Raw genomic sequence first — 206,338 nt, 5'->3', positions numbered from 1 at the left:
TGTGGGCTCTGGATTGGTTGGTTTGTATATCAGACATCTCATAAGAGTCTCTGTAGTTGTTCAGTTGCTAAGTCATGTCCAACTCTTGGCAACCCCATAGGCTGTAACGCTGCACACTCCTCTGTCCTTCACTATCTCCTGGAGTTTGCTCAGATTTAGGCCCATTGAGTTGGTGATGCTATCTAACCATCTCATCCTCTGCTACCCCTTGCTTCTGTAATGGCTCAGTGGTAAAGAATCCACCTGCTGAGTAGCAGGCACAGGCTCAATCCCTAGGTTGGGAAGGTCCCCTGGAGAAGGAAATGGCAACCCATTCAGTATTCCTGCCTGAGAAATCCCATGGAGAGAGCAGCCTGGTGGGCTACAGTCCATGGGGTCACAAAAGAGTCAGACACTTCTTAGCAACAGACTGTTTTGCAATCTCTGCTGCTGCTGCTGCTGCTTGCAATCTCTAGGGGTTAGCTAACCCTAGGAGGGGTGGTCTATCCAGGAAGAAAGCCTCAAATGCCTGAACATCAAGAATACAGAAAATAAGCAAGTATGGTCCATACAGTCGGCTACATGTGCTTCCTGTCAGTGTCTCATCTCCAACCTAAGTTTGATTCTGTGCTCAATACTTTTCTTTCTTATTCAAATTTCATTCAAAATCCCATTGCATAACCTAACTTAGATATTAAGTCAGAAGAAGAAGATGGGTTCTAACCAGAAGCAGCATGTTAAATCACTTCAGGAAGGATTCCACATTTCCCAGATCACATTTAATGAGACTAACATTCCACAAAATGTGAGAAATATGAATTATTCTGACAACTACAACCACCTGCACCAACCTCACGCAGCTAGAAGGCCTAACAGCTGAGGCCATTTCTGTTAACATTATTTAGCTCTTTGTTTCAAGAAACCTTTCCTGGAGAAGAAAAGATTTTGCTTCAGGAAGTGAAGTTGCTCGGTTGTGTCCCACTCTTTGCGACCCCATGGACTGTAGCCTACCATGCTCCTCTGACCATGGGATTTTCCAGCCAAGAGTACTGGAGTGGGTTGCCATTTCCTTCTCCATCAGGAAATTCCTGCAGATCACTTACCCTGAGATAATGGGAGCCTCACCTGGGCAAACAGCTTGCTGGGCAAACCACAGCCTACCTCTCAAGATCCTTGCTATGTTCACCAGTCTTAAAAACCTCTATTTCCCCACCTTGATTCCATCCATCACGTGTTCAGTCTTGTCTGACTCTGTGACGCTATGGACTGTAGCCCACCAGGCTCCTCTGTCCATGGGATTTTCCAGGCAAGAATACTGAAGCGGGTTGCCATTTCCTCCTTCAGGGTTAGAGATCCCTACCTTGAAAGATACATCATAAACACTTGAGCCCAGGCCCCTGAAACCCTGCAAAGCCCCCTCTGAAACCCCCCTTCTGCACACTGCTTGGCCACTGTATAGTTCTGCTCACTACCTTCAGCTCAGCTACCTTAGCTTTGCTTTATTAGCAGACAGTCTGATAACACACTGGGAAGCAATGGGTTCTAGAATCAACAAACTCTGGGCAATACTATACAGTTGACCCTCGAACCACAGGGGTCTGGATGGCACAGCTCCACTCACGCGTGGATTTTTTTCCCAATAAATATGTACCACAGGATTCACAGTTGGTTGAATTCACAGAAGCAGAACCATGAAAATAGAAGAACCACAGATATAGCCACCTATGAGTTACACTGTACAGAGTTGGTGCCCCCAGTTTCTGCTTTATTCTAGGGTCAACTGTTCAAGTGTCAATGCCACCTATATTAAGATTGCAATCATGTTAGCATAATAAATCTGAAAAATTCTGCTTTAAAAAAAAACAAACAAAAAACTTGAGACTTCCCTGGTGGTTCAGTGGCTAAGACTCTGCTCCCAGTGCAGAGGGATTGGGTTCAATCCCTGGTCAGGAAACTAGATCCCACATGTGACAACTAAGAGTTCACATACCGCAACTAAAAAAGATCTCACATTAGCAATCAAGATCCGGCACAGCCAAATAAATAAATAGATATTTTTTAAAAACAACAACAACAACAACAAAAACTGGCAACTTGTGCGTGGGAAGTATTGTTTTTCTGCAAACTTACCAACTTCTCTAAGAACATTTTTCCCCCTTAACATCAGTTTTCAAAACACTGATTTAGGTAGTGACTGGACTGATTTAGGTAGTGACTGATTTAGAGTGACTGGAGGAAAATTAAGACCTACTAGGCATGTAAGTGGCTTTCCTGGTAGCTCTGCTGGTAAAGAATCCATCTGCAATGCAGGAGACCCTCGATTCCTGGGTCAGGAAGATTCCCCTGAAGGAGGGCATAGCAACCTACTCCGTATTCTTGCCTGGGAAATCCCCATGGACAGAGGAGCCTTGGAGGCTACAGTCCATGGGGTCGCAAAGAGTCGGACATGACTGAGCGGCTAAGCAAAGCACAGCACAGGCATGTAACATATAACCCTGACATCCTAAAGCTACTGGTGAGGGAGCTGACTGGTGAGGGAGCTCCCCACCTAGGAGAGTCCCCACCCACCATCAGCTCTGCTGGGCTGGGCTGGGCTGGCTGTGGGTGAGAAGAGTTTGCACATTATAAATGGTTTCTACCTGACTAGTGAGCGAGGGCAGAGAAGGCAATGGCACCCCACTCCAGTGCTCTTGCCTGGAAAATCCCATGGACAGAGGAGCCTGGTAGGCTGCAGTCCATGGGGTTGCTAAGAGTCAGACACGACTTAACTTTCACTTTTCACTTTCATGCATTGGAGAAGGACTGAAGTGACTTAGCAGTAGCAGTGAGGGAGGGATCACCGACATCCCATGCCCTAAGGCTTGTGAACAAGGCAAGCATCTACTTTGTCAGAGGAGGAGAAACCAGGATGCCTCCTGGCTCTGGATTTCTAAAGCCACTTGACTTTGCACTTTGTGCTTTGTGCATAATGAGCTTCAGAGAGTGCTCACCGGGCAACAATTCCCATTCCTGGTGCCACTGCTCAAAGATCAAAGGAGCTCCCCACCTGGTCCCTCAGCCTCCTCCTCAGAGGTGGGAGGAGAAATCAGTCAGGGCAGTTCACTTCCCCACTGTTTCCACCCTGGAAACACCAGAGATGTAGGAGGAGAAATGAATACATTATCAGAGAATTCCGGGATCCAATGCATTGTCTGTGAAACAAGTGGCCAAGCCAAAAAGGACGATGGCCTCACAAAATCAAGGTTATTCCAGTTACCAGTGAGCATTTCTGCCAGTGTGTTCCAAGATATGTCCTCATTAAAAATTAATCACCATTAATATTAATTACAGTGATTAAAAGGAAACATCTGTGAAGACAGACTTGAATCCTTATAGCTCTGGCTGGGTGTAGCAAGATAAAACAGCTGCCAAAGGGAAGAAGCTTTATCATGTCGAGAGAGAGAGAAAGGGGTGGGGGGAAGTGCCTGAGCTAGGCAGCAGGCCTGGGTTCCTGGAGACACTGAGCCCCTCTCTGCCTCTTTTCCTCTCTCTCTCTTTCCTCCCCCCACCCCTCCCCTCCATGCTTTCTTCTTTGTCTTGCTGTTAGCTTCCATTTAACAGCTGTCTATCTACAGAGGAAAGCCAGAACTTTTCATTCTGCAAAATCACATGCTTTTCCCTTATAGGTTATTACAAAATACTGAGTATAGTTCCTCATGCTATACAGTAGGTCCTTATTGGTTATCTATTTTATATATAGTAGTTTATGTTAATACAGCAAAGTGATTTAGTCATACATTTCTTTTTAGAGTCTCATTCTGCAAAATCCATACCACTCCGTGTCAACTGAGATGAACATGGATTATACCAAAGGCTATTTTTTCTTGCCTATACCCCATGAACCACTGTTCTTTCCTCTTTTTCCAACTCTGGGTTGTGGGGTGGTGGGGGGGTGGAGGCAGGAAGCAAAGGGTTTGGCCACTCTGATGGAGAACTAGAAACATCGCACAAGGAATACCTGCCAAGTGCCCGCCCCTAGAATGGGTGTTGAGAAGCCTCAGGGAAGGCCCAGTAGAGGACTAGCCCAGCCCAGCTTTAGCCAGTGTGTGTTAGTCCCTCAGTCATGTCCAACTCTTTGCAACCCCTTGGACTGTAGCCTGCCAGGCTCCTCTGTCCATAGAATTCTCCAGGCAAGAATACTGAACTGGGTTGCCATTCTCTTCTCTAGGGGTTCCTCCTGACCCAGGGATTGAACTTGCACCTCCTGCATTGCAGGCAGATACTTTACCATCTGAGCCACCTGAGATGCAGCGGAACTCCACCTGAGGAAGCGCTGCCCCTCCCCCACTTTGTACTTGCTCAAAGGTAAGGAAAATCAGCCCAGTTCAGATCAGTCGCTCAGTCGTGTCCAACTCTTTGTGACCCCATCGACTGCAGCATGCCAGGCTCCCCTGTCCATCACCAACTCCCGGAGTTTACTCAAAATCATGTCCATCGAGTTGGTGATACCATCCAACCATCTCATCCTCTGTCATCCCCTTCTCTTCCTGCCTTCAACCTTGTCCAACGTCAGGGTCTTTTCCAATGAATCAATTCTTCGCATCAGGTGACCAAAGTATTGGAGTTTCACTTTCAACATCAGTGCTTCCAGTGAATATTCAGGAATGATCTCCTTTAGGATGGACTGGTTGGATCTCCTTGCAGTCCAAGGGACTCTCAAGAGTCTTCTCCAACACCACACTTCAAAAGCATCAATTCTTTGGCACTCAGCTTTGTTTATGGTCCAACTCTCACAACCATACATGACTACTGGAAAAACCATAGCTTTGACTAGATGGACCTTTGTTGGCAAAGTAATGTCTCCGCTTTTTAATATGCTGTCTAGGTTGGTCATAGCTTTTCTTCCAAGAAGCAAGCATCTTTTAATTTCATGGCTGCAGTCACCATCTTGCAGTGATTTGGGGGGAGTTTTCCTCAAACAGTGATTTCCATTGTTTCCCCATCTATTTGCCATGAAGTGACGGGACCGAAAGCCATGATCTTAGTTTTCTGAATGTTGAGTTTTAAGCCAATTTTTTCACTCTCCTCTTTCACTTTCATCCAGAGGTTCTTAAGTTCTTCTTTGCTTTCTGCCCTAGGGTGGTATCATCTGCATATTCAAGGTTATTGATATTTCTCCCAGCAATCTTGATTCCAGCTTGTGTTTCATCCAACTGGCATTTCACATGATGTACTCTGCATATAAGTTAAATAAGCAGGGTGACAATATACAGCCTTGATGTACTCCTTTCCTGATTTGATTTGGAACCAGTCTGTTGTTCCATGTCCAGTTCTAACTGTTTCCTCTTGACATGGATACAGACAGATTTCTCAGGAGGCAGGTAAGGTGGTCTGGTATTCCCATCTCTTGAAGAATTTCCCACAGTTAGTTGTGATCCACACAGTCAAAGGCTTTGGTGTAGTCAATAAAGCAGAAATATATGTTTTTCTGGAACTCTCTTGCTTTTCCGATGATCCAGCAGATGTTGGCAATTACCTCTGGTTCTCCTGCCTTTTCTAAATCCAGCTTGACCATCTGGAAGTTCATGGTTTGTGTACTGTTGAAGCCTGGCTTGGAGAATTTTGAGGATTACTTTGCTAGCATGTGAGATGAGTGCAATTGTGTGGTAGTTTGAACATTTTTTGGCCTTGCCTTTCTTTGGGATTGGAATGAAAAGTGACCTTTTCCAGTATCGTGGCCACTGCTGAGTTTTCCAAATTTGTTGACATATTGAGTGCAGCACTTTCACAGCATCATCTTTTAAGATTTGAAATAGCTCAACTGGAATTCCATCACCTCCACTAGCTTTGTTCGTAGTGATGCTTCATAAGGCCCACTTGATTTTGCACTTCAGGATGTCTGGCTCTAGGTGAGTGATCACACCATTGTGGTTATGTGGGTCATGGAGATCTTTTTTGTATAGTTCTTCTGTGTATTCTTGCAACCTCTTCTTAATATCCTCTGCTTCTGTTGGGTCCGTACTATTTCTGTCCTTTATTGTGCCCATCTTTGCATGACATGTTCCCTTGATATCTCTAATTTTCTTGACATGATCTCTACTCTTTCCCATTTTTTTGTTTTCCTCTATTTTTTTTTTTTTTTTTTTTTTTTTGCATTTATCGCTGAGGAAGGCTTTCTTATCTCTCCTTGCTATTTTTTGGAGCTCTGCATTCAGATGGGTATATCTTTCCTTTTCTCCTTTGCCGTTAGCTTCTCTTCTTTTCTCAGCTATTTATAAGGCCTCCTCAGACAACCATTTGCCTTTTTGCACTTCTTTTTCTCGGGGATGGTCTTGATCACTGCCTCCTATACAATGTAATGAACCTCCATCCATAGTTCTTCAGGCAGTCTGTCTATCAAAACTCATCCCTTGAATCTATTTGTCACTTCCACTGTATAGTTGTAACAAATCAAAATGGGAACAAATCAAGATGGTGGAGTAGAAGGACGTGCGCTCATCTTCTTCTGCGAGAACTCCAAAGTTAAAACTCGTTGCTGAACAACCATTGACAGGAGAATGTTAGATCCCACCAAAAAAAGACAACCCGTGTCCAAGGGCAAAGGAGAAGCCCCCAGCAAGATGGTAGGAGGGGCAAAATCGCATTTAGAATCAAACCCCATACCCACCAGAGATGCTCAGAAGGCTCAAACAAAACCTGTGCACACCAGGAGATCCCATAGAGACTGAGTTAGACCTGCCTTTGAGTGTTTGTCTCCTGTGGAGGTACGAGTCAGCAGTGGCCTGCCGTGGGGCAGGGGCTCTGAGTGCAGCAGACCTGGGTATGGCATGAGCCCTCTTGGAGGAGGTCACCATTAACCCCACCACCGAGGCACCAGAACTTACACAGGACTAGGGAAACAGACTCTTGGAGGGCACAAACAGCACCTTGTGTGCACCAGGACCCAGGAGAAAGGAGCAGTGACCCCACAAGAGACTGACCCAGGCTTGCCCGTGAGTGTCCAGGAGTCTCTGGCGGAGGTGTGGGTCAGCAGTGGCCTGCTGCAGGGTTGGGGGCACTGAGTGTAGCAGTGAGTGCATGGGACCTTTTGAAGGAGGTCATCATTATCCTCATTACCTACACCATAGCTTGGCCTCAGGTCAAACAACAGGGAGGGAACACAGCCCCACCCATCATCAAAAATGGGATTAAAGATTTACTGAGCACGCCCTGCCCATCAGAACAAGACCCATTTTCCCCACAGTCAGTCTCTCCCATCAGGAAGCTTCCATACACCGCGTATCCTTATCCCTCAGAGAGCAGATAGAATGATAAGCACAATCACAGAAAACTAATCAAACTGATCACATGGACCACAGCCTTGTCTAACTCAATGAAACCATGAGCCATGGGGGCCACCCAAGATGGACCAGTCATGGTGGAGAGTTCTGACAAAACGTGGTCCACTGGAGAACGGAATGGCAAACCACCTCAGCATTCTTGGCTTGAGAACCCCATGAACAGTAAGGAAAACAGTAAAGGAAAAAAAGAATCCCTGTGATCCAACATAGACAGTTGCTTTTTTTTATGTATGTCTTCCTTATACTGGAAGCCTGACCCAATCAAGTATAATCAAAAGGGCTAACACACCAAATGAGCTCTCAGAGGGAGCCAGGCTTTCTGCAATGTTGTGGGAAAACAGACTTCAGGCCTGGAATCTAAAAACAGAACTTGCTGATTATAAAAACTGAGACATGAGGGGAATGCTGGCCATTCAGGGGCTGGGGACCCTGAAACATCAAATTTTCAGGCTTTCATTTCTTCCCATAACCCTCTGCAAAGCTTTCCTGTGTCATCAGGGGAGGGTGACAGCAGGAGAAGGTGGCCTTATCACAGGTAGACCATTCTGAAATGTGATTTGAAAGTGGCACTAGGAACTTACATTTGAAATTAGTACTTGTTCTGAAAGATCAAAGGGAAGATGACATGGAGACCCTATACAGGGGTCATGATTTCTGTTCAAGGGAATAAAACACTGAGGATCTAATTATCATCCGAGCCTTTACTGAATGTGGGACTTGCAGTTTCCGTGATTACCAAGGGGCTGATTTTCTGGTCGCGGCATACCCCTGCATCCCAGTGCTCCAAACCCTGAGTAGGCAGCAGGGACCTTGTGTTTCCACAGGGCAACGGCTTGCCCCCAAGTCCTCTGCCTCCTAGTGACTTCTAGAAAAAGCCGGTCCCCTGCCCCAGATTAGATCCAGGGTCTCCAGGAGTGTCCCTAACAGACTAGAACAAGCCCTCAGCAGCAACCCTGGAGGGATGGAACTACCACAGTGCATGGTATCATTTGGGCCCCAGGTGTTTTGACAGGAGGAGCTGAAGAGCTGAGGCTTACACACGTGGGTGACCTGGCAGAGATGCGTGATCACCGTGGAATCTGGTTGCCATGGAGATGTGAGGTTTTCTACTCAAGCTGTTTGAGAAGCAAAATTTCCATTGTGTATATATAAGCATCCTGTGCCATCTTCCAATTCATTTTCTTTTCCAAATAGTGCCCAGGGTGGGCTCATAAAGTAAAAGAAGAATTCCAAAAGGTAGTTTTCCAAGGGACAGTTCCTTGAAGGGTTGTGGGGTCGGCCTTTGTTTAGGCATGAATGCACAATGGAGAGAGTTGGGCTACTTTTCAAGGAACAGTCAAGCCTACCTGGTCATTAGTCATTCCGGTCATCTCCAACGTTGACAGGGCTACAGGAGAGGCTTGTCCCACCAAGGACAGTGACTTCTTTTCCTTCTTCAGTCTTCAGTGAGGAAAGTTCACTTAGTTTTCTATTGTTCCTGCTATTCAGAAATGATTCCATAGCCCTGGTCTCTACCTCAGCACCCAGGAACAATTTTTTGAGCCTATCTGAGTCAGTTGGGGTTGCTAATACAAATTACCACAGACGCGTGGCTCAAACAGCACATGTTTATCCCTCACAGTTCTGGAGGCTGGGAGTCCAAGATCAAGGTGCCTGAAGATGTGGTGTCTGGTAAGGGCCAGGTTCCTAGTGGATAGATGGCTGCCCTCACATAGCTCACAGCAGAGAGGGGAAACAAGCTCTCTTGTCTCATCCTTTAAGAGCTTGAGTCCCATTCAGGAAGCTTTCATCCTCTTGACCTAATTACCTCCCAAAGGTCCCGTCTACTAACAGCATCACGTGGTTGGTTAGGATATTAACATACGAATTTGGGGGGACACATTCAATTCACAACAGCCCCTGTAGACATTTTTTTTCAAGTGCACGGTAAGATATACATAACCATTTAAGGAGTTTAATCCCTAAATATTAAATATATTTAATTCCCTAATAATTTAGTGGCATTAAGAACATTCACAGCGTGTACAACCATCACCAGGCTCTTTTTTTTTTTTTTTAATTTATGGCTATGCTGCGTCTTCATTGCTGTGTGGGTTTTCTCTAGTTGCAGTAAGCAAGGCCTATTCCTCATTGCTGTGTGTGGGCTTCTCATTGCAGTGGCTCCTCTTGTTGCCGAGAACAGGCTCTAGGGCAGGCTCTAGAGCACAGACTCAGTAGTTGTGTGCACAGGCTCAGTTGCTCCAAGGCATGTGGGATCTTCCTGGGCCAGGGATCCAACCCATGTCTCCTGCATTGGCAGGCGGATTCTTTACCACTGAACCACCAGGGTAGCCCCAGCACACTCTATTTCCAGAACTATTTCCACCATGACAAGCAGGAACTCTGTACCCATTAAGCAATGACATATAAGTGGAATCATACAGTGTTTGTCCATTTGTGTCTGCCTGCAATGCAGGAGACCTGGGTTCGATCCCTGGGTCAGGAAGATCCCCTGGAGAAGGAAATGGCAACCCACTCCAGTTCTCTTGCCTGGAAAATTCCATGGATGGAGGAGGCCAGTAGGCTACAGTCCATGGGATCACAAAGCGTCGGACACGACTGAGCAACTTCACTGGTTCACTGTTTCACTTGACATGGTATGATCAAGGTTCATGTATGTTAGAGCATGCATCAGTCCTTCATTCCTTTCGTAAGGCTGAATTATATTCCGTTGCAGTATACACCACACTTCATCTTTCCAGTCATCTGGATAGACTCTTGGATTGTTTCCACATTTTGGCTGCTGTGACTAATGCTATGAATATGGGTGTATAAGTATCTGTTTGAGTCTCTGTTTTCAATTCTTTCAGGTATATACTCCAAAATAAAATTGTGAACCATATAGTAACTCTATGTGTAACTTTCTGAAGAAGTGTCATTTTCTTTCCAGCCCCATGGACTTTTGATCGGTCTATTTCCTGGGGCATGAGACTTTTTTCCTATTGGAGTCTGGCAAAGAAGATCATTGTGTTTTTTTAATTCTCTCCCATTCATTCATCTATTTTTCTCTGAAGGTTTCTACATGTCTTAGTTCAGTTCTCTTCTACTGATTGCTTAGACTATAATGTGCCTGGGGGCAGCAGATTGATGATCTGTTGATTGACACACCAAGACTAACAATAAGGTGGGGATGTGAGGGAAATTCATTTTCCTGGTTTTTTAAACCATCCTCAGCTGCCCTGTCAATCCAGCAAAACTTGGCCTCCACTACACACCCAAGGGGACCTGGGTATCCAGTCAGACATGGCTCCTTGGCCTTCATGACCATCCGCCGCTGCCTGCACCTTTCACGACATCCTTTCCTTCATCACAACACCCTCTCCCATTCCCCACCCACAGCCACTGCTGCCTCCACCCAGCCCATCCTTGGGACCAGCAGAAACTGACAGGCACCACAGGAGCCTTCACAGAGTCCTGCTCTTAAGAACCTCCCCAGCACTGGAAGTTGATATATCTTGGTCTGGTATTTTGACTTTCTAATGGTCTTCTTAGAAGCAGCACATTCCCCACCCTGACCCCCACCAGTATCTGGTCCAAGGCTAAGCTAGTAGAAGAACTTGGTCAATAAGAGCACACTCATGTCTGACCCTGGTCAGAGACTTGGACAAAGATGCTACCTGAGGTTCTTGCAATAAAGGAGGCCTCTGGGTAAAAGAAGAGACCATTTCTAGACATGGAGGCCAGAAGATCCCTTTGCTACCTTTTGCTTTTTTTCTTCCTAGTATTTTTATTGGAAATATGTATTCAAAGAAGCCCATGAGATGTAATTGATTTCTTTATGGATAATTATAAAGCAAACATCCTTGTCCCCAGCACTTAAGTTAAGAAGAACATTGCTAGGCACCCCAGGAGCCCCCTCCACCCTGGGAAACCCTGGCAATGCTGACTCCTCCCTTCCCATGGAGGTAACTATTTTAACTTCTATAATCATTTTTTCTGAGTTTTTTTCATGTGTTCACTACCTTTATATGCAATCCCTAAAAAGATGGTTTAGTTTTGCTTGTTACTGAATTTTTGTTAGTGGATAATGCTGTATATATTCTTGAATTTGCTCTGTTCACTTGACTTTATGCCTGTAAGTTACATCCATGTCATTGCTCCGAGTTGTAGCTAGTTAATCTTTACAGATGTATAACCTTCCGTTGCATAAACATAGCTCCATTTATTTAAGGCATGGATGCTATAAATGTTGATGAACAGTGGGTTGTTTCCAGTTCGGGGATATTGCATAAAACACTCCAACGATCATCCCTACATATTTCCAGAAGCAGCATATTCACCTAGAAGCAGGTCACAGCATCTGCATGTCTTTACCGCTACAAGATAATACATGCCTTCCTGAGGGGCTGTCACCCTCAAGCTCACCCCAGGTGAGAAGTGCCTGCGGCTCCTCTGCTCCCCAGTACTCAGAAAACGCTCTGCAAATCCGTGTACAAGGAGCGCCCACCTGGCTCTCCTGCTGGAGCTAAAAACATTCAACAGACACATCCTTGACTTTGGCAACCTCCAAACCCAGGGACCCTTGGAGATCCCTCCACAGGAGCTTCCATGCCGGTATCAGGGGAGCTGGGGGGAGAGAGACACCACACAATAATGAGATGCTTAGGGGCGGAGGGACTGGGGGCTTGTCACTGTCACCCTGGAGCTGCGAACGGCAAGCCCCCAGTTACAGACCTGGCCAGCGAGCCATAAAACATCCATCAAAAGCTCAGGATGCCTCTGGCTATGGGTTTCAGCAGAGCCCAAGTGTCGCTGCAATCTCCCTCTCGGCTCCCTCCCTGCCGAGCTGCACGCCTGCCTCTCCCAGGCTTCAGCAGCTCAGCAGGCGGCCTCAGTGTCCCCAGGGAGCAAGGGCCTGAGATCAGAGTCTTAGATGGCCTTACCTGCTGAGAGCGCTCACTTAGGTTTGGTAACTGGGGCCCACCTCAGGAACAATAGAGAGATGTTCTTTTAAAAAATGTACCTCATTAAAAATTTCCAATAACAGAGGCTAAGTATGAAGAACACAAACAAAGGCATTTGAAATCTCACCACTCAGAAATAACCACTGCAAACATTTGGTCAACATAAATCCAGATATCTTTCTTTGCAAATACACAGATGGAAGGATGGATGGATAGATGGATAAATGAAAGATGAATGGGTAGGTAGGTAGATAAATGGTTGGATGGACAGGTAGATGGACATGCAAGTTATACATGTAATTCTAAGAAACATCCTACTGTACATGTTATTTGAAGATAAAAGTTTATTCCTTCTCTTTACAAATCAATATTGGTGGGCTTCTTGGGGCTTTCTTGGTGGCTCAGACAGTAAAGAATCTGCTTGCAATGCAGGAGACCTGGATTCAATTCCTGGGTCAGGAGAAATTTTTTTCTCTCCTAGAGAAAAAAATAGCAATCCACTCCAGTATTCTTGCCTGGAGAATCCCATGGACAAATGAACCTGGTGGGCTACAGCCCATGGGGTGGCAAAGAGTCAGACACGACTGAGCGACTAACGCACACACATACTGCTCTAAGTACAATAGCAAGCTATTATCAAAGCAGAAACCTGGAAATCACAGAACATAAAGAAAAGAAACTCACCTGCATTCCACCACCAGAAGATTACTTTTTTAACATGTTGCATACATGTGCATATATATATATACCAGGGTAACATTCACTAACTTGAGATGTCTTAATCAAAATAGCATAGCAATGTGTGGCTCTCACCCACCTCCCTTAGCTCCCTCCTAGGTTTTTATACCACCCAGTGGTCAATGACTCCCTCCAATGCTGGCTTCCAGGTCCCAAGCTGGGCCTGTTCTAAACGACTCTCCCACCCAGTCAGGGTGCAGTAACAACCAAATTATCACACTTCCTAATAAGATGCCACGTGTTGACCATCCTGTCCCCAGTCCTTTGTTCCTCACTTATTTCAATCTTCCTGTTCCCCTTGTTATCCAAGAGTCTCACGGACCCCTCCGTCCAGTGGCCAGGGCCACGGCATGTCCCCTCGTCCACGTCACTAGCATTGAAATCTCTCCAGTCCCACCCTTAGGCCACCCCCTTAACCCACCACAAAGTATCCACGTGGCCAGCTTGGTGGAGGGGACTCAGGTACTCATTATTGTCCCTGGGCAACAGAATGGCATTTCTCCTGGGTCTATAGGAAGCAGTGCTCTTCTCCAAAATTGCTTCTGGCCCCCACCAGAAGCAACCTGCCCAGTCTGGTTGGTGGGGCTCTGTTAGGGGACCTCTGGCCATGGGGACCCTTGGACCACACCGTGTCAGGGGGTACCTACTCCCCCCATCCTGAGACTGTCTTGATTTCAAGGAGAGGGGGCACTTCTCCTTCCTGCCTGGGCCCCTCTGTGTGGGGGCGCCGCTCAGCCCTGCAGCACCAGCTGGTGAGCTCGCCAGATCTTTCTCTATCCCCCATGCCACCTCCTCCTCTCACCTAAAATGGGAGGAGAGAGGGGGAGGATGTGCTGCGTTTTCCTCCTGTGCTGAATTTATCCCAACTGCAGACCGGCTGCAGAAGCCAGGGAGAAGAGAAACAGAGAGTCTTGTTAGAACCTTTCAAAACCTCCCCCCTGTTCTCCAGCCCACTCCCTTTCCTTCCTACCTGCTCGGGGGAGGAACTCTACTGGCTCCTGGTGCTCCCCCCTGCAGCTCGACATTGTCCCCTTGCTCAGAGAGGTTCTCCCACTCCCTGCGGGCGTGGGTGCTGCAGACCCCAGCTGCAGCCCTGGCTGAAGCTTTGTTCCACGTGCTGAGTTCTCACAGGTGCTCAGCATTTCATTTTCTAATCAGGTCTCCACCATGCCCCCTAAACCTTCTGCAGAGCAAGGGCACATTTGAGTCTGCCCACGCACCCCCCGCCACCCCCACCCCTGCACCCTGCCCTCTCTCCCGAAGGAGTTTCTAAGGAGAAAAATTAAAATGGCAACAGTCTGAGAAAGAGAAAGGACGGACACAGATATCCACCAAGTTGAATACTAGCCTCGGACCAAAAGTGATTGGGTGCAGGGCCAGGGGAGGAAACTTCCAGAGCTCGGGAGACGCCTCCTTCCGTCTTCATTAAAGCCCCTTCCCAATAAAAAGTGGGAGAATCAGCATCAGAGCCCAGGCATAGGGATGTTTATCGCCTTGCGGTGGGGCACAGGCGAGTGGCCGGCCTTGACCAGGCGGGGCAGCGCTGGACTTGAGCGAGGGGGTCAGAATGGTGGCAGGAGCAGGAGGGAGCCCTGTGCCCGGGGCTGGGGTACAGCCCCCGCTGGGCCTGGGGCCGCAATGCCTGGGGACGCCCAGCAGGAGGCGCAGAGGCCTGGTAGGACTGGGGTTGGATGTGATTTTGCCTGTGGGCCTGGCTGTGGCTGAACCCTCAGGCTTTTGTTTCCACAAGCTTGCTTTCCAGCCACCCACCCCACCATCCCCCCGAATCCTTGGCCATCCTGTCGCCATTTTAACACATTTGTTTCCTGCCTAAAGCAGCCAGAATTGGTTTCTGTTGCTTACGGGCAGGTGAGAGTCCCAGCTGACTCCCCAGGCCTCTGGGCTGAGATTCTAGAGACTGCCACCCTACTTCTTTCCAAATGCCCCTGCTGCCCGAGGCCAGAGTAGACCCACCTCACGGAGACAAAGCAAGCACAGCACAAGTCAAATTAAAAGCAGAAAGTCTCCAAATCTGGCGCTGGCCCACCGTCCTAACGACAACCGGGCTTCCTCCAAGCCACAGGCGGTGGAGGGCGCCTGAAACAAGACCACCGATCAGGGTAAACGTCCGGAGAAGCTCCACGCCAGCCTCCTGCATGGCTGCTGAACCAGTCGGTATGAGCTCAGCTGCTTTAGTCTCAAGGTTATTTCCAAACAGGACTTATATCACTAGGAGCGAGGCGCGGGGAGCTTAGCAGCCTCTTCCAGCTTCCAGTCCACATCTCAATGATTAACAATCACCATTGTCCCATCCTAATAACAGTTCCAAAACTAGGTAAGTATTTCCTTTGGTCTTGCCCTTTTGCATTAATATTTTTCTCTTTGCACATGCTTTGAGTACCTGCCTGCCAGTGTTATTTATTTAAAGTGAAATAGGGGTGGGCCAGAACATCCTTCCACACCTTGAAGTTATGTGTTTGCTTCAGCTTTCAGCAGTCAGAATGGATGACCTTAGTCCTTGGGAGAAGAGTCAGATCACAAGAAACAAAGGGTTTCTTAAATCCATCCAGATTGGTGGGGAGGGAGCTGGGGAGGGGATGGAGGGTCTCTATGTGAATTAAGACCTGGATGATTCCTTTTGAATATCTCTGGCCTCCCAAACCCAAAGGCCTTGAGCAGACAGACCGATCTCTGGTGGTTAATCCCTGAAGGCTGTGTAACTCACCCACAAAGGGTGGGCTCTGAAATCAGTGGAACATGTTGGCTCTGCGAGAAGCCAGCCCCCTTGTGGTACCCGGATCCCACCTTCCTGACAACAGGGAGATGTGTCACTGTTCCACAGGGCTGATTAGCTGTAGAACATGCGATTTCCAGGTTCCCAGCATTCACTGGAGTTCACTGCTGCTAATTGGGTCTGTATGTGGTGTGGTGACATCAAAAAAAAGGTTTTGTAGTCAATTATGCTCTCCTGGAACACACAGGAAGGGGTTGTCCTGTCAACACTGAGGAGTCTCTACCTTAATAAGCTGCCCCAGACAAAGGCACAAAAGGACATTATTGTCCCTGAGTACCCGTCTGTAGTGGCTTCTGTTGAACAAGAAGTGGGGCCCTATCTGGGCACTGCTCAGCCTGGCACTTTCAAATCGCCTGCTTCCCAAGGAACGCACCTGAATGTGATGTAAAGTGCCCTACAGCTGTTTTTTAAAAAATCCTCCCTAAGGAAACGAACGAGCACAAACGCTCTTGCACCAAAGCCAGGAAGTAGACCCTGACAGTCCCCACTGTCCCTATAAGCCAGCCACATGGCACACACCTGGAGAAAGAGAAGTGGAATTCTTCCTGTAAGGTTATTTCTGGTCCAGAACAGATCATTCTTCAAATGTTTTAACATCCTGAGTGTGGGTGGAAGCGATGCTTACTTATGTCTTATGGAAAAGATGGCCTGTTTACCGAAGACTCCTCTGGCTGACTGGGGTGGTTGCAGGAAGGGCCAACAGCCACTCAGGGAAAACAGCGAAGCCTGGGCTTTGTTATTCTTTTTTTCAATTTGATTTTTAGCGGGTCAACGCCTGCCACTTTCTTAGAATCCTGGGGGTTTCCAAACCTCTGCCCTGAAGGTCTAGAGGCACTTCTGTTCACAGGGAAAGCTCCACATGGACGGCTCGGAAACAGGCCAGCAAAGCTGGGAGTGGCTGCAGGAAGTGGGCTGGCTCGGGGGCAGGCCCCTGGGGACAGCGGGGAGCCCCGGGTGGGGGGGGTGACCTTCTGAGGAGGTGGCTCCAGTCACTGGCAGCGGTGGGAGCCAGCCAGGCTGCGGGCGGTCTGTGGTCAGAAGGGGTTCGGTGCAGGGGGCACGGCGCCCAGGGTGTGCGGTGCGGGACCAGTCAGGCCTGAGGTCGGCCTGCATCAGGTTTGCCTCCAGGATCCCATGACCGGCATGAGATGCTGTGCCGTGTGGTCCAACCACTTCTGCTGTGGGAACTGAACTGCCCATTTCCTGCCTTTCATCTTGACATGTTGGGGATGAGCACGTCAAAATAAGCAAACCACAGAGCTGGCACTGGGGCAAGGGGCCGGCCCTGGCTCTGGGGTGCGGGGGGCCGGGGGGTGCTCTGCATCCTGACAGCAACACTGGAAATCTGGGGGCATGCTGTTCCAGGCAATACCTGCCCTCACCTGACCAAGCCATCCTTCTGCTGGCCGCGTACGGGGATGCTAGTCAGACAAGGCATGCAGCCCGTGAGGGAACTTATGCTCTGGTTGTCAGAGCCAGACTGCTAGTTCTGGTCCTCTCTGGGTGATGCTGGGAAAGCTTCTCTGTGGAATTTTATCATTAACTGGAGAACATCAGGCCCTCCCTTGATCTCCTGCCAGAGTGGATTTTTGGAAAAGAGCCTGGCTTTGAAAAGGCGAATTCAGAGAGCATAAAGGCAACAAGGATGAATGCAGCAAGTATAACTTTAGGGAAATGAAACTGGTTTTTGTTTTTTTTTTTAGATCAAACATATCAGAATGTTTGCTCCCGTACAAGTATCCTTGTATCATCATCTTGGGGGTGGCAGGGATTGGGGAGAGGGTATTTATGCATCCCATTCTAATCCAGGTGGAAGGGTTACTTTGTTGATGAGTGAGAAAATTTAGGACCCCGTAAATCTGCAGAGGCCAGCGCTATCGGGCTAGTCTGAATTTTCTCCCTAATTCTTTTCTCCAGCTCCCTTCCTCATACCCCAGATCTTCACCCTCCCCCTGCTCACAGCCAGTCAAGATTTCCTTCAGCCTCTCCTCCTTGGAATCATGGATCTTCCTGCCTGACACCAGCGCCCTTTCCCACATCTCCAGGAAGCTCCCTGGTGCATACCCCTCGGGTCTCTGACAGTACCCTCTAGTTCCCTAAACCTGCTTCCTAGTTCTTCCCTAGAGTTAAACTGACCCAATTCCCCGATTCTCACTTTCTTAGCTCAGCTTCTCTAAATCCTTTGCTCTTCCTAAGCCATTGAGGAGAAGGCTGATTCTCTGGCTCCATCTCAGGGATGAACTTCCACTTGCAAAGTCCTCATGCTTATGATACTAGAGAGAGAAATTTGGTTTAGGATAAAAAGGGATACACGAAGCTTGTGCAGCTTGGAGGGTGTGGATGTATGTCATAGGGCCTGACCCTGGAAACACACCCCTAAGGTGAACATTCTAATAAACGTACAAGATCCTTCTTGACCAACGTGCTAATAAGCCACCGAAATAGAAATGAATATGGAAGCACAATCCTCCAAATTTATTCTCTAGAAAATACAAATCAAGATCAGTCTCTGAGAAATTACTTTTTAAGAGGTTGTGCAAGAAAGGCTCTCTGAGAAGGGTCAGACCCTGAACCTCAATCCAGAATTAATTGAATTGGGCCTGGAATTGGCCTGGCTGTAACCAAAGACTCTTACAGTCAAACTTCCAATAAGTGCCCCCCTGGGCTGCATTTCTTCCCACCCCAAGTACACCCTGAATGCTCTCTGAGCAGGAGGAAGGAGGGGTCAAGTGAGCAGCAGCAGTTGTGTGTGCAGTAGTCCAGGACCAGGTCATCCTGGGATCCCTCCCCCCAGTGGCAGCCACGTGTTCGGAAAGGCTTCTCGTTCCTGCCTGGGCTCCCCGGGGTTTCCAAGGGTAGGAAAGGGGACAGAGCCTTGGGGATGGGGCTGGGTGTACTGTTGCATAAGTCTTCACAAGCAAGCCACAACGCTCTATCCTACCTCCAGTTCTCTGACTCCACCTCCCCATCTCCAGCCAAAGCTGCCTTTGTCTTTCTTGAAACAACTAACAACCAACCTACAGCTAAATTACACCAAAATGACTTCACATACTTCTGAAAAAAATGTATAGGAAAAGAGAGAGAAGGATTGGTCTGCACAAAATTGGCACAACCATCTTGTGAATCCAAGAAGAAAGAAAACTGGCTTATCCCCCTGACATTTTGCACAGATTGGCAGGAGGGGCTAAAGACTGCAGGGTGTTTGATTGGGAGGCTGGGTATCTGGAACTGTGTGGAATTTTCCCGTATTCCAGTGGGACACGTGCCCTCTGAAGAGCACTGTCCCCAGCCTGGGGGGTAGAACCTTCACCTTGCTGTGATGTCCCCCACAGTCCTGCTTCTCCAATGCGCCTGCTGGTGGCGCTGTAACCGCAAAGGAGGATGGATGCACCCCAGGGACTGCTCAAAGGGGCCAAAATAGCACCCGTCTTCTCTGAGATCTTCCTGGTCATGTGAATTTTGCATTCCTATTTATTTTCACAGAGAAATCAGGCTGTAGATGATTCAGTCCTTATTCCTGGGAATGGATCACACAAGACAGGAGGTTGAAGCTTGGACCAGGGTCAAGGGTTGGAAGTGAGCAGGCTCTGCTGCCCATAATACACTAGACTGGTGAGGGGAAGGGTACCACGGGGTCATGGTATGGACGGTCCCTATCCAAGGTGGGGACTCAGGAGTTGGGAGGTGCTGTGGGAAGTCTGGGAGAGCAAGGGGGACAGTTCTTGGAGGATGTCCAGGTGCCCAGGGCAGGCCTAGCAGAGGTGAGAGGGAACTTCCGTAATGGCTCTGGCCACGCCCAGCTGGCCCAGGTTTTCCAAGATCTCACATAACAGAATGGGCCCTGTTTCCTTGGGTTGGAGGTTTCCTTTCCTTCCAGCAGTCCTTAGAGGTCCTGTCAATGACAGGAGATGGGAGGAGCCAGCTTTGGGCTGCCTCACCTGGGGGCCAGGTGGGCCCTTGGCCCATCATGCTCCCATGAAAAAATGGCATCAGATTTTTTTTCTCCATGTCACCAGTTGGTTTCTGGCTGGAACTCTGACAGCTAAATAGACACACTTCTTGGTTTACAAGTTGTTATTCTCTCACTGCAAGTATTAGCCAATATTTAGTTTTTAATTATAGTCAATGCATAATTTTACTTGCTTCACAGCAAATTAAAGAACTGGCAGCACATTAAATAAATGGTTAAATTGATCACTTTTGTTTTCTCCAGGTCTTCAAGTAAAACCGAAGCTCTAGGCAGATGCGCTGCATCTATCTAGGAACTCCAGACTCTCCAAGGGACTACTGCTGTGTCCAGAGCTGTGACAACGCTATGCTACTGCCACCGATACAAGGAGTCAGGGCTCACAGAAGGGATACACTGATATTGGCAATTTAAATAGCACCGGTCACACCCATACAATAAGCTAAAATACTTAAAATTAGTGAAACTGAGTCTCCCTAAAACCCAGTTTCCTTGCTGAGTTTATGATTAATCTCTTTATCCAAAACTTTATTCTCTGTCTTCCCCCACCCACCCAACCTCTATCCTGTGCTAACTGCACACTAATCCACTAGAGTCAGATGACTAAAACTGTTGTTGATAACATAATTGACAGACTCCTGTTGTTTCTCCAGGGCAAGATGAGCTAACAGATGCACACCCACACCTCCTGCCCTTGCCATGGAGTACCAGACCAGAAACATATCTTAGGCATCCTGACTCCCAAGACTATGATAAAGAAATGTCACAAGGCAATGATTAACCCCAGCTTCTTTGTTCCTCCCCTTTAAGAAAACCTCATAGGATGCTTGTCTCTTACTCCCTTGCTTGGAGCCCTGACATAAACTCTGACTTTGCCACAAACACCCACTGTCAGAGTTTGGCTTTCTGCACTGCCGGCCCACGAGCCTTTGCTCACTTCCATCAGTATGACACATGAAATAATGCTCGTTTGAATAAAAGTCAGTCTTGGCTTGCCAATCTTTAAAAGTCTAGGCAAATCCTTATGGAGCTGACACACATGTTTTAATTTGTTGAAAGACCTCTAGAACAAAAAGAGAAGGTAAAACTTCATAAATACTCAAGCACATCTATACTCTTTTCCACTGAACTGCGGAATACTAAATAATTCTGTCAGTTGTTCAGTAACATTCAAACCCCATCCTTCTAATCTATAATTAGCTAAGTGGTCCCAAGACCAAATTACATAGTCCTTAAGAGCACAATGGAGATGAGACTGTAGAGAGGATCACAGCTGATGGCTGCACTTGGCAAATTTACCCTGCAGGTCTGCAGGCTTTCACTAAAGAAACTCGCTCATGCATTTATGACTTTATAGGTGTTTGGACTAAACTAGAGCATGCTTGGGACTAAACTAGAGCATGCTTGGATTAGTTTCATGGGCAGAATCCTCAGAGGATAGTCCACTGATGTATCAGAAACCTTTACTGAATTCTCTGTGATCTTTGCCAGATTTTTACCCTAAAGGATTCAAAAGGCTTTACTCACTTTGGAAAAGGGGCTGGCCCCAAGATTAGCAGCTGTTTGATATTTGACCACTTTTTAGCTGAAGGGATGTGCAGGTCTTTGTTAGAATTATGCTGTAATGGTTAGGGGACAACTGATACCCTTGTCCTAAAGGACAGGGGAGGGAAGAGAAGTGACTTGATTTTAAAATGCCAACAATATTTTAAAATTTCTTGTCCTGTCTGCTTTATGATATTCTGAGAGCCCTGACAAGATTTTTCCTTTGGCAGTTTTTTAGGTGAAAGTGTCACTGCTCATGTTTTCCACTATGTAATGAAAATAGTAATTATCCAGCTTGATGTGAGGTTTCAAAGGCTACATACAGTTGCTGTTTTGATCGCATTTCTTGCACTAACGCAATTGATTTCACTGAGACACAACAGAAAAATTCCATTGTGAAAAATGCTTGAGAGGTGAAAAATAATGCTTAAGTAACCCTTTTACCAACGTAATTATTGCTTTGAGGGAAATCATTAAAAAACCAAAATTTAAATCATCTGTGTCTCTGTTGAGATAGATATGATAAAATACTACAATGTTAGTGCAAGTTTTTTTTTTTTTCTGAAGTTCATTATTAATTTTACTTTTGATAATTCCTGTCACTATGTCAACGGCAGAACATGCTTGGTCCAAATTAAAACTAATTAAAAATTATTTAGGGAACACAAGTGAATAACAATGTTTAACAGTTAGCACCTCTCAGAATAGAAACTCAAGCAGCTGACAAAAGGAAACTGGAAAACATGCATGGTTTTGACTCTTTCAGATGACAGCAAAGACTGAAGTTTTGCTTATGTAACTGGATATAAATCAAGGATCCTATATAGTCCAGTCTTGGACCCAGTCCTGCAGGAAAATGTAATTAAAACAGTTCAAATCTTATACATCTCTTGAGAAAATGCTAAAGGTAGGCGTGTATTTTAAATCTCCAACAAAGGTGGGATGGAGTAGAGGGTGGGAGGGAAGTCCAAGAGGAAGAGGACATATGTATACCTATGGCTGATTCACACTGCTGTATGGAGGAAGCCAGTGCAACCTTGTAAAGCAATTATCCTCCGATTAGAAATAAATTTAAAAAAAATCTCCATCCAACAGAGTTCCTTAATGATACTCTTTGGACTGACCAGAACGTTCTCTCCCTTCACCACACCAGATACCCAGCCCCAGGCTTTTCTGTCTCCACCCCTTCTTTCTCTGCCCCAGGTTTCCATTTGTCGTTCAACTTGGCCTCCCAGGTTTCCTTCGTTTTCCATCAGATTGCTATTACCCAGACTCTGGGTGACAAAAGTCCAAAACACACCCTTTGTTATAGAAGGACGGCATCAGGACAGGTTCAGTTTTGAATCAGATTCATTTTCCTTGATTTGTATCTCTTCCTGAGAACACGAGAAGCCAGTGGCAGAAGGACTTTGTCATCAAAGTATTTCCTGAATCGATCAAGCGGTTAGACCCTGCGGCTGCGGGGGCCATGGCCTTGCTGTAGGTCCTGTGAGCGTCGTTTTTTGTCTTACAGCCACAGGGCACGCTTCTGCCATGAGCCCCACGTCAGACTGCACCCCGAATCAACGTATCCTGTGAAGCTCAGAACGTCTCTTTCCTTATACTTTACAGACGTACATAAAATTTCACGGAAGCTTTCCCTTTAGAAGGAGAATACACACACACACACACACACACACACACACACACACACACACACACACACACACACACGTGTTTGTTTGTTTTTTTCCTTTTAAGCCCAAGTACAGTTGCCCTTGATGAAGGGTGGGAGGCAAGAAGCGCAAACCCTAGGCCACATCCCCCTGAGGGGCCTTGGGGAGCACAGTGTGGACCATGAGCGTAGAGGATGAAGCCCCGTATTTGGAATCAGAAATGCCTCTGCTACTTAGGACCCAGTGGGCTTGGACACATTAACATACACCCACCTCACTGGGGGGCTGTGAGGGTGAAATGGTAGGCAGGTGGATCTCAGTAAACGGGGATTTCCTCACTACCATTAGTCTCAAGGGAACACAGGAAAGAGACAGTAAATGTGGACAGACGGGAGCAAATCCACCCCAGCCTCTGGAATAAACCAAGATGGGGTGGGCCACACGGAACGGAAAGAAATCTGTTTGGCTGCCTGTAAGAAGCGTTTCTCTAACCCAGTGATTTGAGACCAGTAATTCCTACAAAGCTGTCAGCCTGAGCTGCCTGGGCTTCCCTTGTAGCTCAGACAGTAAAGAATCCGCCTGCAATGCGGGAGACCTGGGTTCGATCCCTGGGCCTAGGGGATCCCCTGGAGGCGGGCATGGCAACCCACTCCAGTGCTGTTGCCTGAAGAATCCCATGGACAGAGGAGTCTGGCGGGCTACAGTCCATGAGGTCACAGTTTTTCAAATGAGTCTCATTTGACTCTTGAGCTGTCAGGTAAGGATTCCCTGAGCCTGTAAACTGTAAAATGGACTCTCCTGGGGGCTGAGCGCTGACCCCTCTTTCCCGACTCTCCTGAAGGGAACCCACCGCTCTGGGGTCCCAGGGAACACACGCGAGCCTCCGGGGTTCCGGGTGGACGGCACCCGGACGGCTCTGGTACCGCAGCTGGTGTCAGGAGAGCCGCCCCACCGACGCATCGATGACCCACTGTTGCCACCTGCTGGCCGCTGGCAGGAGGTGCTCAGCTCAGGGAACGAGGATTTGGCTAAGGGGCAGCCAGGCTCCTGCCAGATGCACCAAAACACAGATACAGACTGAGGGTTTTCTCCAAGTAAGTGACCTGGGGAGGATCCACAGTTACTCCTTTCACTAATCACACAAGAAGGCGGGCTTTTGTAAAAGCAGTACCCTCATTCATACATTATTTAATTAGTCAATTACAAGCACTTTTATCACTATAAACCAGGTAGCCTGAGAGGCACTGTGGCAATGGATTGCCACCCCTCATTGCAGCTTCAAACAGCATGATCAGTGTGATCTTCTCCCCTATGCACTGAATTAAGCTTTACATTTATTCACTCCATCATGAATAATTATTAACTGAATGCCTACCTTGGGACGAACTCTGGGGCCGAACGCTGAGGACACAAGAGTGAGCAAAATCAGGCACTGGCCCTCACTGGTTGGCAATCTAGGGGGAGAAAGATATTAAACAGGTCATTACATGAATAAATGTAACAATACACAACTGTGATAGATACAGTAGAAAAATAGAGATAAGGGCAAGCCTGAATGGCTTTGAGCAATTCTAAAACAGAGATTTGGGCTATTTGATATGCATTAACACTACTTAAAGTCTTTTCATTCTTTCACCTAGTTGTCCACTGTGGGGAGCTTATCCTAGGGTAACAATCAGAAAATTGCCTTGTTTATAAGGATATCCACTGTCTATAAAAGCAAAAATATAAATAAAGGAAATCATCCAAAAGTCCAGTGATGAGGGGTTGTTTAAACAAATTATCATAAATGCAAAAACAGAATATTCTACAGCCATTAAAAATGAAGATGTAGACACATTATTTGACTGGGAACATATTTTTAATATCCTCTAAGTTACAGAAAAGTATATATAGTAATCTCATTTTTAAAAACATTTTTATGGGTGTTTTCTTCCAGCTCCACAATCAATTCTTTTTCTTGTTACTGTTGGATCCTTATGATCATCACGCTAATATGCTGTTCTTTTCCTATCCCCAGAAAAGGGCACAAAAGAAAAAACTTCTACTGATGACCTCTCTTACCAGCTATGACCTTACTTCCTCCTTATGCTTTGCAATAAAGCCCCTCTAAACCCTCCCTTCTTAAATCTACTCCAGTTAGGTTTTGTGCAAGTCAAGGTCACCAGTGGCTGCCATATTGCTAAGCTCCGTGTTCATTTCCATCTTCAGCTCCAGGGCTCCAACAACAGCATTTAACACAGTGGGCGGCTCCCTCCTCCTCCAGAGCTGTTCACCTTGCTTCCAGAACTTACCCGCTCTAGGATCTCCTCCTGCCTCAGTGCTCCCTTCTTCTCAATCTTAGCTGCATCCTCCTTGTCCCAATCTTATTTTTTATATATATATATATATATATATATATATATATATATATATAAAATATACATATATATTTATGTATACATACATATATGTATACATACATACATATATAATACATAATATACATACATATATATTATATATGTATATACACACACACACACATATATACAAAATTTATAACATTATATGGGGTTTCCCAGGTGGCATTAGAGGTAAAGAACCCGCCTGCGAATCCAGGTGACATAAGAGATGCAGGTTCGATCCCTGGGTCAGGAAGATCCCCTAGAGAAGGAAATGGCAACCCACTCTAGTATTCCTCCCTGGAGAATCCCATGGATGGATGAGCCTGGCAGGCTACAGACCATGGGGTCACACAGAGTCAGGCATGACTGAGGCAACTTGGTATGCACAACATTATATGTTTCAAGTATATAACATAAGATTCACAATTTTGAACACTTATACTTCATGTATAGTTATTATAAAATATTGGCTATATCTTTTGCTGTACAATAGATCCTTGTAGCTTATTTATTTTATACACAGTAGATTGTACTTCTCATTTCCCTATCCTTATCTTGCTCCTCCCCCATTCCCTCTCTCCAGTGGTAGCCACTAGTTTATTCTTTGTATCTGTGAGTCTGCTCTTTGTCATATTTACTAGTTTGTTGTATTTTTTAGATTCCACATATAAGTGATATCATACAGTAGCTGTCTTCTGTCTGACTTATTTTACTAAGCAGAATACCCTCCAAGTTCATCCTTGTTGTTGCAAATGGCAAATTTCCTTCTTTTTCATGGTTGAGTAGTATTTCAATATGTGTGTATCACATCTTCTTTATCCATTCATCTGTTGGTGGACACTTTGGTTGTTTTCATATCTTCGCTGTTGTAAATAATGCTGCTATGAACATTGGGGTGCATGTATATTTTTAACTTAGTGTTTTCATTTCCTTTGGACATATACCTAGGAGTAGAATCACTGAATCATATGTAGCTCTATTTTTAGTTTTTTGAGGAATCTCCATACTGTTTTCCACATCGGCTGCACCAATTTCCATTCTCACTAACAGTGCACAAGTATTTCCTTTTCTTTGTGTCCTTGCCAAAATTTATCTGTGGTCTTTTTGATGATAGCCACTCTGACAGGTGTGAGGTGCTAGCTCATTGTGGTCTTGACATTAGTTCTCTTCTCTGCCCATGCTCATTCCTTTGATCTTACTCAGTCGTGGTTTTAAGCACCATTTAACCCAGTCTAGACTTCTCCTCTAAACTCCTGACTCCTGAACCCAACTGCCTGCTCAGATTTCTGATAGACACCTCAAACTAACAGAACTCATGATTTTCCTCCCTTTTAACCTGCTCCATCCACAGCCTTCCTTAAATCACTTGTTGGCACCTAAAGCCTCCCTAATGCTCAAGCCAAAACCCTGCAAATCATCTTTAATCATCATCCTCTCTGTCTTTTGCACCCAAGTCCAATCCTCAGGAAATCCTGTTAGCCCTAGCATCAAAATAAAGTTCCCAAATCCAGCTATTTTTCATCTGCCTCCCTGTATCTGCCCAGGTCTCATCCACCACCATCTACTGCTTGAAATGTTGTGTAGCCCATAAATTGTCTCCCCTGCAGCTCCTGTCACCATAGGAGCCAGAATTCCCCTTTTACAACATGTGTCAGACCATGTCTCTCCTGCTCAAAATCCGACTGGGGCTCCGCATCTCACGCAGAATAAAAGGGATCGGGTAGAGAGGGAGGTGGGAGGGGGGATTGGGATGGGGAATACATGTAAATCCATGGCTGATTCATGTCAATGTATGACAAAACCCACTACAATATTGTAAAGTAATTAGCCTCCAACTAATAAAAAAAAAAAAAGTCTGCAGACGGTGCTGTGTCCCCTTGACTCCGAGGCTACACCTTGGCCCCATTCTCTGGCCAGCTCCCCATCACTCACCCTGCTCCAGCCTGGCGGGGTTCTTTGCTCATCTCCAGCACACCAGGCCCATTCCCCTTGGGGACCTCTACTGCTGGTCATTCTGCCCAGAATGCTCAGCGCACAGGTATCTGTCCTCCTTCAAGTCTCTGCTCAAATGCTTCATCCTCACTGACCCTCCGACCTACCACACTTACAGTTGCAATCCCCTCTCCAGCTGTCCTGACCCCCCCAAACCCTGCTCTAATTTCCCCTTTTCCCATAGCATTTTCACCAGTTGAGATACTAAATAATCCACTTACTATATATTTTTATTGACAATCTCCACCAACTAGAATGCATTTTTCCTGAGGAACAGAAATCTTTACTTTATTTACTGATGTATTCCAAATGCCTAGAACTGTCCTTAGCACACAGCAATGCCCAGTGACAAAATTTTCTAATAAATGAATACATGGACAGAATCCTTTCACAGTATATATATGTATCAAATCATCAATTATATACTTTAAACATCTTACAATTTTATTATATGTCAGTAGAACTGCAAAAAAAGATTAATCTTCTTCTGAAAATAGCATTTCCCTAGCAGTGGTTAATCCATAAAAGTCTAAAAATTATGGGAAATCTTTTGATTTCAAGTAACATAAAACATGGTTGGGGATAGTGAAAATATATGTATACATGAATACAGAAAGATATACATAAATGCATGGAAAGACTGAATGCATATAAAATAACCCATTAACCATAGGTTTTCTGGTAGAAGATTAATAGGTAAGCATTTTCCTTTTTGTTCATGTTTTCTAATTTTTCTATAGTAAAGTTGAATTACTTGACTTTTCACTGAGAAAAATAGGTTTACTCTTGAGGATGATAGCAGTTTTAATAATTTTTTAGTCTCCAGTTCCAATGGTTCACCTATAAAAGAGAATAGGTAACACACTGGAAATGTGGGGAAGGCACCCACTCACACCATTCTGAAGACATGGTGATGATCCCCTGACCAGATAGGGTGAGAAATTCTGTCTTGATTTGAGTTTCTCCAGAAGCAGACCCTGCAAGTAGCTGATCACAGAAGTGGCAGGGTAGGGAGAGTGAGACAGAAGAGAGAAGCAAGCCAATAAAGGCAGGGTTGTCAGGCCACTTCCAGCACGGGCATCGAGCACTGCATCCCATGGAGGTACCCAAGGGTGCAGAGCATGCCCGGTTACCCCCTCAGATAGGGGAATTTATCCTCCGACAGCTGCCGAGGACTCCTTCTAAGGGCATCAACTCCCCTGAATTTCCAACACGCCCCCTGTGTTCCCAGAGCCAGAAAAAAAGAAAACAAAAAACAAAAAACCTCAGGCAGAGGGTTGCAGGTGTGGGAAGTCCGTAGGTTCCTCCGAGTGGAGATGAAGGCCAAGCGGACGTGGCTGAGCACCGGGAGGGCCTGCAGTGATCCCGTGGTTACTCTCTGATTTCGCTCCCGGGCGGAGCTTCCCTATCCGTTGCCCTCCGTGGCTCCTGGATGTGGCCCCTGCCGGGTTCTACCAGGTCCGTTACCTCCAAGGCCACCTGTGAGGCGAGCAGCGCGGAGACCGCCCTCTTGCGGAGACTGAAGAGGTTGCAGCCCATTTTAGGCCGGTGCGTCTTTGGGCTCCCAAGGAAGGACTCATTCAAGGCTCGGGCAACCAAAATTTTTGTAGTCTGAATTCAAGAACTCTTTGGCCGAAGAATTCCTTCAAACCCTTAGTAAGCTGAAATTTTCTTTTGTATTCATTTTTACGTACCTGTATGCATCCCTGAAGTTCTCTACCAGACACAACTCTCAAGCCCAATTTACTTCTTTGCATCCTAACCCCTAGGCCTCTCTCCCCCACCTTAGTGGAAACCACCGTGAAGGCCCCTCTGGGAAAGAGATGGGCCTGAACATGAAGAGCACAGCATTAAAGGAGTTTTGCTACAGTGGTGAGACTGTCGAGAAATCCTAACGGGCTTTTGTTTTGCTCAAAGCCTTTGTTTCACGTTATCGCTTACTCTTAGGGTTCAAAGCAGAAGGCTCCAGATTTCTGGACTCATTCTAATCCCCTTCATTTCTGTTCTTGAACTAGCCAATTATTGTCTGAGCTTGACCCTTCCTTGCACAGACTCACTAAGCAAAACCAACAAGAACTGGGAATTCCCTGGTGGTCCAGCAGCTAAGGTCCCTATAGTCAAAGCTGTGGTTTTTCCAATAGCCATGTACGAAAGGCAGAGCTGGACCATAAAAAAGGCTGAGCACCAAAGAATTGATGCCTTCCAACTGTGGTGCTGGAGAAGACTCTTGAGAGTCCCTTGGAGAGCAAGGAGATCAAACCAGTCCCTCCTAAAGGACATGAGCCCTAAATGTTCATTGGAAGGACTGAAGCCAAAGCTCCAATACCTTGGCCGCCTGATTCAGAGAGCCAACTCATTGGAAAAGACTGATACTGGGAAATATTGAGGGCAAGAGGAGAAGGGGGCAGCAGAGGATGAGATGGTTGGATGGCATCACCGACTCAATGAACATGAGTTTGAGCAAACTCTGGGAGAGAGTGAAGGACAGAGAGGCTTGGCGTGCTGCAGTCCACGGGGTCGCAAAGGGTCGGACATGACTGAGCGACTGAACCACCACCACCAGTGGTTGGGACTCTGCATTTCCACAGCAGGGCAGAGGTTTCATCCCTGGTCGGGGAACTAAGATCCCCAAAGCTGCGCGGCTTGGTAAAAATAGACAAACAAACAAACAAAAAAAACACTAACTCTGCATTTTCCAACTTCTTCTAAAGCCACTGGCTTGTCACACACTATGCTCATGAAGTAATCAAAGACAACAGTTTTATTAAGTAATTTGCCATTATCTTCATTGGAGAAGGCGATGGCACCCCACTCCAGTACTCTTGCCTGGAAAATCCCATGGACGGAGGAGCCTGGTGGGCTGCAGTCCATGGGGTCACTAAGAGTCGGACACGACTGAGCGACTTCACTTTCGCTTTTCACTTTCATGCATTGGAGAAGGAAATGGCAACCCACTCCAGTGTTCTCGCCTGGAGAATCCCAGGGACCGTGGAGCCTGGTGGGCTGCCGTCTATGGGTTCGCACAGAGTCGGACACGACTGAAGCGACTTAGCAGCAGCAGCATTCTCTTCATCTTTTCTGCCTCCAATACCAATTTTCTTGCCTTCCTCCACTGTGCTACATATTTTAGGATCCCCAATGCAAGGGAGTAAAATTTATATTAAAAATGATAAAAAAAACATCTGCTGTACAAATTTCAGTGGACTCAACACCGTAAAAATCTTGTTCCCATTCATGAAATAGAGCTGGGTGGTGACCAGCCAGTGTGCTGCCCTCCTCCCAGGAGTTATTCAAGGATGCAAGATATCAAAGCCCCTTTCAACAAGTGGGTTTCCCAGGTCACCCTGAGAGTCATGTCCATTCTAGGTCCTTTCAAGCCAGTCAGAGACTAGAAGAGCATGGATGAGCTCCACTGGGAGGACAGTGAGTCTCATAAAATTTCCCCTCCCATTTCATTTTCTAGAACTCAGTCCCATGACTTCATCTAGATGTAAGGGGCATGGTGGAAAGATGTATTCCTGGCTTGTAGCCACAGTGCTATGCTATGGAAAGGAGGGAACCAATCTTTTTGGTGGATAGTTAGTGCATCCCCCACAATTTAAAAGAAAATATATATATATATTACAGACCCCAAGCTCTCTCTACTACACTTCCAACTCTTTCCCTGATTATTTCTTTGGACTCACTGGAATAGGGGAATCGGCCAGGATGCTATTCTTGACCTTAAGGTGAAGGACCTTGTTCACCTGATTCAATTTGAGAAGGAAGCAAGGAAAGAATGGTCAGGATGTCTTTAAATAACTGCTCCCTTTTCTATTTTGGTTTAAAAAAAAAAAAAAAAAAAAAAAGTCCTTCTCAGACTGAGCAATTACTAATGGCAGGTTTTTGAGATTTTTTTTTTAACAAATAAATTGAAAACCTGAACCACTCTGCTCCTTGCTTCCCTGCATGAAAGTAGGCAGAGGAACGATGGCAGGAAGTAGGAACCTGGAACAGCGCTTATGCAGTGGGGCTCTTTTCCCATTAATTACTTTTCACTTGAATAACAGGCCACAGGAGGTGGGCTGTTTGCTGTCACTAATGGCTCATTGTGGAATAGGCATTGCCTGCTACAGAGACGGGTTGGAACAGGCACTCTGGGGGCCATCGTAAAATCAATTTTATGGAAGAATTCACCGTTGTTTAAAATCAAACCCAATCAAAAATGGAATTCTCTCCAGCAACTGATTCAGTATGAACCAAACTCTTCTCAGATTCATTCAGTCATAAAAGTCCCTGGCACGCTCAGCTTAGAAGGAACAAGAGCAAGAAAATTTTCCTTTTATTGTAGAATGTGGACTTTTGTGATTTAGGATAAAGTCTTAAACACACAGCTGACTATCTACTCAGACCAAGTTGTCCTGATCAGATCAATCCACACAGATGAGGTTATGATTTGTACAAAAGAGAGGGGTTGCTCATCATGCAAAATAAATTATCCAATAGGGAAACATTTTTTTTTTTCACTAAGACCAGACTCATGGTGCATTTAAAACACAGTGCAGTACACACTCAACTTGTCAAAGATCCAGCAGTTGTGTAAAACCCACACCCTGTAATAACGTTAATGCCCTCAGCCCTGGGCTCGCGAACTCTGGGCAGCCCAGCTGTCACCGCCACGAACAGGTGGTGTGAAACAATAGCTCGGCTCAGCCAGCTCACTTTCCAAACCCTCCAGCAACCGAGTGTTCATCCAGAGAGTGCCAGCGAGCCGCACAGGCCACCACTGCACCACCAGACCATGGAACCCCGGCCACTCCTCCTGCTCCTCGGACTCTGCTCAGGTAAGTGCCGGGGCTGGGGGCTCTCCTTTGAGGCTGAGGCTCTAGAAGCCCCCAAACCAGAGTCTTGCTTCTTTGATGGGAATACAGAACGGCAGGGCTTCACCAATCCCAGGCTGCTCTGTCAGTTTCTCACTGATGTTGGCTTGATTGTGTTTGCGGATAAAGATTTTTTGCTTGGGTTATCCAATGAAAATAGGAGCTGCCTGATCAGAAGCTACAAAGTAAACCTGCCATTCTCTCCCTCCATCAATGTCTGCATCTGAGTCACCTGGATGATGGGATTCAGCACCTCTTCTGCCATCCCAAAGTCACTATCGTATTTGAACAACTATAGGGACTTAGCAGGGTGACTTATGATCATAAGTAGTATAGTTAACTAGTCCTTTTATGGCTCTAGGAGAATTCTGAAAATGAAGAGGATTGATTGACAGCTCCATGTGCTGGAGGGAGAAACTTATTCATAACCACAACTAAACTCTCCACGAGAGAGGAACTATTTTGTAAACTTTTAAACTCCTGAAGTTAAAAAAAATTCATATGAATGCATTCCTGCCTTTTTTTTTAAAGGACCTTACCCTATGTGGGTTTGGGTTTGAATTGAACCCATAAAAATCTTGCACAGCCCTTGACCTGCATTCAACTCTGGACTGTGTCACAACACAGCCACTGAAACGCTATCCTGAATCCCAAACTTCCGGTCGAGGGAAATAGATGTTGGCTGATTGTTTCATATAAAAGTTTACTGGTGATATCATCCCAACTGAGAAACTGACATGCTGTGATTTCCCTTCTCCATTATTGCTCTGACAAACACAGGTCTTCTGGGCAAAAGAGGTGAAGAGTTTTGTTATTAGTGTTTTTCAATAGCAGAGTTGAAGGAAATAGCCTAAACTCTGGTAAATTATATCCTGTGGGATTTGGACTCAATCCAACCAAAGCTGGCCTGGGGGTGATGGTGGTGGTGAGGGGTGTGTGTGTGTTTGCAAACACCACACTCAATGGAAATTCTTTTTTTTTTTCCAATGGAAATTCTTAAGTGATATATTTACACTTAAAAATCTTTAAGAGATCCCTTAGAACATCAATCACCTCCAGAAATTCATGTTTAACTATTTTTTTTAAATATTTTTTTAAATATTTTTAAAATATTTTTTAAAGTATGTGATATGTATGTAGATCAAACCTAGAGTTTGCTGATGTCAGTTCCCATGGATGATTCATGGGAATTTAGGGCAAGGTGAGGCAATCCAACAGCTCTTTTTTTATTATAAGGAAACTGAAGCTAAGAGACACAAACTGATCATCCCAAGCTGACTCTGGGACCATCCCAAAGTCCCTTGATGTGTAAACTTTGGAATGTGATCAGACTCCATTTTTTATGTGCACAGTCAGAAAATATAGCCTGAAACTGGAAAGGTAGCAAGAGACACAGCACCAGTCAAGATAAGAATCACCCAGGGTGACTATTTGGTTTTGTTTAGTCGCTCAGTCGTGTCCAACTCTTTGTGACCCTGTGGACTGTAGCCTACCAGGCTCCTCTGTCCATGGGATTTCCCAGGCAAGAATACTGGAGTGGGTTGTCATTTCCTTCTCCATGGGATCTTCCCAACTGAGGGATCAAACCCATGTCTCCTGCTTTGCAAGTGGATTCTTTACCTCTGAGCCACCTGGGAAGAACAGGACAGAATTCCTTTTGCCCAACCCAGCAAGCTGTCGCCCAAATAAAAATACAGATTGGACCAGTATAATACAAAAGAGCACTTTGAAACTGTGGCTGGTTCCCCTACTTTGATTCAATCCCTTGGGGGCAAAATTCTCATTTATATCAGTGACACTTTTTTCCGGTATTAGCTTAACACATAATGATCTCTGTTCTATTTATATAGCACTTTCATTACAACCTTTCCTCTCTTCCAGCTCAGGAATCTCAAGCACTTCATTGCCACCTTCCTTATGGCATATTGCTTTCCAACTTGTTCACAGTTATTTATGTAAATGACAAATGTCGAAGTCCATGAGAGTAGGAAGACAGGATCTGTGTCAGATTCATGTCTGAAAACCTCAAAGCTCTTCAAACAATGCTTGGTATGCAGCAAATGTTGGACAAATATATGAATGAATTAGTGTTGCCACCATCTGAATAAGAATGACCAACATGATTTTGCTGAAAAAGGAAACTTTGACATTATTTATTATTATTTATATGGTTTATCTGTGTTTGTCCATTTATACCTGCCTTCCAAAGAAAGTATTTACTGTGATTTATTGAATCTGTGAAGAAATTGTCCAATTCTCCAGACCACACTGGAATTGGGAACAAAACCTAGAATTCTGAGTTCAAGTCCTTTTAAGTTTTATGTGATAAAACTTTGAGTGATACTCTGCCCTGCTTTGAGGAGGAAAAAAGAACAGAATACCAGTGAATGTGGTATAAGAAATGGAGACCTCCTCAGGAATTCCTTAGAAACTCATGGTGGAAGGCACAGGGACCCTTGTCCTTGGCAAGGGCACAAAGGAGGGAGTGGTACCCCTGGAATGCCACCCGGGCCTGGCTCCCCAGCCCTCCCTTCTCCCTAGTTGACCTTCGGGTCCGCCTGCGTATTTTCCTGCCACATAATGCTGATCATCTGCTCTCTCTACTGCTTTCTAGTATGTTCTTCCTGTCAAACTGGCATAAACTGTCACTTAAAAATAAGCAGCCCAAGATAACATCAAAGCAATAACCTGAAACCCAGTGGCCAAGGCTCGAGGTGATCCATGCCAGCAGCTCCCTCTGCACCCACTGTGGGCTGGGTGGGGTCAGGGATAGACGAAGCATAGAAGACAGAGGATTTCTGTGTCCCGAGGGGCCACCGCAAAACTGCATCTTTGGACAATATGCAGCTCTAAGGGGTCTCCAATGCCAGTGGTCTGGGGGAGATGCCGTGTGAAAGCTCTGCATGAACCCTTTGGGTTCAGACATTTTGAGAAACTAGAAATGAAAAGGTAGGCTAGCTGGGAGTTCCACACACAGAGTCCAGGAAGGTCGTAATGAAGATATTTTAGCAACGCTGAAAGCTTCAAAACGTTGAAAGGACACAATACGCTTGCCTTTAGGGAAGTGGTGAAGTATACAGGTCCTTGTGTCTGACTGTCCCCACTTAGAATCCCACTTGTAGCTAGCTGGGAGCCATACACATGCGCCTCTGCTATTCCAACCTCAGTTTTCCCATCTGTAAAGTAGGAGCAAAAATCCTCATATGAGTATGAGTAAAATCCTCATAGAATTTTATAAGGATTCAATAATGTAACACGAATATAGGACCTTTAATAAAGCTCAACAGGCTAATTAAAACATACTTTGGCGAAGATGAAAATGTTTCAGCTCATTATGCAGCATTAGTCATTTCAAGTTGATCTAAAGTTCTGGATGAGATGAGAGCATAGACTCAGGGTGTGAATCCTGGCTCCACCACTGATGAAATCTGGGCCTCAATTTCCCTACCTGTAAATTGAGGACAATGACAGTATATACTATCATTGTTATGAGGACTGAAAATTTTAGTACATATGAAGCATGTAGAGGAGTATCCGACACAAAACAAGTTGGATATGTGATTATTTTTGTTGACCAATAGAAATAGAAAAGGGGACTACTTTTTACTTAACAATTGTTTTGTTGACAAACCCTTCCAAACTTAGGATCCAAGCTGAAAAATAATAAAAAATAATAATAACCTGCCTTAGAGGTGATCAGTTAACATAAACACAACTGGGGGAAAGGGAAAGCGTCTCACTCATTTCATTTTAAAAGTTGTCTTGGCCTGGGGAAAAGGTGTGGTTTCAGCAATAACCTGCGGAAAGGGGAGATCTGGTTACATGAATCCGGGCAGATGGATTGTGTGTCTACTTCCTCTCCCAGCCCTGAACAGGCAATCCCCAAACCACCAGGGCTTGAGTTACAGGGATCCTTCATAAGGCGCTTGAAATTTGGAACACGTTTTCTCATAGGAATAACAGCACATGTAGTTGTACAATTTCCAGGACAGCCCACAGCACGCTCATAATATTAAAAGAGAGTTCAGGAGCACGGCGCAGAGTGACGGGCTCTAACCTGAGCTCTGCCCTCGTCGTGTGGCCACAGACAAGTCAGCCCACCGCTCGGAACCTCAGGCGAGAAGGTCTCTGCCTGCTCGCCAGTGAAGACCGTGTCACTCTGGACACGTGAAGGCTGTGGGCTCTGAGAATACCGCGTGATACTGCCCTTCATCCTGAAGGAAAACGCAGTCAAGGTTCCTTGGAATTAAATATGCTCCAAATAGGAGACCCATATCCAGGTCAACAGAATATGTGATTTTCTCTCTTAGCAACTTAATTGGGACATAGATGATATTTTTTTTTCAAAATTATGGTAAAAATACATAAATATGTATGTAAAGTTTACCATGGTAAAATAGACATTACATAAAATTACCATTTTAAAGTACACAATCAAAATAAAATAAAATAAAGTACACAATCCAGTAGCATTAGGTATATTCACAATGTTAGGCAACCATCACCGCTATCTAATTCCATAACTTTCATCACCCAGAAGGACACCCTGGGCCCATTAGCAGTTACTCCCCTTTTCCTGTCCCCACAGTCGCTGGTAACTGCTAATCGACTCTTGTTCTATGGATTTACCTACTCTGGATATTTCTCTTTTTTTTATTTTTGGATATTTCCTATAAATAGAACCACACAATACATGTCTTGTTGCGTCTGACTTCTTTCACTTAGCATAATGTTTTCAAGGATCATTCACGTTACAGTCTGTATCAGAATTTCATTCCTTTTCATGGCTGAATAACGTTCTAATGAGTGGATATACCACAATCTGTTTATTCATTTATTGTTGATGGACATTTGTGTTATTTTCACCATACAGCTGTTAAAACATTGCTGCCACGAACATTCACGTGCACATTTTTTGTTTGCTTTTTTGTTGTTTTAATTGAAGTATAGTTGATTTGTGACGCTGTGTTAGTTTTAGGCAGGCAGCACGGTGATTCAGATAGATAGACATACTCACGTCCGTGTGTGGGGAGTGAGGGCGTGGACTCTCTCAGTGACTGTGTCCTTTGCCATCTCAGCTGGCCTCGTCCTGGGCTCCAAACATGAGACCCGTCTGGTGGCAAAGCTCTTTGAAGGCTACAACAGTGTGGTACGGCCCGTGGAAGACCACCGCAATGTCGTGGAGGTCACCGTGGGCCTGCAGCTGATACAGCTCATCAACGTGGTGAGACAAGAGAGTTCCCAGCGCCCCACAGCACCCATATCACCTAGTCCGGAGCATCCGCTCCAACTCCCCACTTGTCCCCCTAAAGGCGGGCCTTATCTTTTTTTCAGGATGAAGTAAATCAGATTGTGACAACCAATGTTCGTCTGAAACAGGTAATGCAGCTAGATAAGTGTGTTCATGTTGTTCTTATTTACTCTGAAATTTAACATGGGCCCACAGGAAATCAATTTGGGTAACAGGGATATACCTGTTACCAATACCAAATATTTCAATACCAAAATATTGAAAGCAGATATTTTGGGGTAGTGGGATCATGTTTTGTGTTCATTACTATTATTATTTTTAGTTTGTGCTTTTACTGTATTAGTTTAGTAGATCTGCTGGAACAAAGTCACAACCTAGACAACTTAAACAATAGAGACTTGCTGTATCACAGTTTCTGAGGCCAAAAGCCCAACATTAAGGTGTTGGTAGAACTGGTTCCTTCTAAGGGTCGTGAGGGAGAACCTGTTCCGGGCCTCCCTCCTTTGCTTAGAACTGGCTGTCTTCATGTTCACATGACTTTCTTTCTGAATATACATCATCTTCAATGTCCCCTTCTTATACAGACATCATATTGGGTTAGGGCCCACCTTAATGACCTCACTTTAACTTAATTACCTCTATAAACACCCTATCTCCAAATGAGGTCGCTTTCTGAGGTACAGGGGATTAGAACTTTGTATTAATTTGGGGTAGACAGTTCAACATTGTGTTATCCAAATTTACTGCATTGGGAATATGTAACTTTTATAATGCAGAAAAAATATAGCATTTTTCAAAATGTGAGGTTGCTTGCTTGAGGAAAACATTCACAATAGGGTCATTCTCCTTTGCTAAGGTGGGCAATGTACTTGGTGGCATGACTTGGGGCTACCTTTGTTTTCTCATCTGTAAAATGGGGTCAATAATCACTCCTACCTCATGAGAACATTGTGAGGACTAAATGATGAATATGGGTTGAAATGCTTATAACTGTGCCAGCATGTACTCAGTGCTCTGTATTGGCTTTTACTTCTTACCAAAGTGAAAGATAAACTCTGAATCAAACCCTTCTTACTGGAGCACAATTTCTGTCCATAGCTGAATTACCATGCCCATCAGAGTGCTTGATAACCCCAGATTTTTTCATTGTTTTTCATTGACTAAAAATGTCTTCATTTCTAGCAATGGGTGGATTACAACTTAAAATGGAATCCAGATGACTATGGTGGCGTGAAAAAAATTCACATTCCCTCGGAAAAGATCTGGCGTCCAGACATCGTTCTTTATAACAAGTGAGCAAAACAGCCAGGATGAGAAGGCAGACATTCAGGGTGGGGGGCAGGGGGAGTCCAAGTGCCCTAACGGAAGGGCTGCCACTCTCGGTAGGCGTTTCACCGCTGTTCACATTAAATAACCCTTAAAAACCGAGAGCCAAGTTGACATGCTAGGGGTGCCATATGGTGTCTCATGTTATGAATAGAAACAATTATCAGAGCCAAATTGAATCAGGGCTGTGGGGTGGGGGACATTTAATCCCTGAGAACTCCTGAAGGGTATGTGGCAACTATCCAAGGAACCCAAACGTCCTATAATTGAGTTCCTTGGAATTAAATGTCCTTCCGACCAATAGGTCTGAACCTCCCGGGGTTGTTATTCATCACCTCCTCATGGCATCCCAGGACGCCGCGTGCTGCTGATGGCCCGGGATGCCTGTGTAGCCCATCCGCTGGGCTCTGTGACAGACTGCACGTTGTGAAATTATAATGTGATTCAAGACACTCTGCTTTAATGACACGTTCATTATCATACGCCCTTCATTTGTCAGGGAATGCTCATTGCAAACAGCATCCTTCCAGGCAGCAGCATTCAACACTGGCGTAGAGGATTTGTGGCCTGACAGTCTGCAGCACGCGTCTGGGGCAAGCAGGCTGTGCATACTTGCAGACTCTCCAGGGAAGATGGGCAGGGCTAGTTAGCGGACATGATACCCTTTAAGGTGACCCTCCCCAACTTTCATATTTTATTGCATATTTTCCAATCAGACCTGGGATTCAAGCTTGAGCCAAAGTATCCCATCATTTTGTGTAAACTCTGGGACAGGTGTGCTGATAAGGAAGCAGTGTCTATCTCTCAGAGTTAAGTTTATTTTTCACTTAGAATCTAAGGGAAGCAATTAAAACCCTCTGGTCCTTTAGATCAGCTCAGTCAGAAACACTCTCACAGGGGAGAGAATCCCGTTTCACCTGCTTGGAAGGAGAAATGCAGACCATCCTTCCCCTCAGCTCTGTTGGGAGGGTCTAAATCTGCATAGTTTTCTGGATAGAGCCTCTTCTCAGTCCCAAGGAAAAATCAATGGGAAGACAATTTCTTGATTTGTAAAGTGAGGCATGACATATCCCATATGTTCCTGGGGCGCCAGGCAGACCCCACCCACCTTTCACCCCCTAATTATACTATCCTGCTCTCTGCCAAGGCCCTAGGGGACAGGCCATTTGGGGGATGAGTAGACCTGTGGGTAGAGTTTCTTATTTTTCAGTATCCACCATGCTGCTTTTTCAAATGAGAAACTATTGCCAACATTTGAAAATAGGAAAATACATCAAACCCTGAATTTTTAGCCCCTCTGCATGCATGCTCAGCCGCTTCAGTCTTGTGATCCCATGGACTGCAGCCTGCCAGGCTCCTCTGTGCATGGAATTCACCAGGCAAGGATACTGGAGTGGGTTGCCATTTCCTTCTGCAGGGATCTTCCCAACCCAGGCCAAAGCCGTGTCTTTCACGTTCCTACAATGGCAGGCAGGTTCTCTACCACTACTGCCACCTTGGAAGCCCTTGAGCCTCTCTAGAAACTTCCAACATTCAAAAATATAAAAACTTTGGATTATAAATCTAGATTTCCAGCTTCCAAGGAAGGATCAAACATCAGGCAACATGGAGCCTTCACTCCCGTGCAGATACACTTCCTCACCGGAGTGAGGGGCTCTTCTTTGTGAGGCTCCCCTCTTCCTCCTTCCTCACTTGCCAGGCCTAGAGGCATCTGAGTTTGTGATCCTACTCCACTGGAGTCTAAATAGTTCTTTCAAAGGTAATAGAATCCTCTTTAACCTGCTTATCACAGTAATGCGTCACTAGCCATATTTTTATTTAAAATTCCTGGATTTTTCCCCCAATTAACTTAAAAAATTTTTTAATTAATTATTCTGCTCTTTGCTGCTGCGAGGGCTGTTTCTCTAGTTGAGGAGAGTGGGGGCTACTCTCTAGCTGTGGTGCACGGGCTTCTCATTGCAGTGGCTTCTCTGATGCAGAGCCCAGGCTCTAGGGTGCAGTGGATTCGGTAGTTGGGGCATGTGGGCTCAGTAGTCGTGGCCTAGGGACTTAGAGCACAAGCTCAGGACCTGTGACGCACAGACTTAGTTACTGCGGGATCTTTCCAGATCAGAAATGGAAACTGTGTCTCCTGCATCGGCAGGTGGATTCTTTACCACTGAGCCACCAGAGAAGTGCCCCAAATTAACTTTTAAAGTATATCAGAGAGGGCATAGATGGAGAGTGGGGCTTCCCTGATAGCTCAGATAGTAAAGAATCTGCCTTGCAATGCAGGTACCTGGGTTAGATCCCTGGGTTGGGAAGATCCCCTGGAGAAGGAAATGGCTACCCACTCCAGTATTCTTGCCTGAGAAATCCCATAGACAGAGGAACCTGGCGGGTTACAGTCCATGGGTCGCAAAGAATTGGAAACGACGGAGCAAGTACCACTTTCGCTTTTCACTTTTTCAACATTACAAATACTACTGAGGACTGGGAAGAAAAAATCTGGGATGCAGTGAATCTGTGTTACCAGTTAGTGTTTTAAAACTATAGATTCTCAGTTCATCCCCAAATATCCTGATTCAGTGCTTAGATTCAGTGCTCAGATTCAGTGCTCAGGAATCTATATTTAATTTTTTTTAATTGAAGTATAGTTAATGTGTTATTTCTAGTGTACAGCATAGTGACTTGGATTTTTTGCAGATAAATTTCATTATGGGTTATTATAAGATATTGGATATAGTTCCCTGTATTACACAGTAAATCCTTGTTGCTTATTTATTTTAAGTATAGTAGTTTGTATCTGTTAACCCCATACTCCTAATTTATCCCTCCCCCTCCCCTTTGTTGATCATAAGTTTGCTTTCTATACCTGTGAGTCTGTTTTGTATATGGATTCACTTGTATTATTTGATAGGTTCAGGAATCTATATTTTAAACAAACACCCCAGTGATCCTTATTATCAGGCAAATTTGGAAAACACTGCCATAGATAAAAAGTGATGCTGCTCAAAAGAAAGCTTCTATAATTAGCACCTGAATAATTAACAGCTGTCTCCTGTGAACATCCCCAAGCAGAGCGGAAGGTTCATCTGTCACTTGGAGCCCTGTTCTTCTTTTATCCCAATTGTAGTGCAGATGGTGACTTTGCGATTGTCAAGTTCACCAAAGTGCTCCTGGACTACACAGGCCACATCACGTGGACACCTCCCGCCATCTTTAAAAGCTACTGCGAGATCATCGTCACTCACTTTCCCTTTGATGAACAGAACTGCAGCATGAAGCTGGGCACGTGGACCTATGATGGCTCCGTGGTGGCCATCAACCCGGTAGGTGGCGACCCCTTGGGAGGAGTTTGGATGCAGGAAAAGCAAGATTGAGGTTTTCAACTCTGCCTCTCCATTATCGCAGGCTCACTGCATCCATTAACTCTTTGGGGATCATCTACTTTCCTGCTTTTCAATTGCTTGGCAAGTTCTTGACATGCTACATAAGAGAACCATCTGGGGCCTACATAATTTCCTATGCCCAGGCTCAAGCCCAATAAATCTGATTGAATCAGCCTAGGGTGGAGCTAGGGCACCAATATGTTTTAAAGCTCCCAGTTCAGTTCAGTCACTGAGTCGTGTCCGACTCTTTGTGACCCCATGGACCGCAACACGCCAGGCCTCCCTGTCTATCACCAACTCCTGGAGTTTACTCAAACTCATGTCCATTGAGTCAGTGATGCCATCCAACCATCTCATCTTCTGTCATTCCCTTCTCCTCCCGCCTTCAATCTTTCCCAGCATCAGGGTCTTTTCAAATAAGTCAGCTCTTCGCATCAGGTGGCCAAAGTACTGGAGTTTCAACTTCAGAGTCAGTCCTTCCAATGAACATTTGGGAGTGATTTCCTTTAGGATGGACTGATTGGATCTCCTTGCAGTCCAAGAGACTCTCAAGAGTCTTCTCCAACACCGCAGTTCAAAAGCATCAATTCTTCAGCGTTCAGCTTTCTTTATAGTCCAACTCTCACATCCATACATGACTACTGGAAAAACCATAGCCTTGACTAGATGGACCTTTTTTGGCAAAGTAATGTCTCTGCTTTTTAACATGCTGTCTAGGTTGGTCATAACTTTTCTTCCAAGGAGTAAGGGTCTTTTTATTTCATGGCTGCAATCACCACCTGCAGTGATTTTGGAGCCCTAAAAAATAAAGTTAGTCACTGTTTCCCCATCTATTTGCCGTGAAGTGATGGGACCAGATGCCATGATCTTAGTTTTCTGAATGTTGAGCTTTAAACCAACTTTTTCACTCTCCTCTTTCACTTTCATCAAAAGGCTCTTTAGTTCTTCTTCACTTTCTGCCATAAGGGTGGTGTCATCTGCATATCTGAGGTTATTGATATTTCTCCCAGCAATCTTGATTCCAGTTTGTGCTTCATCCAGCCCAGCGTTTCTCAAGATGTACTCTGCATATAAGTTAAATAAGCAGGGTGACAATATACAGCCTTGACATACTCCTTTTTCTATTTGGAACCATTCTGTTGTTCCATGTCCAATTCTAACTGTCGCTTCCTGACCTGCATACAGATTTCTCAAGAGGCAGGTCAGGTGATCTGGTATTCCCATCTCTTGAAGAATTTTCCACAGTTTATTATGATCCACACAGTCAAAGGCTTTGGTGTAGTCAATAAAGCAGAAATAGATGTTTTTCTGGAACTCTTGCTTTTTCGATGATCCAGCAGATGTTGGCAGTTTGATCTCTGGTTCCCCTGCCTTTTCTAAAACCAGCTTGAACATCTGGAAGTTCACAGTTCATGTATTGTTGAAGCCTGGCTTGGAGAATTTTGAGCATTACTTTGCTAGCATGTGAGATGAGTGCAATTGTGTAGTAGTTAGAGCAGTCTTTGGCATTGCCTTTCTTAAGGATTGGAATGAAAACTGACCTTTTCCAGTCCCGTGGTCATTGCTGAGTTTTCCAAATTTGCTGGCATATTGAGTGCAGCACTTTCACAGCATCATCTTTTAGGATTTGAAATAGGTCAACTGGAATTCCATCACCCCCACTAGCTTTGCTCATAGTGATGCTTCCTAAGGCCCACTTGACTTCACATTCCAGGATGTCTGGCTCTAGGTGAGTGATCACACCATCGTGATTACTTGGGTTGTGAAGATCTTTTTCTGTATAGTTCTTCTGTGTATTCTTGCCACCTCTTCTTAATATCTTCTGCTTCTGTTAGGTCCATACCATTTCTGTCCTTTATTGAGCCCATCTTTCCATCAAATGTTCCCTTGATATCTCTAATTTTCTTGAGGAGATCTCTAGTCTTTCCAATTCTATTGTTTTCCTCTATTTCTTTGCACTGATCACCGAGGAAAGCTTTCTTGTCTCTCCTTGCTATTCTTAAAGCTCCCAGCTGACTTGAATATATAGTCAACATGGAAAAAATCCCAACAGTCCCAACCCACTTATTTTTTAATTTTTTAAAGGATTATTTGGGATGTGGACCATTTTCAAAGTCCTTATTGAATTTGGTACAGTATCACCTCTGTAGTGTTTTGGTTCCCTGGCAGAGCAGCATGTGACTCCAGCTCCCCAACCAGGAATCATCCCCACACGCCCTGCATTGGAAGGTGAAGTCCCATCTGCTGAACTAGCAGGAAAGCCCCCAACCCCCTTCTTTTATAGGAAAGGAACATACACAAGATTCCCTCCTAGGTATGTGACAGCAGTGGAATCCGTTGCTTTGTCACAGCTGATTAGGAAACCCTGCCCCTCCTCATGGTGACAAGGCTGGGATTTCAAAGTCTCATCCCGTCTTCTCAGGAAAGCGACCAGCCAGACCTGAGCAACTTCATGGAGAGCGGAGAATGGGTGATCAAGGAGTCCCGGGGCTGGAAGCACTGGGTGTTCTACGCCTGCTGCCCCTCCACCCCCTACCTGGACATCACCTACCACTTTGTCATGCAGCGCCTGCCGCTCTACTTCATCGTCAACGTCATCATCCCCTGCCTGCTCTTCTCCTTCTTAACCGGCCTGGTGTTCTACCTGCCCACAGACTCAGGTGGGTGCAGTTGCCATGGTGGCGGCTGCTGACGTGGATGGATCTCGCGCTGCTATTTTAGGGGAAGCCAGAAATAACCATGGTTGATAAACAAATACAGGCAGACGGACCCAAAGCAGCAGCCCTGGAAGGATGCAAGCCCTGCGTGGCCGTGTGTAGGGGTGAAGGCCACGGGCAGACAGCAGGGCGGGCAGAGACCCTGAAGATGCGCACACACCGCTCTGGTTAAGTGAATAACCACCAGCGCCTATTTGTTGAATACCTGCTATGTGCCCTGAAACAGGTTGGGCCAGGCAGGGATCACAGACACTCCCAGGGCCCCTTCCCCCATGAAGTCACCTGCTCTCCATGACTAACCCAGGTCTTGCCTCTTGTATCTACTGCTTGCTGCTTGAAAATCGCTTTTGTGCATCTCTTCTCCAGATGGTAGTATCTTTACACATAAGACCATACTTCCCAAGTGGAAATTCTTCCTCCTGCATCAGCCTGGGCCTCCTACTGAGTAATCACATCTGTGACATAATTTCACCAGACACCAACAATCTAGAGAAAAGGGGGAAAGGAAACACACACGTCTGCCAGCAAGTCATTGCTCTCAAACAATGTAAGGCAGACAAGTAGGAAAAAAGATAGTAAGATAGTCCTCAAACTTATGCCAGACAACAATTATATCAAAATGCCACAGAAAAACTCCCACAAAAGTCTAAATCCAACTTTCTAATAAAGAAGAAAAAAAAAGCTTACACATTCACTCACTCATCATATACCTTTTAAACAACTGTTGCAAGACAGGGATAAGGTAAAGAGTAAGGCAGAATTTGCCCCACAGAATGTATGTTCTAGGGGATTGTATTTGTTCTTAAACAAATGGTCACAAGTATTTGTTCAACTTTCTAATCAAATGAAGTTTCTCAAAGTGAAGAGAGAAAACTCTAGGCGGGACACTATGGAAACTAAACCAAGTTTCTATCAATATTAGACGATTTATGCTAGAAAAGCATCTAGAGCAGTGAAACAGTTTGGTAAGTGTTAGCTACTATTATCATTAATCGAAAAATTTGCTGTACTTTGATCCATATTTTACATTTATAATTCTGTTTCCTCTTTTACTTTTGAAGACTTTCCTATCCACCAGAAATTGACAACTTCTTGTCTGTCTCCACTCTGGATCCTGGGTATATCACTGACATCTGAAAGCATCCAGAATGGGCAAAGTTCCACACTGGAAAGCAGGGCCACATGAGGGTTTCCCAGGACACAAACAGCAAGACCAGCCCAAGGAAAGTCCCTTCCAAAGGCTCTTTACTGCCTCTGAGCTGATCAATCCCCACAAAACTATTCCAGTGTCATTCACTCCCTGGCTTTCTTGTTTACTTGTCCAGGCAAGACACCATCCGGGAATTGTCTGCCCTGGAATTGAAGGGCCTGGGGAAAAGATTCAGGGGAGAGGGAATTCCTTGGCCCTTAACATGAAAACAAAATCAAAAACAAAAAATCAAAACACACACAAAACAAGTCATCCCCTTAGAGAATATGAGAAAGTGGGTGGTGTTAAATCATTGATTTTGTCCTTTTCCAGCTTTGGTCTTGCAGCTTGCTTCCACAGTGAGAAAGATACATGTACTTCTGACCTACACATCCATCTGCTGAGTGACAAGTAGGCCAGGCTGCGGTTCAGTTTTGTGAGGCTTAAGACGTTCTGCTGCAGACAGAAAACTGCCGTCTGGGTTCTCACTTGCCACCCAGAACCTCTCTGGTTTCCCTGGATTCCACCAAGAAATAGAATTCTGGGGCATGAGATGAAGTAGCATTTCCTGCTTGGCAGCAGCTGATGGAAACACCAGCCACTTGCCATTGTCAGCAGAGTTAGGTGCCAGGCTCTCACAGGAAATACTGCAGGAAAAAACTCCCCAGTGTGAGGCTTTGAGACCAGGCCAGTCACATTCCTCCCTCACCCTTGGGTTTCACTGGTGTGTTCATTTGCTAGGACTGCCTAGCAAGGACCCCAGGCTGGTGGCTTAAACAGCAGAAATTTATTTTCTCATAGTTCTGGGGGCTGGAAGTCAAGGTCAAGGTGTCAGCAGGATTGGTTTGCTCTGAACCCTCTCTTCTTGGCTGGCAGATGACTGTCTTCTCCCTGTGCCCTCACATGGCCTTTTCTGTCTGTGTCTTAATCTTTTCTGATGAGGACACCAGTCACCAGTCCTATTGGATGAAGACCCACCCTAACACCTCATTTTAATTTAATTACCTCTGTAAAGGCCCTGTTTCCAAATGCAGTCCCTGAGGTGCTGGGGTTTGGGGCTTCAACAAATAAGTTTACTGTCAGTTGTGTTCAATGCTTTGTGACCCCATGGACTATAGCCTGCCTGGTGCCTCTGTCCATGGGGTTCTCCAGGCAAGAATACTAGAGTGGGTTGCTATGCCCTCCTCCAGGGGTCTTCGCCACCCAGGGATCAAACACAGGTCTCCTACATTGCAGGCAGATTCCTTACCAGCTGAGCCACCTAGGAAGCCCTATTGATTTGGGGGGAAGAGCAGTTTAGGCCATAACAGGTGGGTGTTTGTGTCTGTCTCCTCTTCATTTCATCCAGGAGAGAAGATGACCCTCAGCATCTCTGTCTTGCTGTCCTTGACCGTGTTCCTTCTAGTCATTGTGGAGCTGATCCCTTCCACCTCCAGCGCCGTGCCCTTGATCGGGAAGTATATGTTGTTTACCATGGTGTTCGTCATCGCATCCATCATCATCACTGTCATCGTCATCAACACACACCACCGCTCCCCCAGCACCCACGTCATGCCCGAGTGGGTGCGGAAGGTGAGTGAATAAGGCACTGGGGCACTTTGCACGGGGCAGCCGCTCCCTGCAGGGCATCCGCAAGTCTCCCCTTCCATCTGGGCACTGGCGTCCTAGGTAACCCTGCTAGGCACTTAGAAACAAAAAGGCTTTCTTAGGCTGTAGGGGCTTTAGGAGAGGAATTTTTCTGGACTCTGGCTGAAGATAAATAACTCATGTAGCCTCTCCAAGGAGATAAGAAAACCAGAATTAACAAAGCCCACTTCAATGTCAACCTTAAAGAATCTCTTTGATTAGAAAAGACAAATCACAATCTTTTAACTCAAATACCATGAAATCTTGACCTGTTTGTATGTGAACAGACTGATTATTTCTTTGCTGGTGGAATCATCTGCTGAGACTAGAATAAGGGCTGGAGACTTGGGGGGGGCGGGGTGGCTGGGCTTGATGAGAGATTGTCGGAACGTTGGTCTCATATGGTCTCAATGAAGAACTTGGTCTCATATATTTATTTTACTGAATTTTAAAATGCGTTAACATTTCAGGTATATCAGTTCTTTCACACACATTCACACAGACACTAATGTCCAGGCTTTTGTGCACAATGCAAAAGATTTGTCATGAATTGAGAGAGAAACTACTGCTTGCAATGCATTCTTTGGGGAGGAGAAGTAGTCTCTGCTTCTCTAAAGGCTGTTAAGTAACTCCTAGCAATATCTATAGGACTTCCCAGGTGGTGCAGAGGTAAAGAACCTGCTTGCCAGTACAGGAGATACAGGAGACTTGGGTTTGATCCCTGGGCCAGGAAGATCCCCTGGAGGAGGAAATGACAACCCACTCCAGCATTCTTGCCTGGAGAATCCCATGGGCAGAGGAGCCTGGAGGGCTGCAGTCCATGGAGTCACAAAGAGTTGGACATGACTGAGCACCAATGCAGAAATACCTATGTTGCATTTCTTCAGGAACAAGAAACAGAAGAAAACAGTCTAGCTGTTTTGTGGGGTTGGAACCTTACTTTTCTTTTTTGGCAGGAGGGGCCCTTTAATCTTTTGGTCATGAGAATAGGGGCTTTGAAGAAAGCAGGGGCTTATAGGGGGTCTGGAAGCTTAAGCATCAGTGGTTTCTTAGGTGTACAATAGCTGCACACTGGCTCCCTCCAGTGGCCAACTGCTGGCATTACAGGATCATCTCTATTAGCCTTAGTCATTTAACAGGCCACAGATGAATCTAAGAAAATCTAGTATGGTCCTTTTGTTTTAGGGACAAAAGTGACTGAGGCCTAGAGAACCTGAATGACTTCCCTACGGTCTCATTGCTTACTCAAAATCATAGTTTGATGCTTGCTCTGCTAACAATAATTCCCATACCTGGACTTCTTTTGTATTAGGTTTTTATCGACACTATCCCAAATATCATGTTCTTCTCCACGATGAAAAGACCATCCAGAGAAAAACAAGACAAAAAGATTTTTACAGAAGACATTGATATTTCTGACATTTCTGGGAAGCCAGGGCCTCCACCAATGGGTTTCCACTCTCCCCTGATCAAACACCCCGAGGTGAAAAGTGCCATTGAGGGCATCAAATACATCGCAGAGACCATGAAGTCGGACCAGGAGTCCAATAACGTAAGCTCTGTGGCTTGAGATCCGCACCTTGGGGTTTAAATGGTCACGTGCTCGAGCACAGAGCATCTGATGGGTTTGGCTTGATGGGAAGGTTGGCATTCAAGGGGCAGTTAGTGATGTAAGATGTGCCTGCTGACTCCCTAGGCCATCTTAGCAAGTCATCACATTGTGAATAACCTCTTTTAAAAATAAAGATCACAGTGCCAGTGGAGGGAGGATCCACAGTCAAAGGGCCCCTGGATGATGGATAGCATGAATGTTGCGAGGCCGCGATCACCTTCAGGACTTTCTGACACTTTCCTCTCTCCCAGGCGGCTGAGGAATGGAAGTATGTTGCGATGGTGATGGACCACATTCTCCTGGCAGTCTTCATGCTCGTCTGCATCATCGGAACCCTGGCTGTGTTTGCAGGTCGGCTCATTGAATTAAATCAGCAAGGATGAGTGGAAAGCTGGCCTGAACCTCTGCGCCAGGGAGATCTGTCTAGTTGGATACATGCTCACTTATCAGATATTTAATTTTCTGTATTTATTATTCATGGCAACGGTTTATGTTTACATAAGGTTATGGCCTCCAAGTGTGTTCACATTGCTTCTCCCTTCACTCCTGCTGTGGCTGCCTGGAGAGTGAATCCTTTGCAGTAAGTGAACCCGAATTGCTACAAAAGGCATTCATTTCCAGCAGCATCTGGAAGAATTTTGCCCATGATAACTGAGGTTTTTTGTTAGTTAAAAAAAATTTTTTTTAAATTTTAAGCAGAGTATATTCTTTGCTTAATAGTCAGTTTTGTACTTACTAAAAAAGTCCCAGCTGCCAGTCCCCCAAAGATAAAGCATTTGACTTGGAGAGAAGGAAAGCAATAGAAAGACAACAGGGAGATTCTAGAATGGCCACCAAAATATAAACTGCCTCAAAAACCCACATTTTGAAGTTTCTAGAATTTGGAGGTGAGGGAATGTCTTCCCAATCTAACACAGCACCTGAGTTTGATGTTTGGGGTTTGAGGGAAAAGAGTAACTAACCTGATTGGAGTGTGGGGCCAGGCACTGTGGGATGGTATCACATGTATGTATTTTTTTATCCTCATAACTCTGTAAATGTCCCTAGTTTACAAATAAGAAAACTGAACTTAAGGGAGGTTAAGTTCATTATCCAAACTAGCAAGTAGAACTGACATTTGAATCCAGATCTTGTGGATTCAAAGTAGCTTTGAGCTGGGCCGGTTCATCGCTCACTTGCTCTTTGGATCAACCCTGGCTCCATCTGGGCCATTCTGTGATTCTGATCAGTGTTTTCGAGAGGTTCAGTCCTAGTATTATTCATCTTCCTGCCTTCCCAGTTAAAGCATCTGCCTTTCCCCCAGTCTTTATCCCAATCCTGTTTGAGGTTCTAGTTCTATGAATGAAATCACAAATGTGTGCCCATATAATCATTTCTACAATTCTGGACACACGAGTAGGAGAGGAAATTTATTTCCTTTCTTTATAGCAACCTACTGGCCATAGGCAGTGCACCCCAGTACCAGAAAATGTACAGCCCTGGGCTCAGTAAAGACCATCATCCCCAGAACACATCTGATCCACATCAGTAGCAGAGAGAGTGGGGAATGGCAGTACCAGATGACCTGTCTGAACTCAGGCGATTTCAATCTCTCTCTCCTTGGCATTCCCCATGACACACCCATAGCAGGACTGAGTGCCTCATTTATGAGTAAACTAAAGGGAAAACAGTTTGGCATTTCCTCAAAAAACTAGGCATAGAATCATCATATGATCCACCCACTCCACTCCTAGGCATACACCCAAAAGAACTGGAAGCAGGGACTTGAACAGATCCTTGGATACCAATATTCACTGCAGCATTATTTATAATAGCCCAAAGGTAAAAAACCACCCATGTCCATCAGCATAAGAGCAAATGCATGGAGGAATGAGGTTTTTATAAATACTATAATATGGATCAATCTTGAAAACATTATGCTAAGTAAATAAGCCAGATCTGAAAGGACAAATATTGTATGATTCTGCTTATGGGAGGTACCTAGAGTAGTCAAATTCATAGAGACAGAAGATAGAATAGCAATTACTAGGGTTTGGGGAGAGGGGTGAGTTATTGCTTAATGGGTAGAGCTTCAGTTTGAGATGATGAAAAAGTTCTGAAAGTGGATAGTTGTGGTGGGTGTACAACATTGTGAATATACTTAATGCCACTGAACTGAATGTTTAAAAATGGTTAAGATGGTAAATTGTATGTGCATTTGACCATAATAAAAAATTAAAAATTGGTAAGTTTCTTGTTCTGTATATTTTACAACAATTAGATTTAAAAAAGAGGAAGAGAGATTCAGTACCTAAATCTGCTTGCCTAATTTATCGCAGTCCCCCAGGATTCACTCATGATTCAGAGAAGGAACTTAAAAGTCATGTCAATTCTAAGGACAAGGAAACTGAGGCTCCCTGATCAGTGACTTCCCTCAGGTCACAGAGCTATTAGTGACAAATCAGTTGTCTTAATTCCTGCTCTCATGCTGTTTCCTTTATATCAAATAGCCCATTTGTCCCCCAACAGTGAGACCTTCCAACATGTTCCCTGCTCCCCCTCTGGACTGGAAGCCAGCAGGGAGGCCCCGAGTAGTTATAATAACGTCACGGTGTGAAGCTCCATCAGCCCCTAAATACCTGTTCCATCAATCTGTCACCAAGTTGAGGACTTTCACCTTTGGAATCTCTTCCCTTCATTAAGGGCTGATTTCCTGATGAAATGGGAGGGGAGACAGATGGTTTGGGGATCTGTCCCCCCTAGAGGTGAGCCCCAGCCCTGGCCTGCCCCCATGTGGCTTTATCGATGAGTGTGTCTGGGTAAAGGGGTGACTTTGTGGAAAATAAGGAGCATCCTCAGACTGGAACAAGACAAGTGTTATTGGGGGTGGGGAGTAGGGAGGCTGTTATAGGCTGAAAATGGAAGGAGGAATTGTTCAGACTTTGAATCCCTACATTGTTTTTTCCTTTCTTTTCTAGTTGTCAGAACTGGGATTTTATTACATTGGGAAATGCATGAACAATTAAATCAGATGGTGAGAAGTTTCGGGCTGAGGTGGGAGGTATTTGGTTTTGGCTCCGATCACTGTGGACCACAATGCCATCATGTTCACTCTGGGGGTGACGGGCGGGGCAGAGGGGCTCAGGCGGCCTCCCTGCCCGTGGCCAGAGGCCTCTCCTCACACCCTACCGACTGGGTCTGGCTTTGAAGCTGAGTTTCCCTGTTCCTAGTTCTCAGTTCACCACTTTCTAGGTCACTTCTCTCACTGCTGTTGTTGAGTTCTAGGTCTGCCTCAGTTCTTCAGGGGCAGAGCCACTGAGCACCGCCCCCCCAACCTGAACTCCTCATCTCTTGTTCCCCCAAATCACCTGCCCCCACCTCTGCCTGCCAATCACTACAACTGTTGTGTCCACCTCTGTCTAAGGTCCGCCTCTACCCGTTGCCTCGATTTTCAACCACTACTGCCTGAGTCCTTCCCATCACCCGGTCCAGGTCTGTGCTGACGGGGCTCTGAGTGGACACTTGCTTTCTGCTGCCTGAGTTCTCCATACGCTGCCGCCCAAGGTCAGTCTCAACGCTCAGCATGACATCTCTTCTCCTGCTTCACACCTGCCAGTGTTCCTTGACACACACCTCTCCCGGGCTGCCACCTTTCTTTTTGAATCACACAGTCACCCGCCCTGAGGCTTCCCCACTACTACCCAATATGCCAGCAAATTTGGAAAACTCAGCAGTGACCACAGGCCTGGAAAAGGTCAGTTTTCATTCCAACCCAAAGAGGGCAATACCAAAGAATGTTCAAACTACCGCACAATTACACTCATCTCAGATGCTAGCAAAGTAATGTTCAAAATTCTCCAGGCGAGGCTTCAACAGTGTGTGTACTAAAAACTTTCAGATATTCAAGCTGGATTTGAAAAAGGCAGAGGAACCAGAGATCAAATTGCCAACATCCGTTGGATCATTGAAAAAGCAAGAGAGTTCCAGAAAAACACTTACTTCTGCTTTATTGACTATGCTAAAGCCTTTGACTATGTCAGGTCAGTTCAGTCACTCAGTCATGTCCAACTCTTTGCAACCCCATGGACTGTAGCACACCAGCCTTCCCTATCCATCACCAACTTCCAGAATTTACTCAAACTCATGTCCATCGAGTAGGTGATGACATCCAACCATCTCATCCTCTGTTGTTCCCTTCTCCTCCTGCCTTCAATCTTGCCCAGCATCAGGGTCTTTTCCAGTGAGTCAGTTCTTCACATCAGGTGACCAAAGTAATGGAGTTTCAACTTCAGCATCAGTCCTTCCAATGAATATTCAGGAGTGATTTCCTTTAGGATTGACTGGTTTGGTCTCCTCGCACTCCAAGGGACCCTCAAGAGTCTCCTCCAATGCCACAGTTCAAAAGCATCAATTCTTCGGCACTTAGTTTTCTTTATGGTCCAACTCTCACATCCATACAGGAATACTGGAAAAACCATTGACTGTGGATCACAACAAATTGTGGAAAATCCTTAAAGAAATGGGAATACCAGATCACCTTACCTACCTCCTGAGAAATCTGTATGAAGGTCAAGAAGCAACAGTTAAAACAGGACATAGGACAACAGACTGGTTCCAAATTGGGAAAGGAGTACATCAAGGCTGTATATTGTCACCCTGCTTATTTAACTTATATACAGAGTATATAATGTGAAATGCTGGGCTGGATGAAGCACAAGATGGAATCAAGATTGCAGGGAGAAATATCAATAACCTCAGATATGCAGATGACACAACCCTTATGGCAGAAAATGAAGAGGAACTGAGGAGCCTTTTGATGAAAGTGAAAGAGGAGAGTGAAAAAGTTGGCTTAAAGCTCAACATTCAGAAAACTAAGATCATGGCATCTGGTCCCATCACTTCATGGCAAATAGATGGGGAAACAGTGGAAACAGTGACAGACTTTATTTTCTTGGGCTCCAAAATCACTGCAGATGGTGACTGCAGCCATGAAATTAAAAGGATTGTTCCTTGGAAGAAAAGCTATGACCAAGCCAGATAGCATATTAAAAAGCAGAGACATTACTTTGCCAACAAAAGTCTGTCTAGTCAAAGCTATGGTTTTTCCAGTAGTCATGTATGGATGTGAGAGTTGGACCATAAAGAAAGCTGAGCGCCAAACAATTGATACTTTTGAACTGTGGTGTTGGAGGAGACTCTTGAGGGTCCCTTGGAGTGCAAGGAGATCAAACCAGTCAATCCTAAAGGAAATCACTCCTGAATATCCATTGGAAGGACTGATGCTGAAGCTAAAACTCCATTACTTTGGTCACCTGATGTGAAGAACTGACTCACTGGAAAAGACCGTGATGCTGGGCAAGATTGAAGGCAATAGGAGAAGAGGATGACAGAGGATGAGATGGTTGGATGGCATCACTGACTCGATGGACATGAGTTTGAATACATTCTGGGAGTTGGTGATGGACAGGGAGGCCTGGCGTGCTGCAGTCCATGGGGTCTCAAAGAGTCAGACATGGCTGAGTGACTGAATTGAACTGCAGAAACTGGGTTTGTCATCCTTTTCTCAGATCCAGACGCTCCCTGAGTGGAGGAAGCAGGCGAGGAGGGGGGTGTACATGCCTACAAGCGGGCAGCAGGGCCCGACCTTACCCTCAGGACCATCACTCCCATCAGCTGCTGAGGTCTCCACTGCCGAGTGCAGGGGGCTCTGGCCCCATCGGGCTGGTTTGCTGAGGTCAGCTTGGCCTCCTGGGACCAGCTGGACTGTCTCTCAATCTTTGAGGATGGAGGCACATGGATGGGGGTGTGACCTCAAAATTTTCAACTTAGAGCTGCAGTTTCCAACTGCCGCGCCCGTCCCCCCCCCCCCCCTTCCTCTTTCTTCTCCAGGTAGGTTCCAGGCACAAGACTACAGGAGGCATTTGATGTCAGTGTGGAGTCATTCTCTGAGTGAGGTTGGTGGGGCGGCTCCTCTGAGTACCAAACGGGCGCTGGATCATCCCCAGGGCCAACCATGGGTACTACCGTGAGGCCCCATGCCCCACCACATTCAATGTGGCCCCTGCTATCAGGACCGCTGCACCCCAGATGCCTCCACAGGATGGCTGCCAGGTATTGGGCTGTCTGGCCCAGTGCCTCCTGCAGGCCCAGGCTACAAGCCTAGGAGGAAACCCAGGAAGGGCTCCTGCCGATAAATCTCCGCCAAGTGCACGGCCAGGCCCCTACCCTCAGTGATGTAGCCAAAGGCCAGGGGCATCAATGACAGCCCCCAGCCGCCCAGTGTCCATCCTCCCGGGGCCACTGAAGCTGGACCCAGGATGCCCAGGACTCTGTCACACCACTTGCCCACATCCTCAGCTGTCCTCCAGCACATGACCTGCCTTGGCCCAACTGAGCCCCTAAATCTTCTCTTGGAAAGGTGGTCTCACTGAGGAAGGGCGCTGGGAGAGTTGGGAGGACCGCTGTCTCAGGCTCCAAAGGTTATCATCACAAACCGGGGTGTCCTAAAACAACAGACAGCTATTCTCTTATAGCTCCGGAGTTCTGCTATGGCCTACCTTGTGTCCCTTCCAAATTCTCATGTTGAAGCCCTTACCCCCGGGCGATGGTATGTGAAGATGGGGCTTTGTGGAGTTCAGGCTTAAATGCCGTCCTGAGAGTGGGGCCCTCATAATGGGATTAGTGCCCTTTTAAGGAGGGTCACCAGAGAGCGTGCTGTCTGTCACTCTTTCTGCCATGCGCTGGCCACAGTGAAAGGGCAGCAGCCTGCCAGCCAGGAGGAGGGCCCACACCAGAACCCAGCCGGGCCAGTGGGTGAGGCTCAGACTTCCAGTCTCCAGAACCGTGATGACATTGATGTCTGTTGTTTAAGCCACCCAGTCTGTCGTGCTTTGTTATGACAGCCGGAGCTGAATAAGACAAGGCCAGAAGTCCAAAATCAAGGTGTTGACAGGCTGGTTCCCTCTGGATGCCGGAGGAAGGACAGGCTCCACACCTCACTCCTGGCTTGTAGTGGCTGCCACAACCCTTGTTGTTCCCTGGCTTGGGGCACTATAACTACAGTCTCTGCCTCTGTCTCCAATGACCGTCTCCTCTGCCCCACCAATGTGGTCTCCTTTTGTGTCTTTTATAAAAAACACCTGTCATTGAATTTAGGGTGGGTCTGAAAGACAATCTGATCACAAGATCTTTAATTCAATTTCATCTGCAAAGATCCTATTTCTTTTTTTCTTATGTGACAATATTCGGACGCACTTTATTTTTGTGCTCACTCAGTCATGTCCAGCTCTTTGATACCACAGGGACCGTCGCCCCCCAGGCTCCTCTGACCTTGGGATTTTTCAGGCAAGAATACCGCAGTGGGTTGCCATTTCCTCCTCCAGGGTTCTTCCTGACCCAGGGATCAAACTCACATTTCCTGTGTCTCCTGCACTGCAGGCAGATTCTTCACCCATTGAGCCATCAGGGAAGCCTCTTTATATGGGTTCATACTCTGCTATACTTAATTTCATTCATTTTTTGAGAAACTGAAAACAAAATGGGAGATTGAGGTAACTTGAAGATTATTTCCAACCAGTATCTGAGTCTTGCAGTATCTTTTCTTCCCATTTCTTTATAAATTTTTTGCAAATAATCATCATTTTTGACCCATATCCAGCATACATAGCTTTTCACTGATTCCTAACTTAAGACAACTAAAACTTACAATCATGTGATGGTATAAATTTTAAAATTATAGTTTGTACACCTTGACAATCAAGATAGTCTGAAGTACAAAAATTGTCCTTTAGAAGAATTACCTTTTTAAAATATTAGACCTGCTAGTTAACCTACAAAAAAAATACAAGTTTCACATTTCTCCAAAGAAGACATACAAATGGCTAACAAACACATGAAAAGATGCTCAACATCACTCATTATCAGAGAAATGCAAATCAAAATCACCATTGTACCATTACACGCCAGTCAGGATGGCTGCTATCCAAAAATCTACAAGCAATAAATGCTGGAGAGGGTGTCGAGAAAAGGGAACCCTCTTAAACTGTTGGTGGGAATGCAAACTAGTACAACCGCTATGGAGAACAGTGTGGAGATTTCTTAAAAAACTGGAAATAGAACTGCCATATGACCCAGCAATACCACTTCTGGGCATACACACTGAGGAAACCAGATCTGAAAGAGACACGTGCACCCCAATGTTCATCGCAGCACTGTTTATAATAGCCAGGACATGGAAGCAACCTAGATGCCCATCAGCAGACGAATGGATAAAAAAAGCTGTGGTACATATACACCATGGAATATTACTCAGCCATTAAAAGGAATTCATTTGAATCAGTTCTAATGAGATGGATGAAACTGGAGCCCATTATACAGAGTGAAGTAAGCCAGAAAGATAAGGAACATTACAGCATACTAACACATATATATGGAATTTAGAAAGATGGTAACGATGGCCCTATATGCAAAACAGAAAAAGAGACACAGAAGTACAGAACAGAGTTTTGGACTCTGTGGGAGAAGGCGAGGGTGGGATGTTTTGAGAGAACATCATCGAAACATCTGTATTACCTATGGTGAAACAGATCACCAGCCCAGGTTGGATGCATGAGACAGGTGCTCGGGCCTGGTGCACTGGGAAGACCCAGAGGGATTGGGTAGAGAGGGAGGTGGGAGGGGGGATCGGGATGGGGAATACATGTAAATCCATGACTGATTCATGTCAATGTATGACAAAAACCACTACAATATTGTAAAGTAATTAACCTCCAACTAATAAAAATAAATGAAAAAAGAATACAAATTTCAGGTGTCTTTCAAATACCTTTTGTAGATAGTCATCTGCTAGTATACAATATATGCATGTTTCTAGAAGATTCCTCCCCCGCCCCAGCCTATTCATGACATTCAACAGAACTCTTTACATGAAAATATGTTTAAAAACAAACACTTTGAGGGGATTTATGTACCCTTAAACAGGGTGTGTTATTTCCCTTTGTTTCAGATATGAGGCACAAACTTCTGAATTTAAGCTCTATGAGGCATAGTACACAGCTCCAATTTACAAATAAAGGGGTTCTCTGTGGTTTGGAACTGCCATATCATGCAAAAAGGGAAAGATCCTCTGTAAACAGGTCCACTGCAATGTGTTAAGTGAGTCATGAAACAGCTGCTTGCCTTGAAAGATCCTATTTCTAAAGAATGTGACATTGACAGGTAGCAGAGGTTAGGATTTGGGGGGACCACCATTCAACCCATATTGAGCACTACCCAAGAAGAGCTGTGGGAATGAGTGGCCGTGGGCAAAGAGGAAATCCTCCCAGGAAGCTCCACGGGGAGCCAGGAGTGGAGGGAGCTCATTGAACTCAACCCCTGACATCTCTCACAACAGATTCAGCGCTCACCCCTACCCGCGAAGCCCGAGACCCAGCCTGGAGAGAATTACAAAGCAGCTGAGCCGACTCAAGGGCTCCGTCTCCCTCTGTGGCTGGGGGCATCCCAAGTCGCCATTTCAGACACCCAGGCAGAGAGCTGAGCCTGTAACCTCCAGCCTTTCTCCACCCCAAAGCATGAAGCTGCTGGCACTTGGGGGAGCTTTTTAAATACACGGGAAGCCTTGGGAGAAGGCCCTGATGGAGGCCAGAGCCCTCAGTCAATCAGGTCAGTGTCCCCTCTGGGGTCAGGAGTGCCAGGACTCCTCCGACCAGGGCAGGCCTCGGAGGATCGGGGAACAGCCTCCCTCCTACTGGCCTGAGGCAACAAGAGGCACAAGACCCGGTGCAGGGCAGGGAGGCCAGCGGGTGAGAGGAGGGATGCTTCCGGCTTCAATCCTTTTGTGGACATGAAGCTTAACGGCCCACAAAACACTCTTACCTCTTCTAGCCCCTCAATCCTCATCAGATCCTTCGAGGTGGAGGTTACTGTTATCCTTGTTCCCATTGGACACGTGAGAAAACAGAGGAGCGTGGCAGAAGGGTCTCAGCAATTTAAAAGCTGCTGAGCGGCTACACAGCAACAGAAACCATTCACAAAATGAAAAGGCCACCTACTGAACTGAAAGAAATATTTGCAAATCATATATCTGAAAAGGAGGTAATATCCAAAAAATATAAAGAACTCATACAATAGCAAAAAAAAAAATCCAATTTTAAAACAGGCAGAGGACCTGAATAGACATTTTTCCAAAGACGACATGCAGATGGCCAACAGTCACAGGAAAAGACCTTTAACATCACTATCCATCAGGAAAATGAAAATCAAAACCACAATGAGGCATTACCTCACAACTGTTAGAATGGATATTATCAAACAGACAAGAAATAACAAGTTTTAGGAAGAATGTGGAGAAAAGGGAACCCTCCTACACCGTTGGTGGGAATGTAAATTGGTGCAGCCCCTATGGAGAACAGTATGGAGGTTTCTTTAAAAACTAAAAATAGAGCTACCCTATGATCCAGCAATCCCACTCCTGGGCATGTATCTGGAAAAAACTCTAATTTGAAAAGATTCGTAGCAGCACTATGTACAATAGCCAAGACATGGAAGCAACCTAAATTTCCATCAACAGATGAGCAGATAAAGAAGATATATATCTATATACACATACACACAATGGAATACTACTCAGCCATTAAAAAATGAAATAATGCCATTTTCAGCAACGTGGATGGACCTAGAGATTATTATACTAAGTGAAGCAAGCCAGAAAGAGAAAGACAAATATTGAACGATTTCATTTATATATGGAATCTACAAATAATTACAATAATTTAAAAATCCAAAGCCAAGCTCATAGATACAGGGAATAGATTGGTGATTGCCAGAGGGTGAAGATTGGAGGGGAGAGGAACAAAATGGGTGAAGGGAACCAAAAGGTACAAAGTTTCAGCTATAAAATAAGTAAGTCCTGGGGATGCAATGTACAGCATGGTGACTATAGTTAATAATACTGTACTGCATACTTGAAAGTGCTAAAGAGAGTATATCTTACAAGTTCTCATCATAGTAAAAAAAATTTTTGTGACCATATAAGGTGACAGATGTTAACCAGACTTACTGTGGTCACTGTTTTGCAATGTAAACAAGTACCAAATCATCATGTTGTGAGCCAGAAGCTAACATACTGCTACATGTCATTTATGATTTTTTTTTTTGCTTTATTTTCTTTTAAAAAAAAATATAAAAGAACATGTGTTTATTATTTTGACCACACCCCACAGCATACAGAACTTCCCCAGTCAAGGATCAAACCCCTGCCCCTGCACTGAGAGTTCAGACTCTTAACCACTGGACCACCAGGGAAGCTCTATACCCTGATTTAAAAAAAAAAAAAAATGGAGGAGAGCTGCTTCGTGTCACTCAGAATTGGACTCTGGAACAGGAAAAGGACTTTGGTGGAACTCTGATGAAATCTGTACAAAGTCTATCATTTAGTTAAAAGTATTACACCCATCTTAGCTGCTTAGTTTGGATAAATGTACCATGGCTATGTCAATAGTGAGGGAAGCTGGGGGAAGGCATGTGGGAACTCTTTGTACTGCTACAAGGGTCTAATTGTTTGTGTCTTTCCCAAATTCATATGTTGACATTCTAATGCCCAATATGAAGGTGTCAGGGAGTCAGGTTCCTGGGAGGTACTTAAGTCATGAGGGCAGAGCTCCCATGAATAATACTGATGCCCTCATTAAAGAGGCTCCAGAGAGCTAGCTCACCCCCTCCACAAGGTAAGGACACAGCAAGAAGTCTGCAGTCGGATCCTTCTTACCAGGACCCAACCCTGCCAGCACCCTCATCTTGGACTTCCATCCTCCAGAACTTTGAAAAATAAATTTCTATTGTTCATAAGCCACCCAGTCTATGGTATTCTGTGATAGCAGCCCAGACACACAAAGACTACTTACTACCTTTATAAACTGTCTGTAAATCTAAAATTATCCCCAAATAAAAATTATTAAAAAGCAGAGCAGGGGGGCTTCCCTGGTGGCTCAGTGGTAAAGAGTCTACCTGTCAATCCAGGAGACACAGGCTTGATCCCTGATCTGGGAAGATCCCACATGCTGCAGAGCAACTAAGCCTGAGTGTCACAACTATTGAGCCTAAGCTTGAGAATCTGGGAGCCACAGCTACTGAATCCTGGGCACCTCAAGCCCGAACTCCACAATAAGAGAAGCCACTGCAATGAGAAGCTGGTGCATCCCAACTACAGAGTAGCCCCTGATTGCTGCAACTAGAGAAAAAGTCCATGCAGCAATGAAGACCCAGGACAGCCAAAAGATAAAATATGTTTTTTTAAAAAGCAGAGCTGGGAAGGGAGGATTCAGTTGAGTTCAATCATTCAGTCGTGTCCAACTCTTTGCAACTCCATGGACTGCAGCATGCCAGGCCTCCCTGTCCATCACCAACTCCCAGAGTTTATTCAAACACATGTCCATTGAGTCGGTGATGCCATCCAACCATCTCATCTTCTGTCATCCCCTTCTCCTCCCGCCTTCAATCTTTCCCAGCATTAGGGTCTTTTCCAATGAGTCAGTTCTTCACATCAAGTGGTCAAAGTATTGGATTTTCAGCTTCAGCATCAGTCCTTTCAATGACTATTCAGGACTGTTTTCCTTTAGTATGGAAGGGTAATTAAAAGAAAAAAACAGAAGTGGTACTTGACTTCTTACAACTGAAGTTCAGGATCCTTTCCACATTCTTCTGCAGTTGCTATTGACAAAGATGTGAAGCAATTGAAAACCTTGTTCATTGTTACTGAGAATACAAAATAGTGCAGCCACTATAGAAACCAGTTCGGTGGTTCCTCCCCAGAAAAGCTAAACAGAATTACCATACAACCCAGCAATTCTACTTCAAGGCATAAACCCAATGGAATTTAAACCGGGGACTTGAACAGGCACTTGTACACCAATGGTTATAGCAGTATTATTCATGACAGTCAAAAGGTGGAAACAAGCCAAGTGTCCACCAGTGGATAAATGAAGAAAATGTGATACATATATGCAATGGAATAGTATTCAGCCTTAGAAAGGCAAGAAATTCTGACGCATGCTACAATAGAGATAAACCTTGAAAGCATTATGCTAAGTGAAATTAGCCAAATGCAAAAGGACAAATACTAAAGGATGCCACTTAAATGAGATATCTAGAGTAGTCAAATTCATAGCAACAGAAAGTGTAATGTGGTCACCAGAGGGGGACCGAGGGGGCAAGTTAGTGTTTCCTGGGTACAGTTTCAGTTTGGGATGATAAATAAGTTCTGGAAATAGAGAGTGGTGATGGTTGCATAACCTTGTCAGTGTACTTAATGCTGTTAGATTGCATACTTAAAGATGATTAAAACGATACATTTCATGCTGCGTGTATTTTACCACACTAATAAGTGTTGTTTTTTTAAATCACAAACTGCTCCTTTCTTATCCTTGATATATAGTCCCTGAGTGAGGACAGGGTGAAAATGGGGCCTGGAGAGAGAAACCAGCTCCCTCCTGGGGGAGATGAACCGCCTCACTCTCCACACCTATCCTTAGGGAGCCTGAGCCACTCCTCTAACCAGGCCCCTACATATTTCCCCTCAGGATGGGAAACCACCCCACTTCACAGTTTAACCCACTTTGGGACAAGTAGCCCACCCACCACCCAGACAGCCCACAAGAGCAGAGAGAAGAGAGATCGCTTTTCTCTTCCAGGCCCTTGGGCACCTCCTCCTCAAATCCTTCTCACCCTTCTGTCAGCAGGTGAAGGCCCTGCTAAGGCACTTCATAAAACGTTTTAGCCAGAAAAATAAACCTCATTGAACAACCTTTATTTTTTGAACATCAATTTAATGTAGTGTTTCCCATTCTCCTTTCTATAGCCCTTCGCTATATATCACTTCTCACTTCACTTTGTTTTCTTGTATATCTGTCTGATGTCAACTCCTAGCTTGGAATCTTCCCCGAAGTCAAACACCGTATTTTTATTTATGTTTATATCTTCAGGTATTAGGTAGGTGTTAACAACAGCAACAACAAAATGCACTGAATAAATGATGAAAGAAGCATATGGGTGGTGAGTCAAGCCAACCAAATTGTGTTTAGATCCTCTTGTTCTCTCACTGGTATCCTACCTTGGGGTGATTCGTTCAAACAAATGCCTACGGCCTCAGCTATGTCATCTGAAGGCCTCATCCACCACGTTGTTTACATGGTCATGTAAGGCTTTCAACCTGAGAATATGCATAATTCTGGGAAAAGCTGGTCAGCGAGCACTTCTTACACATCTAGGATACCTCCTCCCACTGTGACCGACATGCACAAACCTTCCCTTTCTATAAAGACCCATCTAAAGTCCTTTGCCGCCAGAAATCTTCTCTGCCGCTGGCAGCTTCTTTTGCTTCTCCTGATCTCACCTCACTGGGGCCTGATGACCTCCTGTGGGGCTTCCCAGGTGCCGCTAGTGGTAAAGAACCCAGCTGCCAATGCAGGAGACAAAAGAGACTTGGGTTCAGTCTTTGGGTCAGGAAGATCCTCTGGAGGAGAATAAGGCACCCCACTCCAGTGTTCTTGCCTGGAGAATCCCAAGGACAGAGGAGCCTGGCGGGCTGCAGTCCACAGGGTCGCAAAGAGTTGGACAAAACTGAAGCGACTTAGCATGCACATGCGCACGACCTCTTGTGATGTCGGCTTCACTAGTTACTCTAGAGATGGAAGTCATCTGTCCTCAATAAAACTGTCCCTGCTGGAAGATGGCTGGTTCCTGCTATTCATACTTCTGGGGGATCTTGGGCAAGCGATGTAACCCTCTGAGTCTCAGAGCAAGCAGTATGGACAGCGACATCACCCAGGTTGCTGGGGAAGGTGCCCATGACATTCTGAGGGTGCTCCATCAGTGACACCCTTCAGAGCTAAGATCATGTCCTAAACTGCTCTGTACCCTCCACCAAGCCCAGGAGATGGTTGAGTATCTATTATGTGTCCATAAATATTTGCTGAGTTTTCCTCCACTACATTTTTTAAATTGAGATATAATTCACATGCCATAAAACCTACTATTTGAAAATATACATTTCAGTGGGTTTTAGTATACGAGGCTATGCAACCATCACCACTATATAATTCCAGAACATTTTCATCACCCCATCTCCATTACATTTTTTATAAGCTTTATTTTGACTTTTAATAAATCAAAGTACACTTTGACTACATCTCAATCAATATAATTATTCCATTTTATAATCACTTGTAGTATTTACTAGATGTCAGACACTGTTCTGTGTATTTTATAAAGAATAAACCCTGTGTGGGAAGTTTCATATCCACATTAGCATCATCCCATGTTACTGATCAAGAAACAGAGACAGGACTCTTCCCTAAGAACACAGCGACAAGCGGCAGAGCTGGGATTCAAACCCTGAGTCTGTGCTCCTCACCACCCCGGCTGCCTCTTGACTGGAGCATTAAGATGTAACAACCAAGCAGCCAGGAAATAAGCAAACACATAACCTTAAGCGTTAAGAGCCCATTTTTTCCCTCCTTTTTAAAAATCAGTCACCCTTGGCTGTGATTTGTTTCTTTTCTAAAAGCGATTGAAGAGCCCACCACCGGCCCTCGGCTGGGCTCTGTAAGTGAAACAAAATCCAAGAAGCCCTGGGACTTGCCCTCCAGGAGTGAAGAGCGTGGAACAACAGCACAGGTAGAAGGGGATATACAAACACGGGCACTCAGACAAGGGCGAGTGTGGCCACTGGTGACGGCAGAAAGCTGGGACTTACTGCTCCAAAAGAATCGACAGTAATGAAACAGTTCTGGGAGGACCAGATGGGTTGTTTTCTTTAACTGAAGATGAAATTCAGATTTCTTTACGTAAGTTGAATTTGGTTATGAATTGGGCTAATATTCTTTCACTTTAAACTCTATTATTTCATTCTCAGGCAGCTAAAAACACACTGATCTCAGTTTACCTTAACAATGCTACCTTCCACATTTGAATTATCTATACACTCGTTTATAGAGGCTGTTTTTAGATAACAGCACACACTTTATTTGACAGAAATGATGTTGCTGAAAAATAGTGTGTAGATTCGATATAGGGAATTCAAGTGTGTGGGTTTTTTTTTTTAATGTACAGTACTAGGAAGCTTTCTGTTGGAAAATTCTATAAAGAATCCTTTATAAGTCAAGAAATCCTTTGAAATTATGTACACAATTACTTGCTAATTTTCCTTCTAAGCTCTGGTTACTATATATACCAAGTGTTTTTATTTAAGACAAAGCTGTATTTTGACTACTTTGTAACCTATACTTGGAGATGCTCAGTTGTGTCCAACTCTTTGTGACCCCATGGACTGTAGCCCGCCAGGCTCCTCTGTCCATGGGATTCTCCAGGAAAGAATACTGGAGTGGGCTGTCATTTCCACCTTCAGGGGATCTTCCCAACCCAGAGATCCAACTCACGTCTCTCGTGTCTCCTGCATTGGCAGGCGGATTCTTTACCACTTGAGAAGCCAGCCACTTGCACCACTTGAGAAGCCCTCTATACTTTGTAGCTCTTTGCAAACTGAAATTGCACATCAAAGTTCAAAAGTCTGTACTCAACTGACATCTCTCCTAGTCGTTGAGTCTCATGAATTCTTAGGCACTTAGAAGTGATTGCTAACTCAGATTTGTTGCCCACATAGGAAGTCCTAAGGCATTTTTTTCCCTAAGGCATTTTTATAAGCAAAGTTCTCATAACTGGGAAGCCCTGGATTATTTAGGACCTGAAGAACATTTCAGCCTGGTCTAAGGTAATTGTTTATAAAACATTTTAAATACACACACACACACACACACACAAATCATGTAACTTAGGAGAAATTCATTTCAGAAAGTTATACATAATCAATAATAATTTTATTGTATTGTGATAAATTTTGGCTTGGTGGGCCATTTAGGGGGAGGGTAGTTAAATGGCGCAGTAAAGGTAAACGTAGAGAAAGCCAATTTAGGTAAATAAACTGGGCGGCAGCTCCCTCTTGTGGTGGAAAATAAGTACTGCAGCCACTGAAATGAAATGTGAGAAAACATCCCTTGAGGGATGGCTCAGTGGTAAAGAATCCACCTGCCAACGCAGGAGACGCAGGTTCGATCCCTGGGTCAGGAAGATGTCCTGGAGAAGGAAATGCCCACCCACTCCAGTATTCTTGCCTGGAGAATCCCATAGACAGAGGAGACTGGCGGGCTACAGTCCATGGGGTCACACGGAGTCGGACACAACTGAAGTGACTGAGAATACGGCTACAGGGATCTAGCGACACTAGTGATCACACAGCTGCTGCCCCCACGATGCTCACACAGTGTGGTCCATTTAGATGTCACCTTTCTCATAATGCTCCTGCCAAGTCCCCCGTCACCTCTGTCTCCTCTGAACCGCTCCATCTCCCCACCCCGCTCCTGAGATCGCTTCATCTCACACCTCTCCCCCATGGTCCTCTCTTCATCACAACTGGTCATTTTCTTGTCTTACTGCCCTACTGGGTTGTAGCCTCTTGGAAGGCAGAGGCCGCATCTGATCTACTCCTAGTTTCCCCACAGCCCCTCATTCCACATTTGCCCAGTTAGTAGTCAGATACATATTTGTTCAATTTAACTAAATTAGAAGGCAACAGAGCTAATTAAAAACAGATTCCAGTGGAGAAGCTATTTCAGGTTCTTTCTACACATAACTCAAAAACAGATGCCAGGCTGTGCTGTCGCTCAGTCGTGTCCGACTCTCTGCGACCCCAGGGACTGGAGCCCACCTGGCCCCTCTGTCCATGGAACTCCCCAGGCAAAAATACTGGAGTGGTTTGCCCTCCTCCAGGGGATCTTCCCCAATCCAGGGATCGAACCCAGGTCTCCCGCATTGCAGGTGGATACTTCACCATCTGAGCCACCAGGGAAGCCCCAAAACAGAGCAGATAGCATTTTGTGGCTGCCAAAATGCATGCTGAATTTCTCATCAACTTATATGGTATGATAAGGACATCAGTGGGAGGTAAGACTTGTTCTACCCTAGAGTCCATGATGTCAGGAGTCTGCTCTATCACCTTCCCACCCGTCATGAAGGATGCTGCGGCTCACAGGTGTTCCCGCGGGCACCACGGCAGGCACGCTGTGAACGCCGGCTCGGGCCCAGCCACCTGCGGGGGCCAAGGGTCCAAACCAGTGGTTCCCGGACTCTGGGATTTCAAGTGTAAGAGTAAAATGTTTTAAAGAAATTGTTTCCAAGGACTGATAAGAGGCTACTAACATTTGCTTACTCTGAACAGTTTTAAAATCACTTATCATGACCTTCATTTTATGGGAAAAAAAATTTTAACACCAAAAAGTAGGAAGGGCATAATCTCAGAATAAATAAGCTTTTTCCCTATTGAGTACATTTAACTCTAGATCTGGACCGCACAGTCGAATCCGAACACTGGGGAGAGAAAGCGAGAGTAGACACGAGGGCACAGAGCGGGCTCTCATCTTCTGTCCGTGCGTCTCCTTTATTGGCTTCAGAGCTTTTCATTCGACAGTTCCCTCACTCACGCTTGCCTTGTCACGTGTGAGGATGAGCAAGAAGTCACACCCCTGGGGAACGGGAGCTCAGGTGGAAACGAGCTGATGCCGAAACCCGAGTGAGGGGATTGCCGAATGAAAAGAAAGTCTGCATGCAACAGAGGAGAACGGTGGGTGGAAGATGGGAGGCAGGTGTGTGCCCTTGGCTCCACGCTCCGCTTTCTCGCTCCCGTTTCTTGGTCCCAGAGTGAGGTTTGGTTAGCTGAGTTGTACGGGAATGCCTGGGGCAGCCTTGTGTGGGTTACGGGGAGGAAGGGGAAAGAGAGAAGGACTTGACCCCACTTGCTGGAAGCAAATTTCTCTCTACAGACCACGAGGTGAAAACAGCAGAGTAAGAACTCGCAGCTCTCACGTGCCCTGCTTTCTCGGAAGGCTTTCAAATAGTTCCTTCATCCTCACACGAGCGAGCCATCTGATCTCGGGGGGCGCTGACAAGTGGAAATCTCTCCCTCCCACACCAGGATTCATCTAGGAAAGGGGAAAGGCTCAGCTGCTCCTCTCACACCCAGAATGAGGGGATGCGTATGCCTATGTGTGTGTACCCAGACTGAATGTCTGGGCTGTCAAGCGAATAAACCTATTGTTTGCATCCGCCACATCACTCCTTAAATCACGTTAACTATACCACCCTCTCCCGAAGAGGGAGGGCCTCTTGATGAGAGGTCAGTGGGGCTGATGGCCATGGAGGCAAGGCCCCAGCCGAGAGAGGCCAGCCTCCCCAGACTCCATCTGCAACAATGACAGCCTCGGGGCTCACACTTGTCCCGCCTCCGCAGAGTCCCAGGACATCCCTGCCTCTAACAAGCAGGTGTCCCTCGGAGTCGGACGGGACCAAGACGAAGCCCGGCCTTGGCCCTACTCCTACCACAGCACAGCCCGCTCACCAGGGCCTCAGCGCTCTGTAGGAGGCCGTGCTTCCATCTCCCTTGCTTTTAAACCTCTTTTAGCAAAAAAACAACAACACAGCAAATGAAAAAAAAAAAAAGACCTGCTAATCTTCTCCTCTGAATATTCTGGTAAATAACTTTACGTGCAGACATGTCAGGATTGAGATAAACACCTGAAACTTTACCCCAGTTACCAGTAACCATCCTCCTGCCTCCGGGCCTTTGAAAGTACAACTCAGCAACCTCACCCTGAGCTTTTCAAACCCCTCTTCATCTTTCCCCCAAAGGGTTCATTCTGTCATTCATCTCTTAAACCTCCAAGCTCTGAAAGGGTCTAAGGTCATCTCCATTCCTTCCTCAGGAGATCTTACATCTTCCCTCCAGTTTCCCTGAACCTTCCATCACTGCCGCCATTCCCCTCATCCTCATCTGGTATCTCTTCCCCCTTCTCCTAAGGCCAGCTCCAAAACAACCGCAGTGGCTACTGGGAGAAAAGAACCCATGCAACAATATGTTTCTAAGAGGCACTCCCTCTTATGACATTGTCTGGTTGATCACTTAATTCTCTGTGACCCGAAACTCTTAAACAAGAGATGCCAGATAAGGTGCAGTAGAGCCAGATAAATCTGAATTTCAGATAAACAACTTTTTTTTTTTTTTTTTTTTAGTGTAAGCACATTCCAGGCAACATTTCAGACCCTGTGTTATAATGAGATTTCTTTCATGCCATGATTCCCATTCATCTGGCAGAACTTGAGCTGTGTTTGTTCAAGATGGAGTCACAGTCGCCAACATGAACTTCCCTATTAGTTGTTTTGGAACATCTGGTGTAGGACTGTGGTGTCTTAGTGTGATAAATTAAGAGTGTCACTTTAGATAAGGAAATTGTTTCGTAATGTGCTCAGGAAAAGTTCACTGGAACGGAAGGAGCAACTGGTAGGGATAAGACCCTCTGAGGCGCAGCCTTACTCCCCTCCGGCAGACTCTGCAAACTGGGACTGCCGAGTCCGGTGACTTGAAGGTTCTTTGCTGGAGGACCTGGCTCCACGCTGTTGAGAGCTAATCCCGGGGCACCAGGGGCCCAGTTGGAGCAGAGGGTGACTTCTCGTTCACACTTGTCGCTAGACCCCTTGCTGGACCAGAGGCCACTGCCCTTGTTAGACACCTCCTTCCCAAGCTTCTCCTGGGACTGGTTTATGACCTACCCTCTTTTTCTCCCTACTTTGATAACCTGTGTTTCATGCTAATGGTGTGCAATAAACCCAGTGATTCATGAATTGAATCTTGGCTACATTTTCTTTATCTCTAACCCTATAATTCTCACCTGGCCTTACCGCTGGGCACTGTGACACACCTTTCTTTGCTAAATCTGGCGATCCTTCTTAAGTAGATGTAATGATAGAAATGATCTACCATTCATGGAGCTCCCAGGATGTGCTCTTTAAGCAGAACACAGATGCCCCTTTGTCAGGGGAACAGCCGCCAGGCCAGGCTCCTGGGGAATTACTAACTGCCCTGCTCACACTCTCAGGAGCTTCACTTTGGATACTTCAAAGCGTGTTTCATTTTCATTCCCATGACAATGCAACACAAGAACATTACCTTCATTATGCAGACAAGTCAGTTGATTTTCAAGAGAAAGAAATAATTAGCCTAATGGCACACAGGAAGCAAGAAGTAGCAGGGCCAGCATGCTGACCCAGTCTCCCCCCAGCAAAGCCTCCTGGGGGCAGACACTGCCCCCCTCAGGAGGAAGGCCGTGGAGCTGGGGCAAACAGAAGTCCCAGCTTCCACAGGGCTCTCTCTCTTGACTAGTCAAGGTCCCTTCTGGACTTGGAGTCAAACCTGAGCCCACCTTCAGAAGACCTAAATATACATTTCTCCAAAGAAGACATATGGATGGCCAATAGGTACATGAAAAGATGCTCAATATCGCCAACAGAAAAATGCAAATCAAAACCACAATGAGGCATCACTTCACACCAGTCAGAATGGCCGTCATCAAAAAGACCACCAATAAATGCCGGGGAGGGTGTGGAGAAAAGGGAACCTTCCTACATTGTTGGCAGAAATGTAAATTGGTGCCACCACTACAGAAAACAGTATGGAGGTTCTTCAGAAATAGAAACGACCATATGATCCAGCAACCCCACTTCCGGACCTACATCTGGAAAAACATTCTAGTTTGAAAAGATGCATGCACCCTAATGTTCACAGCCGCACTGTTTATAACAGCAGAGACACAGAAGCAACCTTCGTGTCTGTTGACAGATGAATGGATAAAAGATGATGTGGTATATACATATATATATACACTATATATACACACACACACACCCCCATAGAACATCATTCAGTCATAAAAAAGAATGAAATAATGCCATTTGCAGCAATCTGGATGAACCTAGAGATTATCGTACTAAGTGAAGTAAGTCAGAAAGAGAAAGACGAATATATATTACTCACATGTGAGATCTAAAAAAAATGATCCTGATGAGCTTATTTACAAAACAGAAACAGACTCACAGACATAGAAAACAAACATGACCACCAAAGGAAGAAAAGTGGGGAGGGAGAAGTTAGGTGTTCGGGATACATACGACTGTGAATAAAATAGGTAAACAGTAAGAATTTACTGTATAGCACAGGGAACTATATTCAACATTTTGTAGTAATCTATAATGGAAAAGAATCTGAAAAATAATGTAGATGTATGTATAACCGAATCATTTTGGTGTATACCAGAAGTAAACACAATACTATAAATCTACTATATTTCAATAAAATAAAGAACATACCAAAAAAACACCCTTCATTGCACAAGATTCTTCGCCAGGCAACGAGATCCCACCACCAAATTAACTGCAGTAGATGAAAAGTTCTCCACTAACCTCACAGAAGCCAGCTGGGGTTTCAGGAGACTGTTCATTCCTTAAAGGGACACGCTTCTCGTGGTGACGCCAGAGTCACTGAGAGGAACTGTGACAATGGGGTGTTAGAGGCAAGAATGAGAACATGGAATAATGTCATTGTCTTTCCTTCAGTCCTAACAGAGCAGGTTAGCTCTGTTAGGTGCAGGACAGACAGGTGGGGATGGGTCTCCTCTCTCATCACCGCGTTCATACCTTCAGTGCTCTTCTATCCGTTATCCACAGGTACACCTAGCACATGCATTCATTATGTGGAGGCAAAACGCTCCTCAAACTTAGGCTTCTTAAACCCTCCACAAACTTGCTGGTGAGCTAGACAGAAGAGGTCCTACCCCATGGGGCTTAGAGGCCAGAGGGAGAAGTCAGACAGTTCTCCTCACCTGGGCCAGCCTGCCCTCTCTTGTTTCTTTGCTTGGTAGGGAGTGGGTCCTGTCATCCCTGGTACCAAGGGGATTCCTGCATCTGTTGGTTGGGCAGCAAGAGGCAGCAAGCTCCAGAGGGTCAGGGGCACCCTTGAGCCTGCAGCGTGGACCCCACTCGGTAGGCGCCTATGGGTAAAGCTGAGCGCTAGCCTCAGCTGCACATCTCACTGAGTGCTTCAGCATCCCTGAGAGCTAGGTACAGTCACCGACCCAACTCTATTAGAGGGGACACGGAGGCTTGGAGCAGAGAGGTAGCTGTCCCGGCCGCATAGGCAGACTTTGCTGTGGATGAGGGAAGTCAGGACGCGAGCTTGGCAGTGTGGCTCCCGCTGAACCATGGTCCCAGCTGCAAGGCTCTTGGGGGCAGGGGCGGGCCGGAGAGCGGAGGCTCTTGGGCGGGGGACGGGGGCTGAAGAGCAGAGCGGCCAGTCCTGAAGGGTCTTACACGTGCAGGAGCCATCCTCGACACCTGGCACAGATAACGTCAATTAACCACCACCTCGGCCCCGTGAGCCAGGATTTTATAGATGACAAAAGGAGATGGGGAGATTCAGGAACCTGCCCCAAATGACAAAGTGATAGATGCATCAGCGCTTCTGCATTCTCGCTTTAATGTGCATATGAATCACCTGGGGGACCTTGTTAAACTCAGTAGGTCTGGGGTTGGGCCCCAAACTTCCTATTGCTAAGGAGCTCCCACCTGATGCTAATACTGCTGACCCGCCGGTCAGCTTTATAATATTAAATACTTTGCTGTCTGGTAGTTCATCTGCTTTTTTTTTTTTTCTTTTTTTTTTTTCTGGACCTCAGTTTCGATGAGGAGACGGTAGTGAGTTCTCACTCATGTTGTTCAGATTTTCCAAGGAATGCATGAGAGGGTGTCGTCATCGATCTTCATCTGCTTTTTTATCCTCAATTAAACTTCTCCAAATGGTCCAGTGTGTTGGTAATAACTTTAGTTTTTATTGAGTGCTCACTCTATATCAGGTCCTGCATCAAGAGATTTCTGTGGATTACCTCATTAATTAAAGGAATTAGGATACAATTAGTGTCCCGTTTTAAATGTGAGGAAACTGAGGTGCACAGAGTTTAAAGAAACTTGCTCAAAGTCTCAAGCCCAGCAAGTGGCAGGGCTGGTCCTATTTGTTCTTGCAATGCACTTGGGAAGCTTGAAAGGTGAGCATTGCTAGCTCATTCTATATATGGAGAAAATCAAGGTAGAGAGATTGTTCAATGTATTAAAGCGAGGCTGGGATCCATCTGGTTCTCATAATACAAAACCCAGTGCCTTTTCCCTCTCCCCTTCCCTAACCATGAACAAACAATTCCAGTAAGAGTTTTCTTCCTTCAGACAGATCTGAAGGAGTCCTTAACCAAACCATTATCACTCCCTTGGGACTCAATTGAATATTCCTCGTTCAGCTGTCTCCCTTTTTAAAGTCCATTACGCTGGTTAGAATCTCTGGAGGCCCGCAGCATCTCAGGGAACTGATCCGAAGCCTCCAGAACTCCTGGCAAGGCTCTTCTCTTGCACACCAGAGTGCACCGTCTCAGGGTTACTTATTTCCAGGTTTAGTTGGTAGCAATGGTTCCAGGTGTGTCAGCCCCAAGCCCTGTTGGGGATGAACTTTCAGTGACTTTATGCAAAAACCCACAGGAGGTGCTTGTTTTCCCTCTAGCCCCTGACCTTCTCTCCCTTCTGCTTTCAGACACTGTGCCCCCTCCCTTCTTTATTACACATTGTCTTCTCCCACATGCTTTCCAGAAAGGACACTGCATTCTAAACTGATGACTGAGAGTGTTTACACAATTGTATCAATTATGCCAGGTGCTAGAAATGCAAATTCCTGCCCCTTGGGAAGTCTCCACCTTAGTGGGGTAACAGATACAGAAAGTATTTCAGTAGAAAGAGGTAACATCTCAGATGTGGACACCTCAAAGGCGCTATGGGAGCCCAGAGACCTTATCAGAGGAGACGCTGTCACATGTAGAATTCTGAACACTGGGCCAAGGCAGCCAGTGGAAAGGCATCCCAAGCAGAAGGAACAGCACAAGCGAAAGAACAGAGACATAAAAGAGCTCAGATGTGTGGGAACAGTGCTCTGCTTTAGGGCATAAAAAGTAAAGCGCGGGGTGGCCAAGGATGAGATTGGAGAGTAAAACAGGAGGAACGTCATGGGGCCTGCATTGCTTCTCTAGACGGCGGTTCTCAAGTTATGCCTGGGAGTCTATTTTGGAAGTCAAGCGTGGACAGACATCTCAGTTCCCTTCCACCAGGGTGGCTATGCCTTGGGTGGCCTTACACTTTTGGTGCTCTGCATAATGCTGTGTAAAGCAAGAGCTCTGCTCTTAAAAGGCGTTACCGACCACCGCTGTACATGACGGGGCATCATCTGAGAGGAACTCGGGGCTTCAGGGGTTGGGAGAGGCGGCATTGGGGGTTTTCTCTAGCTGGTGGATGGCCCAGCAGCCTTCTCTACAGGCCAAGAAGCGGCCATAAAAGAGAAAGTGTCAGTAGCTCAGTCATTTCCAACTCTTTCCGACCTCATAGACTGTGGCCCACCAAGCTCCTCTGTCCATGGAATTCTCCAGGCAAGAATACTGGAGAGGGCAACCATTCCCTTCTGCAGAGGATCTTCCCAACCCAGGGATCGAACCCAGGTCTCTTGCATTGCAGGCAGCTTCTTTACTATCTGGACTTCCAACCAGGGAAGCCTCAAGAAGTGACCATTTCATTTCCTAATTTAGTTCTGTGATGAGTAAGGAAGTGGGAGCCACCTCCCTCCCAACTGAAGGGAAGGCTGAGCCAGCTAGCCTGGCCTGACTGGTTGACCCCTCAGCCCTCACTGGCTCCTCTGGCCACATCGGCCCTGCCAGCTCCTCTGAGTCCAATCTCTCGTCCAGCCCAAAGGGCTTTATCACTGTGGTGACCCTTGATACTGCAGGTCTGACAGGCCCCATCATGCTGCCAGAACGGACCTTGCTGGTGAAATCTACCCATTTTATAGCTTTGCTAGGCCTACCCATGACCACCATGACGTACCACGTTGATTAATAGCCTGGGGGTAAGCCAGTCTCATCCCCCCCCATCCTGCCAGAGGCCCTGGCTTTGGCAGTGCTCCACGCTTGCCTCCCAGCCTGCCTGTCACTTGGTCTGGTCATGAATATTCCAATTCTTTTATGCTCTCCGCAGAAGCCAAGTCCCTCAGCCCCTGATCCTACCGATCCTACCGCTGCTCCATGGGACGCACTCCCTGCAGGCTGCCTGGCTACTGCCAGGCCGGCCCCAGGAAGGCAGCCTCAGTAACTTATGCTTCTGCACCACCTTCCAACGGTGCTTATTAAGCCGCTGCCAGACAGCCATTGAGCTGTGTGAAGCCGACTTTCTCCACAGGGAAGCACTAGTTCAAGGAGCAGCCAACATTTTGAGCGTGCGTAATGTCAATAAAATGTTTGAGGACGAAGCCCCCCCACACACAGATTGATAATGACTTACAGATTATAATCAGGTATTAGTGTACTAATCCATGGTGTATTAGTAAACACACGTAAATATATAAATTAAAGCAAACGAGTTAGAGATAAATGGTATTTTCTAAATGTTTTACTTATTAAAGTACAAAAAATTTTGCTCTCACTTAAAGATGCAATGAAAACATTCTGAGAGAGCTATAACTGAATATGCTTCATTAAAAAAAAATAATAGACTCTATTTTGAGGGTGAGTTTTAAGTTTACAGAAAAATTGAGCAGAAAGTACAAAGAGTTCCTACATATCTGCTCAAAACTCTCTCCTCTTTGGTTTTCTCAATTAATAACAGCTCATATGAGTATGGTACATTTGTTATAAAATGATGAGCCAGTAATTGATACGTGATTATTAACTGAAGTCCATAGTTTGCATTAGAGCTCACTCTTTGTGTTGTACGTTTTCTAGGCTTTGATAAATGCATAATGACACGAATCCACCATGGCAGTATCACACGGAGTAATTTCACTGCCCTAAAAATTCTCTGGGCTCCACCTATTCATCTCTCCTCCCTGCCCCCAGCCTCTGGCAGCTGTAGATCTTTTTACTGCTCCATTATTTTTTTACAACTTTGGTTTAACCCTTTGTGGTAAAATTGGATTGGAAGGTCCAGTTCAAAGTACACTCCCTGCTTATGAACCATGTGGCTGACCTAGCAGAAGAGGCCTTGCAACAGCTACTGACTCCCCACAAAGAAGAACAGCAGTGAGTGCACTTCGGAAATCACAGTGATTTTTTTTCAGTCCCACTCACCTGTTATGTAAATGTATTTATTGACATTCAGCTGGTAAATTTCTCTGTTCCCTGCGGTCAATAATTTATTATTGCAAGCTTATTAGAATTGGAAGCATTTCACAATTTTAACAAAGAACTCAGTTGTCCCTCTCTCTTCTAGATATGTTGATAGGAAGATTTTTAGGCAGATCTAAAATTCTTCAAATTTTCAAAGTAAATAGATAACAAACATTTAAAAAAATAAAACTATAGGACGATAGAAATACTTCTGAATATTTATTTTCAAAAATACTTTCTAGAGTACAAATTTCTTTTCAAAGGCTGTTTCTCACATCATTAAAATGTCACTTTACATTAAAAGGATGGATTAAGAGAATTTATTTTTTTCTAAACTATTGAATAGGTAGCATAATGCTAATGGCCCTTTATTATCACAGAAAAGAAGAGCAAATTTAGAACACTTGTTTTTTGGGGGGGAAAAAGGGGTGTATGCATGAAGTTTTTAGAAGTTTTAAGTTTAGTAATATCTTTGAGTACTTTCACACAGATAATAAATCTCAAATTACAGATTTTCACTCAACCCCATTGCATAGATTCTACCGTTTGCTAATTTTATTATCATTATTTTGATATGTTTTATATTGTTAATGCAGTCATGAAATTAAAAGACGCTTACTCCTTGGAAGAAAAGTTATGACCAACCTAGACAGCATATTAAGAAGCAGAGACATTACTTTGCCAAAAAAGGTCCATCTAGTCAAGGCTGTGGTTTTTCCAGTAGTCATGTATTGATGTGAGGGTTGGATTATAAAGAAAGCTGAGGGCCTAAGAATTGATGCTTTTGAACTGTGGTGTTGGAGAAGACTCTTGAGAGTCTCTTGGACTGCAAGGAGATCCAACCAGTCAATCCTAAAGGAAATCAACCCTGAATATTCATTGGAAGGATTGATGCTAAAGCCGAAACTTCAATACTTTGGCCACCGGATGTGAAGAGCCAACTCATTTGAAAAGACCATGATGCTGGGAAAGACTGAGGGCAGGAGAAGGGGAAGACACAGGTTGAGATGGTTGGATGGTATCACCAACTCAATGGACATGGGTTTGAGTCAACTCTGGGAGTTGGTGATGGACAGGGAGGCCTGGAGTGCTGCAGTCCATGGGGTCGCAAAGAGTCGGACACGACTGAGCGACTGAACTGAACTGAGCGACTGAACTGAACTCAACTGTTCAGTTCAGTTATATTGTTATATATACTTATATAACAATAAGTTGTTATATATATTTAACTTTTGTAACTTTTAAAACCTACTGCAGAAACTTGAGTTCATCATTCACTTGGGTTCATGACACATTATCATTTTTCAAAATACTCTTGGGATATTTTAGTGAGTGCCCACTTCACCTTTTAAAGAGTTGTCTTCCAGATCAATCATATTTTAACAGCATGTTCATAAAGCATGTTTTAAAAGTAACTATCAATTTGCCACAACAAAGTAAACAAATTCAGCCTTCTCTGCCCTCTTGCAGCATCCTCCACTCGAGTAAAGTGTGGAATACGTTCCAGCATGGCCACACTTAGACAGGGACTCCCTGAGAATGCTGACACTGTGGAGGAAAAGCCCCACACTGAGTCCTGGGGTCGCTATACTTCCTGCTTATGGTATTAAGGGTCCACTTCTCCTGGTCCTCCAGCTGCACAGCCGCATCTCTCTGAAGTTAGGCACCTGGATTCTTGTGATGGGAGGAGGACATTTGGAAAACCCTGTGACTTTGGAAGACCCTAAGGTCTTTTCAGTGGGCTTCCCAGGTGGCGTACATACGAACTAAGTCATGTCAGTCATATCCGACTGTGTGTGACCCCATGGACTGTAGCCCGCCAGGCTCCTCTGTCCATGGGATTCTCCAGGCAAGAATACTGCAGTGGGTTGCCATTTCCTTCTCCAGGGGATTTTCCAGATCCAGGGACCAAACCCAAATCTGTCTCCGGCTTTGGCAGGTGAATTCTTTACCACTACTGCCACCTGGGAAGCCCTAGCAGTAAAGAACCTGCATACCAGTGCAGAAGATGCCAGAGACACCAGTTCCATCCCTGGGTTGGGAAGATCCCCTAGAGGAGGGCATGGCAACCCACTCCAGTATTCTTGCTTGGAGAAGCCCATGGACAGAAGAGCCTGGCGAGCTACAGTCCATAGGGTCGCAAAGAGTCAGACACGACTGAAGTGACTTATCACACACACAAGGTATTTGAAGGTACCTGTCCAGACACCTGACCAAGAAGCAAAACTTCATCATCCACCAGAGTCATCAGAACAAATGCCTTTCATGTCATTAAGTCCATTCCCCCCATGAGTAAAACCTACAGCCCACATGCTCTCCTTGAGACACTTACTCAGAGGCTGTGAGTTTCAGGCCTTTTACCTTCCTCTTTGGCCTGGATGGAAGCTCTTGTAGGGGCACCAGAAACTAGCAGTTGAATCAAACTCCTCTGGACTTGTGCCTCTCACCACCCCTCCTTGGAAAACCTCGTGCCTTTGCAAATTCCTCATCTGTATGCTAAGTCACTTCAGTCGTGTCCGACTCTGTGTGACCCCATAGACGGCAGCCCACCTGGCTCCCCGTCCCTGGGATTCTCCAGGCAAGAATACTGGAGTGGGTTGCCATTTCCTTCTCCAATGCATGAAAGTGAAAAATGAAAGTGAAGTTGCTCAGTCGTGTCCTACTCTTAACGACCCCATGGACTGCAGCCTACCAGGCTCCTCCGTCCATGGGATTTTCCAGGCAAGAGTACTGGAGTGGGGTGCCATTGCCTTCTCCGCCTCATCTGTATAACAGTGACAAATATCTATGTAGCCAATTTGCCTTGAGAATTAAATGAGATAATAGATGTATTGCTAAAAGGACCTAGGTTAATGCTTGTTATTCTTTCATCCCATGGTAATGAATACTAGGAATATTCCAGGTGCTAGGAATACTGCAGTGAACCAGCTGCCTTTACATTTGTTGTTATTTAGTTAGTAAGTTGCGTCCGACTCTTTTGTGACACCATGGACTGTAGCCCGCCAGCCTCCTCTGTCCATGGGATTTTCCTGGCAAGAATACTGCAGTGGGTTGCCATTCCCTTCTCTAGAGGATCTTCCCAACCCAGGGATCGAACCCGTGACTCCTGCATTACAGGCGAATTCTTTACCATTAAACCACCAGGGAAGCCCATTTGATTGAGGCAAAAATTGAGACTTAGAGAGCTGATGGGAGGCAGCTCCTCGGCTTAATTTCCATGATTGTGATTAAGTGCTACTGGTTTTTTTCTGAAGTCTGGAATAAAATACTGATAAATGAAATCAGTTGTCTTAATTTTATATAAAACACAACATATGCATATCATCATAGAAATGGTTGAAAAAGAAAAGCTTCCAAATTCCTTCCAAAAGGAATGATGAAGTATACAGTGAATCTTTAAAAAATGGATACACTTAGGGACAAAATTTGTCATTGAGAAGTTTCCCATATTACTAATCTCTTTGTCAGAAGGATTACTATATCTGTTAACAGCATGTCAAGGTCCAAGTGTGTACATGGGAACTGGCATAGGAGCAGACAGCTTAAAGTGAAGGATGGACCCAGCACCTTCTTAGCCTAGGACATCAATTCTGAAGTGCATATATTCCCAGCTTCTCTGCTTTCATTTAAGGGGATACACACACTTGATATCTTAGCACTATGATTAAATGGTTACTGTATCAATGATAACTTGTTCTTTTCAAATGCACACGTTCTAACATGCGTCGTCTTAGTGAGTGTTAACTTTTCTTTGGAGCCTGGAGGTGGCGGCTTTGCAAGAGAGAAGAACCTCAGCTTTCTCCAAATGTTTGCAGTTGATGCTACCGTGTTTGAAGATGTGGGTGGCTGATGACAAATCCATCTCCACTAGGAGCAAAACTACTCAACCCCAGCTGATTCTTGGTGGGGACAAAGGGCATTTTCCACGAGAAGACCAGCACAGCTTCCCCACGCAGTGGTCATGCGGACGGACCTTGGGCCTCCGTGGATGCCACTCCATATTAAAATTCATTTTTAAGATGAATTTGAATTTAAGCTGTCAGGAAGCACGGACAAAGCTCTCCAAAGCTCTCTCTCTTTGGAGAGCAGAGAAGGCGAGGAAAAAGGCTTCCGCTTGGGGCTGGAGAGGGGGCACCCCGACAGCGGGAAGCTGGAGAACTAGCAGTCCATGGGGGAAAGGGCCCTCGGCTGGACACCCCTTCCAGTTCCCGCCGCTCTGCAAGCACAAGGGAGGTGCACGGAGCGACGCACGAGCCCCAGCCTCCTAATCGCCCCACTCCTGCCGTGTACCTCGGGGCTCGCCAGTCTGTGGGACGCAGAGCCTCAGCCCCAGGGAGCGCGGGCGCGGCGCACACAGAGGCGGGCGAAGGGCCGGCGGCGGCCTCGCGGCGCGTCCACACGTGGCGGGGCCGCGGGGCGGGGTGGGGGGAGCCGAGGGGGAGGGTTTACATCCAGCGAAGTTCCCGGATGGTCTCAGCCTCCCGGCGCTGAGCGCTTTTCCTGCCCGGCCGGCTCAGCCCTACGGACCGGGGAGAAGTTTCACAGAAAAAAATGCCCGGCGCGCCGCGGGGCCCTGGAGCCGCACGGAGACGCCGCTCGGTAAGGGACGCGCCGCCGCCGCCGCCGAGGGTGCGATCGGGCTCCGGGGACTCAGGGCAGCGCCCTTGGAGACCCTCGCAGCCGCCGGGGACCCCGGGGAGGGGTTGGACTGGACGGCCGGGCTGGGCTGCGCGGCTCGGCGCCGGGTGGGCGCGGGCGGGGGCCGGGGGAACGTCGGGGCTGCGTCCGCTGCGGGCGGGGGCGCGGGCGCGCGGTCTCCGGAGGGGCGCGACTCGGGCCCTGCGGATCGCGTGTCCTCCGGGTGCCGGCGGGTGGGGGAAGAAGGGGCCGCGGACCGGTGGACTCGGGACGCGGGCGTTTTCAGGGCTGGGCGCGCTGCTGGGCTCTGTCGAGCCTGGGGCCGCCCAGGGGTCTCGCCCCCCGCCCGCGCCGTAGGTACGCGCTGCAGGGGCTTCGCGTGGATGCGCTGGAGCGCGACTCCCCCCACTGCTTCCCAGCCCCAGCGCAGGCGGATGGGGGCTTTCGGGCATCTCCGGGGCCAGTTCCTGCTCTGGAGCCGCCTCGCCTTCTTCGCTAGGGAATTGTGCCCATCCCGAAACTCAGCTTCCCCAACTCTCCTCCCGCCGGGTGCCCCAGACTGCTGCTCGCGCCCCGGGCGCGCGTTCGATGTGTGCGGCGACCTTAGAGGACTTCCTATCCGTGTCAGCGCTTTTCTCCCGGGGCCTCTCCCGAACTTTCCGGACAGCTTCGCTGCAGTCTCACTCTATTTTTTCTTTTTTTTTTTCTTTTTTAAAAAAAAGAACAGTTAAAGTTGCAAGAGTAAGTAAAAGAAACCAGCTGACCCAGTCAGGGTGACCCAAATCTTCAGTTCGTGGTTAGACTTTGAACTTTTTGAGATTGACAAAGGGTGTGTCTGTGAGGAACCGAGCCTGGCTAGATCCTCTAGTCTTGCTGAATTCCGGAGTAATACATATTCCTTCCTGGGCTCCTGACTCTATCTCAGTCCTCTGGGATGCCTCTCAGGTTGTCAGCAGTAACTGGATGGACTTGGTCCCTCTTTCTGAAGATTGTGTCTCACGGTTATCTCCCGGATGGTCACTGGACCGCTGGCCGTGGCTCGTCGCAGACTTAAGGCGGTGCAGCCACGGAGCCCTGGACAGGGTCCCGCCCGTGGTGGGTTTTCTTTTGCCAGTTTCCCAACGCAGTTCCAAAACAATACTGTAGCTTCATTTTGACGCATTGGCATATTTTTCCCTTTCAAAAATGACTTTTTCTGTAACAGATAAAATAACTGCAAAGAATTTTCCTTAGGCCATCAATGTGTGTGTGCTCAATCGTGGCCGTCGCTTTGCAGCCCCATGGACTGTAGCTGGCCAGGCTCCTCTGGCCATGGAATTTTCCGGACAAGAATTCTTGAGTGGGTTGCCATTCCCTTCTCCAAGAGATCTTCCGGACCTAGGGATTGAACCTACCTCGCCTGCATTGGCAGGCAGATTCTTTTATTTACCCCTAGCGTCACCTGGGAAGCCCTAATGCTTCTTTAGGGTGCTTATAACTCTGCCTTCCACTCTTGCTGTGTATCTTTACCTGCCTGATATCCCCTGGTTGAGTCTCTCAGGGACTAAATCCTCAGCCACTTGTTGAGTGGAATTGTGCAGACTAGCCTCTGCAGATGTTATTAAAATCATCTTTCTTGGGACCTACCCGACCTTTGCCATAGCTTGGGTTCCCTGAGCAGCACCTAAACTCTTAGGTTTTTGTGATGTAGAACAGAAAGATTTGTAAGCAAGTTAAGATCAGATTCTGATACATTTAGAGACAATGGGGTTACTTCCAGGGGTGGAGATTCGTGCCTTCTTTCACTTGTTTGTTCATTTCACCAATTGTCTACTGTGTGCAACTGCCTTCTGGGTGCTTAGGCATATCATGGGCTTTCCTGGTACCTCAGATGGTAAGGAATCCACCTGCAATGAGGGAGACATGGGTTCGATCCCTGGGTTGGGAAGATCTCCTGGAGAAGGGAATGGCTACCCACTCCAGTATTCTGGCCTGGAGAATTCCATGAACAGAGGAGCCTGGCAGGCTACAGTCCATGGGATCACAAAAGAGTTGCACAAGACTGAGCGACTTTCACTTTCACTTTGGGCATATCATGCATGTTAGGTGTGCCTTGAGCCTCACTTATCTCATCCAAGAATTGGGGTTGATAATCTTTGCTCTTCCTCCATCTCTTGGTGTGAGGATCAAGTGGAATAATGACAATGATATGTGAAACAGCAAAAAGCAGCAGAGTATAGGGCAGTGACGAGAAGGTGAGCTGCCTTTACCTTTTAAACGTACTGTCTTGTACTATCTCAGTTGCCCAGGCCAGGCATGAGCCCGCTTCTGTGGGAAGTATTTCTTATTTGGTCTGTGTCACTGCCTTAAATATTCCAGGAGGGTCCTCACTATGGTTGTAATTCTAGGAACATATAGGGTTTTTACATTGCACATCAGAAGAACAGAATTAAACCTTAGTGCCTTTTTGTTGTTGTTGCTGTAACCCCTTCACTTTTAAGCATCTACTGTTTGAAATCCTGTCTCCCAGAGCCGTCATCCTCCTGAAGCCCACCCTCCCATGAGATCTACCAGATTCCTGATGATTTTCATACAGTGGTTTCTCTACCACCGTGCCCCAGCAATCCACAATTACACTACAGTGCTAGAAGGTTTCATGGGCCTGGTGAATAAGCAGGACCCACATATGTGAATCAAGTCACAGTTGAAAACAAGCAAGATGCTCATTTGGCATTGAGGGTTCCTTTTGGGGATCACTGTTGTGCCCTGTGTCAGGGGGAAAAGAAGAGACCTGACTCTGAAGGAGGTGGAATTTGGCCCTGAATGCTTACCTTCTGGTGGAGATGAGATACGGTTTTGAACAGCAGGAATGCAGGGCAGAATGTGGTAAATAAGATGAAAAAAGGTACAGATCAAATACAGGGCATGTAGAGGAGAATGAAATTACTTCCAGCTGGATGGAATTGGTCTCCCCTCATTTGTCCGTCTAACAAGTATTTAAAGTGTCTGCCGTGTGCCAGGCCTGGGGAGATTCATGGGCATGTGTACACTCTGTTCCATCTTCCTTGCTCCAGTCAAGGAAACGTGCTGCTGTCTCCTCCCTGGAAGAAATAAACACTTTCTTACCCACTTCATTGCCCAGCCCAACATCTATCGATTGTTCCTTACCGTGTAGAGATTGCAATTGGGTTAAAATGATTAACTCTGTCTCTTGTATACTTTGGAATAATAAAAACTCTGAGGCTCACCAATTCCCCAGAATACCTTCAACTAGTTGAGTAATGCTATGCCACCTAGCCACACTTTAACCATGGTCGAAGTATGCTGTCCTTAGTCAAGGGTGTGACTTCTAGAGTCTTGATTCTGTAAGGCTGGGGTGAGGCCCAGGAATCTATTTTTGAAAGCCCCCCAGTGGTACTGATGTCATACCACCTGCAAAGTTCCGTAAAGGGAAAAGCATGGGCCGGGAGGTCAGGCAGAGCTTCCGGTCCCAGCTCTGTCTTTTACATGTCCTGCACCTTCTGCATCTTTATCTTTAGTATCAGAGTAACCATCTCTGCCTTTGGGGTTGTGCTGAGGCCGGATGACGTCGTGGATGTGCATCACTTGGCAGCTTATCCAGGACAGTGCTGCTGCTAGGTATCTGTGGGTCTTCATTATTATCAGTGTTAGCTTGTGCAAAACACTGGGTTGGTATTCTCCTTTCCATATGGAAATACAAAAAGAGCCTAAACATAGGAACTGCTTTTTATATAAATTACCATGTAATAATCCCTCAGCCGTCTGTAGTCACCTGAGCATCTCACAGTGATCACCTCATGGATTCTCTTCATAGCCGAGGAGGAGGGATGTTACAGGAGAGAATGTCAGTATGGGTGGAAGGAGGGCTGCCAGCCTGTGGTATCTGCTTAGCCACTCGAGCTGGTCACTGAGATGACCAGGACAGCTAAAGGTGGGCGGCCACGGTGGGGAGGGAGGAGAGCGCTACCTCCTGTCACTCTGGCCCTGGGAAGTACCAGTGTAACATTTTGTGGTGGTCGGTCACACAGTGGTCATTGTCCATGCGGGATGACCAGGGGCTCTGCCTGCTCCAGGCCGAGCTGCCTTGATCACAGGTACAGCATCCACGTCCACGGGCGGGGGGGGGGGGGGGTAGTACTGCTCTCGTGTTCTCTGATGACCAAGCCTGCTCAGCATCGCAGGCTTCAGATCAGGCATTCATACTTGGGGAGAAATCAAAAATAACTGACTTTGCTAATAATCAGTAAAAGAACATAGCTAAAGTAAGTAAACAGGCGACATAATCATCTACAATTTTCATTAGTTCAGAAGTTTTAGAAACCTGGTTCGTATTGTAAAACCATGTTGCTGTGATGTTGTGTAAGTAGTCATCCCTCGGTATCTGAGGATTGGTCCAGGACCTTCTGTGGAGACCAAAGTCTGAGATTTGGAGGGCTGACTAACATTTTAGCATTGCCTACTAGCCACCAGGCTTCCCTAGTGGCTCAGATGGTAAAGAATCTGCCTGCAATGCCGGAGAACTGGCTTCAATCCCTGGGTTGGGAAGATCCCCTGGAGGAGGCATGGCAACCCACTCCAGTATTCTTGCCTGAAGAATCCTATGGACTGAGGAGCCTGGTGGGATACAGTCACAAAGAGTTGGACACGACCGAGTGACTAAGCATACACTAGTGATATATTTTTTTACTCTTCTATTAAGCCAGCTTTCCAGTGTTGCTTAGTTCTTCTTTCTAAATTCCTTTTATTACTTAGTTGTATTAAAGTGAATCAAATTTTCAAAGTTTTCTATATCTAGCCCAAATTTTATAAAGTCTTCCTTCCTCCTTCCTTCCTTCCTTCCTTCTTCCCTACCCCCTTTCCTTTCCTCTCTTTCTTTAACATTATCATTTACTATGCGTTTGTTTTAATCATTTAGTAGTCAAACAACCCTGTTAGGTAGATTCTATGCATATATATGGAGCCTGAGACCAAGAGAAGTTAGGTAACTTGCCCAAGGTCAAATAGCTAGTGACAGAACTAGTACTCAAGCCTGGGGCAGTCTTGATTCCACACTCTGCACTTTTAACTCTTCTGCCATATTATACACTACCTTTCGTGTTGTGGACTCCAGCCAAAGATTCTTTTCCATCCCCATCTGTATGCCTCTGCATTCTATTGATACTACCCTTCTTTTCACGTGTATGTTGAGTCCTATAGATTCTTCAAATAGTCCACAAGTACTTGTTGAGAAGAAAGACTGCAGACTTTGTTAATACTCAGTAATAGAAGAATTGCCTGGCGAAGGAAATGGCAACCCACTCCAGTATTCTTGCCTGGCGAATCCCATGGACTGAGGAGCCTGGCGGGCTACAGTCCATGGGGTCACAAGAGTCAAACACGACTTAGCGACTAAACCAACCAAAAGAAGAATTAGCTAAAATAAACAGGAGACACAATCACCGACAAATTTTAGTGGTTTTGATGAACATGGTTCACATTGTAAAAACATGCTGCAATGCTTAAGAAAAGCTGAAATGCTCTCCTAGAGTTTGTTTCTTCCTCTTAGTAAATTCTAATGACTGTCTGTTTGGGCCTCACCTGTGTCTCAGAATCCACTTTATTCTGTTTCAGAATCATTTGCATGTGCTTTTTTTTTTTTTCTTTTTCTTTGTTAGATTGGAAACTCTGGAGGCAATAAATTAAAAAAACTTAAAAAAAAATTGGCTCAGAAATAGTAGGTTCTCAATTAACATGTGTTGAATGGCAATTTATTTGTGCCACTCTGGTTATGAGATTTGAAGTGAGCTAATTTTTTTATGAAGGCAAAGTAGATCTTGATGTTGGTTTCTGAAGATGCTGGGGAACAAGTTTCATTTCATTCTAAGGGTGATTTCATCCTTCACCATGACTGAACTGTGTACAACATTACTTTTTATCACATACATAATTATCTTTAAATGCTGTTTATCTGTATATCTTCCAAGTTGAACAATAACAATGATCCTAATAATAAAGAAATGAGATTGTGATCTGGTGGGGAACATGGGAATTATTATTGTAGAACTTAAGAAGTAGCATTTCCTGATCTAATACCTGTATGTGGTTCACTTCCACATTAGTGAGATTTTGGACTCTCCTACCCACCAATTTTTCCATCTTTTTCTTTTCTTTTTTTCTTTTATATCACTTGAGATGTGAAACTTGAGAAAGGAGTATAAGCAGAATTGAAGGACACTACCCTCTCCCCAGACTGCCACAGATTCTTTTATATTTGGAAGATAAATAGTTCTCTTAGGTAAGAGCTGTGTGCAGGAGGAAGGAAATTGTGAATAAAATGGAAAATTGAGGTCCAAATAGTTTCCCGAGCCATAGGAGTCCATTACAGTTGAAAATATAAGTTAGTTTTATATAATTTCTATTTTTCTTACAGCAGCACACATCTGTATATGTTTATATATATGTATGTTACTGTTGTTCAGTCACTCAGCGTGTCCAACTCTTTGCGACCCCGTGGACTGCAGCATGCCAGGCTTCCCTGTCCTTCACCATCTCCTGGAGCTTGCTCAAACTCATGTCCACTGAGTCAATGATGCCTTCCAACTATCTCATCTTCTGTCATCCCCTTCTCCTCCTGCCTTCAGTCTTTCCCAGCATCAGGGTGTTTTCTAATGAGTTGGCCCTTCACATCAGGTGACCAAAGTATTCAAGTTTCAGCTTCAACGTCAGTCCTTCTAATGAATGTTCAGGATTGAATATCTATGCACGTTGACATTATTTAAATTTAATTTTCTCTCCTAGACAGTACTTGAGTACCTTAAATATTGTATAGGTAATGTGTGCACCTTGCCTCACTGTCACAGCTAAACACAGTTTGATTACATTCCTCCTGTTCTCCCTCCTCCAACTCCCCTTATTTGAGACTGTGTTTTATGGATATTTTGCATTTTGATTGCCTGATTTTTTTTTTAGTATTTCTTGGACATATTGCTACTATGCTGTTAGTAGCTGCATGGCATTCTACTATTGGGTGAATATATATGTCTGTTCACTGACCATATTCCCACCTGTTCGCTCTTGCTAATGATGCCCAGACAACTAGTTCATTGAGTCAAGTTAAAGAACCAGCCAATTCAGTGACAGCATCAGTATAATTATAAAACAGACCAGATGAACAGTTAGTTGAATTTCTTGCTCTTCAACTACTTGTGTGTCACCCAGCCCATTTCTGAAACTTCCCAAGCATTTTTCATAGACATAAGCAGGAGATAAGATCTCTTGACTGAAGATTTAGGCCTGGGAAGGACCAAGAAAGAAATCTGGCTACATCTTAGAATGATGTCATTTTAAAGTGTTGACTATTTAACAAATAATATTTCAGGAAACTGGGAAACTTTTTTTCCCCTTAGGCATAAGGGAGTAGATTTTGAAAGCAGAGAACCTTTAGACTTTGGAGAATATCTTGAGAAAACATGCACCCTATCTATTTTTTTCAAAAAATGTAAACAGTGAGATCAGTGTCTTAACCACAATAGCCTTGTGTTATGGGGATGGATATTTAAAGAGTGGAGGCAGTCAGATCAGCCCAAGATAAAAGGGGAAAGAAATGGGCTGTTCTTGAAGAGGCTTATATAATGTAAGCAGAACATATATGTCCTGTGGGAGGGACTTTCAGGAAAGACTAGGGTGATGGATAGGGAGAAAAGGGTCGGGGCAAGAAGGATAAAAGAAGACAAAACCAGTTACCTTTCCCAAGTCCCAGACGGCAGGCTGAGGGACGCTAAGTTGAGTTTCCAGATGCTACTGAAATTTCTAATTCAAAAATTGAGGAACTAGAAAAAGGCAAAAGAGTTGAGGACTTTTTAAAGAAAATCTTTCAAAAGTAGTAATTTACTTTAGAAGTGCCTTTTCTTATCTATTAAAGCCAGAATTTGATTGCCATTCATAGTTTCAGACAGGGGTCCCCCACCTCTACTTTCCCTTTAGCTCAGCTGGTAAAGAATCTCCCTGTAATGCGGGAGACCTGGGTTTGATGCCTGGGTTGGGAAGATCCTCTGGAGAAGGGATAGGCTACCCACCCCAGTATTCTAGCCTAGAGAATTCCATGGACTGTACAGTCCATGGGGTCGCAAAGAGTTGGACACGACTGAGCGACTTTCACTTTCACTTTTCCCCCAACCTCTGGAGTCTAATGCCTGATGATCTGAGGTGTAGCTGATGTAATAATGATAGAAAGTGCACAAAAAATGTGGAGCACTTGAATCATCCCAAAATCATCTCCTACCCCCTGGTCTGTGGAAAAATTTTCTTCCACAAAACTGGTCTCTGGTGCCAGAAAGGTTAGGGATTGATGGTAAGATACAACTCAAAGTATCAGTTTAGATAGTCTCAGATTTTGTGAGTAAAATTCTACATTGTTCTTTTCCCTGGAGTTTTAGCACTGTTTTTTTTTTTAAAAAAAATGCCTCACATGTTATTTGAGACAAAATAAAAAGTTAGAACATTGTTAAAATTGGGAATTACTTTACTTTGTGTGATACTTTACAAAGCTGTTGGAGCTAGAACCTTATTAATTAAATATTGTAAACCTTCCCCCTTAATCTTCTCCCTTTGATGAGGAACTGGGAGAACAAAAAGAAAAAACAGTTCTCAAGTTGGTTAAAGGACTGTACAGGACTTATTATGGTATTATTTTCACTGTAACATTCCTTTCTGTACAGGATTATTGTCTACATCATGTCTACTGTGATGAAACATGTCCCTTTTGTTAACCACCAAGCCAGGTGCTCAGTCTTTATAATTCGGTCTTTGCTTCCTTGTTTTTGCTGAAAATGTGTTTATTATCACTTAAAAAAATAAATCATAGTTTTTACCTTGTTGAGATTATTGAAGTATTATGTACTTGACATAAATAAGATAAATGAGAAAGAGGTAGACAAAGAAAAAGTTTATAAGTTTTCTCCTGTGTCTCTCAAATCTAACCACTCGAGGTAATTGATACTATCAATTTGGGATATGCCCTTCTTTTTCTCTTTGCTTATAAAACTATATACAAATATATATGTAAATATATATTTCTATTAAGAATAGAAACATTATACACATTAGGCTACATGATTTTTTAACTGTGGTATAATTGACATATAACATTGTGTAAGTTTGAGGTATTCAACGTATTGATTTGATTCACTCATGTATTGTAATATATTACCACCATAAGTTGGCTAATACCTCCATCATGTCATGAAATTATCATCTTTTTTAGTGTTGAAATCATTTAATATCTAGTCTCTTAGCAACTTTCAAGTTGCTAACATTTAAAGAAATGTTAACTATAATCACAATCCTGTTCATTAGATCCCTCCAATTTGCTCATCTTCCTACTGCAACTTTATAACCTTTAACCAACATGTCACAATTCTCTTCCTCCCTCCCCCCAGCAGCGCAGGTAACCATCATTCCACTTTCTGTTTCTACAAGTTCAGCTTTTTTCAGTTTCCACATATAACATGTAAGTGAGATGATACGGTATTTGTCTTTTTTGGAGTTGTTTCACTTAGCATAATGCCTCCAAGATTCATCCATATTTTCACAAATGGAAGGATTTCCTTCTCTCTCTTGGCTGAATAATATTCCAGTTATGTGTGTGTGAGACAGAAATTGTCTGTATCCATTCATCCACTGATGGACACTTGTTTCTTTATATTGGCTATTATAAATAATTCTACTATAAACCTGAAGGTGAAGATATCTTTTTGATATCCACGAGAGTTTTTTCACATAACAGAACATTATAGACATTCCTTCCAAATTAAAAATTCATTTATATTATGGTTGATTAATATTCCATAATTTAACCAGTCAAATTGTTTCAAGTTTTGTGCTACTACAATTCTTCCCTGTATATCTGTGTTTTCTGAACAGAAGCTTTGATTTCTGTCAGAGCCCCTAATGTGATATTACTTGCTAAAAGCTGTAGTAATTCAGTCTTACTAAAACTATTTGAAAATATCTGCTTCCCCACATCCTTGCCAATGTAATTCATTTTAGAAGTATAAACTTTATAATCTCTTTTTCCTGTTTTGTTTCACATTATTTCTTTCGGGAGCACTTGTCACTTTTTAAAAAAATTCCATTCATTTGAATTATTCATGTCCTGTCTTTTCCTTAAGTTTCTAAGGTACATATGGTTTGTCTTCTAGACCTGGAGAAGAGAAACTTCAGCCTACACTCACTGAGCTTAATTGTTCTGTGTTGAAATGAAACAAAACACTTGATATCTGCATATAACAAAGTAAATATAGATCTTTTGATTCCAGTTTTCTCTTTTTGAAATATATTATGTAAGAAATTGTCTCAGGAAATATAAATGTTTTAACAGGAAAAATAGAAACTTATAAAATGCAAAGATGGGAAATTTTAAAGGAGTTTTAAGCTTGCACAACTAACTGGGTTTCCCTCTTGACTCTTAAAGTCTGAAAACAAGCATTCTTTGAGAGCATTAGTTATAAATTATGCTGAATTACATCAAGAGGAAAAAGTGAATCACTGCAGATAGGAATTTAGACCTGGAGTGTGAGTGAAAGCCCCTGCTCTTATGCCCCTGCTTATTTTTCTGGGAGGTGAGGCTCGATTCCACTGCTTCTGTCCTTGTAGTTGCTGAGTTCATTATAAAATTATTTGTATATAACTCCAGCAGTACATTGACTAATCAGAAACAGCTGTACAACTGGATTCGTTTATATGAACAGAATAGCTAAATCAATCCGCAAAATTTCTTGTATTCGATGAGGTTGGGCCAACATTGTGTAGCCCAGAATAATAACAGTGCTTTGTAACTAACCTGACACAGATGGCAAAAAGATTGTGTCTGGGCAGCAGACGTTGGAACTGAAAATTAAGAGACCTTGTGAGCCCTTGATGTCTGCCATAATAAATTGTTGCTGCCTTTTTAACGTAAGTGTTTTAAAGGCTAGGAAACTTCATGAAGGGATGTCCTGTTTAGGAAAGAACACATCAGAGTTGGACCCTCTGAGAGCTGTGTCTCCTGAATGAGGCGGAATTGTCCAGATCAGTGTCCCCGGAAAGATAAGTTTGTACTTCCTGCCAGACTGTCAGGGCCAAAACAGGCCAAGGGCCTCCTGCTGGGAAATGACCACAGGCCAGATGGGCTCACTGGCAGTGTCTACCTGGAGGGAGCCTTGCTGCCTTAGGGAGAAACACGTGGTCCCCAGTGAGACTGAGGCTGAAGTCCTGGCATCACATAGCCAGAGGAATTCCTCAGATTGTGTGTCCTTTTGCAGAGCCCAAAGGTCCGCGGGAGCTGAGTGAGCTCAAAGAATGCAACCTCGTCCATATGCTTCTCACAGTTAAGTCTTAAGGCGGACTTCAGTGCAGGCAGGTGTGAGGTCTGATGAGAACAGAAAGATCTCTAGACCCTGAGTCTGCAGGGCTGGCCCGGTCCTACAGGACTCTGAACTCTCCACCTCTCAAAAACACAGGCCTTTCTTAAGGCCAGAAATCCACTGGCCCCCCAACTGGCCAAAGTCCTAATGCTGGACTGGGTTCTGGGTACCTGCTTGCCCTTGGTAGGAAAATGCATTAGGTTTTAGCCAAAGTGACAGTGAGGGAAGGTGGTGCCCAGGGGGAGCTGGGCACTGATCACAGTTTGGGGATTTGCAAACACTCATCTTCCCGGGGCTCCCACATGCTGTTGCCTGAGGGCATGGGTCCCCACTGCCCTACCTTCACTCTGCCCCTGTTCTTGGATGTCCCTCAGTCCTCAGGGATAGACTTTTGAATGTCAAGTCGCTTCCACGTTAAGACCTGATATCAACTAGCTTATTTGCTTAATTGCTTTTGCACTGAATCCTCTGTTAAATGTAGAGTAGTGAAGTGAAAAAAGCTATAGGAGTCATAGAATGGGCGTTTACCGCTTGTTTTATAATCCCAGCTTTGTTGCCTAGTCATCGTGTGACCTTGACAGCAATAAAGCCCTGTGCAAAGAGTAAAAGGAATTTGTAAGAATGAGGAGAAAGGTGAGGCTAGGATGTCTCCTATGCCTCTGATGGGATACACCTGACATCTCCAGATAAGGTGCTTCTAAACAGTGCAGTTGTTAACAGTTTAACTCATCAGCTGGAAATTCCATTTAAGTCTGAAATGTTACTTTACCTGTTTTTGACTAAGCATTTGATAAATAAGGGAGAGAAATAGATGTCATATTTCTCACTAGCTAAAATAGGGTGGCTGTATTATGTGTCACACATAGGGTTCTTCATTTATACGCGAATTTTATTTATTTATTTATTTATTTATTTATTTTTTAGTTCTACCACTTTATTGCTACCGACCCATTTCCCTCCACCCTCGTACACACATGCTCAGTCATGTAATCCCATGGACTTCAGCCCTCCAGACTCCTCTGTCCATGAACTTTTCCAGGCAAAAATACTGGAGTGGGTTGCCATTTCCTTCTCCGTCGAATTTTATTTTATTCTTAGAAAAAGACCATTAGATTATCTTGTAATGTTATTTGTGGGAGTGGGATATGAGCCAGATAAGTCCAGGTATGTCTGGCAGATCTTGTTTTTCTTAAATCCAGTGAAAACCACACTAGCTCACATGAGCCTACACTCATCCATTATACGCACCCTTATCCTCCTGAAACCACGTGTCCTCACCGTCTGCCACCCACAGCTGCATGTACACACGCACACACGTCTCTCTGGCTTACCCCTTTTAAAGAACACTTCAGATAGAACCAGGAAGTATCGATTCTAAACATTGCTGGGAAAACACACGTATTCCTGAGTTTTGCATACATCAGCCTTTGCAGCTTCTCAGAAGGCAGAGGCTATTGTTCAGCCATGTACCCTTTGTATATTCTCAGACCAAGCATCGTGTGCAGGCGAATGTAAGTGTGTGCTTCGGGTGTGCCCTTCGATGGCGGGGATTCCCCAGGGGGTGGAGAAAAATGCCCGTGTGGGGCTTTGCCTTGGGAGTTCTGCAGCGGCCATTGATTGGCGGTTGTGACCACTGCTGGTTGAACCTTTTGTTTGTGTTTCTTACTCCTGGTCTGAGGAGCAACACATTGCTGTTTTGGCTCAGGGGCAGATCGTCTTGGATGGCACCCAAGAAACTGCACACTGCTCTTGCTCTCTGATATTGCTGCTGACGTTCCAGGGCCTTCAGTTATGTGTGGAAAGATCCTGGCGACACACTGGTAAATGGGGCCCCTGTGAACTTTTTGTTCTACAGAGAGGTTAGACAAACTTGTCTACTTGGGAGGGCTTCCCTGGTGGCTCAGCGGTAAAGAATCCACCAACAATGCAGGAGCCTCGGGAGACACGAGTTCGATCCCTGGATCAGAAAGATCCCCTGGAGAAGGAAATGGCAGCCCACTCCAGTATTCTTGCCCGGAGAATCCTGTGGACAGAGGAGCTTGGCGGGCTACAGTCCTTAGGGTCACAAAGAGTTGGACACAACTGAAGTGACTTATTAGCATGCACCCATGAGCACATATACGTCTCCCTGGAAAGCCAAACCTTAGTACTGATGCCCGAGGGAGCCCAGCCACCATTTGCAGATAAGGTTGTGACGAGGAGAAGAAACTTTCTGAGTTCCAACCCAGATGCCCAAGGGAAGATGGAGGCCTAGTAAAACTTCCCCTTTGTCCCCTTCAGCTCTAGCCTTAGCAATACCGAGGGAGACAGGAAGTGGGAGGAAGTTCTGGTGGTGGAGAGAGTGCAGAGGTCAGCAGTGGCCGTAGGAAGAGGATCTGGTGGTTCTGAGCTAAAGGGAGAAGAGGCCCAGCAGTAGGAGTGAAGGCACATGGATCCTAAGCTTGGATCCTCTTCAGGGTGAGAAGCTTCCCAACCTAAGACGGTTGCTGGGTGGGGGCCCTGGCAGTGCAGGGAAACATGGGGAGCTGGAGAAGGCTGTGGCTGCCCTTAGAAAGAAGTCATTAGGAAGCAGAAACTAGAGGCTGCTTGCCTTCTCTTGTTCACTCACAGAAGTCAGGAATGAATTATTCTGCTTCTGATTTCTAGTAATGATGTTCGGACAAGCAGTAATAATAACAGCATCTAATAACATAGATATTGCCTAGTATGTACCAGGTAATGTTCTTAGTGCTCTGAATTAGCTGAGTCCACATAGCCACCCTGTGAGGCAGGCACTATTATCTTCATTTTACAGATGAGGAATTTGAGGTTAGCCAGCTTGCCCAAGTTCACATGGCTAACGTGGCAGAGGCAAGAGTCCATCCAGTCCATTTGGCTTCAGAGCCTGTGCTGAGCCATGACACCCACTTGCCTCTTCAGTAAAGGAGATTCGGTAGTAAAGAACTTAGGTGGCCCCAGTTTTCTTCATGCAGATGGCTGACCACTGATACAGTGTTCTGGGGAAGTAACCTGGACTTCCTGTTTCTCTGCATACTTCTGGGTTAGTGTCACCAATGTGTTGCAAAAAGGACAGCCAGGACAAATAAAGACCAACAGCTGAGCTATCAGCAGAAAGGTCTGCTCTTTGCATGGTGTTCAGAGTCGCACCTTAACTTTACTCTGAATCACCCAACTTAACACTTAACACCCATCACAGCCATACATTTTCAGTGACCCCTAAGAATTCAGCAGTCTCTAGTGAGCAGAAAATCTTCCCAGAGTGTCACAAATGCTGCCTGGTATCAGTGACTAGTGACACGATGGTCTTAAGAATAAATGAATGACTCGTGGGGAAAGAATATAATATTCAACTGTAAAATGCAGCATCTCATAAAATCCCAGAGTGTTAGACATGGGAAGCCAAGTGAAGACAAAGACCATTTTGCCTAACTTTCCATTAGAATGAGAACCCCAGAAAGTTACTTTCTCAAGGCCAGTGGCTAGTTGGTAAGAGAGTTGAGACAAGAACCCAGGCCTGGAACCAAGTTCCAGTCCAGTTCTCTCTCCCCTGCCTGAGATTGGATACAGTATTCTGTAAGTGATTTTCCTGGTATATTACAGATGAGACATAGAATGGTCTATTTCTTTGTGAGGTCGGGCCAAGGTTAGCATCGCCTTACAGATGGAAGGGATGCAGCTGGACGCCTCCTTCAGGTACAGCGCGCAGTAAACACAGGTGAGGAGAAGGCCAGGCGGGCTCCCAGGCACAGCTGCTCCTGGGGAGTTTGCAGTGCCGGGCCTTTGCTTTCTAGGCGGTCCCCAGCACCCTCTGTTCAAGGCAGTCGTTTGGAGGTAAAGGAATCACACTGACTCGGTTCATAGCAGAGTTCTGTGAGGGGCCTGAGGGAGAAGAGGAAATGGTCCCTTTTCTGTCCATAGTGAAGAATGTTTTTCAAAGCCCTGCTGCTGTCAGGCAGCCAGGCCTTAGCCAAGCTCTGGTCGTATTGGCCTTGGAGCCTGAGAGGCCTGCTGTTCCAGGGCGCCGCCTCCACTGGTGGGATGGAGAACTTCAGTCCTTCCTGGAGGAGGCTCCAGCAGCCTGCGGAGGCCCACCTGGGGAGCCCTGTGTATTACCAGCAGCTGGGCAGCCCTGCCCCTGTCTGCAGCCGTAACCGCAGGGCTCAACAGACATTTCTGTGGACAGGGACGACTCCAGGTCACCTTTGTACTGCAGAGCAGTGACCTGGGGGTCTCCACAGGCAGGAATGCAGAGGGGGAGGTAAGATAAAGGCAGAAACCCAAGCCTGGAAGGGCATCCAGAGCGCCCTTCCCCACCTCTGGGCTACAGTCCTTCAAAGTAAGCCCAGGCTGGGCTGGAAGGTAAAATTCCTGCGTGTGTGTTAGCCATGTCCGACTCTTTGAGACCCCATGGACTGTAGCCCGCCAGGCTTCTCTGTCCATGGGACTCTCCAGGCAAGAATACTGGAGTGGGTTGCTATTTCCTCCTCCGGGGGATCTTCCTGACCCAGGGATCGAACCCACATCTCCTACATCGCCAGGTGGGTTCTTTACCACTGAGCCACCAGGTGGTAATTTCAATCCTGGTCAGTGTGCGCACACCTTCAGCAGAAGCGTCTGGGGAAAATTGAGGGGTGTTCTCCACAGCCCCTGCAGAGACCTGGTGCAACAGTTCTCCAAGGTCCCCTCCTCGTGGAGGCCCAGGGGCAGGCTGCTTTATTCCCTCCCCTCCCTTTAGGCCCTGCAGCGCTGTCGCCTCCGGCATGTGTCTCTGCTGGCCCATTATCTGGCCATCTTTTCCAGTCCAGGGAAGGACAGAATAGAAGAGTTCTTCTCCAGAGAGAGTAGGTAAAACAGAACCCACTCCATCTTCTCAAGCACAGTCTGATGTGGGAAGGCGCACTGCTCAGAGCCCCACCGGGCGTTTCCAACCTCAAATCCAGAGGTCAGAGGGCAGTAGCATCTCTGTGTTTTACTGATGTGACCCGGAACCCTTTGTAGAGTTAAGCAAGAAGCCAGAGGCAGAGCTGGAATTCGAATGTAGAAGGCTCTGCTGCCCAGACCCGGGGACTCCGTGCCTCGTGTGTGGTTAGGATGACGGCTTTGTGGCGTGTGCTGCGCCTGCAGCCACCGCCTCCTGTCCCGTCTCCCGAGCATGTGCAGGCTGCTGCCTCCTTGTTCCTCACCCCTCCTTACACCTGGATGGTGTGCAGAGTGGGAACGGGGCTTCCGGGCCCCCTCTGTGTGGTCCTAGGTACGGAGGGGACTGCTGTGGGCTAGCCCCCATGGGTATAAGCAGGCCCACCTTCTCCTGAAATTTACCATCCCAGCTCCAGCGTGAACTCGTGAACTCTCATGAAACCAGCAGTGGCCTGCTTGCCAGGAGGAACTGGAGGGCAGGGTGTGCTGTAATGGACCCGGTTACGTAAGTCAGTCCAGTGAGTTCCTCCTTTCCCCCCCATGAGGCACCTCAGAAGGACCCAAGGCACGGGAGCTGCATGAAAAAACTCAGTCTTGGTGCAGAGCCCACAGGCAGGAACCTCGTACTGTGTAGATTCTGGGGTCTGGGAGTTTGAGACTACACGTGATTTAGAGTTTAAAAAACAACAACAAGAAACATGCTTAGAGTGCCCTGATCCTTGAATGTCAGATGTGAAGGGAAGACTGCATCTGGCAGTATTGGAAAAGGAATCTCTGTGAACAGTGAGTACTCCATATAAAGAAGCATTATCTAAACTAGCGTTTTGAAACCTCTTTTGACCATAATCCACAGTAAGAAATGCATTCTTCTTTGATATCTAGTATAGATAGATAGATGGATAATAGAAACAGAAGTTTCATAAAACAATTCCCATCTTTACCAAATGCAATACATTTTTATTATTTTTTTTTTAAGAAAAAGGAGCAGCAGCTGGTTGCAAATTGAGTTAATATCTATTTGACTGCCAGAGAATAGGCAGCACCTTACAGTTTGAGAAATAACTGATTTAAACAGAAATGTGTCAGGCATGTAGAAACCAATTGTCACTGCTGCTCTGGTCAGATCTCTGCAGAAGGTGATGCAGTAACACAGGCTTTGTGGTCCTCAAAGAGGTTTTCCTCACTTTTCCAATCCCTGGATGTTAGTGAAGTGGTGGTGGAGATGGAGAACCCGGGGAGGGAGGAGGGGCGATGGTTGATGGAAGAAGAGGAAGCTGAATTTTATTTCTGTTTGTACAGAGGACAAGTGTCTGTAATGCCTTGTCCTGGCACAGATAAGACAAGACCTGTTCATCATGCAAGGGTGCTCACAGTTGAATAAGTGTGCACTCATCATGCTCCAACAGATTTACAGTGAAATGGAAGTGTAAACTGGATGCTCCATGGTAGCCAAAGCCCCTTCATTCTGAGTTCCCTAAAAGCAGGAGCCGTGTTTCAGGTAAGAGTATGTTCAGTGTTACATCTCTAGTTTTGTGTCTCACATAGAATAAATATTCAGTAAATGTTTGATATAAAGACCATCAGTTCAGTTCAGTTGCTCAGTCGTGTTTGACTCTTTGCGACCCCATGGACAGCAGCACGCCAGGCTTCTCTGTCCATCACCAACTCCCTGAGCTTGCTCAAACTCATGTCCATTGAGTCAGTGATGCCATGCAACCATCTCATCCTCTACTGGAGTGGGTTGCCATTCCCTTCTCCAGGGGATCTTCCTGACCCAAGGATAGAACCCGGGTCTCTTGCATTGCAGGCAAATTCTTTACCATCTGAGTCACCAGGGAAACCCAATAAAGACCATGTTAGCTAATTAATATTTGCAATTAAACTAGTCATAATTCTAATTATCTTTGATAGTATAAAGAAAACATTTTTGTAGGGCACTTTAACACACTTGAGCATCACAAGGGATAGGACAGTTAAGAAAGTCCCCCAAAAGTTGGAATTAAAGAGCAGAACTGCTGAACCCCACCTGGCTTTCTCCATGTGGTTCTCCACATGGCAAGCCTTTAAGACGCTGTGGTTTGTCTGCCTGACTTGTACATCTGAGTGTCTCGTAGGTGGACCTTGGGACCAGTTACTTTGGCTCTCAGCCTGGAGATGAGATGTCTCAGTGGTGAGGGGTGACTGGCCCTGGCCGAGCAGGGACCACAGGCAGGAGTGCATTCTGACTTCCCACCCCTGAGCATCTGAAACTGCTGAGTTTACCACTCAGGTTGGGCAGTTCAAGAGGATGTGGTTGAGGCTTGAATCTCCCAGGGTCCTGGGTGGTAGGTTTCTGGAGAGAGGAAGGTGCTTGCAGACCACTGTGTGTAGGGTCATAAATGAAGTGTTTGAAGTTCTGGACTAGCTGGGCATTAAGACTGAGAAGCCGTCAGGGGCTGTGGAGACCCCGGCGTGGGTTCCACAGCACAGTAAGAGGAGCTCTCTGGTGCTGTCTGAGCTGAACTTTCTGTTAGGGTCCAGCCCCCCAGGCTGGCCTTCCGTGCCCAGCGAGGCCTGACGGTCTGGACCCCAACCTTCCATCCAGCTGCTAACTGAATTAGGTACAGGACCTTCTTCCTTGCAGTTGTGGGGTGAAGGGTGGGGGAGTGGGGAGTAGGCAGGGAAGCAGGGGTGTGAGGAAGGATGATAGGTCTCCTGAGAAAAATACTCGGGTAGGATGATTTCCCTCCAAATGAGGTCCCCTCAGTTGAAGAGCTTGGACTAAGGAGACACCCCGGAAAGCAGTGGACAAATTCAACCTCAGGGTGATTGCTGTTCACATTAGACACTTTTTCAAGTTTTCCATGGCCCAACTCCAGAGAGAACAGTGAGCGTTGACTGGGAACTGGGATCCAGGCACAAAGAACGGCTACCCCTCTGGCTCAGGAGCTTGAATGCGGGCTTGGGACCTTGGATGTGTGCAAGGCTTCGCAGGATGGCAGATCCACCTTGCAACTCTGTCTGGGTTTGATAATTTGCCTCGTTATTTACACCTGTGTGTGCCTAGTCTCAGTCCTATCCAACTCTCTGTGACCCTTTGGACTGAAGCCTGCCAGGCTACTCTGTCTGTGGGTGTTTTCAGGCAAGAATACTGGAGTAGGTTGCCATTTCTTCCTCCAAGGGGTCTTCCCCACCTGGGGATTAAACTCGAGTCTCCTGTGTTCTTCCTGACCCAGGGATCAGACCCCCATCTCCTGTGTCTCCTGCATTGCAGGCAAAGCCCTTATTTACGCCTATTTAAGATAAAAAGAATTCTTGGGTAAGATCAAATCTAAATGCACAAGAGCATTCAAAATACGAAAGGCAGGCCCGGAGCCCCAGGTTCTAACTCCAGCTCTGTCCACATCTCTGTGGCCCTGGGCCAATCAGGGTCCTCATTGGTAAATTGGGGGGCTAAGAAGGCGGGGTGTTGGAGATGCTCCCCCTGGTCTCCCTCAGCTCAAACACCCTGTGGCTGTCTGCAGCCCAGGGAACGTTTTCTGGCAGGAAAGAGAGGCTGCCCGGAGCTTCCTTCTCAGGCAGCCAATGAGTACATTCTTTCCTGTGCCCACATATGGAAGCAATTTCTAGATGATCCAAGGCACTTGTGCTGCTGAGCTCAACTGAAACAGAGGAGCGCGGCGGTGGAAAGTGGAAAAAGAAAAAAGCCTGTGTGCGTTCTCTTACGAATGTGCACTTTAACATCTGAAAATCCCCCATGCCATTGATGTCTGGGGATGTGCCAGTGGCTTTGGGGCATTCCACAGATAAAATCCTGATAAAGATCGAGTGAGAGCTGAGCTCACTGCTTCTCCCCCGAGGCTGAAGGCCCCTGCCTTTTCCCGCTGGAAGCTTCTGGCTGGAGGCTGGGGAGGAGTGCAAATTCCAGAGTTTTGTTCCCACATTTATTGTAATCTTTCTCTCCGGTCTGTTAAAATGAGGACTATTAATGGCTGCTTTCAAGATTCTCTGTGAAGTTGAATTGGGAAACCTTGGCCAAGTGCTTTGAAGGGGAAAATGTTTTATTAGTTCCTTCTCTGCCAAGCAGCCCTTTACCGACGTTCCTCTTCTGAGCTCCTCCGGGGTTTTGGTAGGGGCTTTTGGTAGCGATTGGGTGGTAGATCTTGTCACTTGTAAGCTGGAGGCGCGGAGCATTTACTCCTAAATTTTGGTTAGGAGCGGTTAGGAGAGCAACTTTTCCTAGAACATGACCTTACTGAGAAAACCTCATCTGTGGTCCTGGTCTCCATAAATGGTCCTGAGGTCCTTATTTCCCCCTCCTTTCTCGCCACCCTTAACCTCAGTTCTTGGGAAAGAAGGTTACTGAAAAGGACATGTTTATAGAGAAATGCTTTTTGTTCCCCTTTCCGTCTGTCTCTTAACTTCTCTACTGCCTAATCCCCCACCAACGTTACCATTTAAAAATTAATTTGTAAAGCATATTAATTCTATTAATGTTATTCTTCCTAGAAATGAAATCTGAGTAATTAAAGCTCTATGAACATTTACCAATGCTTGCTAAAACTGTTGCATCAATGTTCTCATAACTGTCTAAGGTTATCACTTCCTAAATTTATCACTAAATTCCTAATTTTTATCACTAAAATTATCACAGATAATTTTTCTGGAAAAAAACTCTCAAAATTGAGACAGTAGGCAGATGCATGCTGAAACTCTTTAGTGGGGACCTCATTCTTTTTTGTTGCTCTTGCTGGGTCTCTAAGCACAGAGCCTTCTGGTCAGAGCAGCCCTCTCTTTCCTCTTCAGAGGGAGCATGTTTATGGCTCTGGTTTACTTCATCTGGGATTGTTGCCGTGGAGGGCCAGAAATCAAGCATGACATGAAGAAAGAAACACTTCTGGGAACCTCACATGCCTGGCCGCCCTGTTTCAGGACACTCAGAAACTAGGGTTGTAATTCCACACATACATTTCCCCCTTTGTGGAGTTTCCTGCCTGTTTTAAAGTAGCTAAACTTTGCCTCTCTGTAGAACCATAATCAGGAATATTTAAGCCCTTCTCTGTAGGTGCTAGATTCTCTTCAGCACTGTTCAGAGAACTTCAGCCGACCCACCTCCTGTCCACCAGGTGCTGAAAGTCTGAAACCACGCTCCAGGAGAAGAGCTCCCGAGTGCAGGCCTGTTCCTGCCACCCCTGTGTGCGGTGTTAACTCAGGGCCGGGAAGGTGCCCTGTGCCAGCCAGGGTGATGCCACCTCCTGCTCTGCTGAGAAGATGAAGACCGTTCAGTTCACTTGTCCTTTCTCTCCAGGGACTCCTTCCCCACCTCGGGTGGCCTCTTATCTTTAATGCAGCCGCAGCCACACCTACCCACACCCCAGGCTCCCAATGACCAGTACAGTTGAACCCGCCTCTCCAGGTCGGTCACCCCCAAACCTCCTCACTCTTCTGCAGCCTGTTTTTGCTTCATCTCATCACTCACCAAACATTTGTTCTCATTTGTACTCACTGTTGAAGCTTGCTGAAGGTGGGGTCCCTGTGGAATGTGTGTTCTAGAAGGGAGAAACAGCAAACAAGCAACTACTTAGATAGACTAGTGAATGCTTCAGTAATTAATTAATACTTAGATTAATTAGAAGTGATAAGGGTTATGGAAAAGGCTGACAGGTTGATGGGATGGAATGGTAGGAACGCTCCCTGAGGTACAGCTGTTCAGGGAACTTTATGGGAATTGAGAGATGCATGACAAGGAGCCAGGCTGAGTATCTGGGGAGAAGCATGCGTCAGGCAAGGCTGAGTGCAAAGGCCCTGAGGTGAGGACGAGCTGGACAGGTCCCAGGGAAAGAAAGAGAGCTGTGAGGAGGGGAGGAGGATGAAGTCAGAGATGCAGGCCCAGCCAGGTACTCTAAAGGCTCGGATCTCATACGGTTTTAGCCCAGGGAGTGATACCACCTGATGTGTGTTTCGGTAAAATCATTCTTGCTTCCATCCCATCTCCGCCTGCCTCGGAGCTCCTGGCTGCACACCCTGACTCACCCCACCCCTTGTTAGGTAGGGTGCCCTCAGTTCTGCCCATTGCACTCTGGCCCTGTTCTAGGCACTGCCCCCCACCCCCACCGTGCCTGCTGCCCGAGTTCAGGCAGTCCCAGCACCAGCTGAGTCAGTCTGTCCTGAGCTGGACTGAGCACTGGGCAGAGAAGAGAGCGAGGTGCTCGCTGGGCCGTGAGACCCTGGACAGACTTCTCACCCCTCCTGCCTCAGTCCCCTCCTCTCTCAGGTGCTGTCCAGCCATCAGCCGCAGTGGTCAGCAACACTGTCACGGTAACCACATCTGTTAGGCACTTTTCTGTGCCAGGCTTAACGTGTATCACACTCACTCCTCTGAGATTGGCTCTGTTGCCATCCCCATTTTACAGAGGAGGAAACTGAGGCACAGAGAGGTTAAGTAACTTTTCCAGAGTCCCAGCTAGCGCGTGTGGTTGAGCCCAGGTTCACACTGGATGGTCTGATAGCCCCGTGCTCTTCAATCACTACATTCTCCTGCTGCATGCAGCGGGCATGGCTGTTCTCTCCCACCACCTGACGTCCTGAATGAGGTCCTCTTCCAGAGTGGTCGGTCAGCCCAGGGTGCAGCCTCCCCAGACGCTCCCTGCGGGCACACTCGACTTCAAGCAACGAGCGGACCTGCTGAGCTCACCAAGTTCAGGTTGCGTCTCCAACATCAGCTCAGCTGGCGCTCACTCCTCTCCAGGGTGAGCCCCACAGTCCTGTCTGAGTCCTTCTGTGAAAACCTCCACCCTAACCGCATCCACCACCTGCCAAATAACAGTCAGTAATAATAGCAGGAGCAAGTGTTTATGAAGCACTTCCTGTGGACCTGGCTTTCTTTTTATCCTTCTTTTACCAATGGAGAAACTAAACCACAACTTGCTTAAGGTCACAGAGCTAGTAAATGGTAGAACCAGAATTTGGACCCAGGCAGGTTAGCTCTGGAGACCCTTTAGAGTATATACTTCTTTATACTGAAGAATTCCCATCCCTGTGGTTTCCACATGGTGGTCCATACTCTATTCCTTGTAGCCACAGAATGGTCTAATCTTATTAACATAGGACAGACCTGTCAATATTTGAAGACAGTTATCACATCTCTTCTGGTTCCAAACCACCACACTGAGCTCCCAAGGAGCAGTCCTACCCTGAGTCCCCCTCTTCCTCCCAGAAAAGCACAAAGAGTGCTTTATAATTCTCCACCCAAATCCAGATACTTGTGAGAGGCAAGGGAGTACAGTTAATTATTATGCTGGGACAACAGGCATAAATGTGGACTGTCCTGGGCAAACCGGGAAGTGGTTTACCCTGCCCCCAGGCCACAGCAGAAATGCCGCCACTTGGCGTGCCTTCTGAGCGGTCTGTTCAAGTGGATTATGGAGAAGTTGAGCTAACTTTACACAGATACACTGTTGACGGGAAATGAGGTTTCAGGAGCCTGCCATTAGTCAGACTTCTTGATGGAACAGTGTTGGATATAAGGTCAAGTCCCGAGGTTGCTCCTGTGACCCTGGATGAGTCACCTCCCATCCCGGGCTCACCGTTTTCTCATCCGTAAAATAGAGGTTGATAATCGGGAAGTCCCTTCTAGTTCTAAAACTCTGATCCCATGTCAATCTTCCCTACACAGGTAAAAGTATAAGCTGTGTCTTTGAAGCCATGAACATAGAATGTGGAGCTTTTTAGCTCTTCTACCAGCTTATTGAAGAAGGAAATGGCAACCCACTCCAGTATTCTTCCCTGGAAAATCCCATGGACAGAGGAGCCTGGTGGGCTACAGTCCATGGGGTTGCAAAGAGTCAGACACGACTGAGCGACTTTACACACTTTACTTACCAGCTTATTAGCCAAACCCCAAAGGTAGATTTTGAGAGTAAGAGCACCTTATCTTGTCTGCTTTGGGGCTGTCAGTGAAATTGTGGTGAGCACTGTTTTCTTTAAATAAAGCTTTTCCTTCTAGACAGCCATGGATTTTTTTGATAGAAACATAGAGACAGAAAATGACCTCCATAAAAAGTGCCTGTTGAGTTACTGAGAAATTTCTTTATTAAAAAAAATTTTTTTTACATTTTATGTTTCCTAAAACCTGCATCTCCGAAATAATTTCCAAGTGTTTTGACATAATTTATCCCGTTAAATGCTCAAATGGTCGTGTAAGATAGGTGTCACCTTTGTTTTCTGGATATTGAAACAGAGGCTGAAGGATACAAAATGACTTGTCTGAGTACACACAGCTGGTTAGTAGCAGTGGGGCTGCAACTCAGATTTACATCCCCAGGATCCTTATCACAGGTGCAGCACACGCAGTCTTTGTGCTGCACCAATAGTTTTCAGTATTTGAATTTCTTAGCAGAGAACTCATTTTTCTCAAGCAGAAGGGAAGCTTCTCTGGATAAAGTAGGGTGTATCTGTCTTGCATGGTGTTCTGTGAGGGGATCCATGGAACCCCGAGCCTCCACAGAACATGGTTTGAACAACCTTGCACTTTTCCAAGGTGCCTCACACTGTTTTGCCCTTTGCAAGGATGTAGAATGCTTGTGGGATTCTGCATAATTTTGTTGTACATGAATTTGTTGCATTTAATAAGCTTACCTGTGGTTTTAAGTCATTTGATCAGACATTTGTGGGACTTGTGTCAGCTGTGTGGACACAGTCTTTGCTAGGAGATTTGACTCCCTTTCCCCACCCCATCCACATACTCCCCTAACCCTCCAAGGCTCAGTTATGGCCCTCCCCACCTTGTTTGTCCACTTTGCTCTGCTGAATCCCAGCCCCACCTGTACCACTTACAGACTCCTGTGTCCTTGCTGGATATGACTTGCCTTCCTTTGTCATTCGTCCACCCACCCAATAAACTTATTAACTACCTAGTAAATAAAATCACGTGAACAAGCCCAGCCTAGCAACTGGCACATAAGGAAAACGAGTTCCCTTCCCTACTACAAAGCATGGTACCCCTTCTTTCTTTGTGTCTGAGACGACTGACTTCCCTATGACAATCTCCCAGGTCCCTTCTCTTGAGAAATCGTGTTGCTCTTAAGCCAGCCTTTTATCTTGAAGGTAAAAATGAGTTGCTTGGCTCATTTTCACTGCCTGCATATCCTGTCCTCTCTCCATAGTAAAAGCACAAGTCTATCTCCCACCAGAAGTTACTCCATAGAAGAGGGAAAGTTAGAGAACAAGCTTTTCATTCTCTGGGGTTGCTGGGTCGCAGGGAGCAGCCAAGTGACATCTATTCACAGAGCCCTCTTATCTAGGGGGAAAAAAAAGAGAGTGGGAAATAGTTCCCATTTTTAAGTCTAGATTTTGCTCTCTCTCAGCAGTGTTTAAAAGGGGCTCATGCTCAGTTTCATCAACCGACAGAACATTTAATAAATGCTGAAGGTTTATGTTTATGCTGAAGGTTCTGTTTCTCTGACTTAGTGTCTGCAGCTTTGCAATCACTGGGAACTGATCCTTCTCTTTCTGAACATGTGACATTTAGGCCACCAGATTTTTCTTAAACCTACTTCTTCATTCTCTACCATGTAAGATTTATTAATTGGAGATAGTTTTGAAAGACGTGGTACATTGAAAAACATACATCGATAATTTTACCTACAAGAGATCATTCAGAAACATCAAAGCATTAATCCAGTATAAACTGTTAGAAAATATTTTTGACATTCTGCTTTTTGATTTTTGTGGAAGACAGATACTTGGCTTAGATCCTATTTCTTATATAACGATCCTTTTTCTTTCTGAAAGAGCAGTAATTATTAGAAGCAACAATCCAAAGTTCCACCAAGCTGCTATAAATTTAGCACTCTTTCTCTTCTTTCTGTATATCTACAGAACTTTTAAAAATAATCTGACCATATCCTGGGTTATGTAACAGTGCCTTAGCTGTCTCCATGGGGCATCAGTATAGTGTGTGAGTATATATGTGTGTATGTAGTTGATTGAATGCCTGGGCTAAAGTTATGGGTAACTGTTTTATTTCTACTGATCATTTTAGTTACTAGTCAAAATTGGGCATTTTGTTCTTTGGGTGATTTTTCATGCTGAACTGAACTGTTGCTGAAGTTGAACTGATGTTCAGTCCAACTAAGCTGGGAGCTCCCACAATGTTCTAGTCTGCCCTGGACACAGCAATCCCCATGCCCTCATCCATAGCTTTGGATCTACATTACTGTAAGTAAGGGAAAATGGAAGAGCAGGATGGGTTGGCCACATACATGCTAGTTTCCATTTGTGTCTTAATGTTCACATCACATCCTTAGTTGGACTCCTTAACTTTAATGTCAGACCTGGAATCCTTTAAAAAAAAAGAAAGAAAGAAAGAAAAAGGAAAATTTTTCATTGGAAAATGTCTTAAAAACCAAAAAAAAATGACAGAATAAAATTGTGATATATTCTAAATGGAAGCTGGTGGTATGAGTTCCTCTAAATCCTTTTAATTTTCCACTCTTTTTTTTTTTTTTGGATCTGCCTGTTAGAAATATTGACTTGTCATTGCATAAAATTTATTCTGTGAAATAATTTTGTATTCCCTTTCATTTATAAATTGAGTTTATTACAGTTATATCTTGGTATGTAACAAACCTCCCCAAAACTTAGTGGCTTAAAAATGTCAATCATTTCATTGCTTGCAATTCTGCAATCTGGCTGGGTTCCACTGGGCAGCTCTTCTGCTGTTGTTGCTTATGGTCAGACGGGGGCTGCATTTAGATGGCAGGTTAGCTGGGGCAGAACTGAGCTGGGCTTTTCTTCTTCTCCAGGAAATGTCAGGACCTCTTACTTTCCAAGTGGCCTCTTCATGTGGTCTTTCCATATGGTCTATTCAGCAGGATTGCTGGACCTTTTCCATGGTAGTTAGGATCACAAAAGCAGAAGCTTCCAGGCCTTCTTAAGTCTCAGACCATGACTAGCAGGTTCTGCACTTTCTTTTTTTAAAAAAAGCAAGTCACAAGTACAGTCCAGTTCCAGGAGAGGGGACTATACAAGGTGTGAATACAGGAGCCAAGCTTCATTGGAGGCCACCATTCACTGGAGGCATACTCCCCAGGCAAGAGACAAGAGAAAACATGGCTCCTCTGTAGAACTGGAGAAGTTCTTTGTGGCTGGAGAGTGGAGTGTAGAGAGTAGAGCTGCCTGGGTGTGTTTGTGGGGGTGAGGAGCAGTCACACCTAGGGTTTGTGAAACAAAAGGCCCATGCATTAAGCAGGAGCCTCATCACATATTGAAAACCTGGTAAGCCATATTAGGGTTAGACTTGGCTTCAGTTGTGATAGGAAGAGAACTGTAAGCAGATATGCCTTTCAGAGAGATCATAGCTACATCATGCTGAGAATGGAAGGACCTGGGCCTGGAGACCTCAAGAAACTGTTCCAGGGCCAGGCAGGGGAGAGTGGTGGATGGCTCAGGGGATGACTCCAGGGATACTGTAAAGGAGAATCTGCAAGTCTGGGTAAGTCGTTCATTGGTTATGGGAGTGAATGAAAGGAAAGAGGTGAGGGTTACCTTCAGGCTTTTGGCTTGGGCGGCCAGCCATCTGCTTCAGCAGGGAGCCCTGGAAGAGGGACAGGGCTGGATCCCATTGGGGTGGGCTGGAAGGACCAAACAGAGCCAACTGGAATGTGCCAAGTTTGATTACTTTGGGGTTTAGTCCACTGCAAACCTATTTCAGACTAATACATTGTGAGAACCTTGGGTGCCGCTTCTTCCTTCCTCCCCACCTCTCACCCACCTTGTTGATTTCTCCTTCTCTCTTGTCCTCCTGTGGGGAAGAGAAGAATGACCAGGTCTGAGGCAGGGGTGTCCAAGGACGTCACCTTCTTGAACCTTTCGTTCTTAGGGCAGTGGGTTGGGAACACTGGTGGTGGGGAGTTAGAGGATTTGCGGTTGGTGACTTGCTGAGAACAACGCAAATCACGAGTTGAGAAGTGCAAAGGCACAGGGATTTGGGATGAAATTGGAAAAGGAGAAGAGAAAAAAGCTCTTCAGTTAAGGCAAGGAAAATTAATCATTTGAGGAGGAAATACAGAACAGAATAGAAAAAGCAAAGAGAAAGAGACGGCTCCACAGCTATGTCCTCTGTCATAGAAGACTCTAGAATCTTGTTCTTTAATGTGTCCTTTTCACATCTGCATTCTGAAAGTTAGAAAAGCAACATAAACCTTTTTCTCGAAAGCCTCAGTGGGTCTTCAGGGAAACATTCTTGTTATATAAAAAGGGAAACGAGTAGTTAATCCATAAAGGTAACCTCTAGTCCTTTTGTGGAAGAAAAGGAATTTAAGAAAAGGACCTGCATACAAACCATTAGAGTAAATTTTTTAAAAAATTGTTGTCTGTTCTCAAGCAATCTGACAGAGAAATATCTGTAGCCTGAGAGGATGGGGAGAGAGCATGTCCTTGTGATCAATTTTTAATAAACATAAATGGTGTAATAAATTATGCATGGGGGAGTGGTGTAAAGCATTAAACAATGGAGGATAAATAATTTAAATGATTAAAAACTGCCTCTGTCATTTATTTGATGTATGAGAACTCTTTGAATTTTCTCTTCAAGGAAATAGAGGAGGATTTTTTTTTTAAGGGGATTTTTCAAAACAGATTTTTTTAAAAGGAAAGTCAAGTGATGATCTGCCAGGAGATGGTGTTGACCACAGAAATCCCGATTTCCTTGATCCCGTGTCTTGTGCTCATTTGATAAATACGTGAGTTGTGCCTTGCTAGTGGGTTGTATTCTATCAGGTTGATCAATGGTAGAGGCACTGTCCATGTTCTAGAAGCCTGAGACTCCAGATCTCTTTCCAGGTGTCCAGAGAGATGTGGTCTGGGTGCTGGAGTACAGTGTCTTACACAGTCTTACACTTACAGGATTCTGGGAAGAAGGGACTATTTCTGCATATTCAGTGCCTCAGGTAAACTTCCATTTCCATCCCCAAATTAGTGTAACTGGATGGGCTCTAACCAAAGACGTGTTGACCAAGTGTTTACACACCCCCCTTCTTATGTACCACTCATCTATGGTTTAGGGGAGCCACATTCATCAAAAGCACCATATTATACCACGCAGTGGCTGAGAGCATAGGTATTAGGATCAAACCCTATCTGGGTGTGAACCGCTCTCTACTGCTCACAAGCTGTTTCACCTTTGTCGGCTTGGTTAAACTCCCTGAAGCTTAATTTCTTTATTTGTAGAATGGGTTCAGTAATACCCCAAAGGACTGTGGCACATTAAATGAGATACAAATGTCAGTAGCTTGGCTTAGCTTAGCTCAGTGTCTGTGACATACTAAATGCTCAGTACGTGTTTATTGTTAACTAGAGAATTTTGTATTGAGTGTTTGTTTTCTAGTCTCAGAGCAATGTGAAATAAACCAATAGAACTGGAACAAAAAACTATAAACTTAACAAATATCTGCACCTCATCTGAATCAAAGATCATAAGTTGTGGTCTAAGAGCCATTTCTGAAAAGTGCAGTATTTTATAAAAAATTGAACTCAGATATCTTAGGGACACATGTGCTCCAGTTAACCCCAGTCTGCAGTATTACCATTGGCTTTTACTTCTCTACCTGCTCTGATAGAAACTTAAAATTTGCCACCTCAAACTGAAAAGTTAGTTCTATAAAGTTAAATTGGTTTTAACTTAGTTTCCATAAGTGTTTTAATATTACTTGGGGCATCTGATTGCTATAAAACCTTTATGGAAATAGGGGGAAATGTTTTTGACCCAACTGAATAATTTTTATAAAATTAAAGGCAAAACAAGCCAACAGATCTGCCTGTTGTTATTCATTGTTATTCCAACAATTCCAAAAATACTTTGTTGCTATTCCAAATTAATATTTACCTAACACCCAAGAAGGCATTATATTACAATTGAGAAACTGATTATTTAGAAATTGCAACCATTTGTGGTTTTAATTCTGAAAACACACTTGCTGATCAATAAAAGTTCAAGTCCCAAATGTTGTTGCACCAGACACAGGAAACTGAAGACTCATTGTAGATATTTGAAATCATGGCTACAGGTATGCTGATGCTTCTTCCAGTGAGAGGTGTGTCTGTGTCCTTTCCTTTGACTCTGGTGGGGAAAGGGGATTGTACTTTGACCAAGAGAGGAAGACAGAGTGGCTGCATGTGACTTGCAAGGTTAGATCATAAAAGGCTGTCAGTTCAGTCAGTTCAGTCGCTCAGTTGTTTCCAACTCTTTGCGACCCCGTGAACTGCAGCACGCCAGGCCTCCCTGTCCATCACAAACTCCCGGAGTTTACTCAAACTCATGCCCATCGAGTCGGTGATGCCATCCAGCCATCTCATTCTCTTTCATCCCCTTCTCCTCCCGCCCCCAGTCGCTCCCAGCATCAGGGTCTTTTCCAACAAGTCAACTCTTCGCATGAGGTGGCCAAAGTATTAGAGTTTCAGCTTCAGCATCAGTCCTTCCAATGAACACCCAGGACTGATCTCCTTCAGGATGGACTGGTTGGATCTCCTTGCAGTCCAAGGGACTCTCAAGAGTCTTCTCCAACACCACAGTTCAAAAGCATCAATTTTTCGGCGCTCAGCTTTCTTCACAGTCCAACTCTCACATCCATACATGACCACTGGAAAAACCATAGCCTTGACCAGACGGACCTTTGTTGGCAAAGTAAAGGCTGTACTTTAGCCTTATTGGGAACACTTGCTTTTGGAGGCTTGAGCCACTAAGTAAGGAGTCCAACTAGATGCTAGAAAGGCCAGATGTAAGTCTTGGTGAGCCCATCTTTCAGCTTTCGAAGCCTTGCATCAGACATAAATGAAGCCGTCATGGAAGTGGACTCTCTAGGCCCAGTCTTCTCTTGCCCTCAGTCTATCAGTGATCCCAGCTAAGACCACAGATGTTATGAAACAGAGAAGAGTTGTCTCCATCATGCCCGTTGGAAATTCTTGACCCATAGAATTCTTGAGGATAATGAAATGGTTGTTTTATGAAGCTGAGTTTTGGGCTCATTTGTTACATAGCAGTAGATAACTAGAGCACTCACCCACCAAGGTGGCTTGGCTATATAGCTTGGGTAGTAACTGTATCACACCATTGTGTTTATAGGATCTTGACTGTAAGAACCACCTGGTCCCATCAAAATGTACCATGTTGCTGCTAGGTTTTTTCCATAGAAGAAAAACATGGGGGAGTGAGCTAATCAGTTAACAGATATGTGTGCAATTTAATAGTTTGCTAAGGAGAGTATGTTACTATTTTTCATTTAGCAGTAAGTTCATGTCACCACCTCTAAGTAGAAATAGCAGCTTTCTTCCATGATGATGAATTAGGCAATGCATTAGAAAGCACTTAGGATTTTTTTTTTTTTTAAAGGTAACACTGTTGATACACATAAACACTTAATGTCATAATTATTATATTTTAGGTTAATGGATAGTGCTAGTAGTTTGTGCTATTAAGAGCATTTACAAAGCAGTCTGCGTGTATATAGGAAAATTAGGCTATTAGGGCCCAAGGTAACTAGTGCTTCAGAAGCAGCTGAACTGTAATAATAATCTTAGTACTTATATTTACAATCAGTTTAGTGGTCTTTTCATGAACAGATAAATCCATTTGAGTTTTGAAAATCAGGGTATGGCAGATCATAGGCCAGATCCCTTCTGAAAGGCTATGTGGATAAATCTTTATTTTTTCTAATTGTTGTCTTTTCAGCTCAGCCTACAACAGAGAAATTCAGCTCTTGTGGGTCAGAACTCATGTTTCTAGATCAGAGGGAGCAAATTCACAGCACATGAGATGCCAGGAAACTAGGCTGTCCATATACACGTAAGTTCACCATAGTGCTAATCTCATCCTCATGGCTGTTTGGCCATCTCATGCGAGTTCTTATGGCAGGCCCCTGCTTAGCCATTCCTCATTGTCCACCCGTCTGAAGGTAGCCCATGGGCACCTTGGACCAGAATAGTGGTCACCAGCACAGGATGGTTGAAGATAGATTGGTTGCCTTCTATTTGTCAAAGACTTTCTGTCTTGCTTGACTTCCTAGTTCTCTCAATAAAAATATTGTCAGGAGGTGTACTGCTTATGTTTAGTCCTAGAAAGAAAACTAAGAAGCTAAGGAGTTTAATTCTTTTTGAGAAGAGCAATTGAGATGGTATTATGATTCAGTAAAAGTAAAAGGTTCAAGAAGCAGTAGTACAGGAGACCATGGGAGGAGGGACAGAGGGAGTTTTATGTCCAGTTTTGCCTTAAGATATATAAATTACTAGGCAGGTTAACTTAGAATTGGAATCAGCATTTTTCATTTTGACGTTTTCATAATTTGTGCATACATGGAGTAGACTGTTTAGAAAACTAGTGAACTAGACTGTGTATTTGAGAATGAGGGATTCCGCTCTTTGTTGTTGGGAGGCAGTGATCTTTCATTCATTCAGTAAACCCCTGCAAGGTGTCAAATGCATTTCTCTCCCCCGACCCCTAGGTGGACTGGTAAGAGGGGTCAAGGGAACCAGTGGTCCAGTGGAGGGAGGGGGCAAGCCTCTGCTGGGAGGGTCTGGAAGGAAGAGGCTGACCTTTAACCAAGGCCAAGATTGGCTTCACAGGAGACAGAACACCTTTCTCTCAGGTTCTTATCGCCTGAAGTGTCAGTCTTTACTTCAGAGACATACTGAGAGATGGAAAGTCATTTCTTTATTTCAGTACATATTGTTCCATATTTTTTTTTTAAGACTGTGGTGGGGAGCATTTCATTAGGACATTTTCATGTGTTAAGATAGTCATTCATCTCTCCATGAGCCTACCTGCTCCTCTTTTCCTTTAAAAGCAGTGGTAGTGTTCCAAACATCCTTTTAAAAGACATGAAATTATCACAGGTACTGGGCCACAATAAAAGGGTTGTTGTTGTTGTGGTTTTTTTTTTTCAAAACTCTGTCTCAAATCTTTACTTCATCCTTTGGTGTAAGGAGAACATGAGGGAAGGATGCACCAGAAGGCGTGGTGGCTTATAACTGAGCCTTGGTGTCACTGCAGCAGCAGAGTTTCTGAGCTGCTGTTGTCAGGACGAGGAAGCACAGTGAGACAAAGATATCTGTGGTCCAGCAGAGTTCAGTGAAGTTTACAATTGTGGCTAAGGTAGAAATTCCTTCCATTGGGAATTACTCTTGATCACTGGGGGTGGACCTCCACACGAAGCGGCTGGCTGCCATTTATGAGCCCTGGCATGTGAATGATACGTGTTTTTGAAGCCTGGTACTATACCCAACATGGCATGCCAGTGACAACCATAGCTTCACAGCTTTCATCTCGAGAGATTGTATAGAATGGTGAATGAAATGGCTGTCACTGTGTATTTATTTTTTCTTTCTCTTTCAAGCATAAAGAGTTGGATTTCTGTAAATAAAATATATCTGTTATGGGAACTTAGCAAATGAGAAACATAACCGCAAGATGTGTCTGTGCACTGTTAGCACAGTTTGGTAGTGGATTCCTGTATTTTTTTTTTCCTTTACAATTTGGATAGCAACACAGTTTATCATTAATGACAGCCCAGGATGGTATTGGTGTTGCCTTGCTTTATTTGTTTTTATCTTTGTAACCTTAAATGCTTGTCTTTATCAAGCTAAATGAATTATTTTTAACCTGAATTTGTACATTTAGTGGTACATTTAGTAGCACACTATTGGTCACAAGTTATCTGCCCCCTGCATATTCCTTATTGCTTAGGAAGGTTTTACACCTATTAGGTTTTACACCTATTTACACCTAGTTAATAAAAATTTCAGTGTATTTTGATGAATATTACAGTTCATGGTGGTCATTTTTTCAATAAAAAGGGAAGTATAATTAAAACAAAAACTATAGTCAGTTCATTGTGATATTCCATTAATTCCTATTCTGCCTCCACTTCCATCAATGTTATTAATGATCCATTGTGTCCCAAGGGTAAAATGCAGTTTATATAAGATGTTCAGCAAACATTTCAATAAACACACTATTGTTATTAGATAAAGAGATGTTTGATCATTGTTGTACATCAATTTGTGCTTGGAAGTTAATTAGTAGTTGCTATGTGGTTTTCAGTGCAGGAAGTATATCATTGAGAGATGTGCAACAGTAATTCAGCAAATGTCCGATCCTTTGTGACCCCATGAACTATAACCCACTGGGCTCCTCTGTCCATGGGGTTATCCAGGCAAGAATACTGGAGTGGGTTACTATTTCCTCCTCCAGGGGATCTTCCCGACCCAGGGACCAAACCCACGTGCCCTGCATCTCCTGCATTGGCAGATAGATTCTTTACCACTGAGTCACCAGGGAAGCCCAGTTCAACAAACAGCACCTTGTTTTTATTTTAGGTACTTCCCAAAGCACCAGTTTTATTTCTAGACAAAGAATAGATAATGGTATATACAATGTATTGTTATTCAGAATGAGTGTAAATATTAATAGAATCTTGAGAGATGTTTATCATTTAAAAGGTTACCTCATTTATAGAATTATGTAATTCAGCCTGTCTGTAGCCACTTCAAAATCCAAATCATAATCCAGAAAATATGTGATAAACACATGTGCTTGGGTTTGATGTTGCTCAGCTGGATATGACCCACACTTTAATTGTAACCTGAATAAATCCTGAGGCGCTACATGGTGCAGATCCTGCTTAGAGTCTCATTCAAAGAAAACACCAGAAAGCCAGATAGCCTTGAAGAGTGACATATCTGTTTCATCTAAATTTTTCCGAAAGGCATGGCTTAAAAGTGTTACACTTCGCACCACATAAACAGCTTCTTCAAAATCCTGTGTAGCCATCTGTTCCTCTCCCTCCCTACACTCATAGCTATTTCTAAGCATCTCTTTCTCATCCACATAGTTTTTCACTGGTTACAAAACCTTCATCATTAAAAAACGAAATTAATGGAGATGTAACTCACAAACCATTTTCCTCATTTTTTGATCAGACACAAATACATCCAACTCTTCCAAATTTAGAAGCATAAATACTACTCCACTTCAAGGCTTCCAATTCTACTTCCTGGCTTGACTGTGCCTCTCTAGGATGACTGGAGGACCTGTAACTCCACTGCCCCTGATTTCTGAAGATCTTTTATTTCCTGCTTACACAGCACCCAGAGATAAAGCCCATTGCTTGACTCTGATTACATTTCTTATGAGAAGTTCTAATGTAGAATTTCCTAATAAGATTTCCACCTACTAATGGTAATAGTAGCCATGATTTATGCACTGCACTGGCTAAGCTCTTTGAATGCACTGTCACACTCAGTACTCAGAAAGTTATCTCCATGTTACAGATGAGTAAACTGGGCCCCAAACAATAAAGTATTTCACTGCAACTAGTAAGTAATGGATCCGGGATTTAAGCCCATGTAGCTTGATTCCAGAATCCTTCCTTTTAGGAATGACGTGAGCTTGTTTACCAATTCTGCCCTATTCTATATGCTGTTAAATGTGGAAGAGAGGGTTACATCTGAGTAGGAAGATTGTACAAATAGGCAATTTGCTGTTCTCCTGATCCTATGTTATATATATGTGTAGGGAAAATACAAATCGTGAATTAGGGCTACAAATCTGCATAAAACCCACTCATAATCTCTCCTAATAACCTTGGTTCACTTTGGAATTTTAAGATTGCCTTGCATTCTTTTTTTCACTATTCAGCCTAAAAGAATGGAGCAACAAATGTGTTGGGTCTTGGTTCTCAATACTGTCTACCACCTCTGGCGTTCTGTATTTATAGGCTTCTTAAAACTCATCCTAGGTGAATGGCAAGGCTTTCTTTGTGTTCCTAGCCAGTCTCTTTATGAGTAAGGGAGTTTGCCATATCTTTTCAATGTTTTGATCTATAACAAAGATGAGTGAGGGGCCTAGTTATTTGGAATTAAATTGCTGCTGCTGCTAAGTCACTTCAGTCATGTCCGACTCTGTGTGACCCCATAGACGGCAGCCCACCAAGCTGCCCCATCCCTGGGATTCTCCAGGTAAGAACACTGGAGTGGGTTGCCATTTCCTTCTCCAATGCATGAAAGTGAAACGTGAAAGTAAAGTCGCTTAGTCGTATCCGACTCTTAGAGACCCCATGGACCGCAGCCTACCAGGCTCCTCAGTCCATGGGATTTTCCAGGCAAGAGTACTGGAGTGGGGTGCCATTGCCTTCTCCGGGAATTAAACTGCATGGCATTGTAAAGGGCCAGTTTGTTTGTCGATATCAGGCCCTATAGTATGCCAAAGAATGACTCTTCAATTACATTACAAGGACATGATCAAATGGACCAGAGTGCAGTGCATCGGCAAGAGAACTTTTTTGACCTTTCTTCCTCTTTGTAGCTGTTTGTAGGACTCAGAAGTGTGGTGCATGGTGTCTTTATGCTTGATTGCTAATGAGGAACGCCTTTGGCATGACATAATGCTGCAGAAGTCGCTCAGGGTCAGTGTAGGAACAGTTGTTCTAGGTCTAGCTGGGTTGTTTGACCTACATCAGCACGCACTAACCGCCGAGGTGTACCTCGCTGCAGTTTCTCTTTGTGCAACACGCATGTGGTGTGCACGGCTTTAGCTTTCTCGGAGACAGAAGTTTTGATGTAAGACTTCCCTGCTGGTCCAGTGGTGAAGATTCTACACTCCCAGTGCGGCAGGCATGAGTTCAATCTCTGGTCAGGGAACTACAATGCCACATGCCAACCAAAAAAAGAAGTTTTGGTGTATATTGGAAATGACACTGGACTTCTGACACAGTCAGAAGCTTTGGGCTTAAATCCCAGTTCTATCACTTACTTACTTTTTGAACAAATCCCTTCAACTCTTGGAATCCCTTAGTCTCCCCTTTTGTATTATGAGAACACTTAAAAAAGATTCGCTTCATAAAATTTTATGTGGCTAATTAATTTTTTAAATATGTTAAGTTAGAACAGAAACGCTCTTTTAAGGTATTTAATCACTTCTTTGTGATTCAAACCAGTTCAGTAAATTGAAAGTTAATAATGACAAGTCTTCAAACAGTTGTTTTACCTTTATCTTTATTGCTTCCCTCCCACTGGGATTCTCCATAAAAAAGTAATTATGGAATCTTAATGTTAACCTTTATTCAAACACATGCACAAATAGAAACACATACAAAGAATACCTGCTTAGGTATTTTATGGCCAGAATTTTCCCCATCACCCTTTCACCTATATCAAAGTTTTTAAAAAAGCGGAAAACACTTCGTTTTTAGGGGAGAAGGGGTGGATTCTTATTGATTACTGTGTTTTTTTAACTAGACACTAAGAAACTGAGAATTCTAGCCCCCTGAGCAGGTCTAGCAACATTATTTTCTCATTTGGATTTCTCATGTCTTTCAAGGATATGTTTATGTTCTTGTGGTCTTACTTTGGTGCTCTTATCTAATTCTAGGTTAGATTTCTCAGCTGATGGTGACTTCTGGTGATTGGAAGTGACAGCAGGAAGCTCACCTTGAGAGCCTCCCTTTTACAGATCTCCAAAGTGCCCACATTATCTGAGTCCAGAATTCGCACAAGCATTCCTCAGGATGTTCCTGGCTGCATCCCAGCCACTAGGTTCTTGACTGCCCCTCTACCCACATTCATCCACATGATTTGTGAAAGCTTATAACCAGTTCTTGTTGTTGGAAGCAGGGAGGGAAGTGAACAGAGACCTGGCCACATACTCTTTAGAAGAGTTTCTAATGCCTGTGTAGTGTTATTCCCATATACACAAAATTTATTATTGTTATTGACATGAACCTTCCATTAAATTTCCCAAAACAATGGACTGACCTTACCGATTAACAGGATCTTACTATTGCTGTTCTCTGATGTTCACCAAGAAAGGTTACATGTATTTTAACCTGTAGAAAAAAGTATAATAGGGAGGATTTCTAAACCATTAGATATTAAAACACACCTACAGAGCCAGGGGTGCTACAATAATATAAACCATAGTCAGTCAGCAAAGATCACGAAAAAGGGAACAAAAAAACCAAAAAAGCAATATAACAGAATATATATGATAAAATGGCAAGCATAAGATAAGCATACAATGGTAAATGTGATTCAGTCACATTTAAATCCTTCTATTAAAATAAGATTGATTAAAAATATAGTCTAGCTAAATGCTGTCTTTAGAAGTGTTTGTATACCAAAATTACACAGAAAGGCAGAAAATAAAGGGATAGGTTGGTGAATTCTAACAAATAAAAATAGGAGTATTAATAGTAACTCTAAAAAGTGTAGGATTAAATGTAAAAGAAATATTGAACAAGATATAAAACAAAAAATATTTATCAAACAAGATAACAATAACAATAACAATGCTTCAAGAACAATGAAACTTTAGGTACTGAACATTTAACACTGACTTAGATAAAGCAAAATCTTTTAAAAATATAAGCAAAATAATGCAAATTAAAAATATACATGAAATAAAAACTTAAAAACACAAAATTTTCCATAATCATAGTGGGAAACTTTAACAAAATACTTTCAGAATTTCATCAAGCAGACAGAATTAAGTAGGAACAAAAGATCTAGATAACAGTTATTAACCTAACCCCCAAAATAGGAAATATATACAGTTTTTCAAATGACCATGGATAATTTCAAGAATTGATGAAATACTACACCACAAAAAAACTTAAACTAACCAAAAAGTAGACGTATAACAAAAACATAGCATTGAAAGTTACACAAGATGGTTGTTACCTCCACCTCCATCTGAGCACTTGGAAACTGAGATATGATCCTTTTAAATAATTTTTGGATCAAAAAGGAAATCACTACTGCAACTATAGGCTATTTTAAAATTAACAGTGTAAATAGAGTACATTGAATTATGGGGGATTATACTAAAAATATAGTTAGATAAAAAGTTAAGCCTCTAAAGGACAGAAAAACAATAAAATAAGTTTAAAATTTAAGAAGCTAATAACTGAAAAATAAAACAATAATGTAGGGGGAGGGAAATTATGAAGCTTAATTATTTACTTTTATTAGAAAAATTGTGAATATTTTCCTAATAAAAATTTTGATTAGCAGTAAGGCAGAAGTGCAGAGTTAACAGGATAGTTGCTGGAATGAGGCAGAGTTTATGGGATAAAAGACATTGTCCCAGGATCTTCCCTGGTGGTCCAGTGGTTAAGAATCTGCCTTGCAATGCAGGGGACACAGGTTCGATCTTTGGTTGGGGAACTAAGATCCCACATGCTGCCTGATGTGGCCAAAACAAGCAAAAGACATTGTTTCTGTCCTCACTGTCACTTAACTTTGGATGAGATGAAAAGCATGTGCAAAAACTAATTAGAGAATAGGACTATATTCAATAAAGTGCCCATTTGTGAGTTATAGATGGTAAACCATCTACAGCAAAGAGTAGCATTCAGCTCTGAGTCTTCAGCTTCAAACTTATCAATGGCCCCTGAGCAGTTATTGAGCCCCTCTAATTTGGCTACTTATCTGTGAAGTGGGGATCACAGGATTGCTGTGAGAATTAAATCAAAGTACACTGGGCCCTCTCTCTGCACCAGTGTGGAACCATGGATACACAGGGCCGACTTAAGGGACTTGAGCATCCTTGGATTTGTTGGGACAGGGTGGAGGGGGTGGTCCTGGAACCAGTCCCCTGCAGATACCAAGGGACAACTTCTTGTGGGAAGAACTGCCTAAAAAGTCAGTGTGACAACTCTTCCAGTCTCTTCTGAATGCTAGAGAGATGACTATGGCGCTATCAGTATCTTAGTACATTTTACACACGTGTCTCAGATGATAGAGAATCTCGCTGCCAATGCAGGAAACCCGAGTTCAATCCCCGGGTTGGGAAGATCCCCTGGAGGAGGGCATGGCAACCCACTTCAGTACTCTTGCCTGGAGAGTTCCCATGGACAGAGGAGCCTGGCAGACCACAGTTCATAGGGTCACAAAGAGTCAGACACGACTGAAGTGATTTAGCATAGCACAGGACAGAAAATAGTATTTAGAGTCTCCAAGTTCTTCTGCCTGGATGAAAAGATTGGGCATTTTATCTGTGACTGAAATATGGCCATGGTGATTGGGTGAACAAGTTTCTGTACATTAAAAGAAAAAAAAAAATTCTATAAAGCGTGACACTCCCAAAGCAGCATCAATTCATGAATTCCCAGCTACAGAGAACAGAATAGCCAGTTTTGCCATTCTGTAGTTGAATGGCTTCCCTGAGTGGAAAGGTGGAACTCAGGAGGCTTTTCTGATCTGCTTCTGACCAGTAAGCACTTTTAGTCCTCATCCACAGGAGTGAGACGTCATTCCTGTAGCCCCTTAGTGTCAATGTTAGGCCCTTCAGGCATGATGATGGATCCCAAGATCTTGAAAAAATGACATGATAAACATAAAAGGAGTCAGATATTAAATCCATAAAAAATTGAAAAGAATTTAACACTTGATGTGAATTTGTGATTTGAGGTAAAGTTAGATTGTGTCTGGAAATAGGTAAAAATCTGCAGATGCTACACATCAAACCACTTTAGTCAAAGTATTTGTTCAGTGGGGGAAAGAAAAATCAGTGAACGTAGTTAAATAATGCCTATAGTCCAAATAACTAGTATTCCCTCCATTCCCAACGCACCATCAGCTGTAAGGTGTACCATTAAATTTATGACAGGTGAGGAGGTAGGGGCAAGGACATGGTATTAAATGTACACTTTGTCCAGAAATGTTAGAATATGAAAGAAAAAAAAAACACGTGTCTTGGAATTAAGGAAATGCAGAATCTCACTCAGTTGGTGCTTTGGTATTTTTTTGCTGGTAGAAGATAGGACTAAGTTTATAAAAGCAATTTTAAAATGTTTACTAGAGACTTCCCTCGTGGTCCAGTGGTTAAGATTTTGCCTTCCCGAATGCATGGGGTGTGGGTCAGATACCTGCTCAAGGAGCTAAGGGTCCACATGCCTCATGGCAAAAACCAAAATATACAACAGAAGCAATGTTGTGACAAATTCAATAAGGACTTTAAAAATGGTACATATAAAAAAAAGTCTTCGAAAATTCAAAACGTGTTTACTAATACACAGGACAGAACTAATGAAAATTGAAGGCACATAAAAGTTTTCTCAGGCCCATAGATTTATTTTCTTTCATTCATTTGTCAAGACAAAAAATGTCAGGGACAGCTGGGGAGGTACTATATTTGATAAGCACAGAGCGTATTTTAGTGCCAGAATAATGAAATGCTTGAAAACAAAAACCAAGAAACAGAATATTGATCGGAGAATGTCAAAGGAACAAGGAGCCCACTGAAAGAGCTCCCACCAGCCAAAGGTGATTAATCTGAGCAACAAAGTTAGTAAAATTGTGTTGAATTATAACCCAAAGTATGAAATGAATATCTGTGAGACCATTCTGATATAACAAATGACTGAAAATATTTGGGGAGAAGTGATAAGTCTTCTTTGCAGAAAAATTCAAAATAATTTGTATAGATACTCCACCCTCAAGCTTTTCTCTCCAAAGTGTAACAGTTTAGAAGAGGGTGAGGAGCAACCTTCTATGGAGAATCGTGACAAACATTACGTTGGGTGATCAAGGCCGTGATCAGCAGTGTTACATTACGTTGACAGTAAATATGCATGATGTAATGTGATTAAAATGGCATTTTACCTCTGTGGTCTTCCTCTAAACAACTCAATCACCCTGTCTTATGATGAGAAAAACATTAGACAGATCCCAGTTGTGGAACCTTCTACAAAATACCTGACCAGTACTCCTTAGAACTGTCAAGGTCATCAAAACCAGGGAAAGTCTGAGAAACTGTCACAGCTAAGAGGAGCCTAAGTACGCGCGATGACTAAACGTAATGTGGTGTCCTGGATGGGATTTCTGGGGCAGAAGAAGGACATGGGGAAAAATTAAGAAAACCTAAAGAACCTATGGTCCTTGGTTAATAATAATGTATCAGTTTTGGTTTCTTAATTGCTATTTATCTGTCATTCTAAATGTAAGATTTTAATGTCGGGGAGCTTGGGTACAGAATGAGAACCCAACTATCTTCTTGATTTTTCTGTAAATCTGCAACTGCTCTAAAAGACAAAGTTGTTAAAATTCTTTTAATGCCTAAACCGAAAAAAGAAAAATCACGGACAGGAGACCAGGTTAGGGAATTTTAAGGGAAATTATAATGTATTTTGTTGAGACCGTTGAAAATTCCACACAGAGCGTGATTGAAGTAGAACATATGTAACTGCTTAGTTTAAAAAAATGGAACTGGCAGCTTAGCCCAGAATGTGACACTTCTAAATATATTCAAGTCGATTCATTATTATTTATCATCCATGGAGTATTTTGTTTTTCCAAGATGGCAAAGTTTTGCCATTATTCTTATTTTAAAGTGATGGCTATGCTTTTAGCCATGTTGACTCAGATGGCTAATCTAACTGTACGGTTCAGTCAGAAAACCAGCCATCAGCTGTCACAATGGTAAAAACAGTTATGTGTGTTTTCAAAGCCAGAAAGGCACTCATGTGGTGAGACTGCAGAGTTTCGTGTTATCCAAAGTCCTGACTCCCAGGATCCGTTTCCTCACTTGGTGTTCTCACATGGAAAACTTCTTTGGGGAATTATAGGGTCATATTTTCAAGACTTGGAACAGTGAGCTTGTCTACAGTTACCTTTCTAAAAAACAACCAAAAAGAAAAAAATCCCTTTAAAAGCATTTTTTTTTTTTAAAGAATTACACTAGGGTAGCCAAATAGAAACAGTCATTGGGGTTTCTGCACTGAGTCAGGTTGTATAAATTACAGACTGTTTTCCCCTTGGTCCAGGACACTGTTTCACTTCCACACACCACTGCCTGCATCCATAAATTCCAGTGTGTTGGACCTCCAGAGAGCTCGAGGAATTATAAAAGGAGAGAGGAGGGTACTGACCACAGGGACAAGCAGGCTAGAATGGCTCCCTTGAGCTTCCTGCTTGGTCCTACCTCAGCTCTGCTCCAGGCCTCGCCCCTGTTGGGGGCGCAGAGGGGCACTCTCCCTGTTGCTCTTGGCAGGCCAGCATTAGGGCCCCCAAAACCAGGGCTCACATGCCACTAGGAACCCCATCCATCCCACAGGAAGATGAAGTCAACCCTTTCAGGAGAAACCAAAAGGCTGGCATGTTTTGGAGACCAGCAAGGGGGAAATGTGTGCCCGTTATGTAGCCCTGGGAGGCAGAGAGTACCGTGGCTCTGTTTGCTGAACCCAAAGTTAGGGCACACCGTCCGACCACAGGACTAACTAGACTGGACGCGAACTTGGGACTGGCCCAGGATACTCAGGCTGACTTGGCCCCTGTGGCTGCAAGGTGCAGAAGGACGTGAGCCAGGCCCTGGGTGTGCTGTTCACTCTGGCGCCCTCCAGAGAGGATCCTGGGGACGCCCTGGGTGCGGCGCATGGCCGCCCTTCCTCAGCAGTCCCCAGGGCGGTGGCACTGGGCCCATCCTGGTGACAGGCCAGCGCCCAAGCTCCAGGCTCCACCGTGAGCTGGCTGCCCTTCCCAGGTGCCACCCTGCCCCAAGGCGGGGCTACCCGGGGGCCCAAGAGCCTCGGTCTGTCCCTTTCTCCCCCTCCTTAGGGCATCAGAAGAGCCAGGAGCCCAGACACCACTGTCCCCCTGCCTCCCCCACCCCATCCCCTTGCTTCTCTCCTCTTTACCTGAGCCCTGGGGATGTCTGAGGCCAGCTGGGGACACAGCCATTTCTTGAGACACAGGGTTACCCCAGCGTGAAGTAGGCAGGGAGACGATCTTATCACATGTCTCTGACCGCTCCTTGAACGAGTCAGAGAAGGTGCAGTGAGGAAGTCTAGTGTCACATGCAACACTTACAGGAAGTCGGCTGCAAGGCAGCAGGGGAGCTTGAGCACTCGGTCGTTTTCAGCGGATTAAAACAACAGGTTAGTGCTCCTTTTTTCCCCCCTGAAAGATCTTTCATAGCCGCTCTAAAATACCTAACTGGTTCTCTTTCCTTAAACTGCCTTGAGCGCTTTTTTGCGACATGAAGAAATTGCTCCAGCTTTGAATGTAAGAGCCAGGGTGTAGCTAGTGGCCACGCGCTGTTAGAGGAATAAGCATCAAGTCCTTATTATGAAAATGAAATTCTCAGAATCTCTTGCTTCCCGGTTCAGAACTTCTGTGCCCTAAAAAGCAAACCATCACATGGTCCTTAAATTACTTATTTCATGGAATTTAGCTAAGCTTCTCATCAAGTTCACCTGTTAGCATAAACCAGGACCCATCAGCTTGCGTTTACGGGCAGTCGCAGGGTGTTCAAAGGGCAGTAGAAAATGCAGCAGTATTGTATGGACAAACATGCTACAAGACTATGCAAAAGTCTGTTGCTTTTATGCACTTTTCATTTTCTGGTGGAATGAATCTTTTGGCTTGTATTTCCTGTTAAAATTGTTTCTCATATCTTTATCAAGTCTCAAGTTCCCTTTTAAATTTTTTTATGCTCTCTTCCTTCCTCCTTGTCTTCTACTGTTGTTTTAAAAATGTCCTTCTTTTTATTGAAAATGGAAGTAAAGGGGTGCGGGCAGTTTGAATGTGGGATGAGGAAGTCCCCTGCCTGCCCTGCCCCCACCGCGGGTTCTGAGAACACAGCTTGGAGCTGTCCTGTCCTGGTTGTGAGGGAGCCATGAGGCCTGCCTGCAACCAGAGTTTTGTCTTCAGCCTGTACATTTCCAGAGAGGACGATCTGAAGTGTCTAGCGCAGAACCTGAGAGATGGTTGAAGCTTTGGAAATTAGAGCCCAGATACAGCTAAACGGCCCAAGGTTATTCATCTGATGGCCCCTGAGGGACAGTTTAATAAGGAACTTTCAACAAAAGGCTCTTACACAATGGCCTGCCACTTTCAGACCTGAATAAAAAAGGAAAATGTCTCAAATCTGAGTGACAGGAAAGAAGTCACTACCTTCTTGGGCTCTTATTAAGCCCTAAAACAGGTTAGCCAGTGACGAGTTTTTTTTGTTTTTTTTTTTTTCTGGACCATTTGAAAACAGACTAATTCTTGCCTAGCTGTGTTCATGTGTTAATAGAGGTAGAGAGAGAAAAGCAGAGAAGAGCCCAGGTTTGGGAGCTTCCTGTTTCCTGTCTTCATTCCAGCCCAGAGGGTTCTACAAAGTGTCTGTACTGAAAAACAGAACGTGGGGTGAGGGGTTAGCAGACTCACGTGTTGTTTATATCCTAGTAATGCGAAATAACCAAAACTATGAGGCAAGAGAAAATTGTTGATAATGTGCTCAGATTGCCACATTTTTTCCCCCATTTTTTGCTACTATGTTATGCAAGAAGATGGTAAGGAAACTGGCAGACTAAGGGAGGATTGGAAGTTAGAGATTTCAGCCCTAGTGCTTTTAGAAACCCTATACTGGCTCTGAGGGAGGCAGTCCATGTTTCCAGTCAGTGGGGGCTAGAGGAGAGATTGGACTTTCTTTGTATTGGAGTCCTTTGCATAAATAAATGCCTAGAGGAGCCTCATGGGGGGAAACTGTGGTGGAGAGGTCTCTTGCATATGGCACCAGGAGCACCCCTGAACAGCAGAAAGAGGCTTACATCTTCGTGGTAGCTGGACATGCCTCGAAGGAACTCTTCTTTCAGTTTTGTTCTGATTTTTTAATTGGTCCTAGAGGTTTATTGTTCAGAGAGTTTTGTAGTCTGCTAATCTGCTGCTCATAGCGGAAAAGGGTTTTTTATTTCTTTAAATGCTTTCCAGATGGACTTGACATCTTTTTTCAGAATGCATCCTTCTGAAAGCTCTTTCCTTTTCCCCTTGGGACATTTGTTCTCTGCCCATCCATTCCTCTAACTTTCCACATTCTCTGTGTTCCTTTATGTTTGAGATACAAGACAAGGTTTATTAAGTGTCATTTTTATGCAAAGTCTCTGATCCCCAAACCTGAAAGTGGTTCTAAAAAAAAGAAAAAGGAAGACTCAGAGGAGCAGAAGGTGCTAGATCCTGTTGGATGGTGGATAACACCTGAAATATTAATCTCACATGTAATTCTTAGACAGGAAGTGCTGCCAATTCAATGTGGAGGCCAAAAGTAGAAACATAAATGGTCACCTTTTACCTGGAGTTGAAAAATGTTGAATTTTATGGGGAGGGACTACATGGGCATGTCACTGAATTCTCTAAATAAGAAGAGGAAGGGGCTGACTTCACAAGCCATCTTCTCCTGGACCCTGACATGTAGGCAGGTCTCTTTTCCCCAGAATCTCAGATAATACAGAGTAACACGTCAGAAGCAGCATCTACAGATATTGGAGTGTCTTGGGCTTCAGAGGAGTGAAAGGGTGAGATATACCAAGTATTCATGCTAGTAGAGAAGAAGAAAATAATGAAACTGAAGAGTGCAACCTTTACAGTTGAATTCATGCTTGGCCGTGTTTCTGCGTCGGCATCAGCAGGTCTGTAGGCCATCTATCTCTCTGGGCTTTCTCAGAGAGAAGTTCCTGGGCGTGGGGGAGGTATTGTTGTTATCATCACTGCCATACTGGGGAATATTGGGAGCATAGCTTTGGTTTTTTAACTGTGGTAAAATACACATAAAATTTACCATCTTCAACTATTAAGTGTGTAGTTCAGTAGCATTAGATGTATTTACCTTGTTGTACAACTAATCTCCAGAACTTCTTCATTTTGAGAAATGGGTACTCTGTAGCCATGAAACAACTCTCCGTTTCCCCTCCCCCCAGCCCCTGGCACCCACATTCTACTTTCTGTTTCTATGAGTTTGACTACTCTAGATACTTCATATAAGTGGAATCATACAATATTTGTCTTCTTATGACTGCTTTATTTCACTTAGCATAAAGTCCTCAAGGTTCATCCATGTGGTAGCAAGTGTCAAAATTTCCTTCCTTTGTAAGGCTGTATAGTATACTCTGTTACATATACCACATTTTCTTCATTCATTCATCTGTGGGTGACATTTAGATTACATCTGCTGCTGCTGCTGCTGCTGAGAAGTCGCTTCAGTCGTGTCCGACTCTGTGCGACCCCATAGACAGCAGCCCACCAGGCTCCCCCGTCCCTGGGATTCTCCAGGCAAGAACACTGGAGTGGGTTGCCGTTTCCTTCTCCAAGTTTACGTCTACCTTTGGCTGTTTTCAATGATGCTTCTGTGAACATGGGTGTATACATACCTCTCTGAGATACTGCTTTCAGTTCTTTTGTATATATACCCCAAAGTGGTATTGGTGGGTCATATGGTATCTCTGTTTTTCATTTTTTGAGGAATTGCCATACTGTTTTCCATACCAACTGTACCTTTTTACATTCCCACCAACAGTGCACCAGGGTTTCATTTTCTCTAAAACCTAGCTAATACTTGTTAATTTATGGTTTTTTTTTCCCTTCCATAGCAGCCATCCTAAAGGATGTAAGATGATATCTCAGTTTTGATATGTGTTTTTCTAGCAATTAGTGATATTGAGCATCCTTTTATATGCTTGTTGGCATTTGTGTATCATCTTTGGAGAAATACCAGTTCAAGTCCCTTGTCTGTTTTTCAGTGAGGTTATTTGGTGTTTGGTTGTTGAGCTTTAAGTTTCTTTATATATTCTGGATATTTAGAGAACTGTAGACTTTTTAAAGTATTGCATATGCAGGTTCTAATGTTCATATTGTCTACCGGCACCAGCTGCCTCCTGTGAGCTCCACCCTTGGGAAAGAGCATGAATTTCAATAATATTTTTTTTTCAACAGTATAATTTTTATCTTAACTCTTCAGAGTGCTACACAAAGTCTCAGTCATTTTCAGCTTACAAGCAGTTTGGTTTTTGAAAACTCACAAAAGTGAAGGGAAAGAGAAGAAAGGGAAGAGCCTAGGGTAGTGCTTTTTATTCTTTCCATACTTTATACTTTTTTAGCTATGTAAACTTCAGGGAAAAGTCTTATCCTCAGGCTTTATTAAAATAAAAAAGCCTTATTCTAAATGACTAAAACTGAACTCCATGCTGGGATAAAAATACTTTCTGAGAATCATCCAGTAATTATGTCTTCCTATTACTACCCTCCCTCCAAATGCACAGACTCAAAGATACCTCAGATTACAAAATCATTGTCATTATTCTTCATGAATGCCTCAAAAAAAAAAAAAAAAGTGTATTTTGCTTCTGGGTAGTAAGGACCCAAAGAGGAATTGATCTGTGTCCCAGGAAAAGGAACAAGAGTAGTGGGACTCTTCTGGAGTTGTGGCCATGGTGTTTGTTTTGATTTCAGACTTTCAGGAAAGAACTGGTAGGGAAGATGTGATGGGCAGAGGGACACAGCCCTGTGGGGACTGCTTTTGCTGGAGGCGCTGACTTCTAAATGAAGTACCATCGAGATTAGGGAACAGATTGCCTGTGTACCTGACTGATTCTTGCCTCTGCCATTTCAGTTTCCCTCCACTTCTTCATCAGTTAGAAAGTTTGTGCTGTTCTCCACCCCTCTCAAAAGGGTATCAGAAAATGACCAAAACGCTTGCATTTGTTTATTAATGAAAGACAGAGAAAACTTATTCTCAATAAATAAATAAATAAACTAGGACAAGATGAATCCTGGAGGTGGAACCGTGTTATGATGCAACAAATGAGCAAACTTCAGCAGCAGTTCTTCCTGGTGTACATGACATCCTATGCCAGTTTCACCAGGAGGTGTTCATATACCACCAACATTGCAATTTCTCAATACTAATTAGAAGTTACTGCTTTGAGACTGTCTAACTAGCTGGATACTTACCAGAGTGTCTGTTTTTGATACTTTCTGGTATGAGTTAGGCTTGCTTCCTACTTTTGTGTGTGTCTGGCTTTTAATAATATGTCATATTTTAGGTTCACTCATTGTATTGGTTTGTAATCCTAGTGTGACATAAAAACACAGATTCTTTTGTTTTTTTAATATTAGGATACATGTTTGCACACACACATGCAGCCACCCATACACACATGTTGTCGTACAGTTTCTAAGTCATGTCAGACTCTTCAGGATCCCATGAACTGCAGCATGCCAGGCTTCCCTATCCTTCACTATCTCCTGGAGATGCTTCCTCAATTAAGTCATTAGATGGTATCTTGGCACCTACAATTATTTAGAATATGCTGCTAACTTCAAGCTCGGAAGTTATTCATGTATTATGCCTATAGATTCATTTGGAGGGTCTGCTAGTGAATTGCTATTCTTTCAATAAATATCTGTTTACAGGGTGGTTTGGAGCATTTTTTGATTTCCAGGCTGGCTACAGAAAGACCTGGTCCTCCCTGAAGACTTTAGAGACCTGTAGAATGATCCTGCCTCCTGGAAACTGGGTGTGGGACCAGTGCAGGGGCTGCCCAATACCTCAGCAGCTTGCTACGCAGACAGCTGCACGGAGGGCGCCAGCCCCGCCCTCCCACTGCGGTGTGGCTTCTTAGGAAAGTCTCAGTTCCAGAAGTCATTTCACCAACCCAACATTCCTGATGGGCTGCCACCAGGGCTTCGCCTGAAAGCTCTTTCAAAGCAGACTTGCGCCTTCACTCTTTCTCTCCTTCCCTTTGTATGCCCCTCTTCTTTCTGTGCTTAACTCTCACTCCTGCCTCAAATGCCCATCACCTCCTGAAAACAGGCTCAGAAAGAACTCACCTGCATGGACCACTTCCTTCCTTCCCCAGCTCTGCATCTAAGCTTATGTTCTACTTCCTTGGAGCATTTCATGCTTTCCCCTGCAAATCAAAGCTGATGAATAAGCACAGTTGCCAGAATGAAAGTATTTGAGAGGTTTTATGTAGGGAAAATAACTGGGGAGGAAATAATGTTATTATAAGATAGATCATGGTGAATCTGGCAGGGTAGACAGTTTACTTTTTAAAAACTGCTTTTAAGGACTCATAAGGAAGTAGCAATAGGGGAAGGGGAATTGAAAAGGCCAGAGGATAATGTGCTCCAAAAGACAAAAATGTTAGGTTATTCAAAAACTATTTTTTTCTCCTACTTCAGTGCCAGGAACATCTGGCCTTGGGGAAAGTTTCAGAAAGAGGATTTTGGATGCTGTTGTCACTATTCAGAACTTAAAGAGATAGGTAAAAAAAACAGAACCCTGGGTTTTTAGAAATAGAAGGAACCTTCAAGGGTTCAGTCAGTGGCTCAGACAGTAAAGAATCTGCCTGCAGATCATCCCACCCTCATAATTAGCCTCCAACTAATAAAAATAAAGGAAAAATAATAATAATAATTAAAAAATAAAATAATAATAATAAAAAGAATCTGCCTGCAATGCAGCAGATCGGGGTTCCATCCCTGGGTCAGGAAGATCCCCTGGAGAAGGAAATGGCAACCCACTCCAGCTTTCTTGCCTGGAGAGTTCCATGAACAGAGGAGTCTGGCTGGCTACAGTCCATGGGGTCGCAGAGAGTCAGACAGCACCGAGAGGCTAACACACACGCATAAGTCACGGGTTCAATCCCCTCAGTTTTAGATTTGGAAACTGAGGCCCAGAATGGCTAGGAGAGTTGTCTTGGTTGAAAGAGCTAGTGACAGTGGTGGACGTGGATCAAGGCTCCTGACTGTGGCATGGGCAGCAGTGTTGAGAACTCCCAAGGACTTGACATTGATATCAGTGCCCCTCTGGACTCTACAGAGGCCAGACCCATGCCTAAAAAGAGCGGGCCAAGAGGCTGAGGAGTTTATGAGCTCACAACACTCCAGCTGAGTGACCTCTGCTCCTGGAGGGAGCTCCAGCAATATGGGTGTAGCCTTGACAGTAGGTACCTAATCTGTCCTACCTGGAGAAAGTTTGTATGCAGTGATGGCTCCCTTGGAGCAAAGAAAAGGACAGCCCAGAGAGGAAAAACCCCCAGTGTTGCCCAGGGTTGGCCAAAAAGAGAGACCCTCAATATTGTGGCCAGGACTGTGGAGTAAGGGGAGGGGGTTGTCCCTTGTGTAGCATGGATGAAGATTAGGACACACCATGGCCCAGATTAAGTAGCCTTCAAGAGGCTTACTCAGCCTTAGCCCTGATTCCAAGATCCCTTCTGAAAAAGTACATCAGTTTCCTGGATACCAATATCTCAGAGGAGTATATTCTGGACAGTGGCCATGGTCAGTGGAAAGTAATGCCATCATTTGTGAATACTGGTGTGCTTGGGAGCCTCTCATGAATTTGTAAGATGGGTCAGTCATTCTGAGTCTGAGCCCTCTGGCTCCCGATAAGGAGTTTGGGGGCCTCTAGGTAAGAACATTTGGGGACTTTTAGGTGCAGTCCCTGAGCTGGAGGTGTGGTGATCCACTCCTCCCTGGGAATGCCCCTCCACAGGGTCTTCCTGGGCAAGCGGCAGACTCTTCCCCGTGTCAGTCCTACGTCTTTGTCCCTCCTCTTTAAATAAGAAAATAAAATGTAATATATGGGTCCTGCAGTTGAACATTACAAGCCCTTTTTGGACTCTTGATATTTCATGGGTTTTTTGTTTGTTTGTTTGTTTTTTGCTTTTCGAGGGGCATTTCCCCTTAATTCAGAAATATTTTTTGAGTACCGTCCATATAGATCTTATATTCTAGGTGGGAGATGTGGATAATAACAGTAAACCTAACAAAATAGGAAGTTACATAGTCTGTTACAAGGTTAGAAAGTAACAAGAGCTAAGGAAGACATGCAGCAGGGTAGGAAGGGTGGGAAGGCATTGGTGGGCATACAGATTTAAGTGGGGCGGGTGGGGTGATTGTCACAGAGAAGGTAGCATTCGAGTGAGAACTTGGAAGAAGTGAGAGAAATTGCCTTGCAGTTACCTAGGGCCTTGAGGCGGAGCAAATCTGGTGTATTCAAGGAATGAGGAGGAGTTGGTGTGACCGGACAAAGTGAGGAGGAGGGAAGTAGGGAGGAGTCCTAGAGGGCCTCTTAGGCCCATGTAGGATGCTAGCTCTCACTCAAGAGTGAGGGGGAGCTTTGGGAGGACTTTGAGCCGTGAGAGTTGATGCTCTGACTTTGCTCTTTAAAGGATGCCTCTGGCTCCTATGTTGAGAATACAGTACAGGAGAGCAAGAGTTGAAGAGAGAGGCCACTGCAATATCTGGTGAGAGATGACAGTGCTCTGGACCAGAAGGGCAACACTAGAGGTGGAGAGGATTAATCAAAGTCTGGTTTTTGTTTGTTGTTTTTCTTGGTCAAAGTATTGTTGTTTTACAATATTGTATTAGTTTCTGGGGTACAGCAAAGTGATTCAATTATATATATATATATATGTAAATATATATAATTATTTATGTGCTTTTCCATTATGGTTTATTGCAGGATATTGAATAGAGTTTCCTGTGCTGTACAATAGGACCTTGCTGTTTTTCCATACTATGTATAATGGTTTGCATCTGCTAATCCCAAACTCACAGTCTAACCCTCCCCTGGCCCACTTTCCTGCTGGCAACCATATGTCTTTTCTCTTTGTCTGTGACACAGACAGAGAAACAGTCTATGCTTTGTAGATATGTTCATTCATGTTGTATTTTAGATTCTACATTTAAGTGATATCATATGGTATTTGTCCTCAGTCTGGCTTAACTTCACTTAATATAATAATCCCTGGTCCCATCAATGTTGCTCCCAGTGGCATTATTTCATTCCTTTTTATGACTGAGTAGTAGTCTATTTATATCTGTACCACATCTTCTTTATCCATACATCTGTTGATGGACATTTCGGTTGTTTCCATGTCTTGACTATTGTGAATACTGCAGAACCTGGTTGTTTTGAAGGTGGAACAAAATTAACTGTTGGATTGAATGAAGGTAAGTAGAAGGGAGGAATCAAGGAAGGCTCCAAGGACTTTGTCCTAGGCCTAGGAAGAATGGAAGTGCCATCAGACTGAGATGAGGAAGCCTATAAGTAGAGCAAGGTGGGTGGAGTGGAGGGCAGGTCTGTGGAGGTTAGTTTGCGCTGAGCATGGAGGTCTGTTAGAAAGACTTCATATGGAGATGTTGAGTAGGCAGTTGGATATGTGTCTACATTTAGGAGATAGAATTCCAGAAGAAATTAATCTTCCTTAATGGTCTTAATGGTTGGATATTACTTCTAATACATACATCTAATACATCTGTAGCTAAAACTCCTATAAAAACATGAACTAGGACTTTGCTTAAGGACTTATTCATTGATTGATTTCTGGGACTGAAATCAGAGAGTGTTTACTTAAGTAAATGAGAGTGGAAGGATCAGGATTTTTGTTTTAGGCCTTGCCTTTTACTGCTTAAGCCTCAGGGATTCCATTTTTTTTTTTTTTTTTTTCTGACCACACCACATGCAGGATCTCAGTTCCCCAAACAGAGATCAGACTTGCACCCCCTGCAGTAGAAACGAAGAGTCTTGATCACTGGACTGCCAGGGAAGTCCCCATAATTCTTATTTTAAGAAAAGAAATTTTTAGCAAAGTAGGCAAAAGCAAAGTTTATTTTTGTTCAGATACTCAGTATTTAAACAAATCAAGTTTTTCTTTGTGTTTATGTCAAGACAATTGAAGAAACTCTTGTAAGGTTCTTTGCACCTTTTAATGTTTATGTATATATTACTATTATCTTGATAATTGAAGTTGCATTTATTGTAATTTAAGCAAATGTTAGCTAGCTACACAAATATTAATGAATTAACGTATGTTAGCTGTTTTCCTGGAAAAAAGGAAGTATGTTAACTTCATTCAGCGGAGAGGATTCTGAGTTCTCATGGGTTTGATCGAAGTCTGTACAAAACAAACATTTTGACCTCTAAATTCATTCTTTGTTTGCTTTTTAGTCAGCTTGAGTGAACATAAAGGGTGTATTTTTGAAAGACCTAAATTGGTACACTGGAATAACACTAGCAGTTCCTACCTGAAACAGAGACTAAATGTTTTTATTCTCAATCTCGTGCCCAGTTTGTAAGAGCATCTATCAGTTTTGCCTTTGTCTCATTAGACCCTCAACCAGGTGTTGTGTGAGCCTCATTTACAGATATATTTATTGGGATGACCAAAAAGTGCATTCTGGTCTTTTCTGTACAGTGTTACAAAAAAACACAAATGAACTTTTACCCAATCTAATACATCACTTCAGAAGGGAAGAGACAGGGCTACAGACCCCAGAGCCAGAATTCAGACCCAGAGCTACCAGTATCCAAAGCCTCCCCTACTCTGCTTCCCAGAAGCATTAGCAAAATAAACCAACCAGAGCATTTCAGTAAAATAATGTAGTGGCACCACAGAGTGACCTCTTTATCATGAATGAAAACATGGGGCTCCTCTCAAAAATTTCAGGTAGTTGCTAAAGGAGTCCTTGAAATGAGAAGATACATGAAAAGAAGTCTCTTTTTTTCATCTCTACCCCATACAGTGGTGGGACTGCCTGAGTGGTGTGATGGCTGTGGGCTAAGAGCATGCCCCCCGCCAGCCCTACAGGAAAACGCCGCACCCTCTCTTGTGTAGAAGTCCCTGGTGCCAGCTGACGGCAGCTGTCCACGCTGCTCCTGGAAGGCGCCTGGGAGCTGGGAGTCTGAAGCCAGCCGGCCCTGAGGAGGCCTGACAGGGGCTTCCGAGAGCCTTGGAAGTGGTCCAGGAACTGGAGGCATTGACCTCAGCTCCAGGCTTAGAAAGAAGGGCTGGACTCTATCCCTCCAGTGCAGGCCAGACGGAGGGCTGAAGGGCAACAGGGTCAGTTCCCACACTGGAACCTTCCATGGGGACCCTGGGGAGGAACAGTCCCCACTCCAGCAGATGATATTCAGACTGTTGGCCCTGGTGTAGCTGTGCTGGTTACTAAAATACTAAGATGCTTCAAAACCTGTTGGTGATTCATTTCCAACCTCAGTCACCCAAGTGCACTCCCAGTACCCCAAGACCTCTCTCATAATTCAGCAACTAAGGATTAGTGCCTGGAACAGCAGGCACCGTGTGCCTGAGCAGTGCCTGCTCCAGCATCCAACACTGTTTGCATCGGTTAGTGCCTGTGCCTTATGGGCTGTTAGATATTTTGACTGTAACTCCTGTCTCACCCCTAGTAAAGCAGAACACTATGAGCCGGTGAGGACAGATGTTTAAAATTTATTTATTTATTTATTTTTGGCTGTGTTGGGTCTTCATTGCTGCGCACAGGCTTTCTCTGGTTGAGGTGTGTGGGTTTCTCATTGCAGTGGCTTCTCTTGTTGCAGAGCACAAGCTCTAAATCATGGGCTTCGGTGGCTGTGGCACATGGGCTGACTTGCCCCTTGACGTGTGGATTGAGCCCATGTCCCCTGCATTGGCAGGCAGATTCTTAACCACTGGACCATCATGGAAGTCTGATGATTTTGATGGGGGCCCAGGAGGGCAAAATGTAAACTATAATTGTTCCCCAAATCACTGGTTCTCTGTTCTGGGCCTGTGGTTAGCATCCCAGGCTATTTTTTATCATCTAGAAGGAAACCATCTACAGTGGTTGTCGTTGGGAAAGTAATAAGTAGAGGTCACGCAGGGCCCCTAGAAACATAATTTTGTCTAGTGTTTCAAGGGGCCCCAGTTTCAGAAGATTGGATTTTTTTTAGGAATATATCTCCCCTCTACTTGGTTTCTACTCCTCTCCTGCCTGTCATGAGAAAAATGGTTATCTCTGTGAAACATGGCTTGTTTGCCCCGCTAGAGCAGTTGCTGACCACCTGCCCAGAGGAGGTGAAAGTTTCGTTATAAGCCGAGCTCCACTAATCTTGATTTATTAGTGCCAAACACTTGCTTTTTGCAGCTGTGGGAACAGTTTTCAAAGCCGATTTATTTCTGAGTTGGACTAGCAGTGCCACGTGGTTAAGAAAAAAAAGGATTCTTTCACAAACATAGCAAATGCCTACACATGGTGGTTCCAGGGGTGTGTGAGGAATCCTTGGGCCCATCCACACAGCGTCAGATTAATTTTTAGGTGGTGCGAAGTGTGCTGAGTCCTTTAGCAAGGAGAGGGGGGCCATTAACCTGAAATCAGTGGACATAATACATCTTTATTTCCACTAGCCTCTAACTAAAAAATTTGCATTTCTCTCAAGTATGAAGGCAGCCCACAAACTTCGGTAGTTGTAGCAGCGTTTGTGACCACATCCCCAATAGAAGTCATTGACATTTTACATCATTGAATGGTAGGCAGCTTCTCAGATGGTCCCCAAGGCTCCCCACCTCCTGGAATTCACACCCTTATTTACATCCCTCCCCTTAACGTGAGCTAGTTTAGTGACTCATTTATGGTGAACAAGATGAAGCAGGGAGGATGGCATGTCTCTTCTGATATTTAATTATATGATTTCCATTTTGGGGGCTCTCTCTCACTCTCTTGCTCACTGTGAGGAAGGTCAGCTACCATGTTCTGAACTGTCCCATAGAGAGACCCACACAGCCCAGACCCAAGGGAGACCTTTGACCAATAGCCGGCGAGGGACGGAGTCCTGCCAACATGTGAGTGAGCTTGGAAGGAGATTCTCCCCTAGTTATCATGTATGCTAGAAAAAATACATAATGACACCTGAAATGAATAGTTTCATGGATCTAGTTACTTAGGATGACACTAAATTATGGCTTTGTATTTTTTTAAGGTTAGTTGACTTTAAAAAAAATATTAAGTGAATGATCTAGTTTGGGTGGTATGCAGTCATCCTAGAATTATAAAGTTGGTTTGCAAATGTTTGACATTTGGGAACCACTGCCTTAGGAAACTTATTGGGAGATCAGACACATAAACAGATAAAGAGATAACAGTTCAAGTTCAGGAAGGGGGGGAGGTCTAAGTTCAGTCAGATTGCTTCCAGGGTACTTGGTAACCTAACCGGGGGGTAGTCTTCACCCCTCCCAAACTTTCAGTCAGTGTCACACTGCCCCCTTTGCTGCTGCCCCCCAGAACACGAGAAGGGGGAGATGGGGTCGGGAGTGACTTGGGAGGCCCCAAGTCACTCACATCTGTGACATCAAAGTATACGCAGGATTTGAAGATTTAGTATGGCAAGCTGTAAAGTATCTCGTTAGTAATCTTTACATTGATTCACGTTGAAATGATATTTTAGATATATGGGATGAAGTAAAACATATTCTTAAAAGTTAATTTCATCTATCAGTAGAGAACTGTAAATTGCATATGTGGCTGGCATATTCTAACGGGCAGCTGCTCTCCCTGTCTGCAGATGAGAGAAAGTACCCAAGCGTGTGGAGGGGGCGTTGGGGGTGGTGGAGGCGGGGGGTGGGGTGGGGTGGTTAGCCCTGCACTGATCGTGCTAACCTGCTGTGATTCTGTTTGTCCCTCCCTGATCTCCAGACTGTGCTTCCATTTGCTTTCTGGATATACCTGATATCTTGCCAGATCTCAAGCTCAATGCCCTTCCTCTAAAACCGGGACCTCCTTCTGCCTTCCCCGTATCATAAATGGCACCCCCTGTCTAATCAATCTCTATGTCTTGTTATTTCTCAAATAACATGCTGTATTACTTGAATCCATCTCCCCTTTTGTATTTCCTCTGCCTCTTCCCTGATTTACACCTTCAGAGCCTGAGGGCTGGACCGGGGCAGGTGAGTCTCCTGCCTTTAAAGACTCTAGCATTTCACCTCACTGCCGTCAGAGTGAGCTGATAAAGGACAGATGTGACTGTGGCACCAGTGCTTAAATATCTTCATGGGGCCCCAGCACCTCCAGTTTGGGAGTCCAAATTCCTGAACACTGTCCGACCCTAGAGTTCCTTTCCAGCCGGCTGTGTCTAAGGAGCAGCCCTGCTCTCATGGCCAGGGAGGCTTCTCTCCCTCCTCTGCTTAGCAGACTGCCTTCAAGCACAGCTCATGGCCAGCTCCTCTGCAAAGCCTTCCATACCCACGGCTCTGCCACCCTTGCGGCATCTTTGTACCTTGTCACCGCCCAAGTCACATGCATTATGATTATCTGCTCACATTATCTTCCTGCCTCCCATCCCCCAAGAATGAACCCCTCTCTTCCTACCTTGGTATACTTCCCCCTGCTACCCCAGCACCAGCATGGTCCCTGGCCAGAGTATCTTCTTAGTAAATGTTGGCTAGGTGAGAAAATAATAGATCAATGCTGAATGTTTTCATGCTTGTGGGGAGAAAAATCTGTTGGAGATTTAAGCAAGGATCTTAAGATCAAAGTAGTACTTAGATGTGAACTTTTGCTGTTGTCTATAAAACAAGTTATTCTGACTTGATGAAGATAAAATAGAATCTAGAACAGTAATGGTTTCCTTCTTGAAAAATATTGTATGCTTTTTTTTCCTTTGTACTTTCACTCTGGTAACAATGGTTTTTGCTTCTGTTAAATTGTTTCAACCTATTCTAAAAAAATGACTCACAAGGCAAAACAATTAGATTCTAGTTCTAACTTGAATGCATTTCCCAGGTCCATAACTGAAACAGTTTACTCAGGGATCTCTAAAGTAATTTCAATTTCTAAAATTCTAGAGCATTTTAAGGTTTCAAGGGCTTGAAGATGGAAGCTGCTGATCATAGGCTTGTTTTATTCTTGTTTGTAAGCGACCCTCTGACATTTACTTGGGAGTATAGAGTTTCAATATATACTCTGTTCTACCCATTGAAGAGAGCAGATTAAGATAAAGCTCTTCTAAAACTGTAATATTCAGTGTTGGAAAGAGTATGGTGAATAGGGCATTCCTTTATGATGCCAGATTAAGTGTAAGCCTTTCACACTGTGTTTCAAGAGAGTTTAAATTGTTAAGGCTGTTTGATCCAGTATTTCTGTTTCTGTAGTTTATTCTATGGCATAATCCTAGCTGAGCACAAGAATTTGCATGTAATGAAACTGATATTGGCACATTTATAAAAGCAAAATAAGAGATAACTAGATGACCAGCAACAGAAGAATGTTAAATAAATTTTGAACATAGACTATCGTGCAGTCGTTAAAAATCAAGACTACTTAGTAGCACAAAAGAATAACAAAAAACTGGATTCAAGAGTTGGATACATTATAATCCTAAATTTAATATAGGATTTATACACATGCACATTTCATATACACACACACATATTTATATTTATATATAGAGAGAAACAGAGAGGGACCAAAAAGAAATAATCCAGAGGGTTAGCAGAGTATACTTCTCAGTAGGAAGAGCAGGGTGCTGTTGGGGTGTAGAGATGAGACAGCATGACACCCCAGTGTCTGGGAGCACCCATCTCGTGAGTGCTACAGACATAAATGAGCATCATTTAGTGGTGATGGGGTTCCATACAGTGAAGCTTTGGCAGGCCAGAGAAAAGGCCGTGGTTCACACTGCTGACTTGTCCTGCCGGAACCACTGCAGCTCTGCAGGGTCTGGGGAAGTGGCAGCACCACCTCCAGGCACATACTCTTTCCAAGCCATTCCCAGCCAGCAAGAGCTTAACTTGTTGCCCTCCCCATGGCCTCACTCTGACCCGGAATCCTAGGAAGGAAGACCTCTGAAATTTAGGAAGGACGTTTGAAACCCTGGGGAAGGGTGGGGAGCCATCTTTACCACATCTGTTTTTGTTTGGGTGATTTATTTTTTATTGTAGCTAATTTACGATATTATTTTAGTTTCAAGAGTATATCAAAGTGACTCAGTTATACATATGTATATGTGTACATATATATAATCTTTTACAGATTATTTTCCATTATAGATTATTATAAGATATTGAGTATAGTTCCCTGTGCTATACAGTAGGTCCTTGTTGATTATCTATTTTAATATGGTAGTGTGTATATGTTAATTCCAAATTTCTATCTTATCTTTCCTGTGCCCCCTACCCACCCCCCTTTGGAAACCATAAGTTTTTCTATGCCTGTGAGTCTATTTCTATTCTATAAATAAGTTCATTTATATTCACATATAAGGAAAGACTAGAGATCTCTTCAAGAAAATTAGAGATACCAAGGGAACATTTCATGCAAAGATGGACTCAATAAAAGACAGAAATGGTATGGACCTAACAGAAGCAGAAGAGATTAAGAAGAGGTGGCAAGAATACACAGAAGAACTGTACAAAAAAGATCTTCACAACCCAGATAATCATGATGGTGTGATCACTCACACTCACCTAGAGCCAGACATACTGGAATGTGAAGTCAAGTGGGCCTTAGGAAGCATCACTATAAGCAAAGCTAGTGGAGGTGATGGAATTCCAGTTGAGCTATTTCAAATCCTGAAAGATGATGCTGTGAAAGTGCTGCACTCAATATGTCAGCAAATTTGGAAAACTCAGCAGTGGCCACAGGACTGGAAAAGGTCTGTTTTCATTCCAATCCCAAAGAAAGGCAATGCCAAAGAATGCTCAAACTACCACACAATTGCACTCATCTCACACACTAGTAAAGTAATGCTCAAAATTCTCCAAGCCAGGCTTCAGCTATACGTGAACCATGAACTTCCAGATGTTCAAGCTGGATTTAGAAAAGGCAGAGAACCAGAGATCAAATTGCCAACATCCGCTGAATCATTGAAAAAGCGAGAGAGTTCCAGAAAAACATCTATTTCTGCTTTATTGACTATGCCAAAGCCTTTGACTGTGTGGATCACAATAAACTGTGGAAAATTCTTCAAGAGAATGGCATACCAGACCACCTGACCTGCCTCTTGAGAAACCTGTATGCAGGTCAGGAAGCAACAGTTAGAACTGGGCATGGAACAACAAACTGGTTCCAAATAGGAAAAGGAGTATGTCAAGGCTGTATATTGTCACCCTGCTTGTTTAACTTATATGCAGAGTACATCATGAGAAATGCTGGGCTGGAGGAAGCACAAGCTGGAATCAAGATTGCCGGGAGAAATATCAATAACCTCAGATATGCAGATGATACCACACTTATGGCAGAAAGTGAAGAAGAACTAAAGAGTCTTTTGATGAAAGTGAAAGAGGAGAGTGAAAATGTTGGCTGAAAGTTCAACATTCAGAAAACTAAGATCATGGTATCCGGTCCCATCACTTCATGGCAAATAGAAGGGGAAACAGTGGAAACAGTGGCCGACTTTATTTTTCTGGGCTCCAAAATCGCTGCAGATAGTGATTGCAGCCAGGAAATTAAAAGACACTTACTCTTTGGAAAGAAAGTTATGACTAACTTAGCATATTAAAAAGCAGAGACATTACTTTGCCAACAAAGGTCTGTCTAGTCAAGGCTATGGTTTTTCCAGTGGTCATGTATGGATGTGAAACTTGGACTATAAAGAAAGCTGAGCACTGAAGAATTGATGCTTTTGAACTGTGGTGTTGGAGAAGACTCTTGAGAGTCCCTTGGACTGCAAGGAGATCCAACCAGTCCATCCTAAAGGAGATCAATCCTGGGTGTTCACTGGAAGGACTGATGTTGAAGCTGAAACTCCAATACTTTGGCCACCTCATGCGAAGAGCTGACTCATTTGAAAAGACCCTGATGCTGGGAAAGATTGAGGGCAGGAGGAGAAGGGGACAGCAGAGGATGAGACGGTTGGATGGCATCACTGACTCAACAGACATGGGTTTGGGTGGACCCCAGGAGTTGGTGATGGACAGGGAAGCCTGGCGTGCTGCAGTTCATGGGTTCATAAAGAGTTGGACACAATTGAGTGACTGAACTGAACTGAACTGATAAGTGATATCATATGATATATGTCTTTCTCTTACTTCACTTAATATGATCATCTCTGGGTCCATCCATGTTGCTGCGTATGGAAGTATTCCATTCTTGTTTATGGTTGAGTATGGTATATATACCACATCTCTTTTCCATTCATCTGTCACTGGACATGTAGGTTGCTTCCATGTCTTGGCTATTGTAAATAATGCTGCAGTAAACATTGGGGGGGGGGGGGGCAGTGCATGTATCTTTTGGGGTTGTGGTTTTATCTGGCTATATGCCCAGGAGTGGGATTGTAGGATTATATGGTAACTCTATTTTTAGTTTTTTAAGTATTGATGACTTTTTATAATGTGCTTTTTAGACATTATTTTATCAATGAGCTCAGGATACAACATAGTATTATACAAAAAAGAAAATACAGTATGTACAAAAGTAGTACATCATAGTATATATCATGCATAAGGTCATGGAAGTGTGACCTAACAAAATAGATATCAGAAACACATTCTAGTGTGGTGGGGTGTGCAGACCAAGTCCCTTTCCACCAAGGAAAGGTTCGTGAGAAAGCTAGAGTAGCTTGCAAAGCTCATAGCAGTTCCTGGCACATAGTAAGCATTAAATAATTCTTTTTTTTTTTTTTCATTTATTTTTATTAGTTGGAGGCTTATTACTTTACAGTATTGTAGTGGTTTTTGTCATACATTGACATGAATCAGCCATGGATTTACATGTGTTCCACATCCTGAACCCCCCTCCCACCTTCCTCCCCATCCTATCCCTCTGGGTCATCCCAGTGCACCAGCCCCGAGCAGTTGTCTCATGCATCCAACCTGGACTGGCGATCTGTTTCACACTTGATAATATACATGTTTCAATGCTGTTCTCTCAAATCATCTCACCCTCGCCTTCTCCTATAGAGTTCAAAAGTCTGTTCTATACATCTGTGTCTCTTTTTCTGTCTTGCATATAGGGTTGTCATTACCATCTTTCTAAATTCCATATATATGCATTAGTATACTGTATTGGTGTTTATCTTTCTGGCTTACTTCACTCTGTAATAATGGGCTCCAGTTTCATCCGTCTCATTAGAAATGATTTAAATGTATTCTTTTTAATGGCTGAGCAATATTCCATTGTGTATATGTACCATAGCTTTCTTATCCATTCGTCTGCTGATGGGCATCTAGGTTGCTTCCGTGTCCTGGCTATTATATAAATGATTCTTGATTTAATACATATGTGCTTAAGTTACTAAGATTCATGTTGAGTGGTACAAAGGAAAATGCTAATTGTGAGGCAGTAGGGGAGCAAGAAATAGACCCTCTGTCAGGCCTCACTAATAGAGGGAGTTTATTATAGGAAGGTTAGTAAGGGGGAACTCAGGACTAGCTCCACAAAGAGGCACATATTGGTCGGAAGCATGGACTCTGAGACCAGGCCATTTGAGTTCAGGCTGTGCCTCTACCACTTAAAAGCTATGTAGCCTTGGTCAAGTTACTTAACTTCTCTGTGTCCCATTGCCATCATCATCTACTTCATAGAATTATTGAGAAAACAATTGAATCAATATTTGTAAAAGGTCCTAGAATGCTCCTTAGCACACAGTAAGGGTGCAGTGAATGTTAACTATTATTGTTGGTGTTGTTAGTGTTAATACTGTTAAAATTATTGAAGACGAGGATGTAGTTTAGGGACCTGAAAAACCATGATGCACCAGGAGACTGATCACCTCTTCCTTCTTCATGTCCACCGCCTAACTGGTTCAGCTGTTCCTTTCTGCCTGTTGTCTGGTTCCATCAGCTGACTGCCCCTCCCTCTCCTTGATCCCCGCTTCATCATTCCAAGGCTGGGAGGAACCTGACGGCCCCGTTTGAGTAGAGTTTTTCATGCCCAGCCAGTTCAGTGTGCTCCCCAGCCTGAAGACTGGCCGTTCCTGGCCTGGAAGCTGTTCTTGTCTAGTTGGCCATGGCTTGACTTTCTTGGTGGCTCAGTGGTAAAGAATCAGCCTGTCAATGCAGGAGACACAGGAGATGTGGCTTCAGTCCCTGTGTCTGGAAGATCCCCTGGAGGAGGAAATGGCAACCCACTCCAGTATTCTTGCCTGGAGAATCCCATGGATGGAAGAGCCTGGAGGGCTACAATCCAAGGGGTCACAAAGAGGTGGACATGCCTGAGCGGCTGAGCACACGCTCACAAGGTGAGTCTAGCTGCATTTGGTCTCAGAAGGGGAATGTAGGCACAGAGAAAGCACTTGTAATTATGGAATTTTAAATTATTCTGAAAAGAGGACTCATAAAGAAAGGGTTAAAAAAAACTTCACCCTGTAGAAGAGACCCAGTGACTTATGGCATTTTCCACCTAGCACACCGATTCATTTTCTAAGGCCTGTTAGTCACTATTAGATCCAGAAAGGAAATTATGTGACTAAGAACTGTGGAAATGAAACCTCAGAGACCTTTTTTGAATCTATGCCTTTCCAAGTCATGCCCTTTCCACCTGCATCAGTTCACAGTGTAGCTTGTCTACTTTCTGGTACCTTTTTCAATTCTTTCGTGCCATGGACCAGCCAAGAAAGCACTCTGTGGTGTATAAACTAAACACAAAGATGGTGGTGGGTGTTCTGATTATTTCCTAAAGCTGAACAATGCCTTTGGGAAAGTTCATAGGCAGAAGCTAAAATCACATGGTATATATCCTCATGGACCACACTTCCTTCTCTGACTGTCACTGCCATGGGCCTGCGTCTTTTCGCCGCTTCCTGTGTCTTCAAGGTGATCAGAATAACATTTCACTCCCTAGAAGTCACCACTGCTTTAGAAGTCGATCACTGAGTCAGGTCTGACAGCAAGGGCTCTTTGCTGCAATGCCTGGAGCGCCACAGGAAACAAGACAGCAGGAAACGAACTTTTAGGGGGTCAGCACTCGCAAGCTGTGTGAGACCATTGTTCCTTCTGGGCCATCTCTTCTCCAGATGCCTGTGATTTGGTATTTCTTCTGGCCAGAGAATAGCAATGGAAACACTGAACAGAAAGCATTCTATCCCTTGTTACTCAATGTGTTTTTTCCAGAGAAGCCCAAAAGGTTATGTTGGGTTTTTTGAGCTGCAGAGGATTGCCGACTGGTGTTCCACCTAGAAAGACAGACGTCAAAAACTGCAGGGGGGAGCTGCCCTTGTGGGTGGGCTGTTGAGCTGAGACAAAAATCTCTGCTTCCTGTTCCCAGCCTGAATATCATGAAGGGGAAGGGGAAAGCATCCTCTAAAATACTTTAATTGTCCCCACATGTCATCTGGGTACTAAATATTTTAAACTAAAAATCTTACCACGCAGTTGATTGTCAGTGACACATGTTTCTGATATTAAAAGTCAATCAGTCTTTTCTGTCTTCCTCTCAGAAAAATGAAAATCAAGTAAAATAAATATGTCTTCAGCTGTGAGAATTTCCTCAAATGATCAGAACTGAAGGGCTTTTGGAACTTCCTTCACCCTGTCAGCAAGAAAAGACATCAAAATAGTGATACAGAACCAGGACTGAAAAAAAACGAAATTTAAAGATTTTTGCTGACATATCTAATGATCGTCTCAAATGAAAGTTATTTGAAAAAAAATAAGGATCATTACAAGATTTTGGTAGTAGTCACCACCTATTCTGTCAGAAAAGTAGCTGATTTTACAGAAAATTCACATGGTTTTCAAAACCAAATATAATGTGATCTTTGTTGTTAATTTGTTCACTTAATTTGAAGAATATTTATAAATGCTTGAAAGCTGGAAATTCAGTATTGGTCAGTTTAAAAGACTGTAGATATATTTCAGCCTAAGATTGACCAAAAGAAAAAAGATTTTAGGTGTCCTGCTCCTTCTTAGCTCTGTAAGGACAACGTTGCGGAAGGAAGACCCATGACAAGGCTTCAATGATGGAGAGACCAGGTATTAAAGGTGCAGAATGGCTTCTGGTCTATTACTGGCTTCAGCAAGAGAGGTCAGACTCCAGGGCCCACCGGTCTCATGGAGAGAATGGTGTGCAGTCCCCTTACATACATGTGAATCTGTGAGGGAAGCCTTGGGGGTAGGTGTCTTCTCTCACTCCATCCTGCCCCAGGATGGATAATCTTCCCCCTTTCATCCTCTTTGACACAATGAAATCACTGGATAATTGCTGACCCTCAGTTTTCCTGCATGTGTGTGTGTGACTAAGGCCAAGGTAAACTGGTCTCTTGGGTTTATTTTGAGTTGAAATTAGCTGAGCTGTTTGTTTCCTCTGAGCGTATACAGATGCTTTTTGAACTATCTTTGTGTTTGAGGGATTTTTTTTTTCATGGTATCAGCACACCACTTCCTCCAAGTCATTACTTTGAAACAGCTTTGCAGAGGGAGATATTCCTGCTGGCCATCAGCTTGGCCAAGCAAGCGATGATTGAGGGATGGCAGCAGACCTTCACAGTGTATTTCATGTTTGTGCATGACTTCATGAAATGATTCCTCATCCACGAATTTTGGCAGACAGGATGGGCTATCATCTGACCTTCCCAGTAGAAAACTGTGTTTTGTTAACATTAGGCACTGGCTCCCTGTTTGAATGATACTCAAAGTTTAGGCTAAAATAGTGTCCTCAGATGACCCTTTGCCTGCTCTCTCTGAGAATTCCATGGAACCCTCTTGAATGTGGATTTCTACTTAATCTTTGATCCTTCCATGCTCTCTGGTTCTGATAAATTTTTAGAAACTGCAAGTTTGAGTAAAGTCATTCTTAAGTTTCTTTTTATTATACTTTAAATATTTTTAAATAAATGACCTTTGAATGCTCTTAAATGTTGATGTGCAAACATATAGTGTTTTTACTAACATGCTTTATAAATATTATTCCTCTTCCATAAATTCATACATTTCTTTTCTTTTGAGAATAGTAATATTTTATAGTATCTTACAAGTAAATTCTAAACCTTTCAGTTCTTTTAAGCTTATGCTAAGGAAAATAGGACTAGAGATTTAAAATATACAACCATAATAAGTTTATAGTGATTTTATATTCTCAGATTTATGGATTTAAAGGAAACTGATTTGACTTTCATCCAGTTCTGATTTTATACTTTTTTAAATGTTACTGCTTTCTTGGCATAGGGGGAGGGAATAGGAAGAGTTACACTTAAGGAAAATCACCACTGAATTGACCCAACCCTTCTATGGACTTTATTTTTGTAAAAGTGCGAATTCTAGCAAAGCAGCAGCAGGCCCCAGTTACTTCCCTGAGCAGTGTGTACTGTATACTGCCTTTTATATTTATTTATTTATTGCTGCTCTGGGTTTTCGTTACGGTTTGGGCTTTTCTTTAGTTGCAGCGCGTGAGGGCTGCTCTCTAGTTGTGGTGCACAGGCTTCTCACTGCGATGGCTTCTCTTGCAGACCCTGGGCTCCAGGTCCACCGACTTCAGTAGCTGTGGCTCCTGGGCTTTAGAGCGCAGGCTCAATAGTTGTGGCACACGAGCTTAGCTGCTCCATGGCATGTGGTATCTTCCTGGACCAGGGATTGAATCTGTGTCTCTTGCATTGGCAGGCAGATTCTTTATCACTGAGCCACCTGAGAAGCCCTGTTCACTGTCTTTTACATTGTTTTTAAGTAATTGTTAATGAATCCAGGGTTTTATGTGTGTTGTTCTCCATCACTCAACCTTGTACAACTTATGCCTATAAAGACTTTGAGACACCTCAACTGTGTGTCTCTCAGCACTTCTGAGAAACTCCCATCTACATTTACAAGATATATAGGGAGGAGGTGGAAAGCAGGGGAAGAAAATCTAATCTCCACATTTGTCCAATTAGAAGTTGAAGAGAAGTCAGTAAACCCCATTAGAAGAATATTAAAAATATACCTCCAGAGAGGTATTTTGCATGAGGTAGGAGCAAATCTTGGACGAATATAAAATTTTGTGTTCAGAATCCTTTGGAAAATAAAGTTTCCCATTGGTGATCTTCATATTGGTTTTCCATGAATTCCCTGCCAACAGGAGTTGGATCCTCATCGTGTTTTCTGTGTGGTATTAAATTTTGCTGAAGCTTCACTTGACTCTTGGCACAACTGACTTTCACGTCAGAGTCCCTCGACTTGTGGTGGCTGAATTGGGCATACTGATAGGAATCATGGTTTTGTTTTCTCACTTGCTCAGAGACATCAGATCTCGTCTCAAGGCCTGTTTTCTTTCAGTTCATTACGTGCCGTCTCTGAAAACATTCACACACCATTCCTGTTCTTTCTGCACGTCCCAACCACTAGAATAAAGCAAGCTTGAGAAGAACCTCTGTCTTTCATTCCCCCGTTGGGTGAGACAGTCTCAAAGGGCTTTGGGACCCTTTCATAGAGCACTGAAGACAAGTCCAGCTCTCTGCAGTGGGGGATCTGGGGTTCCCATCCTCCTCTTGGAGCTTTAACTGACAACTGGCAGGGAGCCTCTCCAGGTGAAATGAAAACAAGGCAGTGAACCCAAAATCAATGTACAAGTCCCTATGTCTTCTTAACTTTTACGAGAAACTGTTTTTTTAGGCAGTTTCTGGGGCATTTTTTCTGAGTCTGTGTCCACTGAGTCCAGTGACATTTAAAATTGCACAGATGTAAAGTAATTAGCCTCCAATTAATAAAAATAAATGGGAAAAAAATTGCACAGAAATGCAGAGGCATTTGTAAATGAGAATAGGACTAGCACAAATTGTGTAGATCGATGCCAGGTTTTTGAGACAGGCCTAAGGAGACCTGAAAACTAACTGTAGAACCAGTATAAATGAAGACTCTGAAATTATGAGTACCCAGGTTTTCTTAATTATTTCATGCATGCTCAGTCATATCTAACTCTTTGCAGCCCCATGGACTGTAGCCCCCTAGGCTCCTCTGTTCATGGGATTTCCCAGGCAAAAATACTGGAGTGGGTTGCCATGTCCTCCAGGGGATCTTCCTGACCCAGGTATCAGAACTTGTGTCTCCTGCATCTCCTGCATTGCAGGGGGATCGTTTTCCACTGTTTCATCTGGGAAGCTCTTTCTTAACTATGATATAGAATAAATTCTTTATCCTTAAATTATATCAAATTATCCCTCTAGAAATAAAAGGAGACACTTCGCCTGCTGTGTTCCCTCCTTTACCAAGTTTAACTAGGGAGACGTTGAGCTCACTTAATAATGATAGCTGATGTTGTTGAGTGTTTAGCATTGTGCCAGGCATTTTACCCCAAAGCATATACCTTTCTCACTGAGACACATTGAACATCATCAAAGTCCAGGAGAGAAAACTGTATGAAGTGAGGAACAGCTCTTGACTTGGGAAGACCCAGGTGAAAAGGAGACCAGAGGATGATGTCATTCCAGCCCAGGTCTTCCAATTAATCATCAAATAGCTAACTGTAGTTACTTTGAATGAATGACCTAGGCTCAGAAGGGTTTTTATCACCAAGTTTTTAATAAAAAAAAATTCTAAGTTAGATTTTACTTTTTCCAGAATATTTGCAGAATGGCTAAGGAAGATGGTAAAGCTGGAATGGAAGCTTGGATGCTTATTAGGTCAGCCTAAATTACTCGTTAGTTCCTGGGAACTTCGGTCTTGTGAAAGATGGAATACGGTGACTCAGGGTCATAATGGTTATTTTCTGGACTCAGACTTTAGAAGTTTACACATGTCCACACGTGTATAACATAAATCAAGGCATTCCTACTTCTGCCTTTGAGACGGGAGGAACTGTAGTCAGATGTGCTTGGATGTCCTGCTCTTTCCTTTCAACGTGGGGTGGAAACATTACTTAGAAGGTGGACATTCTCAGAGGCTCTACAAAATTACCACAGTTGCAGTCTCAGGGAATTCTTTTGTGAGCGTATTATGTGTTGGGAGTAGGGGTGATTTTCTTGATTTATGAAATTTGCTTTATAAACACACAGAAATGGTCACTGCTGTCCACCCAGTCTCCCAATGGTTAAAACATTTTATTTTCTCTGTGAAAAGTCATGGAGCCTTTAGATGGTCTTCAAATTCAAAAACAGAAGAAATAAGGGAAAAGAGTTAAAAGCCTATAATTAAAAAAAAAAAATCCAGATAACAGATAGCTAATGGAAAAAGATATTCTAAAAATGGAGAAGATAGTAAATATATAAAACATCTCAACCTCATTAATAACCAAAGAAATGAAAATTAAAATGGCTCATACAATTTTTTTGTCTATCAAATTAGCAGATTTTGAAAAGTGACAATAGTGCATGTTGAAAAGAAATGAAATGAGTGCTAGTGAGAATAAGAATGGTAAAGCTGAGAAAACAGTATAACAATATATATCAAGAGGAAAAAGGAAAAACTTCATATATTTCATTTCTAGCTATTGTACTCTAATAAATGTATCCTAAGTAAGTACTCTGAAAGGATCACAAACATTTCAATACAAGTATATTAGTCATGGTAGGATTTGTAATAATAAATTGGATGTGATTTAAATGTCTAACAATGAAAAATATTTACATAGGTAATAGAACATCCATAAAAATGAAACATGAAGCTATTAAAATTATGTTAGGCTAATATTTGATAACATGGGGGAGTGTGAGAAAGATGAATATAAAACTATATATATATACAGTATGATCCCATTTCAGATGCATACACAGAGATGAAAAAAGACGAAGGAAAGTCTAAAATGGTAACTGGTTTTCTCTGAGTATTAATGGGTCATTTTAAAATTACATTATTCTTATTTTCTAAACTTTTCACATATGACTTTTTCATAATATGTATTTATTTTAAGGAAGAATACTATAAAAAGTAGGAGAAACTTAAGCTTACCCCAGACAGCATTTCCCTCCACCTGAATGTCTTCCTTTCTCTGAACAAAAACTTGGGTTAACAACTCCTCTGTCTTTAAAAAGGAAGTCAGTTTCCTCCTGACATCTTGATGAGATCATCTTACCCTATGGAGGGGAGTTAGGACTGCTGGGTAAGAAGTACTTAGGGACAGGGGCCCCTTACGTCCAGAGTGGGGTCAAGGGAAAGTGTAGGGCTGGCTCGGGGATGGGGCAGAAGCTGAGGTTGGTGCAGCAGAATCATGAAGCCCTCTCCTTTGAAGAACTGAAACTAAAGTTTTAGTTGAGCCCTATTGTGAATTAAATAAAACTTTTGTGGGCTGGCCTGGCAGGATGTCCTCAAGTATGTTTGTATAGAAATGGTTCTCAAATAGAAATGATCACCCCCAGATACACTGTACATTTACACTAGAGTCCGCCTGAGTTAGCCCTTCCCCTGGGTGTGACCTTGTTAAGGCTTCTCTGTGTAACACCTGTGCTGCACAGAATGGAGATAAATTGCTTTCCTTCCATCACATCCTCAACTCAGATATGAATGCTCCGTGAGCGTGGTGATCACTGTGTGATCTTACCGTTTGACCCCTGTGGCATCCCTAACCCCTGAACCAGCGCTCAGCACGCCACAGGAGCTGCGGCCGCGTGGAAGCCCTCACAGTGTTCCCGCTCCTGGTCAGCCGTGTGGTTAGACACAGGTACACAGGGAGAGCAGATAAAAGATCCTAGAAGATTTTACTTCTGGAAAATAACCTTCCTTGGGTGTTTTTCTTCTTGGCTGGAGAAGACTGGCCAGGAGGTTGCGTGTGGAGCCAGAGGGGCCAGTGAATAAGGAAGGCAGCTGTGGGGACCAGGAGGGGCAGTGGCTGGAGTTGGGAGGGCTGTAGGCCCAGGTCGGGGTTATGTTTGACCTCGGCCGTGGATCCCAGACAGCTACATATTTGCCTTGCTAGGACAGAGCTGCCATCCCAAAGCCAAGTCTGACACCCAGGTTGGGCTCAGTTTAATTGTTGCTTAGTTTTGTTTTATTTATTATTTTTTAATGGTGGTAGGTAGGGGTGAAGCAGGGAGAAACCATCTTGACTTTTTTTTAAACTATGTCCATTTACCTTCCTGAGGGTGTCCTACAAAATATAAACCACATGTGGTTTTTACACCTCACGTCTTTGTGGTTTGCTATTCTCAAACTAGTCAATATTTAAATGTAGTCATGGAGTTGCTTTTTACACCAGCCACCAGCTGATGGTTCTGTCCATTCTGCTGGAATGGTTTCAACAGGATGGAATGATCTAAGACTGAATTAAGCAGCTTCCATGCAGCAGGGGGAGAAGTCCTCTAGTCAGCACTGAGCAAACACAAAACCAAAAAACCCCAATAAGCCAAAAACAACACACACACACACACTGTGGTAGAGCAGGTCACCTTGTGGCCGCACCGCTTCTGATCTCTTCCCCTCCACCTGTATTTGGAGTTGGGGGGAACAGTGTACATGCGTTTGATCCAGCGGGAGGCACTTTGCACTGCCTTTCCAGTGGCCTGGTGGGGCAGCCATCCCTTTAAGACAACCTGGAGGTGTTTTTCCAACAGTCTGTTTTGCCAGTCAGTCATTTGGAGACTCCAGAGCAGCCAAATGGGAGGCGGAAAGTTCTTGAAGTGGCAAAATCAGATGGAATCTGGGGTCATTCGAGTAGAACACATTGTTTCAGCCAAACCACTGAGGGAAGCAGGGCCTGCTAAGGAAGAGTGCAAGAAGCTCTGCTTGCAGCTGTAATCATTGGGAAACAGTCTGAGAGTCCCTCCCAGGACTGTAGGTGAGCAGCCGGACAGTCCCTGTGGGGCTCCTCTCCCCATTCCCCAGGCTGGAGGAGCAGAGCCGTCAAATTGCCATGCCTGACATTTTTTTTCATGTGCTTCAAGAAATTCTTTCATAATTGAGATTCTATGATCAGTATACAGACATTTCAGTTTGCACACAATTCTTAAAATACTTAGCAAAGATCTAAACTACATTCATGTAGTTGTTTTGAGGATCAGTACACAGACATTTCAATTTGTTCACAATTCTCAATATGCATATGAAAAATCTTTAAAAAATCATGTAGTTGTGATTCTTTTCTGAACAGTTATTCCAGCAACTTCCCAGCGTAAAATTTGGAGGCAGATTTTCCTTAACAGAATATCAAGGACCAATATCTTCAAATATTGACATGGTGTTACATTGCAAGTCCCATGAATTCACAATTTAAATCATATACACTACATACTTAAATTGTCAATCACTTGGTTCGACCAAAGATTAGTTATAGAGTATGCAAAATTCTGTCCTAGAGAGCCAAGATCAAGGAGTGAGTGGTCTGCTTTAGGCAACAGTTCTACCAAAAACAACATGGGAAGAGAAGTAAAGCGTTCAAGACATTAAATACACAACTGACTCCAAACCACAATTTATATATGGCAGTATAATACAAAACTGCCATGCTTTGTATCATAGGATAGGATATAAAAGCAACCCCTCATCTTATGGAACGTTAAAGTGACACCCAAGACAATCAAAGCCTCCGATACTCAACATCCCACTGTTTTCTTATTGTACCAAAAAATAAACAACCCCCAAATGCTTTCACTTCTTTAAAAAAGGAGAAAGCATTTACACTTAAGAAATCGGATCAGGTGGGATTCCTTCATTTTTAAAAACGTTTCTAGAGCTGCTTAAAAAATGTGCATTTCAAAGTGGTTGATAAAAATAGATCTCTGGATTATACAAGAAGGGAGACGGGACCCTTGATAGGATTGGGTGTGTGATATTCAGCATTCTTGGCTTCTTTCTCTCCTGCTTCATCAGAGGCTGGGCTCTCCTCGGTTTTTAGTTTCTCTGTTTTCTACAGGTAAGTCTTCTTTAGTTTCTTGCCGCTTCAGCCTGTTTCCCCTTTGCTCCCCTTTCCCCCTTTTGTTTGCACTTTTTTGTCTGAAGATGTATCCTTTCCTGCCACATTTTTTGGCTTTGTTTCCACTTTTGCGGGAGCCGGTTTAGCGGACAACCTTGCCCATCTCTTCTTGGGCTCCTCCTTCGCCGCCCCCTCGGTGGAGCCGGCCTTCCTCGCTGACATCGCGAAGCCAGGCTGAGAGCCATCGCGAAGCCAGCTGCCCGGCCCCTCCTGTCCTCCGGCCGCCCCAGCGATGCCCGACTTCAAAGGGAACTCGGTCACGGCCACGCGCAGAAGCCTCACAAGCTCACAAGCCTGTCTGACCTCGGACTCACTTTGAATAACAGGGTTTTCTAATGTCCCCTTCACAAATGTCAGTGAACTTTCACCAGGGAAATAATCTGACCTCACACATCATTCTTCCCCAGTTCTGTGTAATCTTTACCTGTAATTAAGAAGAGGATTAATTATAATTATAATTTATTAATGAATACAAGGAGTGTAATTTATTATAAAATAACTTCAATTGTAAGCAGTCAGGTACTACTCATTAGCAAACAAAATGAAGTGGTCAGGGTTTTGCAGTTACACTGATAATCATCGTGAGTGGGTCATTGTGACTGCAGACTAATTTGGGTAAGGGAGACTTCATTCCCACAAGTGGCAATGCATTGGGACACATTTTCTAGCCAAAGTGAACAACTCTTGGTAAAGAGCTGTGCAAAGCATAGTATTTCATTTATATGACAGTTGCATTACTGGGAAACTTGGGGACTAATACAACAGTATTTATTTACTTTGAATTATGTGTAAAATGGAGTTTAATTATCAGCTCAGATTACTAAACAGTTTTTTCACCTACATCAGTGTCCACCAGGACCTTTGAAGGTTATGTGGGTCAATTCTTTATTGAGTGGGACAGTCTGGTACAATGCACATTGACTAACATCCTTGGCCTGCATCCCAGGAGGGCCTCCCCATTGTTGTGACACCCACAAACACCCCCATTTCCTGCCCACATGCAGAAGGGTTGGGTCTGCCTCTCCAGGTAGCAGCTGCACCAGCCAAGCACAGCTTCCGTGCAGTCAAGAGGCCCCCGGGGAAGTCTCAGGTCAGTGAGCCCTTCTGCAGGGTTCAGCTGAGTGGCCTCAGGCCCAAAGGCACAGAGCTGGATAGACCCTTGTTTCCTAAGGAGTCAGGGGAGGGCTTTCTGGTCCACGTGGTTCTATCCTCTGGCAGTAGACATGGAGTAACCAGCCATATGGCTGGAGAGAAGAGTGGATAGGGAGCAATATGGCCGTTGTTCCCACCCCACAAATCATGGTAGAGACCCCATCCTGAGCTTCATACCTGATGAAGCCACCAGATTAGCATCCAGAAGGAACACACAACTATCCATATGCCAGCAGCTTCTCTCTGGGTGTGTGCACAAGCAAATACTTGGCAGAATGGGAAAACAGGGCTTTCCTCCCATTGGCCCCTTAAGTTGTAAGAAACTTTTCCCTCCATCTCACGTGGTTTTTTTCCTGCTGCAGGCCACGTGTATTGGATGTTGGTGACTACCTGGGAACTGTTGGCATTTTAATTAAATTACCCAGAATATGGTGAGGCCTCTTCCCACCAGGCCCTCACCATCTGAACTGTGTTGTCCAGTGTGGTGGTGGCTCTTGAGTGTTTGAAATGTCACTCACAGTAAAATACACACCTGTTTTTGAAGACTTAATAGGAAAAAAAGAGTGCAAAATACCTAATTAATAGGCTTTTTATTGTGAGTACATGTTGTAGTGATAATATTTTTGAAACAGGGTGTTAAATAAAATATTACTATTTTATATTATTTTCCTTTTAATATAACTAGTAGAAAATATGGAACTACACATATAGACCAAATTTTACTTCTGGTGGACAGTTCTAATCTAGGGGGAGGGTTGTTTTCTTTTTTTCTTTGGTTGGTATATTGGAATTTAGATTTTTGCTTTTTTGTTACCTTTAATAGAGTCCCCAAGTTTTCTAGAAGGAGCTACTTGGGTTCTGAATCAGTATAAGGGAGCCCTCAGTCTCTTCCATTTCATCCATCCATCCACCAAAGAGGTCATTTTGAGGAGAAAAAGGTAACTTCTGTAAAACTCCCAGGTCTGAACATGATTATAACAGAGGGAGCAAACCCCTTTAACAGCCTCTAGTGGATGAGGACTCTTGTGAGTGAGTCACAAGTCATTTTCATATCATTGGTTAAACTTTTTGCTATAGAAATATTTCAAATGTATATGAAAAGTACTCAGAACATTATAGTGAATTGCCACGTATGCTTCACCCAGCTTCAAGAATGATGATTTCAGGCCAATTTTGTTTTCTTTAAACCTGTACCTGTTTTCCCGTTTTTTCATTTCAGGACAAACCTAGACATCATATCTTTCCATATACAAATATTTCAGTATGTATCTCTAAAACTTTAAAGACTCTATAAAAAACAACATAACTTCAATAATATTATCACTCTTTAAAATTAGCAATAATCTTAGCATTATTAAATATCAATATTCAGATTTCCAAATACCTCATTTATTGAAGCACAGTAATTTATAATGTTGTATTAGTTTCAGACGTACAGAAAAGTGATTCTGTTTTATATATATATATATATATTCTTTTTCATATTCATTTCCATTTTTGTTTATTAAATGATTCTGAATGTATTTTCCTGCCGAAGCTGGAAGAGCAGGAATGAAAGGTCATTGGATGTCTCTCTCCCCAGATCTGAGGCTCTGCTGTAATTTAAATGGATGATAGCCCCAAAGCAACCAGTGTGTACTCTGTTTACCTGTCCAACACACACACATATGCATACACACACATCTTACACATACAGTTTCAAAAATGTCCCACACATGATAAATCACTCACCTTCCTCCCCCAGAAAAGTGGACAGTTGAGGTCCAAGTCTAGTGCCAAGACCAAACTTTCCACAATCTTGTCTGTTGGCCCCAAATGTAGTATGTCATGGTCCAGTGGTAAATTATAAATGTAACACCCAGTATACAATGGTGGAGGGAGGCAAGTAGGAGAATTTCACAATTAAACTTCCATTTGGGAAAGGAGAGGAGTCATTTGTCACCTATCTCTAGCATATTTTATAACCCAGTGAACAGATTCTACCTGTGTGGCGATGATATGAGAACTTTGCTCAGTCAGTGGCTTAACTTCCTTCTGCTCTTGCTTAAGGGTCTTCCTCGTTTGTTGTCTTCCAGAGCCATCTCTAGAGCAGGGCCACACCTGTTCCACAGTCTATGCCTTGTTCTCTGGCTTCATGGATCTAGGGGTTGCTTTAGGATTTAAGCAGTCATAAGCTGTTTCCAACCATTCCAGGGTTTTATCCTCTAGTATTTAAAAACGTGATAAGATTCTCTAGAATTCCCGAGCTCCATGGACTAGTGAACAAAACTCAAAATTGTGTTGAGTCGCAGTCTTTGAATGTGGCACCAAGCCTGGGCACTTCTGTCTCCTAGCAAATGAACCACCCTCCGCTCATAAGTTCTGTGGCCTTTATCTCAGCCTCAGATTAGGTACAGTTTTGAAAGAGTGGCCTGAGGTGGTGAAGCCACTGTTAATTTACTCCTTGCTCCTGAGATGGAACCCAGCATATCACAATAAAGGTAACAGCCTTCTGCTCGGACGAGAGACCACAGTGTCTTTGGGGGAGACAGTGGGAAGTTCAGCTTCTCCTTTGTGTCAGACTTCTGATATTGTTGTTATCTTTTGACCCTGTTCTGCCTAATGTTAGCATTGCGTAGAGAACTGGGAGTTTTAACCCCAGAAGGCTCCAGATTATTTGACTCTCAAACATCTTGGTTGCACATCATAGGGGGGAAAGAAAGGCCTCTATTGACAAAGCCCTTCCCTGTCCCCCTCCCCACCAGGCTTCCAATAAGTTTCATCCTAAGTTTCTCTCTCCCCTGTGTATCTTACTGAAGGCTGAAAGTAGCCGACATACTTCAGCCTTCTAATTTTTTCTCTGAATTCTTTAATGGCACACCTTCGGTAGGCTTGTGGTCTTTGATCCAGGATTCAGTAGGTGGCAGCCTAACCAGCAGTGATGCCATCACATAACCAGTATGGCCAACTTCCTAGCCCAGGAGAGCCTGCACCAGCTGTCACCCAACCTTAAATCAGCCAGTTGCACATTTTAGGGTTAGTCACATTCAATATTCAGTTCTAGTGCTGATTTCTGTATCACATAAGTGTTTGTATTACCAGTAATGGAAAACCTAACCACACTAACTTGCATGAAATAGAGAATTTATTTACTAGTATAAGTTAAAAGTCCAAAATAGAGCTAGCTTCAGGTATAGAAGGATTCAGCCAATAACATCAACAGCTGGGTTTTCTCCATCCCTAGTTTCTCACTTTGATGGTCTCATTTTCAGACCCCATGTGGTCAGAGGATGAGTGAGTTAGTTTCAGCCCCTTCATTCTCACAGACCTAGCTCCATCCCTCGGGAAGAATTCTGTCTTGGAGACACAAATTCCCTTGGTTCTGATGAGGCCATGGGCTATCTCCAAGAAAAGTCTCTGGGGCTGCGTGAATGCAAGGCTCCCATGAGCCAGCAATTCATGTATCTGGAATTGGAGTAAATTCCTCTGGACCCACAGGGTCTGGGAGAGAGGGAGGAAGGGAGGGATGTGTCTCCAAACAAAAACTGAAGGATATCATTGTAAGTAGGGTCGGTGGATGCTGAGCTGCCAAAACACAAGGAAATATGTTGCAAATGTTTCCCCGAGTAAGGTTATACCAATTTATATTAGCAGGACATAGACTAGTGTGATGTTAGTTTTGAACTTCTCTGTTTTTGAGATTATTTTTAAATGATCAACCTTCTATATAACTCAGTTCAGTTCAGTCGCTCAGTCGTGTCTGACTCTCTGCGACCCAATGAACTGCAGCATGCCACGCCTCCCTGTCCATCACCAACTCCCGGAGTCCACCCAAACCCATCATCGAGTCGGTGATGCCATCCAATCATCTCATCCTCTGTCATCCCCTTCTCCTCCTGCCCTCAATCTTTCCCAGCATCAGGGTCTTTTCAAATGAGTCAGCTCTTCACAAGAGGTAGCCAAAGTATTGGAGTTTCAGCTTCAACATCAGTCCTTCTAATGAACACCCAGGACTGATCTCCTTTAGGATGGACCTGTTGGATCTCCTTGCAGTCCAAGGGACTCTCAAGAGTCATCTCCAACACCACAGTTCAAAGGCATCAATGTTTCGGTGCTCAGCTTTCTTTATAGTCCAACTTTAACATCCACACATGACCACTGGAAAAACCATAGCCTTGACTAGACGGACCTTTGTTGACAAAGTAATGTCTCTGCTTTTTAATATGCTATCTAGGTTGGTCATGACTTTGCTTCCAAGGAGTAAGCGCCTTTTAATTTCATGGCTGCAGTCACCATCTGCAGTGATTTTGGAGCCCAGAAAAATAAAGTCAGCCACTGTGTCCACTGTTTCCCCATCTACTTGCCATGAAGTGATGGGACGGGATGCCATGATCTTAGTTTTCTGAATGTTGAGCTTTAAGCCAACTTTTTCACTCTCCTCTTTCACTTTCATCAAGTGGCTTTTTAGTTCTTCTTCACTTTCTGCCATAAGGGTTGTGTCATCTGCATATCTGAGGTTATTGATATTTCTCCCGGCAATCTTGATTCCAGCTTGTGCTTCCTCCAGCCCAGTGTTTCTCAGATGTACTCTGCGTAGAAGTTAAATAAGCAGGGTGACAATATATAGCCTTGATGTACTCCTTTTCCTATATGGAACTAGTCTGTTTTTCCATGTCCAGTTCTAACTGTTGCTTCCTGTCCTGCATACAGGTTTCTCAAGAGGCAGGTCAGATGATCTGGTATGCCCATCTCTTTCAGAATTTTCCACAGTTTATTGTGATCCACACAGTCAAAGGCTTTGGCATAGTCAGTAAAGCAGAAAGAGATGTTTTTCTGGAACTCTCTTGCTTTTTCGATGATCCAGAGGATGTTGGTAATTTGATCTCTGGTTCTCTGCCTTTTCTAAATCCAGCTTGAACATCTGGAAGTTCACAGTTTATGTATTGCTGAAACCTGGCTTGGAGAATTTTAAGCATTACTTTACTAGCATGTGAGATGAGTACTATTGTGTGGTAGTTTGAGCATTCTTTGGCATTGCCTTTCTTTGGAACTGGAATGAAAACTGACCTTTTCCAGTCCTGTGGCTGCTGCTGAGTTTTCCAAATTTGATGGCATATGTTATTTTTAAATGATCAACCTTCTATATAACTACTGATAGGTTTATGGGCAAGAAGCTAATTCCTTTGTTTTTGCTCTTTTAAATCACGTGATTCCCATATTTTAATACTTTGAAAGTAGAATTCCTCTTACAATAAATGCATACATTTAGTCTGGTACTGTTTCTTCTTCCCCATAAAAAGCTATAAGATAAGGGGGGTGTTTTGCTATTGAAGAAAATGGTGTTTTAGAATGGAAGGAGTACAGTATTCTAAAACATGTTTCTACTACCGGGGAAATACTGCACCATAACAGGTAGTCATGGAAACACAGTTTGAAAAACTGGAATTAAAAGAAATCAATTGTCCTTATATTTTATTCATGGCACCGTTGCCCCTGCTCAGGCTCTGTTGATTTGGGGTCACCGTAGGAGGGTCATTGGCTGTGATTCTTTACTGCTTTTTCCAGGTGAGAACCACGATGTTGTGCTGTAATCTCTGTCTGTTCTTCATTTTCTGTTTCTGTAGATTAATATGAAAGATTCTTCACTTGGTTGTTCTGGAGACTGTTGATTATTGTTTTGCTCTGTCTTTAGGCTGGGACTGGTCCACGTGTTGAATAAGGTGATATATGCATTTAAAATTCCCTTTGAAGTCTAGAGTCATGATTGTCTTTATTTGCCTCAGGTTCTCAATCTATTTCTTTAGCTCTTCATTATACTAACATATCCAGTGAAAAAAGTGAAAAAAAAAAAGTGAAAGTGTTAGTCACTCAGTCGTGTCCAACTCTTTCTGACTCCATGGACTGTAGCTCACCAGGCTCTTCCATGGAGAATTCTCCAGGGAAGAATACCAAAGTGGGTTGCCATGCCCTTCTCCAAGAGATCTTCCCAACCCAGGGATCAAACCCAGGTCTCCTGCATTGCAGGCTGATTCTTTATAGTCTGAGCCACCAGGGAAGCCCCAGCATCAATACAAACATCCCCAACACGAATACTAATACTGCCATCAACTGCTCCCCGCCATGTTACAGCCTTCTCCCTACCCCTCTTCCTTCCACCTCTTCTTATGCTTATACAAAGGAATTAAGTGAAATCCTCCCCTGAACTTAAGACCACACTGACACTGGACCATGGAGAGAGAGAGATGGGGCCTCTGGCACCAGCTCTGCTGCTGCCCGCTGTGTGATAGAGTCACTTAATCTCTCTGGACTCCCATTTCCTCTTCTGTAAATGGTGGCGTGGACTCTGATCTTTGCAGTCTCATCATCCTTAAACTTCCTTATCCTAAGAAACTGACGCTGATCTGCAAACACGTGGGCACAGAGGAAGGGACAGAGAGCACTTCCATGTCTCATGTCTACCTGTGTGGCATTCACTGCAGAGGGAGGCCTCCAGGTCCGCTTTGTCAGTAATGCTGTCGGAACCCTCCCCCGCCCACCACGTGATCTTTCCTTTGTCTCAGTCTTCAACTTTCTTAGCCGTTTTCCTCTCCTCACTGCTGAATGACAGGAACCACTTGCACTGCGTGAGACTCTGCCTGCATTGCCAAGCCTCTCACTGAGCTAAAGGGCTCACTGCTGATCTCTGGAATCCTTTCCCTGACGATTTCCCTTTAGCCTAAGCCTTCCCAAGAAGCGGGTTCAAGTCTGTCCTTAACTTTCCTCAGTCACTGCTTTAGGGGGAACAGTCTCAAGCTTATAAAGGAGTGTTATGTTATGGTACAATTTTTAATTATTTTCTTTCATTCAACAAATAACATTCATTGACACCCACCAGGTGCTGTTCTAGATCCTAAGGCAACAACAGGAAACAAGGTCCTATGGAACTTGAATTCTAGTGGTGAGAGATGTGCAGGTAAATAAGCAATTAAATAAATGAAAAAAATACCAGATGGTGACAAGTGCGATAAAGGAAGACAGCAGAGATGGGACATGAAAGGGGGCAGTTTTGCTGACAAATACAGAATGAGAAGGAACCAGGAAGGAAGAGTAAGGTAAGAGGGCTTATAAGTGTCAGACCCAGGATGCAAATGAGCCTGTGCATTTAAGGAATAGAAAGGGCTGGAAGGTAATTAGCAAGATGGAGTTTACTTGAAATGAGGTCAGAGAGCTGGGAGCAGGTGGGTGGGCAGATTTTGTGAGTCCTTGTGGGCTAGGCAGAGCTTGGATTTTTAAAGTGAAATGAGAAACCATGAGACGGTTTTTAAACAGGGAGGAACATTATCTGATTTATGTCCTGTGGTGCATAGTAGACACCTCATAAATGTGTTCAAAGTTGACTGTGCTTATAAGTTCTTATTAAAGGTGGAATAGACCCAGACCCTAGACAATACTCCCTTGAATGTGTCATGGGCTCCAGACTTCTAAGTGACATACTCCCTTCTAGTTGAGTTTTTCTTAATGGATGGGAATAGTCATGATCTATCATGTCCTGGGGGGCGTGTGTGTTTGTGTTTGGGGGGCATTACTTATTAGAGAACTAAAAAGTAATTCTGTAAATACATAGCAAAATCACCATATTGCCTATGTTCTTTTTTTAGACCCAACTATAGTTAGACTTCCCCAAAGAGTCATTCAGGCATTTACTTAGTAGTTGATCAAGTTTTCTGTTTTTCCAAGGTTAGTGGATGGCGAAGGAGATAACTTCAGGCCTCCCCCTCTTGTCCAGCCCCAGGTCTGCATGTATTTTTTCATGTATTAAGTGTCCCTTGGACTCCAGATCCTACATTAGGTGAGATGAATAAAGTCTGTGCCTTCCAGTGGCACTGGGTAAAATAGAAGAGTCCAGATTACTAATCTTAGGAAGTTCCATTTCTAGGAGTGGGAATCCCCACTGACTCAGTGGTAAAACCCACTCCAGTATTCTTGCCTGGGAAACCCCATGGACAGAGGAGCCTGGCAATCTACAGTCCATGGGGTCGCAGGAGTCAGACATGACTTAGCAACTAAACCACCTCCACTTAATAAGAATTCTGCCATAACTTGGCATCACAAAACTTGTGCAGCCTATCTTAAAGAATTGAAAACTAAAAGAAACTTAGTCAACTTCCAGTACTTAGTACTTAGTCAAATATCCCAGTACTCCACTCTAGGAGTACTTCCGGTGTTGGAGTGAGACTGTCCTAAGCGTCACAGGAAACTTCATATTCCTGGCTCCACCCATGAATCCTACAAACCTTCCTCACCCCTTTCCAACCCACCCAGCGGAAAATGCCTCCACACGTTTCCAACAGCCCCCTGATCCACCCAGTCCCATCATTTTACATATAATGGACTATTAGGCAGCTTATGATCTTTTCATACCTTTTCCCTCTGAATCCAGCAGAATCAGGACCCCAGAGTCAAATTTTACAATGACGTTAGTTTCCAAAATATGCCTCTTTTTCATTCTTTCAGCTGATACAGTTTTCTCAGAGTTACATGGTGTATGTTGCAAATATGTCTGAATAGATATATTCAGATAGAGAAAAAATTGAGAGCGTTTTCAGATGTTTATACATTACTCAAGTTTTGGTGTAGTATTTTCTATGCACATTCCCTTGCCTGCCCACCTCTCAGAGCCCTTTAATAATGAGGAATCTGACTTCTTCCTTCTGCTCCTCATCACTGCTTTTCTGTCAAGCATCTTCTGGGAGAGTATTGTCACCCCATTTAAGTGTGGAGGATGGAAACAAAATATTTTGGCGTGGAAAACTCTGATCTTCAGCTGACTTGACCTGTACAGGCATACTGTGGAGATATTGCAAACTCTACTCCAAGCTACCAAGATGAAGCAAATATTGCAGTATGCAAACCACACCAATTTTTTTGGTTTCCCAGTGCATATACTCTGCTATAGTTTATTAACTGTGCAATAGCCTCATGTCTAAAAAAAGTGCACAAAAATTTTTAAAAACCAAAACAAAGCAAAAACTAATAATTAAGAAGCAAAAAATTTTAATCTACATACATACCTAAATTAATAACTACTTTATTGCTCTTGTAAATCAACTATACCTCAGTTTGGAAAAACTTGATTCAAGTGGTAATCTTCGTCTGAGCCGTCAATGTGTTGTGGTAGTAATGTCAAAGATCAATAATCATAGATCACCATAACAAATATAATAATAATGAAAAAGTTTGAAATATTGCTTGAATTATCAAAATGTGAAGCAGAGGCACAAGGTGAGCAATGCTGAAGGAAAAATGGCACCAATAGACTTGCTTATCTCAGGGTTTCCACAGACCGTCAATTTGTTTAAAAAAAAAATGCAATATCTGCAAAGCACAATAAAATTAAGTGAACCTGTATTTCATGTATTCTGACTTGGGCACCAGAATCACATTTCAAAAACTCATTTGCCTTCATACACCTGACTAGCTTTCTTCACCGGATTTGTAGCTTAACTTCCTACATACTTGACTGCTCTGTAGATGAGGAAGAATCACTTACCTTATTTATCAGTGTCGTTTGGAGCTTTTAGATCTTGAGTGACTCTTTTCCTCAATCCTAAATGTTATCATCAATATCAAGAATGATACTTTAAAATGAAATTTCCTGAAAGAGTCTTGCGTTCCATGAGCAGTTATTTTTGTGGAGGTGTCAACAATAAAGTTGAGCTGTTAACCAACTCGAGTTGCTATCTCCTCTTGCCCCTGTGCCAAAAGGTATGTTACACCTGGTGGGAAGGAGAAACATTTAATTTTCCAAATTTAGGGTTTTTTTTTTTTTTTTTTTGCTTGCTGCTTAAGTAAAACCAATCTAGCTCCCTTTTCTGCAGAAAAGGAGGAAGGAACAAGCAACAAATTAATCAGACAGGAAGTGAATAACCACAGAAGGACGTCTGCCTCTGACTCAGTATGTCACATTTAACAAGAGGCCAGAGCTTGTCCAAAATGGCGGTCCAGAAACGACCCCCTGTTTGTGTTGGAAGATGATGGCTTTCACAGCGACGGTTTTCTCTCTTATTTCTCGTTTGCTCCCCGCCTGCTTGTGTCCCTGATCATGCCTTCCTGCAGTATCCTTTAACGGTAAGAAAAATTATATTCAAACTCCGTGTATTTCCATTATTCAGTCAGTGGGGAGGACTAAACGGCTTCTAGTGGACCATTGTATGCTGAGATAAAATTGTTTAATTTTTCAGTAGACCACCATGTGGTCCTCCTGTTGCACACAAGACTAGTTTCACCACTATGGTGCTTGTGGGCAATTTAGAACTTCTGCTTTGAACTAAAATGTAAGCAAGATTTTCAGCAGAATTTTTCCTGACCACTGGGCAAGTTTGGATCCACAGTAATTTTTTTCTCCCAGTTAAATGGGGGTTTATGTCGCTAACTGTATCCTTTCAGTGGATGGTACAGTTTGTCCACGTGATTACCTTTGAACTCCCACTTTGGCCAGCAACAGTAAGTGCTTTTAAAGCAAAAGGAGATACTGGAAACTTCAAAGGAAAGTATCGTGGAACTCAGCTCTTGCCAGTCTGTTGCTACAGACCTGTTACTTAAGTTCAAATCCCAAGCTATTTCTAAGCAGTCTTTTAGGACAAAGACAGTTTGTCTTTTAGAACCATTCTGTTCAACATCTGAACAGTGCAGTGCACAATTAGCTATTGCTGATCACGTTCTGCAGCATTCATTATAAACAGTTACATTTAATATGATAAATATCGTGACACAAAGCATTGTAATTTTCATATTCCAAGCAGTGTACTCAATTATCTACAGGGCAGGATTAAGGAAACTTTTGTATCCAAAAAAAAGCTTTTTTTCCTTTGGAGCATATATGAGAAAGTAACTTGATTTATATTCCTTTTACGCCATGAAGAAGTATAAAATAAAGCTTTAAAAAGTTAAGAGGGTACATAAAACTTTGGTCAATAAGTATAAGTTCTTTTAAATAATTCAGTGGCATAACTAGCGTGCCCAGTAGAAAATGGACAAGTGGTAAAATGAAGAAAAGGCTTCAGGAAGATTCTTAGGAAGAAAAGTAGGACAGCTTGGTTGAGAGAAATTTGGTTGAGAGGAAGCAGGAGAAAGAGTAAGTCAGGATAGTGAGAGAGGAAGATGGGAAGCTTGAAAAAGACTTTGAGGATCATTAGTGTGGAAACCATACCCTTTCTGGTCACTTGGATTGTGGGTCTAATCTTATGCATTAACTTCATAAAGTTACGTTGCTTCTGAACTAGAACAACATTTAGTCAAAATTCTCCCTTGTATAGTCTAAAGCACTTAAATGATTTATCTAAAATCGAAGTCAGGTTTTCTAATGCTTTTCAAAAACTTCATCCATTGGTTAATTGCTCACAGTTCTTCAATTACTCTTAATGTCTGAACTTTGAGGGACTTCCCAGGTGGCGCTAGCAGTAAAGAACCTGCTTGCCACTGCAGGGGATGTAAGAGACAAGGGTTTGATGCCTGGGTTGGGAAGATCCCCTGGAAAAGGAAATGGCAACCCGCTTCAGTATTCTTGCCTGGAAGATTCCATGGACAAAGGAGCCTGGTGGGCTACAGTCCATGGGGTCGCAAAGAGTCAGACATGACTGAAGTGATTTAGCACTAAACCTTTAATATTATGCATACTCTGGATGAACGGCAGTATTCAGAGAATACTGAACAGAGTATCCAGGGTGAAGAATTTTCCCTGGGGTCCAGCAGCAATTTCATTCTGATCATTGATGAAATCAAGTTCTAGATATACCCTATAGACTGGAGGTTCCCGACCTGTGCTAAAATGTAAGAGGAAAATTCCTGGACCTTTCAAGGTTTACACTCTTTGAAGTCTGCTTAGCATTTTGTAAACACGTCATTTTGGGGGGGATTTTCTGGCTATTTAAATTTTGATTCACTTCTGGTTTAAGGTTTGACTTATTTTTGTTTTTCCAAATTGTCACTTATTTACCTCTTGTTGAAAAGAACATTTCCCTTGGACTATCATAAGTACCTAATACCTCTGTCTGTAATTTGGCAACCCTCAGTTCTGAAAATTAAGACTGGAGAAAAGAATATTAGAATAAGAAATGCCTTAGTATGCTTTTATGAGAAATTTTAAATGAACTTTATACACACCTCCCTTCGCCATTTTTTGTAATGCAGAAATTACATGGGTATGCACATGTAGGCTAGGCTTTAAATCAGCTCGTGATTTCTCTTTCTCCTGGTTAAATAGAGGAAAAGATAATGTTTATTGAGCACTCACTATATGTTAGGTTCTTGACTTCTGCTTATTTTATTTTTTTTTTAAATGGCTAACAGTTAGCAATTGCCTCATTTAATTCCTCAATGGTCCTATTGAGTAGATACCCTTCTCCCCATTTTATTGTGCAGACTTAGGCTGAGCAGTTTGCCCAAGGCCACTAACAATTAAATGTAATTTCAAGAGCTTTTTTCAAAAGTACAGTTTAGAGGCCATGAGATGTCCTTTTCTAATCCTGAGAATCTGGGATTGTACAAATGCTTTGTTTTAAAATGTCACAGCGATAGTAAATATCTTTAAGTGAATAATCTCAAGTAAGACCATTTCCTTTCTAAAGTCTTTTGACCTTTTTAAAAGTAAATTTGGTGACACTTCTGCTTATATTACAAGGCTATACTTTCAATGATTAAGTTAATAAAATATGTTGATTATGTTGACATATATGCTGTGTGTTGTGCGTGAGTGTGTATGTGTGAGGATGTGTGTGTGTGTGTGTGTGTGTGTGTGTGTGTGTGTGTGTGTGTGTGTGTGTGTAGTGGGGAATAGGGAGGGGCAGGTTTGGTAAAACTAAATGTGGTGCTGAGGATTTAACTTTGAGATTTAAGCCCCTTAAAGAGAGTACTAAAAAAAAAAGACAAAAAAAAAGTACTTGTTAGAGATGGGAAGTTATGGGAGGAAAATCAGTACTTTTTAATTAAGTGAATAAAGTAGAAAAGATTTACCTTCCTTTTCCCACAGTTAAACAAGGACAGGTGGGTCATTCAACTTACCTTCATTTTCTCATTTTTGAGAGGGTTTAGCTATCTGTGCTTTTGTGCTAACTTTTCATGTAATTAAACATATAGGACTGTGTATTCTAAAAATAATTTCACTTCATAGAAACCTTTACTTCCCCAGAAGTTATTCTCATAGTAAAACTGTGGGTTTGTGTCCAAGCTCCCAACTAATCATAATGACATTGTAGATGCTTCAGAATGTCTCCTCTGAAAAATGCCTTCCCTCTACTCCCCAAATTATCAATTTTTTATCTAAAAGATATGTTTCTGAAATAGCCAAGGACCCTCCAAGTACTGCAGAGACACAAACCCTTGCCACTGAGAACACAACTCGTAAGCAAAAGTCACTTAAGCTATTGCCTTTAATTGATGCCCAGCTGAGAAAAGAGCAAGTACGTTTTGAGAAATGAAGGGTCCCATGTTCAGTAAGCGTGGGTGCTACATGCAGCTCAGATTGAGAAAAACAATGATCACGAACTAGGTGAGGCAGTTGCTTTGCTTATAAAGGAACGCTTGTGTCTTTCCTGTACCTTTGGCTTCCTCTTGGGTTGAGCAGCCTTTTTTTGTTTCTGCTCTTCTATTGGTTGCCTCATTGCCTACAGCCCTCTGAGCTTGAACTGAGGAGAGGAAGAGTCACAATAATAGCAACAAACTTTATGCAAAGACATTGAAAGTTTCTAAAATGGCCAGAAGGACATGCCATGCTTGGGGGTGAGGCACTGAGCTACTGCCCTGGGCCTGGTGTCAGAAAACAGAAACCACGGCAACTGCAGCTGTGAAAAGACTGTGCTAAAGAAACAGGATGGCTGTGGTTTGCTGTGAGCATCAATTTTCCTGTTGAGCATTTTTACAGGAAGTTGAAGAACAAAGCCGACTTCATCTTAATTAGTTCTGATGGTTTTCAGATCTTCGACACATCCAACCAAGTTTGCCTCATGGAGGAGTCTCCAAAGAATAGAACCAAAAATAATCCTGAGTGGGAATCATAAAACTACGATGTTGGCGGCAATTTGGGTTTTTGCTGAATGATTTTATTTTTACAGTATAACTTGGAGTGGATTCATTACCTTTATAATGAGTGCCTTTGCACTCTTTTTTTATGGCTGTGGTAACTCAGTATGAATTTAAGGGCCTTTCCTTATTAAAACACTACTGAGTTATATGTATTATAAATTTCCTTCCGTTACTATTTGGTGAAACAGTTGTGCATGTGTGTATTTATATAGATACAAAGAGGTGTGTGTGTGTGTGTGTGTGTGTGTGTGTAAACGCTGGAAAAATATACATTAAAATGTTGACAAGAATTATCTCTGGATAGTATTAACTCCAACCCTTTTCACCTGAAATTTAATTACTATCAAATGCTTTGTTCAGTGGTTAGATACAAGTGTCATGTTTTATTTTCATCTTTGTATTTTCGTGTTACCTGTTGTTTTCTTTCTTTATGGCTGGTCTGGGTATTCATTGCTTTGCTCGGGCTCTTGCTGGCTGCAGTGGCTCCTCTCGTCCCAGAGCACAGGCTCTAGGCACACGGGCTTCAGTCGTTGCGGCACTCAGGCTCCGTAACTGCTGCTCATGGGCCCCAGCACGTGGGCTCTGTAGTTGTGGCCCATGAGCTTAGTTGCTCCAAGGCACGTGGAATTTTCCTGAACCCGGGATCAAACCCGTGTTCCCTGCATTGGCAGGCAGATTCTTATCCACTGCACCACCAGGGAAGTCCCTATCTATTATTTTCTAAATTAATAAGTGGATAAGTGATAAGTAGCATTATCATTTTGGAAGCAGGGGAAAAAATTCTCAAAGTCTTAAACCTGAAGAGGTCAAGAACACACAAGAAATACATACATGAAGATGAGTTAAAAACATTATATATAAAGTAAAATGTCAATGAATGTAAATAAAAATAAGATACAGAATAGAAAGTAATGAAGGCAAGGGAACATTTGGACCTTAGGATCTTTTCAATTGTATCATTTCTATTATTCTACTCCCTGTCCCTGCCCCCCTCCACAATGATGAATTCAACCTTTTTGGAAAAAAAAAGAAAGTTTACTTCTCTCTCATTCATTTTACAGAATAGTATTCAAGGGTGACTTTTGGCAAGATATGCGTAGCAAAATGCTTTATAACTTTGAATAGCCCAAAATGGTGATAAAACGTAACTGAATAAACCTGCTTCTTATCTTCTTTGCTAGAACTTGGCCGATTCACACACCCTCACACATACATCCTCAGGATTAGAGGCTGGCCTTCTTCAGGTTATTTCATTGGACAGCGCTGGAAATCTCTCCCCTCTTCCTGTTGTTCTGTAGCATGGGCCTCATGTGGCATCATCTAGAATGAACTTGATGTTGGTTGCAAGAAACTAAGAAACAGTTTATTTAAGTAACTCGTTAGTTCTCTTGGTCATTTCACATTCAGAGATAATTCTGCTTTCTTAGTTGAATGCATTGAAGAAGAAAGCCTCGGTTTCCTGGGGCAGCTCTGGACTGAACTCTGGGCTCTGGGTGAGTGACTAGTTATCCATGCTGTTGGGGGAATATGCGGCTGTACGGTGGGGAACAATCACTCGTTCTCACAGGTGTCGCCCGTAACCAATATTACACAGCAAATGGCTTGGGGCCACAAGCTACCCTGGTTGATCTAGGGTCAGCGTTTGATGCTGTTCACTGTGAGTTTAAACCATGATGCTGACCTAGTAGAACTGTAATAAAACCATCAAAACCATCCATTTCTCTCACAGAACTAGGAAATTCCAGAATTTCTAAATATTGATGTATCCTGTGTGTATTTGTATATTTGTGTTGGTGATAACGAAGAAAAAAATTAGTGCATTTTGAAATAATTTATGTAAAATATTCTACTTTGTTCTCTCAACCCTCAGAGTCAATTCCTTTATGAAAGGTTTATTGATAGATCCCTCCTTTCACCTCAATAATTTTCACCTAAAATTTGAGGTTTTTAGACTTAAAATTTTTTAAAATTTTTTGGTCACACCATGCAGCATGTAGGACCAGGGATCAAATTCATGTCGCCTGTACTGGCAGGTGGATTCTTAACCACTGGACCACCAGGGGAATTCCAAAATTTGAATCACTGATTCGTTCAGTGATTAAATAAAACTTTGGTAATCAATCACATTCCCTAGGGTTCAGGTCAATTTTTAATTTAACATATGACAGACAATCCAGAGATGGTTTGGGTGAGAAATCAATTGATAGATTTTATTCAAAAGCTGTTAATTTCCACAGTGGGTAACAGACATGATAGGTAACACGTATTGTTAAAACTGTATTTATTCATTTACTGGGGCTGCCATAACAAAGCACTTCAAACTGGGTGGCTCGAACAGCAGACTTTTATTATCTCACATTTCTGGAGGTTGGAAGTCAAAGACCAAGGTGTCGGCAGGTTTGGTTTCTCCCAGGGCCTCTCTTCTTGGCTTGCAGATGGCCACCTGCTCCCCATGTCCTCACACAGCCTCTTCTCTGTGCTCACACATCCCCACTGTTTCTTCCTCTTCTCACAAGGACCCCAGTCATATTAGATGAGGGCCCAGACTAATGGGGCTCTCTTAGCTACCACTTTCAAGGCCCTTTCTCCAAGTACAGTCATATGCTGAGATACTAGGGGTTAGCGCTTCAACATATAAATTAAACCCATAACGCTGTGTGTGAAAACAAAAAACCGATTTCCATTCGTGTGGTTTTCTTTGTGCACAAAAAATTCAACACACAAGGTGAACATTACAGAAAAGTCTGGGTTTTCTCCCTGTGATGTTATTTAAAGAGTTAAATGAGACTTTATAAGCCATCACATGCTCAGTCATGTCCGACTCTTTGTGACCCCATGGACTGTAGCCCGCCAGGCTCCCCTGTCCATGGGATTTCCCAGGTAAGAACACTGGAGTGGGTTGCCTTTTCCTCCTCCAGGGGATCTTCCTGACCCAGGGATCAAACCAGCATCTCCTACATCTCCTGCATTGCAGGCGGATTCTTTACCACTTGAGCCATCAGGGAAGCCCTGAGACCTTTACACGCACATCCAGTTGTTCCAGTACCATTTATTGAAAAGACCTTCAGTTGAAAAGACCTTCAAAAGACCTCTCCATCAAGTTGCTTTGATCACTTTGTTGAAAATTAATTAATTATGTACATATGGATTAACTTATTCAAGCATTTTCTTCCTTAATAGATTGTTTACTGTGAAGAGTATTATTTGCTGAGTTGAATGTTTACAACACAGAAGGACTATTTTTATATTAAACTTTAAATTTATCCTTTGTGGACTAAATATACTGTCTTAATTTTAAAACAAACAACAACAACTAAAGTCAGTGAAATGAGGGACTTCTTTGGAGGTCCAGTGGTTAAGACTCAGCGCTTCCATTACAGGGGACGCAGTTCAGTCCCTGGTCAGGGAATTGAGATCCCGCATGCCTCGAGGCAGCCAAAAAACACACCAAAAAAACAGTGAAATGATTCTCGAAAAGCAACTGATTCTCAAAAGTGTATATTGTTAAAAGTTCGGTGCCTGGGGAGGGTGGGAGAGCAAGGATCATTAAATGGGTAGGGCTGTGGTCCTCCAACTCCAAGGAGCCTGGTTCCCATGCGAGAGCTGACCGCCCGCACTTTGGAAGCCCTTGTCCTACTCACTCTTCCCCTTCTTTGAGAGCCCGTCCCGCCCGGGAACCGAGCTGCCTTTCCTGTGGGACTTCATCTCCTGAGGGCAGGTGGAAATGCAGGCGGCCAAGCCCTCAGGCGGCCTCATTCCCGCGGGGCGGCCACACCCGCACAGGACTCGGGGCAGAGCCAGGGCCTCGGCTCAGTCTCCAGGCCTGGCCACCCTCTGCCAGGCGCTTGAGTGGCTCTCACCCCAGCAGGACCCTCAGGGACCACAGCTCTGGACCCATCTGCTGACTGCTCACCCTGCCCAGCCCTGCTGCGCTGGTTCACTTCATCCTTCCCACACCCCCATTTAACAGAGAGCTCGGTCTTATCCCAGATTATTAGCAGCAGAGCAGAAATTCACAGTCATGTTCTCCTGACCCAGGACTCATGTTCTCACAGAGATTCTGTTTTCACCCATAGGCCACACTGGTGTCTGGTAAAGCCCCCAAACTCCCACTCCTTCCCTGACTGCTGTTAAATACGTAAAACAAAATACAGAGGATGACCAAGGAAACCAGTTGCAGTGCAATGGGCACAACAAGGCCTAGGAGCAGATCATTGCCCCAGCTTCCAAAGAGACCTGCAAAATTACACTTATGATGTGAAAATATCACGTGAAAGACTGTTGGCGAAAAGGTTTCAGGTGTGGTTTGTGGCCTAGATTTACAATTGAAGGAAATGCTAACTTGTAGTTAGAATTTAGGGGAAATAAGTATGTCCCTTTTTTCCCTGAATTCTGTCCACAGACCTTGTGGGTATGGAGATCCAGGCTAGGAAGGCCTGCCTGTTAGGATGGAGGCTGCTGTTGAGGCCCTTCCGTCAGGCCCAGTCTTGGTTCTGACATGGCTCTCCCGCGGCCTTGGACTCTACTTCTCTGGTGAAGTCAAGAAACTAAGCGCCCAGACTTAAAGCTGGCCTGCCCCTCTGCTGTGGGACTGGTTCTTTACCCAGGCCCCGGGGTGCTCAGGGCTGATGCTGGAAGCTGTTCCAATGGCCAGCATATGGCTTGTTTGTGTGATACCTGATTCTTTCACTTACCCCACATAATCAGTGAGACTATGTGCCATGTATTGGGGAGACCTGGTGTTCACAGTGGGGTGGAAAGACAGCCAAGAAGGGGATCCAGCAAGGGCCTGGCATGCGGGACATGAGATTGATCTTCTTTGACCTGTGTGCTGGGCTGGCAGGTTGAGAGTCTGGGGTTTCTCACAAACCTTCCTCAAGGTCCAGCCTGGACAAGTCCAGACCAGCAGCTGTTCAGCTAAGCAAGGAGCCAGGAGACCATGGCAGCCTCTGGAATCAGCTTTCAGCATGGAGGCAGGCGTAGGAGTGGTTTATCTGGAGGAGAGTGAGGCAGGGGGGCAGTGGGAGCTGCAGCAGTGGAGAGAAAGGAAGAATTGAGCCTGGGAAAGGTAAGAGCGCTCACCCGCAGATCCTCACCCTGTTGCTTATGTGAGGTGGTCGGGGGCAGGGGAAAACCCGGCTCTGTGGTCCAGAGGTTTATTTATAAGCCAGTTAATGCACAGAGAGAACCACAATAGCAACAGAAAACTCTTAAGAGAGTTAAAGAGGCTTTGCAGGGTGACAGTCTCCTGAGAGCACCCCTGCCTCATCCCCTGGCCCCTAAGGTGTACAGGACAGAAGTTCAATTTGATCTTGGCAACCAGAGACTGACTTCTGAGAACCAAACCCAGAAGAGGTTCCTGGTGGTGATTAGAATTCACTTCTTTCTTGCTCTTAGGATAACAGGATGGCAGACTAGTCAGTGAGCACAGAATCTGACATGATGAATTGGAGCATTGAGGGGCCTTTCATCCACCGAGCACATGGATGGTCTGTCCCACGGAGCCCGTCTCTCGGGCCCTCTGGGTGGACCTGGCCACCCTCCTCCTTGATGGGCCTTAGCTCTGTTAATACCATTGCTTTGGCCACAGCATCTTTGACAGTTAGTTGGGCCTGAATCCAGTTTCAGACCCTCGTTCTTCCTCCTGGTCCTGGGACACAACTCTGAGGCCTCTGAAGGTGCCCCTGCAGTTTGGAGCACCCCCGTTACAGCCTCCAAACACAGGCCCCCAACTCTGTTTACACTGCCCATGCAGCCCTGTGGGTGACTGGTGTTACCCAGGAAAGATCAAAGTAAGGGACGGTGCAGCCCAGCCAAGACTGACATTCATGTGGCTCCCCTCCCTCACTTGTCTCCGTGGCACCATCCTCTCCTGGGCTTGCCTACTTGGTACTCACAGTGTTTCTTCTCTGTCAAGAGAAGTAAGGGACAGTAAGGGACAGATCCTGAGACTTTTTCTTACCAAAGTAAGGAACAGTAAGGGACAGATCCCTGTCTGAGACAAGTTCTTTTTGAAAACCAGATTCTGACCGAGTTTAAGGTGAGCTGCAATACTAGTGAGCCCTTCACCTGCCTGAAAATGCTTATCTAAAAAGAGCAGAGATCAAAAGGACTTGGTGTAAACAACTTTCACACCATTTTAATGAGTTATTGATTTCTGAGTCCCAGCGTCCTCCCCTGTAAAATGTGTTTGAGACGATGGAGATAGAGTGCCCTTTATTATCCAGTTGACTGTCAATAAATGAGCGCAGCTGTTGCTGCTCTAGAGGTTTCTAAATTTCATTTTACAGAAGGCACTCAGAACAGAACTGTCTTGATTCCTGTCTTCCAGAAGTTTTGACAAGTCATGTCCTGTTAGCTTTTCCATTCTGTTAACATCACAGAAAGCAAGCCATCCAGCAAAACTTCAATAGAAAGTACAGTTGACCCTTGAACTATTGATATGGAGGTTAGAGGCACCGATCCTCCACGCACAGTCGCTCCTCAAATCCACGGGTCCCCTGTACCCTGGTTCTGCATCTTTAGATTCAATCACCCATAGATGGTGTAGCACTGCAATGTTTACTATGGAGAAACATCCATATCTAAGTGGATCCGTGAAATTCAAACTTGTTCAAGGGCCATCTATATTTGATTCAAGGTGTAAGTTTCCCTCAACTTTTAGTGGTTGAGCTAAATTAATACTTTAAATTCTAAGAAATTGTTTTCTGCAATTAAGAGACTGTTGAAAATAAAAGGAAGATAATTCTGCTGTTTGAAATTCAGGACACACGTTACGTAGGAACAGTGTTATTCATGTGGTCAGTGTCCCAGGCTGCTCTCTTGGTTTAAGGCTCTGTGACCAGGCTTCTCGAACATTAGTGCATATGAATCACCCAGCAATCTTGTTAAAATGCTGAAACAAATTCAGTGTGGGCAGCAGGGCTGAGATGTGATGTTTCTCATGGTGATGATCCGAGGCTGATCTGGGAGCCCTGCTGATCCAGGAGTAGCAAGGTCTAGGTGGGAGATGCTGGGATGCTGAGGGTGTGAAAGTGGCTGAGGGGTGGGGCATCTGCTGAGACCCAGGGACGGGACTCTGAGGCCTGGGGGAAAAGGGGCCAGGAGTGGTGGTTAGCATCACTCCTGGGGCACATCCTTCCCATTGCTTCTTCAGCTCCTGACATTGACGAGGCTGCCCTCTTTACTGCCGCTGCCCACCACGGCTTCCCTGTACTGTACTACAGCCTGGAGTCTGGCCTTCCCTCTGTCCCCTGAGCATCACACTCTGCAGAAAGCCTTTCTAAGGAACCCTGTTTCTAGCTCCAAGTCAGAGGTTGGAGTCCGCCTCTCTTTTTTCCTCTGGCTCCTGTAAGGAAATGCCGAGTAGTACAGAGGTAGGAACCTGGCCTCCTTGCCCATCTTACCTTGTCCCCATCTCCTTTCCCTCGAGGACTGGAAGAACTTCGAGGGCAAGAACAGAAATAGATTTATCTTTACATTCTTGCGGGGCTGCTCAGAGCTAGACAGATGTCAGGAATCTCTTGACAGAGAAGAAATGCTGCGGGGCTCTGAATGGGCAAGCCCAGGAGAGGACTGCGCCAGGGAGACAAGTGAGGGAGAGGAGCCACTTGAACGTCAGTCTTGGCTGGGATGCACTGCTAGTCGTCTCCCAATAACCTCCCGGCTTCCTCGGGCTGCAGACCAGGAGCCTTCCCCGACCTGCTTTGGTGGTGGTGGGATTAAGCAGCCTGTGGCGCTGCACTTTGCTTGCAGTATCTCCCGGCACTCTGAGGGTCTGGCTGAGAATCCTTCCCGGCTGGCATCCTTCCAGAAGAGTAACATCCTAGCCATGTTGTGAAGGAATCCCACCTCTTATAGAAACTCAGACTGTCCCTTTGAGGCGAAAGGGGAAGGAAGATTAGGACAGAGAATTACGGAGACATCTAATGCATGACGGCGCTTTGTTTCTTTCTGTTTTGTTTTACAGATTTGTCAGCCAGACTGTTGAAAGCTAACTGTTCAAGATGCCCGTCCCGCCCCCTCCAGCGCCCCCGCCTCCGCCCACGTTTGCTCTGGTGAGTGGCTCTCCCCATCTGTGATCCATGGGTGAAGCAAGCTAAACAGACTCGAACCTGGCACACATGTGTTAGTTTTCAGTATGTTTACGTTCTGGCTTAAATATGAATGATATGGTAAGGTTTCCAGGTGCTGGAGTAAGCCAGACCCTGAGATACAGCAGGTACTATACAAAAATGTTTCATAGTCTAAAGTCTCATACAATGCATAGGACACATGCAGAATGTGAATTAGTTAGGTTTGCTCCACCTCGTCTGTCAAGGGAGACATCCTGTTCATTCAAACATGCTGGCCCAGGACAGGTTCGCAGGGCCAATTCTGCCCAGTTTGCCCTTTTTCTATTCAAATGGACTCAGCTTCTAGCCTTTAGCATCTGGGCAGGATAGTCCAGAACCCCAGGTCTGTCCATCTCTCTGAAAACGCATCCATTAACGTGTCCTCCAGACTCACTCATTTCTTTTTCTCTGCCTCTCCCCATCTTTCTTCCCACTCTGTTTTTGACAAATAACCCCCATCTCCCACTCCATCCTCCCCCACACCCTTACTTCGCCCTTTAAGTCCATCCTCACATTTCCATGTGTACTTTCCCAAGGAATGTATTCTCTGGGCCCATCCCTCCCCATGATGGACATGTCCCGGAAGTTAGTGCACCCTCTTCCAGGAAGCCTCTTCCAAGCAGCCCTCCATGCAGTAATCCGGAAAGGCTCCCAGACGCACCCCTAGCATGTGATGCCTTCACTCTTCACTCGGGGAAACTGAAGCTCAGAGACAGTCTTTTGCCCAGGCTTCCAGGCTCCTTTCTAGCCCATATCAGGCTGGACCCTAGTTGGGAGAACAGACCATATATTAGCTCGTTGCTATTCCAAGTGTGATCCTCCAACTCCTGGTTAGAGTCCCCCCAAAATAAACACGGAAATTTAGAGTAATTTAGAGCAATCTGATAATGATGTTGTGTCTGTTGCTTCTAAGATTGTATTTTGTGTGTCTTTTTAAAACTAATTCGTTTTTCTAATAATTCATTATAATTCATTTCAATAATTCAAAATATCGGTCCATGATGGATTGGAAATTTTTTTTGTAAAAATTCACCCTTCCCTAAAATGAGTTTGAGAAGCTCTGATCTGGTGAACATAGAAGAACTAGTTTTTATTTCCCGAAAACTATAGTTGTGTACCTCTGCTGAGTAGTTCATGCCTTGATTTTTTTTTTTAAATGCTCATGTGTTTATTTTAATGTGTATTTGAAAAATTATAACTAGCACACCCAGGGTTTAATAGTGAATTATCAATAAATTTTGAGGCAGAACAGGAGGCCAAGAAGGGTTGCTGACCCAAAACCATGAAGAAAACCAACATGGACATGTTATTAACCCTCTTTAGGCCTCAGGTTTTTTTATCTTTAGGATGAAGACAATAGGTAATTCAGAAAGCTCTTTCCAAGATGTCCAAGGCATGGTTAAGTTATAAAAACAAGTTTCAGCAATAGAGGATGATCCCATTAGCAAAAGTGAACTGTATATGCAAAGAGCCTTTCTGGAACTGTCTGCTGAGAAGCTCTTAAACAGGCTTGCTTCAGAGGAGGGTTGGAGGTCAGTAGGCAAAGGGCATTTTATCTGTTTTTTTCAACTGAGGTACAATTGACATATAACATTGTGTAAGTTTAAGATGTGCAGCATGTTGAATCGATACAGTTATGTATTACAATATAACTGCCACTGTTGTTTTGGGTAATGCCTCTATTACATCACATAATTATAATTTCTTTTTTTGTGGTGAGAATATTTAAGTTCTGGTCTCTTTAACAGCTTTGAAGTGTATAATACAGCATTGTTAACTTTAATAACTATGCTGTACAGTTAAGATCCCCAGAGCTTAGTCATCTTTTAGTTGCAAGTTTGTACTCTTTAATATCTTCCCAATTTAGGGAAGAGGCATTCGGGACCCCATGTTCATCCTGCTGTCAGGTTCTTGGGCTCTGGAGCCAGGCTGCCAGGCTTTTAATCCGACCTCCTTCTCTTATGAGCTGGGTGACCTGAGTGATGATTTAACTTCCCTGTGCCTTAGTTTCCTTGACTCTGTAAACTCACAGGGTTGGTGAGGACTGAATGAATTAATATACATAAAATGCTAAAAATGATTCCTAATCCACAGTAAAAGCTATGTAAATGTTAGCTGTTATTATCATGAGCAGGTAATACCTTAATTATTTTAAAAACCTTTCAGCTTAACACAGATTTCTAACCTGTTTCAGGGTTTTCTGAGCTCTCCCTCTGCCTCTAACTATAATAAACAGCTGGGTCAGGTGTCAAGCTACACTTGCCCAGGTTTACTCCCTGTGGCCCTTCCTGGCACATCTGAAATCAGAGCCTTTCAGAGTCCCTCGAAGGACTCGCGCCTGCCAGAAGCACCTCTGGGTTTGGAGAAGACGACTCTGCCTGGGACCAGGCCAGACCAAGCCAGTTTCCAGGTGTGACAGACACAGGCACATGCCCACTTCTGAGTCCATTTGCTGGGCTCTTGGTGTCCCTGCTCCCCAAAGGAATTCTGGAAAAACAAGATCCTAATTTCACAGTAAGGAACTTTCCCAAAAACTCTGAAACCATAGAAAATACCCAAAGGTTTTAAAGTAGCACCTTTGTCTACTGTGCAGCCTCTGTGAGGTAAGCTTTCAAAAGAATTAGGGAACTACATTTAATATCCTGTAATAAACCATAGTGGAAAAGAATTAAAAAATAAACAATTTGTAAAAAGGGATTACACATGAGGAACCCCTTAGGCCAGAAGGATGTGAAGGGAGCTTAGGAGGTAAAGGAAATCTTAGGCTACACGATTGTATATGTTTGTCAGAATTCACAGGACTTTACACTAAAGAGGCGATTTTACTATATGTAAAATGTAAAAACTATATGTACCATATACCTCTAATCTGCTTTAAATTAAAAAGAAAAAATTATCTGACAATGTAACCATAGGGAATTATTTTCTAAAATTTTGGTGGATTAAAAAATACAGCTGACCCTTTTTACTAAAGGCAGTTTTCCTCTTGCACCAGGTTAGTTCCAAAAGACAGGAAAGAGAATATGTTCTTCAGAGAACATTCTAGAAGATGAAGCCTCACAGTATCCTGCAGATTCCTCTCAGACTTAAAATTCCCGTCTCGTCTCTAGCCACCCAACCCTGGCTCTGTCAGTTACCGCCAGATTGTGGTCTGAATTTTCAGAGACTTTGATCAGGGACTGACTCTTCCTGCATGAAAAATGAATGTAATTTATTGCTGCATCTGCTCCCAAATGTCTGGATCTTAAAAAGAATGACATCGGGTCTAAAACTTGTGGAGAATTTACAGCCTATTGCCAAGAACCTTAATAACAAGCTTCCAATACTCTAACTGTTCTCATTGAGTGCTGTAGTACATGATGTTAATTCAGAAGATGAATACATGTTTGCATGGTTTCCTTTCAGGCCAATACAGAAAAGCCTTCCTTGAGTAAGTCAGAGCAGGCTGGGAGAAATGCTCTGCTTTCTGACATCAGCAAAGGGAAGAAACTAAAGAAGACAGTCACCAATGACAGAAGTGCACCAATATTGGACAGTAAGTTTTAAAAAAAAGTTATTTTCCATGGAGATAAATGGTTTATGACCTAACTATCAACCCTACCCTTCCCACCAAAAAAGTTTTTTTTTTTTTTTTTTTTTTTGGTTAACAACAGCTGTGAAGCTAGCAGAATAAGGGACTGTATCATTCATTGTAGGCCATGGCTCTGGCCTGGGTTCCCTCTAATGCTGCAGGAAGCCAGTATAATAATTCTTTGTCCAAGACACACACAGCAGTGATTCTCTGAATTATTCACAACACTTTACAACACTTTCTGGAAATTAACCCCTTGTCTTGCCACAGAGCAAAAGGCAGCATGAAATATGGAAACAGCCCTAGTCTTGGAATCAAAGAATGTATATTTAAGCCCTGACCATCTTCAACCCTTTGTCTCCATTTGTAAAATGGAGATAATACCTGTTTCGCTGCCCTTACACATTTGTTGTGAGCATCAAATGAGACAATGCTTATGAGAGTGTTATGTTGCCCGGAATGTATAATTCACATGTACAGATATGATTATTATGAGGTTGGAGAGAGGAAATGAGATCACAACTTTGCTTAAATCCATCATAAATCTGAGCTACTTTCTGGAACAAAACAGAGTATGTATAAACAAACAAGCACCTACCATACAGGGCTACTTATTATCATTTACAACAGAATGAAACATTACAGATGACTAAAATCTACCAGAAGTTAATTATTAGGCCTCAAGACTATCTCCTAGTGCTCCTAGACATTTCCACTGCCAGCCAGGTATGTCCAGAATTTGTCCTCGACTATGCATCCCACTTGGACTCAATAGAAAATAGACTGCCCAAAAATCACCAGAGGGAGCTTTGTAGACAAGGGAATAATGATGTAGGATTTTAGCCGACTGGAGGATTAGAAGAGCTTAGGAAGAGTTTCTAGGAAGAGTGCCTAATGGAGTAGAAGAGAAAGATGAGAATTATGAGATGTGAAAGTGAAAGTCACTCAGTCGTGTCTGACTCTTTGCAACCCCATGGACTATGCAGTCCAGGGAATTCTCCAGGTCAGAATACTGGAGTGGGCAGCTGTTCCCTTCTCTGGGGGATCTTCCCAACCCAGGGATCAAACCCAGGTCTCCCGCATTTCAGGTGGAGTCTCTACCAGCTGAGCCACCAGGGAATCCTAATGAGTAGAAGAGAAAGATGAGAGTTAGGTGAGAACACTGGTGTGGGAGGAAGGTAGAAAGAGGAATGTCATGACAAAGGCCTTTGAGTGTGGCTCTGTTCCTGGGCAGGGTAGTACAGATCAGAATGCACCACACCTCAGTGGAACTAGGGGGTCTTTGACTTTCAACAAACTCTTATCTATAATGGGTCAAAATGCCCACAAAATGGTATGGTTAGTGTATAATCAGTCCCTTAGTTTTCCTTATCTTTGTCACAAGGTTCTCCCTGGGGGTTGCCCAGCCCAGGCAATTCTGTCTGGGGAGCCTACATCTAACACTATTGAATCGTGGTGCCTGCTAAGGGGCCAGAGGAACTCTGTCCGCAAACTGCCACCCTCCAGAACAGAGCCCAGTGGTTCTCTCACTATGAGAGGGAGCACAGACTCTGGAGAGGTAGATGTGAAGTCCCTAGATGTTGAAGGAGAATGGACAGTCTGGGGCCTAGTTCTGAATCCACTAGAGGAAATTCACTATATTCTTCAAGATACACTTCTCTCATTAAAATGGAAATAAGTGTTAGTTCTCCCTTTCAGCTGCTCACTGATGTTTAAGAATGCACTGTGCTTTGTGGACCCCAGATGCTAACCAATGCATGCCCTTTTTGTCCATGAACTTAATTGGACACTAATACTGTTGTCTCAAGTTCTTTACAAGTGGCAGAGTTCATCCATGGTTTTGTATTGTTTGCAGGTAAAACCTCCCTGGGCTCTATGTTAAAATATTGACCATGGTTATGCATGTTGAGGTCAGTTGAGGTCAGCCTTGTCCTGCAATTTAATGCTAACAAAGTGACCTGGAGTCAGTTAGCTAACCTCAACTAGTTTAGTTTTCCTACCTGAAAGCAGCACAAATGCTGCAAGTTAAGAACGCTAATGTATGATGTCTGTTAGAACAGTACATCATTCTCTTTGAATGTTCAATACTAGGTAAAGGTGTCCTATGAGCTGTAGTATTCCAAAATGTATCATTCATCAGTGAATAACATTTGAATGACAAGGACATTATTCATATTACTGGCAATAATTAAAATTAGTAAAAGTTTAAATTTTATTAGGAAGCAGTTTTACACACACTTCCAGAAACTGTTATTCTAACTTGATATATCTTATTATGTGAAGTAATTCTTGTGAGCTCATTATCAGATTTTTCTATTAGCAGTTCCCATCAGTATCCCAGAAAGTCTTATACCTAGAAAAGGTACAGAGCCAACACAGACTTACAATATGTCTAATCCAAAAAAAAGAGAAAACATCAATGAATAAAACAGAGCTCAGAAAGCAGCTTAAATAAATGATTCAAAGCAGATTTTCTAAAATTAAGGATGCTACAATGAAGTTATATGCTAAAATATTTTGAAATCTTGATTTTTTTTAAAAAAAAGTACAGATTTACCAGAAATCACTTATGAAGCCTCAGTGAACAAGGGAAAAGTTGAAAACTTTATCAAATTACTTTTTCTCTACAAAGATTTGGAGCCAGGTAATTTTTATCAGAAAATTCAGATTTTAAGACATAGCTAATTCAAACACTATATAAATCATCCCTAAACATAGACAGGAAAGCTACCTGATCGGTGTAATGAGACTAAAATGATCCTAATATCAAAACATGACAAAGGCAGGTGTGTATCAATGTCTCAGGGGACATGTGGCAATGCCTAATAGCTTTTTTAGTTATTACAACTTGAGGGAGGTGTTCCTACTGACATCTAGTGGGCAGAGGGATGCTGAAAACATTCTACAGAGAATAACAACAGAGAACCCACAATAAAGAATTATCTGACTCAAAATGTCAGTAGTTCCAAGGTTAAGAAACCCTACTACGTATAGACCACTTATGATCATAGATGAAAGGATACTAAAAAACCAGACTCTAGTTCAGTAGTATACAATATTAAAAAATAATAATTTTATAATTTACTAAGACCAGGGTTTATCTCATTTTTAATGTTAGAAAGTCTATATATCCATCATACCAAATAAGGAAAACTATATAATGATCGCAGTAAATCCTAAATAGGCATTTGATAAAATTCCATGCTATAAAATAGTCTTAAAAACCCAGAGTGGAACAATCCTTGCTAACTATGAATATTTAGAAGAAAAAAAAGTTATTTCAAACCAACAGTCAATATGTAACTTTGAAACATTAGAGTAATTCTCATTAAAATCAAAATATGATTTACTCAGTTTTATAGTACTGGTGACATTAATAACTTACTTTTAAGATAAATATATATTTATTCTTTATAATTATTTTAAGATAAACTGTCTTTAAATTAATAAAACATTAATAACATTATTATGGAAACTCAGTCATCAAAATAATTTCTTATATAAAAGAGAAACAAGATATACAACTGTTAGAAAAAAGGAGGTAAAACCTTTATGATTTGCAGACCATTTTTCTGTTAGAAAATCCAAAGTGAAAGTGTTAGTCACTCAGTTGTGTCCAACTCTTTGCAACCCCATGGACTGTGCCCACCAGACTCCTCTGTCCATGGGGGATTCTCCAGCCAAGAATACTGGAGTGGGTTGCCATTCCCTTCTCTAGGAGGTCTTCCTGATCCAGGGATTGAACCCAGGCTTCCTGCATTGCAGGCAGAATCTTTACCATCTGAGCTACCAGGGAAGCTCAGAAAATCCAAGGTAAAAAATTAATAAATTTCAATTTTGGAAATGCAAAGTGATTTATTAGATATCAAATGAAATTTCCTGATGCCAATAATAACCATATCCAAACTACAGTAGCAAAAACATTCATCATTTCAACAAAAATGTATACGAAGTAACCCTGAAAGAAGTATGGGTGACTCTCATTATGAAAATTATAAAATTTTACTGAATGAATCAGAAGACATGGGAAAACATAGCATGTTTCCATAAAGGCCAAATATAAAAGTGTCAGTTCTCTCAGATTATTTTGTAGATATCATGTAATACTTATCAAAGACTCAACAAGGTTTTCCAGGGGTAGAACTTTAAACAGTACTTAAGCTTCATAAAACATACATACATAAATTGTTAAGAGAGAGTTTTTTAAAGAGGGTAAAATCATGGCTCTAATATGGATATAAAATAAACATACATCAAATATTTTATTTAGCTGATTAATTTAATGAGGGAACCAATATGATGTTATCAATTCAAAGGAGAATTTTAAGTACCACACATATGCAGGCAGGTGAGTGTTGAAATAAATTTGCAAATAAGTGTAAAATAGGTCAATAATCAGTTGAATTACACTGAACACAGCCAATATGCATTTCTATGGACAAATACATTTGCATTATTTTCAGTTTTCTACAACTTACAGAGTTACAGACTAACTCAAAGGCAATGGGAAATGGCCCAGAAGGCTAACTGGACACTTGGTAATCCTTTTCTTTCTTCTTCCTTTCCTTTTTTGTTGGTCTGCCCATTTCAGAATCTTTCACAATTTTTTTTTGGCAACAAATGCAAAATAAAACAATCTTTACATTGTCTCAAGTTGGAAAGAATTGTTAAAATGTTAAAGTCCACTGTTGGGTTTTATTTAAAAAATTGAAATCAACCTGGAAGGCCATCAAATAAGTAAATGGTTAAATAAATTACAGCACATTCATGTTCTAAAACACAATGCAATCCTTTAAACTCATGTTTTCAGAGAATATTTAATAACATGGGAAGTGCTAACAATATTGAGTGAAAAAAGCAGACTAAAAACTATGTAGTGAATTTGGTCTTAATTTTAAGAAAAAAAGTGTATACAGTGAAAAAACTGGCAGGGGGAAAAATATACAAAAATAGTGGGTCTTTCCATGAAGCAAAATTGTGGGATATTTTACTTTCTTCTATTTTTACTTTCTTCTATTTTACTTTCTTTTCACCTTTTATTGCATCTTCTCCTCCCTTAACACATTCTTTCTTTAAATATATTTTTATTTGCCAAATCTTCTGATATAGAACAAATAGATATCATTAATTCATATGGCAGTGAGCCAGGTGGGCGAAAGACATTATCTATTACTGATTCTTCCGCCACAGGGTTTGAGATAGCCCTGGAGTAGAAAGAACCTTCTTCTGCTTTTCTGACTGGAGACAGGGTAAGTCCTTAAAATCCTACCCTTTAATGAAATCCCAGTTGTCCATCATGGGCTTAGGGTCAGCCAGCTTCCTGCTGTATCATCATTGTTTACTTGGGCCAGGACTGGTGACGTTCTCCGAAAGTGTCTTCATACATGTGAAAAGAATGTGTCTTCTTCCTTCTACAGAACCTAAAGGAGCTGCTGGTGGTGGTGGTGGTGGTGGCGGCAGCTATGGCGGAGGTGGTGGAGGAGGTGGTGGAAGTTTTGGAGGAGGTGGACCACCCGGTTTGGGAGGACTGTTCCAGGCTGGAATGCCGAAGCTGAGATCCACAGCCAACAGGGAGAATGGTAAAGAGCATTTCCTTCCCTGAGTAACCAAAGACAAGGCACAATCTAGTGGTTTAAGACTTGGCATCCCCTCTAAGGCACTATGCCCTTGAAAACATTTTAGACTGCTTGAAGTGCTCATGCTGTTTTATAAGAGGGATTCCATTTAGCATTGTTTTTTCTTTTTAAATCAGGATCAGACAGCTCCATCGAGCTGTTAAATATTTGCCCAGTGTCCTTGGGGAAAATTGTAATTTTTTGTACTTTTCTAAAAGGTGAACTAGATTGGGAAGAAAAGGAAGGAGCAAATGAGAGCCACCCCTGGAAACTCTGCCTGGTGACCTGGCAGATTCAGCTTTCTTTGTGAGGTAGTCTGACCTAGCTGTCTAGTGGAGTAAATACTTGTGAGTCTCTTTTCAAACACACAGCGGAGCATGTCATATGGAATATAATTACATATCTCACAAAATCTAAAAAGGCATTTTGCCTGACAGACACTTGCCATTTCAGGGCCAGAGAGTCTATGTATTCTCTGCAGGAAGCCATGGAAATGGGTCTTACGGGATTGTCTATGAACAGAATGGCAGAAAGAAAAGTTGAACCTGGTCATGCCTAAATTAAAAACCTTACAGAGTGTGTGAGGCTCTCCCCTGATTGTGACAGAAACTGAAGAAATTTTTCCATGAAATTTTATTTTTTAATGTTTACTGTGCTGGAAGAACTTTATTTCAAATTCTATGGTCTTTTAAAATGTCACTGGGAAATTCTCACATTCATATGAAGATAAAGGCACTGAATCCTCAGGGTTAGCTGACTCTTTTAGTTTTGGATTGTCAAAATCTAGAGGGAGACTCACTAATATAAGAGATTTTATCTTGCTAGGCCTGCATTTAAAATTTGTATATTTAAAACCCACTGAAAGGTCTTGAGGCAGCAGACATGTGCATACATTCAGTACTCTAATAGTAAGTGAGGAAATTTAGGCAAGAGACAATTGGAAGTAAAATAATTAAATGAAGATGGAATTGAAGTTAGTGCACATCATGGTGTACTAGAAGTATATGCTTTCACAGTATACAATTTGCATGTTGGGTCCTACATGTAGATGTACATATGGATAATAACTGTACCTTTAAGGCTTCCCTGATAGCTCAGTTGGTAAAGAATCCACCTGCAATGCAGGAAACCCTGGTTCAATTACTGGGTCAGTTAGATCTGCTGGAGAAGGGATGGCTATCCACGCTGGTATTCTTGGGCTTCCCTTGTTGCCCAGCTGGTAAAGAATCTGCCTGCAATGTGGGAGACCTGGGTTCAATCCCTGGGTTGGGAAGATCCCCCGGAGAAGGCAAAGGCTACCCACTCCAGTATTCTGGCCTGGAGAATTCCCTGGACTGTATAGTCCATGGGGTTGCAAAGAGTCGGACACAACCGACCAAGTGACTTTCACTTTCACTTTCTTTCACTTTAATCCAAACTTTGAAGATAAAACTTATCACAAGTTGGTGACATAGAACCATACCACACAGCCAAAGAAAACATAGCTAATTTCTAGTGCTAAAGTCAAAACAAAAAGTTCTCTCTAGAGTTCACATTACTCCACTGTATAAATCCAGCCAAATGTTTCTCATTGGACTTTTGGGTGAAATCTGAACTCCTTCTGGCCTACAAGGCTCTTTATCACTCGGCTTCTGCTGACCACTTAGGCTGCATTTGACAGTGTTCTCTGTGCTCACTGTGTCTCTGGCAGATGAGCCTTGGTTTTTTAACTTAAGCTTACTTCCACCTCAGGGCCTCTGTACCTGCTGACACTCCAACTGAAGCATCTCTCTTCCTCCTTTCCATGGCTGGCCTTAGCTCAAATGCCACATCCCCAGAAGAGCCATCGCTGGCCTTTCCATCTATCCTGGCCTCTCTAGCACTCCTCAGATTCATCAACCTATTTTAGTTTCTTTTTAGTACTTATAATGATCTGAAAATATTTATGTTTACCGGGTTTTTGTTCATCTCTGCCATAGACCATAAACTACAAGAGAACTGGACTGTTTCTATTTTTGTTTACTCCTCTGCCTCTAGCAGCTAGAATAATGGTTTATAGTATAGCAGGTACTCAATAAATAATTGGTGCATGGTTGAACTGGTAGGAGTTTTCAGGCTAAGCATTTTTAAAGAATTAGTTTGGGTTGCAAGAGACTCTGCAGTAGTATGACAAAACCCACTGCAATGCTGTGAAGTAATTAGCCTCCAACTAATAAAAATAAATGGAAAAAAAAAAGAGACTCTGCAGTAGTGATTTGAATTTTTCCATAACTTTGGTTCCTCTTTCGTTCTGCCCTTTGTTGAACCAAAGCAGTCAAACATTAATTACATAATAGGGTGGTTCTGTCTTATATTATTGAAGTGGAACGACCCACTACGGAAAAAACTGTATAGTTGCCTACTTGTTTCCAGATTAAGACCACTTCTTGGTGTCAGCTCTTTTTTAACAGGTTCTTTTTTCCTTTGCAGTTTCTAATTTCAGCCATAATTCTTCCATTATATTTTCCCGTCCTGTCTTGCACATTTCTTTACAAAGGGGCTAGGTAAGCCCTCCCATATAGAAACTTATGTTGGGATAACTTCACCTAAGATGGCAACCAGTCCATCCTAAAGGAGTTCAGTCCTGGGTGTTCATTGGAAGGACTGATGCTGAAGCTGAAACTCCAGTACTTTGACCATCTCATGGGAAGAGTTGACTCATTGGAAAAAGCCCTGATGCTGGGAAGGATTGGGGGCAGGAGGAGAAGGGGACGACAGAGGATGAGATGGTTGGATGGCATCACCAACTCGATGGACATGGGTTTGAGTAAACTCCGGGAGTTGGTGATGGACAGGGAGGCCTGGTGTGCTGCGATTCATGGGGTTGCAAAGAGTCGGACACGACTGAGCGACTGAACCGAACTGAACTGAAGATGGCTAAATTATTTCTCAAACGTGAGATACAGGGTGGGGGGACTGCGATAGTGATGGGGAGAAAAGAAAATCCTTAGCAGAAACCCCCAGGAGCAGTCCCATTCTGTTCTTGACCTTGTAATGAACAGTGATCTCTCCAGAACTCTTACCAACATCATCCTGGTTTTTGTCCATCCATAATTCCAAGAGAGTGCTCCAGAATCCCTTTGAAAGCTGATGGGTTGTAGAATCTGGGACTAGAAGAGAAACAGAGCTGTGACCTATACCCCTGCCTCCAGGAAGGACACACTGAAGCCCAATTTATATAAATAATAGTTACCTATAGTCTACAGCATCTAGGGAAGGGCTTCCATTTGCTGGCAGTATACTCTAGTTCTCTGATTTCCTTTCAGGTTCCTAACTTTCCGGCTTTTTTCCTGTTCTTCAGAGTCCGGAGGAAGCCGACCCCCAGTCTTGCCACCAGGAGGAAGAGCCACATCCGCCAAACCTTTCACACCCCCAAGCGGCGCGGGGAGGTTCCCCGTGCCTCCTGCAGGCCACAGAAGCGGACCCCCAGAGCTTCAGAGGAACCGAATGCCTCCGCCGAGGCCCGAAGTGGGCGCAAAGCCTGATAACCTCCCCCCTCCAGTGCCTAATACGCCAAGACCCAGTCAGTCAAGTCTGCACAACCGGGGGTCCCCCCTAGTGCCGGGGGCCCCCCGGCAGCCCAGTCCTGGGCTGACCCCTCCCCCTTTCCCTGGAAACCGAGGTGCTGCTTTCGGAGGAGGCTCCATCCGTCAGACCCCCTCAGGCTCTTCCACGCCTTTCTCCAATAGGCCTCCCCTGCCTCCTACTCCGAGCAGGGCCTTGGATGACAAGCCCCCTCCTCCGCCTCCCCCGGTGGGCAACAGGCCGGCCATCCACAGGGAGCCTGTGCCGCCGCCTCCCCCTCAGAACAGCAAGCCCCCGGTGCCGTCCGCCCCGCGGCCTTCCTCCTCGTCTCAGGCCCCGCCGCCTCCGCCCCCCAGCCGGCCCGGCCCTCCTCCGCTGCCCCCCGTGTCCACTGGCAGTGGCGACGAAATCCCGAGGCTCCCGCAGAGGAACGTGTCCCTGTCGTCGTCGTCGGCGCCTCCCTTACCTTCACCAGGACGGTCGGGCCCTCTTCCGCCCCCGCCCAATGAGAGACCTCCTCCTCCGGTGAGGGACCCACCGGGCAGATCAGGTATGGCCAGACCGGACCGCGGGGAGCTGGTCCCCTGCCTCCCCGCCAGCGCTCACGTCCTAACAGGCTCGGGGCCCCGAGCCCGACAGGGGCGTCAGTGAACCCTCAGACTGCTCTGACCCTTGAAGACACTTAGCCCATGTGACTTCCTCTTGACCGCCCCTAAACCTCTGAGGAGAGCGCAGGCCAGTATTTCTGTCCATGTTTTGAAAGTGAGGTGACTGAGTAACTAATGAAGTGAAATGATCCCAAGTGAGTTAAATTAAGAATTGGCAACTCACCTTCCATCTGAGGCTCTGCCTCCTCTCCTGGAAGGGAAATTCTGCTGTCTCAATGGGAACTAAATTCCCATCTCCAGCAGGAGGGCCCATTATTCCACGAAGGGCAGTTGTTTAAGAGCAAGTGAACTCCTGTACTACTCCTCTTCATTGGTCAAGCTTTGAGGCCACTTTCATGCTCAGTAAAGGCACATAGTAGAGTCCGTTTTGCTATCTTGGGCATATCTTGGGCACAGAGATCCCTTGGAGAGTTAGATAAAGGTATAAGGCCGCCTTCTCTCCATAAAAGTGCTCATAAGCATAAACTCAATTTGCCTGCTGTTTCATGGGTTGAAGGACCTGCTGAAGCCCATCTGTGCCCACACCCAGGGCTGAGAAACCTGGATCCAAGGGCAGAACCTTCACAGTATACGAAGTGTGAGGAGTTTGTATCTCTCTCCTACTTGTGATAGATGCTTTTTTGTTTTCTGTTGGTTATTGACAGATTCAAAAGAATTACCTCATTTTTAAATTTAACCATACATACAAGATGTTTGGAAATAGGGTATTTTTTTCTCTGTGAGAAGCTAATTGACTTTTCACGCTCTGATGTCAAGAGCCTAATAAACACCATTTTTTCACCAGTAATCCTCAAACTTGACCACATACTGGAATCACCTGGTGAGCTTTAAAAATGATGATGCCTGGGTTTCTACCCCAGGGTTCTGGTTTCATTGGTCTGCATTGCAAACTGGATACCAGGATATGAGGAAGCTCCCCAGTGACTGTAACATGTCACAAAGTTTGAGAACCAGTCCTTCAAACCACTTTGCCAGGGAGAGTCAGCTACAGATACAAAAAGTGGCTGGTCTATTCAATCTAGACACTGTGTCATCCCATTAAGGATGCTTCAGTGAACAAATAAGAACAATAGTCAGATAAATGAAGTGTGTTGTTTTCTCATTATCCAAAACCCCCAAAGTGGTTGAGGAGCTATTTTCTTCTACCAAATGACTGAATCAACAGATTAAATATTTCTCAAAGTAGGATAGGCAGTGATATATATTTTGTTTCTTACAATTACATAAGTCATACCTATTTATTATAGAAATGCATAAAAGAATAAAAGAAAATAAAAATCATCTATAATTCTGCCATCACCAACATTTAGATGTAACATTTTTTAGATACCCTTTTATAAATGCATGTATATAAAAGTTTGCAAAATCAGTATCACACTACATATATTGTTTACTAATTTGCTTTTATTTAACAATATCTCACTAACATTTTCTTGATATGATTAACTGTTCTTTTACAATGTGACTTTTAATGACTGCATAATATTAAATCCCACATGAGTACCTTAGCTTATTTATTAGTCATGTGGTCATACAGGCCATCTGTAGAGTTTTGCTGTTGCAGATAATGCAGGGATACATTCTTGGAGCTAAATATTTGTTCATGCCTCTGTGTATTTCTTTTGGAAGAATTTCTAGGAATGGAATTTCTAGGACAATGGATATGCATAGTAAACTATGGATTTCATAGGTATTGCCAAATAGGCCTCTAAAAATTCCCACCAATTTACGTTTCCTATGAGAAGTCGTCAAGGGCCATTTATATTTTTCAGAGGAGGTTTGGCTTCATTGTTAAGGGAGTGTTTTAGAATTTGACAGAATGGAGTCATATCCTATTCTTCCACTCACTAGCCTCCTGACTTGAGGTCTTTAATCTTCCAATATCTCTGAGGCCTTGCCTGCTGTCCTGACACTCCTCAGGGTTATCATCAGAGTTAAATGAGACAAGTGTGAAGAGTAGTTGTCTTATTTCCCTGCATGTAGTTCAGTTCAGTTGCTCAGTCGTGTCCAACTCTTTGCAACCCCATGGACTGCAGCACACCAAGCTTTCCTGTCCATCACCAACTCCCAGAGTTTACTCAAACTCATGTCCATTGAGTCAGTGATGCCATCCAACCATCTCGTCCTCTGACGTCCCCTTCTCCTCCTGCCTTCAGTCTTTCCCAGCATCAGGGTCTTTTCAAATGAGTCAGTTCTTCACCTCAGGTGGCCGAAGTATTGGAGTTTCAGTCCTTTCAGTGAATATTCAGGACTGATTTCCTTTAAGATGGACTGGTTGGATCTCTTTGTAGTCCAAGGGACTCTCAAGAGTCAGTGATCATTTTTATTATTATGCTGCCAACAGGAAATAGAAATCTGTTTTCTTTTCTGTTATGCTTGCCTAGGTTTGTAGCTAGGGGCTAAAAAGTTGGGCAGTTAGGAACATGAACAGTTACTTTTAAAGAGAGATGTTGGGGTTGATGACATTACACAGTACCAGGCCCCATAGTATTGGAAGTCTAGTTTACTTTTAGTGACAGTACGAGGTAGTACTACCACTGCCTTTAAGCCCACATCGTATGAGCCACTTCTTCCCCCAATGAAGTGACTGGGACTCCAGCTTTGAGAAGCAGAGTCAATAAATAAAGCAATAAAAGAAGCAATAAATAAAGCCTGCCAGGTGGGGCACCGAAGACTCCTTGAGATGAACCAGGGCTGGGTGTGCCTCCCACCTCCATTAGGGGTCTGAGCCAAGACTTCCAGGCAGGAATATCTTCGATGGGTGGGTCATTCAGTATAAGGTCCTCCGGTCGGATTTTGAATCTGTAGTTAACAAAAGATATTTATACTTATAGCACCATAAGATGTTGTGTTTACATAAAATGTCAGCATCTTGCTAGTGGAACACAGTGCTGAAAATTAGGCATAACTACTAAGGCCATTTTGATTTGCATGAGAAATGCTCAAGTTCCTTTTATATGCTTTTTGACTGTTTCTGGCAACAGTGCAGTGAGAAAGGTGCTCTTTTGTAGACAGGAAATCACGTTCCATAGGATAATCAGCCTGAGTGGGGCCAGTATCCTGCAGTAGCATTTATAACCATGCACATGGATTAGCTGTCACTCCCTGTGTTAATCTGCCTCCCCAGATTAAGAGGAAGAACCAAGAAGGAACTCCTGCTCATCTCAGGATGACTGTTTGGTTTCCTGATCCCACTTCTGTCTGGAAATAGATTATATGCATCACAGAAACATGCTTGTATAATTAGCAATAATACTCTGCACTTAAAAAGTTAATTCCTCTGGAGACCCAAAATAAGTTCATAACTATCTTATTTTTAAAACATTTACTTTTGGGAGGGGGTTCAGGATGGGGAACACATGTAAATCCATGGCCGATTCATGTCAATGTATGGCAAAAACCACTACAATATTGTAAAATAATTAGCCTTCAACTAATAAAAATAATTGGGGGGAAAAAAAAGAGTTAAATAAATAAAAAATAAAACATTTACTTAATAAGTAGTATGTCACAGAAACTATTTCAATAGCTGTTTATAAGGAATTTTAAATGTTTTTAAAGTACACAGTTGTCAGTATAAACAGATGTTGATTACCTGTTCTCAACTACATCATCTCTAATCTCAATACTGACTCAAAGCCAAATAGCCAGTTAGCCATCAGTGTGCATTTGTTCCACATGTGTGTACGTTTGTGCATTTTTGTGTTTATATGTGCCTCATTTCTTGGCTAAAGCTCCTAGGAAGTCTCCACCATTTCTCTATTTTCTTGAGTAAAAGGGCATGTATCCAGCAGGCACTCAGTAACTGCATGTTGATGATAATGGTAACATAGTATGTAAGGTATAGCACTGAATGTCATTTTTCTTTGGCTCCAGGCCCTCTCCCACCACCTCCTCCAATGAACAGAAATGGCAGCACATCTCGGGCCCTGCCCGCCACCCCTCAGTTGCCATCCAGGAGTGGAATAGATTCTAGTCCCAGAAGTGGGCCCCGGCCTCCTCTTCCTCCCGAAAGGCCTGGCACTGGGGCACCTCCCCCACCTCCACCATCAACATCAATTAGAAATGGCTTCCAAGATTCTTCATGTGAAGGTAAGATGTGGTCCCAGCTCCTGGGAACTTATGATGGGGCAGCAATTGAGCGGCAGGTGTGTTTGTATGTTTGCATGAACATTTCTTGTTTGTATGACCTCCATTGTTATCACACTGCACAGCACTAATCTAAACATTCTAGGGCCCACTATGATTTCAAATGAAAAACAGTAATCCCTTTTCCTTGCAAAAAGGCAGACCATTATTCTCTGTTCCTTGTTTGAGTCTCATTTTGGTACCCTTTCCAGAGATTCTGGAATTCTGAAAAGAAGCATTTTTGTAGCTTCCTTTATTACCTACCTTTCTGAACAGTTTGCTGTGGGTTTGAGGCCTGATGGCCTGCAGGTATTGAGCAGCTTATCTCTGCCATTATTATCAGTTACTCTTTCCACTGGTGGAGGAATAATTAAGAAAAGTATCCCAAACCTCAGCCCTCTCCTGAGATGAACTGGCTGGGTCCTAGTTACTCTAGTTAAAGTCACTTGGATCTGTCTTTGGTTTGATTTGCAGACCAGTACATTTCATCACTGTGGTAATCAGTGACATTGGTAGCATTTGGGGCTTTTCTCTAAACTTCTAGATGTAAAACCAGATGTGATCTCTGCTGTTCTATTTCATTCTGTGCCTTTCATTGTAGTAGTCTTCAGAACAGATTGTCAGTTACTGAAGATACTGTTTGTTTCTCTCCCTCAGATGAGTGGGAAAGCAGATTCTACTTCCATCCGATTTCTGATTTGCCACCTCCAGAGCCATATGTACCAACAACCAAAAGTTATCCCAGTAAACTGGCGAGAAATGAAAGCCGGAGTGAGTATTTCTACAAGGGCTTTTAGATGGCTTCATACTTGAGTAGCCTGGGTTGTACACAACTGAGGGTTGTGTAGGAAATCCAGGTCTCTTGTCTGGAGTGGGGAGATTTCAGAGAAATTACTCCTGGATTTGGAACCATTTAAATTCTAGTCAACTCTCCTTCTACATTCATTGAAGAAAATGGAGACATCCAGAATGCATATGAGAAGCGATTATTTTAATGTGTCATTATAAGTTCAAAACACCTTTAGTTTACTAGTAGGTTAAATTTTATTATTTTGCTTATTTGGACAATCTTTCCCCATTTTGATCTTCCTAAAGTTGGCACAATTAGAGTCTCTTCTGTTTCTACTAGTTTTGAGACTGGCAGAATGTCTCATTAGTTATTAAAAAAAACTCACTGTAACTATTTTGATCTTTTAAGTATAAATTTACAGAGCATTACATGAAAATTTTAAGTATACCTATAATCTCTTTGCATAACAGATAATTTCATTTTACCAGGTTCTCTTTAATTTTTATCTATCTAATTCTGATTAGTGTGTATAGTTATAGAATATGGGTTTTGGGTGATGAGATTTATGTAACATTGCTAAGTAAATACTTCCCTATTTTATCCCTTGGTTTTTATTTTACAGGATTCCATCAAGTCAGCATATAATAATTTAGTTTACCATTATTGGACATTTAGATTTTTTTTTAACAAAAAATGTATACAGCTAAGGAAGAATTAGCGTGAAATATACATATATCTTTGATGGGGCTCTGTCTTATAACAGTGTTAGCTTCAGAACCAAACTCTCAAGCCACAGATGTGTGGAGAAAAAGTATATGAGCATGTCAAACAGCTGCCACATAGCCCTAGCCTTGTGCTCACTGTCCAGCAGAACTCCACATACTCTGAGCCTACTGACTCTTAATACATAGTTCTTAATTTTTGGTTGGTTGGTTCCCAGCCTTAGAGCAGATTAGTATCAGCTGAAGTCAAGGTTGGTTAGAAGCAAAATCACTGACTTTGCGGAGATGATAGGTGGCAGTCTTGGGTCAAAGGAAAAGCTAGGGACACAGCTGTGCTAGGTATCACCAGACAATACCAGATGCGTCTAGTGGGTTATTAAAAACGGACAAATTTTGCCTTGTGCCTCTGTTGGAGAACTCAAAGAATTAGAAAATATTTTAGAAAATTTTCCCTGAAAAAAATGCCAAAAGTAAACAGAATATTTTACTTAAAAGACCAGTTTAAGTCCTAGAAAAAGTTATGTGGAATACTGAATTCCAGATAATGCCTAATAAAAGAGGCATAGCTGTAATAAAATTATCATGCAGTAGTTGGTGGTTGAAATTTTTGGTGAAAAAGTCTTCACATGTGACAAATATTCTTGAGTTTGCTCTCTCCTCACCTCACCCTATCTGCACTATTTATGTATTTAAGTCAGTAACAGAACCACCCTCCCCAGCCCCTTTAGATTTTTAATTTAATAGCTGAACACATTCTTTCCCCCAACCTCCTGTCTTCATGACTGTCTGCAACTTGGGGACTGGATCCATGTCCCTGCTCACTACTGCACCTTCCACAAGTGGCACAGAGCTTGAAATACAGTAGGCATTTAAAAATATTTCTTAAATTGGTGAATTAATTTCCACAGCTCTCCAAAAATGTTCTTGTACCTTTAATATTTCTAGCATTAGGCATGTTTAATATTTTATAACATAATTGAGCATCTCTCTAACACAAAGTGCTATGGAGTGGTTTTACCCTGCTCCTGTACCTGCCTCTGCCTCCAAGCAGAGGTGCCCTGGTAGGGCACCCAGACAGCCCGAAATAGCACAATCTACTTACCGCTCTGCACAAGGCCAACCCTCGATGTGCTAACCGTTTGTGGTGTTATCAGTTGATGGTCAGGGCTTCGTAACAGATGGCTGGCTTACATCTAGGCGGTCTCTCATCAGGTCCCTGCCCCAAAAAAGACCTGGCTAGGATAAAAAGAGGAAGAGGAGAGGTAATGGAGTGCCATTGTTTTCCTCTAACTCTTCCCCTTGGTCAGAGATTTGTTCTAAGTAAGAAATCCCTAAGTGGGCTATTTTGGTTTCTGTCAGAAGAGTGGCTGCCTGCTGAGGAATCTGTCAGTGCCAGCCCACCTGAGTCTAATAACAGTGGCCATAGCAGACCTACCTTATTGACACGAGTCCCTGATTGACCTGCTCACAGCATCTGAGCACCTGGCTTTATGCCTGACACCTGTAAGATCCTCAAAATAAATGTGTATGGGACAAATGAATTTTTTAGTTGTGAATGGATTTTAAACTAAGTTATGGTGTGCTAATAGCCCACAGATATGCATAGTTTTTTTTTTTTTACCATTTGTTTTTATTAGTTGGAGGCTAATTACTCTACAATATTGTAGTGGTTTTTGCCATACATTGACATGAATCAGCCATGGATTTACATGTGTTCCCCATCCCGATCGCCCCTCCTGCCTCCCTCCCCACCCCATAGTTTTTAAAAGAACACCATTAAGACAGAGAAGAGACAATCCATGAAATGAGATAAAATATTTGCAAATAATATATGCGATAAAAGATTAATATCTAGAATATATAAAGAATTCCTACAACTCAACAACAAAACCCAATTTTTAAAATGAGTTGAATATTTGAATAGATATTTCTTGAAAGAAGATATACTGATTGCTAATAAGCACATGAAAAGATGCTCAACATCACTAATCATTCAGTTCAGTTCAGTCGCTCAGTTGCGTCCGACTCTTTGTGACCCCATGGACTGCAGCATGCCAGGCTTCCCTGTCCATCAGCAACTCCTGGAGCTTACTCAAACTCATGTCCATAGAGTCAGTGATGCCAACCAACCATCTTATCCTCTGTCGTTCCCTTCTCCTCCAGCCTTCAATCTTTCCCAGCATCAGGGTCTTTTCCAGTGAGTCAGTTCTTCACATCAGGTGGCCAAAGTATTGGACTTTCAGCTTCAACATCAGTCCTTCCAATAAATATTCAGGACTGATTTCCTTTAGGATTGACTGATTTGATCTCCTTGCAGTCCAAGGGACTCTCAAGAGTCTTCTCCAACACCACAGTTCAAAGCATCAATTCTTTGGTGGTCAGCTTTCTTTGTAGTCCAACTCTCACATCCCATACATGACTACTGGAAAAACCATAGCTTTGACTAGACGGACCTTTGTTGGCAAAGTAATATCTCTGCTTTTTAATATGCTGTCTAGGTTGGTCATAGCTTTTCTTCCAAGAAGCAAACATCTTTTAATTTCATGGCTGCAGTCACCATCTGCAGTGACTTTGGAGCCCCCAAAAATAAAATCTCTCACTGTTTCTGTGGTTTCCCCATCTATTTGCCATGAAGTGATGGGACCAGATGCCATGATCTTCATTTTCTGAATGTTGAGTTGTTTTTTTTTTTTGAATGTTGAGTTTTAAGCCAACTTTTTCACTCTCCTCTTTCACGTTCATCATGAGGCTCTTAGTTCTTCTTCATTTTCTGCCATAAGGGTGGTGTCATCTGCATATCTGAGGTTATTGATATTTCTCCCTGCAATCTTGATTCCAGTTTGTGCTTCATCCAGCACAGCAACTCTCATGATGTACTCTGCATATAAGTTAAATAAGCAGGGTAACAATATACAGCCTTGACATACTCCTTTCCTGATTTGGTACCAGTCTGTTGTTCCATGTCCAGCTCTAACTGTTGCTTCTTGACCTGCACACAGATTTCCCAGGAGGCAGGTCAGGTGGTCTGGTATTCCCATCTCTTTAAGAATTTTCCAGTTTGGGGTGATCCATACTGTCAAAGGCTTTGGCGTAGTCAGTAAAACAGAAGTAGATGTTTTTCTGGAACTCTCTTGCCTTTTCGATGATCCAACGGATGTTGGTGATTTGATCGCTAGTTCCTCTGCCTTTTCTAAATCCAGTTTGAACATCTGGAAGTTCACAGTTCACATACTGTTGAAGCCTGGCTTGGAGAATTTTGAGCATTACTTTGCTAGCATGTGAAATGAGTGCAGTTGTACATTTGAGTATCATTGCCTTTCTTTGGGATTAGAATGAAAACAGACCTTTTCCAGTCCTGTGGTCACTGCTCAGTTTTCCAAATTTTCTGGCATATTGAATGCAGCACTTTCACAGCATCATCTTTTAGGATTTGAAATAGCTCAGCTGGAATTCCATCACCTCCACTAGCTTTGTTCACAGTGATGCTTCCTAAGGCCCACTTGACTTCACATACCAGGATGTCTGGCTGTAGATGAGTGATCACACCATTATGATTATCTGGGTCATGAAGATCTTTTTTGTATAGTTCTTCTGTGTATTGTTGCCACCTCTTCTTAATATCTTCTGCTTCTGTTTGATCCATACCATTTCTGTCCTTTATTATGCCCATCTTTGCATGAAATGTTCCCTTGGTATCTCTAATTTTCTTGAAGAGCTCTCTAGTCTTTCCCATTCTATTGTTTTCCTCTATTTCTTTGCATTGCTCACTTATGAAGACTTTGCTGTCTCTCCTTGCTATTCTTTGGAACTCAGCATTCAAATGGGTATATCTTTCCTTTTCTCCTTTGCCTTTTACTCTTCTTCTTTTCTCAGCCATTTGTAAGGCCTCCTCAGACAACCATCTTGCCTTTTTGCATTTCTTTTTCTTGGGGATGGTCTTGATCACTGCCTTGAATGTCATGAACCTTCGTCGATAGTTCTTCAGACACTCTCTCAGATCTAATTCCTTGAATCTATTTCTCACTTCCACTATATAATTGTAAGGGATTTGATTTAGGTCATACCTGAATGGTCTAGTGGTTTTCCCTACTTTCTTCAATTTAAGTCTGAATTTGGCAATAAGGAGTTCATGATCTGAGCCACAGTCAATTCCTGGTCTTGTTTTTGCTGACTGTATAGAGCTTCTCCATCTTTGGCTGCAAAAATATAATCAATCTGATTTTAGTATTGACCATCTAGTGATGTCCATGTGTAGAGTCTTCTCTTGTGTTGTTGAAAGAGGGTGGTTGCTATGACCAGTGTGTTCTCTTTGCAAAACTCTTGTTAGCCTTTGACCTGCTTTGTTTTATACTCCAAGGCCAAATTTGCCTGTTACTCCAGGTATCTCTTGACTTCCTACTTTTGCATTCCAGTCCCCTATAACGAAAAGGACATCTTTTTTTGGGTGTTAGTTCTAGAAAGTCTTGTAGGTCTTCATAGAGCTGTTCAACTTCAGCTTCTTCAGCATTACTGGTTGGAGTATAGACTTGGATTACTGTGATATTGAATGGTTTGCCTTGGAAACAAACAGATCATTCTGTCATTTTTGGGATTGCATTTCACACTCTTTTGTTTACTATGATGGCTACTCCATTTCTTCTAAGGGATTCTTGCCCACCGTGGTAGATATAGTGGTCACCTGAGTTAAATTCACCCATTCCAGTCCATTTTAGTTCAGATTCCTAAAATGTTGATGTTCACTCTTGCTATCTCTTGTTTGACCACTTCCAATTTACCTTAATTCATGGACCTAACATTGCAGGTTCCTATGCAATATTGCTCTTGACAGCATTGGACTTTACTTCCATCACCAGTCACATCCACAACTGGGTGTTGTTTTTGCTTTGGCCCTGTCTCTTCATTCTTTCTGGAGTTATTTCTTCACTGATCTCCAGTAGTATATTGGGCACCTACCGACCTGGGGAGTTCATCTTTCAGTGTCCTATCTTTTTGCCTTTTCATACTGTTCATGGGGTTATCATGGCAAGAATACTGAAGTAACTTTTTTTGGTGGAATCCAACATTCTCCTGTAAATGGTTATTCAGCAGTGAGTTGTAATTTTGGAGCTCTTGCAGAAGAAGATGAGCACACTTCTGTCTACTCCGCCATCGTGGAGTCATCCCACCACTAACCATTAAGAAAACACAAATGAAAGTACAATGAAATACACTTTACATTCATTAGGATGGCTGCTATCAAAAAAGTAGTATTTAGAAATGGAGAAGATAACTGAATGCCCAACAAAAGGGAACTGATTAGATTAACTATATAGTATACTTCTATAATAAAATGCAATATGTCATTAATAATTGTATTTATAAAGAATGACTGAAAAATGTTCAAATGATCCTGCTTTTGGAAGAAAAAAGAACAGATATACACATGACATTATAGGTTATCTCCAGGTGGTACAAGTATTAATGAATTTTTGTTTTGTTTTTCTCATCCATATTTTCTCAGTCTATAATATATATATGTATAATCACATATACGAAGTTTGTGATGAGAAAAAAAGTAATTTTTAAAGTACTTTAACTTCCCACAAGTTCAGTGGCAGGTCCTCCTTCTCTAGTAAAATTTGTTCAGGTCCTTACCCGGTTTTTCCTTTCATTTCTCATGGATGTGTGCTCGTTGTTTACAGCCTTGATCATGGGTAGGTGGGGGGTGGTGGGTACTTTTGCAACCATTCTTGAGTTTTACAGTGAGAACATAAGTTTTCTAACCAAAATTTGTATTTTGTCTAATTTTTCATCAAGGTGGATCTAACCGAAGAGAGAGGGGTGCCCCACCCCTTCCTCCCATCCCGAGGTGATCCTTGCCTGCTCTTCTACACTCAAGCCCCAGAGCTCCCTCTGTCATTGCTGTCCAAGTCGCACACCCTCGTCCTCTGTCCTCCCTTGTTCCCTTCCTAATGGCAATAGGGAAGAAGGGAGGTGATGTGGGAATATGTGTGTGTAGGGTGGGTATGCAGCAAGGTATGCACCTCGCTTTTTATATTGTGTATATCCTTAAAGCTATTGCTTGCTTCAGCTACAGCCTGTTGGCTGCTTTGGGGATCGACAGGCTTTTGTGACAAGTAGGCAGCGATGAAATTGTGTCCCAGCTTTCAACCAACCATATTCAAACATTCACTGCTTTTTTACTACAAACCACAGTATTAAGGTCCCTGAGAGTTGTTTGTTTCCATGCCTTTTTTTGCATGTTTGACCTCCTGTCTGTTTCCATGAACCACAGACCAACTAAACAAGTTGCTCACATAAAATATTTGCAGTTAAAAGATGTCCAATCTTGGGCAGTCAGAGGTAAGCCCTGGGACAGAGCTGTTCAATAGAAATATAATGTGAACCAGGTAAACAATTTTAAAATTTCTAGTAGCAACATAAAACAGGAAAATAGGTGAAATTAATTTTAATATATTTTATTTAACCCTGATATCCAAAATATCATTTCAACTTGCAGTCAGTATAACAATTTTAATGAGATATTTTATATATATATATATATATTTTTTTTTTTTTTTTTTGGTACTAAGTCTTCAAACTCCAGTGTATACTTTACACTTGGAACACATCTCCATTTGGACATGTCACATTTCAAGTGCTCAGTAGCAACACATGATTGGTAGCTACCATGTTGGACAGTACAGATCTCTAAGATAGAGCCTAGTGCAAACACCTCTTGTTTCAAAAACAGAAAAGGCCAGATGAGCTATAGCAATTCAAGAGGTAGCTAAAAATAAACTTAGGACCCTTGTTTGGCAAATAGTTTTCCTTAGATTTTGCTCCCTTATTTTCCCTCTTCCCTTGAAATCTGTATACAAGTGTTGCTTCACAGTACCAAGGTCAGAAATTGATCTAATAGGGTTTACAGTTATGTGGAATAAAGCCATTGAAAAGAACCTGAAAGCCAGTCGGGGCTCTAGCTCAGAACCAGCTTCCTTAAGCTCGCCTGTTGGTTGGCCTCCTGCCTTATGCGTTTCAAGTGGCTTCACTCCTCTCCAGCCCAGCTTGTTCCTTATGGCAGGAGGCTCATAGGCTCCATAGTTGGGGAAAGTCAGGGAGAGGTAGCAAATCAGAAATGTGGAGGAAGGGAACAGATTTGAATTGATGGGCAAAACTCAAATTCGAAATCTGATGCTTATGGGGTTGAGAGAAAGAGATTGCTGCTGGAAATTGGAGGGAACTTGTTTTGAATCTATCTGGGAGAATCGTTTGCCTTGGATCTATGCAAATAAAGCTCCCCCAGAGGACCATAGGGATGAGCCAGCCTTGCCTTTTTTGTATGATTTTGTTTACAAAACTTTACTGGGACTTTTAAATCTAGCTATAGACTTGGAAAAAATTATTTCCATTTAGATGTTTTATATAGTTGATTATGTTTAAAATTACCATTACTTATTTTTTAAAAGTTCACAGCTATATATGTATATGTATATCTACCTAAACTTTGTATCATGGTTTCAGTGTATTGTTCATGTATTCCTGGGAGATGCTAATAAGAAATCAATCCAAAGAAAAATTTGAAAGAAGCATTCATATTTATAGAATAATTGTTTCATTTTTATAAAATCAAAAGAACTTAGAATTCTAATAAATGGGATGTCTAATAAATTATGAAGTTGCCCATTTGAGTATATTGTATTTTTATAACTTTCCTTGCCAAAGTTCTGGGTTTATTAGTACATTAGATAACTTGGGTTTTTCCCCACTTCTCCTCTACCATTCCATGTGTCTTTCATACATTCACTTGGGGCCCTTTACCCAAAGAAAATCAAGGAATATAAAGGTGTAACAAACTTGGTAAAGTATTTTCAGAAAAAAGCTTTTAATCTCTAATATTTTGATAATATGGCATCATTTTATTTTGAATTCTTTGATCAGATATCAATAGTTGGTAAAAATCCCTATGATAAAAGCATGTTGACCCACTTCAGGAAAGAGGGAGTTGAACTCTCCTAGCAAACATGGCAGAGAAAAATCTGGCCCCCAAAAAATGGGTCTGAATTTTGTAAGGGGTAGTAAGAATAGCCAATTTCTATGTATATTCCAACTTTGCAGGTACCATCCTAAAGTGTGAAACAGGGTCACAGCTCAGAGTTGCTATTCATCCAAGATAGAGATGTTTTAAAATGTATTTTTAAGTGAATATCCCATTAATACATGTACACTCTTTCTTTGAAATTTGGAAACCTAATTGTGTCCAAAACTTTGAATAAATTCTATGCTAAAATCTTTAACTATAGCAGATAACAGAAATTAATACATCCTTCCCTGAAACCAGAGCTTACATATGTTTTTTTCCATAAAGTTTTCAGATAAATGTATTCAAGATGCAATACAGTATTTTAACATTTACATGTCATTTTATATGGAAATGTATTACAGTATTAAAATTCAGTGTTCAGTATTTATTTCAGTATGCATTTTATTTAGTAAAAACCAAGAAAAATGTTTAATCCAATGGTGCCTTACTTGGTGATTTGAGAGAAATTGACTTTTTATGTCTAAGTAGCAGATTATTTGCGTATTTGTAAAAACTGTTAGGCCTTTATATTTTAACTTGTAATATCAATTTTGTTATTTTAGTAGCAGATATGTGATGACTGTTAAAGTGCCCAAAATCTTCTGGCATGATGAAATTAATTTTTCCCTATTTATAGTGAGGGACTGTAAAGCAAGAAAATGTTTTTCATACCACTGTACTATGTAAACATGCACATTTTGGTACCTATGTCATCAGGATAGTTTATATGGTGGGGTAGGACCTACCCTAGATATCTGCGTCTTTGTAAATTAGCCAGACAATAAATAAAAGCAGAATGGTAAGACTGTCATCTGGTGGGTTTTATTTTAAGTACTGTCTATGTAAATATAAGTGAAAAAACAAGTGTCTGATTTCTGCTTTATACTCTGGTAAAGAAAGACAAACTGAAAAAAGAAGAAGGTCCATAAGAGTAAGTAAATATTTAGTGCAATCCACTTTCTAATCTCCTTGTATTTCCTGAGAACTTGCATCTTAGTCAAAATTTGTTGTCTGTTTACTTGAGGAAAATGCCTCTACTCTGAGGTAAATGATGGATGGTGGAAAGAATGGAAGATGTAATTACAAAGATTATCACTGACACTGATAAATAAGGAAAGGCCAGTGGAAATTTAGGAGGCCCAATAGGGTTTTTTTACTTTTCACTTTCAATAGAGTTTTTGTTTGTTTTTTGTTTGTTTTTGGACAATTACTATATTTCTTAGGGGGGAAAAAAGAAGCAAGATTTGCAAACTGAATTTAAACAGCCATAAAAAACAATTTCTGAGTTTATAGCTTCAATAAATTGAGTACTAAACTCTACTATAGTAACCTTTCTTTCTGGAC

The 206,338-nt window shown here is 43.6% G+C and overlaps 2 protein-coding genes and 1 non-coding gene across 4 annotated transcripts; 2 read left to right on the top strand and 1 right to left on the bottom strand.

Annotated features, from left to right (window-relative positions):
• Nucleotides 1–32,070: 32,070 nt before the first annotated feature.
• Nucleotides 32,071–51,371, top strand: CHRNA1 (cholinergic receptor nicotinic alpha 1 subunit). The gene is made up of 9 exons (XM_065927917.1): nucleotides 32,071–32,142; nucleotides 37,257–37,402; nucleotides 37,513–37,557; nucleotides 38,612–38,721; nucleotides 41,871–42,066; nucleotides 44,549–44,786; nucleotides 47,381–47,604; nucleotides 48,971–49,210; nucleotides 49,522–51,371. Exons 1-9 carry the CDS (start codon nucleotides 32,100–32,102, stop codon nucleotides 49,651–49,653), a joined length of 1,374 nt encoding a protein of 457 aa, XP_065783989.1. The 5' UTR covers nucleotides 32,071–32,099; the 3' UTR covers nucleotides 49,654–51,371.
• A 21,475-nt stretch (nucleotides 51,372–72,846) lies between these two features.
• Nucleotides 72,847–72,939, bottom strand: LOC136165769 (small nucleolar RNA SNORD116). Its single transcript, XR_010662750.1, has one exon. It is a non-coding gene; the product is annotated as a small nucleolar RNA SNORD116 (small nucleolar RNA).
• Nucleotides 72,940–80,824: 7,885 nt separating this feature from the next.
• WIPF1 (WAS/WASL interacting protein family member 1) lies at nucleotides 80,825–204,602 on the top strand. 2 transcript variants are annotated; one of them, XM_065931786.1, is made up of 8 exons: nucleotides 80,825–80,964; nucleotides 177,751–177,838; nucleotides 181,301–181,430; nucleotides 186,884–187,045; nucleotides 190,401–191,174; nucleotides 195,169–195,384; nucleotides 196,078–196,191; nucleotides 202,729–204,602. In XM_065931786.1, the coding sequence occupies exons 2-8, from the start codon at nucleotides 177,788–177,790 to the stop codon at nucleotides 202,782–202,784; spliced, it is 1,503 nt and encodes a 500-aa protein (XP_065787858.1). In that variant the 5' UTR covers nucleotides 80,825–80,964; nucleotides 177,751–177,787; the 3' UTR covers nucleotides 202,785–204,602. The 2 variants fall into 2 exon arrangements, with proteins under 2 accessions (XP_065787858.1, XP_065787859.1); XM_065931787.1 differs by lacking the exon at nucleotides 80,825–80,964 and adding an exon at nucleotides 165,647–165,830.
• Nucleotides 204,603–206,338: the final 1,736 nt, after the last annotated feature.

The sequence above is a fragment of the Muntiacus reevesi genome, chromosome 3, assembly GCF_963930625.1.
Source record: "Muntiacus reevesi chromosome 3, mMunRee1.1, whole genome shotgun sequence".
Taxonomy (NCBI): Eukaryota; Metazoa; Chordata; class Mammalia; order Artiodactyla; family Cervidae; genus Muntiacus; species Muntiacus reevesi.
This window is presented reverse-complemented; position numbering and strand designations above follow the sequence as displayed.

Coding starts and splice junctions, on each gene's coding strand:
- WIPF1 (XM_065931786.1), top strand. CDS start 177,788: ATGCCCGTCCCGCCCCCTCCAGCGCCCCCGCCTCCGCCCACGTTTGCT. Junction 177,839..181,300: donor CTCCGCCCACGTTTGCTCTG/GTGAGTGGCTCT, acceptor GTTTCCTTTCAG/GCCAATACAGAAAAGCCTTC. Junction 195,385..196,077: donor CCAAGATTCTTCATGTGAAG/GTAAGATGTGGT, acceptor TCTCTCCCTCAG/ATGAGTGGGAAAGCAGATTC.
- CHRNA1 (XM_065927917.1), top strand. CDS start 32,100: ATGGAACCCCGGCCACTCCTCCTGCTCCTCGGACTCTGCTCAG. Junction 44,787..47,380: donor CTACCTGCCCACAGACTCAG/GTGGGTGCAGTT, acceptor CATTTCATCCAG/GAGAGAAGATGACCCTCAGC. Junction 49,211..49,521: donor CGGACCAGGAGTCCAATAAC/GTAAGCTCTGTG, acceptor CCTCTCTCCCAG/GCGGCTGAGGAATGGAAGTA.